Source organism: Cryphonectria parasitica (genome assembly GCF_011745365.1).
Source record: "Cryphonectria parasitica EP155 unplaced genomic scaffold M406scaffold_1, whole genome shotgun sequence".
Lineage (NCBI taxonomy): Eukaryota > Fungi > Ascomycota > Sordariomycetes > Diaporthales > Cryphonectriaceae > Cryphonectria > Cryphonectria parasitica.
In genome coordinates, this window is record NW_024468909.1 from 3843890 (window position 1) to 4110783 (window position 266894).

Genomic DNA, 266894 nt, shown 5'->3' on the forward strand with positions numbered 1-266894 from the left:
ACTATCTCATTAGCATATAATACTCAATTATAGTTTACTCAAATTACAAGAATCTAATTATATTTATAATAACCAAGATTTTGAATAAGCAACAAGTTAGATAAGCAGAATTCCTCTTATAATTCAACTTCAAGATTGTATACTGCAAAAGCTCAGAGAACGAATGAGCAGATGCTTTCAGCAGAAGATTAGATTATCGAGATGCAGATTCCTCGAATATATAGAATATCTTTGCTTAAAACGAGTTAGGAAATCTCATTAATGTATATAGAAAACTGAATACTGCTCTTAGAATCAAATCTTCAGAAAAGAATCCAGAATCAATAATTCCAAATAAACAAAACAATTATATTAAGAATATATATAATGCACTAGCATACAGATATCAGAGAATTAAAGCAATCTATAAATATATTAAAAGATATTAGAATCTATCAAGCCTTAGGAAAAGAATTGAAAATATTCTATAACAATACAACAGCTGCAAGAAAAATAAAGCAGAAAGATATAAGCTTTATAAACTACTACACTTCTTATTAATATCTACAACTGTTTAGCAATCCATTAATTTAAACTTTATTATCAAGCTACTTCTCTTATAAGAACTCTTAACTAAGATACAATATAATAGCATTCTAGTAATGATTTGCAAACTGAGCAAGTATGCTTATTTTCTTCTCTATAAGGAAAGCAGTACAGCAGAGAAACTTGTATATGCATTCCTCAGAATGATTATTGCTAATCACAGCATGCTAGAGAAAGTAATTTCTAATAGAAATAGGAAGTTCAACTCAAAGTTTTAAACTTTGCTTATGAAATAACTCGGAATATATTACAGAATATTCATAGCATTTTACTTATAAACAGATAAATAGATGAAAAGAATAAATCAAGTTATTAAACAGTATCTACAATACTATATTAATCAGAAACAGAACAACTAAATTAATCTATTGCCTCTTGCATAATTTGCTTATAATAGCGCAGATATAAGCATAATAAAGAAATTATTATTCTTCATACTCTATAAATATAATCTAACAGCTTACTATGAAATGCTATTAGAAGCAGATATAGAAGCTGTAAACAAAAGAGTTAAGAAGATTAAGAAAGTTCAGAAGAAACTTCAATCAGAACTACAATTCGTTTAGAAACGAATAATATAGTATGCAAATTCTAAGAGGATTGAGAAACTAATCCTATAGAAGAGAAATAAGATTTATCTACTTCGAAAAAACATCAAAACAACCAAATCCAGCAACAAACTCAACTATAAGAAGTTGGAACTATTTAAAATCTTGCAACAGATTTCCCTAATCAACTACAAGTTAGCATTATCTTATAAGATGAGAATATATTCAGTTTTTTACATTTTACTGCTGAAATCAGCAGTATAGGAAATACTAACAGATAATATAGCAGAAGTGGAAAACAATGAATCAGAGTATGAGATGAAAAAGATCCTCAAGCATAGAAGTACAGATAATACAAGAGAATATCTTATCAAGTGAAAAGATTATCTAGCAAGTGAAAATTCATGGGAACTACGAAAGAACATCGAAAACGCTCAGGAAAAGGTAGCTGAATATTGGAAAAGAAAAACCAGCACCTAAGACAACCGCTTCAGCCCGAAGAGGAGCCCAAAGCTTACCGTCTCATCCAAAAATCCAGACCAATCCACCACACCATTCCCCACATTCACGGAATTCCAATCAAAACCTTCGAAGAAAGAATCCTCAGCTACTGCAGCTGATTCCTCGACTACCACAGGCTCCGTAGAGATCACAGCCCGAACCTCAGCAGACACACGCTTGCGCTCCTCCTCTTCTAAACCTTCGTTTACCAGTTTTATCCCCTTTTCCTGAAGGAAGCGTCGTTGCTTCTTCAGGCGGAACAAGCAACCCAAAGATTCCAACAAATGAGCCTGAGCATCAGCTAACTCTTATTGACGCTCCAGCAGACGCTCCTCTTCCTCCACCTCCCTACTATCCAGACGAACCAGCTCATCGGTAATGCGGGATACTGAGAAAGTGCTATCAGGAAAAGTGCGCAAGAAAAGAAAGCGGTTGGAGAAACTTACGGGAAGAAACGGGAATCCGACCAGCATCACACGAACAGCCTCGCTTCGTGCACTGAGAACAGCTTTTTACCCCATCCACCATCTTATACCGCACTCCTTCCTCTAAACAAAAAGAATACAGCATAATCTCGTAACCGGTGGATTCAATATATGAAAAACGCTTGAGACAACGAAGATGCAATTGCAACAAATCAGAAGAAGCAGAAGAAGATTTCTTCGCAATACGAGAATTGAGGATTCTATTCGATATCTCGATTAGAAAGGCATGACTATATACATAGATGACTTGCCAGGATACTTACAGAAGATCGTTAGGAATAATAACTGATAGGAAGGAGATGATGTTATAATCCATTCAACATGCAGATTACGAAACAAATCCCGGCAACAAGGAACTAGATGTCACAATCCAACGTCGGACAGCCATCAACGATTAGATAATCCAGAATTAGAATCACAGAGCTCAGCCAATCAGATCACAGAATGATCACTTGTAATCACCGATACTCAGTAATCAGTAATAATCCAGAGTGATCACTAGTAAGCAGGAACTGAAGAGCTGGATATATAATCACACGTTCATTACCATTAGATAAATCATTATACATAGCTCTTCAGTTATCAATCTAAGTATTCAGTCTTCTATACTGAGTAGCTTCAAAGGCAGTAAACACTTGCATCGCTCATCAGAACTTATACGATTCCGTATTCAAGAACTTAACACTTTGATACTGCTCTTGTTAGCATAAACCCTTCGTATACTTGGAAATCTTCGGATTGCTGCAGTGCTCATTACACTAATACAAGAATTTGGGAGATAATGCTTCAAAAATGCACTGAATGAAAGGCAAGGGAAATGTATTAAGAATCTAGTTCTCAACTGTATAGCAGTTGTAGATAGCTTTCATATTAATATAATTGCTAAGGCTTTCTTATATAAGAAAGAGATCTGATATTATAGCAAAGATAGCATACTGCACTTAGAAATGCTTGAATAGAGTGCAGTAATTGTAAATCTATATAAAGAGTTCAACTTAATCTTCTTCGAATATATTCCTTTTGCAAATTCTTTCTACTCTCGAGCTCTAGCTATGCTGCTATACAGCTGAGCTAGCGTTCTCGTATTCTCAACTCTAAAAAGAAACAGGCATTCTTATTCTTTATATAATAAAGTGCTTAAAAGAAGTAATTCAGAGCATCTTTAGCATCTAAGATCGGAATACCTAAATGCTAATGCTCTAAAGAAGCTTATCTACTTAGTTTGTAATATTAGAATTAATAGAACTAGATAAATTAACTATGAATACTATGCTCTAAAGCGCATTATAAAGGTTATTTGATGTGCAAGATCTGAATACTACAGCTTTTAACTGTTCTGATGCATTAGTTAGAATCTTCTTAATTATAATGAAGTGTAGAATAGCTCAAAATAAGCTCTTATACTCAAAGATGAGTATAGTAGCAAGTTATTTGCCTTTCCAATATCTAATAAAGCATAATCCACAGTGTTCGATATGCTTAGGATATTCGAAATCTGAGTATAATGCTAATATTGCTTCTTTGTTTGCAAAATCAGACAGGATGCAAACTTCTTAGTTATAAGAAAGCTATACGAAATAGTATATATATAATGATGTGCTGATAATAGCATCGATCTGAAGGTTACTCCACTGCGCATGAAAGAGTTAAATAGCGCTGCTAAGCAAGCTGGGCATGAAATTCAGAAGCATGTGCTAGTTCTCCTGTTATCAGCCAAACTACTGAAAGATCTATGGCCAGAGTATATGAAAGCAGCTACCTAGCTATTCAACATCTCTCCATTCATGCTTAAGCATTCCGAAATGCTAAATTTACTTCTGAATAGCTGGTTTAAGCAATACTTTCATTAGTATGTACTGGAAATAATTAGAACAGCAGTTTCGAATCTACAGCCCAACTGAGCCAGGATCTATGCATATAGATGCTGAGCATACGTTCTGCGAAAAAAGCATAAACTTAGCTCTTATAAATAGGATATGAAAACAGAACTAAGAGTATATAAGAGCTATTTTATAGAATATATTGCAAGCAATCTATACTGCATATAGCTTCCAGCGCTTGCAAGAGTTGCAATCATGCGCAATATTCTGTTTAATAAGAGCTAATTCTACAATCCAAACAGCAGTAAGATATTAGAAGCATTATTTCGTACTTAGCTAGCATTAATTATTTCAGAAATCGGAAATGATAAGAAAATCATGAATACAATTATTGTTAGAGATATATGAAATTCAGTTCTCTAGCTTAATATTACAAATTGAAACCAAGAATCTTATCTGCTATCTAATAAGAATAATAGCTTATTCTCAGAGTTTTCCTCAGGAGGCATTCCGAGTTGGAACTCGGAGATAAGAGCATCTGAGACTAGCAATGAAGCGCTCTTGCAAAACAATCCATTCCAGGAAAGAAGCTTAGAGAATAAGGTACAAGAACTTCCAACTTCTGAAAAATCTTTCAAGATACTGGAATAAATGAATTAGCTAGAAAGAAGCGCTGCTATAAGCAGCAAGAATATTTCAGCAACTGAATAGATATCTTTAAGTACTGAACAATAAGCTATCAGTGCATCTACTGCTTAGGATACGAGCTAGCTTGCAGTATGAGAGTATGAGCTTGATTAGGCTTCAACCAGATATTGTTGAACAAGGAATGAGATTTATAAATCTTAATTCATATAGCATTCAGATAGAATATGAAAACTAATTGATAAAGCTTGCCAATATCAAGAGTTATTCGTTATAGCTTTTGTAACGAGCTAAACAGCTCTAATAAACCTTATAGCTACTTTTTTGTCTGATCAGCTAAAGGAAGCAATCAGAATATGAGATAAGCATTTTCAGATTATATATAGTATGATTGCAGCTGCTGTACTTGAGACAAACTCTATATACAGAGAAGCTTTGCACTTGCAGCGAAAGCACTTTGATGCTCCTCAGCAAGTTACAGAGCTGGCAATAGCTGAAAAGAAGCATTATAAACAATTACTATCCGAATCTGGAATCTAGCAAGAAGTACGAAATAGTTCTTTCTATACTGAATAATGGAAAGCAATGCAATTAGAAATCCAGAAACTGATTAACAAAAAAGTATAGCAGACTCTTAAGCATGGAAAAGCTAAAGAGAAGCTATTACTACTCAAATAGATATATAGATATAAACTTAATAAGAATAGTTACTTAATCTTATTCAAAGCTCGAATCTATATATAAGAAAATCTGCAAAAAGCAAGCAATCTTCAAGATATATATGCAGCAATGCTAGCTGTATGCTCCTTTTGCATATTTATAGCTATAGTAGCATATTTCAATCTAGAAATCAACTAGATGGATATTACTGAAGTATTCCTGAATGCTAGCAGGGAAAGCTAGGAAAGCGTTTTCTATAAGCTGCCTAATGAATTCAAGAAGAAAGGGAAAATTGTGCTTCTGAAAAAGGTACTATATAGCCTGAAAGACATGCCAGCATTCTAATATAGGTACTTCTGCTCAACTCTGCGAAATCTCAGCTTTATGCTTTCAATTGAAGAGCTCTGCATATTCACTAACAAAGCAAATAAGCTAATCATTCTGTTCTATGTAGATAATATTCTGCTATTCTATCTATAAGACTAGGCATCAAAAGCATGCAGAGTAAAGAAAGGCATCTTTGAAGCATATAAGGTAAAGAATCAAGAAGCAGCAGAATGGTTCTTAGAAGTTTGAATTGTTAGAGATAGAGCTAACTGCATAATCAGCTTGATTCATGATGCATATATTGAGAAAATAGCTAACAAGTTTAGCCTTGCAGCCAATATAGCTTTAATACTTTCAACATCTCTGAATCTTGAAGAGCTTATTAAATGGAAAGAGAAAGCATCAAAAGACTAAATCAAGGAGTATTAGGAGAAGATTGGATCGATTCTGTATACTGCTATTATAATAAGACTAGATATAGCTTTTGTATACGCTTTTCTCTCCAGGTTTTTAATAAATCCAGAGCTAAAGTATCTGGAATAAGCAGACAGAGTAATCTATTATCTGTATAGAATGAGGTTTCTAGCAATTCAGTACGGAGGAAGCCACTCTGAAGCTCAAGTCCTGCTAATTGCTGGAGATGCTTTCTTTGCCAACAATGCGAAGAACCGAAAATCCTTACAAGGATATATCTTCAGCTTATTCAGAGATTTTATACAATGGAAAGCAACAAAGCAAAGCTTGGTAATCATCTTAACTACAGAAGCTGAACTATACGCTCTCTCAGCTACAGCTAAGGAAACAATTGCTTTATAATGCTTCTTTCGAAACCTTACCTTAAATCTTAGCAAGCTCTGGAATATCTTCTGTAATAATCAACAATGTCAGGGCTTGTATGCGCACAAAGGAAATAGGTGGCCCTTGCGACCCCTGGTGGCGGTCCAGGGCTGCTGCGAGGGCTTCGCTCCGAAGCAGCGCTCTCGTACGATGCCGCGTGGCCATCAGGCCATTGTCATCCCATCTAGTCCAGGCCAATTGTGTACATAAGGGAAAGGGGAACAACAGATCCAGCAGCGAAAAGAGGAGGAGGGAGATAGGTTCAGTAGTCCCTTTGAATGGAAGCGTCAACAGAGCGGCTTGGGAGCAGCTCACACCCCTTCACCTCACTTATATGCCCTTTTTACCCTAACAAGTCTGAACCTTCTACCCTTTCCCGGGAAGTGAGCCATCGGGAGTGAGAATAGCTCCGGTTACACGAAGCGGCAGCGCCGCTCCAGAGCAACAACCACAACGAGCCGGCAACTCCGACCCCTCACAGACCCTAAGCCAACTCCCCTCTCAGACCCTCCCTCCAAGCTCGAACCCAGGCCCAGCCCACGAGAACCCCTCGCTCGAGGCACCAGCAGATATGGCTGGATTGCAATGCCAGGAACGCGAGCTCGATCATTAATTGGAAGAAGAAGAGATACAGCAGCAGCTGAGAAGCAAGCGCGCTCGCTTAACACTACTCCAGAGCAGCGACACCAGCCCGGAGCTCCAGCCAGCTAGCCTCAGCCCTCTCAGCACCCCTCCTATGCCAACCCCTTCAGAGGCACCCTCAACAGCGCCTGCACAGCTATATCGCAGCTTGCCAGCTCTTATATACAAGAGAGAATCGTATATGGAATTGAAAACATTCCTATACAATCTGCAATATCATTTCAATATCTGCTGCTTAATCAATAAAGCAGATAAGATGGAATATGCAGTACGCTACTTGAAAAACAATCTCAAGCAGAACTGGATCAACTATATCGCCCGCCAGGAGAAGGAACAGCATAAGCCTGTTCCTATCACCTTTGGAGAACTCGAGTCCTTCCTAAAGAACCAGTTAGCTGATCCCACCACCCGCACTATCACTGCTGCAGCGATACTTGCAAGCATTGCTCAAGGCAAGAGCGAATCAGTGATAAGCTTCATATGCCAGTACCAGAAGATGGAGCTTGAGTCTCCCTATCCTAATACCGAGCAACATTGCATAACAGCTATTCTCATACGCCTCAGACTAGAGATCCGTATCGCTATCAGTATGCAGATAACGCTTCCGAGCAGCTGGAATGCCCTAATTAGCTTAGCACGATGTATCGAATCCGCTTAAAGAACGATTACCAACCCTCAACCTGCTATCAAGACAATCCTAAGCAGCAGCTCAGGAACTGCTACCTCCTCATATCGTAGCTATTACAGCTGTAGCAAGCCAGGCTATATAGCAAGGGACTGTACAGCTCTGCGTGGTTCTCAAGCACTTCCCCTCACAGGCACTCAAGCTTCATCAACGCGCCCTCAGACAGTTGACAACAACTTTGCCCGCTGTTACAACTATCAGAAAACAGGCCATTTTGCTAACCTATACTCGAAGCCTCAACGAAACATCTGTTACACCTGCAATAAGCCAGGCTACTATAGTTCCAGTTGCTCAGAAGCAGAATGTCGGATTTGCAGGAAGAAGAAGCATACAGCAAACAGCTGCAAGCAGGCCAACAAGGTAGCAACAGCCACGCAACAGAGCTGAAGAGATGCTAAGCAGAAGCTTCGCTAGCTCACCATCCATGCAAGGCTGTTGCTTGGAGACAAAAGGAAGCATATGTATAGGTTGGTCGACTCGGGGGCAGAGGAGAACCTGATCAATCAACGCTTAGCTGAGACTCTGGCGCAGAACCAACCTTTTGAAGTATACCCCAGACTCATCTCAATTAATCAGAGAGCTATTATTACATATAGCAGCTGCTCTATCGATATGAAAGTTACAGATAGCTTAGAAACATCCAGGAAGCAGTATTATCGCTTTATAGTAGCAGATATTAGCCAGCTCAGCTTAATTCTGGGATTTTCATAGCTTGAGATTATTAACCCGATAATACAATGAGATATGAAGCAATGGAGATTTTCTCTTCAGCGCTCCCAGATTCAGCTCTGCATTATAGTGAAAGAGCTTGAGAGAGCAAGAGTTGCTTTTGCAGCATATTACTACTCAAGCTTATCAGATCTACCTCTCAAGGCTGAGCCAGAAGATGCAGCGCTAAAGCTGCATCTGCTCTCTGAATACTGCAACTTCATTAACCTATGCATAGAGAAAGCATCAAAGTTGCTTGCACTCCATACTGATATTGATTATTGCATCAAGCTTGAAGAGAGGGCAAGACTGCCCTGGAGGCTCTTATACGCTCTCTCCGCAGCTGAACTAGAAGTACTCAGGAAATACTTGAAGGAGATGCTAGCTAGGGAATGGATTCAACTCTCGATCAGCTCTGCTAGCGCATTTATATTGTTTGTGCTAAAGAAAGAAAGCGAGCTGCGCTTCTGTATGGATTACAGAGCGCTAAATCGGATTACATGCAAAGATTGCATTCTGTTGCCTTTAATTGCTGAGATCTTCAATCAACTAAGCTATGTACAAATCTATACCAAGCTTAATCTTAAGAATGTATACTATTAGCTCTGAATCTGTAAAGAAAACGAGTAGAAGACTGCTTTCCGTATGAAATATAGCTATTTCGAATACTGTATTCTGCTCTTTAGCTTTATTAACGCTTCAGCTACATTTCAGGCATATATTAATAAAGCGCTAGCAAGCTTAATAGATGTAATCTGTATCATCTATCTGAATGATATTCTAATCTACAGTGATGATGCTAAGCAGTATACAAGCTACATTTGAGAGGTTTTAAAGCAGCTACAGCAATAAAAGCTATATCTCAATCTGAGGAAGTGTAAGTTTAATATATAACAGGTAAAATTCCTGAGCTTTGTAGTGTTCCCAGAAGGAATTAGTATGAATAAGAAGTGCATTGCAGCTATTGTGCAGTAGCTGCTTCTGCATACTATTCACAATATTCAGATATTTCTTGGATTTACTAAGTTCTACTGTTAATTTATACGAAACTATTCCAAGATTGCTATATCATTAATCGATCTTTTGCAAAGCAGCAGCACAGGCGTAATTGCACTCTCGAACTGCATCCAAGTAGCTTTCAAGATTCTGATTATGCTCTTTACAACAGCTCTATTACTATACCACTATAATGCTGCATTATTAACAAGAGTTGAAACAGATGCTTCTGCTTTTGCTATAGAAGCTGTGCTAGCTTAGCTGTTTCAAGGCTGCTGGCATTCAATTGCCTTTCATTCAAAGAAGCTCTCTCTAATAGAAATACAATATAGCATGGGGGATATTGAGCTGTTAGCTATTATAAATGCTATATCAAACTAGCAGCATTATTTATTATATCTGCCTAAGCCTATACTCATTCTTACAAACCATCTCAACTTGCAGTACTGGAAGACTAAATAGAAGCTATCTGCTTGCTAGTTGCACTAGCTAAACGATCTCAGCATGTATAATCTCATCATCCAGTACTGCTCTAGCAAGTCTAACCCAGCTGATGGATTATCCAGGCAGCTAGATCACTAGAGAGAAGAGGGAGCTAAGCAGAAGCTGCAAAGCTCTAGCAATTTCATTATAATAGAGAATCTGGGAGATTAGAGAGAACCTTGTATTAATTGTATTCGAAGAGTAAGAGTAGAGCAAGCAGCAGATCTGAGTATCTCCTGTTTTCGAGTATACGCTCTTCGCTATTCAAGCAAGAGCGCAGAGTTTAAGCAGATAGCAGATCTAAGTATCTCCTGTTTTCGAGAGTACGCTCTTCGCTATTTGAGCAAGAGCGCAGAGTTGAAGCGGAGTATTCGCTTAGCAACTAATATTGCTTGGATATCGGATTGCAAACTGACTACTCTTCCGCATCTAGCAGTAGAGCAAAGTGTAGCAACAGTGCTGGAGCAGCTTGCAGAGCTAATAAGAGTGTATCTGCTACAATTGCAACAAGAAGATGTTTTTGTTCAGATGAAAGCTTAGTGCAAGAAGCGAATATGCAGCTCTACAGCTGATATAAAGCTATAGCAAGTTATCAAGAGCTTGCTATGCTTCAGAGGATATATATTTGTGCTAAACTATTCATCAACTTGCAAAGAGCTTTTAAAGATGTATTATGATAATTCAACAGCTAGCTATCTCAGCATAGCTAAGTTTACTAAGATGATTTCTCGTTATTACTATTGAGATGCATTAGCTAAGAATATAAAGAAGCATATTAATACATATGCAGTATACTAGCAGATAAAAACAAGGAAACAATGCTTATATAGCTTGCTCAGTCCCTTACTACTAGCAACTCGCTTATAAGCTGAGATATCAATAAACTTTATCACCAGTCTGCTCAAGTTCATCAATTTCTATAATAAAACTTATAATGCTATTCTGGTAATTATTAATAAATACTCGAAGTATACTCTATATATTCCAATAACAATACAGCTTACAAGTAGCAGCTTAGCAGATATTATATTATAGCACATATATCAGTTCTACAGCATTTCTGAAAGCATTATATCAAATAGAGAAAGCTTCTTTACAAGCTACTTCTGAACTAACTTCTGCTTTCATCTGGGAACTAAGCAGCATCTGAGCACTGCGTTTTACTCTCAAACAGATAAACAGACCGAGCAGCAGAACCAGAACCTCGAACAATATCTCTGTACTTATTGCAGCTTTTCTTAAGCGGATTGAGCGCAGCGCCTACCTCTTGCATAGGCAGCATATAACAGCGCAGATCATAGCAGAACAGGATCATTATCTGCTATATTGCTCTATGAATTCCAACTAACAAAACCAACAGATATCAACATATAGCGCTCAAGCTACATTCCCAAGGTCTTAGAGCAGCTTGAAGATCTTGCTAAGGCTTGTAAGAAAGCTTAGGAAAGTTTTAACTATGCAAGACAAGCATATACTAAGTAGTATAACAAATGCCATACTAATAAAAGATTCTTCCTTAGCAATCTTATTCTTATTTCAGCCAGGCATTTATGCTAAAAAAGCGTTAATAATAAACTAGCAAACAAATATCTTAGCTCTTTTCAAATGCTGGAGATTGTAAGAGTGCATGAATTAGCATACAAGCTTGAATTGCTAGCGAAATACAAGATTCACAATATCTTTCCAATTGTAGCTCTAAAGAACTTTAATAAACAAGATGGAGAAGAGCTCAAGGCGTATTCTAATATCGATCTCGAGGAAGAGGCGTATTGGGAAGTAGAAGCTATTCTAGCATACCGAGAGCTACTTAGAAACTGCTAATTCCTTATATATTGGAAGGGATATAGCAGCAATGAAGATTCATGAGAACTATGAGCATTTATTGATAACAGATTATTAATCAAAGAATACAAAGCACAGTTAAAGCGATAATAACGCAGCGCGAAAGCTGCTCAGTCTTTGATTGAAAAACTAAAAACCCTTATATAGCCTACCCACCCAGGGAGTTAGCGACGCCCCTGCATCGTGGCAATCAGTGCCAGTTATTTCCCACGCTATAAAAGCGCGCCTACTCACCCAGGGTTTTTAAAGAAGTTATCCTTCCTCTTTAGGAGCTGCCTCAGAGAGCTTGCAAGCTGCCTCAGCCAGTACCTCCAGAGCGCTAACACCGCGCCGGAGCAGTAATATCAACTCCCCGCTCAAAACGGGGGCAGAAGACGTACTAATTACCAGCGCAGAAGCAGCGCTTACAGAGCGCACCAGCTGGAGAACACCTTGCAAGTTCTCATCAGTCAGCTCCCGACTAAAGGCGCACGCACCATTCAGAGCTAAGCTCGCTTTATATGAAAGCTATAGCAGCTTGTAAGCAGCGCGGAAGACAAGAGGAAGCAGGGATAATACTACTTACGAAATAGCAAGAATAGTTATTGCTAGCGCATCGAAAACAACGGACATCAGAACTTATGATAAGTTAGCATAAGGAACAGTAGAACAGCAATGAGGGAGCTTGCTCATCCGCCTGATTCTGGCACCGGATACCCGGCTCCTAGATGCAGCGGCGCACGCATTCTTAACACCAGCCTGCCGGGAGGCGCACTGCACCTAGCTCTGCAGAAACCTTCTTTCTCTTGATAGCCTAATAATGTTAGTATAATGCTGTATATACAGTATATCTGGATACTTACAAAGGCTGTGGGAGTGATGGGAGGAAGGACTCTTGGGGAGGGAGTTGCAAGGGACTCGGGCGGGGGCAAGAGAGAGAGCGAGGAAGAGGCTCTCTTGCGCTTCTTGCTGGCAGAGGCCTTGCAGCTACCACGCCGACCGCTGCAGCAGCCACGAGAAGAAGGGGATGAGGGAGCAGCGGGGGCGCTAGAGAGCAGAGAGTGGCGGGGAGAGAGCACTGCATCAACAGCGCCGGAGGAGGCATTGCCAGCCTCCGAGGCCTCAGGAGCAATCTGATCCTCAGAGATCTCAGGAACCAGCATAGCCTCCCCAGACGCGTTAACAGCAGTAAAAGGAAACATCTGCAACGAATCAGCTTCCACGCAATGCCTCAGAGGATAGGAATATACGTACTATGCTGTTGCTGCTATTGTTATTATTATTGCTGCTGCTGCTATAGTAGCTAAGGAAAGGGAAAAACAGAAAGAGAGAAGGATTCAGGCGCAAGAGCAAAATAGAGAGTAACAATGCTCCACTAGCACGCGCACCCCAAGCAACCCTGTTATCTGGCTCTAGAAGCTATTCCGAGATTGCAGTAGCATGAATAACTGCGCCAAGCTGCGCAGTCTTCGTAATCATGCTGCGTCTGCGCTGCACCAGCGCTGGAGCAATCTTCACGACATCACATAACTTACCAGCGGAGGAAAACTTGGCCCTCTAGAGCGAGGCACTCCAACAACAAGGACTAACTGATAAGAGAATTATTAATAAGTATGAAGGGATCTGTAGATCTGCGCAAGAGCAGCTTGAGCGCATAGTTCCTGGAAACAGGAACCTGGAAGAGGGAGGATTCTGTTAGAGCTTGTATACGCACAAAGGAAATAGGTAGCCCTTGCAACCCCTGGTAGCAGTCCAGGGCTGCTGCGAGAGCTTTGCTCCGAAGCAGCGCTCTCGTACAATGCCGCGTAGCTATCAGACTATTATCATCCCATCTAGTCCAGGCCAATTGTGTACATAAGGGAAAGGGGAACAACAGGTCCAGCAGCGAAAAGAGGAGGAGGGAGATAGGTTCAGTAGTCCCTTTGAATGGAAGCGTTAACAGAGCGGCTTGGGAGCAGCTCACACCTCTTCACCTCACTTGTGTGCCCTTTTTACCCTGACAAACAAGCTATACAGCTAGTAGTTACAGAGCGTGAAAGGATAAATACAAAGCTCTGCTATATGAATATATACTAAATGTAGCTCAAGCAGGAGTTCCAAAAGAGCAAATTTCAGATCTTATATATGCTAATATAGAATATGCTAGCTGATGGATTAACCAAGAATCTCAATTGAGCGCAGTTCGAATACTTCAGAGCGCTTCTCAATCTTCAGAATATCAGCTATGTCTTGAATTAGAGAACTAAGAAGGAACTTAAAGAGATACAGATAAGCAATTTGATCTCATATTAGCTCCTTTTGAATGCTCTTAATTACTAAATTTCATTTATCAAAATTAAAAACAAGAGCTTATAGCTCAGGGATATCATTCAGAAATACGCAAACCAAGCGTGCAGCCTTTATTAAATAACAAACCAAAGAACTTAATCATAAAAAAATCCAATCATTTACCAAAGCTTAGAGCATATCTAAGCTTAAACAGAGCTTACTCCTTAAATAGAAGGTAAAGAGTAGCCAGCACTGCTTCAATATCAGCTTTAGCTTTCTTATGCTTCAGATGCTATTTACAGTAAGATTCGATAGGATGATTATTAACAGAGTACAAGACAGACTGAATAGCAGCTTGTTTTCCCTTCTTCTTAGCTGAAACTATAGCTTTTCTGTTATGACTCATCCAACATGCAGGTCACAGAACAGATCACGAGTAACAGGGACCAGGTGTCAAGGATTCAACATCCTGACAAAGCATCGATTATATAACCCAGGGTTAGGATTATTAGCGGATAGATACAGTCAACATCTATCTCGTCGATAAAGAAATCAATGAAATCAACATCAATCCTATCTATTCAGACTGAAGAACCAAGTATATAAAGGTTTACATTTCCTACTATTAGATAGATTTCCTTTAGATAGTTCTTCAGTTGTTAATCTAAGTATTCAGTCTTATATACTGAGTAGCTTCAAAGGCAGTAAATACTTGCATTGCTTATTAAAACTTGTACAGTTCCATATTTAAGAACTTGATACTTTAATACTGCTCTTATTAGCATAAACCCTTTGTATACTTAGAAATCTTCGGATTGCTGCAGTGCTCATTACATTTTGATAACTCTTGTTCAAGAACGATTTAGTATTACCTCTTAAGCAATACGGAATACAATAGCTTCTTCAGAAATCTCTTTATTCTTGCACATCCCTACTCAGAAGGAACTGATTAACTAGATATACCAGCTTACTTAGCATATTCAGAATCTATGCAAACAATAGCAGGCTTAGAGTGCTATCATTGCTAACTAGCAAGCTTAGCTAGCTTAATAAGCTCAGCAGGCGCAGTTCACTTCTGCAGTTACTAGCAGTGCTGGAAAGGTGTATAAGATGAATAAGCTTGCTATGTATAATGGCAATCAGAAAACGCTGCATGAATTCCTTATCTACTGCAGAGCGTATTTCTTGCATTATGCAATTTAGTTTATCAAGGAATCTGAGAAAATTATTCTTGCAGGGATTCGTCTTGAAAAGAATGCTCTTATTTGGTATAAGCCTTCTCTATGTAACCATTTGAAGCATCAGAACAATTCCAATATGCACATCCAGAGTACTAAGAATATATTTGATTTCTTTAAAAGCTTCAAGAAAGCTCTTAAAGAGACTTTTAGTAATTCTAATAAAGAGCATATTACAGCTCAGCAGCTTATAAACCTTAGATAAACTAAATTAGCTTCTGCTTATATAGTTAGATTTAAGCAATTCTCAGTACAATTCCTATAAGAAGATAAAAACCTTATAGAGCACTATTATAAGAAACTCAAAAATGAAGTTAAGAATGAAATTTCCAAACAAGATTAGCTAGAAAACTTTGCAATATTCTCAAATCAGGCAATCTGCATTAATAACTATCTGTATGAACAACAGATAGAGAAATCCAAGAAAGAAAGCAGCCAGACTTGAAGATTTCCAGCTAATACAAGCAAGAAACTTCAAAACAAGAATAGCGATTAATATAGCAGCATAGCTTAAAGCAGCACTACATATGCCAATTCTATAGAACTCGATACTGCTAATAAGCAGTATAGTAAGAAGAATAGTATTACTTGTGTTATAACTCATTCAACATGCAGGTTATAAAACAGGCCCTGCTAACAAGAAACCAGGTATCACAATCCAACATCGAACAATCACCGGAAATTATATAAGCAAGAATTAGGGTTGAATCATAACAAAACAAGTAAGCTACTCACTGAATCACTGCAATGCAGATCACAAATCACAGTAAGCCAGATAAGCCACAATGAAGAGCTGAATATATAAGAACACATTCATTATTACTAGATAGATCATTGTATATAGCTCTTCAGTTATCAATCTAAGTATTCAATCTTCTATACTAAGTAGCTTCAAAGGCAGTAAATACTTGCATTGCTTATTAAGACTTGTATAGTTCCGTATTCAAGAACTTGATACTTCGATACTGCTCTTATTAGTATAAACCCTTTTGTATACTTAGAAATCTTCAGATTGCTGCAGTACTTATTACATTTTAACAACTTTTGTTCAAGAATAGTTCAGTATTATCCTTTTGAGCAATACGGAATACGATAGCTTCTCCAGGAACCCCTTTGTTCTTGCATGCCCCTACTCAGAAGAAACTAGTTAATCAGATGTATTAGCTTATCCAGCATATTCAGAATCTGCACGAATAACAGCAGGCTCAGAGCGCTACCATTGCTAACTAGCAGACTTAGCTAGCTCAACAAGCTTAGCAAGCACAGTTCACCTCTGCAATTACTAGTAATACTGGAAAAGCATATAAGATGAATAAGCTCGCTATGTATAATAGCAATCAGAAAATGCTATATAGATTCCTTATTTACTGCAGAGCGTATTTTCTGCATTATACAATCTAGTTCATTATAAAGTCTGAAAAGATTATTCTTGCAGAAACTTGTTTCGAGAAAAATGCTCTCATCTAGTATAAACCTTTTCTGCGCAACTACTTGGAACATCAGAGCGATTCCAACATACGTATTCAGAGTATTAAGAATATATTCGATTTCTTTGAAAGCTTCGAAAAAGCTTTCAAAGAGATCTTTAGTAATTCTAACAAAGAATACATTACAGCTCAGCAGCTTATGAATCTCAGACAAACTAAATCAGCTTCTGCTTATATAATCAGATTTAAATAGCTCTTAGTGCAACTTCTGTAGGAAGATAAGAATCTCATGAAATACTATTATAAGAAACTTAAGAATAATATTAAGAATGAAATCTCCAAGCAGGATTAGCTAGAGAACTTTACAATGTTTTCTAATCAAGCAATCTGCATTAATAATTATCTGTACGAATGATGGGTAGAGAAATTCAAGAAGAAAGAAAGCTAGATTTGAAGATTTCCAGCTAATACAAGTAAGAAACTCCAAAACAAGAATAGCAGTCGATATAGCAGCACAGCTCAGAGCAGCACTATGCATGCTGATTCCATAAAACTTAATGCTGCTAATAAGCAATATAGCAAGAGGAATAGCATTACTTGCTACAACTGCAATAAACAAGAATATATTGCATATAACTGCTATCAACTCTAAAAGAATAAATAGCAATCAATTCAGAAAGGATGCTAGATAAATATTGCTCAGCAACAGGAATTCAATCAACTAAGCAAAAACACTCCTTTGAAGCAAATATTGGATTCTATTGATCACGGAAGTCTCAGCTGAACATTCTGCTATAACAACAACTGCTTAATATACCTCTCGAGTAAGAAAGGTTCAGAATAGTTCCCTCAGAAACCTAAGCGCTACAGGCAGATAGCGATAGCAGAGCGAGGGTATACGCTTAGCACAATTATAAGCAGCAACAACTCGAAATGCTCTGATATTACTGAACGAAGCATTCAGATGCTAGAGGAAGAGCTTAATAATAATGCTCTTCGCCATTCTCTATTATCTGTATCAGATATTATAATTAGAGAAATAAACAAAGAATAGTACTCTTTTAGTTATTAGTATAAATATCTAAACAATATCGAAAACGTTTCTCAAGCAATAAAAAGATCAAGCTAGAATGAATAATCTAATGATTCACCAAAGTTTCCTGTGAATAATGAACCTAAAAAGCTTACAGAAAGATTTCCCTTCAGCATTGAATAGAACAAGAAAACAATATGAATTAAATATCTTGTTTACGGAATAGAGCTGGAAGAACTCTTTATTTGTATTCTCTTGCAGAATATTAAAGCATAAGAAGATAAGAATTCTCGAATCAGCTTACTTTACAATCTATACTATGAACTAGCTTGGATCTTCTGCATCTATCATAGCTGCAGAATGCATTTCTCGGAGAAGGTGCAATACGAATAGTTTCCTATTAGAGAATTAGAATAAATTCTTTAAGCTGTTAAAGAATAGAAATTCTGCTTCAGAGAAGTTTTCAACAAGCAATATTACAATACATATATCGAGCTACTAAATAATTGTTCCATGCAATATATAAATAAAAAGATAAAATAGTAGCAGTATAAAATAATATTCTGTATGATTTATATTAATAACAAGATTTGCAACTAGTATTAACAGAAGAAAGACTAGGAATAATAATAATATAAGCAAAAGCAAGCTAAGAAGCTTGCTTAAGAAGTAGCAAAACAAGCTTAAAAGAATAAATAGTTCTTAATAAACTTAAAAGAATAGAATTGCTTATAAAGGAACTACAGATGATTAGACTGGAATAGTTTCTATGTGAAGCTTTTAGGATAGATTATGCTTATATTAAGTTCGATATATATATTCAGGAATATAAATACAGCATACTATTGAATAGTAGCGCTTAGAGAAACTTTATATTTCCATATATTGTTAATCAGGCATAACTACAATGGAAATGAAAGAGATACTCATATACTCTCAGCACTGTAAAAGAACAATCTGTTGTATACAATCAAGAAGTAATTGATAAGAAAACTAATCATCTATCTATCTTAATCCAAGAATATATAACCAGAGCTTTCTTCGATATTACAGATATAGCATAATATGAGCTGATTATAGAGCTTCTATAGCTCAAGAAGCATAATTCTCGAATCGATTAAACTACTAGCCAGATCTCATAAGAACAAGCTATACTTAGAGAAATAGTTACAATTAATAGCATAAGATTGAAGCTAGTAATTGAAGAATACTTAGAAAAAGAAGCTTTATACAACTTTATATATACTTCTAAGTTAGCAGAGCTAGCAATTCAAGGAGAAGAATCTAGTAATAAGCGAATTCAAACAGTGCTAAAATGCTAATAAGTTAGCAAAACAACGAAAGCGAAATCCTTAGCAAGTTAGTTCACTCCGGAGCAATAAGGAAAAGCTTCAGAATATGAATTGTAAAACTATATAAGAAAAACCTCGAAACCAAGCTCTCAAGCGCTCAGCTTAGCTCGAAGCAAACGCTCAAAGCTCTCAAAAACGCTATCAGAAAAGAAGCATACTTAACAGTATCTACTATTCCTCTAAGTAGCAGAAACAGTACATGAATCAGAACTAATATTCGCAAACATACTATAAGAATATTACAAGTTCAAGAAACTATTTCAGGAAGAATTGAATATGGGATTACTAGAATACAGCTCATACAACTATGAGATTCTGCTGCAAGAAGAGAAATAGCTCAAGTTTTTCCTTATCTATAAACTAAACAAAGCATAGCTAGAGGTACTTAGAAAGTATCTCAACGAGAACCTTAAGAAAGAATATATATAATCATTGCAATTATTAGTAGAATATCTTATCCTATTTGTATTCAAGAAGAATAGCAAGCTTAGGCTATGTATTGATTATAAGCAACTTAATGATATTACAATCAAAAACTGATATTTATTGCTGCTTATTAAGAAATTACGAGATAGGCTACAAGGAGCATAGTGGTTTACAGTTCTAAATCTAAAAGAAGCTTACAATCTGATTAAAGTAAAGGAAGAAGAAGAATGGAAAACTGCTTTTAGAATGTGCTACAGATACTACGAATATTTAATTATGCTTTTCAGCTTAACAAATGCTTTAGCTTTGTTTCAGGAAATGATCAATCATATTCTATATAAGCATCTGAATCAGTTTGTTATTACTTATCTCGATAATATTCTTATTTACTCTTGAATACTTGAAGAATATAAGAAATATGTGGGAATAGTATTGCAAACGCTTCAAGATGCAAAACTCCTTATGAAACCTGCAAAGAGTTACTTTTATATGCAAAAGATTAACTACCTCGGATTTATAATCAAGCTAGGATGTATTAAGCTATAAAAAGATAAGATAGAAGCTGTTAGGAATTAGCTAATTTCCAGAAATGTTAGAAATATTAGATCTTTTCTCGAATATATCAACTTTTACAAGCAGTTTATTAGGAACTACAGCTGAATCGCACACTCTCTTACAAATCTTACCAAAAAGGAATAGCTTTTCGAATAAATCTCCAAGATATAAGAAGCCTTCAATAAGATCATTAAATACATTATCTTAGAACTAGTTCTATATAAAGCAGATCTTTACAAATCTTTTGAAATTGAAACTGATGCATTAAGATATGCATTTGGAAAACAACTTGGCTAGCAAGACAATCAAGAACATCTAAGGATTATAAGCAACTTTTCGAAGAAGTTGAATAGCTTGGAAATCAACTACAGAATCTCTGATCAGAAACTTATAATAATAGTAAAAGCTTTCGAGAAATAGCAGCACTATCTCATTAGCATACAGCACTCAATTATAGTTTACTTGGATTACAAAAATCTAACTATATTCATAATAACCAAGATTTTGAATAAGCAGCAAATTAGATAGGCAGAATTCCTCTTACAGTTCAACTTTAAAATTGTACACTGCAAAAGCTCAGAAAACGAACAAGCAAACGCTTTCAGCAGAAAATCAGACCATCAAGATGCAGATTCCTCGGATATACAGAACATCTTCGCTCAAGATAAATCAGGAAATCTTGTTAATGCATACAGAGAACTGAATGCTGCTTTCAGAATTGAACCTTCAGAAAAGGATTCAGAATCAATAACTCCAGACGAACAAAACAGCTATATCAGAAATGTATATAGTATACCAGCATACGGATATCAGAGAATTAGAGCAATCTATGAATGCATTAAAAGATACTGAAACTTATCAGATTTTGGGAAAAGAATTGAGAATATTCTATAATAATGCAATAGCTATAAAAAGAATAAAGCAGAAAGATACAAGCTTTATAAACTATTGCATTCCTTATTAGTATTTACAACTATTTAGCAGTTCATTAGTTTAAACTTTATTACTAAGCTATCTTTCTTATAAGAATTCTTAACTAAGATACAATATAATAGCATTCTAGTAATAGTTTGCAGACTAAGCAAGTATGCTTACTTTCTACTCTATAAGAAAAGCAGTATAGCAGAGGAACTCGCATATGCATTCCTCAGAACAATTATTGCTAATTACAGCATGCTAGAAGAAGTAATCTCTAATAGAGATAGAAAGTTTAACTCGAAATTTTGAACTTTACTTATAAAACAGCTTGGAATATATCACAAAATATTTATAGCATTTTATCTGCAAATAGATAAACAAATAGAAAGAATAAATCAGATTGTTAAACAATATCTTCAATACTATATCAACTAGAAACAGAATAACTGAGTTAATCTATTACTTCTTATACAGTTCGCTTATAATAGCATAGATATAAGCATAACGAAGAAATTACTATTCTTCATACTCTATAAATACAATCTAACAACTTATTATGAAGCACTGCAAGAAGCAGATGCAGAAACTGTGAATAAAAGAGTTAAGAAGATCAAGAAAGTTTAGAAGAAATTCCAATCAGAATTATAATTCGTTCAGAAATGAATAATACAGTATGCAAATTCCAAAAGAATTAAGAAATCAATCCTACAGAAGGGAAATAAGATCTATCTACTTCGGAAAAATATCAAAATAATCAAATCCAGCAATAAACTCAACTATAAAAAGTTGGAATTATTCAAAATCTTATAACAGATTTCTCCAGTTAATTACGAGTTAGCATTATTTCATGAAATGAGAATATACTCAGTTTTCTACATCTTACTACTGGAATCAGCAGTATAGGAAATATTAACGAATAATATAGCAGAAGTAGAAAATAATGAATCAGAGTATGAAGTAGAGAAGATTCTTAAGCATAGAAGTACAGATAATACAAGGGAATATCTCATTAAATGGAAAGATTATTCAGCAAGCGAAAATTCTTGAGAACTGCAGAAAAACATTAAAAATGCTCAGAAAAAGATAGCTGAATATTGGAAAAGAAAGACTAGCATCTAAGACAATTGCTCTGCCCCGAACCAAGATCCAGAAGCTCCAGAAACCTCATTCCCCAAAATGCTATTCCAATCCACCACATCGAGAGCATTCTAAGACTGAGCCTCAGCCACAGCTTCAGATTCAGCAGCACGCTAAGCATCCTCCTCCTAACACTCCTTCTCCTTCAACTCGTTCAGGGAATGCAGATCCTAACTAACTATCTTCGCGCTACGATCACGCAGAGAACGTTTCTGTTTCCGCAAACGCATCAAGCAGGCTATCGCCTCATCCAATTTGAACTAAAGCTCAAGAAGAACTTCCTCCGCATCTAACTCCTCCCGATCTAAGCAACCAAGTTCGATAGTAATACAAAATACTATCATAAGAATCAGAAAGCGAACAAGGAAAAACTTAGAAAAGAAGCAAACTCACAAGCATTCACCGGAACACCGGAATCATTGCAGGAACAACCCTAACGAACACAACAGAAACACTGCTTAATACCTTCCATCATCTTACACTCCAATCCCTTCAATATACAGAAAGAACAAGATATAACTTTGAAATCTTGAAGATTGATAATCAGAGAAAGCTGAAGATGTTGTTCGGATTTTCAAGAAAGAGACTTTTCGATTCTGTTCAACATCTCAATTAGGAAAGCATAACCAGGCCCATGAATAGCTTGCCAGAAAACTTACAGAAGAACATTAAGAATAACAACTAGTAGAAGGGAGATAATATTATAACCTATTCAACATGCAGATCACAAAACAAGCCCTGCTAACAAGGAACTAGATATCATGATCCAATATCGGATAATCACCAGAAATTACATAAGCAAGAGTTAGGATTGGATTATAACAAAACAAGTGAGCTACTCACCGGATCACTGCAATGCAGATCACAGATCACAGTGAGCCAGATGAGCTACAATGAAGAGCTGGATATATAAGAATATATTCATTACTACTAGATAGATCATTATATATAGCTCTTCAGTTATCAATCTAAGTATTCAGTCTTCTATACTAAGTAGCTCCAAAGGCAGTGAATACTTGCATCGCTTATTGAGACTTATACAGTTCTGTATTCAAGAACTTGATACTTCGATACCGCTCTTGTTAGCATAAACCTCTTCGTATACTTAGGAATCTTCGGATTGCTGCAGTGCTCATTACAACTTGCTATAACTGCAATAAATAAGAATATATTGTATACAACTGCTATTAATCCCGGAAGAATAAATAGCAGCTAGTTCAGAAAGAATGCTAGATGAATATCGCTTGATAATAGAAACTTAATCAACTGAGCAAAAATATCCCTTTGAAGCAAGTATTGAATTCTATTGATTATAGAAATCTTAGCTGAATATTCTATTATAATAATAACTGCTTAATATACTTTTCGAGTAAGAAAGATTCAGAATAGTTTCCTCAGAAATCTAAGCGCTACAGGCAGATAGCGACAGCAGAGCGAGGGTATATGCTCAGCACGATTGTGAGCAGCAACAATTCGAACTGCTCCGAAGTTGCTGAACGAAGCATTCAAGCATTGGAAGAAGAGCTTAGCAATAATATTCTTCAACATTCTTCATCGCTTATATTAAGCACTGTAATCAGAGATATGAATAAAGAATAATACTTTCTTGATTATTGATATAAATATCTAAATAATATCGAAAATGCTTCTTAAGCAATGAGAAGATTAAGCTAGAACAATCAGTCTAATGATTCATCGGAGTTTCTCATGAACAATAAATCCAAGAAGCTTATAGGAAGATTCCCCTTTAGCATTGAATGGAATAAGGAAACAATATGGATTGAATATCTTATCTATAGAATAGAGCTGAAAAAGCTCTTCATCTGCATTCTCTTGCAGAATATCAAAGCATAAGAAGATGAAAATCCTCGGATCAGCTTACTTTATAATCTATATTACGAATTAGCTTGGATCTTCTATATCTATTATAGCTGCAGAATACATTTCTCGGATAAGATATAATACAAATGATTTCTCATCAGAAAACTAGAACAAATCCTTCAGGCTATTGAAGAATAGGAATTCTGCTTTAGAAAGATTCTCAATAAACAGCACTATAATGCATACATCAGACTACTAGATAACTGCCTCAAGCAATGCATAAATAAGAAGATAAAATAGTAGCAGTATGAAATAATACTTTATATGATTTATATTAATAATAAGATTTATAATTAGCATTAATAGAAGAAAGATTAGAAATAATAATAATATAAGCAAAAGCAAGCTAAGAAGCTTGCTTAAGAAGCAGCGAAGCAAGCTCAGAAGAACAAGCAGTTCTTAATAAATTCAAAAGGATAGGATTGCTTGTAAAGGAACTGCAGATGATTAGATTAGAATAGTTTCTATATAAAGCTTCTAGAACAGATTATGCTTATATTAAGTTCGATATATATATTCAAGAATATAAATATAGCATACTATTGAATAGTAATGCTTAAGGAAACTTTATATTCCTATATATTATTAATTAAGCATAACTATAATAGAGATAAAAAAGATGCTTATATACTCTCAGCACTATGAAAGAATAATCTGTTGCATATAACTGAGAAGTAATCAATAAGGAAACTGATTATCTATCTATTTTAATCTAAGAATGCATAATTAGAGCTTCTTTTGATATTATGAATATAGCATAGCATAAGCTGATTATAAAACTTTCATAGCTTAAAGAGCATAATTCTCGAATCAATTAAACTACTAGCTAGCTCTTATAAGAACAAGCTGTATCCAGAGAAATAGTTACAATCAACAGTGCAGGATTGAAGCTAGTAATTGAAGAGCATTCAGGAAAAGAAGCTTCATACAACTTCTTATATACTTCCAAATCAGCAGAGCTAGCAGTTCAAGAAGAAGAATCTAGTAACAAGCAAACCCAAATAATGCTAGAGCGCCAACAGATTAGCAAAACAACAGAAGCAAGATTCTCAGCAAGTTGATTCGCTCTAAAGCAATAAGAAAAAGCTTCAGAATATGAATTGTAGAACTATACAGAAAAAATCTTGAAACCAAGCTTTCAAATGCCTGCTTCAGCTCAGAGCAAACGCTTAAAGCTTTCGAAAATGCTATCAGAAAAGAAGCATGCTTAATAGTATCTACTATTCCTTTAGATAGCAGAAACAGTATAAGAATCAGAACTAATACTCGCGAATATACTATGAGAATATTACAAGTTCAAGAAACTGTTTCAGAAAGAATTGAATACAGGATTGCTAGAATACAGCTTATATAATTACAAGATCCTATTATAAGAAGGAAAACAGCTCAAATTCTTTCCTATCTATGAATTAAACAAAGCATAACTAGAAGCATTTAGAAAGTATCTCAATAAGAATCTTAAGAAAGAATATATATGATTATTACAATTATCAGCAGAATATCCCATTCTGTTTATACTTAAGAAGAATAGCAAGCTTAAGCTATATATTAACTATAAGCAATTCAATAATATCACAATCAAGAACTGATATTCATTGCTACTTATTAAGGAATTACAAGATAAGCTGCAAGAAGTATAGTGATTCATAGTTCTGAATCTAAAAGAAGCTTATAATCTAATCAGAGTAAAAGAAGGAGAAGAATGGAAAACTGCTTTCAGAACATGCTACAAATACTATGAATATTTGATTATACTCTTTAATCTAACGAATATCTCAGCTTTATTTCAAGAAATGATTAATTACATTCTATACAAGCATCTGAATCAGTTTATCATTGCTTACTTCAATAACATTCTTATTTACTCTTGAATACTTAAAGAATACAAGAAATATGTGGAAACAGTGTTGCAAACGCTTTAGAATGCGAAACTTCTTGTAAAATCTGCAAAGAGCTATTTTTATATACAAAAAGTCAACTATCTTGAATTTATAATCAAGCTAGGATGTATCAAGCTACAGAAAGATAAGATAAAAGCTGTTAGAAATTAGCTAATTCCCAGGAATATTAGGGATATTAGGTTTTTCCTTGAATATATTAACTTTTATAAGCAGTTTATTAAGAACTATAGCTGAATTATACATCTTCTTACAAATCTTATCAAAAAAGAATAGCCTTTTGAATAGATTTCCAAGATATAAGAAGCTTTTAATAAGATTATCAAGCATATTATCTCAGAGCTAGTTCTGTATAAAGCAGATCTCTACAAACCCTTTGAAATTGAGATTAATGCATTGAGATATATACTCAGAGAATAACTTGGTTAGCAAGATAATTAAGAATGTTTAAGAATTATAAGCAACTTCTCAAAGAAGTTGAATAGCTCGAAAATCAATTATAAGATTCCTGATTAGAAACTCATAGCAATAGTAAAAGCTTTCGAGAAGTAGCAATACTATCTCATTAGCATATAATATCCGATTATAATTCATTCGGATTACAAGAATCTAATTATATTTATAATAACTAAGATTTTGAATAAGCAACAAGTTAGATAAGCAGAATTTCTTTTATAGTTCGATTTCAAGATTATACATTGCAAAAGCTCAGAGAATAAATAAGCAGATGCTCTCAGCAGAAGATCAGATTATTGAGATACAGATTTCTCGGATATATAGAACATCTTTACTCAAAATGAGTTAGGAAATCTTGTTAATGCATATAGAGAACTGAATACTGCCTTCAGAATTGAATCTTCAGAAAAGAATCTAGAATTAATGATTCCAAACGAATAAGATAGCTATATTAAGAATGTATATAGTATACTAGTATACGAATACTAAGGAATTAGAGCAATTTATGAATGCATTAGAAGATACTGGAATTTATTAAGCTTTAGGAAAAGGATTGAAAACATTTTATAATAATGCAATAGCTGCAAGAAGAATAAAGCAGAAAGATATAAGCTTTATAAATTACTGCACTTCTTATTAATACTTATAACTATTTAGCAATTCATCAGTCTAGATTTTATTATTAAGCTATTTCTTTTATAAGAATTCTTAATTAAGATGCAATATAATAGCATTCTAGTAATAGTTTGCAGACTAAGCAAGTATGCTTATTTTCTCTTCTATAAGGAAAGCAGTATAACAGAGGAACTTGCATATGCATTTCTCAGAATGATTATTGCTAACTACAGCATGCTAGAAAAGATAATCTCTAATAGAAATAAAAAGTTTAGCTTAAAGTTTTGAACTTCGCTTATAAAACAACTCGGAATATATTACAGAATGTTTATAGCATTTTATTTACAAATAGATAAACAGATGAAAAGAATGAATTAAGTTGTTAAACAGTATTTATAATACTATATTAACCAGAAACAAAATAACTGAATTAATCTATTACTTCTTATATAGTTCGCTTATAATAGTATAGATATAAGCATAATAAAGAAATTGCTATTCTTTATACTCTATGAATATAATCCAACAGCTTATTACAAAGCACTGCTAGAAGCAGATATAGAAGCTGCAAATAAAAGGATTAAGAAGATTAAGAAAGTTCAGAAGGAATTCCGATCAGAATTACAATTCATTCAAGAACGAATAATGCAGTATACAAACTCCAAAAGAATTGAGAAACCAATTCTATAGAAGGAAGATAAGATTTATCTATTTTGAAAAAATATTAAAATAATAAGATCTAGCAATAAACTTGATTATAAGAAGTTAGGATTATTTAAAATCTTGCAACAGATTTCTCTGATTAATTATAAATTAGCATTACTTTATAGAATGAGAATATACCCAGTTTTCTATATCTTACTACTAAAGCTAGCAGTATAGGAAATATTAACAGATAATATAGTAGAAGTGGAAAATAGTGAATCAGAGTATGAAGTGAAAAAGATTCTTAAGCATAGAAGTATAAACAATACAAGAGAATATCTCATTAAGTGGAAAGGTTATCCAGCAAGTGAAAATTCATGGGAACTACAAAAGAACATTGAAAATGCTCAGGAAAAGATAGCTGAATATTGGAAAAGGAAAGCTAGCACCTAAGATAACCGCTCCAGCCCGGAAAAAAGCCCAGAGCTTACTATCTCATTCAAAAATCCAGACTAATTCATTACTGCATTCCTTACATCTACAGAATTCCAGTCAAAACTCTCAAAAGAAGGATTTCTAGCAACTACAGCAGATTCCTTTGCAACTACAGAACGAACTCCAGCAGCAATGCAAGCTCGCTCCTCCGCCTCCACCCTTTCCAACTCCTCTACATTATTAATTCCCCAACAAACAGTACACATCATCTTTTCATACTACATCCTTTTCTGCTTATGCAGCCTAAGAAGTTTAGCATTCAGCTCAGCAGCCTTCTCCTTAATCGCCTCCACCTCCGCTTCTAAGCAACAGTATTGAGCAGTTATACAATTCAATTGTGCAAGCATTAAATTATGCACATTGCAATTCAACAAACTCAGACACATGCAGATCTAACAGCAGAAAGATTTGAACTCAGCAATCTTGCATTCAGCTGAAAGATTGTAATCTTTGCAGTATGAGCAAGGTATGAGCGAAAGAGAACTAAAAGTAGCTATAGCAGAAAGAAGGAATGATTTCTGCAAAGAACGAGAATAAAGCTTAGCAATACAATAAGAACTAACTCTATTCGATATCTTGATTAAAAAAGCAAGATTATAAACGAAAGACTTGTAGAATACTTATAGAAGATCGTTGGGAATAATAACTGATAGAAGAGAGATGATATTATAACTTATTCAACATGCAGATTACAGAACAGATTACGAGTAACAGGGATCAGATATTAAGGATTCAATATTCTAATAAAGCATCGATTATATAATTCAGAGTTAGGATTATTAGCAAATAGATACAGTTAACATCTATCCTGTTAATAAAGAAATCAATGGAATTGATATCAATCCTATCTATCCGGACTAAAGAACCAAGTATATGAAGGTTTACATTTCCTACTATTAGATAGATTTTCTTCAGATAGTTCTTCAGTTATCAATCTAAGTATTCAGTCTCATATACTGAGTAGCTCTAAAAGCAGTGAATACTTGCATCGCTTATTAAGACTTATATAGTTCCGTATTTAAGAACTTGATACTTTGATACCGCTCTTGTTAGCATAAACCCTTTGTGTACTTAGGAATCTTCGGATTGCTGCAGTGCTCATTATACTTTCTCTCTTTAGCAGAGCGTGAAACTGCTTCCTTACAATCAGCCTCCTGCTTAGCAAGAAGTATATTATGCTTTTTCGTAAGCATCTCAATCTGCTTCTGCAGCTTGTTAATCTTTGAGAATTTGCCTGCTTCAAAATGCTTAAGAGCAGCTTTCTAAGCTTATACAGCATGCTTGGATCGGATTCTCAGAGGAGCAAGGTTAAGAGTAGAGTTTTCCTTTTCTACTCTAGCACGCATTCTTTTCTTCAAGAGCGTAGAAGCATTCATCTCCTTAGCAGAAGCAAGCATATACTTGGCTATATAAAGCTTATCTACAAAAAGCATGAGGTAGAAAGAGATCGGAATATACTTGTAATCCTTTGAATACTAAGCATAGCAAGCAGCAGATGAGTTTTTCTAGTTGTAATAGGAATCATTAGAGCTGCTTGCAGCTAGATTCTTGATATAGCTAATGCATGAAACATTGCAAACAGCATCCCAGAAAGCATTATTTTAGCTCTTTGAGGAATCTGCAGCGGAAGTACTAGAAGGGATAGCTACTGGAAAAGTCTTTTTGGCTTGCAACCGAGGAGTTCTCAACTTAGCAGCATCTCCAGCAGCCACATTGAGGCGCTTCTGCTGAAGCTTCTGCATCAATGCATTCTGGGATCTCAAACAAGCTATACTCTGCTCGGTAACAGGCCTTGTTACAACTAGCTCAGAACTTGAAAGGCTATTGAAAGCCTGAAAAAAGATTAGCTAGATAAACATTGAAAGAAAAAGCAGTACGAATCTACAGTCTTGAATACCTTCTGAAGAAGCACAGAGCTGTCTTCATTATCATTGTTATCATTATCAATAAATGAGCTAGAAATCCCTGTAGAACCAGCACCAGAGCGCTTAGAAAGATCAATACCAACTGAATCGGAGGCATTATCAACTGAAGAATGCAAAATCAGGATATCAGCACAAGCAGCAAACAACTCGACTGGAGCTTGAGAACTTGAAGCAGGCAAGCCAGATTGCTATTCCTGGAAACAAGAATAATCAGTTCAGCTTATACTAATTTCCAGACAGCTCTTTCTATACTTATATTAGAAAGAGGATGCTAACCAGCAGTTGGAATCAAGATAAGCTGAATAAAGCTTGCGCTCTTCTCTATAGCTATTAAGAGACTATTATGCAACTCAGACATACTAGTAGAGAAGCTGGAGTTTGCATCCAAGAGATCCTCATCAGTTTCTACATTGGAAGAAGGATTAGAAGAGGCTATATAGATCTCGCTCTTAGCAGAGTTGCTGTTATCGGAAACAGCTATACTAAGCTCGCTGAGAGGAACAGAAACGTTAGACTCGCCTGACGAGAAATCTGGAGTAATTAGAAGAAGCATATTGATGCGCGGAGGCTTTCAAAAACCTTGAAAACAGATGGAAAAAGAGCTGATTGAAAAAGAAAGAGGACTGGAAGGAGGCAAGGCAACTGTAAAATGCGCTCATATAAGCTTAAACGCATCTGCAGAAACCCCATAAAAAACCCATTTTTCTAGCACATCTGATCAGTCAGATGGAGGGTATGTGAAAAATGGAGCATATTTAACCCTAATTCTCTGTTTTGGTTCCCTCATAAACCATCTCAGAGCCTGGTTTAGTTACTTAGAAGATCTTCCTTTTGTATCAGATAGATTCAATCTCAATACTCATTCAGCCACTTCCACGTGCTCAGCTCATACGTTTCTCCTTACATATGATCAAGGATCGCTCAGCAGCACGTGCATAAACATTAGTATTATATCATATTAGATGACGGAAGCATGAAAAAGAAGGGAACATCATGATTACCAATTTGAATAAGTGTTTTCAGCGTAAAAGTTGTAGCGCTTCGAGGCCCGTTAATCCTACACCATCAGCCTGTACGGTCCTGCACAATGACGGCTGAAGGAGGTCGCGGCATGGAGGCCTCCTCGCAAAGAAACAAAGAAGATAAGCAAACCGTCATCATCGCTTCCTCACCTATGCACCCTAACAGGGACTTGTTCATACCTAATCTTGCCATGGCTGCTGCTCATTCGCCGTGTCTACGATTTGGCCTCGCTAGAGGATGGGAAGCATGGGGTAGTGCTTGCGCTCACCTGCGAATGCGTAATAAGGGTCTTCTTTTCTTCCTCGTGTAGACGCTCTTGTGTATCTATTACTGTCTCTATGGGGTGAGAAAACCCGTAGGGAGACACACTGGTGTAGAGCAGTGATCTGAACATGTGGGCGAGGGAAAGCAAACAAAAGGCGGAGAGTTCTCTGATTCATGAACTAGATCTGAAAATACATCGCTATCTAGAATATGCAGACTTCAAGACCCCCTTCTCAACCCTTCATACGCCATGCTTGCTTCATGATAACGGGCCTCCAGCCTCTAAACCTGCAGGTTGACCAAGCAATAATGCCATTATGGTTGCAGGTCGTGCATAGGATCGAATCCTTCAAGTACATGGGAGGTGTCCCAGCAGTGTCTCGTTGTCAAATACTCTCGTTAGGTGCGAGCTGCTGCGTTAGCCGCAGGAACTTGGTCAGCGTCACTTTTGGCGCCTTCTGGGCTATGTACGAGGTCGAGGAGGCCGGCCTTGCAGAGCGGGTCTACGATATTTTGTGTGAGATTCTCTATATCCTTGAACTTGATGCCATTTTGTCGGCGGATAAGGGGTTTCTGCATAGCATTCCACAAGAAAAGGAGTCGCTGAGCGCCAGGATTGTTTTTTATATATAAGTATTAGGTACTTCGATGCTTTTCATAGAGTTCAAGTAAGTGTCAGGAATTGAATTCTTCTAGTAATGAGATAATTGATGCTCTTGACAAAGGCGAGATTGGTAAAATCGGCAGTCTTTCGAACTGTTGAGCATGATAACAGTTGAATATAATCAAAATTATGAGCATCAATAGCAATCTGCTTATTGTTACGGAGAGGATATACCGACCCTGCCCAATCTTCCTCGGTTCCAGTTGCGTATTAACATAGCCCGGCTAAGAGCCACTCGGTAGGATTCGGGCTCACTAGACTCGCTGCAAGCCGGCAGTTCACACAAGGCCTGAGCGAGAGACAGGCGTTCAAGATGAAGAATCTGGCTACATACGCTGGAGGTGGGAGTGGAAGCTGTCCAGACGTCTTCGGGAGGCCCATGTGCTGTCGGAGCGGAACGCGCTCTTTTGTGAATCTACTAATATTTGCGCTTCGTAGCTCCTCTGCCGTGTGCCCTTCCTCGGCCTTTCTCTGTTCCTGTTCTTCCTGTACAAATTTTTCGAGCATGCGATGTCAGTAGTCGCAACTCCTGGAGGGGCTCTTGTCTTCTGTGAGAAATTTGCCCTGTGAAGCAGCCTGTTTGATGGCTGATTTGGTCTCCATGTCTGGGTGCTGTGCCACGCCTTCCTTACATGACAGCTGCCTAGCTGCCCGCCTCCTCTTGGAAAGTCGCAACTCGTAGGTTCGACTGGATTGGTAGTTCATGACTCATTGCATTATCAACTGACAAGGCAACGTTCACGACATGTTATTCCTTACTCTTGTCAGTGGTGTTTTGGACTTGCCAGGTCCCTGAACTTGGGACTGCCCATTGCACAGTTGAATAACTATACGGCGTCAGGGGCTGCCGGTGCCGTGCACGCATGTTTACTGATTCTAGCTGCGGAAACGCTCGCAGGTATCATTTAATCAATCGTTGAAAGCGTATTGGTGCAAGTAGAGTTATATATCGTACAGCCATCCACGTGGTCACCTTTGTACATGAACTGCGCATTTAGCCAGGATCATCTGGCCATGGTGGTGATGGACTTTGAGCATGTGCATGAAGACGGGCGGCGGCAGCAGTGAAACAAGAGAGATCGTTGGAGACGAGGGCCTGTCTGGACTGTGTGGAGAAACGAACTTGCTGGCGCTGCTGGTGGGTGGGGTATTGATACGTACCCCCTTCTCCAGAGCACGCCAAGCTACATATCATCATTGCGAGTACTGGTACACAGCAGCAGCACTAACTAAAGCACTACGGCACTGGCGGAGACGGGGGCCTGCGTTTACCTTAACCCCAACACACACCTCACCTCAGCAGCGACTTGCAACACTACACCACAGCTTAGTACCTTTTTTTCTTTCTTTTCTTGGAGAGGGGTTCTTGGCCTTCTTAAGGTGGTCTTTTCTTTCGCATGACCTCGCACCCACGTGTCCGCAGTGGGCTGCACGACACGGCCATTACTTTCCGTCAGACAATCATCGATGGGACAAGGCCACCTGTTTGCCCTGTCGTGTGGAAGCGAAGTCTGACGGCGCAGCACTACTGTTTCGAGAGAGTGTGGACGTTGGTTTGGCCGGTGGTGGCATGGCCTGGCCGGGACCGTCTGGCTCACCTCGTCGACCACCTGTTTCTCGTCTCCTGTTTGCCGGCCACTCAACTCGGCCCTACTAGGACTCGGTTTCAAGGAAGACCGCTTATTGTCTGATACTCACAGACAAAACACGCCAGCTGCAAAAGAGAGAAAGAAGGAGAAGAGAGAGAGAGAGAGAGAGAGGTGGTATCTTATAAACATCGTCATCCCGTCACGGACCAGATCTGCTTGGAGAGCACGTCCCGACATCCTGTAGGTTCCAAGCCACCTTGTTATCCTCCCCTTCGATCTACAAGACACGACCCTGGTTTCGATTTAATTGCACGCAGCAAGTTCTAGCCCCAGAGCAGTGGCGTTGACAAGCAGCAATGCCTTCCAGTTACACCGTTACCTGGAGAGGGCCATCCCCCATGGCCTCGCCGAGTCGGAGGCCGAATCCCCTGAGGACAACAAAGTCCTTTACCAAGATCGAAAGCAATGACCCCCTCGCCTCTCCTCGCCCAAAGAGGGCTGCCACAATGCAGAACGGTGCCCTGCCGAAGCTAGTTACATCCAACAAGGAGACGGGCCCGCAGAAGATTGCCGAAGAGCCAGAGAGCGCCGACGCGTTCGAGAACAAACAAGGCGATGAGACGCCCGTCGAGCCCCAGCCGAGAGGCTCCGTCGATCTCGACGACCTGCCCATCGAACTGATCGGCCTGACGGACAACTTTATCGAGTCGTTGTCCACAAGGAGTCGACCAGCCCCTCCGACCATCGACAACATCTCGCAGCTGTTCCAGGATTTTTACTACACAGCTGCCCAACACATAAACACACACATCTCCGCACTGATATCGAAACACCGCCGCGAGACATCCCCCGCACCTTCCGCCTCGTCGAGGACATCGACTGCGAGCTTGCTGAGGGCCAAGGCGGCCTCCATCGGCAAGGATCGGCAAAAGGCTGGCACTCCCAAGGCGGACGCACCAGAGCAACAGATGATCACTGCAGACGAGATGACGGAGCGCAAGAGAAAGAGAAAGGCTATAGAACAGCAGCGTGGTACCCTGGAAGAGGCTGTCGAGAGACGCTTGTGTGAGGGGATCTACGCCAAGATCTACCGGCACCGGACCACCCAGGACGAAGCTCAGGACGACAAGCTGCGTTCCAAGACGGCAGCCCTGGCGGTCGTCGGGATCGGCCTGACCGACTTGGGAGTGCAGTTGACTGAGTCCTCCGAGCCACCAGAGGCACAGGCGGAGAGGGCCGAGGAGGTTCGCAAGTGGCTGGACGGGGCGAGACAGGAGCTGATCGCCATGAACGAGAGTCGATATCCGCTGGGGAAGTTGAACCACCTCAAGACTGCGCACAAGAGTATTGTGGATACGCTCTCACATTTCCACCCCTCGTCCTCAGCCGACGAGATTATGCCCATGCTCATCTATACGCTCATTACCCTGCCTCCCGCGAATCTCAATGTTATAAGCGACTTGAGGTTCATAGAGAGGTTCAGGTGGGAGCCGAAGCTCGTGGGAGAAGCCGCATACTGCATGACAAACCTGGAGGCCGCCATCAGCTTCCTCGAGACGGTGGATCTATCGACGTTGCGCTCAGACGAGGCACCCTCTGGGCCGCCTAGATCGTCCAGCCCGCCCAGGGCTGAGACTTTCCCTCCTGCATATTCCCCAACACTGTCAGCCGCGACGAGCACGACAGCAGCGAGCGACGCTAACCCCGCTGGCACGGTGCGAAAACCCTCACCCTCCCCAGCCAACAGACTCAAGGTCGCACAGGAACGCAATCGCCGCTTCAGCGACCTCGTGAATACACCCGCACAGGCTCTGGGCGCGGCCAGCGATGCCGTCCGCAACACGGCCGACCAGGGCTTGAAGAACATCAGCAACAGCTTAGGCGACAGCTACAGGATGCTGATGGGGAGGCTCCGCGAGCCGGCCAACGCAGACGCCGAGGTCGTAGTGCCCAAGACGCTCGAAGACGCCCGCAAACTGATCGGAACTCCACCGCTAGAAGATGACGCCTCGGTCACCAGCTCACAGAACCAAGAGGACAACAGCGCCAACCTCACTGAGTCTGGTGCGCGACGCCCGCGTCCTAGGGAAGACAAGGTGCTCAACCTCATCTCGGGCCGGACTAAGTCGTCTGCCGCCCGCGATCACTCTGCCGACAGCTCGCGCAGCGGCGAGAGCGGCACTAAGAGGCTGTCTGGTCTTTTCGGCGGGGATGATGGCGCCCTCGGTAGGGAAAACAGGACGTCTGGCGGTGGTGTCACGACACCCAACCCGCTGACAGAGGGCATGCGGAATCTCAGCAACTCGCTGAATCCCATGGCCAAATTCGCAAGTGGTGTGGGTATGGGAATCGGGTCATTCCGGCCATTTGCGCGGACGCCAAGCCAACCTGTTACGCCGCAGGCCACAACTATATCGGGATCGGTCAAGTCTGGGTCGTCGGGGGCGGAGGGTGGTGATTTGGCTACAGTAAGACTGACCCTTGGCACACATACACACACCCCCACACCTCCGCTACAACACTTAGTTCAACTTGAACGAACCCACGTGAGATGATATAAGCGTGAATTATGAAACATTCGAGAAGAAAGAAAAATAAACAAAAGCTGACGGTGAACCTAAAACAGGCCTTCCCCGAGCTGGCGGCCAATCTCCCACCCAAGGAGACGCCCAAGATCAATCCGCCCATCAAGCGCTTTATGGAGATGCAGAACCCTGCTGACCTGCGCATCGCGGAGGTGCTGGAGCTGCTGCGAGACTACAGGCGGCTAGCGGGCGCTCTCAAGGAGATGGATGCCTTCAAGGAGTGAGGCTCTGTCTGTAACGGGAGGAGTGGGGAAGAGGAGTTGATGGCTTGGTTGAGATGAGCAAGCTGACAGCCTTCCTATTCTATTGAAAATGGTGTGGGTTTTTGGGAATAGATTCATAGACGGGCTGGGCTGACTGGTGTTATTCTCTGTTCTTCTTTGGTTCTTTTGATTCTGGGTGATGATGATAAAGGCGTCTGTTCACTCTGCTATTTGTCATTTTTCTCATTTGCTTGTTACATTATCGTGCTTATCTTTTCACAATAGCATTGGTGCATTGGATCGGAGATCTGGGGTTTGGGAACCTCGACGGGATAGGATATGGATACGGGCAATCATTTTGCACTGCATTCAAACTTTGAATTTAGACTGTACAAGCTCAGCACAGAAAACAAATCCAGAAATACGCAGAAACACTATTCAAGGCATTCGGAGACGAACAACAGGTAGACAAATTTTGCAGGGTGAGAATCTGCGCAGCGTGTTCTTGTGTTCGTTTAGTTTTTTTTCTTCCTTTTTTCTTTTCACCTTCTCTTTTGTGCATTCAATTGGTATTTATTGGATTGTCCCATTCTCTCATGAAGAGTAAAACGCCTATTTGGATATCGATTCCCAATGGTGCCAGTAACCCTTCCTTTGTTCCCCTCGTTTCCCTCTCGAAAATTTGGCTGAGAGGAGTTCGTTCCCATCCTCTTTCTCTCTCGCAGGGGCAGAACAAACGTGGTTCAGGCCTGTCTGGTGCCCAATAGCATGCGTTCCAGCCATGTCTTCTAGACCATGACAAGATAATTTTGGTATTTGTTCTTCTCGGTCCGTCTCCCCTTACTCTTCTTCTCGAGTTTAAGTCATCACCAAAAAAGGTGTGGTGCGGATGCCATGCTGCCTGAGGCAGATGGAGGGTATTGCCATCCTCAAAGCAGGCGTATATTTATGTAGTATTTTTTGAATCAAATCGCATGGCTGCGACCCATCCGGTCTGGCGCTAATGTAAGCTAGGCGGTGCAAAATATGTTGTGTGTTGGTATGCGACGTGAGCGATCTAGGCTTCTTGTTATGGGTTGATGGTGAACGCGGTGGGAGGGTAGGTGCTGGCCAAAGACGACGACCACCACCACCACGCTTGTCCCTCACGTCCGAATGGCTGGCTGAATCAATGACCGGCGTTATGAGTGTCACGCCACTCAGTGCACCCCATTGATCTTTCCCCCGTCAGCGCGCGGGCTGCCCGAACCGTTCGTCACGTCGCTCAGCGGTGCTTTAGTCGGGCTCGAACGCCCCGACGCCGTGTCCGTGGAGGTGGGCCCCACGCGGCCGTTGGTGATCAGCCGGTCCATGAAGGCGATGTAGTCGTACTGTGGCTGGCCACGGTCCGACTGCATGTCAGGCCCCGTGTGCACGGGGATGATGTCGACCAGCTTGTCGATGACCTCATCCGGCACAAGTGAGTGACGGAGGTCCATCTCGGTGACGTAGGGCTTGCCGTCGGCGACCTCGCGGAAGGACTGGAAAACCTGCTCGGCCGTGTTCTGGTCCTCGGTGACGTCGACCATGAAGCGAATGAACTGTTCAAAAGAGACGCGGTCGTGGCCACCCGAGGCGTCGACAAAATAGTCGTGCATCTCGTCCTCGGAGTAGACGAGGCCGAGGGAGGCAAGCGCCGCGCTGAACTCAATCTCCTGCAGGTTGTTGGAATCGTCGCGGTCGAAGTAGCGGAAGACAGATTCGAACTCCTCAAGCTGAATAGGCGTGAGGTTGGTCATGCTGCGCGCCACCATCTGGTTGTCGAGGAAGGAGAGCTTCTTGGATATGGAGGACTGCACCAGCGACAGCTCGTAGCACAGCTCGTCGTAGGTGTAGGTCGTGAAGTCATTCTCCTCGATGTTGGCCTCCTGGCACTTGGCGTCGACCTCAGCAATCTTGACGAGGTAGGCATCCATCGGCGGCAGGTTGTCGCTCAGCTTGCGGACGTGATGAAGCTGGTCCTCGACATCGCCTTCCAGCCCTGATATGGCCAGCTGCATGGTGTTGAGGGCCATGGCGAAATCGTTTGCCTTTTCGGCAAAGGACTTGCGGAGGGCGTTTTTGATGCTGCCAGGCGGTGGTTGGTTAGTGATTTTAGGCCTCCTCAGTCTTGTTCATCAGTCACGAGCGCGGAGATGTCAGACTTACTCCCTGATGGTCTCATTTATCAGCTGTCCCCGGGCCATCTCTGCACTAGAGAGCTTTGCCCACTCCCTATCCAGGTTCTCCAGGCTCAGTTCAGCCGGTGGTTCATAGGGCCTCAGCCTGTACGTCCCGAGCTTTGTCTTGATGTTACCGAGCAGTGTCGCCAGCTCGCTCTTCTCGGCGACCCAGTCCCTCTTTTTGCCTCTCTTGTAGCCCGAGAACTCCGTAGCCTGGGCCTTGGCGTCTGCGTAGGTGCCCTCAAACTTGGCCGTCTGCCAGCCCTCAACCTGCCCGCTGATGGCGGCGAGCAGTGCTCTCATGCGCCTCTCGTAGGCACTCTGCATCTCCCAGGCGCCCTGCATGTTGTTAACAAACTTTTCTACCCGGCGCCCTGCGTTCTCGACCTTCTCCATCTGCGAGAAGGCGTGGAACCAATAGGCGATGTAGGTCATCAAACTCCTCTCGTCGGGCTTGGCCACGTCACACACGTCCTCGACGTCCAGCAGTTTGGGGATGCCAATCTCCTTGTGCGCCAGGTCGAAGGCGAGCTGCATGTTGCCCCTGTGGTCGGACTTGTCGAGCTCATCATAGTCGATCAGGTCGGGCCGGTGGATGTCCAGGAGGGCGCAGAAGGCGAGACCATCGTTCCAGCTCCCGCTAAAGTCCCGCACATCACACTCGTCGTAGCATGCCGTCTTGCGCTGGCACCACAACAGAAGGCCCTCCTTCGCCGACATGCCGGCCTCGTTGATGTCGCTGATGGTGAATCTCAAAATGAGGGTCCATATCAGGCCGAGGATAATCTTTCTGTTGCCGTCGACGACATCCTCGGCGCCAATGTTTGTCATCTGGATTCCCCTCGACTTGACAAAGTCCAGACCCAGGTTAACGTTCTCAAATCGCTGCACTCGCAGCCTGGGCTTGGCGGCATATCGGCCGAGGGACTCTTGAGACAGGCACTCAAGCAGATGGATAAGCATGACCTGTAGAATAGCAAAAGGTCAATTATCTTCTTCTTGTCTTGGGGAATTTGGCTTGATTATATAAAGTTGCAGGAGACACAAAAGGAAGAGAAAAAGAAGAAGGATGGTAGAAAGACCTACACCATCGCTCAGGTCCTTGACCAGGTCAACCACTTCCAGCCCCCTGGCCTCGATCTTGGTGTTGAGCCATTTGGTAAAGGTCTTTTGCTGGACGGTAATCCAGCGCTGCTGATCAGCAAACGCCATCTTGGTCAAGAGCTGCTCATGCGGCGGCTCGGTGGCTGCGAGGGCGGCCTGTGGGTTGGCGACCTGGTACTTGCGTGTGGATGCGCCCCTCTTGCGACGGGTGAGGGGAGAATTGTTGGTGTTGACGTCCTCGTCGTCGCCCTGTGTGCTCCCGGTGGTGCTAGCGGCGGTGCTTGCTGCAGAGGCGGCGCGCTGTCGCTGTAGACGTGCCTGATGAAGCTGTTTGGCGTTGCCGCGGCTTCGGGGCAGGGGAATGCTCTGGTGATTTTGGTGGACGTGGCTGCTGTTCTGCTGCGGGGAATCTCTATCGGGATAGGATCCACCGGCCTTGTAGGAGGAGGAGGAGCAACGAGAGGGAGAGGGAGAGGTCGAGGGCGAGAACGAGTATGCCGCGTCTGCGCCAACCTGCTGGTGGTGGTTTGGCGGTGGTCTGAGCTGTGGTTGTAGTTGTTCTGGCTGCTGCTGCTGCTGCTTTTGTTGCAACTGCAAGTGTTGTTGACTATGATTGCAGGTCGCGTCGGAATAAAGGCTGCTGACGGTGGATCTCCTCGAGTCGTAGCTGGAGAAGATGTCGGAGGCTTCGTCCGAGGTAGCAGAGGCGGCGGAAATTGAATGTGGTCGGCCGGAGATCAGGGCAATGCCCAAAGCCGGTACAGGTGGTGCTTTGTTGGGTGGTGTTGATGGGACTTCTGGCGAGAGCGACTGGCCCGTGCAGCCGTTCGCCTCGTAAACACAACCACCACCATTTACAACATCCCCACCAGGCAACGCCTCGCGCTCCATGACTGGGCCGCCGTTGCTGGTTTGGTCCCTGGCTAGGTGCGTGGCAGTAGCAGGGGCTGGGGGGTTGTGGTTGGGGGGGTAATCCTCTATAGCGTGTACCGTTCTGTGCAGTGGTAGTGTGTACCACTAGAGCCTGTACGTACTATAGCGGAGCCTATAGCGTTGTGTGTAACTCCAGCGTAGTGCCGCGGTAAATATTTACTGCGGTACTGTCGGTAGCGTCGGTAGTGCGTCCGCTGCTGGACGGGGAACGAGATTGGCCTGCAGGTGGGCACCAGCCCTGTAAGAAGCCACAAGCTACTGCGTGCACTGTTGTGTCCAGGCCCAATCGACTCGAACCCGACCCGCCTTTTGACCCCCTTCGCGGCCCAATCGATAGGTCAAAGTTGGAATATCCAATCTCGAGCGTCGAAAATGAGGAGATGGAAATAATTTCCCACGTGAGGCTATTCGTAAAAGAGTGGTAGTAATAGTTCTGTTCTCCCCGCTTCTCCGTCCAAGGTTCAGGAGAGCAAGAAGACAGACTAAAAATAAATGAAATAATATATGAAAACGAAAGAGGAGGAAAGAAAAAGAAAGGGGCCAGATTCACCCATCCATTCAATCGTTTCTTTCAGCAAATAATTAATCCTTCCATTCATCCAGATCTAAAGATCGAGGAAAGGGTTGTCCTCCCCTTTTGACTTTTTTTTTTCTTCCTTTCCTTCTGAACTTTACTCAACCCAATCGACTCTCCTCTCGACCCCAGAACCTACCCTGTTGAGACGAGGGATGAATAGGGGTCTCATCATGCTGTCCGCGCCTCTTTGCGTCCTCTCTCTTTCCTCTTTTTAAACCCCCTCAGGTTTATCTGAAACGCCCTCCCACCCTCAGAAACTCGCCATCCACCAACACAACTGGCAAATCAGATGCCTCATCAACCACCTCAACAGGGCGGTACCTTTTCCTCAATTCTACCATTCTTTATGCGTCGCCTCTTGGACTGGCAAGGGATATCCTGGCCCTGCCGTGGCACTTTGGCACAACGGCTTGAGATCGAGGTGGCGATCGTGCTATTCTATTTTCGGGCCACACAACGTACATGGACAACCCATGGGGCTCGCGTGATGGACTGACGAGTCAACCTTGACGTGTGAGTGGTCGTCCACTGGCGTTTGTTTGTGTGGCTTATTCTACCCCGAGACGCATGAAAGATCCCCCCGGACCAGATTCCACGCCGGGCCCACCGGTCCGCGGGACATCATGCAGCACATACTCAACCTGAGGGAGATCATCTCTCTTTTGGTGGCCTTGGTGTTGAAGTTCTAGGGATTGAGACGAGATCCCCAGACGTCTCAAGCCTGTAGTCTTGGGCAAGGTGTGGACTGGATTGATTGGGACATGTGTTTTGAAACATCGCGCCATGCTAGTCCAGACCCTCTCGAATAAGGACAGCTTGGAGAAAGATTGGTCGAGAGAATGACGGATTTCATGGGTAAACTCTCACTTTGTGGATCAATTTCATATTGCTGGGAGGGAGAACACAGCCACGGCTCAGACCAGAAAGGCCATGTCCGTTATCCCAGCAGGTGGGTGACCAAGTAGTCTCTTTGTGGTTTGCAGGAAAGCCAAGGGAGAGAGGCTTGATGCAGCATTTCCCAGATCCACTAGCACACAACCTCCGGAGCCACGCACTCGTCATCGGCCATCTCTAATCGGGCAAATCACAGACAAACAGACATTCCTTTCTCTCAAAGTCGAGTGTTCCAGCCCTGTGCCGGGACCAGTCGTCCAGAGGCAGCTCTCTTGGGAGGGAGGGGGTGGTTTCGTCGCTTGTCTGCAACATCAGACGACCAGTCCAGTCGGCGCCGCTGGTATGGCTGTTAAATCGCCCCACAACCGAGTGCGTCCGAGTGTGTCGGCGCCACCAGCACTGATTTCAATGCGCGCAGCGGGACTGTGGCAAGATATGACGGTTTTGTTGTGGGGTTTGGACAACGTTCGTAGAGCCCAGGTAGGCGTATGAGAGAGAGCGAGGCCCTGAAAGTATCGGGTGATGGAGACCGCCGGAGGGAAAGCTGCTCTAGAGGTCAAGTATGGTGCGCGCATCTCTCTAGTGAAGATTAGGAAACACGGTGAATTCGGGCGTGAACAGGCAGTCCCGTCCTCAGACTCACCTACGAGACGGGTCTCTGTAGTCTCTAGAGATTTGTCTAGGATCGCAGGTTTCTGTTTTTCTTGACTGGTGAGGAGGGCGTTCTGTCCATAGAAAAGAAGGACATGATGTCTCTCTGATATGCAGAGCATGTACAAATTTCAGCGTCATTCATACACTCCATCCGCACGCCTCTTCTTGGAACAGGGTGTGCCAACAGCGCACATCACTACCCCAGACTCAAACCAAGCGGACTACTCCCATTTTGAATCGTAATCGGTCGCAGATAGCAGACGAAGTACACATTGCTCATACAAGCTTCTTGGGCCACCTTGGAATGCTGGACCATCCAACCCCTCCTGGTGATACATCAAGCCATGAGATTTCTCACGCTCGGCATATGCCTTTGTCAATCGCTGCCCATATCAGCATCGAAAGTACTGAAGACACAGTTGATGGCATAGATCTCCATGGGCTACCCCACTAACATAGGACGGTGCATTGTAGTAACTATGCTGCGCCGCGATCATGCATCTACTATAGTCACTGGGGGGGCCACGATGCCGCTTACGAAATGGCCCTGACCCATATTCCGGTGTATTATGATATGTCACCCGTCTGAGGAACATATACCCTTCCACACATCATCACAACTCTTGGGTAGGACGCACCACCAAATTGAATACACCGTCACCACCTGCTTTGCTCGGGAGTGTTTAGGCTGCGACTAATGACGACTGATGACCTCCTCGCCCCCTCTCACCGTTGCGGAGTCCATCTCATTTTCGAATCCTCCTTACAAAGCAACAGACCGTAACCTGTCAATGATATTGACCGGCCCCCAACGGCTACCTAACATGGAAACTTGATGATTCGCCTCCCGAGGCCTGCCATGGGCATACACACTCAGACGTGAGTGGCGGCTAGCATGAAGCATCAGCTAGCGACCGAGGGTGCTTACAACCCCATCTCTTGATTTATTGATCCATTCTGCAAGCCTGCAGAGATGGGGTGGTATCCAGTTGAGTACGAACACGTAGAGAGTTACGAGGGCAGTCTCTTGGGGGCGTGTTCACAGTACATTGCAGGCACGGAGTACGCGCAAAAAGGACTTTTGTTCGCCAAAGAGAGACAAAGAAATTAGCTGCTGCCTACTCAATTACCTACCTGCTCAAACCAGTCACCCAGATACCTATCGATGGATGGGAGGGACACTCTCCACCACAGGTTCCTGCTTGGGCTGTTACGGTAAAAGGTGAGTGACGACATGCTTTAGCTAACAGGTCGAGCGGCCAGCGGGATGCGCGCAGCTTGCGTAATTGTGTGTGTGTCTATTGCGTGTCCCTAATCACCCAAATCACCCCTTTCACGTTTGAACTTTTCATCCAAGAAGAACATCAACGACTGATCGGTCTTAGGTGGGTCGAGTGTGAGATTCACCGCCGCGAGGGAAACACTTTGGGGGTTGAATTGGACACTACGAGAGGCTGTCGTCATATCAATATGTACAGGTCTCATAGGTTGATGATCCTAGGGCTGAATTCAAGAAGGTTGAGAATTAGAAATGACAATAAGCCAAGATACGAACAACAACAACAAAAAGTGAGCTGTCAGCTTCACGTACACCTGCGGCTCCTGGGATGTCATTGCAGACACGTGCTGACGGGCATATGCATCTTGCTGTAAGCAGCATGGACGCGTATTAGTGCTGGACCGATTGACCCGACTGCAGGCAACTAGATTCAGCGCATTATATCAGAGTGCAACTTTTTCGGTTTGCGAGAAGAGGCAGATTTAGCTCTGATCAAGTAGCTTTCTGGTCTTGTCTCCCGTATAATTTCTGAGAATACGAAACGATCATTGTCTCCTTGATCTGTGACGGGAAGGGGGGTCTTCTGGGGCTGAAATGGTCATTCGTATCAGTTGCTGTAAGTCGTCTGCCGTTCTTACTAGTAAGTTGTTATTTCGCCATGGTCATGCGGATCTGACTACATGCCTAGGTGCTTGTTGAACACCGTAGAAGACCAACTAAGATAATGATGACATAGTAGTATAAATCCAAAGTGAAGTAAAGATAGAAGGACAAAACCACCCAGAAACGACTGTCGGAGGGGGAGGAGAGGAGTAAATAACGAATTATCCAGGGTGCCTTCTTATCACACATAGCCCCTCCCCACACCCCCGGAAGAAGAAAAAGAACTTCAAAGCTACCGCACGCCGTGACGGGGCCAGCCGGAAGCTTGCCAAAGTGTCAATTTAGAAGACTGAGGACGGTGTGACATGATTCAGAGTGCTTACGGGCTTACGTGCGTTGTTGCGGCGATCAATTCCTGGGGTGCAAAATGATACCTAAACGGGCACTTACGGGAACATCACAGGAAGACCAGAAGAATCTGGCCAGCATGTTTGATTGGGTCGAGTATACGAATGTAACGCTGCGAGTACAAACACTTTGGTAGCTGGATGCACCATGTTCCTTAGACTAAGGTGGGGGCCGAAATTTCCCCAAAGCTTACATGAATATGGACGACCAAAATAGGCTTGGACGACACACAGACCGACCGGAATCATTCCGTCCTAGATGGATGACCAAGTACTTGGCAAAAGCATAAAAATAATTGATGTCGTTTATTATTCACGCGCATTTTAAGCTGCGAGGTACTCCTATGTTATAGCACCGTCGTGTAGACGAAGTGAAGACTCTCAAACAAAGTAAAGTAACTGACAAAGGATGGGTTCTGGTTCAAAACAGTGAAAGGGTTCCGGGCTGGTTTTGACCCTCTGGATGTCTACTTTAACCTGTGCTGAGAAACACGATAAATAAGCCGCCAGACTCGGAGCCCCCCCCCCCCCCCCACCTCTCCATACACTGCATTCCTCCCTCTCTTAAACGCCCTGACCGACCGTTGCCACCACTGAGGTCAACACGAAGAAAGCCCCCACAGGGCAGGACCGTAACAGGCAACAGAATTACCAGACGCTGTGATCGTTCGATGCTCAACGAGCTGCCTCAGCTGGTGGAGGTACGGTGACAGAAGGATGTATCCACCTACCTTTTCCCCCCTCCGATGAATTACTACCGGCAACTTTGACACCCGTGAGCGACCGTTTCTTCCTCCGAGACACGATGGATGGCTGAATGACGTTTTGATTTGTAATTCCAGAAGGATTTGGTTCTTTTGCTCAACCTTCCTGGATAACTTGACTACTTTATTGCTCCGTCCCCTTCTATCGACAAATGTAACAGGATTTCCGTGGTTGTCGCGGTTCTATATGTGATCATATATGAAAGCTTGTGCCATCAGCCTCCGGACCCGGCCGGCTCCGGAAGAGCCGCAGGGGGGGGGGGCGGATATCGACAGATAATTGCCGAGCAGTTGAGGAAGGATTATACCCAATGCAGTGGTTTAGACTGTCGGTAGGAGCCAGGCAACAGAATAAAATCGGGCCAATAAAGTTCTGACGGTTGCAGCGGAGTGGAGTGCTTGCTGAACTTAGATACCGGGGGTCCACAAAGAGGACGATCGTGCATGAAGTCGAATGCTGACCCACGTTGAAAAGTTTACACAGTACTTAGTAGACTTCATTACCATTGACCGGTCTTATTATCCTCTCATTACGTATGCATTATGTCCAAGGGCTGGAGAAAAGAAAGACAGATAAGAAGAAGAAGAAGCAATAAAAATATGTTGCCAAGAGAGAGGGGCGGGGGGAGATCTTTAAAAAAAAAAGAAAAAAAAAGGAAAATAAGATCCAACGCTCTGCAAATGCTAGCCAGCCCAGTCTTCAGATGCCAGAATATGTTGCTGTAAACGTGAAGTAGAAAGAAAGAAAGAAACAAGAAAAATTACAGTGATGCTAGGCATGCCCTTCGTTTAACCGTACAAAAGAGATAATGTTGATACAAACAAGCCGACCAAGATCCGAAACAAAGCCATCTTCTTACAAAAGCAAAAGCTCACCAGTCCGCCAAATCCTTCCATCCTTTGCTCATGACAGACCGGGCCAGATCCTGCCCTCTCCCCACAATTCTATCCTTGAAAGCGGCGAGCCACATCAGCTCCATAGCGCCGTCTTCCGATTGCGTGACGACACTGATGCCGCCGTAGAACGTCTCGGCAACCCGCACGGGAAAAGCCAACAAGTCAGGCTGCGCAGTGGCCGCCAGCGCAGCGTCCAGCCCACGACACACGTGCGCTGCGACGGTGCGGAGCTGGTCTGTGCCGTAGGCCTCCGGGTCAACGTTGTTGTTGGGACGCGGCGGCCCGTAGCCCGCCTGCTGCCGCAAGTCCTCGTCCACCACGGGTGCCGAGATGGTGTGGCCCAGGAGCCCAATGCACGGGTAGAAGAGGACCTGCGCTGTCCAGTAGTAGGTGAAGGTCAGCGCGGCCAGGGCGTCGCGGAACGAGATGGGCTCGCCAAAGGGAACGTGGGCCGCTGCCTGGTGGCGATGGTGATGATGATGATGATGATGATGATGGCCTCCGCCTCCTCGGGAGCTGCTGCTGCTGCTGCTGCTGCTGCTGCTGCTGCTAACCCAGTATGCGGCTTGCCCGCGGTATACAGACTGGTGGAGGGAGGCGTGCCAGTGTTCGAGGGCTGCCTGAATTCCCAGGGCACTATCGAGGAGATCTTGTGCCATAAATCTGCGCGCTGTCGTTGCGTCGAGGCTGAGTAGGTGGTCGAGTTGCTGGAGCAGCGCGGGAATCGAGGAGAGGATGTCGAGGAGATGATCAAAGGGCGCCTTGGGGTGACGCTCCCACGGCGTGGCTATCCATTCTGCTTCACCGCAGAAGACCGGCTTGCGGTTGATCAGGCCTGTAACAATGGCGGCTGGTCGGTAAACTCGTACGAAGAAGTGATGGGCAGGAAAACTTGTGAAGCTGCCTGGGCCCATCTGTCTGATCTTGTCTTCCTGGTCCAGAGGGCCTTCCCAGGCTGACACACCGGTGTATGCCAAAGACGAGTTGTAATCAAAGAGGTAGAGCAACATGCTGTCTGAAGCGGACGCCATAGAAGCTAGGCAATGCGCCTGCAGTTGAAACTCCTCATTTCCGTATCGTGGCTGGATGTCGACGGGCGTATAGGCCGGCAGAGTAAGCAAGGTCGTCCTGCTCCCTGCACTGTTTGTTCTTCCGTAGGCCAGAGCCGGCATGTACAGTGCGGCGATTCGAAGCTGGTAGGTTTTGCCAGACTTGGACAAAGGCACGACATCGTCCCAGGCAGAACGGAGAGGCTTGACGGGAGAAAGGCGCGAAGACGATTCTGGCACTGGCGAGGCCTGTCTTGATGATGATGCAGTATCGCTTTGGGATTTCGAATTTCGTGGAGGGTGGGAACTGCATCTTCCCTTGTCCTCGACAGTACCGACGATGAAGATGGTCTCTCGTTCTGATTTTCCATCAAGTCAGTTCTATCAAGTTCGACCTGTGTTACTTACCAAATAGTCATTCTTTTGCACTCCAACTTCACTCCCCAGATGCAAAGATTGGGGTCAGAAAAAAAAAAGAAAAAAAGACATACCATATCCCTGACACTCTCGTCCAGAGTCTATACACTTTTTGCACAGCGGACGCTGATTATCACACTATACAAGAACATCAGTCGAGCTGACAGTAGGAAGAAGCCTGCCGATGGGCCGAACGTACCTTGACTCTCCTGGCTCTGCAGGTGTTGCATCCTTTGTATTTGCCGGGCACGCCCACCATATTGATTAGCTGAGATTAGAATCTCGGACAAGTGACGATGAGTATCATCCGAGGATCCTGGATTCGATGAAGAGGAAGCTCGAGCAGTCACAGGACGTAGCATACAAGATAGAGACATGCTTCTTGGGCTTCCAGAACAAACCGATGAGGTCGCGTCTACGGGAAGATATAGCATGATTCTCAGTGGGAAAAAGAAAAAGAAAAAGAAGAAGAAAAGCTGTGGGGGCCAGATATAATACTTTAAGTGCCTTGGCTAGCTATAATACACGCCCTGGGCCTAGACAAATAGGTTCATCCGTTGCGCACGCACATCAACATGTCTTATGAATCCTCCCGACTATGATTAGCGGGCATACAACTTGGGGGCAAGGGTTCGCTCGACTTGGTACAAGTGGGCATCAAAACGAACAAGACCACGAATGGACGATACAGGACACCGACCAGGCTCGAAATTTTGTCCCTATTGGAACGAAGGAGCGGGAGGGAGGGGCCGAGAAGAGAAACGTCATGGTTGAGAGGGTTACGGCACAAGAGGCGAATGGGAGACGACAACTTTCCCCAGCAGACGAGGAGGCCTGTGAAAAAAAGGCAACTCTCCACCGTCGCTTCTAGGTTGTGACGACGCCTTACACGGCTGACTGTGGAGGAGCGGGTAGCTTTAGGATCGCTAGGACGGCAGACATGATCCACACAAGAATAGACCAGCTATATGACCGTATGGTATAGCAGATTGGGATTGCCGGCTCGCAAAGAAGCCGAGCTTGGTGGCCCTGGTCCGCAATGGAGTGAGTGACAGGGTGCATTTCCTCGTTGCCTGCGTTCCTGCGCGATGGCTCATTGAGTGCCGACCCACCTCAGCTGCAGGACCGGACCCTAGAGCATAGCGCACGCAGCTCAAACCTTGCAAAGGCCTGAACCTGTGTAGGAAGACAACTTACACGGTCTGGGGTGCCCAAGCTGATGTGTGGTGCAGACCGGCTGTCGCTGTGTAAGTGTATATGCTGCGTAGTCCGCGAATTGTCCCTTACTCCACCACCCTGGGCCATAGGGCTGACAGGGCGCCCGAAGTCGTCAAAACGAGGGGTCGCTGATGGCCCGCCCGTCCATCCTTTCGGGTCCGCTACCGCACAGTCTAAGCCTGGAACTTACTACATGTCCCTCTGCACAAGTGCGTCTAGTACTATAGTACAATGGATCAAGCTAGCTCTCTGGGGGGCCGCAATGCTAGGCATGCCTAGATACGTCGATCCATCGCGGGATGTTGTTGAATTGCCGTTAGACGTTGACCGGAACGACGAGCACCAGAAAAAGGTAGAGTGTTAGGATGCTTTTTGGAATACCGAACCGCCCACATGCTCGAGATAAGTAGAAGTCTCGCCAATTTAGGTGGCGCTACTCAGCCACTGCCGGGGGTATTGGCCTCCAGGTGGTGGCATGCTAATTTGGTAGCCTATTCAAAAACGGGGCGTCTAACGCTTTGACCATGAAGTACTGTTCTAGGGGATAATTGTATCTAGGCACATGATTTGCACCTCATATATACTTGTAAGGGTTCATGATTCCGTTCTATTCAGGATATTGGTCAGCCGCTCGGTCAATCTCGGGCATTTGGTGCGTAAAACAAACGGTGTGGGCAAAATGGAAAGAAGAAGAAACAAAAAGAAGAAGAAAACAAAAAAGGGGTGGGGGCAAAGGAAAGGGGGGAAAGGGCAAAAGAGGTCTTCTCACCGGATCGTAGAGGTTCTTGATCTGCTTCATCAGACCAATCATGTTGTCACTGCGGCTATAGCCGATGAACTTCTTCTTCGCCAGGCCGAGTCCGTGCTCAGCGCTGATACTGCCTTCGTGCTTCTGGATCCACTCAAAGACGTAAGGTTCCAGGACCTTTTCGACTTCCTTGTCGTACCGCCTCACGCAGACGTTGAGGTGCAGGTTCGAATCACCCATGTGGCCATACCCAACCACGTCGACGACCGGGTACTCGTCCGTCTCACCCATCAGCCCAGCAGTCTGGATCTTGGCCTTGACATCCTCGACCAGCTGGTAGAGGGATTTCAGTGGTATCGAGACGTCGTACTTGTAGACGCCTCCGAACGCGCCAGACGACTCTGAGATGCCTTCCCGCCACCCCCAGAGCGACTTAATCTGCGTCTCGTCCTGCGCTACCACACCGTCCGACACGATCTCCTTGCCCATGACATCCTCGAGAAAGGCCTCCAGCTTCTCGCTGTCGTGCTCCGAGTTCGAGCCGCTCGTTTCGATGAGGCAGTAGAAAGGGTACTGGCTCTCCAGGGGGAAGTTGTTTTTGGTGACCCTCCGCACGAGCTCTTGGCTCTCGTTGTCCATGAGCTCGAACGCCGACAGGATCTCCGACAGCTGCCCCTTGGCCTCGCGGAAGGCCTGTTGGACCTTCTCGTACGATTCCAGGCCGAAAAAGGCAACATTGACCGCCTTGGACCTCTGAGGACAGTGGATGGAGAGCCCGGTGATGATGCCAATCGTGCCCTCAGCTCCGATGAACAGCTGCTTAATATCGTAGCCGGTGTTGTTCTTCCTCAGCTTGAAGAGATCGTCCACCACTGTGCCGTCGGGTAGCACCGCCTCGATGCCCAGCACGCTGCCGTGCAGGCTGCCGTACCTCAGAAGCCTCAGACCACCGGCATTCGTCGCGACATTGCCTCCGATGTGGCAGGATCCCTTTGCAGCCAGGTCCAGAGGAAAGATATAGCCTCTTTCCGCCAGGTAGTTGTCGACAACCTCAAGCACAGAGCCAGCGTCGGCTGTGAGCACGCCACTGACCTCATCAAAAGACCGAATCTGGTTCATCCGGCTCATGTTGATGACAATCTCATCAAAAACAGGGACAGATCCTCCCACCAGGCCAGTGTTGCCACCCTGCGGGACGACCGCCAGCAAATTGTCGTTGCAGTACTTTAGGACTTTGCTGACCTCCTCGGTGGAGCCGGGCTTCAACACAAGCCTGCAGTGACCCTGATACTTTTTCATCCAGTCGCGGTTGAAGGGCTCCATATCATCTACCGCTGCCTCGTTGGTGACAGCGTCCAGAACGGCAGCGCCACTGCCGAGGAGTTCCTTGAAGTACTTGACATGGTCTTCCGTGAGCTGCGAAAACCTCGAGTCTCTCTTGATCTCAGGATATGAGTCTGTGGTGAATTTGGCATTGCAGGCTGTGGAAGACCTGAATTGCCTGGCCGTCGTCGTCGAGATGGTCCTGGTGGCTGCGACTGAAAAATATGACGAAACTGGCCGTGAGTAGAGCGCAGAGGTATTGGCCTTCTCGGCTCTAGCTAGAGCACGAGTGATACGAAACCTAGAGGCCATCTTGCAGTAGAGATGTGGATTAGAAGGGGAGGGCGGGAGGACAACGACCTGGCGACCTACAAGTCTCTTGGAGGAAAGAGAGAGACGGAGATATATACAAGCATTACCAAGACTTACGGAGAATCACTTCACCGGCCCGTGATTTTTCAGGTACGGCGCCTTACCCTGAACCCTGGATAGATAGTCCTTGGTGCAGAACTACCAGTGACTGGTACGTACCCGTGTCGTAGCGGGTGCTGTGGGTCTTGACAGGGATTTGGTACAGCTTCCAGCAACCCAGCTTCGTCGTCAGAGCTGCAGCCTGCCTCTCCTGCCTGCCATACACACACTCACTCAACCTCACATCGCGCGTCGCATCACATCCCCATTCCATCCGCCCACCCGACGGATTCCCCGAAGTCTACGACCCATCAGCACACACCATACCTCTCGCTTTCTTCGTCCATCCACTTCTACACCCATCTACATACGTGAGACAGCTTCGAGAACACAGGCAAGATGGCTTCAGGATACGACAGAGCTCTCTCAGGTAAGCACCCCCACGGATTGAGTTGAGCGAAAACACAAAGCTAATAGATGAACCTCGTTAGTCTTTAGGTTTGCACCAGACTATCTCCCACCACCAAGTTTCCCGAACTGACATGTTGCAGTCCTGATGGACACGTCTTCCAGGTGGAGTACGCAGGCGAAGCTGTCAAGAGAGGTACATGTGCGGTCGGAGTCAAGGGCAAGGATATCGTGGTTTTGGGATGCGAGAAGCGCTCAGCAATGAAACTACAAGACACACGAATCACACCATCTAAGATCGGCCTCATCGACACCCATGTCTGTCTCGCCTTCGCCGGTCTGAACGCCGACGCCAGAATCCTCGTCGACAAGGCGCGGCTAGAGGCACAATCCCACCGCCTGAACCTGGAGGACCCCGTCACCATCGAGTACATCACAAAGCACGTGGCCGGAGTTCAGCAGCGATACACTCAGCGCGGTGGTGTCCGGCCCTTCGGCATTAGCACCCTGGTTGTTGGGTTCGACCACGGCAGCAAGGTGCCGCGGCTCTACCAGACCGAGCCTTCTGGCATCTACTCGGCATGGTATGCATTTCTTGTGATGTCCTACCTCCTGAGCATGCCCGCGTACTAACACCCATACCAGGAAGGCCAACGCCATCGGACGGTCGAGCAAGACGGTGCGCGAGTTCCTGGAGCGAAACTACAAGGAGGATATGGACCGCGAGCAGACGATACGTCTGGCAATCAAGTCACTGCTGGAGGTTGTGCAGACGGGTGCCAAGAACATCGAGATAGCCATCATGGCACCAGGCAAGACGATGGAGATGCTGCCCGTCGAGGATATTGAGAGCTACGTCAAGAACATTGAGCAGGAGAAGCAGGAGGAGGCTGCGAAGAAGAAGGGCGGCCGGTCGACCGGTGCAGGAAGCTCTTCGGTACCATCCAGGGCCGCCGGTACCGAGACTGCCGATGACCAATAGACCGGGCGGGTAAAGCAACGAAATAAGACAGCCAACCCGATACGCGCTGCATGATAGAGAGGGACCATTGTACAGTATGACTTCATGACCGGGCGCGTCTACGGTGCCTCGTAATGATATTTTCCTTGACGCCAATGCTCGAGAACTCTTCCGTATGATGGTATTCGTGACTCCTCCCGTTTCTATTAGACGTCATTTCCCTCCATCCTCACCCCAGCCTGTTCGCATCTTCATCAGGGTCGAATATTGTCTTCAGCTCTTGCTGCTTCACCCGATCATCCTTCAACATCCTGTTGTCCACCCGTGCATCCTCACCCTCGACCCTGAGTGCTGGCTTGGGCGTCAGAGCCTCGAGCACAAAATGATTGTCGCAGTGTGGGCAGTATTCGTCGGCCTCCTCAAACTCCTGGGCGTCCTTGCGGAAGCACTTCTTGCACTTCTTGCAAGCGAAGATCATCTCGAACCGCTGTAACAGCGGATGCGTCTCTTGCTCCTGATGGCACTCAACGCAGTCGAACCATTTTTTGCCTAGTCATTGGAACGTCAACCAAATGCTGCGTCGTCAGAGGTCGAGGGCTGGGATATGGGCGGCGTACAACATGGCGACCTGATCGATACCTGAGCATTGAGGATGTGTTTGCTGCAAAGAATTTGTCAGCTGGGATAACTCGTACACTCGTACCCTGGCTTTGGCTTTGAAAGCCCGTATACTGACCACATATTTGCGGAGGTAGGTGTGAATATGCTGTAGACAAAAAGTGGTATGCCTCTTCCAAAGTCACAATCGACCTGATTTCTAAGGCGGGCGCGTGGAACACGTCTCGGCAGATAAACGAATATAATAGGCTAGCTAATCCACTTTCCTTGGGCGACTCCGGTGTAGTGGAACTGCTGCAAGGGGTGGCGGTAGGCTCTATCGATAAGGGGGTTATTACATACTAGGTCCGGACCATCCATTCTAAGCGTCAGACAGTCTTGCACTCTTTCCTCGTAGCCTTTCTTTTCTTTCGCCTCACATCGCCGATTTGTCTCTCGACGGTGTCATCGGAGGCACTGCTCTCCTTGCCTTTTCCATTCCTTCATTTTCTACTCCAGGCACTCACTGTATCTCTGCAAGCTCACAGGTCGCGCGAGCAACAGCCATGGCCCCGAAGCGCAAGGCGGGCGCCGTCGGCGGCATCACCAAGGCTGGTAGGCCCTCCAAGGGCTCGACCCCTGGCCCGGCGACACCTCGAAGCCTTGCCAGCGACTCTAGCGATGTTTCTGACAATGAAGCGGATGTCGAAATCCCGGAGGAGATGCGCAAGAGCATGGTCAAGTTCGACACCAGCTCTGACGAGCATAGATACAGCATGGGCCGTGGCGTTCACGACATGGCGTCGAGACATTTCGATAGCAGTAGAGACTTCACTGCATTGAGACCCAAACACGACGCTCACAACAGGCCGCTATGGATACAGGGCAACTTCGTCATCGTCCTCGAGAGCTTCCATCAGCTCGCACCGCAGGCCCAAGACTTCCTTGTCACCGTCGCCGAGCCTGTGTCACGACCCCAGTTTCTCCACGAGTACAAGCTCACCACCCACAGCCTCTACGCCGCCGTATCCGTTGGACTCAACCCGAAAGACATTATATCCACACTCGAGCGCTTTTCCAAGACTCCGGTACCCAGCAATGTCAAGGGCTTCATCTCAGCGTGCGGCAGGAGTTATGGCAAGGTCAAGTTGGTCCTGCGGAATACCAAATATCTCCTGGAGACCACAGATCCAGAGGTGCTTCAGATGCTCTTGAAGGACCCAGACATCTCGGCCTGTCGAGTGCACGGCGCCGAGCAGATTACAACGAGCGCCCCAAAAATGTCGGGTTTGGCCATTGCGGGAACGAAGGAGGCTGCTGGCATTCGCGAGGCTGAAGGACTCAACACCGCGGAGCAGGCTGCTGCGAACCCCTCCGAGAAAGAGGTCTACGCTGCTTTGAACGACGATGATGACGACGATGACCAAGAGGTTGTCCATGCGTTTCAAATCCGAGACGATGCGGTCGAGACGGTCACAAAGCGGTGCCAGGAGTTGCAGTACCCCGCGCTGGAGGAATATGACTTCAGAAATGATAATATCAACGCCAATCTCGAGATTGACTTGCAGCCTTCTACGCAGATCAGGCCATACCAAGAGAAGAGTCTCAGCAAAATGTTTGGCAACGGTCGGGCCAAGAGTGGCATTATCGTGCTCCCTTGTGGCGCCGGCAAGACCCTCGTCGGCATCACAGCTGCGTGCACGATCAAGAAGGGCGTAATCGTGTTAGCAACCAGCAACATGTCAGTTATCCAGTGGAGGAACGAATTCATCAAGTGGTCCAACATCAATCCCGACGATGTGGCCATCTTCTCTTCAGACCATAAAGAGACTTTCAGTGGCAATACCGGTGTCATCGTTACGACCTATTCTATGGTCACGGCAACTCAGAAGCGATCGCATGAGTCTTCTAAGATGATGGACTTTCTCAGGAAGAGAGAATGGGGCCTCATGCTTCTCGACGAGGTGCATGTCGTTCCCGCCAACATGTTCAGAAAGGTTATTGGCAATATCAAGGCCCACTCAAAGCTTGGCCTGACGGCTACCCTCCTCCGAGAGGACGACAAGATTGAGGACCTGAACTTTCTCATCGGCCCGAAGCTCTACGAGGCCAACTGGATGGAGCTGTCGCAGCAGGGCCACATCGCAAGGGTTCAATGCGCCGAGGTTTGGTGTCCCATGCCAACTGAGTTCTACGACGAGTACCTGAAAGCTGCGACGCGGTCGAGGTCGTTGCTCTACGTCATGAACCCGCTCAAGATGCAGGCATGCCAATACCTCATCACCTACCATGAATCCCGTGGCGACAAGATCATTGTTTTCTCCGATGACGTGTACGCGCTGGAATTCTACGCTCGGAAGCTGATGAAGCCTTATCTTTATGGTGGCACTAGCAACGCCGAGAGGCAGGAGATTCTGCAGCGATTCCGCGATTCTTCGGAGTGTAACACGATCTTTCTTTCCAAAATCGGTGACACCTCCCTCGACCTTCCTGAGGCGACGTGCCTGATTCAGATTTCTGCCCAGTATGGTTCCCGTCGTCAGGAGGCCCAGCGCCTTGGTCGCATCCTGCGGGCCAAACGACGTAACGACGAGGGCTTCAATGCGTTCTTCTACTCGCTCGTTTCCAAAGACACGCAGGAAATGCTCTTTTCCTCGAAACGCCAGGCTTTCCTGGTCGACCAAGGCTACGCTTTCAAGGTGATCACAACGCTGCACAATATCGAAAAGACACCCAACTTGTGCTTCGCAACCGCGCAGGAGCGCCGTGAGCTCCTCCTGGGTCTGCTTGACGACATGGAGAAGAATAAATCTCAAGCCGAGTATGACCGTGAGAACAATGCGCTCGTGGCAGACGGCAACCTGTTCAACTCGAAGAAGCCCGGAGCTAGGCCCAAGCCCAGACCCAACAAGATGGTGCGACGCGGTGCACACCTGCTGGCGGACCTCAGCGGCGGACAGGACATGGCATACGTGGAGCAGAACAAGCCAGCTAGGGGTAAGAAGAAGGTTGCGCACAGTGACTTCTTCAAGAAACAACAGCGTGACAAGGACAGACGTAAGAAACTGGTCAATGAGTAAGGGTGCACTACAACGCCCCGATATCTAGGGCGTTTCTGGGCACAAAAAAGGATGCTATCACCTCATGATATGTATGCGTTGGCGTTTTTGGCTTGACTTTGGCGACTCAAAGACTGACAATTGTCGCGAATCGAACTTTTCGGTTTTTCTTCTTTCTTGCTTTTCTCCTCCTTTCAGTGGAAAATAAAAAGTCAAGGAAGTGGCGTACTCGGCAGTGGCATTAGGGAGCGTGGTATAACTTTTTAAATGGCAACTCGACATAGATGGGCGACATTGCATGGCAGGCGTTCATGGCATGAAACATAGGACACTTAGTTAGATCAAACCCATTCAACCCCCAAATTTGATCACAGGTGAGTGTGACTTTAAAAGGTCGGTGGTGACTTCTGAGCGGGTCACATAGCGAGCACCGAGTGGAACGTGTCCTACAGGTTCACGCAATCGTCTTGCATGCCAAGCATGTCGTTCGCTCTGTGCGCTGGTGACAGGACTTGATGTCTGTGCTAGCGGCTCCCTACGGCTCTCCGCCGAGGGGACAGGATAGTAAAGACCTTGGCAGCAATACAACTTCGGGGAAAATCTGTTCTCAAGGAACATAAAAAGTAGTAGGAAGACAAGATACTGGAAAATTGCCGAGAAGGAGCGAGAGAGAGAGAGAGAGAGCACACTCCCACGGCCTGGACAACTCTAGATCCAGGCCATAATAACTCATACTCGCCGCCGGGGCACGGCACCGTCGGGCAAAGGCCTGTGAAATACATAATAGTAAGTACAGTAATGTTACAGCAGCCTTTGCAACCTTAGAGCACAGTATGACACCATGCTGTACCCGTTTGTTCCATGCCCTCTTCATATAATCACGACAGTAGGTCGGAACGGAATCTCGAAATCCCAGAGGGTCTCAATACCACCCTTGTGTAGACCTTGGAAAGCCCATGCCGTCATCGTGCGTTATGAGTTGACGGAGGTATATACTATAACATATCACCTGCATGGACCTGGACGCTGAGGAGGGTCCAGACCCGCTTCCACAATTTGAGCCCGCTACCGTCGGCATGATGGGGTGTGTGATGGTGATCGTATGGTGCCAGGACGAAACCCCGATGATGGAATTTACCGTGTATTCATAATCGCTCTCTTAAGATTGATGTACGAAAATGTTTTGTAAAGATTTACAGTATATTCGATAGGTCAAGCCAGGCAGTGGCGTAATATTTCTTATCGTTGGGAGAAGTGGACACAGTCTTTTGTTGAAATGGTCCTGGCCATGGTTTGCATGGCTGGAGAGGAAAAGGGGGTTCCACGGTTTGCCGGCAGGCCGATCGACAATAACATCATCGTTGTTGCTCAGTGACCCTGACGCTTCTATTGCGGAGGGTGAGGGATATTCTGGTCGCTTAGAAAGGGAGGCAGGATAAAAAGAAAAGGGACAAAGAAAAGAAGAGGCTCTCACTGCGGGGGTATTTTTTTCCAGCACACTGGCTAGTAGTGTTCATTTGGTGAATTAAAGGATCTGGGTTCTCAGAGGCAAAGCTGTTAACAACTCAAGTCCTTTCCTTGATACTGTAGTACAGGATGGGCTGACATGACTGAGACTGCTGCATGTGCTTGCATAGGGGGACTTCGCCTTGTGCGGTTCAAAGAAAGTTTGAGAGGCTTACAGGTGGGCACATTGTCAACATGTCCACCATCCCATATGACAACTCATCCTTGGCAGGCGTGGGGTGATGAGAGAACAGAAACAAGCATGACGGCAAATGTCGGAAGTAATTTTTAACACAGCAGTGTAAACCATCCTCAATGGATCCTTTTGCGTACATTGCGATGACAGATAGTTAAGTGTGGAGGGACGAAGTTGATGTGTCGAGTAAAATCTACTACTACTTGCTGTTACTGAAGAGTACACAAATTCGACATCAGCGTCCTTTGAGATGCTGAAAGGAGAATTCCCACTACAACTACAGCTGTGAGATGCGATCTATAGATGGAAACCACTGCCCCTCCTCTAGCACTACCTGAACAATCCCAGGGCCCGAGACCCACATATAGCGCTAGTCGCAGCTGACAGGGGTGGACAGGCTCGGAGGAAACTGGGAAGAGCCTGGACCGGCTATGTCCAGTGTCTGGAGTGCCAACGGCTAGGGGGGTGCTAAGGGGAAGAAGACGAAGAGAAAATGAGAGAAGAAGAAGAAAAAAAAGGAAGTGAGGTCACTCCTTTTCTTCCTCTTAATTTTCTTTCTCCTTCCTTTCCTTTTTCCCTCTCCTTTTGAGATTACGGTCTGGGCTTCCTTTGGCCTGCCGCCAATCGCAGCACTCACGATCAAATAGGAGCAAGCACTACAGTCCCGCCAAAACCCCGATCGGCAGATATTCAGTGTCCCGGCTTTTCCTCTTCAGCTTGGGAGCAGCTGTCGTGTGATAACGCCACCCTGGGCGCACTGCACTACCAACCATCGATTGTGCTTTCCTTTCTATCATCACCACTGGTCCTTGGACTCGACTCTTGTGTTACCTCAACCTCCAATCTTGTATCGCTCGTCTACGAGATTCAACCAAATTACCCAGCTAGTACATGTTTCTTCATGCGCATCATCTGGACCACGTCAATTTCGCCATTGCCACCATTGGACTCCCATTTTCTTGCCGCCTGTGCAACACCCTGCTGAACAACCTCAACTTTGTTCTCCCGGCAGCAGGTGCAGGTCGACTTGGAAGAGGGTTGGAAACGACCATTTGATTCCCAATCCATGCCTTGGACTTATCATCACAATCCTTGAGATCCAGACACTGCAATCATGAAGCTTTGGTTCTGGACAACTCTGGACAGGCATTCTGCAGTGTCTCATTGAAGAGACAGACTTCAATTCCTGAATTTTGTCGATATACAGACCATTTTTACCATCTGAGACGGGGCCTCCGGAGACCCCAGGTGGCCCAGCATGGTGTCACCAGTCTACAGCATCTTTTGGGACCAAATCAAGTCTCTAAAACCCTCTTTTGTTTCCAAGCAGCCTCACTTCAACTTCATCACAATCCACTGTGAGTCTCTCCTCCCGCTCTCCTTCGGAAGCCCTCAATCTCATTCTCGTGGCTGATTTGATGGGACATAGACTTCTGGGTGATAGGCCTGACCATATTGGCCTCGATTTTATTGTATGCCTCGGGCTCAGGAGAGCTGGCCTACATAAATGCGCTCTTCTTCGCCGCCGGGGCCAACACTCAGGCCGGGCTGAACCCGGTCGATGTGAACAAGCTCAACACGTTCCAGCAGGTTGTCATCATAATCTGCGCCATGGTCTCGAACCCCATGGCAATCAATTCGTTTGTGGTGTTCCTACGTTTGTTCTGGTTTGAAAAGAAGTTCCAGGATCTCGTCCGCGAGGCACGGACACGCCGGGCTACCATGACAAAGTCAAAGTCCAAGGCCAAGACGACCACCGAGCGGCCCATGGGCGGCGTCAACATGAGTGACATCAGAGTCATGCACAATGGCGCCAGGCAGCGAATAACCAACGATGGGTTTGTTCTCGACGAGCCGAACGGAACGACGGTGAGCGGCGCCAGCTCCGGTCCTAGCCCTGGGGATAGCGGCGACGACCAGAACACGGCAGATGAGAACACGGCAGAGGAGAAGACGCCCGGCATCACGTTTGCCGGTACCGTCAAGAGGAGTGATGGCGTGGAGAACTCCATGTTGAAGGTGCCGGGAAGAAGCGACGAGGAGCATATTGCCATTCTCCAGCGCCAACGGAATACCGACAACGACGAGGTTCTCCGCATCCCCGGGCCAAGGGATGTCGAACTGGGCGAGCGGCCGAGGAGGGTGGAGGACGGCGCGGCCGAGGAGGACCCAGAGCCGTTGTTCACGCCTGGGTACGGTCTCAACGACGGCGAGGCACAGACACCAGCGCGTCCTAAGGGCATCACCATCCAGGAGCCAGCGAAGAAGCCGAGCCGAAGAGAGGAGTTCAACGACGATGCGATCGCATTCCTGAACGTGTTCACGCCTTTCAAGATCAGAAGGCCCCGATTCATGAATAATGGTGGCGACAAACTTCATCACCAGAGCACCGGCGGATCGATTGCCCGCGTACGCCGAAATACTGTTTCCACAATACGAGATGCCCTCAGCAGGGACAAGTACGACCTCGCCCCCTACCTAAGCTGGCAGCCCACGCTGGGACGAAACTCGGCCTTTGTGGGCGAGCTGACAGACGAACAGAGGGAGGAGCTTGGCGGCATCGAGTACAGGTCCCTCAAGACGCTAGCTCTGATCCTGACGTTATATTTCTGGGGATTCTTCGCGTTGGCTATCGTCATGCTGACCCCATGGATCTTCCATACTTCCTATGGCTTGATCGTTGACGCTGATGGACAGAGCCGGGCTTGGTGGGGCATCTTCACGGGCACTTCGGCTTTCACCGATCTGGGCTTCACTCTGACACCGGACAGCATGAATTCGTTCAACACGGCTGTCTATCCACTGCTCATCATGAGCTTTTTCATCGTTATTGGCAACACAGGATTTCCGGTGATGCTCCGCTTCATCATTTGGCTTTCCAGCTTGTGTACCACAAGAGGTTCTGGCCTGTGGGAGGAGCTTCGGTTCCTGCTGGACCATCCTCGTCGCTGCTTCACGCTGCTGTTCCCCTCGGCAGCTACGTGGTGGCTCTTCTGGCTGCTCGTCATTCTCAATGGTATCGACCTGCTCTTCTTTGTTATTCTTGATGTGAGTATACCACAACCCCGGCAGGTGTGTAAACGAAGAAAGATATATGTACTGACACGCTCACAAACAGCTTGGGAGCGGCGTGGTCGCAGATCTATCCCCTGGTATCAAAGTTCTCGATGGCGCGTTTCAGGCTTTCTCGACGAGAACCGCCGGGTTCTCCTGTGTCAACCTGGCAGAGCTTCACCCCGGCGTGCAGACATCCTACCTCATCATGATGTACATCTCCATCTTCCCCATCGCCATCTCCGTCCGCCGCACGAACGTCTACGAGGAGAAATCTCTTGGCATTTACCACGGAAGCGGTCATGAGGATCACGATGAGGCCGAGCCGGCAGGATCCCTTAGCTACGTGGGCGCCCACTTGCGGCGCCAGCTGTCCTTTGACCTTTGGTACATCTTCATCGGCTTCTTCATCCTGGCCATCTCCGAGGGGCCACGTATCCAGAACAACGACTTCAGCATGTTTGCCATCCTCTTCGAGATCGTCAGCGCCTACGGCACCGTCGGTCTGAGCCTCGGCTACACCGGCATCGATGCCAGCCTGTCGTCCCAGTTCACCACCGTCGGCAAGCTGGTCATCATTGCGATGCAAATTCGTGGTCGCCACCGTGGCCTGCCTTATGGTCTTGATCGCGCTGTACTGCTGCCGTCCGAGTCCCGCTACCTGAAGGAGGCCGAGGAGCCGGTGCTGCCCAAGACGAGGACGCTACCGCGGCGCAACTCGGCCGTCTCGGTCGGGACGGATGCGAGAAGCTTGAGCCGCAGGCGCAGCAGGAGCGCCGGCGGAGAGAACCGCGTCGACCGTGTCAACAGCAACCTTCTCACGTCGTTACTGCACCCCGGTCCTGCGTTGCCCCAGTCACCGAGGAGGCCCATGAGTGGTCATGCCACAGGGGACGAGGGCCATGATGACCCCGGCTTTGAGAATTTCCGGAGTATCCCGAGGAGGTCAGACACGTACTCGCTCTCGAGAAGGTCCGAGTATAATACAAGAGGGAGGGAAGAGGTCTAGTGGATTTTCCCACTGAAATGTTTGAACCCTTTGCCTCTCCCATGTTCCCCATACGGGGTGGGCCATCTATGATTCTCGTTACTATTCTTGGCGCGAAATGGAAAACAGAAAACAATTGCGTATGCATGGGCAGCGGATACAGCGGAATTGGGAAACATGGGACGTAAAAAGGAGGAGTTTTCATGACACTCAGGTCTGAATTATGTTCGTTCAGCGACATTGGGTCTGGAGTCTTTATTTAATCATTTGGATACCCTTCGGCGGCATAGAAATGTCAATTTTCTTCAGAAGGGGGGCTCTCTTGTGTGTATATATATATATATGTATGTATTGTGGTCTAGGTCTCTCGCTGATGATCACGGCCTAGAATTTAGTAGACTGGTCGGTTTTCATCCCGTACATATTACAAGGTCGTCAATATAAATGTATGACTCTTCATCTTGCATATTACGCTTGCTTGCCTTCAGAACTGTGGGCAATGACATTTTGGTAGGTATATCTTTCTTTCTTTCTTCTGTTTTTGTACATGTACTAGATTCTCAGAGCAGTGTCACCGGGAACATGCAGCTACCACCATCATACTTTCTCTCTTTTTATCCACCGCCGCCCACATCTTCACAATCCCGAATTGCTCCCCTTTCCACCTAACCTCACCTAAAACTCCAGCACCCTCTTCTTCTTGCCCTTCTTCTTACCAGCACTAGCAAAGACATTCCGGCCTTTCCGCCACTCCCGCACGATATGGTCCACGCTGCCGATATCATGCTTGGGCTTGCGCAGGTAGGTCAGCTTGGCGCGCCTGGCCCTCTTCTTGGCACGCTTCACGATCTCGATGCCGGTGACGCTCCGGCTGTAGATCTTGAACCACATCTCGACGCCGATCTTGGTCAGCTGGCCGCGCAGCAGGATGGCGGTCTCGATGCCCCGGCGGCGGATGCCGACCAGCACGCCCGCAAAGGGCTCGGCGGCGCGCTTGCTGGTGACGAGCAGGATGTCGCCGACGCGGGCGCTGTCGGGGTTCTGCTTGGAGAAGAGGCGCGTGCGGGTGCCCGAGGGGTCCATCTTCTTGATCTGGTAGGCGTGGTGGGCTTCGATCGGGGAGGGCGCGGGCCGGAGGATGTGGGGGTGGGTTGGTGTCGGGGCGAGGCCCAGGTGTGGGCGTGCTGTGAGGGGGGTTGTGTACACGGCGAAGGCGGTGCGGACCGGGCTGGAGGTTGGGTTGAGGTGGTGGGTCTTGTTGGCGATGGCGTCTGTGGTGTGGTGGAAGATGATCTTGTGTTAGTAGGTAGGAGGGTCTATACTCTCTCTCTCTCGTTCTCACACACAAACTCTCTCTGTGCGCGTGTGTGTATCTGGATTGTTGGACTGACATAATTTGGGAGCAGGCGTTGGTGGCACTGGAGGGATATGTTGAGGCTCTTTGAGGATGGCGTTGGCGTAGCCTCTCCTCTGTTGTTGTTGTGATCGTTGTGTTCTGCTCTGACGAAGAATGGTCTTAAGACAGCCAAGTGGCCGTCTTAATGATATTGCGCTCATGACGTGTGTGTATGTGTAGCTGTGGTCTCGCGACCCGCGATGGGATATGGATCAAAATGCTATGATCAAAGTCGATGGAAGCTCAAATTCTTGGAGACGATTGAGAGACGTCGAGCAGGGGTTGTCGGATTGACAAGTCATGATTGGTTCAATTCCATTACCAGACCGAGGGGCCCCACCTGCGGCAGAACGGCGTCCTCTTTCTCGGCAGGCACTTTGCACCTGCAACTTTTTGAGTCCACTGCGTGATTGGAGACGCCGAGCTTCTTTCTTTTCCACGGCCTGGTTTGCATTTCAAACCACACACACACACAGCAGGCATGTCAATTAATACAATACGGCCGGCCCTCAAGGCTGGCCGTTCTCTGGTGGACGCGTCGATTAGGTCAACAGCGCCTGCACAGGCAAGATGTTTCTCTGCCACAGCAGCCCAAGGTGAGCAGAGCAGAAAAAAAGCAGTTCTTCCTTCGACCTGGTCCCTCAGACAACATCATGATATGACTAAAGGAATAGAAATGCTGACACAAAAGGGTGACAGGCAGCATAATAACCTTCAGCAGATCCTCCAACGAAGACCTCGACAAGATCCTCAAGGAGCTCACCCACAAGATCATCCTGCCCTCGTACCTCTCCGTCCCGCAGCGCAAGAAGCTCTTCCGCTCGCGCTGGAAACACAAGCTGGAGCAGGACCCCATCGAGATCGAGCTCGACGACCAGCGCATCCGCCTACGCCACATCGACTCGGCCGGCGGCGCTGTGCCCGCCGCCCGCCGCATGCTGTACCAGGCCATGGACAACATGCGCACCACCAACGACTGGCAGAAGCTGCCCGGCCTGCTCGAGGCCCTCTGGTTCAACGCGAACCGTAGATTCCTGCCGTCGGACTGGCCCAAGATCGTGAGGAAAGCAGGGCAGGCAGGGCACATGGGCCCTGTGTTCGAGGCCATGAAGAACCCGGGGCGCACAGGCCTGAAGCTGGACTCGTCCGAGACGGTGCAGGAGGTCATGACCGCCGTGGTCTGGCAGGCTGCGAGCGAGGGCTGGACGGCCGGGGCAACCGAGAGGGCGTACAGGAACGCGGAGAGGGTGATACAGTTCCTGGCGGAGGAGGGCCACCAGCTGCAGGGACAGGCGAAGACGACATTTGAGAAGACGGACCGGTTCCCGCTACGGAAGGACCCTCAGGTCCTGGCGACACCTTTGTTGCTGGCGGCAGCGATGGTGGTCAAGCATGGAAAGGACGGGGAGCACATGAAGAGGCTGCGCGTCTACGCGCAGATTGTACTGGAGCAGTGGCCTGAGAACAAGGGGCTTCTGGAGCTGCATCCGCATGAGGCATACGTCGACCCCGAAGGGATGGCGTACCTGATGGAGAGGAACAGATTCCTGACGGTCGCTGCACCGATCCTGAGGGGGTTTGACCTGGCTGTCGAGGCTCTGGGCGCCGACGAGATGGGACAGGAGCTCAAGTCGCGGAGGAACGCAGTGAGCGCAGAAGTCCATGACGCCCTTGCGGCGGTTGAGAAGGGCAAGCGCGGGGCGACCATGTACGAGAAGTGCTTTGCTGAGCCTCAGGTCCAAAAGACAAAGAAGGCGGCGGCAGCAGCAGCAGAAACAGCAGCATAAGTGCCATGAAAATTCAATGTGCTGCTGTTAATTACAGTGATTCAATTGTATTTTATTATATTCGCCTGCTCTTCTCATGGAAGAACAATGTACCTGTGCAGGCTCTCCGGTATGGCGTCTATGAGCTTCTTCTCCGTCAGCCACTTGCGCGAGAACAGGCGGTCGGCATATCTATACGCGCCGTCACACAGCATGGTGACGACCGTGTGTCCCGGTCCCATCTTCTCGGCAACTTCCTTGGCCGCGACGACATTGAGCGTGGAGCTGGCGCCCAGGTAGAGGCCCTCCTCGTCCAGACACCTGTACACCATCTCGATGGTCTTCTCGTCCGAGATGTGCAGCGAGTCATCCACCAGGTCAAGGTCAGGCTTCAGGTTGTCCGTGATGCGACCCTGCCCGATGCCCTCGGTGATGCTCGACCCCGTCCTGTCAATCAGCTTGCCGCCGGACTGCACGTACGAGTGCAGCACGCTCCCCGGCGGGTCCGCGAGAAACGACTTGACCCGCCCGCCGCTGATCTCCTTCAGATACCTCGTCGTGCCGGCCAGCGTGCCGGCGGTGCCCGTGGCGCAGGTAAAGGCATCGACCTTGCCCTTTGTCTGCGCCCAGATCTCCGGGCCCGTGGTCTCGATGTGCGCCTGCCTGTTGGCCGTGTTGTCGAACTGGTTCGTCCACACGGCGTTGCCCGTGCCCAGGCGCTCCGCGTGCCGGCGCGCCTGGTGGTTGTAGTTCTCCGGGTTGTCAAAGGCCACGGCGGGGACGGGGTACACCTCGGCGCCCAGGAGCCGCAGCAGGTCGATCTTGCCCTGCGACTGCGTGTTGGGCATGTAGATGACCAGCTTGTAGCCCAGCGACCTGCACACGTGCGCCAGGCCGATGCCCGTGTTGCCTGCTGTGCCCTCCACCACGGTGCCGCCCGGGTTCAGGAGGCCCTTTCGCTCGGCGTCGCGTACCACGTAGAGCGCTGCGCGGTCCTTGACGCTGCCGCCTGGGTTCATGAACTCGGCCTTGCCTAGGACCTCACAGCCTGTCTGCTCGGAGATGGTGTTGAGGCGGATGAGGGGGGTGTTGCCGATGGCTGGAGCGAAAAAAAAAAGAAAGAAAGAACAGTCAAGTCAGCATGGCTGTTTTTTCTTCTTCTTCTTCTTCTTCTTCTTCTTCTTCTTCTTCTTCTTCTTCTTCTTCTTCTTCTTCTTCTTCTTCTTCTTCTTCTTCTTCTTCTTCTTCTTCTTCTTTCTTTTCATAAACATTGCGGAGTAGTAGATGTTGGCCTTAGAGAGAGCCATCTTGCTTACCTCCTGTCAGGCCCCTCGCAATGCCTTGCGCCTGGGCGATGCCCATATAAGGCGTCTCGGCCAGGCGGCGTGCGCTGCTCGCGAACGAGCGGACCGTCTGGCGTATCATCTTGACGGCTTCTGTTGGAGGAGGACGGCTCCAACTATGTCGCACCCTTTTCTGTTCCTTTTTTCGTCGGTCACGGCTCTCCGTGGGAAGGGGGTGGCGATGTGTTATTGTGGAAGGAAAATGTTTCTTTTTGAGGGCATTTGCGATCAAGAGCCACCGCGTGGGGCCGAAAGCGGCGCCGGATCACATCATCAATAGCCGATGTACTATGGTACGTAGGGTGTACGCTCAGTGGGTACCCTGGCAAGCCTAACAAGCCTGGACACTGCTAATGCAAGGCAGATGATATTACTAATCAATATATTCTCGACGTCCTTCCTTGCTTGTTGAAGACTGATCAATCAATCCCTTGTCTTGACCTTTAACCTCTCTGCTTTTACTTCACTACCTCTTCTTTTTGCAAACTGGAGGCCTTTCTGCATTGACATGCTTGCTTAACCAGATCTCGATTCTCTTGTTCTCCTTAGCACAGTTCCCATGACGGGAACTTGTTATCGTTTCCATTCTTTGGCGGGCCAGTCTGGCTCAGTCACATTGAATGAGCTTTGTCCCATTGAGCAATAATAGACCTCTTTCCCTAAAGACGAGTGACTATAAATATGTCACAATGTCAATGTCTTCTGCGAACAAAGACAGAGAGATAACCCCTTTTCCCAAACGTTAAATAGAGACTTGTTTGCTCGTCCTTTTCCAGTCTCAATCTCACAATGGCTTGTCTTCAATCACATTTCACAGTTTCACATGGACCCAGTCCGACACACTCGAACGGCAAATGATATAGCAAAAGGCACCATCGGTTGCTTAACGTATGAAAGAAAGATTTAATTATGACAAAACAGGTTCCTGAAGAGTCCACGGCGCCTGGACTTCTCTTCCAGTGGCGAGATGAGCATGGCAATCTGCAGCCACTTGGCTCCGGGTACGACATTCTGCCCGTAAAGATCTCTGAGTATCTCGCCTCCCGGCAGGACTGGGCCGGCAGTTCTTCACCAACAGTTGAGGGACTTTTGGCCAGAAACTCGCTTTCAATGCACTGCAGGGTCTGTCACCGGCGTGATGATGCTTGCCCCGGACAGCCCTGCGTCGACGAGTTTCGCCGCACCGTCAGCATCCCCGCCGAAGAGATGGTTGAGATCCGTGATGCCGGGATCATGGGAATGGGTGCCTTTGCCAAGGTCGCCATCCCAAAAGGCACACCGCTGGGTGAGTATCTTGGTGAGTTGCTTCCCGCGAACCTCAGCCTCAAGGACGATCTCTTTAGCTTCAGCATTTCCGACCGGGTTCAGTGCACAGCGATGCAGTTTGGTAACTGGGCGGTAAGTAATGATTGATATGCCTCCTTCCCCCAACAAATGAAGCACTGCTTAGTGTCCCTTCTCTCACTTGTGCATATTGGTAAATATCTGTTCATCACTAGCACTCTTATCCCAAATTGTCGAAAGCATGGAAGCTTTACCTTTTATTCTTCAGAAATTTCCTCTCAGGACAATGCTAACTACGTATTCAACCCTGGACAGCGATTCATGAATCATCACTGCACGCCAAACGTGTCTACCCGAGCTACAATGTACGGCCGTCGTTATAACGTAGTCTTGTTCCGTGCCGGTCGTGATATTGCGGCAGGTGAGCAGTTGTTCATATCATATGGAAGCGCATATTTCGCAAACGGAAGAACAATGTGCCTTTGCAATGCACAAGAGTATGCGCACTATCCTCCTAACCAAACGTCTACTATTGGGTATGCCGGAGATGAGCATATTTGGGCTAGGCCGCAGCAGCGGCGGCCGCCACCACCACCGCAGTGGAACGAGGAAGAGAAGGAGTCAGAGAAGCAAGAGGACGGTGAAAAAGAGGCGGAGGAGGAGGAAGAGGGGGCGGAGGAGGTGTTGCAGTACCCGGTTCACTTTTCCCAGTGGACGCAGAGCGAGACACAGCAACAGCAAGGACGTGACAAAATGCCTGCGGCCGAGGGGCAGGCGGTCGAATCTTCAAAGTCGACCCCAAAGACCTCTCCTGAGACCTCCCTCAGGACCTCCCGCAAATCCTCTTCCAAGATGAACAAGTCCCCCTCCAACTTACAGGCAATTAAAAGGAAGGAGGTTTTCCCTCCCAGGCACCATATGGTGCTACGATCGCACAAGGTGAGCGGCGTCAGGAAGCAGTACCATAAGTACTACAACAGCCGCCTGTCTTATTCCGAAAAGGTAGGTGCTTACCTGATGTGAGTGAGCTTACTATAATTACGGTCTGGTTTCAACATCCTGCGCCCATGACAGCTCTGTCTCTGTTGTACGTGACAAAAACAAGCTTGCCGCCCCCTCGTTTCTCTTGGCGATCTTCTCAGCGACACTGAAATCATATTAATCATTGCTTTTCCTACGTCTTCAATCCCTTGAAAAGGTATGCTTGAGGGTGGTAATTCACTGCCGACTGCAATATAAATGAAGGTCGTTTTGAGGGCAGTCTCGAGAACTGATTCACCTGCAAGCACCAGAGCAACAGGGTTACCGGCAGTTTCGTACTTGCTCTCTTTCTCTGACCAAATATGCTCTCTCAGCCGGGTCTTAGGTGTCGTCAGCATGATTATCCTGGATGGTGTACCTGGCTGTTGTTTATTTATGGTTCTGACATCTGGTACAACAGTGCTGACCTTCCGTATTCTTCGAGATCCTCTACGGCTAATTATCTCACATTACAAATCAGCAAATGAGCTTCGTAGTCTAGGACAGCGCTGTAATAGATTGGTTCTTGGTAATGCTACTCATGCTCTTGCATATTGGGATGTATCTATCCAGAGCACGCATGACACATGAGACGATAAGAAAGATTAAGAGTCAAGAGGGGCAGAAGGGGAAAATAAACACTTACAAATACAATACAGCTTGGAAAATCAGGTCAGCAAAAAGAGGGCATTTTCGACAAGCCGAGGCTGCCAATCCCTGCATGCATTCCTGCAACGGTTGGCGCACAGCAATCTCGAGTGGGGATGCCTCGGTCGGTTTCGCGTCGTTATTCCCCAAAAATCTGTAGGTATCTGTTGTTTCTTGAGAAAATCCGCTCAGGATCACCTTATTCCCCCCTCCCCTTTTCCTCCTTTTCATCCGCGACCCATCAGATAATTGTTCTAGTCCAAGCAACACTTCCGAGGTTGAGTGCACAGAGTAGGGAACTAGGGGATTTTTTTTCCCAAGTGGCTTGAAAGAGGGCGCGCGCTTGAACAAGGGTTTATTCGCGGGAAGGAACATCTTGGTGACGTCGTCTAAGCTTCCGCTCCACGGCGAGAGTCCCACTATTAAGCTAGCTACAGTAGCGACAAGTACATGAGTACTGAAGTATGTACCTAGAACATCTCTGATCAGGTCCTTCCTCCACTTTACGTAGGGCATATAAGAACCACAGCAGTCGCCCCTTCCTCAACTGGTTACAATTCTTGCTCTCTTTGGGCTTGCTCCATCCAATCCTCCTCATTCTACCCCTCCTCCTCCTCCTCCTCATCACCACCACCAAGGGTTTTCATCCTTCCCAATTTTAACAAACGACCACCACGCCATACCATCCATCACCCATCATCCACATCATGCCCGTCGACAAGCTCAAGCCAAATGACCCGCGGGTCCAGTCCGCCACGGCCAACCTGCGCGGAAGGACATACCACTATCTCCACGGTAAGCCCTCAGGCACCATCAAGGGCACCGTCCTGCTCGTCCACGGCTGGCCCGACCTCTCCTTTGGTTGGCGCCACCAGGTGCCCCTGCTGCTCTCCCTCGGCCTCGAGGTGATCGTGCCCGACTGTCTCGGCTACGGCGGCACCGATGCACCCCAGGATCTGGCCCTGTACAGTCTCAAGTCCGTCTGCGACGACTTCGCCGAGCTCGTGCGGCAGATCTGCGGGCCCGACGGCCAGATCATCCTCGGCGGCCACGACTGGGGCGGCATGTTGGTCTGGCGTTTCGCCCTGTGGCACCCGGAGCTGCTCAAGGGCGTCTTCAGCATCTGCACCCCTTATGTGCCCCCTTCCCCCGTCTTCATCGACATCCCAGACATGATCAAGAGGCTGCCCAACTTTTCATACCAGGCGCAGCTCGCCGGGCCCGACGTGGAGCGCGAGATCGGCAGCGACCCGGACAAGATCCGCGGCTGGCTCAAGGGTATGTATGGTGCGCAGGGCCCCGCGGGCGAGCACGTCTTCTCGGTAGAAAAGGGCGTGTTCTTTGAGAACATTGACAAGATGGGCGACTGCCCCCTGCTGAACGCTGAGGAGGTCGACTTCTACGTGCAGCAGTACGCGAGGAACGGCGTCCGGGGCCCGCTGAACTGGTACCGCACGCGCAAGATCAACTACGAGGAAGAGCTGGCGCTGCTCAAGGACGGGCAGCAGCCCAAGATCAAGATCCCATCCCTGATGGTCACTGCGGCTCAGGACGCTGCGCTGCTGCCGTCCATGGCGGCGGGTATGGACGCTTTCTTTGAGAACCTGACGAAGGCTTCGGTCGACGGGACGCACTGGGCGCTGTGGGCGCCGTGGGCGGAGCAGACGAATGGGAAAATTGAGAAGTTTGTTCAGGATCTGCTGAGTGGTTCGGCCAAGGCGTCGATTTGAGAAAGTCTTTCCCCTCCGAGGATAAGATCTCATACATAGTTATGCATGTGTATTTCTCATCAAGGGATGTGGTAGGAGACTTGGTCCATCAAAAACCCAAGTAGAGGTAGCCGCCTCCACTACCATCACCATCGTCACATGAAGATGTCGTCAAATCATGGATCCAAAGTTCATGCTACATAAGTACTCTCCTCTAGTGCTGATATCAACTTCGTTGTAAATGAAAATTCCCATCTTATCAGTCACTATAAGGCGTCTCTTTTTTTTTTTTTTTTTTTTTTTTTTAAAACCCCCCCCCCCCCAAAAAAAACCAGCTTCAGATCCCTATAGAGAGCTCTCAACAGTGTTGTGTCTATAAATTTTGACCAGTATGCCTTGGATTCACTCCTCTTATGGAGATCATTATGAAAAATTCCAGGGTTGCACCACCACTAACGCCGAGATCCTGCAACACAGGACGGGAACCTTTTCAACCCATTGGCCCAACCCTTGTGAATCCTGCTCACTTCAGCGAAAATTTTTGTCCAGATATCTGTGGAGCCTTGCCAGTTGCCTTCTTGTTCGGTTTGCCACACATTGCACAGACTGCCCGTAAAATCAGCTCTCACTCCTTTGACTCTCTTTCAACACCAGATGGAGTTTCCCAGAGGCTATGACTTACGATCTGCTTGGTATGCACACTTGTTGCAGTAACTGTGCCCCTGTGTGATCTTGGTCTTGCACTTTGTACAGGAGCTTGCATGAAATTCTGGTCAGTCCTGTGGCCCTGCAATAGTGACTGCTCTACTTTGGGGGTGGAAAAGGGGGGGGGGGGAGGTGTGTGATGTCCGTCACTCACCTGGAATATTGAGCATATGGATTCTTGGCATTCTTTGACAACAGTTTGCTCTACATCACATAATGGTCAGTCACGCCAGCTTGCCCTGTTCATGGGGAGGACTTCTCATTGATTACCTTTCCAATACCTGAGGCTGACTTGGACGATGATGCTGCTGCTGATGATGATGCTGCGGGAGATCCATGATACATTTCACTCTTCTTCTTCACCCCCGGAGTGGCAAGGGTCGTCCCCTTGGCCAATTTCTGGCATTTTGCGCACACCATGGTGGTGTATACACAACGCAAGAGGGAGTAATACTCGATGCTCTCAAATGTATTGTGTCATGGACCCGATTTCTGGTGAAGAAGGCTGAATGAAAGCAGGTGATCGTAGGGGGGGGGGGTTTGGAGAGGTTGAAATGCTGACGTGAAACGGTATCTGGCCTAGGGGCACTAAACAGGGAGTTGGGTTTCCTCTGGCTGACCACTTGCTGCAGTCGTGTGCACAACAAGTGAGTGAGTGGGTCTACTGTTGGGCCGCGTTCATTGGTCAGATCAACTTGTTGGAAACCTTATTCCTCACCATTGTCCCTTTCTGTTTACTGACTGTTAAACATTATTTCATTCATTCAGTCATTGCTCTTTTTTCTTCTTCTTCATGGATTTGGGTTCATGGTGAGCAAATTTGCCCTTCCACAATTCATTATTGATGGCATTTATTTCCAATCTTCATCCAGTTCCTTACGATATTACTTCCTGGAATTTAAGGGACAAAAAAGTCATGTATTCTCTTGCAGGTTTCTGGTATGGAATTTCGCAGACAGGCTTTCTGTTTTTCTTCATTTTATTTTATATAAACTGCAACCATATGGTCTCACGATACTCTGCCTGATCGATCCTCTACACTGACTGAATACCAGCCCCACTCAGTCAACACGGAATTACTACTGTCACGGCTCCTTCCGATTCCCGAGTGGCTTCTTGCAACCAGGCCACTCAATCTCATGCAGCCAAAAGCACTAATATAGCAGCTCTGCAGTGGTGGATCTCTCTCTATCTTCTCTTTCGCCCTTTCTTCCTCACACATACATCATCGTCATCATGGCTTCCGTATCTGAGGAAACTGCCTCCTCAGAATTTGCCATTGCATTCGACATCGATGGCGTGCTGGTCCGAGGCAAACAGCCAATCCCTAGTGCTGGATCCGCTCTCGACATACTACGGATTCACTCAGTTCCGTTTATCCTGCTCACCAACGGCGGTGGTCTGACTGAATTCGCTCATGCGAAGCGGGTTTCCACGCGTGTCGGTGTGTCCATTCGAGAAGACCAGTTTGTCCAGTCTCACACCCCCTTCAGGCATTTCGTCGACCAGTACCAGGGTAAGTACATTCTTGCCCTTGGTGGCTACGGCGACCAGATCAGGGAGGTGGCTGTGGCCTACGGCTTTGACTGGGACTATGTCCTCACCAGCAGTGATCTGGTCAAGCACTTCCCCAGCATTCACCCATTCCCGGAGATGACCCAGCAGTCTCATCTCCTGCACGGCAAGCTCCACGACAACTTTGCCCATGAACCCCCCATCTCGGCCATCCTTGTGTTCTCGTCTCCTAGAGACTGGTGCCTTGACCTGCAGTTGTGTCTGGACCTTCTCCTGTCCGAGGGCGGCCGCCTGGGCACCCGATCTACCAAGAACGGAAACACGGCTCTGGACAATGCAGGCTACCAGCAAGACGGACAGCCTGCCTTGTACTTCTGCAATCCCGATCTGGAGTGGGCCACGAGCCACTCACAACCCCGTCTGGCCCAGGGCGCCTTCCGTGCTGCGCTGGAGGGTGTCTGGTCGGGAATCACCCAGGGTCATGCCCAGCTGCAGGCCTGGACCTGCGGAAAACCCACGGCGACCACCTACGAGTTTGCCGAGGCTGCCATCCAGCTCTGCCACGCCAGGCTCCGATCCCAGGCGGCCACAGCGTTGCGAACAGTCTACATGGTCGGTGACAACCCCGAGAGCGATATCCAGGGAGCCCTTTTGGCCAACAATGCCCACGGCGCTCACCCTGAGTGGCGCAGCGTGCTGGTCAAGTCTGGAGTCTACACGGCTGATAGCCCGCCAAGGTTTGAGCCTACTGTGATCAAGGATGATATCTGGGAGGCTGTTCGCTGGGTGATCCAGCAGGAGCGAAGTCTGGACATTGGTCCTGCGAAACAGCCAGACATTGGACCTTGCTGAGGAGAAGCCCTTTTTCCTTGGATAAGTAAGTGCCAACTTTGGATTGGGGCCATCGCACACGCACACACACACACACATAATGTAGTGTGGCATTAAACATCTTGACCTTACAACTCTTAAACAACTCGATGAAAAATACTCTCCCCCTACCCGCTAGAGACCTGAAGAAATGTCTCTCAGAAAGACAATCCTACCCTGAGGGTGGGATCAATTGCATAGACTGATTGCAGACATTGAAACCCTATCACACCTTTCATTTGACAATATTTTATGTTTCTCTTCTTACTATCAAGAGAATGATGAGCGATGACATATATTAGGTAAGTATTTACCTAAATTTGCAACCCACCCATCTCTCGACCCCTCGTTTTCCAGTGCCTTGTGATCTCATGGTGGTATTTCCTGTACTTTGGATTTATGACTGAATTACACTCTCCATCTTATCACTCTGTGCCAGCTTGATGTATTACCACATTTCTCCATGTTCACCCCCATAGCCTCTGGCGCAGAACAGGGGAATGATAAGAAAGCAAAATTTCCAAATGGGATGGTCTGCTCTATTTGGCCCATGCCTCTTGCTTTTTATTTTGTATAAACCTTTCTATCCCTTGTTGCGTTTCATCTTTCATTGCTTTGAGACATATTTCCCCTCCTCACTCCTTTCACCTTCTCTCTGCTAAAATTCTTCTCTTTCTCATTCATTCGTTAGCTTATAGACAACCTGTCGGCGATTGATAGCCGTGAGTTCCCTATACTTACTTAAGTACTTATTTATATGCAAGTGGGGGATGTCAAATGACGACTTATAGACTTACAATTGTTCAAGTATAATCACTTGGTGTCCCGGGCGGTTGGGAGCAGGCTAGTACAATAACCTCATGGGGGAGCGTCTAGCCCAGCCCGTTCACCACCAGAGATTGCTCATTGGCGACGACGCAGGCGGACAGTATGGTACCTCATTAGCGTGACGCACCCCGAGATGCCAAGGGATGTCATCAATTAAGGGTCTCTCGTTCCAGTCTGTGACGTTACCGTGCATAACTCATTGCCCTTTTGCATACGTGCAATTCCTATGAGTAACCAACGAGTTTCTCTTCTGAGATTTCTGAGGACGGGCCGAGGAATGGGAGGGTTCAGTGTTGTCTGTCTACTTACTTATTAACCACGAGTCACAACCGGACAATCGACATGACATTTGCCGGCTCTCCTTGCTTCTTCTTTTTTGTTCTTTGTGTTGTCTAATTAATGCATGATTCTTTTCTCAGATATCCGGCCTCGTAATAAGTTCTCAAGGCATTCTTACCTCTTTAAGCACTCCAACCCCGCCATCCTTACACAGAACGTCTTCCTCTGGTCCGGACCTCCCGCACCGCACCGCACCGCCACTGCAACACGCCACACCCTCGCTCTATTCCCACGCACCTGGAAATACCCTCATGTTGAGGATGTAACGACGACCCGAGATGACTCTAAGTCGGCGTCGCCTTCGACGGTCGCTCTTCACCCTGCGGCTCCTCTTCTCAGCCGCAGTTGTGCTCGTCCTCCTGTACACGACACTGGCTTACGACAACCCCATCAGGCTGTCCCTGCAGTTCAACACCCAAAGGGCAGGACGGTTCATCACCGGACCGCTGCGGAATGACCGCTGGCTGTACGAGCGACCGCGGTTTCCATTGGACTGGGCGACCGACGTGGCCATCATCCTGAAGACGGGCTATGGGACTCAGGAGCGGGCCCTGGCGTGGCTGCAGGCGCTTCCGACCGGCATCAGCCTGGACAGCGTGCTGGTCGTCGGGGACTTTGCCTCCGAGATGACCGTGCGGCATGATCCGCCGGTAGGGCTCAGGATTCACGATGTCGTCTCCGGCGCCCTGCAGAGCCGCGACAGTATGATGGGGAAGGAGGAGGACATGCACCCTGCGCGCGCGGAAAAGTACAGGCTGCTTGCGGCTGCTATTGCTGCTGGGGAGGACGCGCTGGCCAGGAATCTCTCGGGGACTTTTGGATGGGAGCTGGATGCTATGAAGGTAAGAATCATGCCTACGCAGCCGACAGCAGCACACTCGGGACGTCATTCTCATATTTTTTTTTCTTTCTTTATTTCTTTTCCTCATCTCTGTGTATCTGACCTACTGAGTAACAATCAGTTCATCCCGGCTCTCGATCTCGCCTACCGAACCATGCCGCACAAGAAGTGGTTCATCATGGTAGACGACGACACCTACCTGATCCAGCCGTCACTCAACCTCGTCCTGGGCCACTTCGACCCGGCCACCCCTTACTATCTCGGCAACGCCGTAGGTGACTACCGACAGCGCTTCGCCCACGGCGGCTCCTCCATCGCCCTGTCCCACGCCGCGCTCCAGGCCCTCTTCTCCCAGGCCAACAGCCACCGCACAGCCGAAGCCCGCCGCGCCTCGCTGACCGAGACCTGGGGCGACCGCCTCCTGGCCAGGACCCTGCAGGGCGTGGTGGGGATCCGCATCGACGAAGCGAGCAGCCGGTTCTTCAACGGCGAGCAGCCGTGGGCGTCGCGGCTGCGGGCGGACCGGTTCTGCGTGCCTGTGGCGTCGTTCCACAGGCTCTCGGCCGAGGAGATGGGCGATGTTGGGCGGGTCTTCCGAGTGGTGGCGGATCCGGTGCTGTGGGTGGACCTGTGGGAGCTGTATGGGGCGCCGCCGTTTGCGTCGTTTGAGACGAGGCCGCTGCGCCAGGGTTGGGACCATGTGGGCAGGCTGGATGAGCATACCACCACGGTGGAGGGCGTGACGGCGGCGGCTGGGTGTTCGCGGCTTTGTGAGGGCCGTCGTGGGTGTCTGGCGTGGACGTGGCAAGAGGAGGATGGCTTGTGTCACATGAGTCCTTGGATTACGGTCGGGAGTGAGGTGCAAGGTAGAGTGTCTGGATTGCATGTGGGCCGGGTGAGGAGGTTTAGTAATGAATGTCGATAATGTATACTTGGGTGGAAGAGTTCAGACGATGAGATGGGTCTGGTGGTTGCTGGCGGGTATGAGAACGACTCTGTAAGCTGCTGATACCCTCGTAGTGATGAGATTATCCTTTATTTTATGAGTCACCAATAGAAGAGAATTTATTCGTGCTATTTCACCATCGTATAGAATTGCAGGTGTAACAGAGCTCAGAAAATGTTATTATATAGTACTTATTTCCAGTATGCTCATAGGAGTTGCCTTGCAACGGCCTTGCCTGTCTCCTCTTCCTACGCCCTTGATAGAGAACTTATTCAGTGGTCCATACACTCAAGGAATTATCTTGGCTCATGAAACCCCAAAAGCCAGCGTAATCGTAATTCTGGTGCTCCTCGCCATGCCACATGCAGAGAGCGGGAGGGATGATGCGTCTTATCCGTGTCATCTGACAGCTCTTTCTTTTCTTTTCTCTTCTCCCTTTCTTCCTCCCTGAAATTATCTACCTTTTCCTACGATAACAGGATCTTCCTACAGTTCCAACGTTATTTCCTTGATTTTGTTATCTTGTAGACTCATTTTTCCTGCTAATTACACGGAGGTTTGAATAGAGTTTAGAGAAAATGCCAGTATCTCAAGACTAAACAAGACGCAACAATGGTTATGCTACAAGCGAGACCAATCCAGAAGGTCACATGGTCCTCCAACATACGAGTGGCAAAGATAGATGCTCAGGTGAGTTTTGAGTGCGGTCGGGAGTTCAGTTCTCCCTGCATCACCATTCTTTTGGTCAGCTGCACCTGTGGCGGACGTTCTAGAGGTTGCGTGATGCATCTATTTGGGCTCGCGAAACCTGTACAGTGACTTCATCACTTATTCCTCTCTCTTCGATAATAATAAGAACATATAGGAGCGGGCTGCAGAGAACTGCCTAGTTCAGAATGACAACCTCGGGTATGAGAACAGTATCGGGATCGCAGCCTTCTCTGAACCCCGTAGCCGGATTTAGATACTGGAGGTCGGGTATTATTACAGTTTTTGCCGATGTTCCATGCATCGACTCTGCACCTGGACCAATCTGCTGGCAGCCTTGTATACAGAATCGAGTATCTACTTCAGGAAGCTCGTCGAGCCGATTAGCCGATGTTCAAGATACACCTACCAACTTGGAAAGTGGGAAGCTATACAGACTTGGAAGGTCTCATACCTACAGCAGCAAACACATACTTCCCTGTCAATTCTAGGCCCTCTCATAGACTGATCGATCTGCCTTGCTATTTGTAGTCTTGTAGAATTATTTATAGCTGAATGATGTCCGCCAAGATATATATCCTGATCTTGTATCGTCTTGCTCTGCAGTTCGTTCTCGATCTCCTCGCCCACACAGAAGCACCTCCTTCGTTGGAAAAGCATTGCACCCTCCAGTCCAGCTCTTGTTAGCCAATCCGCCAAGATGAGATTCACCGCCGTCGCCAGTGGCCTGCTCCTCGCAGGCAGCGCTATTGCTGCGCCCGCCACTCGATCCGAGAAGATGGCCAAGAGCCGCGCTGCCCGCCGCCACTCGAACCCCAACAAGAAGATCGATGCCCCGGCTGACCAGCCCACCAACGACACCATGGTCTCGTACTCTTCCAACTGGTCCGGTGCCGTCCTTGTTGGAACCGGCTACACTGGTGTGACTGCCAAGTTCACCGTGCCCACTCCTTCTTCCACCGGATCTGGCGCTGCCTGGGTTGGTATCGATGGAGACACGTGCTGTATGTAGTCCTTTTTTTCTTCTTTCTTTTTCTCTCTCTCTTCTCTCTGCCTCCTCTCTTTCTTCTCCCAGCTTTACATATCATCATATACTAACTAATCATATCAAATCAGCCACTTCCATCCTCCAGACTGGTGTCTCATGGACCAAGTCTGCCCTCACCACCACCTACGACGCCTGGTATGAGTGGTACCCCCACGCCTCCATCGACTTCACCGGCATCACCATCTCGGCAGGCGACTCCGTCCAGGCCACCGTCGAGGCGACCAGCGAGAGGGCTGGAACCGCCACCGTCGAGAACCTGACCACCGGCGACTCCGTTACCCACACCTTCACCATCGAGACCGCCGAGCTGTGCGAGTACAACGCCGAGTGGATCGTCGAGGACTTTGAGGAGGGCGGCTCCCTCGTCAGCTTCGCCGACTACGGCTCCGTCGAGTTCACCGATGCCGAGGCTACCCAGGACGGCTCCACCGTCGACACCACTGGCTCTTCCATCATCGACATGCGCTCCGGTCTCCTGGGCAGCGTCGAGTCCACCTGCACTGCGTCTGGCACCACCGTCTCTTGCACCTACGGTTAAACGGGTTTCCAACCCTTTCCCTGTTCCCCTCGTGATACAGTCGTTGCGGGAACAAAGGGGCGTGTAATGTGACACGAAGTACGCAGAGACTTCTGGAGAATGAAAATTACTTCAATTCTATGTTTGGAAATACTTTCACGTGGCGATGTTTTTGAGTTATCTTGAGATAGACATTTTGAGATAATGAACTGTGAAAATCGTCACCATAAAAAGCAGTCCGAGATAATTGTTTCCAGTCCACGTTCGTAAATATAAAAATGGCAGCCTCAGTTGCGGGCCCAGGATGAACCATCCTTGGGTCAAGACACAGAGCCTTTAGCAGGAATTCTGGGAAACCCAAGAAGTGGGCTCCCCCTGTCTTGAATTATTTCTTCTTCTTGGATTGGTCCTTGTTTGACGAACGGCCCTTTCCTTCATTCGCTTTGCGTTTTGCTCTTCTGAATGCCGAGTATTGATCCTCCTCATCGCTCTCTTCACCTCTCTGGGCTTGCTCTTGTTGCATCCGTTGCTGCCGTTGTTGCTGCTGTGGCAAATGCTCTTGTTGTGGCCAATGCCATTGCTGTTCCCATCGACCTTGCTGAGGCGTCCGCCCTTGCTGCTGCGTACGTGGCTCCTGTTGCATCCATTGCCCCTGTTGTGACCGTTGATCTTGCCGTGGCCGTTGCCCTTGTTGTGGAAACGGCTCTTGTTGTGGCCGTTGCTCTTGCTGTGCGCGTTGCCTTTGTTGTGCGCGTTGTTTCCGTTGTGCCAGCAGTTCTCGCTCTTGGGCAGCCTCTTCGTCCATCAGTTCTTGCTCCTTCTTCTCAGACCCCTGAACCGCGAGTATGTTAGCGACGGCGCTCCGACACGACTCCATCAGAAAAAGGGCAATAAAATTTTCTATTACCTGAAATTCCCGAATAAAAGCTGGATACGCCAACACTGGTTCTGGCACTTCAAACTCTCGGTACAGTTTATCTCGGCACGCTTCCCATGTGTCCTGGCCCAGAAGTACCTTGGTGAGTGCCACATCATCATCCTTGGGCACAACAAAGAACTGAGTCGTCCAGGAAAGCCCAAGCGGACTGGTCCAAGTCACCTCGACAGACTCTTTGCAGATGCTTTCCCCTCCGTCCCAAGAAATGGCCACGGGTGTCTCAAGTCGCTTCTTGTGAAATTCATAAAAGTCGGCTATAGTCTCTGGCATCGCGTTGACATGTGCATACTGACGAGAGAACTTGCGGCGAAGCTGTGTATCGTTGTGCACCGGAAGGTAGTCGGTATCAGAGCTTCCGCCGTCAGAGCTTTCGGATTCCGGCAGGAAGCGCATCCATCCTGTGGACGTCTTTGGCGCCCTGGCTCTAGCCTCTTGCTCTTCCTAGTTGTGACGGTCGCCGATTTGTTAGCCATTCAAGATGATTGAGGGTGGGAGTCATTTCAGCTCCATTCCTTACCTGCAAAAGAGCGATAATCTCTTCGATCCGGCTGTCTGTAGGAGGACGCAGCCCCAATATAGCGGCATCGGAAGTGACGCGATTCCTTCTATAATTCAATTCGTTTATAGCAGCGTTTATTTCCTCGTTGCTGTAATCTTCCAGCCTTTTGGCTGGCCCAGTTCTTTTTATCATTTTATATGCGAGTAGTGTCAATGTGCGATATTTCAATCGAAGAGATGGATATAGGAAAGACGGGTTAGAAGCTGACAGTGTCAGACGTTAAGCCAGGTTAGCGTCCCTGTCTTTGGGCACTCATTGCTGGTTCGGTTGGCGCAACGGAGAGATTGACGACCTTGCTGAGTGGTTTTCGGTGCAGAAGGAGGTTGGAAGGCTGTGCATGTTCATACATCGTGTTTCAAGGACCTGATCAGCCATGGGACTTTGTAGCCTTTAACAACGTTTCGCTCGGGTACTGCAACAGTCTGACCTTCTCTGCCGAGACAAGTCACCTTGGACGAACTCGCCCTCGTGCTCTCGAGACAAACTTTGAAGCCTTGAAGGCAGTGTGACGAACCAGGCAAACATTTCAAGATTTTAGGTCGCGAAGTGGTGGCGTCTGTATGCCTTCAGGTAGGTTCTGCACCACAAACTGCAGTGAGACGAGCGGCTTTCTCAACCTCTTCTTTGCCTAATGGCCTCTCGAAAGTTGACTTTGCCTTGTGATACGACTTCCAAGTACCGAGATCACGCGCACTGATGGATTTTGCCATGTTAACACAATGCGACTTCAGTAGGTGATTGCCGAGTGGCACATGTTAGCACATGTATACGAAATGTTGTGACACGGCATGGATAGTGGCCGAGAGAATAGTAGTGAGGATGGATAGGGGCTCCGTCATAAATGCAACACACTCTCCGCACACTTCTGCGCGAGTGCTTTTCACACCACGAACCTCTCACCCTCCTCGAACCGCTCGTAACCCCCCCTCTCTTCGCAATCTGTATAACAAAATGGAAGGATACGAAAAAGTCGGCCATTTTATGGCACAGTATGAACAGTACGCCATTCTTCGCCGGTTCAAGGCTCTGAATTATCAGATCCTCCTGTACAGACAAGCGGAGATTATGCACCTACAAGAAGATCTGAAGGAGTTGGTTGAAAAGGACTCAGCTTTTGCAGATCGGAAACTGTATGCCAATGATTGGTGGTGTCTGGCTCACGAGGACGAAGGAAGGGAACAGTGGCAGACGGCGCAAGAACTCATGAAGAAGCTCGACGAGTATAGTAAGATTGTGGCAACGCGCATGACCACCCTCGGGGAACCTCAGGATGTAATAGCTAACAGTGCCCAGATGAACGGCTGGAACGACAGGCCACATTATCCAAGTTGGAGGTGCCAGATGAGACTGATGTCGAGTTCTTCAAGAAGTGGCTTGGGCATGTGAACGGCGGCAACTGTCCACTCCGCGGCCTGGATGGGGATGCTTGGAAGAATTCACCAAGTTGGGACCTTGTTGCGGTGAATCCTCAAAAGCCTGGGGATACGATCTCGAGATGGGTGAAGGATTCCTTGTTTCCACTGTTTCATCGGTATATTGGCGAGAAATACAAGGTGAGACGATCCATGTCGACGACGGGAGGGCAAAAAAAGAACAACCCACTCCTCCTTTTTTTTCTTTTCTTTTCTTTTTCTTCCCTCCATCTGATTGTATCGATGCACTTACCAAGTTGAGACTGACGACAAGACAGACCCCTGAGGCACCCGAGTTCGGAAAAGGTTTCTACTACTATGAGGAATCATGCATATTCAGGGCGACCAACATTCTCACGACGGTAATGGCTTCATTGTTGCCCCTTGTATCGATCACAGTGCTCTTCGCGATTGAGTCCAACACAGTGAAACTCGGCGTGGTGATGTTGTTCTCGGCGTGCTTTTCGCTCGCACTTGCACTCATGACGACTGCGAGAAGGATAGAAGTATTTGCGGCTACTGCTGCGTAAGTCTCCTGTCAAAGTTCTGATGAGGATTCACTTTATTGACAATGATATTGTATCATAGGTTCGCCGCCGTCAACGTAGTCTTTCTTACGAGTGGTCCTGCGGTTTCTAACTAGATATTGGTTGGCAAATCGGCTTTGTACACGTGGGCAGTATCAATCTCTGAAAGCTACGAAGACATGCAGTACACATATGTCTGGAAACAACTTACTTTATACGATATGAATATGCTTGCATGCTTTCTAAAACACTGTGGTCTGTCAACATGATGATGAGTGTTATTGCGCTAGAATTGGTATGAACATTATAACTAAAGGACACTCATTTCTATTATTAGCAGAGAACTACACGCAGTCCATATACTCATGAAATTGTGAAAGATGAACACATTAGTATCGGCTCGAGGCTTGACCCTCACAGTGGATGATGCATTACATTTTGTCGGAATAAAGGCATTGGTCTCATGTGGGTGAAAGGGCCCTTCAGGCCCCTGACACCAGGGCCCTTTCACTAGGTTTCGGGCTAGCCGGCCCTTTGTTGTACTTTTCCTATAGAAACGGGTGCACCAGTACCTCTGGCCCCAGGATAGTTAGAAGGATTAGTGCAAGTGAACTATGACCTGGCTTTTCACCCATCCTTCACCCCGATGAGTTCACTGCCCCACATTTGACACATTTTAAGCCCGTTAAGAATATAGGTTGCTGGTTAGACAATATGAATCTTTGTGCGAGGCCAGGTGAGTCAATGGCCCCACTATCGCCAGCCAACCTCTGTCCATAGCCTCAGATAGCCAGCTGTTTTTTCCTTTCTTTTCCTTCCTTTTCCTTCCCTCAGCGCAGTCCAATACAGTTCATTTCCCATAGGTTATGACCCCTCACACTCTTCTTTCATCAATTTGACGATATTCCTCGTCAATTGACCCTGAATTACGAGCCCAACTTCGATATCTGACCTCGTACGCGCTCGCGACGGCCAGAACCAACAAAAACAACGAGAAAGAGGCCTGAAAACCCTCTCCTCAACCAACACCATCGAGACAAACGGCCTGTGGCCTCACTCGAACCCACTGATCGATGGACCACTCCTCAGAGGAGGAACCCACTGATCAATCACACTACGAGGACGTCGAGAACGACGACGAACCTTCACAACAACAACCTGCTGCAACAGAGATGCCAGAAGCTCCTCAGCAACAGCAACAACAACACCACCTTCCCCTTCAGCAAGATCGTCCGTTGAAGATGGAGGAGTCAACAAGTCGGCCCTGGCAGCCGATCACCCATGCCATCCCTGTCCTCGTCGGCGAAAAGAACCTCGAGGATTGGTCTGTGATGGTAGCATCGACCCTGAGGCAAATGCGCCTAGGCAAATACATCAAGTACTCTGTCCCTGAACCTGACGAACGGAAGGATCCAAAGGGATATGAGACATGGAACCAGGAGCAGGGAACAGTGGTTACCCTTCTTCAAAGCACACTACACAAGGTGAGGAGCACGCTGACGAACGCTGGCCTCCCCGTAGGAGAAGAGGACCCGTATGTGATATACAACGCGGTCCTCAAGACGATCCCTAAGCACTCAGAAGAGCACATCGACCAAATAGCCACACGACTGGCAAACTGCAAGGTTGCAGATTACTCGACGCTCCAAGCCTTCAGAGACGACCTACAGTACATGAAGAGACGCTTGAAGGAGCTCAAACTAGACCCTCCAGAGGGCTTCCTTCTTGCCATCGTTCTGAAAAAGATTGAGGATGTGCTCCCAGAGATGCACGCGTTTGCCAGAAGAGACCACAAACTGGATAAACTTACCTGGGATACCCTTATGGCAGAAATCAATTCAGCCATCATCACTGGCACAGGTAATAAGGCCTTTTCAACCTTCAAGAAGACAGCTCAGACGTCGTCCTCGTCGTCTGCCTCTGGAGGAACCCAAGGGGGTGCGAGACAGTGGCCTCGTGAGGACTCCCTACCCTCCACAGGTGTCATCAACGGCGTGAAGCTGCCGAAGTCGATCATCGAGAGGATTTCCTACTGTTGCCAGTGCAAGAGATACCTTGTCTCTGGCTGGAAGCACTGTGAGGAATGTAGCAAGTGCCATGGATCCTCTCCACGAGGTTGCAGGACTGGCAATCAAAGCCAGGCAGCCCAGCAAACATCGACGAGTTCGTCGACAACAGCAGGACCAACGGTTTTTGGTGGATCGAGCGTGGCCGACAAGCTAGCCACGGTTGCCATCTCTGCTCTCGTCGAGCACGATAAACTCTCGAGGGACAGTATTATTGCTAATACAGGCGCCTCAGAGACACTCTTCAACGATCCCAAATGGTTCCTGGATCTGGTCCAGCTGCCTCGAGAGGAAGCTATGGAATCAGCAGCGGGATCCTTCAAGATAGAGATGGCTGGAACGGTAAAGTTCGACGTGGTACGCGACGATGGATCGATCGCCACTATCACGCTCGAGAATGCCAGATTCTTCCCCTGCACGCCCTGCAACCTCATCAGCGTGAGTAAGTTGATGGCGCGTGGATATGGCTTTGACGGCCGTATGAACCACATCATCAACACCTCGAACAAAAAGGAGGTATGCCAGGTCAATTGGAAAGAGGGGGTGCCAGTTCTGAAGGCTGTTGACCGCTCTGAACCCTCAGGGGGTAGCTTTCTAGCCAAACCGGCGATGCTCACGTCGGTCACATACAAACGCCTTCACGATCGCTTTATGCACGCTGGCCCAGCAGCCATACGAGGTGCAGCGAAGAGGGCTGGTATCACGATCGTCAAGGACAAGAACTTCGACTGCGAACCATGCCTTGAAAACCGCCTGACGGATATGTATGGAAGATACCAGGAATCCAAGTACAATGCTCCTGGCCAGCTTATCCGCTTCAACCTCATCGAGTTCCAGGAGGGATACAATGGCCGTCGTTACTGTCTTCACTTCGTCGATATGGATACGAACTTCCACTGGGTTTACTTTGCGAACAGGAAGCACGAGGCGTTCACCCAGATCAAGGAATTTGTTGCTTTCTTCGAGCGTCAATCAGGCAGGAAGATCCAGGCGCTTGGATGCGACAATGGACCAGAGTTTGGCCTGGCCACAGCCCTATTCAAGAACTCAAAGCTCATGAGATGGGCAAATGAGAACGGCATCGCCATCCTCCGCACCATTCCTCATTCCTCGTGGATGAATGGCAAGGCAGAGAAGGCTGGCCGAGACATAGTCGAAAAGGCACGAACAGCCCACAACGCAGCTAATCTTCCTTCACAACTGTGGCCGTTCACGATGGAAGCAGCCTGTTGCGTAATCAACCTTCTCCCATGCACAGCGAACGAGGACAACAAGGCACCCATTCAGTTGTTGGGAGAACGCCTAAATCTCGACAAGGAGGCGATTCCTGATGCTGGATTCCTCAGAGTTGTTGGCAGCGAAGTCTGGATACACGTGAAGAAGGCATATCGCCAGTCGAGCGACAAATACGCCAAAACAGGCATCAAGACTAAGCTTCTCTCCTGGGACAGTCCCTCAGGGAAGATCGTATGGGTGTACGATGCTAAAACTGATGAGGTCTATCGAGCAGTGGCTATCAAGATACGAGAATGCGAAAACCCCCCTCTGAACGACCCAGAGATGGCGGAGGTCGAGCATGTGGCTGAATTCAGCGATACCTCCATCGAAGATGAGTTCACGACGATCACGACGATCCTCGAGGAAGCCAACAGCCTACCTACCCTCCAAACGCCTATTATTCAACTAGGCACGCCTATCGAGGACCGAGAGACCTCAGATCCTCAAGATCACACTCCTGACACACGTCTGAACGAGACTTCGACCGAGGTTCCAGAAGCTTTTCAATTGCCAAGCCCAGCCTGCACCCCTGAGCCAGAAATACATACATGGTGCAGGGCACGGAAGGGTCTGGGGAAAGCCAGAAGAACAACCCTCGGTGTAGCCCTGCAAACAAGACAAAGGGTCGGAGGATAGTTCTCCGAGATACAACAGTAGAGGATAGAAAACACCATGAGGAGGATCGCCACCGAGGCTCGCGAGGTTGCCTGAGGGGGTGTGTGCGAGGCCAGGTGAGTCAATGGCCCCACTATCGCCAGCCAACCTCTGTCTATAGCCTCAGATAGCCAGCTGTTTTTTCCTTTCTTTTCCTTCCTTTTCCTTCCCTCAGCGCAGTCCAATACAGTTCATTTCCCATAATCTTTGTATTGTGCTCCTTCTTTAAGTGTGGCCTTTTGGGGAAAAGGCTAGGCTTGCGAGAACAAAAGCACTCTACAAGTGGCACCAAAAGTCTGTCAATGCGAGTCTCCAGGCTTATGAACCTATAGGTTTGGCGAGCTCCAAAATTCAAGCTAGAAAGGCATGACGCCGTATTAATGAGAACTCTCCACAAAGTTTGTACTATGGTGACTATACGAAAGCCTACTAATCCAAACCATTATATTTGCTACTTTCTGGACCCCATGATCTTCGGCTTACTGTCAGCGGTACGTAGCATTGAGAGGGTTCGGGTTGAAATCCTAGGCTAAGGGGTGGGCTTATTCCCAGGCTTATTCGCAGCGGAGGAACGGAGCGTGTGAGTCTCTCCGACTCCGTCCCGTCTGCAGGAGCTACTAGTTCGCAAGGAGAACCAACTCGAATTCCCCTTTCTCAAAACTCTCTCATCATGACTTTTGTTTCTTCTTTCAAGGACTTCTTCTGTGATTTACCTGTAATTGTTTTTTCTCATGTCGATATGACATCGTGAGGCTACGCGCGCAACTCTGCGAACATGGACCACGAGACGGAGACCAAGGCTAAAAAAGGCCCGAGAGCATGTATTACTTGTGCTAAGGTAAGAAGAGTCCCAAGGCTTTCTAGAGGCACCGGTAGTCTTCATCAGACGTATCGACTGAGACTTTGCTTGCCAGGCAAAATCCCGTTGCATACCAGGTCCAACAAAACATATCTGTGAGAGGTAAGCTGCGATGCTGCTGACTGGGGTTTCTTTGGGAAGTGGCATGAATGGAGCAGAGCGACAAGAGTGCAGGGGATGGCAATAATCAATAACAATTCGACATGGCTCACCAGAGTCTCTGACTCTTCTCTCTACCCACAGATGTCATCGTCTCAATAAGCCATGCTCGGCCCAGACACCAGCCCCGCCGCGCAAGAGGAGGGCTTTCAAGCCTACTCGGGTCGCAGAGCTGGAGAAGCGCCTGGAGGACCTGACCGCCCGCGTCGAGTCAGGACAGGCCTTCCCGGTGACTCCTTCAGACGCCGAATCACCCATTGAGAGTGAGGGTCGACAGCGGAAGACGCCGAAACGTGCCCACTTTCCTCAGGCAGTCTTCGGAATTCCGCCGAATTTTAATTACTTATGGCCTCCAGGGAGTCCGCGTGACCAGGACCAGCCGAGCCCGGAAGAGATCTCTCGTGTACAGCAGAGGGCACAGTGGAAGGAGGGTGGTCATATTTATAGGGGCATCGCCATTTCACCGAGAGCAGCCTCCAGTAGTGATACCTTTGAGAGCACAGAGCCACCATCACCACCACCACTATCACCAGCAGCAGCAGCAGGACAGGACCGATCGAACCGGGTTGGGAGAGCTGCTCAGACGACTGCACTTGTGTCACACAATTTACCCAACAGCAATGACAAACTTTCTGTTAGCCCTTCTGGTCATGAGGACATGAGAACTCGGCAGCCCTCGCCGACAGACACGCGTCGGGCCCCTCCTGCACCACAACCAAGGCCAGATGGGACTCTTCAGCGAGCCACCATCACCCCTTCAGGCGTGTCTGCGACCCCTGGAAGCGGAATACCCAAATTTTATCCCGACCATGAGGAAGGACAACGGATATTAGAGAACTACGGCCCTCACATATTGACTGTCTTTCCGTTTGTTGTAATTCCGCGAGAGATTACGACTTCGAAGCAGCTGCTCGAGCAGAGGCCATTTCTCTGGAAAGGCGTCATGATGTCGCACCCGTTCAAGGATGCAAAACGCCAGTTCCTGATGGGCAACGATCTCTTGAACGACATCATCACAACTACATTTGTTCGGCCTAGGAAAAGCATAGACCTTCTCCAAGGCCTTCAGCTGCTGATCGCTTGGTGAGCCAACCCTCCTCCCGAGAATGCTCCGCATCTAAGGGACGAACCTAACCTAGAGGCGCAACAGGTTCCATCTCAACTCGGACAGTTTTCGCGTAACGAATTTTCTGTACTTGATGCGCTCGATCTGTGCTTCTCTGGGCTTCAATGAATCCCAGCGGTCCTTGAAGCAGCAGCGCCGTGACCGCACCAGCCTCGAGTATATGCGGGCCTTTGCTGGGGTATATTACCTGGTGACGATGGCCTTCACGACCAACAAGATGCCCGATGCCTTCATGAGCTCCAACTACGTGTCTCAGTGCTGTCGGGTTCTAGAAGAGAAGCAGGAGTACCCTACCGACCAGCTTGTCGTCCTGCTGACCCGGAACCAGCAGCTCTCGCAGTCCATCTCAATGGCCCTTTCTTTCCGTGACAGTGTAAACAGCATGCCTCTAAATTTTATCGTGAACACTTTTGAGCGTGAGATTGAGCAGTTCCGCGCTTCGATACCGGAAATGTTTCAGCAGCACGGTAAGTCCCAAGAGCGGGGAGGAAGAACAGAAAAAAGTGGCAGCTCTCTTGAGAGGAGTCATGGCTGACAGAGTGCCTCTGCGATACAGCCGTTCTCATCACACAGGTCCACGTCGTCAAGGTCCTCCTCTACGAGGTTGCAGTAGGCGAGGCATCGTCAGTGACCTTGCTCCCCACAGAACGCTGTGAGCTGCTCTGGAAGTGCCTTCGGGCCGTGCGGTCGCTGCTGGAGGCACGATTCTTCGTGCAACCCGATACACGTCCCAGATCGTTCTGCCTGGCGTCTTTCGATTACACATACGGCATGCTCGTCGCGCTGAAGCTGTCGACTCTGGACCTGCCAGGATGGGATCTCCGGGTGGTCAGGAAGGAGCTGGATTCCGACAAATATCTCGTACTGCAGATCCAGGAGCTGTGGGAATTGGTGATGGAGAGAAACAGGAGAGGCCTGCCTATTGCTGATGGCGGCGGCGGCGGCGGCGGCGGCGAGGTAGAGAAGAACGCAGCCCAGCAGCGACGGCCCAGCTTTCAAGACCCCTATAAACGCCTGCTCTCGAAAATTATTCAACTGCGAGCCAGCATAGTGGCCGATCTCGCCGCCAGCATGCCTGCAGAACCCGAAGAGTCGACCACTGGCGCCAGCACGCAAGCTGCAGCTACACCAGCGACAGGGGACGCGAGTGCGCACATGCTACCGGACATGACGGCACTCTTTGGGGAGGATCTCTCGTCAGGAGGTATTCTACAGGGCCTGGACGACCCTTTCTGGGAGGAGATGATGGACAGCGCTGCTCAGTTGGAGACCAGTTTCAACGCGCTCCTGGGCTGGGGCTCAGATGATCCTATTGGCCTTGCTTATCCCAGCTGGACAGGCGATGTGCCCATCTGAGGGTATTCTCTGATCCTCTGCTGTCTCTCCTCTTCTTTGTGCCGGGCTTGCGGTCTTTGTTATCGAATCCTGGCTGTGGATTCGGGTTGGGTCATTAATGATGCGAGGCGTTGCCTTAATACTGGCTTATGAGCACGGGATTTGTCTGCGCGTAATCATATCCTGAATTCCACTCAAACCTTCGAGACATCAACGTACGAGGGCTTTGCCAAAGTGAGGGAAAGGCTGAAAAGTAAACTTCGTACAGTACTGTGCAGTACAGTATAATACGTTCTTTGTCCTGCCTGGTCCGGGCGCGATCGAAGCATCCCTGATCCCTGGCAGAACGCACCGACCCATCAACCTTATTTGAACAACATATGAGCAAGGCAAGTGCGGACGACAACCAGGTTCGTGATATGGTCCTTCCATGTACAGAGGCTGACCTCGAGACTGGCTTCCTTCCCTTCAGACGAAAAGCTCTTTCTTCGTGTCGTTGCGTGCATGATTGGAGGAAAGCGTTGGTTACGTAATTACACTTATCCCCACCGCCTTCCAATCCAGGCATGAGTGATAAGCTCTTCCTGCAGGCGTCCTCGTACTCGTCCCTCGTCACCGACCGATCAACTCATCATTCACCGAAAACCAGCTCACGGTCCAAGAAAGAGAGGAAAAAGTCAAAAAGCAAAATAGCCACAGCCCCATCTCATTGCCTGGTACGAACCTAGGACGAGGCTGTGAGGAGCAGGCTGTGGTCTTACATGACCCGACAGACATGCTGAGAGCCAACAGACGGCCGCCATGATTACAGACGCACAGCCCAACGCGCCCAGCTCCAGCGCCTCGAGCGCAAGTGCGACTGCGAGTGCAAACATGATCAGCTCTGAACCCCCAGCACCCACAAGGCCAGCCGCAGATTCAACATCATCACGCCCCCGCTACAAGCACTCCCACTCGAGCTCCACCTCTTCCAGGCGGCGTGTCCCACGCTCGGATTCATCAGACTTTCTCTCAGACCGCGCCACTTCACAACTCATTCGCCGCGTGCTCTGCCCACAGCAAGGGCCTGACAGGGGCAGGACCACGCCTCCTCCTCCCATTGACGAGCTGTTACCACCCCTGACGAGCCGGAATGATGTCGACCTGCAGCTCTACGCCATCATAGCCATCGTGTTGCGGGACTTTGTGCAGACCTGGTACAACAAGATTACGCCAGACGAGGCGTTTGTCGCCGAGATTGTTCAGGTCATTGCACATTGCACGCGGGCCCTGGAGCAGAGGCTTAGGAAGGTTGACGTAGAGAGCTTGTTGTTTGACGAGCTTCCCGACTTGTTCGACAAGCACGTTCAAGGTCAGTCCCCTCTTCCCCCCTCCTCTTCTTCTTCTCCTTCTGCACCGCCAGCATTTGTTTAACAGCAACAATCTCCCCAGCGTACCGGGCATCTCGCAGGCCTCTTGTGCGGCCTCCCATCGAGGCAGATGGGAGGGAGATCTACCATTCGCTATGCCCTCTGCCCTACTTGTCTCCCATACCGAGGATCGACAAGCCAGAGACTGCTTCCGAGCAGGCTGCTAATGAGGTGGCCTACCGTCAGCTGCTCGTTCAGGGCGTCCTGGCCGTGCTGTTGCCTACAGAGGACCTGGAGAACGAATGTTTGACGTCTCTGATTGGTCAGATCCTGTCAGAGCTGATCATAGGCGGGGTGGTCGTCAAGAAGGCGTCTGAGCCTTGGATGATCTGGACCGGCCTGACCATTTTGGCAGATGTGATAGCGCGCAGGGGACAACAAGGCTCTTCTTCTTCTTCAGGACCTGCTCTGAAGGGGACAGGCCGTGCTCCTTCGGGGCCAAGGGGCTTCTCGATACCTGGGCTGCTGTGGTCTTTTGTCCACTACATATTTGCACTGATGGGTTTGCTACGGGTCTTCCTCACGACGCTGACTATGAGTCGGTCTCTACCTCCTCGTGGGCATCAGCTGTCCCCGCAGAAGGAGGGCGGGGGTCGTCATGATTATGATGATGATGATGTTACTGCTGATGCTGGTGCTGATGATGTGGAGACTGCGACGAAGGGTATGGGCTCGGCTCAGCTGAAGCCAGGCTCGGAACAGACACCTATTCTGGCCTTTGCCATATGGCCCATGATATCAGATTTGATTGGTATGGATCGACGCATGCCATGGCTTTCGGGCAGCCTCTCTATGCTACAATGGCTGGCTATTGGAGGGCCTGGACATGTGGCTGGCCCGGATGGAATTATCGACAGGTAAGGGAGAAGAAGAAAAAAACACCTTCCTCTTCCTGATGAGTGCACAACCCCCTCCCCCCCTTTCTTTCTTTCCCTTCACTACACCCACCCACACTGGTCATCACACCGCATGAGCTACCGGTCACTTGACCTTGATATCCTTCCATTCAGCTTCTCAGGAGCCCTCCCTTTTCCTGCAAGCGCAGGGCGGCTGACGTTCTGCACCTCGTCTGGTGCGGAGCCAACACGAGATGACACTCGATATGGTCATTTTCTTTTTGGTGGAAATCCCCCCTCCCCCCCGGGAGGAGAAACCCGGTGGTGGCCTAATACACATCTGGACCCCACCCTTGGGACCCCCTCAGTGTCAGGCGAGCAATGTGGTGGAGCACACACGTCGAGGATCTTCTGCGGCCAGATCGGCAGCCACAAAGCCCGACAAAGCGTTCCCACAGAACCCGCAGGCCCTGGGCCCCATGCAACCGTTCCCAGATGGGTCACCTCAGCCGGCCAATTGCGGTATGCTACTGTCATGCATGCAGCCGATTGCACAGGGTGGGATTCGTGGGGCTTGCACGGCCGTCCATCCGCGAGCCTCATTTACGCGCCCACCATCCAACCTTCACGGCTTGGTCTGCCAGGATTGGCTTTTTCTTTCCTTTCTTTTTTCCCTCTTTTCTTCTCTTCCTGCTGACCAAGCACTGATCTCATCGATTGCAACCCTCACCCCTGGCCTCCCACCACTCGTCCCCCTTTGTCCGCTACGTTGTGTCGAGACTCTCTGGCATGCAGGCCTGCCTATTCTGAATGGGGCATCGATGGTACCCGTCCAGGACTAGGACCCGCTACAGTGTTAGCATCTAGTTGCTGCACAGTATGTTGACATCGGACGGGAGAACCACCCATGCACTGCAGCAACAACATCTTCACATGCGCACCCGCTCCACAGGCTAAGATTTTTCGACCGGGGGGGTGATTGTCTTGTCACTTTTTTGTGGGGACCTCTCTATAGCCCGGACGGCAAGCTTGTTTGTGGGGAGGTATGGCAGCCCAATGCTGCAGGTCGTCCACTCGAACACCCTTGTCATGCTGCCAGGGGCATTGAACACCATCTCGTCATCTCAACAATCATCCGGTTTACCACATTTGTCGGTCGGGAAGGTGGAGGGGAGAGGAAGGGGTGTCCAGTGCAGCCATCGAGTCTTGGCTCTGATTCCTCCACCTTTTTGGTGGTCATGCCCGCTCTTCCAACACCATCATCCTCATCATCATCCACCCAACCATCGTCCGTTGACGCCGTCCCTGCAGCAAGACGAGTTTGTCAATGCTTGTGGTGCCGTCCCCACTCTGTGTGTCGGTGGACTCGTCGGCTGGGGTCTAGGGGCCCAGTCGGATGTCTGTTCTTCTTGAGATTTTATTCCGCGTATTGCGCTGTCAAAAAAGGAAAAGAAAAAAAACTCAGATGCCCCGTCATGGTCATGATGGCTGGTCTTTTGCTCGTCCTGCCATCGGCAGATGCTACTCGTCATATGGCGTTTTGAATCATTTCTTTCTTCTTTGTCGTACCCCAGCCAAACTGTTTCTCACTTGGCTCTTTTTATGCTGCGCCATGCACCTGACCATTCAAAGCACATCAAACACACACGGATCAGCTGTTGGTGTTTTCCTCGCTAACAAGCAATTCCGTCTTCAACAGGCTCCTCTCTGACGCGATACATCGCCATGTCCTCGATCCTGGCATGTTACCTACGGCGCTTCGAAACCTCCGGGGTGCTATCTTTCCGAACAACGCCATGGGGTCCCCGACACTCTTCCCACCCGCGTCTGACCATGAGTTGCACGTTTTGAGACGCAAGTGCGCTAGTGCGCTCTGGACCTTGGTGCCCAAAAGCGTGGGCAGGCTCTACTTTGGCGGCAACGCCTCTTCCTGGTTGGCAGCATGGTTTACTTCTGAAAGTCCACTGTCAGAAGCATCGCTGCGGACCGATCCGATTGGTACCGGTGACAGTGGCAATAGCGGACATGACCTACAAGAAGGAGTTCCAGATGCGCACATCATAACTGTAATCGAGACAGACATCCTGGATGTCTTCAGCGATTCTTACTGTAACAAGCATCTCATGTACAGCGCCCTGGAACTGGTCCTGGTAAGACTGATACCGGAGCTAGCCGAGAAGGGCGTCGAGGAGCTGTTGGAAGAGCGGCTAAGCTAGTAGGAGGGGAGGGGGGGGGGGGGAAGGTGCCTGTAACTCTGAGCTACACAAAATTTCATCAATGTGGCAGTCATCACCGAAAGTTCTAGCCTCGAGCCCTGACAGCACCATTTTCCTTCTTCCTTTGTTCTTCTCTCCTTATATGTACAACATACCCTTCTGCTGATGTAGCTACACGATTACACGTCAAGAATTGTCATGTATCCAATCGTAAATGATCTGTACAAGTGTAGATCTTTCATATAAGTGAAATTAGTTAATAGGAAATACTTGATGCCCGCCATGATTAGGAACTAGGCCCCCCTTGTCCAAAAACCAAGGCCCCGCAAAAAGTTGAGATTTGACGTCCTTCTCTCTCCTCAACCGAAACGCGGTAACCATGGATATCCTCTTCGTACGGACGTTCCATGCTGCATTACAACCTTCCGACCCAACCCCTCCCTTCTGGGCCTTGGAAGGCGTTTGGGGAAGGGGGAGGGGGGAAGGGAGGGTGGGGGGCTAAGCTACATCTGCACACCACAAGTCGAGTCTCCAGAAAGGAAAGAAGAAGAAAAACACACGAGAGAGAGAGAGAGAGAGAGAGAAAAGGCAAAGAGGGGGGTGGTGTAGAAATGAATGCGACGTCTCACTGCACCGGACAACGAACGGGACAAGAAGGGCAAAGGGGTTAACCAAACGCATGGTGCGCCCGTTTCGGCCCTAGTAATCATCATCGAGCATCCCATGCAGGGCGAGAAAAGAGACAAGAGAGAGAGAGAGAGAGAGAGAGGGGCAAATGGATGGATGCATGAATGGCCCCACGGAAGGGGGAGGGGAAAGGGAGGGGGGTTACACTTTAACACTAACCGGCATACACACACACACACACACACACACACAGGAAAGTCCACCCACATACCATAATCTTGGGGGGGGGGGGGGTGTTGTTACGGCGGAGCCATAGTTACCATGGTGGTTAGTTACCTGCTAGCAAGGGTTCCTGATTCGCTTTGTTGATGTGATGGAATCGTTTCTTTTTCTTCTTTGTTCCTTTTACTTTTTTATTTGTTTATTTGCTGTTCAAGGGGTTCCCTATCTGTCTCATCTTTGCCATGGCTTGTTTGTCTGCCTCGTCATCCCAAGGCGAGAAAATGCAGTTTCGCCCGCCTCGAAGGAAAACAAGTAGGAGGGGAGGAAGAGGAGGGAGAGGAAATCGGAATCAAAGGGGGAGAACGTGGTGTGTTTATGTGAGTATGCACATCTGGACCACACTACGTGTGTCTTTCCTCTTTTGCTCACTTGTTTGTTACCTGCTTTGATGATGATTACTTTGCCCGGAAGTGAGTCTCTTCCCGCCCCTACTCATGCCTCCCCCCTCTCCCCACACGTTGCATCTCACCAGTGGGATGATCAGATCAGATGAGCCGCCCTGGAAGGTCTCCACAGCTGCCTCGGCCACGAACATGGTAGAGGATGTGAGCCATCTCCTGCGTTGCTCTCTCGCCCCCTCTTTTTCCTTCTCCCTTTCTCATTGTCCTCTCAGGGCTGGTGAATGCGCGGCCCCCCTTCCCCCTCCCCCTACAGCGTTGTTTCTGGTTGATAAACCCCTCCTCTTCTTTCCCCTTACCATTCCCACCATCCGGGTCGCACGCCCCCTTAGGGGAGCAGGAGTAAGCACTCCTTGACCCAGGTCATTTCGTTGTCTTTTGTCCACTGATCAGCTGTCCTGTGCACCACCAGACCCATTCTTTATGCGCTCGCTGCTCAGATCTGAGCAATCCCAAAAATACTCAATCCCGGTTTGCAGTGGAACCTTGACCCAGAAAGTTAAAACGATAATAAAATAGAATAGAGAGGGGAAAAGGTATTATGTAAATGCCTAGGAAAAAGAAGAAGGAAAGAAGAGAAGAGGCAAAACCCAGAAAGGAATAGATAACAGACATAGAGCCAGATAGAAAAAAAAAATAAAAAAAAATTAAAAGTGAAAGAAAACAAAGTGAAAGACACAAGATTCCCGCACCAGGAATCTTTCCTTGCAAGTACATGAAGAGGAAAGCTGTTGAATGTCGAGATGTTCGATTTCGCGTGAGCGGGAAGGAAGTCTTCAGTTTGAGGCAGAATTTACAACCTGAAAGCTTGCATGACAGATCAAAAAGGGTATATAAGTGTGCGTTGCTGCTGGTGTGTGTGTGATTGAGGTGGGGTGGGGGGACGACTTTGAATGATTTTTGCAAGTCATTGTAGAACTTTCGTCTCTGTCGCTCCGTGATTCGGATTGTGGTGTCGTGGGACGTGATCTCCGTATAAATAAAAAAGGAATAAAGAAATTAAACCGTGAGGCCAATTTTCTGATGTTCGCTTAATCCCTGTGGAGGGAAAGGCCATTTCTTCGTGTCGAGGACGCCGTGATAAAAAGCTTGGTTTCCATGTGTGTAAGCATTGATTCCAATCAGGCTCTCATGGGGCTTTGGAAGAGAAACATACCAACGAATAAAAGTGGAAGGGCGATCTGACGAGAGCGCACAGAGGTAGACCTATCAGACCCCCTCCCCCTTTCAAAGTCATACAACCATGGTCTCCTCGCTCTTGATGAAATCGCCCTCGTCTTCAACATGCTGCCCAGTGTTGCTCATCTCAGCGTCACCTTCTGGGATCCGGTCCAGGCCCCCCATCCCGATGTTCATGCCCAGACCGGTCACAGCCGGAGGACCCATGCTGCTCATGTTGTTGCCCTGGCCTCTCACGGTGGCGGCCGCTTGTTGCGCCTGCTGGTGGATTCTCAATTTATCTGTAAGCCGCACCACGGCGTTGTAGTCAGTCTGGTCGACGATGCTGTTGGGGCCGCTGTTTGCGATGAAGGACAGCAGTGTATCTGCTGCCCGCCGGGCGTCCTCCTGGCTAGGTGATACGGGCGATGAGGCAACAGATGACAGCGGGGCGCTCCCGATCACGGGCGTCGTACTGCTACCTCCCTGCTGCTGCTGGGACAGGCGGCCCTGGAGACTGCTCGCGCTGCTGCTGTGATGCAGCGGGGGACGGACAGGCTGCTGGTGGTGCTGGTGCGGCGACATAGTGCTGTCGAGGCCAAAAGGGCCCGCAGCTGCGAACTCGTGAGCAGGCGAGTCGATTGCCGAGGATGGGCCGCTCGAGGAGACGCCCTGATGGTGGTGGTGGTGGCCTCCTGGTGGAAACTTCGGGGTCATGGGCTCGTTGGAAGGCATGGGCTCTGTCTCGTTCATGTATTCGAGGTTGAGCGTGGGAAATGTCTGGCTCCTAGGCCGCTGAAAGTCTGGCCCCCCAGGAGGGAAGTGTCTGACCTGGTCTGAGGCCAAGAACCCGCCGACGTTGGGATCCGGCGAGAAGGTAAACTGCCCTGTGCCTGTCGGGCTGAGGTTGCTCTCGGAGAAGGATGAACCACCCGTCTCGGGATCGAACGAGTGGTGGTGGGTCAGGTGGTGGTGGTGGTGCTGCTGGTGGTGCTGGTGCTGGTGCTGGTGATTCTTCAGAGTGTTGTTGTCACCAGCCCCCCTCTTGGCGGGCTGCTGTTCGTTCAGATCCATCATCATCGAGGAGCCGCTTCCTCCGCCTTCCTTGTCTTCCTCCCCACCAGCAGCGCCGGCGTGTACGATACTGCTCGAGAAAGGTGACGGGGATTGCTGGTGCGCTGGAGAGCCGGACGAGATGGCGCTGGACGGCTGAGAGCTCGGCAGGATGGGCGAGGTCATTGCCAGCTTGGAGGCGGCAGCACTGGGAATGTTGGTCTCGGAGGCTCGCCGGATCAGCCGCCCTGCCGCCTCATGCTTCTGCTTAAATTTCTCCAGCCAGGACGGGTTGTTGATCTTAGTCTCGGCCTCTCGGAACGGACGGGCATACATGCGTGCCTGCTCCTGGATTTCGGCGTCTGAAACGCGTCGTCCTTTGTGCTGTTCGTTACGCAGCCAATTGGCTAGTGTCTTGTCGATGTCCGGGATCTTGCTCTTGGACTTCTTGGTTGGTGGAGGTGGGCGTTCCTCTGGGTTCAGCCATTTGTCTTTCCGGCTGAGGACCTTGGACACGGTACTGTTTGATGTCGTCAGCAAATCTCTAGGCGCCATGTAGTTTTGGCTCGTGTGTGTGTGTGTGTGTGTGTACGCGCGCGCGCGCCCTTAGTTTCCTATAGGTCATGGCTCACCTTCGCTCCACCCCAAACATTGCGCCAATCTCAGTCTGCTTCATGGTCGGGTTATCAAGATGGCACTGGCACATGCGACGGCGGTCTTCATCTGTCAGCGTCTTCCTTGGCTGGCTCGGCTGTGCAGCTGGTCTTGTGGCCTTGACCGTTGACGACGACGACGGCATGCTGGTGGAGGACGAGGCAGGAGGTATAGCGACTGGAGGCGACGTGTTGAAGCTTCCCGGGTTGGTCAGCATGCTTGGCCACGTAGGATGCGATGGAACCATGAGCAGCGGGAGCGTCGGGTGGTGCGGAGGCGGGGGAGGATGTGGATGAGGCTGTAGAACCGGCTGTGAAGGTGTCGCTGGTGGCGGCATCCGGCCCAGCGACTCGGATGGGAGGCCATGGCCGTGTGATGAGATGGGAGACATGAAGGTGTACGCTCCACCGCCGTAGTCTCCCACTGTCGTCGTAATGTATGGGCTCATGTCGCCCCATTGGTCGCTTGCAAACGTCTGGTCATGGTGGGCGAGGTGAGTATCGTGGTCCATACTCGAGGAGCCTCCGATTCCGCCCTGGCTGTGCATTGTATATGCCTCCAGAGTGAGCCTTCCTATGTGTTTCTTTTTGGAAGACCACACTCGAGAGGGGGTATCTTTAACCCCGAGCTAGCGAATGGCCTTTTCGTTTTCTTGTATTGGTCAACTTATTCTAGGAGTGTATCCTGAAGAGCTTCTCGAGCGTGTGTGGCTTGCGGTGAATGCTGTAAGAGGAGAAGAAGGGAGGGGGGGGGGGGAGGGTATCACTTGTGCCCGACCAAGACTGGCGTGAGTCGATCTCATGAACGACGGGCGACATGCATCAAAGAGAGCGACAGTTCTTCCAGTAAGAGACTTGTGTCATGGATGGAGTCTTCCGTCTGTGGTTAGAGAGGATCGGGCTTCGTCGACAGCTGCAGCTATGGACGGGGGTGGAGCAGAGCCACGAGCGGTCTGCCCGGAGAGGGTATATGCAGATGCAATGCAGGTGCCGAGCTTGGACAAGCCAAGGAAAGGGCGAATGGCAAGAGAGTGGGAGAGAGGGAAGGAGAGGGTCAGAGTTCGAACCCCAGAATTGCCTTGTCGTGTTCCCCGGCGGTCTTTTGAAACGGGGCCTGAGAACTCCTCATAAGATGGATCTTCACCCTGCTTCCTCGTTGCTACGAAGCACAGAGGCTGTGTTGTTTGAACTCGCTGCTGCTGCGGCGGCTGCTGCTGAATACCACTCGCATGATCAGTTCCTTTCTTTATCCCCCTCCAAACTTCCTCTTATACGGAAATTCCTTGCCCGCCATACATATGCAGAGCCCGCTCGACGGCTTTGCTTCTGGGAGGGGGAAAAGGAATGAAGAAGAAGGAATGAGAACTGCTCACAATTTTATTTTTTTATTTTTACAAAAGCCGCTCATCCAAGAACATAGTCAGGCCAACTGCCGTAATATGAACTTGCTTCTTTGTAAGTAAACAACAGGCTCGATGCAGCAATCAGGATGAGCCCTACTGCGGAGCAAAACGCCGCAATGCACTTGCAGACGCTGGTGTACAGTGGCTAGCCATAAGATTCAAGGCGATGGGCTGCATGGCGATTACATGTACTATGTATGTTTTTTTCCCAGGACTGCTTGTACCAGCAGGGGTTCGTGCTGCACACCCCCCCCCCCCCCGTCGGGTAGGGTAGCAGAAGGAGAGGGGTGGATTTGACAGGGGGCTGTAGAAGAGGGAGATGGGAACGGATCAATAAGGGCAGAGATAGCCAGCTTGGGTTGCTCTGGGGTGGGTACATGTTGATGCGAGGCCTGACAGCTAGACAAGGCTTGTTCAGAAGTACTGTTGTGGTAGCAGCAGCAGCACCATAGTAATAGCATGGGGGGTTTCTGACTGCTGCTCTCGGGGGAAAATACATGCATCAGACTGCAGAAAGTGTTGAGAAAGAGGGGCCGGGGAGGGGGCGCAACGCAGCGCAAGTTTCCACGTGAATAACTTGTATCAATAAATATCAGATGAGTAAAAAAGAAGGGTGCAAGGCGATCCGAACCACGAACAAAAAGATGGCTTCTCTCGCTTCTGCATTGTGGAGTTGGAACTTGGGATGACAGTCAGCACCACACCTCAATGTTGCGTCGTGGGATCGGAGATGGGGCCCATCCGTCATACGAGAGGAGAGGACGGGACCGATCAGGAAGAGGAAGAGACGATGATGTATTCTGGGGGGGGGGGGAGCTCTGCTGGGAGGGGAGTTGGTTAACCCAGGACTAGGACATGGGGAGGGGAAGTGGTGGTGGCCCAGCGATTTGACAGAGTCGTTTATTGCTTGCCCAATACCTCATTCAATAGTACCACCACCGTGTGAAGAGACCATCGGCCGAGGCGTGCGAATCAACGAGTGTGGACGGCATGTCGTTCAGCGAGGCTTCCTGACCAGGGTGGATCGGACCGGGTGTGCTGGAGCCCGCCCCACCTGTGATGGCGTCCCACGGCCCCATCGTTGATGGGACTCCCTCTCTGAGAAGTGCTTGAGAGGCCAGAAAGCGATCGCGAGGGCTCGTGATGTCTCAGAGAGGGGAGGGACCTGGGCATCGAGAAATGATCTCATCCATCGGACATGATGATTAATCTCGGCACCGTAGATGGGCAAAGAATGCCAATCACCAACGACAGGAGATATCCAGATCCTCATCGTTCTCAACCCAACAACCAATCGAGCAGCTGGGCGAGCCCCAACTGTAGTATCATGCTTTGAAAGCTGAGCTTGGACAAACCCTTCCTCAAGAAGACGCTTGTCATGAAGCTGATGGATCCAACCGATCCTTACAGGGCTTGGATCCGAAGAAGTCTTGGCTCGACGAGCCCTCTCTCTCTCTCTCTCTCTGTGTGTGTGTGTGTATGTGTGTGTATCTCTGTCTCTCTCTCTGTCTCTCTTTCTGCTTCACTTTCTTTTCTTTTCTTCTGCGGCAGGCATGTCTCTTCTTCCTTAGCGACGGGCGGCGACCATAGCATTTTGCGCACGCGGCTCCGATGCGGCCCGCTTGTGCAGTATGCGCGTCCCGTCCAGGCCGGCCATCGTGGGCTGCTAGGTTTCCTAGGCTTGCTAGGCGTGCTGGGGTATGCTTCGATCGAGCGCTCCTCACCTTACGCTCGCTCTTCTCTCTCTCTCTCTTGCCAGGCCAAAAAGCTAAGAGCTACTACGGTCCAGGGGTTGAAGGAAGATCTGCTCACCGGGGCGGATCCCCCTCCTCCAAAGTGGGGAACCCTCCTCGATGGATTCACGTAGCCAAGTACATAGGAACCTGAAAGCGCGCCCGCCAGGATTATTTGCGAGTCATTCAGGCCGTTCGAGGGGTCCGAGGGAGGAGGAGGAGGGGATCAAGATTGCAAGACTGGTCTGAGTGGGATGCTTTTTTCAGCTTGTTAGAAGCCGGCTACAATGCCTCAAAACTTCCAATCGTGCCCGTTGTCAAGAGGGTGCCGTTCCTGCAGACCTAGCACCTTCGACCCTGGACGTTGACGATCAATGCAGCGGGACGAGGGGTCCACGGTTCGCAGTCCCTAAGTCCAGTTAAGGCAGGATGCGCGATCTCCTCGCAAAACGAGCCAGGCCTGTTGTATATAAATAACAAGCCTTCTGCCTCTTGGTGTGTCCTTTCTTTATTAGTGTGCTGATTCCTGGCCCTTGCGAATTGTCGAGGATGACTAAAGAAGAGACGAGATGAGACGAGACGAGACGAGACTGGTGCAAGGGAAGAAGAAATAGTAACAGTATGCCGCCGCGGGCGTAGGAAGCAGGAACCGGTGCTAGCAGTAGCATGGTCCCCATCAACACATCACGAGCCGATTGTTTAGCGCAACCCCTCGCTACCAGCGGCTTTCGTAGAACTATGTACTACCACCGTTGGCTGCCATCATATCGGTTGGTTCGAAAGAACTGTGGTTCCCGGTTATCGAGCAGACCCATTCCAGCAAGCAGAATCCAGCTCTGTGGGAATCAGGCCGTACGGACAGCATCATCTGAGGGAGATCTGCGCCAGACCTTCCCTCCAAATATCCTAGGGATCAAGCAGATGACCAACGACGACACTGACCAGCAGCATAATGATCTAGGAGACAGAGAGGGTCGCACGCGGGTTGCACGGCTCAGTCGTCGTCCTCGTCGTCCTCGTCGTCGTTGTCATCGTCGTCGAGGAAGTCTCTTAGGGGAAAGGTTTGGGCCATACGCGTCGGAAGTGGCCCTGGTAAACTCTGTCGATTCCGGCTTGTATTCCAGTTTGCCAGTTGATGTCGTTTATCCCCGCTCGAGGGCAGCTCTTCTACCCCCCCCCCCCCATGCTGCTGCTAGTGGAGGGAGGGCACGATTGCAGTCTAGTGCTGAAGCTGACTGCGCATGGCACTCAACGCCCTGTCGACCCTTTCACGCCATTGTCCACATTGCGTAGAGGCGGCCGTGTGCAAGAATAAGAGGTGTGTGTACCTCATTCATTTAGTAGCTGTTGAGGCAGACCCGGACCAAATCGGCCTCGGCATGAAACATGACTTCCGCGCGCCCTGTTCTGTCTGATACTGGGGTAGTCATCTATAGTAAATATTCAAGATGAACGGCTGGCCCTCCTTTCGGCGCATGGACATCTCGAGGCCAGGACGGGGTTTGTGGTCCTGACAGGCCAATCGCAAGCAAAGTCATGCGGGAGCCTGTCAATCTTTAGAACAAGCCATCCAAATACCAAGTGAACAACGAGATACTCCAGGCGAGACACACGTTAGTATCGACATCATTGCTTGATGGATGTGACAAGAAACGCATGGATGCTCTCGGAGATTTTTTTTTTAAGAAAAGAAAATTACGTGGTCCAGATAACGGGCCGTGCAGGCTCAACGCCACACGTGTGCAACCCAACAGACCAAGGTCGTTGGCAATGTGCATCCTTGGATGGTTATGGAGACGGAATCAGATCGAGGTCAGACACACGACACAAACAACCCCGTCGAGGCTAAATGAAGGGGGGAGAGGGAGAGAGGGGACACGGACGCGATGTTCCTGTTCTGCTGTAAGGAAAAGAAGTAAGGCGAGATGAGACAAGGCGTGGGGACGATTGTGCGTAGTAATTGTCCCAAAGAGTCGCGATGGTCCGGGCTTGCGCTTAACTCTCTTCCGCAAGAATACCAGTGTGGCAGGGGAAAGCAGTGCGCCTCACTAGCCTCAGGCACACAAGAACCTGCAGCGCGTCAGTATGCAGGCAGGCCCCCGCGTCGTCCTCCCTCGGTTGACTAGGCCCGAGCTGCTCACGAGGCCCGTGTGCGTGTTCGCCCTGCCTGAAGGGTGCCTTTGGGGCCTTGTCGCCTCCAGGTCCTCTTGATTGCACAATAGCGTTGCGACCATGTGTTTCTTCCCGCAAAATCAAGAATAGCGCAGTGAATCGAGATTAAATTATGGGAATGGCGAGTTCTAGAGCTGGCAGACATGTTAGTGAGCTCGTCGTCGAGTATCTGCCGGGACTCTTGTCTGATCGCTGCCCGGCAGGTTCTGCCGTGACTTTTGTGTGGCATCTGACCCTGTGGTATGGACCAAGTAGAGACACAGTGCAGCAAGGTACAGGATCTCGAAGTGGGGTCTCGGCGGCAAGAGTCCTGTTGTGAAAGGCTGATCAGCCTGCAATGGTGCATGCAGAAGCAGGGGCACACTTCCAGAATCGGCCGTTCGAATGCTGATTGGTGCAAACACTCCGGGGTTGTGTGGAGTGTTCAGACTTTCACGGTGGTGTAATGTACATACCCCAATACACACCCTTTAGGTACAGAATACAGAATACCTCGTCGTTGTCGGCAAATTTCCGTCTCTCTTCAGATAGCCCTTCCCAGTGTGATCGAGGTCAACCGACTATCACATGCCCCAAGTCGCTCTGCTGCGCAAGTCTGCGATGATTGCACAGGTGAGTTTGTTGTCCATAGCCTTCTTCTCAAAACAGGCGGCATGTCTAGGTAGCGTAGCACAACAAAAGTCTTTGACATCGTATCCCCGGCTCGCAGTGTCATCTTGTGCAGGTCAGTGCATGTGGGGAAGCCGGAGGACGCAGCAGACCCAGAAATCGAAACTTTATGTGTCAGGTCGTTGACCGCTGGTGAATGGGCATCACTCTTGTTCTGCGCTGCCGTAAGCGCTGGCTGGCCTGACCGCTACTGCTCTATGTCTGCACGTGCCTGCACTCTGGACGTAAGATCAGTCTGTCGCTCATAAATCCACATGCCAGTCATGCAGGTTGTATGAAATGTTGAGGAGCTAGACGTGCAATTCTTTCGATGCAACCGAAGACTTTGTGGGGGGCCGCAGTGCTTTTTTCCCCCCTCCCACATCCATAGATTGTGTTGAAGCGGCTGGTTAGCTCAGTGCCTGAATGAAAGACGCCACACTGTAATGCGCAGACCGCGGGCCCGAAGGAGACGGAGCGATAGCACTGGATCTTGTTCTCATCTATCTTGCCAGACAGCATTGTTCTCTATATCGGTCACTAAGTCGCTGTAAATCGATGACGAGTTGACCGGTTGGCTGAAAGTACAGCGTCACTCGAGTGCCGACCCATCGATATGCCACGGCCAGAAGACTGCTGCATTTGAATCGGGGTCGTATTTCCCATAAATCCGCTCTCATGAAATTGCAAGTAATTGCTGCGGATCTAGCAAAGTCCGCACGTAGTATCCGTATAATTTTCTGAAGGCCTTGGCCTTTTATCGGTCTTCACCCTCCGTCATTGGGGGGTCAACGCTACGTCTTGGAGCCTCTCAAGCCTTGTGAAACGACAGAGAGAATCGTGTTCGCAGCAGCGTGCGAGAGGAGACCGACATCCCAGATGGCGAATCCACGGCTCGAGAGACAGAGCGTGGGGGATCGGGATCCATGTTTCATCGCTTGACAATAGTCACTTTTGGGGAGGAGTATGGTCAGTATCAATACTGTCTCCGCTGCGTCAGAGGGTTTCATACCAATGTCCTCGTCAGCAAGCTCATGAGAGAGGCCGACACGCTGCGGCTGATGCTTTACAGACTTTCCGTAAACGATGGCATTCCTGAACTGCTCAACAATAGTGCGATGGATGGCGTTGCACTGAGTAATGGTCCAATCAGTCCCAATCATTGACACGCGAGTTCATAGATAGACTGAGGGTGGAAAATTGGCTGGGGCTTAGGCTTACAAAATCTTCGACGGTGCACCTCGAGGATCGTAGCACGACAGGTGCGGAATAGTCTGGCATTTTACCCTTGGGTTTGGTGTAGACTCGGACCAGATTCAGTTTCTCCCACCTGTGTTTACCCGCCTTCTTGTCAGCACGTCCTTCGATTTTGTAGCATCTGCAGAGGAAAAGAGAGATTTACATCGCCTCCATTAACTCATCGACGTTCCACCCATGTTCGGAGCTGATGGGCACCGCGTTGGGAATTCGATATAGCAAGTCCAATTCCTCGATGCTGATGGCGTCAATTTTGTTCAGGACGTAAATGACGGGAATATAGCTCCGGGATTTGGCCTCTATTATGTCAATGAGATCATCGACGGTCGCGTCGCATCGGATGGTGATATCCGCGGAGGACATCTTGTATTCGCTCATGACGGCCTTAATCTCGTCATGATCTTGCGTCGGGAGTTAGTATCTTGTGTCGCCTCGGGGCCAGCATCATTATATCATCAGGACTCACCTATATGGGTTAGGGGCACCGTGCTCGTAATATTAAGGCCGCCCTTATCCTTCTTCTTGATCGTGATGTTTGGTGCTTCCTTGTTGATTCTGATTCCGAAGCCCTCGAGTTCGTTTTCGATGACTCGTTTATCCGTGAGGGGTTTGTTCACGTCGAGAACAATGAATATCAAATGGCATGTCTTTGCGACCGCGATGACTTGTCGGCCACGGCCACGGCCGTCTTTAGCACCCTCAATGATACCTGGCAGGTCGATCATTTGCAGCGGTGCTCCATTATACATGACCTGACCTGGCACACTTGTCAAAGTTGTAAACTCGTAGGCAGCGGCTTCCGAGTGCTGCCCTGTCAGCCTGCTCATCAATGTACTCTTTCCCACTGACGGGAATCCTATGAATCCAACACTGGCCACACCCGTTCTTGCCACGTCAAAGCCGGCACCGCCACCGCCACCGCCGCCACCTGAGGGTGTGAGAAGTTCTCTCTTGAGTTTTGCGAGCTTTGCCTTCAGTTGACCCAGATGAAACGATGTGGCCTATTAGTGTTTTTGTTAGCAGCTGTTTGACGGCCAAATGTGCCTCGGAGTGGTCTCTTGTTGTTGACGAAAGCCATCGTCCAGCACTAGAGAAGGGCTTCTTTGGGGGGGGGGGGGGGTGCAGAGAGAATATGGCGGACTGACTTTGTTTTTCTGCGTCCTACTCATCTATTGGATTTACCATTGTCAGTTCTGTTTCTGGAAGCTGTGATTGTGGAGGGGATGAAGTGCCGGCGCTGAGTCTCGTGTAGGTATCGTGAGCTCTCCGTCAGTTGCTGAATGCTCTTGGAGCCTGAGCAGCCCCTCTGACTGCCTGATGCTAGTTGTAGCCTTCTAGTGAAGCAGCTCAAGCCCTTCGTGCAAACCAAGCAGCACCTTAGGATCCCGAGCCTGGCCCTGTGCCTTTTCCCCAAGCTCTTTGCTACCACGGTTTTCTAGGCATGACATTCTCCACAGAGATCTCGCGTGCTGGTGGGGTTGGAAGGGCGAAATCTGAAGAGAGTCAATCGTACCTCGGCCTCAATCTCCTTGATCTGTCGTTCCTGCTGTCAGCTCAAAGTTCTCCAAGACACATGCTGCGGTCACTGACCTTCTCCACGGTGGTCGACATCTTGGCGACCTGTTAGAGAGACTCCGCTCTCTTGAAATTATGAAAGTTGACCAAGTAACAGATGGGGATCTGGTTGTGGCTCGAGTTGTGGTGCTGCTCAAGGCTCTTGCGGTCGACGTCGTTGTTGGTCGTCTGGGGAAAGAAAACAGCGGGGCAAATTTCTGATGGTTTTCTGAAAGGCTGGGTTGCCCCTCGACTGATGTCACCTTGGTAGGCACGACTCAAACAGGGTTAGGGGTTTCCCCCTCTCAATCACCAATGCTTCTTGAAGAAAGATACCCCCCCCCCCCCAAAAACCCCCCCCAAAAGCCATGGCTGTGCTTTTGAAACCCGTTTTTGAGTCAGTCCTGCTCTTATGTGAGAAGCACGGCTGCCAGAGTGCCCAGGAAAATACAGTTGACAGAATCACATGCCACTCCAGGCCATCCTTTGATAGGCCTTGCAAGGGCAAGGGATGTGCTTCTTAGATCAACGGGAAGTGACTTGAGGTTCATAGTGTTCTCTTGTTATGTCATGTTGAAATACTTAGCAGCATCAGTCACTACTACTAGGTAATTTAATCTGGTAGGTATTTCTCTCCAACACAGACTTGCCATTTCTTCTCTCCTCAAGTACAAATCGTCAGCCTTTGTCTGCACTTGTAAGTGCTGGCTGAGACTTGCCAAGACAGCATTGTGTTTTAGTGCTGCGTCCAACGCAACACAGTACAGAAACTTGGACCCCTACTTAGAGTTAGCACCAGATTACAAGCCTTAACGCCGATAAGCCAGGCACTGATAAGCGAGCGTGTGACGGGCCTTGTTGTGTCGTCATGGGGGAAGTAAGAGAGGAGGAGCCTCGGTCGGATATGTTTCGCAGGACAAGGCAGTAACGATGCAAGGCAATCAACTACAGTGCAGCCCATCATCATACACTATATTGCAGCGCAACGGCGGTTGCCGAGAGCGGCCTCGCTCACCACGCATTCATTCCCTCTCCTTTCGTCAAGGGTCATCCAATCGCCTCCCCCCACCCTTATCCTTAGACAGACAACCTTAGAATCATTTACGTCGTCGTCCTCGTGACAACGTGTCTCAACCCCAACAGCAACAACAACCTCGCCCAACGATCCTTGTTCTTCTCCTCCTCCTCCTCCTCGTTCTTCCTTATCTTCTTTCTGCCTCTTTTCACGTCGACATCACTCTTGTCTTTCCTAATTTTGTTTTTTCTATTCGCCCGCTTCGAGAACCCTATTAACCATCCTCGACGACGACGGCGGCGACGATGATCCTCAGGCGCAAGACCAGGGGGCGTGGCGACACCTGCACCTCCGCCGGCAAGGTGACCGCCAGCCTGCTCCTGTCATTTCTTATGCTCGCACCAGCGGCATCCGCCCACGCTCCAGCAGGCAACTCCAGATCGAGCGAACAGGCCGACCTTCCCTTCAAGCCCGACTTCTTTAACCCGTCGCCAGAACCTCCCGCCCCAGCTGACCATGTCTTTGTAAGGTTTGCCCTCGTCAACACCATCTTCCCTTCCTCCATCATCATCGTCGCCATCATCTTCTTCATTATTATTATCATCATCGTCGTCATCAAGTGTGATATCAAGCTGACCATCGGAAAACATCGTCTTCGTCGATGTCTCCAAGAATAGTCCCTCCGACATGTCTTCCACCACGGCACGCACAGATACCCGAACCTGCACAGGCGCCAGGACGTGGTCCACATACAGGAGCAGGAGATATGGCTGGCTGCCGAGGATGAGCACGTTGCCGAGAGACTTCCCCCCCTAAGGGCAAGGAGCGATGCGACGAGGATTCAGCGGCTAGTGGACCGCCGGCCGAGCGTGGTCGACCCGATGGTGGCGCTGTCGCGGGAGCGAGGCTATGTCTCGGTCCTGTCCGAGGACGCGTGGACGCTGGACGACATCCCTGGGCCTGACATTACGGACAGAGACACCGTCGTCAGCCTGGCCTATATGTCGGCCAACGCCTACGTGGAGAAGGATGCCGACGGCGAGTGGCTCGAGGTCGGCGACCCTTTCAACCGGTCTGCCGACTTTGGCTGGGAAAGCGACGGCCTCCGCGGCCACGTCTTCGCCGATGCCGACAACTCCACCATCGTCATCGGGCTCAAGGGCACGTCCATGGCTGTCTTCGACGGCGAGGGCACCACCACCAACGACAAGGAGAACGACAACCTCTTTTTCAGCTGCTGCTGCGCCCAGCAGGGCCCCTGGCTCTGGCACCAGGTCTGCAGCTGCGCCACCGGCACTTACTCATGCAACAACACATGCGTCGTCCAGGCCCTGCGCCAGGAGAACAGGTACTACATGGCCGCCCGCGAACTGTACTCCAACGTCACCGAGCTGTACCCGGACTCCAACGTCTGGATCACCGGTCACTCCCTTGGCGGCGCCGTGAGCAGCATGCTCGGCTTGACCTACGGCCACCCCGTTGTCACCTTCGAGGCCGTCCCCGAGGCCCTGCCCGTCGCCCGCCTCGGCCTCCCTGTCCCTCCAGGCTCCGACCCCAATGTCCCCCAGACCCGCGAGAACACGGGCGCCTACCACTTCGGCCACACTGCCGACCCGGTCTACATCGGCACCTGCAACGGCGCCACTGCCTCGTGCTCCTACGCCGGCTACGCCATGGAGTCCGCCTGCCACACCGGCCGCGAGTGCGTCTACGATGTCGTCGCCGACAAGGGCTGGCGCGTTGGGATCGGCACGCATAAGATTCGGTCCGTTATCAACGACGTCATCCTCAAGTACGACCTGGTCGCCGAGTGTAGGTTCACCCCCGAATGCCGCGACTGCGCCAACTGGAAGATGTACGAGAGCAACGGCACCGAGTCTACCACCACCGCCAGCTCGTCCACCTCCACCAAGACCCGCACGAGAACCGAGACCTGCAAGACCCCTGGCTGGTGGGGCTGCCTGGATGAGACAGCCACGGGAACGGCTACGGCGACCAGCACCACCTCGACGAGCACAAGCACGAGCACGTCAACCTGTAAAACCCCGGGCTGGTTCGGATGCAACGACAAGACCACGACAACAGCCACCACATCATCGTCCGACTCCTCGCCCACCAGTGCCCTGCCTACGACCAGTACGACTTGCGAGACGCCAGGGCGTTTCTGGGGCTGCTACGATAAGACCACCACGAGCGGCAGCGCAACGTCGTCCGCACTCACCTCGGAGCCAAGCATCACTGCGCCGCCTGCGCCGACTGTGACCACCACGCGTCCCATCACTCCAAGGCCGACGGGCACGTCCACGCCCACGTCCGGGTCTGTACAACCGACGCAGTCTCACTGCACGAGCAGGAATTGGTTTGGTTTCTGTAGGGGGTACGGCATCAGCGACGATGAGATATAGGTACATGCTACCCTCGTGGGGGAAGAAGTGTTTAATAGGAGAAACAGAGTTGGTTTGAGTCAACGATACGATACGCTACGTTACGGTGTGGGCATCTATTTCATCAATCTCGTTTTTTGACTACATGGAGTTGGGGGTTGCCGGGCAGAACAAGGGCAAGGCAAACGCAAGAGGGCATGAGAAGTCAAGGCCTTGGCTCGGAGTTGAGTTGTCCCATTTTACATTACCACATTTGCATTTACATGTGGCTCGTTCAAACAAGCCAATACAGACTGCATTAGATTTCAATATCACATTCTCATACTTGATCTTTTGTTTCCTTCTTCTCCCTTGGACGGACAGCCGTCATGGGCGGCTTATGCTCAAGAGAAGAAAAGCATGGGCTCGCATCGACAGCAGGGCAGTATAGCAAAGAAATCTGGGTGGATTGAAACAGAGACAGAAGGGAGAAAGGAAAAGGGGGGCGAGGCATCCTCGTGTCCCAATTTCTCACTCATTTGCCCAGAATTACCCTGATGTATCGTGTATGTAGGTCGTTTTGCTCAAAGACTCATATGCATATATGTACATTTGTCACACCCCGCACTACTTACTATTGTAGCATTTTTGCACAATGAGCAACATTATGGCATACATGACTTCACTTCACTCGAGCAGTCGATGCTCTGAGGAGCACATATTGGATTAATAAAAATAACAAAAATCAATGATTGATGCCTAACCCGAGACCGATGCTGTTCCAATACCCCTGTCCTAGTCCTATACGTACAACCGTACAAACACTTGCATGAAGACGTTTCTTCCCATTCTCCCTCCCTCTTTCTCTCCGAAAAGGGACATCATGCAGGTGCCGTGCGTGTCTGGAAAACATGCGTGGTGCGTGTGTCGTCCCATCTGTATCTGTCGTTCGTGCTCATGCTCTCTTTTGAATATCCTATAGCAAGCGTACGCGGATACTTTGCTCATCATCAACACCATCCCGAATTAATACGTGGATCTTCGTTCCATGCTTTATGCAGCGCTGCCCAATCTTCCAACTATTTCTTTTCAAATTGGTCCAAACGTCTCGGCGTGTTGTCTGGAATCTCCAAATTATACCCGTTGTCCTCCACTCCTCTTCCGCGCGAAGGCAACCAAGAGGCAGAAGAGGAGGACTGCCAACAAAAAAATCATAGACAGGAATTTGGTGATTATAAGGGGAGATAGTGGTTTAAAGATAGAAATAAAAACAAGAAAGGAGAAGAAGAAAAACAGCGCAGAAGGAACTTGCTTGCAGTCCAAGAAACAAAGCGAAATCAGTGAAGCCGGTGATTACAACAGTGTATTCGACCATTTTGCAGCAAAGCGCTTTCAGTTGGCGACCTCTTCCTCAACCCAGCCGTTGAGACCACCCTGGATGGCGAGGCCGTAGCCACTGCCCATGCCGCCGAAGCTGGCTTGGTACTGGTGGCCGCGCCGGGCGCCTTCATCATGGACGCTGCCCTGGACGCTGCTGGGGCTTGTGCCGCCGTTCTCGAAACCGGGTCCGAATGCAGGCAGGCTCACCGCTCGGCTATGTTGGCCGCGGGCGTTGGCAGGGGCCAGCAGCCCGCCGATAGTCGTCGGACCAGATGTGGAGTTCTGCGTGGCGTAGCCGTTGGAGATGCTGGCAGACTGGCCGTGTCCAGAGACGGAGCCATCTGGCATCTGGAGCGTCATCTCGCTAGGCGAAGACGACGCGGTTCCGAAGAGCACAGCCTGCTGGGCAGCGAGGGCCTGGTGCTGCTGCTGATGGTGTTGCTGCGCCTGCTGGGACACCTGGTTGAGGTACACAGTCAAGGGGTTGCTCTGGGTGTTAAACAGGGCCGGCTGGTTTCCCGCTAAATCGTTGGTTGGTGATCCGCTCTGCGGGGCCTGTTGCTGTCCTGGAGAAGCAGGAACTTCGTTACGCGGCGAGCCGGCCTGCTGTTGCTGTTGCTGCTGCTGCTGTAGCTGTCGTGGCGGGTTTCCGCAGCGATCCTTACCGAAGTTGACCTTGAACTTTCGGTATTCCTCCTTGCTCCGAACAGCCTCGATAGCCTTGATGGCATTGGCAATGTTGGTAAAGTTCACAAACGCGCAGCTCTTCTCCCGGAGGGTGTTGACCAGCTCAATCTCGCCATACTCGGAGAAATCTTGTCTCAGCCTCTCCTCCGTGAATGTCTCGTCCAGGTTTCCGATGTAGACGTTTCGCGAAGCACCGCCACTGACGGCCAAGGCGATCGCTGGGGGAAGAGCACCAGAGTGCTTACCCCAGCCAATCTTCAAGCGGCGGTTGTGGATCATCAGACCCTGAATGTTGCTCAGGGCGTAGAAGGAGGCCGCCGCGGTAGGGTCGATGAAGGTGACGAAGCAGATGTGCTTGTCCGGAATGTAACGAATGTGGTGCAACAGGCCACCTCGCACAACGTTGCAGATCTCCTCGATGGTTGTCTCGGGGTGGATATTGCCCAGGTAAATAGTCCGGTTTCCAAGGTTGTTGATGCCACCAGCAGTAGTGGCGACAGCAGCAGCAGCGACAGACTGCTGTGCCAGGGCACTGGAGATCACATCACGGTCGGCGCCAGTCAGCATGTGCGCATAGCCAGGAGCAATGCCGAGATACTGCGCTGCGTTCTGCTGCTGCGTCTTCGAGACATAGGCGCACCTATCCTTGCCATAGTACACACGCCGCGGGGCCTGCCACTTGGCCTCCTGGGGAAGCTGAGAGACCGCCTTGATAGCGTTGGCAATGGAGAGAAAGTGGATGAAGGCGATGCTCTTCTCCCGGACAATCTTTACGGTGTCTATGGCACCGAATTTGCCCAGGTCTTCTCTGATCTCCTCCTCCGTGACCTCCTCGGGCAGGTTTCCGAGGTAGACGTTTCGAGAGGCACCAGACTGCTGCACGGCGAGGGCGACAGAAGTAGGCACCTGAGACGGCTTGCCCCAGCCGACCTTGATATCCTGTCCCTTGATGCAGAGCTTTTTCAAGATGGCATCAGAGTGGAAGTGGGTGGCGGAACCGGCGTCCAGGAAGGAGATGAAGGCGCAGTTCTTATCAGGGAGCAGCCTGACGGACTCGATCTGCCCACTGCGCACATGGCTCAGTATCTCCTCCGCCGGCGTGTCCTGAGGAATGTTTCCCAAGTAGACCGTACGGCTGGATCCGCTGCCAACAGGGCTCATGGCCACAGGAGAACCGGGGTTCATCTGCATCTGCATCTGCCCACCCATGTTGCCATACGCCGTAGTAGGAGACTGAGGGGCGAAAAATTGGGGCGCCCCATACGTCGAAGGCGAGACCATCGCCTGATAGCCACCAGGCGACATGGGCTGCTGGACAGGGCTGGCAAGACCGTTCTGCTGCTGCTGCTGCTGCTGCTGCTGCTGATGCTGGTGCTGGCTGTTCTGCTGAGCCTGCGGATAAGCACCCATGCCCTGGAACTGACCGCCGGCAAAGGCAGCAGGGGTACCCGGCTGGAAGGGGCTGCCGAGGAGCAGCTGAGAAGGAAGCAGAGGAGTGAATTGCATGTCGAAGCCAGAGCCGGGAGTGGTCATGTCGGCAACAGTCGGGTTCAGAGTCTGCTGCTGGACATTCTGGGTGTTGATCGTGGGGATGTTCCCACGGCGCGGGTGCCTGTCGGCAAAGCCAGAAACGTTCGAGGTGAAGGCACCGTGAGAGAAACCAGTGTCGCTCGTGGAGGGTTTGGACGCGTGACCAAAGCGACCGAGGCCATTGCTCGGGCCTGTCTGACCACCAATGGGACCTGGTTGATGCTCCTGCATCCCGAGAAGATGAGGAGGGACAAGGTTGTCCCGGCCGACGTGAGATAGGACTGCCGTTTTGAAAAGATTAGAGGTGCCTCCCGAAAAGAGAAGGCACTCGTCAAGAAGAAGTTGGAGGTCTGCGGCGTTGTACAGACACCAGAGGGTCGTAGAATATAAAATGGGTATCTCAAAAAGAAGAAAAAAAGAAGAGAAGAGATTCCACAACCACCAGCGTCTTGCAATTGGTTGGGGAGGCTCTCTTGTTTTTTGATGTTTCTTCCTTCTTTTCTGAAGTTGTTCTCAAAAAACCAACCCGAACAACCGAAGTTTGAAAGGCAGGGGGTCCAAAACCAGGAATTCGAAAGAATACCAGCAGTATATGTCGTATATGCAGGTTCGAATGTCTGCTGAACAGATTTATACCAACACGCAGGCCAGTCGGGAGTCGGGGATCTCGAGACCTTGAAAGCCAAGAAAGCTAGGTCGAAGAAGCCGGGACTGGGGCGATCAAAGGACGAAAGGCCCCAAAGTGCAGCGAACCAAGTATGTATGGGATCCGCAGAGGGCTGGTCGAACGGGACAGGAAGGTCGAGACTGGCGCAGCGACACGCTCCCACTTTTGTAGTCGAACAAAGACGGCCGATATTGAAAAAAAAAAAAAAAGGCAAGGTAGCCCGTAGCCCTGGCGAGGATTCGAAGGGGAGAATGCCGGGGCGGAACAGACACAATGCCACGACAAGGACAACGAGAGGGCTCAGGCCTGCTCCTGATGTGTTCGTTTGCGTTCGCGGTGAGACTTGTCGCGTCAGGCGACGTGGGAGATTGGACGACTGACAGGAACCCGGGGAGTGGGGGACCTAATCGAAATAAAAATATAAAAAAAATGACTGCAACAGATATATGCCAAACAACGAGTGTGTAGTATTCGAACAACAAAAGTCGGTGGTGACGTGGTCGAGGGGCGTGTGCTGGGACAGAAGAGGATTGGAGGGCCAGTCGCGACACAAATTAAGAGAAGCTCGTGCAAGAGGGGTGTTGGGAAGAAGAGAACAAGAAGCTCAAACTCAAGGCTCGGGTTATGCGCAGAATCTAAGGTAATGGTATGGTAAATATGAAGGTACCACCAGTAGAAGCAGGAGAGGGATGAAGGCGAAGCCAAAGGTGAAGGTGAAGGTCGATCCAAGAATGAACATGAGGGAACGAAAGAGGAGGAGGATGAGCCTGAACCTAAGATGAAGGTCAGAAGAAGAGGAATCGGTAGGACAGCAACCAACACGCACGGAAAGAGAAGAGAAGAAGAAGAAAAAAAGGGGAGGTCAAATTGAGAGTGACTTGAGTGAGGATCCGGGGCGAGGAGGTGAGCGGAGAGAAAGGACCTCTCTGGACATGGAGACACGGTAAAATTGGACCAGGGCCCAGCCTATCCAGGCAGGAAAAGGAACTAGGGCTAAGGGGGGGGGTGGGCATGGGCAGGTACTATGGTCAGGACAGGGCAGGTCATGCGCAGGGCAGGTTGAAAGGCTCGAAGGAACCGCACTTGGTTCTGTGAGTACGTACTACAAGTACACTGTACTGTACCGTCAACGTTCAGACCCTCGCCAGACACATTGGCTTTTACTGAATTGGTTTTTTTTCTTCTCTTTCCCTTTGCTTTTGCGCGGTGAGGAACACTGCTGGGGCCCTGCCTGAAGGGTGGGCTCACCAATGAGAAGGCCTCAGTGGACCCCCAGGGTGTTGACCCAAAAGGGGCAAGGACCACCGTCAAAGTGCAGGCATCCCTGGCACCGCAATTTAACTCTCCTCACGCCTTCTCCCAGAGGAGCCATGGCCCTCCGCCAAGCGTACCTCTGTACCATGTAGTATAAGCTCCAGCACGCCGGTACTGTGGCACTGTAGTACATACTATGGACAACTCGACCACTACGGTGGCCCTATGGTGGCCCCATGGCAGTACAATGTCCTCCGTGCTCTCCCCCCATCTCCACTCCACGCAGTGATTCGAGCTGGCGGGCATGCAGTCTCAAATTCTGTGGGAATGAATGGAGGTATGCATACAAGTATGGTCGGCCTCATGCGCAGCCCAAGAGGAGGAATGACTGACTGACAAACTGATGGATGAATTGACAATGGTTACCTATTTTGAGAATGAGGGTCCTGGCGCCTTCCAATAGGGTGGCTGCGATTCGCGATATCTTGTAGTAAGCTCGTAACACGGACTGAAATCAGCCGTCTTTTTTGTCCGTTTCTTTGGTCAGGGTCTGGGCCAGGGGGCCATCGTGCATATTACAGAGTAACATAGCTAGCCTACTACTTTGCACATGGCCTGGGTACCCCTAACATGGCCAGCAGGACTTGGCACTGCAATGTTTACCATAATACGCATTTCTGACCTGTCTCAAGTCTACTGTGGTGGTACCTCTATCTATCTATAGAGTCATTAATGAACTGACACATATATAGACAGACAGAGGAAGGAAGAGAGAGATGCCAACTATCTACTACGTAGTCAAGTACCTAAGCAGCAGGCATTAGAAAATGACCAAGACCAGCCACTTCTGTAAGTAAGTAAGAAGGAGGGAGAACGCCATCGGGGAGTCCCGTGTAGATGACTGTATACATAGTAGCAGTACGTATGCACAGGTTCTCTCATCTCATTATTCTCCGAGTCGCCCAAATTTCTATCAAAAGAATCGATCTACTGCTGTAGGAAATTATCCTGTGCAGTAGCGTTGTCGGTTTGAGTAACATTGGTACATGACACTGACACGGTCCCGAAGATCATCGTTTTTGTCATCGTCGCTTTGCTTCTTTTCCCAGTTATATTCAATGAATGACAATCCTGTGTGAACCGAAGTCTTGAAGGGGAGAGAGGAGAGAAGTTTGGTCGAGGAGGGGGGGGGGGGCGTCGATCAGCCCACGTCGCCCGCCCGTGAGAATGCGCTGTGGAACCTTACCATCAACCAGGAACCATCAACATCACTGAATCATAACATTCATCACGTCCCATTCCCCAACAACCGACCAAAGTAATGTCACGCTGAAGAAAACAGTACCAGTAGTAGTATTCATTTAGCAAAGTAATAAGGAGGAGCAAGAAGTCCAGACGATCAAGTGGGTATACCATCGTTTCAGAGAAAGAGATCCGAAAGAAACGAAACATCATAGACACATGCACCGCCTGCCTCTTTTCTCTAGTTTGCCCCAGCCTGGGGGAGAGACAGACATCCACCCACCCATTCAGGGGTCCATCCATCAGGTCCAGCCCTAAGGGACCATCCGGGGAACCGACCAGATCGCATGTGTCTTTCTTCTTCTTCTTTTTTTTTGGGGGGGGGGAGTTGGCCGGCAGCTCTAATGAAGATCTGCAAACCCAAAAGTCCCAGGCGCACCGCTGGTGTCTATTCTCCTACCGCAGCCGAGATCGATTAAGCACTTTAGCAGATCGTTCCAGGCGGGTCAGCTTTTGGCGTGCTGTCTGTTTCTTGGTGGTCTCCTCTTTCTTCCTCTTTTTTTGTCCACAAAATCTGATGGCCGAGTCTCTCCGTTTGGGAAGGCCTATAGCAGCCCGTGTGTTTGTGTCTTCCCCACCCCCTCACCCCCCTGCTTAATGTTGTATCTGTCCCCAAGCCACCTGCAGGGTGTGTTTTTGTCTGCAAGGGGTCCAATTGAACAAAGCACAGGTGGTCTGGCCCAGCAGAGAGACCAAGCACCACCAACCAACAACCCCCCCTCCCCCCACCTCTGAGAAAGGGCCACCTCAACAAGACCGCCATCCAGACCGCCCGCTCGCTCATGATCCTGAGGCGCCAAGGTGGAGTTTAGCCGCGCACGCGCGCTCCCGACATCGTATTGTTACTCCTACAGACAATCATAAATAGACGGAAGCCTGAGAGAAGGAGAAAGAAGGGACATTGGTGGGACAGTGTTCGCTTGAGGTAAAGCCCTCCCACACCCCCCTTCGAAACACCAGGCCAGATTTGGGGCCTTTCTCGATGCAACCAGACACCACAGTAGGTATAGTGAGAGAAACTGCTGACGCCACTTCACCGTTTTTTGCTGGCTGCCACCCCTTTCCCCCTTTCCCTTGAGCTTACCAACCGAGTAGGGGAAAGTCCGGCGCGCACGCTTCTGCAGGAACACGCAACAAGGGGGGGACGAACTCAGACACACACACACACAGGATTCCAATGTTCGTCTCTCTCGAAAAGAGGGCTACGGCGTGACGAGCTGCGTTCCTGCTCTCTGCGTAGTACGTAGGCGTGGGGGGAAGGGGGGGGGCGGAAGGAGAAGAATGTGGATGGAAAGGGTCTGTACAGCGAAAGGGGAAGAGAGTAAAGCCAATCCCTGCCGCCCACGTTTTTCTCCCCTTCTTTTGATCCTGCGCAACCGAGAAACCCTGTTCCTCTCAGGAGCACCTTGTTGATAGATGTCTTCCACATGATCTGTTACAATTACACTTGACTGGCACTGGGCCAGAGTGAATATGTAATAACCCTCAATAGAGAGCATAGATAATCCATAGCTCGACCCTATGCCACCTAACAAAGTTTGCTGTTCATCACAATTGATTCTTTTATAAAATGAATAAAGTAATAATCATAGCCATACCCGTCTGCCCTCACCCCACATGTCTCGCCGCAGGGGGACGGGGAGGGGGGTCGTGAGTCAAGCTGGCCCTACTCAACGGCTGCATGCCGCATCCGCATGAACAAGGAGAAGAGGCACACTAACATTTCCTAGCACCCCCCACATGTTTTCATGGATCTTTTGTTCTGCATTGGAGAATTGGAAACGTCCCTTGAATTTTGACTGTGAGGCTGTGAGGGCCACGCGACCAGGGCGATACTGATTACTGAGGCCTACTCAAAGGGCGAGCCATGTGATACTACTATAGTACACAGCCGTCAACCACTGCATGATGGACAATCCAAATAGCCCTCGTTGCCCGATGTTTGGATAGTTTGTCTATTGATTTTGTTTTTGTTTTTCTGTTACGAATCGATCAGGTTCTCTCATGCTAGCTGCGACCAGCCCTGCTCCCTTGTTCAAAACGTAGAGAGATGAAGGACGTGCAGCTCCCAAAAGAAAGACAAAGGCATGCGCTCAAGGCTTGCAACGACCCATGAATCGAGGATACATGCAGCACGTTCGGACCGTGTGCTGGTTAGCCAGCCAAGCCAAGAAACGCTCCAGACCCAGACCGTAACCACCGTGCGGGCTCGTGCCGTACTTTCTCTGGTCCAGGTACCAATAATAAGGCGTGGGGTCGATGCTGTGCTTGTTAAATGCCTGCACCAGCTCCTCGTATCCCTCCATACGCATCGAGCCGCCCACAATCTCGCCCACGCCGGGCATCAACACGTCCACACTCTCCGTCACGCGGAGATCGGATGAGTCCTTCTTCATGTAGAAGGCCTTGATCTCCACAGGGAAGTGCGTCAGGAAGATGGGCTTGTTGATTGCATCCGTCATCTTGCGCTCGGCTGCCTCGGCGATGTCATCACCAAAGACGTGAGGCTTGCCCTCTTCGTTGAGGATGGGGGGATCCTGTGCGTTGAGCCTGCAACGGCGTCAGCACGGCTTGAAAGAAAAGTCCAACTCGGGTGAGATAAAAAGAAAGGGGCTTACCAGTCAATCGCATCAGTGTACTTCATCCGCAAGAATGGACGGCTGGGCTTCTGGAAGTCAGGGTTGACCTGCTTGATGTACTCGGCGATCTCAGAATCCGACAAGACCATGTCCACCACACCGCAGATCATCTCCTCGAGGTGGTTGAGCAGGTCCTCAAAGGTGATGAAGTCCAGCTCGGCCTCGATGTGCGTATACTCGGAAAGGTGGCGCCGCGTCAGACTCTTCTCGGCACGGAACGACTTCTCAATGCAGTATACGTTGCCCATGGACGGCAGTACCGTCTCGAGGTACAGCTGCGAGGACTGCGTGAGGTATGAGTCCTCTCCATAGTAGTTAAAACCGAACAGCGTAGAGCCACCCTCGACCTGCGTCTGCACCAGCGCAGGCGGGGACACCTGGCGGATCTTCATCTGCTTGTACAGATGCCGGAACGCATAGTCGACCTCGGACCGGATCTTCATGACAGAGGAAGCCTTCTCTCCCCGCAGGACCAAGTGCCTGTTGTCAAGCATGTCCGCCTCCCATGGATCCTGTGTGTGAGATACCTTGTTGGTAATGGCATCCATGTCCGAGGGCGCGGTGCCGAGAACCTCGTAGTAGTCGACATGCAGTTCGCGGTTGTCAGGTGTCTTCGCAGAGGGCGGCGCCTTCTTCATCTCGCCGTACAGGACGAGCGAGGTGCTTCTGGCAAAGGTAAGGGCGGCATAGGTCTGCGTGAGGGGTCCGCTTGGTATTATGCACTGCAAGAGGCCATAGCCGTCCGTGAAGACAATAAAGGTCTATAAGATCCCCATCCCCCCCCCCCAGTGTCAGCCTCCTGATATACAAAACCTCTCAAGCACCGCCGCATACGTTCGTTGGCTGGCGGGAGACTTACAGCCTGCTTTTGTGGCCGCAGCTGGTCGATCCGGCCGTACACCTTGACCCTCGCACCCTTCTTGTCGCCCTCACCAAGCTCTATGGTCTTATCGTCGATGCGGATCTTCTTGGCCTCAGGCAGGCTGGGGTCCTGCTTGATGACGATCTTCTTAGCCGCCTCGAGGTTGTCCAGGCGCTGCTTCTTGGCCTCCTCCTCTTTGGCATCACTGGCAGCCTTCTTGGCCTGCTTCTTCTTGTGGGCATCGACGGCGGAGTTGGCCTTCTTGACGGCGCTCTTGGCGGGTTCCTTCCACAGCAGGGCCTCGGCCGGGTCATCGCCAGTCTTGGAGGCACGCGTCAGGTAGGTGGTCGAGGGGCGCTCGATGTTGGCGATCATGGCATAGGCCAGAGACTTGTAGGGTTTGGCCTCTGATCCGTCGACTGAGGAGTCATCAAGGCCGGCGTCGACGTCGACGTAACACTTGTCGCCCTCGGGCTTGACCCGCTCAGCGAGTTCTTGTATGGCTGCCATTTTCTTTTCTAAGGACGGTATCGTTGGTCACCGACAGCCAATTGATTGAGTACGAAGAGAAATATGACAGAAGTCAAGGTAAGGGTTTCGACCTTTGAGACTGGACCTTGAATAGTTGAGAGAGACTTGGGCAGTTTGAGGACCGACAAAGTGTGGTGGGGTAGAGAAAAGATAAGGGAGTGGGAGCTTTGGTAGCAGCAGCCGCAAATCTGGTGGGGTTGAGTCACTGGCTGTATCACTTAGGACAGGGGTTTTGCGAGTTTGCAGTGACTCACTGAAGACATCTTGCAAGCCTGAAGCACACTTCGGGTCAATGCCTATTATCGGAACACACTGTCTCATCAAGATGAAAGTACCATGAAATGAAGTCTTGACTACCATATTTTGGCTACATAAACCAAATCTCAAAGGCTGAAAGCATGAACCACTGTGTTGTCTACTGTCAACTACAGCAGTCAGCAAAGCGGGCAGTTTATCAGGTCTGGATCGAAGCTGAGCAAATGCTTGATGCAACAAGATAGCACACACCCTCACTTGTTCAGATACGATAAAACACTGCTGTACTTTAGAATGTATATGAACAACCAAATGGAGGCATAACGGCATGGCAGTGCTTGTCCCTCTGTTTGACAGAAACCCTGAATACCAACATAATAAAAACAACAAAAAATAGCATATATATGTACATACACTATATATATATTGTATTTCAGTGCTTCTACCAGCTGAGCAGTTTTGGTCCAGCAGAAAGCACTTTAACATAAGCAAGACCAATACCTCGCCTTCTTGGACCCAAGAGCAGAGTCTGATCTCAAAGACTGCAAAGATTGTGCTACTGCTACACAGCACACACGACCCAAAGAATAGAGGCCGTACAAACGCCTCATCGACGAAGCAGGGTGGCTCTGAACACCAGCCTGCGGCCTACCAGATCCTCATCCCTCCCCTTCCCGGGCTTCATGTCCTCCCAACGTGTGGACAATCACACACTGGGCTCCCTCACAACTCATCTCTAACGTCCTTGGTATCCTCAACCGCCTCGGCCGCTCCCTCCTTCCCCATCTCCTCCATCCCCCTCTTGACAACCGAGCTCAAGATCTCGTAGACGACCTGTGCAGCCGCGAGCGCCGTCTCCTCCCCCTGGCCCTGGTACGCCGGCGAGACCTCGACCACATCGGCCCCGACAACGTTCAGACCCTCAATTCCCCGCAGAATACGGATCAGCTCGCGCGTGGTCCAGCCACCAGGCTCCGGGGTGCCTGTACCAGGCGCAAACGCCGGGTCGAGCACGTCAATGTCGATGGACAGATACACGGGGTCGTCGACTGGGATAGCATCGAGGATGGTCTTGATCACGCCCGCGGTGCCGAGGTCGTCGATGTCGTCGGCCACGACGCGCACCCAATTCTGGGAGGTGTCGTCGTCAAAATCGTCCCAGCCGTTGCCGGACAGGCGGGTGCGCAGGCCTGCGTGCACCGAGGGGCGGGTGGTGTCGTTGATCAGCAGTCCTTCCTGGCCGGCGAGCCAGAACATGGAGCCATGAGTGAAGTGGGCCTGGTCAGAGGGCCAGGAGCTGGGGTACTTGGCTGGGTGCCAGGTATCGAGGTGGGCTTCAGGAGTGCAAAGTCGTCGTCAGCAGGAGAGAAGATTTATTAAAGGTGAAAGGCAGAGGGGCCCAGCTACCATCAAAGTGCAACACCCGCAGGGGTTTCCCATAAACCTTATTCAGAGCCCTCAGTGCCGGCAGGGCAAGGCTGTGGTCACCACCGAGGGTGATGAGCTTGGGCTTCTGCAGGAGAGGCGACACAGGCGATCGGCTGCCCAGCTCTGTGAAGGCCTCTGTCATCTGCAGCACAGCCACAGCATTGTCGACGGGCATGACGGGGATGTCGCCGCAGTCGATGATCTTGGCCCAGTTCTGATATGGGTTGATGTTGGCCCTGGGGTTGAAGCCCCTGAAGCTCGTCTGCCGCGATGAGGCCTGACGGATGGCACGTGGGCCGAACCTTGCGCCTGGTTTCATGATAATAATTAATGAGGGAAGGCACTAGTCATTTCTTTCTTTCTTCCTCTCCAGGATTAGAAGGACGGGCCAATAGCCGCCTGGGAAAGCAGGTGTTGAGAGAAGGAGCTACCAACTCACCTGGCCTGTAGCTCACAGCCGTGTCGAACGGGGCGCCAATAATGGCAATATCAAACAGCTCCGACGGCGTTGTCAGGCATTTGGTATGCTGGAGGTGCGCAAAACTGCCTATTCCCGAGAAGGGCCACTGAATGGGTTGGGAAACAGAGAGCCCTGTGTCAGCCTCGTTCTTCGCAATTTTATTCTTCTTCCTTTGACCCCCCTCTTCTTTTTTTTTAAGAGCGTAATAATAGAACCATCGCATGCCATACAGCCGGTCTGCTGCAGTTGCACATGCTTACCCCCGCTGCAGCCAACCGATCAGGCATATCCTATCATATAGACGTTGAAAGAAAGATTTTCCCCTTCGCATGATAACCTCGCTGCCGCCCACGACTGACTGGGTGGCTGACAAAGTGCATAAGGCGGTGACTTCCACGCTCCGTTCTCATGCACCTTTGTCCTCCCGGAAAGATAAAGGGCAGATATAGCTCTACTCAGACAGTTGCGTTATACGTACCTCCATACCCCATTTGTGTTCCAGCTCGGCGAGCTCCTCGGCAGTCCACTCGTGGTCGTCGTGCCCGTGGTTACCACAGGCTGCTGCCAGCGAGGCGAGCCCCGCCGCGAGGAGGAGCTGTAGTCCTCTCATGGTGGTATGACGGGATCGAGGACGCAAGTTTCACTGTGTAAGGGGCTTGTATGTGTGAGGATGTGTGCGACACCCGGTAATATGTTCAGTAAAGTAGACCGTCGACGCCTGCCAGCTCGCTCGTATATTTACTTAGAGGGGAGGGCAAAGTAGAAGAAGCAGCGATTGGAAAACTTGGTTGTTCCCTGCAACAAAGCGCGAGATTGAAAGAGGAGAGACAGTGAGGTAGAGAGAAAGTCACGAATGAGGTCCTCGACCTTGATTGGTAATATGTAATTCCTATATGTTCAATAGCTGCTGCTACGGCCCTCGATCGGAGGCGGCCCGGCAGCAGTGAGTGGATCCGCAATCGGTGTGCGCCTGATAAAAATCGAGGCCTTGGGCTTGGCGGGCTTCACCTACGCTGCTGTAAGTAATGTGTCCGCACGGGAATTACTTAAGTATTACATATGGCTCGACGACTGGGTGTTATCGCAAGTGCGCGCAACTCTGGTCATTGCGCGTGGCTCCTGTGCCGTGGCTCATCGTGCCCCCCCCCCCCCACAAGCTCGGGTATAACTTTTATATTCCCATTTAGCCATCACTGCAGTGTGGTTTGTGTTATGCAAGACGACTACTGTGTGGTGTTGTTGATGATCCCTCTCAACACCATTGGTCTAACGGCCTGCTGTGGAAGCTGTTGTGTAGTTCCTCGTTTTTATCCAAGTTTTTACATGATCAATCCACAGTTGCATGGCCCGATTCTCCTTCTCCTGCAGGTCTAGTCTAACCCCCCTCCCTTCGGCAGTGGTATTTCCTCCTTCAGCACCCTCCCCTATCCTCACTCTCAATCTCCTCAAGGAGAGATTGTCTCTCGTGCAGGCTCATGACTGGTGTCTAGTAAAATATGCCTTACGAGTATGTCACTGTCCTTTTCATCGCCGATCATCTAGAAAGAAGTTGGACCACCGGCGCCGGACAAGAATGTCGTCGGCTTGGTCATGGAACAGCTCTCATCTTTTTGGGTTCATAGAGAGGATCAAGGTAATTGTAGAAATTCAAAGAGCTCGTGAATTACTCGACGTATTCACTCCCGGGAGAGAGAAAGAGGCACAGCCGAGGCTTATTTTATCATGTCAGGTTCCGAGGCAACTCCCCCCAGACAGAGCTCTTCGATATATCCTGCAGGCCCAGGCTACCATCTCTGCCGCCCAGCCTACTTGTCTGGCTTTCTGGGCAGAGTGACGCCTACGAACCGTTTCTACCAGATGCGACAACCCGAGTCTGGCCACGGGTTCAGGAAGGGTGTGTGTACTCTCTCATGGGAAGCTCCACTCCACAATACGTGGAGCTCTGGTCTGGGGAGCAGGAGGGGAGCGGGGTTTTGGCCTGGGAAGGAGGGATGGATTAGGTCGAAAGGGGTGGGAACTGCCTGCAGTAGCATATGCTTCAGCAAAGCTTGATGTTGGATGGGACAGGCCCCAGATCTACCACTCTCTACTCCAGTTCTCGGACGCGCCAAAGAAGAACAAGAACATCAACTTTTAACGGCGGAAATTTGGCAACCACATGTACCTACATATATATGTGTGTATGTATATACATTACGTGAGCACTGCACTGCAAATGCTTGTCGGGGCGCTGAGGACAACCAGTGCACAAAGGAGCCAGATCTGTTCGTATTGAAAAGGGGGATAAAAAGGTCGCTTCAACGGGTGAGAAACAAAAAAGACGATAACGTCCAGATCTAATAAAAATAAAAAGAGAGAGAGAAGTCTCCTCCTGTCCTCATTTACCAGCCTCCTCTCGTCCCCAGAACCACTCAATGTTCATCAGAAGCACCTTTCTGAAAGTGGCAACAAGAGCCTGCTTATATGCTTCCCACAAAGAAAAATCCACCAGCATGTTCGGATTCCAGGCTCGAGTCGTGGTGCTGAGGATGTCTTTCTCGCCGGCTTCTCCTGCTCTTCTTCTCGCCTTGGGCAGCTCAAGTAACACCCAAGGGCCACAACACCCACCCACCCAAGGGGGAACACCGCCGTCTGCGGCGAGAGTAAAGAGCTTTGGGCTTGGCGTCAGACCATGCAGTCGTCCCAGTCACCCATCTGAACTTGCTGCTATATCTGCGTTCCTTGAAAGGCTGGGTTGCCCCGCCCTGGTGAATAAGCACGCTCGCGGCCTCTGGGTATGACTACAACAACAAACACTTGTGCTTCTTAACCTTTGTTTGCTGAGGGGGCTCCAAGGCTGCTACGATCGCCTGTGGTCCTGTGTCAGTCCGTGGTCTAGATGTTCCTGCTGTGTCTCGAGACGGCATGAGGGTGCCCTTACCTCGTCAAACACGTCCTTGAGCTTGTACTGCGTCAGAGCACTGCACTCAACGTACTTGACCGCACCCAACTCCTTGGCCATCCGCTCGCCATCCTCCTTCCTCACAGGCTGCATCTTCTGCTTGGACAGCTTGTCCTTCACACCGGGATCGTCCCTCAAGTCGACCTGTGTACCAACTATGAGGCAGGGAACGCCGGGGCAGTGGTGGTGAACCTCAGGGAACCACTTCTCGCGAACGTTTTCGAAAGACGCCGGGGAGGTGACGCTGAAGCAAACGAGGAAGACGTCGGTCTGTGGGTATGAGAGCGGCCGCAATCGGTCGTAATCTTCTTGACCAGCCGTATCGAACAGGCCGAGTGTATATGGCTCATCACCGATCCTAGATTTGAGACGCAGCGGGGGGTCAGCCAAAAGGTTGCAATTTTGACTTAGAAGCACGCGGACGCATGTTTTAAAGGCTCGGCTGGATCAAGGGTACTTTGATTTTGAGACATGGAAGTAGGGTAGCGGGGTGTGCCTGAATCGAGACGCGAGGCGCGACGCCTTTGACACGGGCGCGTGATGGGCAGATGTACAAAGCTCCCTTTGTCTCGCGGAGAAGAACGTGGAAAAGAAGGTGGTGGTGGTGGAGGAGGAGGAGGAGGTCGGCCTTACATGACGGTGACAGCATAGTTGTCGAATACTGTAGGAACATATTCGGAAGGGAACTTGTTGGTGGTATAGCTGATGAGCAGACATGTCTTGCCAACAGCACCATCACCAACAACGACGCACCTAAGGAGTCATGTTTTCAATCAGCAAACTGCAATTTCAAGGGAAGGAGAATCGTCGGCATTTCAAGGTCGTGATAATGTGACGTATGCACGTGGCGATCCAATGGAAGCCAAATCTACAGATATGATACATGGGAGGGATGGAAGACAAGATGGTGTGGCCTTGCATGTACAGGACCGGAGCCGTGGCGTGGCTCTATCAGATTCCGGTGTGTGAAGGGGGGAAAAAGAGGGAGGATCGATAGGCAGCGAGCAGCTGGTGGTGGTGGTGATGGTTGAGAAATAGGGTGTACCGACTTGATAGTTGCGACCACCATCTTTCAAAGAGACAGTGCTGCACCTCGGAGGGGGCAGCGATTGCGAGTGTGGTTTGAAGCAGTCGATCTTGTTTGACGATGGTGCAACACAAAGGGCCCTGCAGGAAGGCTGTGGTATTGTTGCTTATCGGAGAAGCGTCGCGTGGGTCGAGACGTCGAGGACGGATAGGCCAATGGTCTTTGGAAGGTCTGTATCTGCTCGCAGATCGGCCAGACTCGAAATCGAAGAAGGCGCAAGGGCTATGAACATCTAAGAAGTGACTTGAACTGTATGTTGGGTTGAGACTCTGTCTCGTCTTGGGGTGTATTGTCCTGCGTATGCCTGCAGTTTGTTTGCAGCAGTGGTTGGGAGGGAAGAAAAAAAACACAAAGGTTGGATTGTTAGCACCCTGTGGAGGGAATAAAAAACAAAAAAAGCCGGGCGGTCAAGAGAAGACCGTCAAGAGAAGGGAAACGAGGTTAGAAGTGAAGGTGACAAGGCACGGACGATAGGGATCTTGATCAGTCGCAGTCAATATGGATCAGGACATAGGGTGGTAAGTGAGTGTTTTGTGTTGGCAGGTCGGAGCAGGAATCAATTGGATTGAATGGACGACGAGGGGGTCAGCCTCGTGAGCATTGGACGAGAGAGGCGGCGGCGGGTGGTGGTGGTGGCGGCAAGTCGTAGTGTTAGGTTGGTAGGTTAGGTAGGTAGGTAGGTGGTTGATCTCCCTCTATGTGTGGGCTTTGGCAGCAGCGAGGACGAGAGCGGCAGGAAGGAGGATCGCATGAAAGAGACGTCGGGTTCTGGGTCTTGGGGTGTCTGGGTCCTGGGTCCTAGACCTTTAGGGCCCTGGTTCTCTTTTTGGTCTATGTCGGGTCTTGGTTGGGGGAGGACGAAAGTCCCTGGACTTGGGCTGTCTGCGGGCTACTAGAGTAATGGATGCGATGGACGAGGTACTGGAGGTGAAGTGGGGTGCGTTTAGGGTGTGGTGGACGGCCAAGTCCAAGCAGGCCCAGGGGGTCCTGGACGGCTGCATAGCGCTACTATTCCTGATGGGGCTGCCTACAATCTTGGGGCTAAGAGGGGGGGGGCTTGTCAGTTTCTCCTAAGACGTGGTGTGTGTGGTGACGTTGGATTTTACTGGAAGGCGTCACTTGCCGTTACCTACTGCACGCTACTTACTGTCATGTCCATAGTATCTCGACAATTGATTGAGTATAGGAGTTGAGTGCCAATTTCTAGAAATTTTCCGGCTGCAAATAATTCATGTTTTGTTTGAAACACTCACTTATTGATCATAAAAACCACACAAGGCACAAACATTCTTTGGTGCCCCCTATTTCCCTCAGACTCCTCCTGACCATTCTGCTATCTCAGACCCTCGCCCCTCCCCTCTGCTGATCTATTTCCCCTTCCCAGTTTCCCCAACAATCAACGTGACTGACTGTCCTCGGTACTTGGGTCACAGTTTGAATAAACAATGAATAAAAGAAGAAGAAAAAAAAGAGAAACAAGACCATGTCAGAAGGTCCGACTTCAAGTGCCGAGATGGCCTCACCCAAAGGTCTCTGAAAGGTTTCTCTCTTAGGACGTACATACCGCCCACTCTACTCGCTCGCCCTTTTTTCTTCTTTTCTTCTTTTCTTTCCACCGGTACGTAAGCTGCACGACCATCGTCGGTTTGTTCTGCTAGGGCCCAGACCGGGCCCACCGCCAATGGGCATACTCTCTCTTTTCAAGTGCGAAGAGGTGGTACCACCCGATTCGACCAGCCGCTCGCGGCTGATAACGTCCAACAGCAGTGGGTGGTTGTTGCCTTACCGACCATGGACCGGATGCTGGTAGCCGAGCCTTGCACAGGGACCATGTCCATTCCTCGGCGACGAAGCCCCAAGCAGCTCAGGACCAGAAAAAAAGAGACCTCGAAACCTCGTCAACGTCATTCCGCCCACTGCCGTCGCCTTGCTAATATGACCTCGCCAGCTCAACTTCCCAAGCAGACGAAGGTCCTTGGCCACATCACTGCGGAGAATTTGTTTCTTGCTTGTACCATAGTACCTGCTGTGGTCCGACACCATCTCATCTCGACGAGGTAGCATAGTAGGGCCAAAAGAGGACATCGTCGATCAAACCTATCCGAATTGAATCGCGACTGGCCCACCATGCATCAAGGCGACTCACACAGCTAGGCCTGGAAAAAGAAAAAAAGAAGAAAAGGGAGAAAGAGACTCTCTCCCCCCTCTCTGGCCGCAGCATATATAAGGATAGACTTTATTTCTCTTCTTCTTTCCATTCTATTCCTTCAAACAAACCCCTTGACCAGTTAATTGATAGACAAAAGAATCTCCAGTCTCATATAGAGGCTGGTTGCATAGATTCCATGATGTTGCATTGTTCCCAGCAGCTGGATGCACACGCTCCCCCTCCCCCTTCTGCCCTTCCTTCTCTTCTTTTCTTCTATAACTTGACTTTTTGCGTGGCAGAGTCATGCTCGCCCTTAGCAATCTGGTGATGGACGCGGGAACTTGCTTCTGCAGACCGCCACGCAATATAGTCTCTTGAGACACCAACCCTTCACAGCAGCCCTGTCAATGGCACAGCAACAGGGCGAGACCTGCATCCAAGCCGCCTGTTGGGCCCCCCCTCGCGCACGTGGTTGAGGCTCGCGATCTATAACATGGTCGACAAGGATGAGGCGTTGTCTGACAAGTACCTGGCATAAGTCTGACTACTACCACCCAGCAGCGGTGTGCGGGTGGTTGTTGCACTCGGCTTCCATTACTCACTTACTGGCATAGGTCCGCGACTAAAAGAAGGAGGAAAAGGCCAGGACCCGAAGCAACGAACCCCCCCCCCCCCAAATCCTGTTTAGCTTATGTGGCATTGTTCTTGGTCTTTGCCTGTCTGGTACCCGCGGCTCTGATAGAACCCCGCCGCTCGAAACGGCCACTGAAACCAGAGGCTTGCACACGTGAAAGTCCCATCTGACCGAAACAGATAAGCAAGCTAAGAATAAAAATGAATAGAGGAACTCCTCGGATGTCTCTGACAATCTTTGAGACTGGCAAGTACGGCAGGCCGGTCTATGATGTCGTGGCTTTTAGGAATAAGTGTCTTGCGTGTCTGGTTCTTCTGCAAGGCAGAACATAAGCAGCGAGTATTCCTGTTCCACCAGCGTCCTGAACATTATTATTCAGCGCCAAAAAGTTGTACAGGTAATAATTGTGTTTGGAAAGAAGAAAAGAAAGGAAAAAGGGGGAAACCGAGGTTGATATGAATATTCTCTTGTTGACGCCCTGACATTAATTAATCCTCCTGCTCTTTTTTTCCTCATTATCTTCTTTTGTCCCACCCCTTCTAGAGAAGCTTTGTCAGGCAAGGCCCGCCCCGCTAGCGTTCTCACTCGACCTTATGCTCAGCAACCATCAGCCTCACCTGTCACACCTTTAAAAAAAAAAAAAAAAAAAAGAGGGTAATGGGAGCTGCTGGCAAAATTGGTATGGATTTGTTATTGTAAGTGCTTGCAGAAGCTAAAGCCGGCTGAGAGGTTAGGCTAGCCAACAGGCCTATGAAGTATGGATTCCGGGGGTAGCACCTTCTGACCCCGCTACAACATCCTCTCGACACTGAATCCTTGTTCTCTCACAAGTCAAACGGTCAAAAACTCGATAGTTTCGAAACAGGAACGCCCAAACACTGAGACCTCTTTTCTCCATCCATCCTTCCAAACGTCTCCAGTGGGGAGTAAAAACAAGGAGGAACAGAAGAACAGAAAGAAACAGAAAAGTTATTAAACCACACGTACACACACTTCAACCAACTTAAATTCCTCCCCCCCCCCGCCCCCTTCTAGTATTACCAAATGGATCTCTACCCAGACCCAGTCGACGGATTCCTGGAGCGCTACCTCGTCCTCCTCGACGAGTACACGGATCTACGAGAGAAGCTCATCCGCCTACAGGCCTCCACCCTCCAGCATCTTGCCCGCGCAAACTTTACAGCCGAGCGCGGCGCGCGGTATGGTGCGGACTCTTATGATGAGCGTATGCAGGCTGGCAGGACTGTTGTGATCCATGAGACCGAGGCCGGCGTTGCGTTTCGCGTGGTGGCCGCCGGTGGTGACGATGCTGGCGCCGCCGAAGAGCCTGGAACCAGCAAGGGTGAGGAGGCCACGCACGAGAACGACGAGGGCGTCATCGGGGGTGGAAAGGCTGGGGAGAAACGGGATGATGAGAAGGACGATGGGGAGGAGGTTGAGTTAGAGGGGGATGAGAAGAAGAAGATGAAGGAGAAGAAGAAGAAGAAGAAAGTGCCGGCCGACCCGATACGCTGGTTCGGCGTCCTTACGCCCCCCGCTCTACGACAGGCACAGTCCTGCGCGGTCGACACCGTCGAGCACATTATCCCTCGGCTGGTCACTGTGGATAGGGCGATGCGAGAGGTGGAGATTGAAGTGCGGCGGGCGAGAAAGAGGAGGGCCAAGGCGGAAGCTGCTGTTTCTAAGGATTTGGGGCGGGAGCAGAACCCTGTCACTCGTGCAAAGGCTGCGGCTTCGTGATTGATAGCCTCGGATAGATCTTACACCAGAGATGAGGGATGGTCCGAGAGGCTGTTTCGGTTGTCTGGGGCACTGTGATAGATGCAGTGTCGAACTCTTTCCGCAAGCCGGAGCCTCCGCCTCGTTAGAGTGATGGATGGCTATTTCATTCCATCCCTTACCCGGGAGACGAAGCTATAGCTTCATCGATGATGCATAGCTGAGTCCATGGTGGATCTGACTGGCACCTGTTCCGACACACAAGGACCAGGCCACCCGGGATACATTTCATCCATAGCTTGTTTAGAAAGCCCGCAGTAACTACTCCCCCAAGCCATCACCATCATCCCTCCTCACTTCATCTTTGGACTTTCATAATCTCTTCAGACAGACATGTGGATGAAGTTGTCCTCCACGCGGGACCCGGGTGGAGTGGGGGCTGCACCTAGATGACACCTGGCGTGTTCTAGTTCAAGATTGATCCTACACCAAACCTCATCATAAGCATCATACATGTATCAAGACCTCATATCCTTTCTTCAAGACGGGTGAGAAGGGCAGCAGGTTCCACCACCGATGAACCCAAATAAGCGTCGGAAAGCCTGCCTGTTACATCCGCCGCATGCTGTGCTTCTTCTCCTTCCTGGTACCGCTACTGGCGCCGCTGGAGACAGCCGCGGCTGTCGTGGAAGAGGTGGTAGTGAGGGAGGGGTTTGTGGAACCTGGACTTGCTTGAGATCGAGAGGCGCCACGTAAACATTGGATAAACGCGGGCCCCAGCTCCTTCGTTGCGCCCCTCCCCCCTCCCTCTGGCAGGAGGAGTGAGCTTTCTTGGCGACGTTCGCTTGGCCCGTGCTATATACATTGAGGCAGGGATTAGGGAGGAGGAGAGGACATAGAGGTAAAAAGAAGAAGAAAAGAACAGAGGAAAAGGAAGGGGGGGGAAGACAGGGAGAAATAAAAATAAAAAAAGAAAGAAAAAAGAAAGAAGTGACGGCTCCCACTACCCAGGCTCTGTTTGCATTGGACGTTGTGCCAATGTCAAAAGCAATATGCCTTCCAAACTTGCAATCATGATACACGATGATTCAGAAGCAAGACTTACCTTACCAGGTCATGATTTACCATGCAGAAATAGCAAAATCCACTTAGAACTGTGCCTCTATTACCCATTCCCTGAGGATCCAATCATATATCCCTGGGTGTGCAAAGTGAGTCGAGTCTATCTGTGCCTAAAACTGCCGCCGCAAGCCACGTATCATACGGTCTCAAGGAAGAATGTTCCTGGCTAGTATCCAGCAGGCTCCTCGCGGACAGGGAAAGCGGGCTCATTTCTGCCCCTCTTGCACTCCTCCTTCCAGTCCTTGGGTGTGAATTTGTCAACAATCGCCTTGAAGGCAGCCTGTGGTAGGGTCAGTATGACAAGCTCAAAAGAAGAAGAAAAAAGAAAATGGTTGCGCAACGTGTCATCAAGCATACCAATGTGCAGATGCTCTCATCTCCCTCAAAGTGGTTGCCCTGTGGCTTACAACCAGGGATCTTGACTACCTCGTCATTGTACCGAATACGGACGTAGTAGCCATCCAATTGGCTCTTCTCGGTCTCGGTCAGCTCTTCCGTAGGTTTCCGACCAATCCCCGCTGGTGGCTGTCCAGCGGCCGATCGAAATGAAAAGAAAGACCGCAGCCAGCTCGTCGTAGAAGAAGCCGCGGCAGCATCAACGGTTTTGATAGCTCCGTTGTTGCCCTGCACCGCTGTAGGGGTACTGGCCCTTCGAAAAAGCTCAAAGGCGATGTGGCTTGTGAATGGGGGCCATTGGTCACCAGGAAAAGCGCCCACGCTATTCAGACACGCGGCTAGGGTCGTGTCGTGACAACCACTCATGCCGAATTTCACAGCCCGGTGGCCCTGTCCAGACTTGTGCGTGAGCTCATACTCGCCGTCTGCAGGGTTCTGCTCCACACTGCCAACCATCCGGGCGGTGATGTCTCCCAACAGCCCGCCGACACCCAATTTCCGGTACTCCTGAGACTCCTTGTACCCGCTAAACCACTCTTCGACGCCAATCTTCTCAATAATCCGGCGTGCTTTGGGGTCGTAGAACTCCTTCGGCAGTCGGGTTTCCGGACCATGGGCGTCTGTGGAATTGACAGTGTCCATGATGCCGGATAGGCGGGGTTTCGCGTCCACGGCGACCTTTGGACTGCCCTCGGGCAGCCATTTGCCGTAGATCTTGGTGAGATAGGCCATCTCTTCCGTTGAATTCCACCGGTCAGCGGTTCTCTGGCCAAAGGCCTGCGCTAGAATGGCGAAGCGACGACATGAGCTATCATTGGGCAACAGCGTCTCGTCACTCAGGGACCGGGCCAGGATAGTGGGTGGTGGAAAGTCGGCGGCGCGGGTATGCGATGGGTACAGGCCTGTAAAGGTCTGCTGGAGGGACTGGAGAGCACGGGGGACAGGTGTGGCACGCAGGTAGATGAAGTCGGCTGAGTCGATGGTCTTGGGCAAAAATCCAAGCCTGTCGACGTAGAGAGTGCGCAGGCGCTCACCCAGCTCGAGAGTCGTAAGACGCCCCTTGTCCGTGAGCATGCCTTGAGATCGTATGCCAGTTAATATGTATTTCTAATATGAGCACAGGGGGAGAAGAGTGACGTTGCTGGACTCACCCATGTCACATACACTGTCCAGTTCACCCCCAGGGCCGGTCGCGATGACAGGTACATCATTGGGGCCAAAGGTCTCGAGACGACGCTTCCATTCCAGAGTTGTGAAGACCTGCCCGTTGCCATCTTTCCCCCGCTCAAGCACGGCATCTCTCATGTGGCGGACAGCTGTGCAGTAGGGCCAGAAGGGCCTGAGACCAGCATTCTGGAATCGTGGCGAGACCGGTGTCCGCTCGCCATGGCGGAGGAGGATTTGCACCTGTTGAAGCTGGAGGCCAGAAGGGTAGAGCTGCCGCAGCTCCTCATCCGTGTAGGGTCTGCGAGGCTGGAGGGTCGTCATGTTGTCGGCTTATAGTATGTAATAGGATAGTCTTGAGTCATCTGCCAATTCACAATGGGACGGAGGTAACAAGACATGGACATAAACGACGAGACCAGGGCAGGGTGAGACTTGGCCGTAGCAGCAGCCCCGCTTTATGTTCCGGTCCTGTTCGTTTAAGAAGTCAATTCTACAACAAAAAGTCTGAACGTGCTTGATAGCAGGGGACCATCTATTCTATGCACAGAGAATGTAGGGGCGAAAGAAGAGGAAGCAAAAGGTGGATGAATTAGCAAAAGCATATTTTCTATTAAGAACGGTTGTAAGTGCAAAGTGAAAGACTGACATGCCGTTGAGTGTGACGTCGGTTGTCAAAGCCGACCCAGCGGGACCGAGGTCGGCTGCAACTGTTGGCACTACATAGTACACACTGAGAATCAGAAAGGGCAGGGGCCCTTGGCCCAGAATTTCTACTGCAGTCGCGAACCTCAACCCTCCTGCTCCACATGTCTTGTACGCTCGCTGCAGCCTGCACAACGCAACTTCCGCCATATCTTCGATTCCCTTCCAGACGCTGACATCCGAGGCTGCTTCGGCGCCATTCCAACCGAGGCCTATGTGGTAAAAAAAACCTGCAGAGCTACATGGGCTGCGCGGTGCTCCTCTAACCCGGCGACTCGGACGCCATGCAGACGACACAGGTGATATGCGCACCGTGTCGCAGGCAGCTCCTCGCAGCTGCTCAGCAGCGCGCTCAGGCCCGTCGAATACCGCAGTGGCAGACGCAAGTATACATCCGCGCAGCATCGACCGGGACGCCCAGGACAGAAGCGCTTCCAGACAACGACTTTGTCCCTTCGATCGATGGCCTGAACTTCGACGGGCCGCCAGGCGCACGACGCAGCCATGATGGAACGAAAAAAATACGCAGTTCAAGACCACATGCCCACCGTCTGCCCAAGCGAATGCCGCCGAATTTACCTTTCAAGAAGGCTATGGCCCCTTCGGATAAAAAGGAATCTATGGATATATTCAAAAAAGTCGTTGAGGAACAGGGCGGTCAGGAGGAAGCTGCCAGTGCCGCGCCGAAAGATATATCCCCTGTTACTGTGGAATTTCTCAATGACTTATGCCGGCTGCGGCCGATGATGAGAGAGGAGAGTATGGAGGCATGTCTGGATTTCTTCCTGGCCAACATATGGCCTAAAGTCATCTCTGCTGGGAGGCCCCGCCTGGTCAAGCAGAGAGGCACCTACCTATTGACAAAAGTCGCCGCGGCCAAGTTGGCTGATATGGACAACGAGAGGCTGCCGTCGGTGGCCCGAATCACTCAGCTCTTTTATGAGATGGACTCTCTGAGTCCGGCGAAATGGACCGACTTGATTATGGGCTTGATCAAGAATATTGTCGCCAGGAGCCCCGCCAGGCAAGACTACCCCAGCGTCGAGGCTCATGAGATGGCCATGGCTCGGAAGGCGGAGCTGCTTGATGATCTTGTTGAATCGTGGATCATCTTCCATCGCTACCGTCTGCCCGCCAACGAATCAGAGCTCCAGACATCTGCCGAGGTGCAGTTTCGACTCCCAGACATCAACGAGATCCGCCTTCGTAGCTATGCCAGAACTGGCAACCTGATAGGCGCTATGGGTATGCTTTTTCACAACTTCGCTACACAGCACAGAGAAGTACCTGCGGTAGCCCTTGCCACATTCGTACTCCTCATGGACCCCGAACACTCGACTGTCCGCGCTCGGCGCAGGGCAGAGCCCCTGCTTAAGCCAATTGGCCATATCCTGTCTGTTGTTGAGCTTCGACGGCCTGCTATGTACTCGATGTTGGAGCCTCATCCCAGTGTTATGTTGTACGTCGTGCAACGCTGGGACGGAATCATAGCACAGCTTCGCGAGCCACAGAGACCCAAACCCGTGCCGCCTGTGAACGTGGAGACCCCACGCAATGCTGGGCCACAAAGTCGGACGGTGCAAGCTCAGAGCAGCATTCCTGGGTTTCAGAGTCGAATTATGAATGCTCTTGCTCTGAGTGATGTGACGGCAGTCGAGGCTGCATGGACAGATTACTGGAACCAGTATGGTCACGTTGGCAAGGGCAGCATTACGGAAATGCACGAGGGCTTGTTGGACACCTTCATTATGGTGTTCACTGCACTCAGACGGCCACAACGGGCTGTTGATGTCTGGAACTCGATGGAGCGCGTTGGCGTCGTTCCCACGCTGAAGACATGGACGTGTATGATTGAGGGCTGCAGAAGAGCCAAAAATCCGAACGGCCTGGAGAACGTCTGGAGAAGGCTCATCGCATCCGGCCTGAAGCTAGACAGTATGGTCTGGAAGGCTAGAATCGTCGGGCTCATGGACTGTCGTCAACCTGAGGCCGGGCTGCGGGCTCTCAGTGACATGTTGCGCCAATCCACACAGCCAGGCGGTGTTCCTCTGCAGATCGACTCCGTAAACGCCGCCGTCGCCGGTCTGATCCGCCTCAATGCAATGTCGGCCGCTAAGAAAGTCCTCACCTGGGCCTCCGACAACGGTGTTGAGCCGGACGTCATCACCTACAACACACTTCTCGGCCCTCTCGTACGAAACGGCGACGCGGTCCAGATTGATGCCCTTTTGAAGATGATGTACGAGCAAAAAGTCCAGCCCGACAGCGCTACTTGGACGATTCTCCTCGACGGCATCATTAGCAATATCAAGAACACCAGCCCTGACGAGCAGCGCAGGAGCGTTGAAAAGCTCCTCCAAACAATGGACGTCGAGGGCGTCAAGGCCAACATGGAGACATTTGCGCGCATTATGCACTTAGTCATCCGCGACGGCCACCAGAGCCATCATCACACCGAGGGCGCCATAGGCGCCATCTACAACCACATTCGGAGCAAGGGCCTACAGCCGAGCCCGCACATATACACCATATTGCTCGACCACTACTTCTCTCGCACACCGCCGGCTCTCGACGAGGTCAATCAGCTACTCGCCGAGTGCGGCTTCGACAGCCATCATTGTGTCCTTCTCGACAGGGGCCGCAGGTTAGACAAGGTCTTCTGGGAGCGTGTAATTCGGGGCTATGCGCTCGCGGGTGACCTGGACCGTGCGTTCGGCCTGTTCGAGCAGGTCAGCAGCCTCTCCGGATCGGCCATCACCCTGGAGGCGCTCGAGGACCTCCTGAGATGTCTCGTGCGCGAAAACATGATGACCGAGGCCAGGCGGGTCGTGGACCATGTGAGACTGCACCGTATGAACGCACATGCGCATGCTGTACCCACAACGCCTGTGGCCGTGGAGATGTTTGGTGCCGGGCTGCCTAACGGGTCCGAGAGGTCCAGGCACAGATACTGGAGGCATGGATTCTGGGCTTTTGCTCTCGACTGCGGGCTGCTGTCCAGGGCGGAATGGGAGCAGCTCAAGGTTCGTGGGCCAGGGATGCATGGGCATACACCGCAGAAGGTTGAGAGTGATCTGTGAGGTCGACGGGTACCCTGGTGCACATACAAGAAGATGTGGCCATGATTCGTAGATGTATTCATATATGTATATACATGAATATATGTATTGAATGATATAGAACTGATGAACTTTGCACAGTCCAGAAGGTATCTCATAATCAATTCTCGTCCAGCCGTGCAGCCTGTCCCGATTCCACTTCATTGCACCGAAACGCCTTCCTACGCCGAAATCGTAGAGAAACCCCCTGATCCAGCCTTAAGCTCGTGTTGAAGCCCCTTGCATGTCTTAAGAAATAGCTTTCCAGCGCCAGTCTTGCCATGTTTCCCCAGCCGTGTGCCTGTCTGCCTGAGGCCAGAACAGAAAGCTGTCAGGGCCCATAGCTCAGGGCGTGTCTGCTACTCCACGCCATCATCGTCCTCTTCCATCTCCTCGGCGCCGTTATCCTCATCGCCTCCTCCCTGGTCTTCTCTACTCAGCCTCTGCACCACGCCCTCTAGCGCCCCAACTTCCCCGACTCCTAACCTCGCGCCGTCCCCTTGCCACTCGCCATCCCTCACCTCGCCATTGCGCCCCAGCTCGAGACCCCTGATAGTCTCCAGGTGCCGCCTTGCCGCACCCTCGACATACTCGACCCTCTCCTTCCGCCACGTCCTTCTCGTCGCATCCACCACGGCGGCATCGCCACCAACGCTGTCCTCCCCGGCGCTAGCTGCTGGCCCCTTCAAGTCCGGCATGAGGCCCGACAGGCTCGCCGACAGCGCCCGCAAGGCCTGCATCTGACTCAGCGCAAACGCCGTCGTGGTCGTCAGCGGCGTCGCGGCGTCCGCCTGTGCCAGGTCGCCCTTGTTGTGCAGGAACGCCAGGGGCGGCTCTGGCTCGTCCTCTTTTGCGGCTGCGGCGGTGTTGCGGCCCGCGATCGCGCGCAATTCCCGCAGAAGCGTGTCGTTCCTCGCCCTCTCGGCCGTGAGCATCGTGCTGAGTCTCTGGCTTGCCTGGAGACGTCTTCGGAGTCTCTCGACAGAGGCGATGGTGGGCGTGTCGGGGTTGTTCTCGTCGTCGTCTCGCTGCACATCAGCATCATCGATGTCCATCCTCCCGTCGTCGTCGCTAGTATGGCCCCTTGTTGTCTGCAGGGCGGAGGCGGGCAGGTTGTCAAAGTTCAGCCCCTCGTAGTGTCCCAGGCGGATCCAGTCGCGGTCCTCAGGCCGCACGCACAGGATGTTCCGCATGACGTAGAGCTCAAACTTGTCAAAGTTGCGGTCGATGGACGTGCATAGCAGCGTCTCGAGCTGGTGCGTACCGGCCGCGATCTCGGCACGGGCCTGCTCCTCGATCTGCTCGGGCGTGAGGGGTTCTGCATCGTCGGGGTCGTCGGCGGGCGGGGGTTCAGGTTGTTTGCGCTTCCGCTTGGACCTGGAATTCGCGTTGCTGCTGGTGGTGTTGGAAAGAGGATTTGGTCTGCCAAATCCGAGGGAGGTGGGTGGGGCGTTGAGAAGGCCGGTCTCGACGCTGGTCAGGGCCTTGTCGGCGAGGATGTTGATGCTGTTGATGATCTCGTCGATAAGGGACTGCGATTGTCGCAACGTTTTAGTCTCTTTTCCGCATGCAAAAGGTTCAAATATGTTCAAGTTCCAGGTGTACTCACGACTGGAGGGTAGCCAAAGTGTTCCGTCAGGAGCTCGGTATCATTATCTGCCGCAGCCATCTTGAGAGAAGAGAAAAATGTGTCGAACCATGCAGTGCAGGTTAGAGGAAGTCGAATTGACGGGCAAGACGCGTCTTAGCCGCGAGCCCTACGGGAGGGATGTTTGGTAACTAAACTCAACCGAGGCAGGCTGGCTGGGGCTCTCCAGGGGGTTTGGTGCCAGGGCAACTCGCCGCACGCCAGCCTGTAACTGACCAACACCTGACAAGACTGACCACCCTTGACCAATAGATCGCTCACTGAAGGCATGCTATGGTACTTATAGGGGTCCAACTGAGCCTTACGTCACGCCAACCAGCAAGTCCACCCACCCTCTGCTGTACCAGATAACCAGATAGCCACTGCACTATGAGATATCGCGCAGTCTTTCTTTGATCAGGACATAAAATACAACACGAGGTTTAAAGAGCCCCTTTTAGCACTCAGTCTTCTGATTTATTTTCCTCAGAACTTTTTTTTTTCTCTCTCTCTCACTCTCTCTTTTTCTCTCCCGAAATGCCCTCAGGTGCTCACAATGGATAGATTCAAAGGCATCGCTAAGGGTGGGTGGCATCCAGACTTGGTACGCAGTCCCCATTGCTTTTTCTGGTCGTCGAGACACTTTCACCGCTGACCACCACCGCCCAACCATCTTACAGGGCCAAGAAGGATTGAGGAACCAAGTAGTACGTTGCCACATACCACAGCCCACCTCTTTCTTTTAATCGTACAGGATCCAAAGTATTGATCATCTCTCCCCTTCATATAGGGCGCAGTACTTGGGCGCAAGAAGGAAGACCCCCGCCTGCAGCATGAGTCGACACCCATTTCCCAGCTCCGCGACCCGTCGACCTTTGCGCCTCCTCCCAAGCGTGTAGACGGCGGTATCCTCCCCCCGCCGCCGCTGTCATCCTCCTCCTCATCCTCCTCCTCTGCCTTACCAGCCTCGCAGGGCCAGCACCAGTATGGCCAGCACCAGTACGCCCAACAACAGCACGCCGCAGCGGTAGAGGAGCCCCCGCCCCCGCCCAGGCCCTACCGTGTCGACACGACCGGCCTCTCCACGGCCAACCTGCCCCCACCTCCGAGGAGACGAGACGGCGCCGGCGGTTCGAGCCCTGGATCTGCACCAACACCACCGCCGCCGCCTTACACAGCAGTGGGTAGTAGTGGTGGTGGCGTGACAAAGCCCCCACCGCCAAGTCTCCCGCCCAGACTGCCCCCCAGGGCGAACAGTGCGTCTCCCGTAGCAGGGCAGGCGGGGTTTTTGAACCAGGGCGCTGCGAACAGGCTCGGCGCGGCGGGGGTTTCAGTGCCGGGACTGGGCATCGGTGGTGGGAATGCAAACAGGCCTGTCCTGCCTCCTCCTTCGGGGCAAAGCTCGTCGTCTAGTGGCGTGGGCGATTTACAGTCGCGGTTCAGCAGGTTTGGCGTGGGCGCCGGGGGGTCGGCTTCGGGGTCTACACCATCTCCGCCGCCGCCGCCTAGCCAGGGGACTACGTGGGCGCAGAAGCAGGCCGCCATGAAGACCATGTCCGATTTCAAAAAGAACCCTAGCTCCGTGTCCCTTGCAGATGCGAAGAGCGCGGCCTCTACGGCCAACAACTTCCGCCAAAGGCATGGAGAGCAGGTTGCTGCGGGTGTCAAAACGGCGAACGGGCTGGACCAGAAGTATGGCGTATCTGGCAAGGTCGGAGGGTACTTGGGCAACAACGGGGGTGGGCATGACGGAGCTGCTGAGAGCGGTGGTCCTAAGTCTACGGCAGGAGCAGCACAGTCGCATCTGAATACGATCGGTGCTGCAGCTGGCATGCTAGGGAAGAAGAAAGCACCTCCCCCTCCCCCACCCAAGAAGAAGCCCGACATGGGGGCTGGCAGTGCTGCGAGGGAGGATGAGCCTCCGCCGATTCCAATGTCAACGCGGCCGAATTTCTAGTAAAAAGTGCACTGCTGTGGGCTGTCTTTTGGAGACGAGGATGGTCATTGAGCATAGCACAGGCGTTGGGGTCAGCATAGTGATAACATGGCCATTTTCACTTCTGAAAAAGACTTGGTTGGGGTCTCGACAAGACAATCCTGATGTCGTCACTGGTATATTCTCTTTTCTTTTTTTCCTCTTTTGCACAACGTGTATGCCAGATTTCAAGTTGCGCAGCGCTTGATCGTCTAATCCCCCTTGGTTTTGGGGAGGTATGAAGAAACCACAGGACCCAAGTTGAAGGAACAAGAGCAGGAGCTCGATTCTCCTTCCCCTTAGACCTTCATCTCGCTCAGGCCGTGCTTCCAGAAGATGAAATAAGGGGTGACACCATCCTCACTGGAAAATAAAAGTTAGTGGCTACGGCCTTTGTCATACCAGAGGGCGTTTGGAGGTTGGGTGAGTAAGAAAGATGGGCATACCGGTAGTTGAGGAGGGCAACCATGCCATCGGGGTTCATGGACTCGCCGGTGTAGAACTCGAAGTCCTTGAAGTTGGGCAGCAGCTTGTCCTTGACGAACTTCTGGGCGCCGCTCTCGAAAGCCTTGACCTCCTCATCGGACTTGCCCTCCTCCTGGAGCTTGGTCTTGACAGCCTTCATGTAGGCTGTACACAGTACATGTGTCAGTATTGAAAGATAGGAAATGCCAGACGACAGTCTTCTTGTGGGCGGATGCGTAGTGGAGGAAGTTCTTTGGGGAGGGGTATTTCCTCGTACCCTTGAGGTAGCCCAGGAAGCCCTTCTTGTCGAACTGGGTGCTGACAAGACGGAAAGATGCGACAACGTTGTTGACCTTGACCTTCTCGTCGGCGAGGTCATCACCAGCCTCCTCAGCGGAAGCATTGGCACCAATGTCTGTTTGTCACGAGCACACACACTCCCGTCAGCAATAGCTTTCGTTGCCCCCATCTGGGAGACAAGCAGCCCATGAAGGAAATATGCATACCAATGTCGCCGACACCCTCCTCGATCATGGCACAGTCGGCCTCGTAGACGATCCCGTCAACCTCCTTGAGGTCGTACGAGTCCGAGATCATCTCGTCGTCGGTGATCTTGTCCTTGAAGATAATCATCTTGCCGGTAGGGGGTTTGTCTGGACAAAGGGGAAGAGAGGGTGTTGTCGGGCTCAAGGAATGGGAGGGATGGGAAAATTTTCTGAAAGGTGAGAGAGAAGTCGAAGGAGGGGAACCCGTTCTAGACTGACAGATTTGGCGAGGAAGGGGTTGGGCGAATAGCGCGGGGAAAATTGTACTCAAGGGCAGCTTTGCCCGACCAAACAGAAAATCCAAAAGCGGGTCATTGGAGGGGTCTAGACGCTAATGAGAAAAGGGATTAGCCGCCTGGCTTTTATCAACCCAGTCTGCCAGTGCAGCAGCGCCTATCTGCGGTTGTAGAAGGTGGTGCTCCCTCACTCGGGCGCTTCACATTTCAAAGGCTGATGATCACTCAGGGCACTTCTCTGGTCATTTGGCAGTCTAGCCTTTGTCTCAACAAGTTTCAATTGCCTGATAGGGTGGCACAACTGCCCTGAAGGAAGACATGACGGAATAGCTATCATACAAAAGCCTAACACTGAGGCACAATTATTCCCTAGTCTGAAGTATTGTGTTGTCTTTTCATGACTGGCGGATGGAAACAGGAGTAATATCTTGAGAATCCAGACAAATACTGCAGGTTGAAGAAAGAAAAGGTTTCACGGCCAAAATTTCACTGCTACTTGCAAAGAATCTGCAAAGGATAAGAAGTATACAGAGAGTCGACACCTGGTAATTTATCTACCCAGCTCTTGAACAATAGAGGAGAATAAAAGGCACTGAGTGTTGGACAACAAGCAATTCGCCACAGCCAGGCCAGGACTGGGGGCCCTAAATGAACCCCCACCATCTTAACCTGATTTAACAGTTGACCACCAGCAATAGGTGGACCGTTGATAGTACCACTCAACTTGCCACATGCACCCGGAACATTCGGTGCAAACAGTCAGCCAGACTTGAGCGTGTACATGGCTGCAGGGTTGCATTTGATCATTTCCAAGAGACACCATTTCTAGGCTGTTTTATGCATGTCATGTCATGTCATGTAATGTTAATGCCCACTTGACAGACTGACATACTGACAGACCGCATTGCATGCGTGTTTCTGGTATGTCGCCAGAAAAGAAGGCTCGCATTCCAATTCACTCACTCACTGCTGCTGAGCAGCAACTAAGTACAGTACACAACAAGTGATCAAATCCCCTTTTCCACTTCCAAATTCACAAACCCCCATCTGCTTGGCACAAGGCCTGGGTAAACTACAGAAAAGTGGTTCGACGCAGTGGCAAACAACAGGAGATCCTCGGAAGAAGCTAGGATTGACTGACAGGCTAGCGAGATTGTTTTAAAAACCACACGCCGCCGGTCCCAAACCGGACGAACCTGTCCACCCAAAACTCCGACCAGACGACCGACCGGAAGCCTCGCCTCTCCCGATACAGCTTACTACACCAAGCCTATCCTTTTTTTTCTCCTTCTTCCCTCCTTTTCTCTATTGCTTACACTACTTTCTCTACACTATCACAAGGAGAGAAAAGGGGAATTCTCAGCCCCAACCACAATCACCCGAATTCCTATCTAATTAGCCTTATGGTCTCCCTTCAACAGCAACCACAGTCACTCATCGCCTCCCGAGTTCTGCAGTGCGACTTATCGATAAAGACCCCAAGCGCAAACAACACACGACCTTGAATCAGACCACCAATTGCCACCACTACGACTGCCACCACCACCATCGTCGTCGTCCTCTTCCTCCCACGTCCCCCTTCCTCCATCTCTACCGTCCCTGTTCTGCATCGATTCGAGACCGTCGTGTCATGGTCGCCTCTCCGACCACTGTCGCGATGTCGACATCCGCCATCATGACCAACAGCACCGTGGTCAGCGATCTTCCGCCCCTTCCGGCGTACAGCATCAAGCCCATGCCAGACCTCTTCCCCGGAATCATCTCCGATTTCTGGCTGTCTGTCATCGGCCCACATGTCGCCTACTGGTTAATATCGGGCATGTTTCACCTCATCGACGTATACGACCTATTCCCACAGTACCGACTGCACACACCGGAGGAGATCGCCCAGCGCAACCTGGCCTCGCGGTGGCAGGTCGCTCGGGACGTCGTCATCGAGCAGATCATTCAGATGATCACCGCCGCCGTGCTCTCGCTGACCGAACCCGCGCAGATGACGGGTATGGAGAATTATGAAGTTGCCGTCTGGGCTACACGCATCAGGCTGGCGCAGGGGGCGCTGCCGACGGTGCTTGGGCTGCTCGGACTAAATGCTGCCGCCATTTCCAAGAACATGTCGGCCTCGCATCCGCTGCTCGCGGGTGCGCTGGCTGGTGGACACTATCCGTTCTTGACGACGGGCCTGGACGCCGCCTCCTCTGTGCCGGCCTTTGCAACCTGGGAGCTGGTGCTGGCCAAGGCCATCTACTGGGCTGTCATTCCTGCTTTCCAGATGTGGGTTGCGGTGGCTTTCATGGACTCGTGGCAGTACTTTTGGCATCGCGCCATGCACGTCAACAAGTGGATGTACAGTATGTTGAAATCCGCCGCCCTCTGATGCTGATGATACTTCTCTCGCTATATTCCTTCCTTTCCTCCGCCAGTGTGCTTTTGGCTAACCATCTGATATCTTCTTTCTCCCAACGCAGCTCACTGGCACGCCCGCCACCACCGGCTGTACGTACCCTACGCCTACGGCGCCCTCTACAACCACCCAGTCGAAGGCTTTGTGCTCGACACAGCGGGTGCCGGTCTGGCCTACAAGGTTAGCATGATGTCGCCACGCATGGCCATCTTTTTCTACATTTTTAGCACCATCAAGACGGTTGATGATCACTGCGGATACGCGCTGCCCTTCGATCCCCTGCAGCACATCACCAGCAACAACGCCACATACCACGACATCCACCACCAGAGTTGGGGCATCAAGACCAACTTCAGCCAACCCTTCTTCACCATTTGGGACAAGTGGTTGGGCACCATGTGGCAGGGCGACACGAGCCTGAAATACGAGAGGACGAGAGAGAACGCCAGGGCGAAGAGCGAGAGGAAGGGTCAAGATGCCAAGGCCCAGTAGGCTTTGGTGCTGTGGTCCTCTTGCCACGTGGCGGCCTGCATCGTGCAGATCTCGTTCCTGATTCTTCACTCTTACGGACGATTCCATCATCCCTTCGCTGGGTTGTGTACATATCAGGGGAAAAGGATTTCCCATTTGCGCGTGGTGGATTTGGATTGATGAAAACGACACGTTGAATTAACAGTCCACGACACCCTTCGGCATGGCAGGCGTTTTTGCGGTTATTTCCTTACAGGCTCTTGAGATGGATGAGAGGATCAAGCCGGAGACTTGACTAGACTGGTGCGGATACAGAGAATATCTTTCCCCCCCCCCCTTTTTTTTTTTTTTCTTTCTTTAACAGCTTCCTTTTTCTTGTCTTCTTTCTCATTTCTTTTACCGCAACCAAAATGTACATAGTTAATTGCGTCGTCATTTGACATGCTCCATCGAGGGTACGACAGCTTGTTGTGCTGGGATTTGGTCTCAGTAATCAACTGCTGTTACCGGCAGGTAATAATAGTAATACAGGAGCTTGCTCCTTGGATTCTTACTCTACGGGTAAGCCGGTACACCGGCCCCCCTGCATTTGAAGAGCGCTTTTAGTGAATGATGAAGCCATGGCTTGAATTATTGTTGGAAGGACGCACCGGCTTGTTTCTTTGCTGGCTCCGATGACTTGGACGTCATATGCAGTGACAGTCGACAGCACTTTTCAAATCTCGATATGACAGGACCGAGAACACGGAATGGCCGATTGTCATATTGGCGTTCCTGGTTCACAATACGCGTACGCGTATGACAAAACGGCAGAGATCCAGCCTCCCCAGAAACGGAGGACCTACTTGCCATTTGACAAAATATCCAGTCGGTCAGTCACCACCAAATAGCCATAGACGCGTCTCTGTCAAAACAAAAAGTCCTGGGGTCGCATGTCTTGTTTCCTCCTCGTCCCAGCAACCGCAGTGGAGAGACAATCGACAGCTGTGAACCGGGGCCGGCCGCCCTCGTGCGCGCCGAGTTGAGCTGAGGCGCCCTTCGCGGACTCAGCTGAGCCGCAGCTGCTCTGCTCCCAACTCTGGGGAATTCTGAGTCAGGACTACCCCAAAAGCAATAATGGGCTGGCTGGACAGAGTATGGTAGAAAAGAGAAGCAATTTTCCAAACACTAGCATCCTCGTCCGGCCTCGTGTGGACGCCAACATTTGTTGCTTGCGCACACAGTTAAGAATCGCAACTTACATTTTCATAAGTCATCTGCCGAGACCTCTCGGTCTTCTTTTCGTGCGATCTAACACAAGAGGAGATTACGCACAACTTTTGTTTGTGTCTCGGCTCAGAGCTTTTCCCCTCGGTCTTGAGGCACCCGTTGGCTGCTTTCTAATATCCGGAGGGGACGCCATTTTGCGGTTGAGGACTCGAAATGGGGTGGGTTGACTTTCAGTCCTGGCAGAGTCTTGACCTCGTCTTCGGTGTGACACCTCGATTTACCACGCAAGAGCCTCATCGGACTCGAGTCGATGGGGCTGCCTGGGATGCTCATGAAGCCTCTGTGGTTTTACTTCGCCGGCAGCAGGCAGACTGATTAGCAGAACCAGCCTGCATGAAGTCCGACCGAGAGCTTTCTGGGCTCATCCCAGAGCTATCAACGTGGATGGGGACTTGTAGCCCCGTGTCATCCGGTGCCCATGTGGCAGCCAGCTAATTATACAGCATGTCAGATAGGAGCTTTGATCCTATGTCAATCATTTTACTACTGTATGGATGGGACAGCACGATTCGCACGGTCACGGATGAGATGTCTATGTCTGCGGACTTTGTTTGCTGCTGGGTCATCGTCGTCATTGTGAGAGAAGAGAAGATGCTGTCCCACATTAGAGGAGGTCGCAGCAGTGTCGTACGGTGGCGACTGATATGTCAGGTCCCTGAGGGTCGCTTGAAGCGATGTCCGATCCAATCCTCCGACACGATGCGGTACGATGCGAAAGAGTGGAGATGTAGAGGCTCGTCAACCAAGCCACAGACAAATCGCGGCGCTCGCTCGCAGCCCGTGACCTGTGAAGGAGTTTGGCTATGATGAGATTTGTGTCGATCATGTTTGATGGGCCAGGGCGTGTCCATGGATGGAATGGCCAGTACCGACCGCTCGGGCGTGACCGGTAGCCGGCAGATGGACGATTATAAACCTTAACTCCAGGGGAAATTTGCGAGATCTGAGAGAGGGTCCGCGTCGGAGACCAACCGCGCGCCCCTTTTCCAAATGGGATCCTGAGACAAGCTTAGCACCTGAATTTTGCAGGGCCAAATTAACGAGGCCCACCGTCGGAGCAGACCATGCAGGTGTTTATCGATGACGCTAACCATGAAGACGGCACCGATGTCACCTGGACCACTTGCATTATCCTGTCCTTGGTCGTACTTGGTCGAAGCCAGTCTAGCTGCCAGCGAATGATGGGGCAGGTCGACCCCCACGATGTCACGATGATGCTTTATTTCCCCCCCTAACACTATCCTACAGATGTAATAGGCTCTTCAGCCTTGATACGGATTGAGCACAGCTTGTGTCCATCGCCATCACGATGCCCAAAAGAGTACGAACTACTGCCGGGATCTCCCTCGCCCTCTGTCCTCTCCGTGGGGGGGACTGACAGAGAAACTGACCTAGACAAAAAGAAAACGAAAACCTGTTTCAATATGTAAATACACCAGAAGGGCCCCCGGCGTCTCACTATGTCTTGTTCATGCGGTGCCTTGTTCGACAAAGTCTCAATCCCCTTTTCTCCGACACCTTTCTGCAGCCTCCCCCATCTCTAACCTACACTCTGGAACTCCAAGCACGGCCGTTTTTGGGTCATCAAGCCGACGACAAAGTTGAACGAACGAGGTGTCGTCAGGATATACATATTTCGCCTTCCTGAAGCACACCCCGGTCTGAGTTGCTTTTGACTCTTGAATCTCAGGGCCTCTCGCAAGGAAGACCTCGACTAAACTCCGAATCGGACCCCACCCACATCATCCCCTGTGAGCCTGCAATAACACCGCTGGCGAGACCAGGAGGAGGAAAAGAAGAAAACGAAGAAAAGTCTAAACCTCTGTGCAGAAATCGTCGCTTTCAATCACCGGGCGCGCCGCCTCGTCCAGCTGGCAAGAGGTAACTGTCCTGAGACGCCGAAAGACAGTTGGGCTTTACTTCACACAGAGCGGTCTGGATCCCTGGCCTCAAACTTTTTGTCGTTCGACAGCCTGGCCTTCCAATTTCTTGGCTGTGGCCCAATTTGAAATCGTTCTGCCCAGGCGCAGCTCGGCAGAGGAGGTTATTACCGCCTATATCGACAGGAGCAGGCCTCCCCGCCCGTCGCGCCCTGAAGTATCCAACGAGCAGCGCCGACTGGTCGACTCTACGGCCTCGAGCCACGCCTTACCAGGGTAGAGAGGGAAAAAAAAAAAAAAAAAAAAAAAAAAATTCTTCTTCTGGTTCTTCTAGGTCTGGCCTCCTTTTTTTCCTTCTTTTTCTAGGTTACAAGGGCCCAGGGTTGCATTATAGCCCTCCACCGAGCATTTCATCTGGCAACTGCGTGTTGGGTGCTTACTGCCACGCTGCGTGTAGCGTACCACGGCGCATCTCACACTGCCGGATCCTACACTGCGAGGCGTCGCTCGTTTCAGGCAGCTTATCCTGGTGTGGCGGTCACCCAGTGTGCTGTTGGCCACGAGCAGCGTGCCAAACAACCTTGTCGTGCTTGTGTCGGCAAGCGCCGTGTTCGACACCTTGCCTGCATCTGGAAACAGGGCGCTTCAACGAGAAGGACAACGACGCTCCTCATTGGCCGCTTCGACTGGAGACTTGGCTCATCACCAACTCGGGATCACGGCTCTGTGCCCTCCAATTCAAATTGTTGCGTCTATTTCGGATTGACTTTGCTGCAGGTGAGGTTCAGTTCACGACAGGCTTTGGCGCCTGGCGCTTAGCTGGAGTCACAGAAGGTTGCGCATGAAAAAGGCACGGAGCCTCCGCTCATCGACACGATTTACACGAGGTCCTTGATTCTTCCTTGAAACTCTACGAGGAGTTGACCTCCCGACTCACTGCCATGGACCCAACAACTACTCTTTTTACGTTCATGCTGTGAGTATATATTTTTTCCCCCAAAATTTACCTTTTGATGATTACTTTCCTTGGCGGAGATATTTCATCCATTTTTGTTTCTTATCCAAAACAAAATTACCTGTCTCGGTATCCCACCTGTGAGAGACAAGAGTTTCTTCTGCTGTGCCACCTCATTACCCACCGCCCATTACCCTGTGCGCCACTTTCCTTTAATCTCCTCGAAAAAGGCAAATACTTTTTTCTCTTTTCTATTTGCTTGATTTGTTTACTTTTTTGTCGATCCCCCGCGACCCCCATGCCTGACAGACTTTTGGTTCTGGCCTCTTGGCTCGTCGTGAGTGTTTCTCTCAATTTTGGGGAGAGTTTCTCCATGACCTGCATTTCGACAAAGTTTCCCCCTTTGGCGAGGCACTGCCCAGCTGCATCAATCTCCGTGCGTACCGAATGACAGAGTTGCAGTAGGATCCGTCCCTTGCAGCTCGTGGTCAGCTGTGCGCATAGCCTGGGGCGGGTACCTGACAGTGGCGTCAGCCTGAACATGCTTGTTGGGCGATGACCCTGCTGTGTTCCTTGCCCGCCACATGGCAGCCCTACCTACACGCATCTTTTCCCGTATCTGATTTCCCCATGTATTGGGCGTCATCGTCGTCCGGGAGATTGATAGCAAAGCAAAGACCGGCCAAGCCGGTGGGCTGAACAGTGTGCTGTCCAGCTGATACCCCAGTCTCCACAATATTTCTTGCAAAGAGAGAAAGCATACATATGGAAGCCTTGGCTGTCTTATCTCTTTTTTTGTTTTGTTTTTTTGATCTTTTCCTGTTGTATATAATACAAAGACATTGTCCGGAATGCAAGCTAACTCGTTTCCACGCACCCCATCAAAACAGTGAAACGCATCCATCAGTACAGACAGTCTCCCTTGTTGGCTCTTGGGACAACTTCTCAAAACAATACATTATGGAACGAGATTCGCGACGGGATCGAGGACAGTGGCGAGGCTGCCACACCTTCCAGGATATTGTTTGTGACGGAGATCGACCAGCTCCTTCTAGAAGGAATGGTGGCCTGAAAATGGGCCAGCCCTATTATTTTTATGTACGTGGGTGGTTGGTGTGGGCCCTCGCTTGTGAAAGTCCTGCCTGGCGCATAGAGTACAGCAAACTGACATTTGGTATCAAAAGTATGAGCTGGACGGCTCCCGTGAGACTCATGACCCGACCCGGCCCTCGACCTCTACTTGCCCATATATGCCAGGTCAGACCGTCAACATCATGGTGGTCCCGACGGAGAAGTCCAACAGGAAACGAAGAGCATCCCTCAGCTCAATGAACGATAACGACTTCATGACCATGGACCCGAACGACAAGTTTCTCACCCCGAGGCCAGCACCTGTCCTGCCGGCTATTCCTGACTTTCTGGGCCCGAGACATCGCCTACCGACCACCAATGCACAGGGCCTGAAGCACAAACGATCTGACCGGTCACTCCCGTTGACACCTACGCCGAGCTGGTGGTCGCCGAAGAAGCTCTTCAACCGCAAGCACGCCTCATCATCGCCTCAACCCAGTGTCGTGGAGACTCCAGCGTCGAGACCATCATTGTCCGAGGAGCAACAATGCGCTGTCGCATCAGAGTCGACAGGCACACGGTCCATGTCACCAGAGTCGCTGAGGAGGTTCCTGATGGACGAGGCGCCTGTGTCTTCGGAGGTCCAATCCCCAGAACGGCTCGGCCTGTCTATTCCAGATGACATTGCGGAGGAGGACGATGATGACTTCGTCGTCGCTTCAGCTGTCTCCGAATGTGGACCCAAGACCATCCTGTCGCCGCCGCCTCCCTCATCAAACATACTTCGTCGCCTCTCGGAGAACGAATCAACCATCACACTGAAGGCTGTTGCCACACAGGACCGTCCAACACTCTCACCACGATCCCCAATGCCGTCTGCCACCTTTTACCAGAAGCAATCACATCAACAGGTTGAGGAAGCTGACGTCCCCCTGTCGCGCTTCTCACTCTCCTCTGACGAGGGGTCCATTATCGACGACGACGACGACGACGACTACGCCGACGCCGACCTGGACTCGCCCACGACCACCGACAACGATATTCCCTCTTTCTACCACTCGGATGCCGACGACGACGATATCGACACCGAGTGCCTGTCACCGCCGAGGCAGCCTATAGTCCGCGAGTCTATGGAGCAGCCTACTCCGGCCACGGCTTTTGCAGGCTACCGCCTTCCACGAACGTCCATGGATGGGGAGACCAAGGCGCCCTCTCCATCTCAGGACGACGCTGCTGATGCACCCGTGTCTGTCGTCAGCAGCCCGCCTCTATTGGCCCTGCCAGTCATTGATGACTTTGCCAGCGAATTGAAGTCAGCAGGCTTGTCTTTCTGAGCAATAGGGTCTCAGGGCCCACCACGCTTTGTACACGATCATCAATTTGTACCAGCAATATTCCTTCACACCAAATACGACTTTTTACCCCTTCGTCTTCTTCCCCTCGATCTCAAGACTATATGGCATAGCAATGGAGCGGGCGATTTTCAAATGGGGGGTTTTTTTTTAATACGAGGGTTCAACAACCAAGACCTTTAGATTTCTTTTCCCTTTATCTCATATACCCTCAGCTTTTTTTCTTTCTTCCTTCCTGTGCTTAGACGATGTACGAACAACGATAAAAAGGGTCTCTTACTATACATTTTTCTATGAGTCTCAGGCGCCGGCGGCCTGAGTTGGGCGGAGAGAAGCAAAGCGATTTCGGACACAGCGGGGTTTCCACGGACTCTGGGTCGGGTGCTCGGACATGGGCCATGGCAAGGCAGATAGCGACCATATCAAAATGCAAAGAGCATAAAATATCTCAGGATCCTACGCGACCGAACCTCTCTTGCCTTGGTCTTATTGTGTCTACTGCAGCTTATCTTGCCAAGCTCTGCCAGCGAACTTCAGTGTGAGTTTCTAAGCGCATGGAATCATGAACACATCTACCTGGAGATATCGTAAAGAGTGTCCAATCAGTGGACATGAACCACCTTCGGAGATAGAAAGAGGGACTCCCGTCCACAGTGCATTGATCAATCTGCGGCGATCCGCAACGTTGTAGATCATTGTTTACTACGGTACGACTCGTATCTCAGGGTCCAGTTATATATTTATATATATATATATAATGTACGTCACGGGCATCCGTGCGTGAAGACATACCGACACTAGTAACATAAGACTTACCTCTATAGTAGAACAAACCTTTTTCCAAAGGCAGACTGGGCCCTTAAGAGTGCCCAAAGCGGTGGGGTGACCTCACAACAAAACCCATCATTCATCGTCATAGCATCAGGAGTATAAGAATAAGGTTTGATTAATAACATCCGGGCTCCCCCCCTCCCCTTTTCCAGCCCTACATCAAGCAGCATCCCATCCATGGTCGCGTAGAGAGTGGGGTATTCTTTTCTGGTTTTAACCCAATCAACTGTTATCGCTTAAGCGAAAACCTTCTGGGGAAAAAAGAAGGGGGAAAGAACGTTTCTAGACGGAGACCACTCAATTCATTACTCAACGCACCGTGCTTGCAAAGTAAATCTAAAGCAGATTCTTGGCGATACCACCTAGGATACATGTGAGTGAACACACGAGACCCGGCACTAAAGGTCTAGCTCCCCCCCCCCCTTTTTTTTTCCCCCTTTCCAAAGGAGGACCCCTAGATGCGCCCTTAAGACTAGAAGACCCAACATGTGAAGCACAATCATGCTTTAAGGCGGGACGAGGCAGAAGGCGTAAGGCGGAAAGATAACCCGAGGGGAACGTTTCAGGCTTTAAACTTACCTTGTACTTATGAACCCCCCACTCCCCCCCCCCAACATCAATAACGAGAAGACTTGGCTCGTTGATGCTTCGACGGGCTATAGGTATCAGATTTGAGTTATGATCAATCATCTACTTCATGTTTAAAGTTGGCCAGACCTTCGAGTTTTGTCGAGACTGCTCTCAAAGAGGGAAAACAAGATTGCACGTCTGTGCCGACCACAACGAGTTCATGCTTGGATCTTTTGATGAAGCTTCCCTTTCGGCATTTCAGTCTGTTGGCAAATTAACTTCCTCTCGGTCTTGGCACTCATTGCGATGCTGCTTGGAGAATGCGATTGGTTGGCTGCTTGGTGGCAGTCAAAAGGATGGTAGAAGTTCCGAGTTATCCGCATTGGGGGACGTGTTATATTGATGTATAAGTAAATTGAATGAAGTATTATTATACTTTTTTTTTTCACCCATGGTTCTTCCGGTCCAGAGACTAAACCACGTAAGTATGTAAATGATTTTCAAATAGTAAGGCTTTTAGTGCTGCCTCAGTAGGGTGTCGAGGAGAATCTTGGCTCAGCAGCAGACTTTGGCTGAGCTTTCCCTCAGACATCCACAACCTAGTCCTACACGTTCAACTAACTAATTATCCTTTGCTTCTTGGCACCAAACTGCTTTTCATGAGCTCTCTCTTTCTCGTATAATTTCCTTGCCTTGCGAGGGTAATATGAACCCCTTCTCTCCGTCTCGTATTTTGGTGTGATGTTCCGTGTCGAAACTAAAATTGGGTAACAGCCTATTGTGAAGTGTAGCTTATAACACGATCAAGAGTAAATGTTTTGATTCTTTCGCGCATCCAGTTGTTACTGACTTTAATGTCGTCCCTTTTGCGGTTTCTTTGGATGTTTCATCACCGGCCTCCAAAGTAAGAAATGACTGCTGTGTTCCTTTTAGAAGTGCACATTCAAGTAATTATACACTAACAGCCCCCTCCACCACCCCCCCCCCCCCAAAAAAAGAACAGCCGCAGTGCACGGTCGACGAGTCCTCACAGGCATAGGCGTCGACTTGATTCTATCTAGAGAACCGCATGTTAATTGCCGCAAAGCCACATCAAATATTGAGCAGGACTCGACATAAGAGCCAAAAAAGAAAGGACCCACAAAAAAGACTCACCTATTGCGGAGTTCGCCGAGTCGTCCGACTGGGCTCGGCCCTCCACAACCCTCCGAGTGCCCACTCCGGGCCCCACGAATCTAAGAGAGGCAAAAGGAAAAATCTTCAAAAAAGGATGCATTACATCGTTTCGACGCGGGCCTGATTCGAACAGACGCCTCCGAAGAGAATAGATTTCTAGTCTATCGCGTTAGACCACTCCGCCACCGCGCCTTTGTTGGTTGTTTTAATGCCCAACATAAGGATACATAAAGGAATATGCTGGTGGTTGTGTTGATGGCGTGGTGGGTGAGCCTCCCTCGTACATGTATGTACCTTCACGTTATGATACCAAGATCCTGATAGAATTTATTACTCTAAGCAGGTGTTGCGAGCCACACGGGAGGAATTGCTCTGCTGAGGTTGGTGAGCGCTTTACCATGCAGCACACCTATCTCGCCTTTCATAGCACCAACTGTCAAGTATAGTGCTTCTACAAATCATGCCATCGTGCGGCTAGTCGATACGTAGAGCTGAATGACCTCGTTGTTCTCTGTCTGTGAGACACTTGGCTTGTTTTGTTTGATTTGAATTGGAAGCCGGAGGTCGGAAGAAATTTACGTCTCCCAAGTAAGACTTGATTACAGCACACAAGTCAGACGTCAGCCTTTCAAAAGACTTGTCACTTGAGGCGCAACAGGCTGCACAATCGTCCAATTTTCAGTGCGGATAATAAAAAATACAGTAGATATATACATACTGTCATATACAGAACAATAGCACCGACCCACCTACCCACCTGGCTAAGCCAAGTTTTGCAAATCGCTCCTCGCTCTGGGCTTCCTTGCCACGCAGTTCTCTTCCCCCCCCCCCCTGTCTTTCTTCTTTTTCTTTTTTTTCCTCTGTTTCCTTCTTTACTGTTTCCAAGGGTCTACCCGGAAGATCCCAGATCCCTGCAATCAGGGTAAATATTCACCGCCTGCCCGGTGTGGCGCAGATGAACCCGCTCATGGGAAGACCCGCAAAGCCTGACCCAGCAGGCGCCAATGAAAGCAAAAGATCGTCGCTGAGCTAGTGCTTATGTATATAGTCAATACTTCTAACGGTGATTCCAACAACCGCAACCGGGCGCATGGTTTAGTGGTATAATACTCCCTTAGCAATTTCGGTTCGCAGATTTGGGAGTGGTCCTGGGTTCGATTCCCAGTGTGTCCAACCTTCAAGGTTTAATTCCTTGATTATCTTTTTTTTCTTCTTTTCGTATCTATCGAATATTATTTTTCTTTTCACATTCTTCTTTTGCTTATCATTAAATTTCAATTCATTGCTGCCCCTTGCGCAGTGAAATTCTGCTGCTTACCACTTCCGTGGACTCTACCAATGGATATTGCAGGTAATTACCGAGTCTTCGAAACTCGTAGGCTCATACTATATAGTAACTCTTAGTATATTGCTTTGTGATTCTTCTTCTTCTACTACTACTCTCTCTCTCTCTCTCTATATATATATACATCCATACATATATTTGTTCCACTGGAGAACCCATACCTGCTGAGGTTGGAGACGAGTACTGATCAAGTAAACCGCACTCTCGATTGGATCTTTTCTGTTTACAGTGGTCTGACCCCTCTTCCTCCGGCACGACCGCCAAGTCAACATGTTCTTCAAACCAGTCTCACCGTTGCCAAAAGGGTGTTTTTTCACCTCTTTCTCATCCAGAGATATCTTGGTAACGCGATACCTCAGCCGCGGCTTCAGGGCCAGGGTTTCGACGGTTCCAAGCATGATGATAGAGTTCTGCATCAGTCCCGGCCCAAAAGCCTTCTGACTTTTCCGTGTCATGGACTGAGAAGATGGCGAAGTAAGCTCCGTCTCATCACGGAAATGAAAACTATGCCGGAGTGACAGGGCCGGAAGAACCGTGTTCAACACGCAACCTGGAGCCTGAAGGCGCAGGCCGTCCTCGCGTATCGCTGCGTAACGCGATTTGTCTTGTAGCACAGATCCGCTGGTCGAACACAAATACGGGCGCCCGTCAGAACGGCTCGTCCCGCAGCCTGAAGTATCGCGTAAATGGGGTTCCAACTGGTGCCACCTTGACGAGGTCTCAGAGCCTGGTCATCCTCTGGTTGGCCGTGTCAGCCTCCACAATGTAATTTACGTCCAGGTCCAACATACAGGCGAGGCATGTTGCCTTGTCTTCCCCCTTGCACGTTTTGCGGAAATTCAGGACGGCTTACCAGGTGGAAGTTCTCTGGGGCGAGAGGTCTTTTCCTTCAGCGTCCTGCCAGTGTAGGTTGGCAAGCGCCGGGTAGTTGTGTCACGGTTCTTGCAGCCTGCGTCCGACCGAGACGACGTTTCGTCAAGGAATTTGGCAGAGGCATTCTACATCTCCTCGAAGTCATATGCTTTCTTATTCATCCAGACTGGCAGCCGCTGGGCAAGTACACCGTCCGAGTCCTGCCAGGCTACTAGAATGGGGCCGCCTCCAGCTCGCAGGACGCCTCCGACCTCGTCGGGGTCGACAAAGATTGGTTTGCACTTACACGCGTCTCGCACATGTCACTGTTCGTAACTCCCTCTTCCATATGCAATGCCACGCACTCATCCTTGGTACAAATCCAATGTCGACCCGAGCCTCTTGTAGGCCTGCCGCTAGGGACGCGGGCGTGCTCTGTGGTGGCGGGGACAACAAATTCCTTAACCTAGACCATCCGCTCCAGACTCGGAGAGCATCTCAAGGGAGAACGGTTGCTAGAGCAGCCCAAACCGGGCCTGGGTTCTTGCCGAGTCGAGCAAATGGACGTCCAGATCCCGAAGTGCGAGCAACGGGCCAGACGAGAAGCGCTTTGTCAAGGCATACTGGCTGTACGGCACAGAAGATCAGAAGATCAAAGCAAAAGCGCGAAACCGGCTGGGCATAGGAGGGGTTTTGAGCATGTGGGTGCCGCGGGTTGCTAAACCTTGGAATGTAATCCATCCATTTGTTACTCATGGATCCAGAACCATGACTTTCAGGCTGCAAATTTGCCCAGTAGATAAGTGAAGGTGGAGACGCCACCTCCAGAGAAGGAAATGATTGATTGTTGTTGATGAGGAAGTTGAGGAAAGGATCCTTTCTCTGGTGCCGGGCCCCCAAGGAAATGCCCCTGTTACTTGCTTCTTCCTGCCCACAATAGCAGGGCTCACACCGCCGACGAATTATACCAAACCAGGGGGCTGCAAACAATGGGTATCTCGGAGCACACAAAATCCATTGGGCAAGAGATTCACATTGTATCACTTCTACCCTACCAGAGCGGTTCCAATCCCATTCCATCCTGGCTCCGTCCTTCCGCAATATGTTCCTTCGAGATCATTTTTCTTCTCCGTGCTCCATTAATATCCCTTTCTCCTTGCGCTTATCAAGCCTTACTGATGGTTGCTAAAATTTTAGACTGATTACTACAACGGTTTAAGAAATGAATTAATATGGCCTCACTTTGGGAACGGCCCTGGGTACAATTTCCGGTAATATCATGTCGATTTTGCCCGTTGGGTTTCGGGGCGTCATCACCCGTTCCTATTCCTCTCTTTCTGAACATTCGCCTCGTTTCTCTCCCAATGTCATAAGTACTTCTACTCTGTTTTCTGTGCCGACGGGTGGGGAACGGCGGACAGGTCACCCACCTTGATCTGATTACCTTGTGGACAAATCTCGTATGCACAGCAGCAATGATGCCAAAACCCTGGGATAAAGGTGAGTGTCCGCACGTTATTTCAAGGAAAGAGCTGATAGGATGGAGCAAGGTGACTACATAGTCTTGTGAACTTGATGTGTGGCTGTAAACTGAGAATGTGGCGTGATGAACCAGACAAAAGTACCCAAGCCTGAGGGTAATATTTCACACTGGCTCATCAAGGCATTACCTCGAGCTTGCCCAAGGCTGATCAACCATGGGTAATTGGCCGCGCTATTGGTATGATCATCGCTGACAGATCATTAGGTGCCTTCCATCTTATGTCATAATACTTGGTGATCCCGACCGTTTCCAGGACTGGCCAATATTATAATGATCAATGACCATCGCCCCGGCTCTTGCGTTCCTTGTCTATGAGCTTGCTCGCAACCCACCACAGCAGGTAAAACTTTCTCAAAGAGGCAGCAATGTTGATGGTATATATTGTAAATGGGCACAGCCTCAGCATTGCGCTATTCCCAATGCCATTGTTGAAGAGACATTACAATTACACCCGCTCGTCTCAAGTCTTGCTATGAGCAGGCAGACAAGTGGATAATTACATGGGCGATGGTTCTAGGCAGATGAGGTTCCCAAAGACCACCAGATTTCTCACCCTTGAAACTCGCAGGAACGGCACAATTATACCTGTGAAAGATGGCTCTGACCGAAATTCTACTCGTTGTGACTTTGTCATTGAAGAGGTTCTCGGCACGGTATTCTCGGAAGTCGGTCATTCAAAAGGAACTCTTCCTTGCCTGTTTTAAAGAGAGATCATCAGTTCGCATCCTCGCCTGGAAGCGTCCAACCTGCATAGCACCGAGACTAGTGAAAGGCACAGCAGCCATCGAGTGAGCATCCCGGCCACTCAAGTCCCAAGAAAATGCCAGTGCGGTAGTACAGTCAGCACTTGATCTGTGGTCTTTGCACGACAAACAGAAGAACCAAAGTTGCCCAGTCAGCCAAAAAAAAAACCACGAAAACCGTTGCGACTCTATATAATATTTGTGGATACCTTGCACACGATATGCATATACTATCGATTTCGCTACGGCGTGGGCTGATTCTTACTTGTGTCTACTGCAAACCACCAGGCGCTGCCAGGCATCAGGACCAAGGGCGGGGCCACGGAGAGAAGTGCATGCATACACGACCTGCAGATGATGAATGACTGTTGGCGGAAGGATCAGAGCACTTTTGGATCCGAAATGAGTCCGAATTGTCTTATGCTGCACATAGTCAGCCGACGGAAACGACATTCATTTTCGTATTGCACAGATTTATGCATCCGTAGAGTAAGTCACAAATGCAAGTATCGTGAGCGCTTCGTGGCAAAGAGGCGGAAAGAGAAAACACCGTAACACTCAACACCGTTTTGAGATGATAATGTAACGTTTAGCAGCACAATTCAAAGACTCACAATGTATTCACAGTCTCCAAAAGTATATAAATTGCCGTCTTTCCCTCATCTATGGTCTCACATCTGTCTCTTCATCCCTTGGACAGCAGCTCTTTCTCTTTTGCTCAAGACTCTACTTGAAAAAGACAGAAAACATATCTCTACAAAACATCCCTATCTTCGTCGCCTGCTCGATCTTCTGTTCCAATATGCTCTCCACCAAGTCGATCATGGGACTTCAAGTCCTGGCCCTCTCGAGCCTCTTTGCTACCAGCATGGCCCAGACCACCACGACCACCTCGGCCAGCACCATTGTCACTCCGACGCCCACACAGCCCGAGATGGTCGACAACTGCGAGAGCTTCTACCTCGTGCAGACCAACGACACATGTGACAGCGTTGCGGCCAGGTTCGACATCGACTTTGCCGATGTCTACGATTGGAACCCCTCCGTCGGGGCGCTGTGCCCTGACATGATCCTCGGCGACTGGGTCTGCGTAGGCACGATTGGCTTCGCTCCGAGCCCCACGCCTAGCCCGATCGACGCCGACACCGTTGTGGGATGCTACACATTCTACCTCGTGGAGAGCGGCGACGACTGCTCCAAGATTGCTGACGAGACGGACATCACTCTGGAACAGTTTTATGAGTGGAACCCCAATGTCAACACCGCGACTGCTGATTGCCCCAATCTGTATCCGGGCGAATGGGTGTGTGTAGGTGCTTAAGGAGAGGCTCTCGGGTTGGCTCCCGGCAGCAATGCTCATGGAGTATCACCTCAATGGCGCGGGAGGGATGATGGACTTGGACCAGGGCAGAGCTGATCTTGAAAGATTGCAAAGTTCCTTCTTGCTCTCCCCGCGTACATTTTCTTTTTTTGATCTAGGCTAGTTGAACCAATTATCCCTACATCAGTACGTTAAAGTCGCATGAAAGCGAGCTGTAATGGCGCGAGCATCTGCCCTCACAATAAATTACAGTCCAAATCGTCATTGACTTGTTGCTCTCTGCTTATCATTCTCTTTCCCATCAATCTTCGTACATTTTGACCACTGGGTCCCCTAGCCAGGAATAATCATGCATTCCCTGCAATATTGATTTAGTAGTGTCAACAGCCACTCAGGCAGAGTGGATGCACAGAGTTCGGATCGTCTTCAGTGACGGAGGCAAGCCCAGGGCTGCTTAACTAGAATATATCATTGACTTCTTTCTAAGCTTGCTTCTCCCTCGAAGGTTCAACCGCGTTCCAATATAATCCTCTCAACATACTAATGTCACATGCAGTAAACCAGTTAGGACCGTATGAAAAGATTTTTTTTGTTAAAAAACCTCCGTCTTTCGAATTGCTTGCGATCCGGTACAGCACGTCGAGCTCTCTAGAGTTGAGTTCATGTTATAAAAAGCCTGATATATTATATTGAATAAAGATAAAATCCCAATCCTTGACGTTGCTGTTTTTTCCTGCTCAGTAGATGCATCTGAATTCTTCCATGCGTATATCGACACAACAAGCTGAGCAACCCCGACCATGAAACTCAAAAACCCGAAAAGTACTGTTAATGCAAGACCAAAAATTGCTACAGTCAAAGCATTTCTTTCTGAAGTGTGTCTCTCCACCCACGATATTATTTTATTTCCTGGGGGTGGGTTTGCAGTAATGCCTTCCAGAATTCTTAACCTGTCCCCCCAGTAATTAGATATAACCAAAATCCTTAGGTAGGATTCGAATAAACCCGTCATCTATCATAAGGTTTGGGTCAAGTTTTCGTTTTCTCACGAGCGATCGTGCAAACCTCTTTGACTTTCGGTCTATTGAGATGGGAAATAGGATGTAGTAGAGCGTCAGAAGAGTTTCTAGAAGCAGTTGAGGTGGTAGAGAGCCGCTACAAGAACAGTAATTTAGCTTTTGTTCAAGCAAATTAAGTGAGATGAGAAACTCAACTTACATCTGGACAGCATCACCGAATCCAGCAGTAAGGGGAAGCTTTGCGGTATGCCAAATCTGGGCTTTGATAAATGCTGTATGGTGAAAGATTTTAACTGTGGACGTCTGACGATCGTAGATCAAATGTTGAACAAGGTCGTTCGTCGGCATGAACCGAATTCCGTATCTCTTCTTGAGCTTCCATGCTTTCATCGAACGGTCGGAGGGTCCTGCGTGAAACGGACGTGATGTGGTAGCTGGAAAGGCACCTCGGAGGAAATCGATGAAATTCTGAGCAGCCGTCCACCTGACCGGAAAAGAATGATGCAGCTGGTAGCTATCTGAAACGTCGTCCTTTGAGGAACAGTCGATTATGAAAGCCACTTTGACAGCTATTCTCGTGGAGTACTCCTTTTCACACTCATCGGCCTCTCCGAATACCTGGCCTTGAAATGAGCTTTTGGATAAAATCGCACTCCGTCTCAAGAGTCTAATTGCTTCGATGACGTCCAAATGAGTCTTGAACACAGGGTTCTGTATAGCAACGGAGAAGATATTTCCTCGTCCAAGCAACGTCGAAGTATAGAAACGCATGAATGTTTCAAAATGCACATGGCTGGCTTTACGAGAACTTGGATGGCATAGTTCTTTGATAATAATTCTCTCGCGCTCCGAAGATGTCGGGCTAACGAGAGCCATGATAGAAAGACAATGCTGGATGGCGATGTTCCTTTCGCATATATTGACCAGAAGATCCGTTCGCCGTTCGCACGAAAGACCAAGAATTCTTTCTTTGCTCAAGCAAGGGAAGTCTCCTGTATCTATTGCCTCCAAGATACAATCTCAATTCTTGTTAAAGATTCATAGAACTCCGAATACTGGGAATATTATTACGGGATTTTAAGCTAATTTTAGGAGTGATACGGATCGATTCCAACGTGTTCATTTCTCGACTATTTGTCCTCCATACCCTTTTTCTCTCTTCGTCGATTAGATACAGTGACTGCCGCTGTATATACCCCCCCCCCTCCCCTCCGTGAATAAGAGGTGAATGAGACAGTGACAAAAAAAAAAGGATGGTGGGCCGCCGCCACCTGTGAAGGTGCCGGAAGAAGGTGTCCATCCTTCGCCCCGCAAAGCACGTATTGTTCGTTTTCGGAAGCTTGTAGGTTTACTACATACTTGTGAATTGTCGAGCCGGAAATCACGGTGAGTCGAATACGGATAGATGGACGTAAGTTGTCGGAGAATATGTCTGTCTTGGATTTGTTCATGCCAAATTGAACAAGCACTAACGCATGACTATAAGAGAGAAGGAAAAAGGAAAAATCCCGAAAGCCTTTTCCGACATACGAAAGTCCTTGTACCTATCATGCCATTCCATTCTATCCAAAACACAGTCTGAAAGTATCAACACAATCCAGTACTGCAGTAGGCAGTAGTACCAACCACGGCAAACCCTAGGAGCAGAGCCCTGGAGGCGAGAGAGACCGGGTATATTATACCAAGTCAGACAAACACATTGACTCCTCAGAAGTTTCAATATAGTTCAGCATACTGGAAAGAACAGGGAGTACGATCGAAAGAGAGAGAAAAACCAAAGTAAGTCTTCAGGCTCCTCCTAGATGCCCATAGGACGTGAAGATCAAGACCACGTATACAATCCAATCCGCCAATGACGTCCACCGAAATCAAATAGAAGGAAATAAGAACTCCATTTTAACAATGTCAAACTCCTGAGAATTTTTTTTCTTCTTCTGAGAACCCAGAAGACATTAAGGCCGTGAATTTTATCCAATACCGTCAAGACTATATCTTGCTACTACGCCTTATACCCTGGCCAAGCAATATTTCCGTGATAAGAATTCTTTTCCTTCTGTTGTCCACACCATATGGCCCGCTCAAGTGTAGCTAATGTATATCCAAGAAGTCATCGAAGGTGCGTCGTTGAATGGACCCAAGGTTAAAAAACAAGGGGTGATGAGCCCAGTAATCGATTAGAGTACAGTGGAACAGGACCAGGAGCGTTGGCTCCAGTATTTGCTCGTATCATATCCATATGTATGTCGCTGGAGGGGTGGCGGTAAATCCCCCCCATCACAAATGTTCAATCAGTCGCCCGGGGGTATCAATAAAGATGAAGGCTTTTTAATGCGTCAGATGGCTGGCTCCTGGGCCGTATCGTGTTCGGCAGTGTCGTGGAGACTAGTCTTGCTGAATTGTTCCACGATGTAACCCTCATTCTGTTCGAGGGTAGTGTCGTTAGTTTCCTGCGAGGAGCTAGTCCGTGGGCTATTGCCGCCTGTGGTGAGATCGGGAGTGGGCATCGCCGAGCCAGACTGGGAGTGAGTTTGGGATACGGCGACGCCGTTCGCTCCAGTACCAATGCTACTGACGCTTCCCTGCCTCGAGGGAGTAGAGAACTGATTGATCAGTTTCTCGAAAGACAGCCACTTATCATCGGGACGACTGGGCTTCTTCCGCGCCTCGAAGTAAGGTTTGCTCTCCTTCACGAGAGCCTCCTGCTCTGCGCCCTTCAGGCAGTGGCACAGTTTTTCTATCGGAGACAAGTTAGCATTGTGCACATCGTGCATATTATGAACCACAGCAGTAACTTACGGACGACGTAGTTGGCAAAATTGTCCTTCCACATCGCTTGCAACATGTTGCTGCCATCTTCGGCTTTGCGAGTGATGAGCCGATACATCTCGAGTCTATTGTCCTCTGTTCCGTACTCGATGCAATGCTCCATAACGTTGCTGGCGACCTTCTGCTTCGAGAAGACGAGGAACTGGTCAATGCAGAGTCGGATGACCTTGGCACGCGCTTCCTGACCTCCTTGGCGGATGACGGCCTGAACGACGTAGTTACCCCAGCTATCCGTCACCAGACGGGCAGCCACATCGTGGAACTCTTGCAGGATGAACTCCTTGTCTGCGTCCGTTCCCTTCTCGATCATTCGTTGGATCACCCTGCAGGCATATTGTTGCTGTGAGAGCTCGGAAACCCGGCCACGGACGGCGTTGTAGACGAAGTCGATGCGATCGCGGGGCAGCTTCGTGAGTAGCTTCTGAACAACATGATTGCCGTTGTCGCTCTTCATGATGCGGATGATCTCAGGCTCAAGCTCCTTCGCGAGCTCGACCTGTTGCTCAACGAGGACGTACTCTAGGGCCTGGTGGGTCCGTTAGCTTGCTTTTGTCATGTGCCTTTATTTTGTTACTTCGGTACTGACCTCCTGGACACATCTACACCCGTAGAGCTGTGTCGAGAGCTGGACCACGTGGCCCTTCATCTTGCCGGCGAGAAGCTTCTTCTGCACCATGGTCCCGTGCTCGAAAAGCTGCTGTACGACGTAGTTGCCAAACACATCCACCATCAGAGCGTTGGCATCCACCATGATCTCGTCAAATACGCGTTGCCGATCGTCGCTGTTGGCAGTGGGTATCTTCTCCTGCAGAAATCTTGAACCCTGCTGGTCGCCAGCAAATTCGACCACGCGGCCGAAGACGTTCTAGTCCAGAGTGAGCATAGAGATAAAATTTACTTAGAATACGGGAATGGAACGTACTTTGAGCTCCCATTTCCTGTTAGATTTGGAGCTTCGGCGGAAATCCTCTAGCTCCTGGCACCGGACGCCAACGGTCAGATCCTGAGGACGACCTCCTCTGGGGATCATGCCTGCAGGACCGGTGGGCGGGAAGAAGTGCTGTCCAACGGGGAAGTTGTAATTCGCGTACGGTAGGGAGAAGGCCGGCTGGATCTGCTGGATCAACTGTACGGGGATATCGGCGTAGGGGTTGTAAGTGGCGTCCAAGTAGGGAGACTGGGTCGCCTGCCTGGACAGTTGACCCTGTGATCGCTGAATCCTGTTCAGTGCGTCGAAATCCAGAGGTGCCGGCGCTGGTGTCCATGGATCAGCTTGTCGTGGCGCCCCAAAGTTGCGGGGGCTGTTCAGCGCCGACTGGTGTACGCTGTTCGCCAGCGAGTCCCTTCTGACCTCCTGCACATTGCCGTTCGCCAGGGTAAACCTGTTGTTGGGTGTGAAGTCCTGCCAGGTTCCAAGCTGCGGAGCTGCAGGTGTGCTCGCCTGCGCTGCGTTCGCTCGGGGCCCCGGGGAGCTCGCCTGGATGCGGTCCCTAAGCAGACCGGCTCTAACGCTTTCGAGGGCTGCCTGTGCTTGCTCGCTTCCTGGGTTCAGACTGTGACTCTGAGACCGAGAAGCTTGCGGCTGCTGTGCGAACGAGGTCGATGCCGCGCTCAGCGATAGTCGGGATGGGTGGCGGGAGTGGGAGCCAAGGAATCCAGGTGTCTCGGTCCCGAATTGCAGAGGCGCCTCGCTCTCAGAGTGCCGAGAGGGGGGTAAGACATCGTCAAAGGTAGAGGACAGTGTCCGTTGAAACCCCATGTAGCTCTGCTGAAAAGCATTCCCACTGTCCACCTGGGCGTTGTCGGTATAACTCGAGTAGTTTGCGGGAGCGAAGGAGGATACGAGACCGGAGTTGGCGAAAGTCGGATTCTGTGTGGTAGCGGCACGATTCGGGTTGAAGGAGGGAGAGGTATTCGAGGCGTTCTGGAGGGTGTTCTTAGGAGATGTGCTTCGTGATGCGCTTGGCCGAAAAGACTGGCTGTCTGTAGAGTTCCACGTGCTCGCTGTGGGCCTCGACCAAGGACTGCTGTCGGTAGCGCCGATGCCCTGCGCTCTCTGAGTTGAGGCTAGAGAGACTCGTCAATATGGTTTGCCTTTTATTTTTGTCCTTGCATCTGTCTACTGTACGAACCTGTTGCGCTGCTTGATTCCCTCGAGGAAAGGTTATCGGTCAGATGGTTGTTCAGCCATATATTTCCGCCGGCGCCCTGGATCCCACTGCTATTCATCCAGCTCGGAAATCGGCTGACTGCGTTTCGACCTTGCTGCGTTCGACCTTGCGAGGACTGGCCCTGGCTCTAGAATCCCATACAGCATCAGCACAATGTCGATTTGCAGACCAGACAAGAAGAGGGGGGAGGGAGGAGGCTGGCTCGCGGCGGTCCATGGGGGCATGTGGACAACTGTCGGCCGGTGCATCGATGATATTGAGGTGCGGAATCGGTTGATCGCTTCGGAAGAAGGGTTGCGGTTAAAAGGACAGTAGGGGATCATAGGGCTAGACTTACACCATTCTCCATGGCGGGCTTTTTCTTCAAAGCGGAGCTTTGTACCAGATATCCTGCAGAAGACTGGTCGGTGCGGTTTGGGATGATAAGGACAAGAAGAACTATATGCTAAGAAGAAGGTTCGCGTGAGAAAACAGATCAAGAGGGACTGTGATCGTGGTCGGCACAAAAAAAGGTTCGAGGTGCGAAAAGATGACGATGTGTATAATGGCGGGAGCCTGGAGGATGTGACGAAGGAACGATGGATTTCCCAAGAAAAGGAAGTGTCGGGTGCAGATTGGCTCATGCGCTAAGATAAAGGCATTCATTCCAGGTTCAGCTGTCAGATTTGCGTCCAAAGCAAGTCAGGTCAGGGCAGGTACTGTGTCATAGCACGCCCGCCTGGAGCCAGTGGAGTTTTCTTGGGTTTGAGTTTAGGCCTGGGGGAGCGTTAGGCGGGGCCTGCCTCCAGGAGCAGCAAAGCATTTGGCCAGGGCTAATTCAACCGCGAACCTCGGAAAGAGGGACGAGCTAGCATTCGAGGAGTTGTGCTGAGGCAATGCGTCTTTGAGAGGGGGGAGAGACTGCGCTGACTGAGACGGGCGCAGTGACTTGGAAGGGAACGATGTGTAAGATACTGACCACACTGCTCTTTTCCCCCCCTTCCTTTTATTTTCTTCCCCTCTGGTTTGGCGGGAACAGGTATCGGGTGTGGCTGACGAACAATGCGACTTGTCGTTCGAGGAAATCAGATAGGGATAAGGTTGCAGCTGGATCTTTTTGAGGGTCGCAGTCCCACACCAGGGGGACGACCTAGAATGGGGTTCGATAGTGTGTGGACGAGACACCCTAGATCGACCAGAGAGAATTGAGAGTTCAGTACCAGGAGCCCTGTGGGGAGATGGGGAAGAAAAGAAGATAGAGAGGAGGAAAAGGGTGAAGAGGGTCAGCAGTTCTCTTGGGGAAGGAGACGAGGCTCCTAGTAACAATGACGGCCGCCCGTACTAGTAGCGACGAACCCCTGACAAGAGTGCCCTTGTACTCGTTTGCCCCTCGACCCTGAACCCCAAATAAGCTCAGGATGTGTGAGAGAGACAGCAGCAGCCCTGGTCAAGTCTGTGGTGCGGCGAGCCTTTTTTTTCTTTCTTTTCTTTTCTTTCCCTTCATTCCCTTTTTTTCCCGTTGCTTTTTTCCCTTCCCCTTTATGGTATTCCGTCCCGGTTTCGTGTGGATGACAACTTTGAGAGAGAGAGAGAGAGAAAGAAAGAGAGACGAACTCACAAGACGAGGACTGCAAGCGGGTGCCAGGGAGAACGGGTTGCGCTCCTTATTTAGCGCGTTGCTAGCTGCATGTCAAGGGGGTTGTCGATCATAGGCGGACGACAGACAGTCCTCCTAGTCACGCACGACTCACACCGAAGCTGGGGGATCTCGTGTGTACCTGGACAGCTCGTAGCTGCTCGCGATATAAGAGGCCAACTCCTGTGCACAGTCTGTTGCCAGACGGCGTGAGATGAGAGACGGTGGTGAATTCGGATGACGAAGCACTTTTTTCTTCCTTTTCTTCTCTTTTTCTTGTCTGATCAGCGAGTGACAGGTGTCCAGACGTGCCCGCGGATCTGTGGGTCGGGCGCAGGTCGGGCGAAACGCTATCTGGCCCTAGTCGCTGACAAGAGGGAGCGTCGAAGCTATAGGGCTGATGCTTTTCTGATGTGCTAGCTTCCAGTCTCAAGAAGACGAGATGATGTTCGGGCGAGAAAACCGGGTGAATATAAGGATAGGATGATGATATTGGTGTTATTTTTGATGTAGGACTGCCAGCATATCCTGCTGTGTCCTGATGGGATGTTTTTGTTGTGGCAATCCGTGGGTAGTGGTGCTTAGGTCGAGAGCTTGCTCTCAGGAATGCTGTGTCGTCCAGCAACGGGCAAAGGCCGGCCAGCCAAGGGGGGGAGACCTTTTTTTTTTTTTTTTTTTTGGGCCAACCCTTTCTTTTTCTGACTGCCTAAGAATTATCCGACGCCTTCCACTAGTGCTGACAATGCCTCATGTGGGAGCCGAAATGTTGTTTGCTTTGCGTAGGGGGACGTTTGTCGGCTGCTGATGTACAATAATATATATCTACAGCGCAGATGTCATGGTCGGGGCAGAATAAATGTCCGAGCAGGCGTGGAATGGTGTAGTGCAGAATGCAATGCAGTGCAATATGCAGGAGGGGAGGCAGGATGGTTTTTGTACGATTTGGTCAGTTCTCCGGGAGATCAGATACAGATAGGGTGGATGATGGGCGGGAAAGGGCGCAGAAAGATTGAGCAGTAGGGAGAGAGAAGGAGCAAGGAGTGTGGTCTGTACGTGGTCTCTGAAGGGAGGGGCGAACGAGAGGCTAGTTATCGTATCGCCGCAGTCAACTGACGTACTACTATGGGATGCCGTACGTCCTTGTCTACGCCACAGCTGGGCCAAACATCTCCCGCCCTCCATACCGGTAACAGCATTGTTTATCTAAGCACGGGGGAGAAATGTCTCGCGCGCACGGCAGCGACAGGAATGTTGGGATGCCGCCAGCAGCCAAAATCGCAAGGGATACTCCAAACAAAAAAGAAGGCTTCCACACAGGTTCCATGCTTGAAAATCGGAGAGGCACATTATCTCTCACCTAGACCTTCTCTTATAGTACAGGGAGCGGAGGCGCTCTCCACGACGGGTTGGATCAGAATCCAGACCCAAGGCTAGTGTAGTATGAGAAACGAAGGAGACCTGGCTGCATGTGCTGCATGGCTGTATGGTGAGCAAACAATCTACGACTGGGTTTATGAGTCCAGACACTTGTCTTGAGAGAAGAAAAGCCAGCACACGCCAGTTGAGTATTGTGATCCGCAGTGCCTGCAAGCCAGCCAGCTCAGACGGCCAGGAATGTGGAGAAACATTTGCCCTGCTGCTGCTTCTTCTGCTGCTTCTTCTGCTGCTTCTTCTGCTGCCGCTGCTTGGAGTACAATTCTACAGTATGTGTACATAACATAGTATGTACAGTAATGTAGTTCAGCCTGGCGCATGAACTGTCATGCATTTCATGCCAATGGTCCTGAAAGAAGAAAGGTTGGTCGTCATGGTGGTGGTGAACCCCCCCAGTAGTGGTGTTCAGTGCCTTGTATAGTATGAAGTAGCGTGTGTTTCGAAGTCCAGCACATCCTGGCCTCCTTTCCCCTCTTTGATGCAACGCTCTTCGGAAAGCCCCGCAGTTTTGGTGGGCATTTACATAGTAGACGGTTCAGGGCCTTGAGGCTTGGTTGGGGCCCGCAGGCCTGGAGAGGGAGGGGGGGGGGGCGATCTGGCATCTGCAGCTGGGAGGTAAAATTCCCGGTAGCAGACTGCAAGTGCCCTGCGAGGGGTGCGTGGATCCTCTACCGTTGCAGCGTATGCCCATGTCCCCCCTGCCCCCCCCCGGCCCACAAGGGGAGAATGGCGCAGGTACCGAAGGGGTAATAGTAGAGGAGGGGAGGGGAGGGGCCCATTTAGAACCATTAATCAGTTACAACGCAACTGGACACGCATCCATCTCATCCACCTAACTTAATTTACTATCGTGGTATGACTTTGATCATACTGTAGTACTATGTAAATATGTGTTTTGCACTTTACAATATTCATATGTGAGTCTCCTACAAAAGGGACAAGGGAAAGGGAAAAAGCGGGTGCCTTTTTGGCGGTCATAAGACCAACCAAAACTAATGAGTTATACATAGAAAGAAACATGAAAAATAGGATCGTTCTTCGTAGGAGCGAACGGCTCGTTTACCTGTCTGACCTGAACCTGAAGGCCCAGACCCGCAAAGCAAACGACCTGCCGGGCCCTCCGGGGTTCTATTTCAAGCGCTGACAGTTGTTCGGCCCACGAGAATGTCGGGAAGCCAGTTGTTAGCCAGCCAGCCTTGTCTACTACGGGCAGAATAGAGTAACTCCTCTCTTTGAGAGACCAGAGGCCTGCAGAGCCGGGATGCAGTGGTGACGACGGTGGAGAGTCAACTTTGTTCTACCTTTTCATCGCATCATAGTACATGTTACGTACCATAGTAATATGGTCTCCTCAGGCAATATTGGCGGCCATTCCTAGGGGTCGCGGCCCTTTCCCCGCCCTTGTGTGATGTGCGACATTGAGGTGAAACATGGCCAATTGACGCTCGGACGAACCCTCCTCTTGTCACAACACGATGACGCCTCATCGGAGTCACTCCTTACTGTTTGGGTTGGTTTGCTTGGTGACATGGAGGGGGGTCGGTCTCAACAAGGAACGGGACGAGATTCAACTGCCTCTTGATCTTTCAATAATTCATGCACATTTCGTTGCGCCACATCTCGTGTGTTGCGCCGAGTCTGCTGGCCATGCTCTCTAGAGTACTAGGGCAAGCTACGGCTGGGGTCTCGACATCAGGTGGGTGGTTGGCTTCGTGATACAATCCACGCGCCCAGGCTGATTGCTTGCTCGCCCGCCAGCTCACTCACCTGCCCACAGCAGGCAGAGAGGGAGACAGAGCGTGCATGCACCGTGCTCTCTTTGTGCCTGCGCGAGTTTGTCGAATGATCACACGAGCACCGTTTCGTGTACCTCCGCCTCCTGTGCACACCGGTGGTGATCTTCCTCGTGGCAGGTTCCCCCGCCCCTTGAATTTTCCTACTGTGTGTATATCGACGAGCCCGGTTTTCGGTGCTGCTAGTGACACATGTCGTGCTAAACAAAGGGCTTTGTGAGACGTGCAAGGGGTCGCTTTCGGCTGCAGGTGCCCGATAGTGGCGAAGACAAGATCGCGGACTCATAACGTGGCAGCCCAGCCTCACCGTAGACTAGTGAGGTAGATATGACGGGAGCTCAGGTATGGGATCTCAAGGTTGCCCCCGTTAGCAAGTTGTTGAGGTAGCTCACCTTTTGAACACACGAATGACGTGGCTGCTGGCCACGAGAATGTTGCATCTGGTTGCCTGGCTTTTCGACTCTCCTCGGGGTGATTTCCACCTGCCTTGTGGCGCAAGAATGGTATGCTCAATGGGCGCAGGTAACAGTAATCGAGGGGTTCTTCCTAGCTACAGCCAGCAATGCCACCATCCTTGGGATAGCTGCACCCTTTTGGGATTGCCGTCGACGGATTGAATGAATTAAAGGCTTCGGAAGTATGATACGAGTCTGTCTCGGATGAGAGAAAGTCTGGATCTGCCGACGCCTAGACACTCGAGAAGGCGTTTCTGCAAGTGATGGCCACTCCTCTTCGAAGCAGGCGAACGATATGATTGTAGTAGGCACCATGCAGTAATGGTATGTGCCAGAACCAGGTTGCAAGCCACTGTGTCGTGTCCTGGATTCACCAAAACGCCTCACCCAACGATATGACCGTCGTAAACAAATTGCCGTGAACGTGTATGGGGGGTGACGCTTCATCACTGAACGACGAGGAGGACGAGAGACCACCACCGTATAGTATGACACGTATAGGCACGGATAAACGGATGCGGTGCTTGCTGATTTTTCTGTGTTTCTTTCTTTTGTGGGGGCGATGAGAGAAATGAGAAAAGAGAAAGGACAAAAGCTCCATGAGGAGATAACAGGCGTCTGCCCCCCCCAAAAATCATCACGATTCCGGCGCTTCGTCTATCGTGATCATTGGTGGTGGTGTCGCTTCCTTCCTCGGTGACGGATGACAACTTCGCTCTGCTACTCGGACAAAGAAAGCAAAGGAAAGACACAAAGAGGCAAGTGAAAACAATAAACAACAGCAGACGTCTCGAGATCCTCGATGCAATAGCCCCCAGGGTGAGGAGTAAAAAACCAGGGCTGTCCAAATTGGAGGATCCACCCTGGCGGGATCGAGGCTGGTGATTGGCGGTCTGTTTACTGAAGATTGAAATTGAGCGCGGGTAGAGCTCAGGGGTGGCAGCAAATCAGCGAGCTCGGTCTCGAGGATTTCTTCTCCACAGCGTGCTTTGGCGCCGTTGTGATCCCCATCTCGACCTGCATTGGGCCTGCATCCGTCGACGCATCCTCGCTCCTGCTGCCCTGCAACCTGCAGGCTCATCGTTGCATTCGGTGGCTTGTCGACTTTCCCCCGTTCTCCCACTCTCCTTTCTCGTATCCATCTTTCATTTTGGATTGGAGCCGCCCGTGGCTGCACTGTCCCGTCCAATCCAGTCCGGTCCTGGTTCCTTCCTTCCTGTGCAAGGCCTCGTCGTTCGTTATTCCTTCCCTTTCCCTCCTCCTCCTCTTTCCTTTCTCCCCTTCTCTTTTCCTTTTCCTTTCACCACCTGGTCCATCGCTGCCGGCGTCGTCAATATCACCAGCCCTCTTTCGTTCCTTCTGCACAACCAAGATACTGCTCGTACACTCCTTTATACGAGCGTGTCGATAGCCCTCACTCACTCACTCACTCATACTTCACACACAGACTTTTGTCTTTCTCTACACCCTGGCTCCGACTTCATTCTTTCAGTCGAGCCCGTCCTCTCATTTGTTCCTCGTCTTTTCTGGTTTGCAGGCTCGCCCGTGCGTATAAAACGCCGGACTACTAGTAATACTTAGTGAATATTGCTCTGTCTCCTACCACCACGAGGTCCATTTTCTGCAGAGGTAGGTGAAGCTTTCATCCCAAGATATCCATCCTATCAGCAGCCTGTTGTTTCTTTGTTTCTTTTTAAAGTTTGATCTAGGTTGGGGGAGAAAGATCGAAACCATAACTGACCGATGATCACATAGGCTCGATCATTTCCAGGCAACCCCTCGATCGTCATCCTATCCACCGTCAATCCCAGATATCGAGGATCTACCAGCAGCTTGCGGTTGCTCAAAAGAAAAACAAAAACCGAGACACTCATTTTATATTGCACCTAATAAAAAGCAATATAGCTCCGGCACAACACACACTCACATTCACACGCCATTATCAATCTTCATCATGCCTGCTATCCTTGGACAACCCCTCCAGGCCCGTGCCCCAATCAAGGTCACCCGTGGGGCCGACGATACCGGCAACACCAGCGTCATCAACCTGCTGGTCATCGTCCTGGCCGTCATCGTCGGCCTCGGCCTCGTTCTCCTGGGAATCCTGCTGGTGCTGAAGAGGGTCAGGCGTCAGAGGACGCAGGCGGCTAGCCCGCCCCGGTACAACGATGTCATTCACGAGAACAAGAATCACCACCATCTCACCATCGAGACAAAGGACGGCCGCTCCAGTGTCATACTCTACAACAAGGATGGCCGCCCCATGCTAGCAAACCCCAACTCGCCGCCTCACTCTCCTGACAACGTCCCCGAGATTCACATCACTTTCCCCGACGAGGAGGACAGCGCCAGCGGCAAGCGCAAGTCGGGTCGGGTCGTGGTCGTCCGTGTCGGTGACAATGCTGCTGTCGGTCTGGAGCCCCTGGACGAGGACCAGCTACCCGCGTACGAGAAGAACAACAACTCGCACTTCTACTCGATCGACATGGACGATATCGGTGGCCTGAGGGAGAAGGAGCGCGAGGACTACCACTAGAGATGAGCGGGTGCAAACCTCGAGCACCGCCGCTCGAGATTTCCCCAGTCATCACAACAATCCGCCGCCTTCTCTCTTTATTTCTTATTCACGACCTACTCATATCCGTGCTGGGGGCTTTGCGACTGGAGGGAAAGCCTTCACATTGTAACGACTTTTGATACCGTATTTCGATGGGGATTGGAGTTTGGAGAGATGCCCGAGTTTTGCTGCCTGCAGCCGAGATACCCTGCACGAGCTTCACCTTCATCCTGTCGACCAGTTGACCGCATTCTCCTTCGTCTTTTGGGGCGGCGCTTGTGCCAAGTTGGTGGGGGGGTGGTGGTGGTGGGAAAGGGGAGGGGGAGGACGTGTGCCAGCAAGGAAGATGAGCTGTGGTGTGGTCCACCAACAACAACATCAATGAATCTCCCGCACCCAGGCAGGCGCCCGAAGTGTTCGCGACGGTTCTACCTCGCTCATTACCATGGCTGTCTTGTTCACGGCTCGGCATTGCATCCTTTGCATCCCGTAAGGCTTCTGGATGCGGGAGGACGAATTCCATGACAAAAGCGAGCATCTGTTAGCATCGTTTTCCCCGTTCAATCATTTTGACTAGTGTGGAGTTTGTACATTCTCAATATTGTATAATCATTATTATCAGAAACCCTAGACCAACAAAGCGTCTGCCCTTTTCTACTCTTTGAGCAGTGCTCCCCTTCTAGGTTATTGATCAAATTGGATTTGGTAAATGAAAACTTTCGCATCTCCCCTGTCCCTCTTTTGTGCGCAGTGCTTCATGCTGTGTTCACTAGATACCCTTCAGTCTTACCATCTCGTGTCTTGTATCACAGTCTAGAACAACGGTTTCCTTAGTGAACCCAAAACTTGAGACGAACCCTTCCGCCGCTACCGCACATGGGTGTTACTAGGTGGAGGCTTGTAGGGGGGCACATCGTGGCAACTCTCTCTCCCCAGTTGCGGGCGAAATTCCCCGATACGAGATTGCTGACCGAGTCAAACAACCGTTTATTGACAGGTAGCGAATAAAATAGTCTAGGTCGGCTCACCCCCAGCTGATACTTGGCTCGTTATAACTTCTCTGTCTTTTTTTCTTCTCCTTCTTTCTTTTCACTCTCAAATGAGTAGAGACGTATAGTATGCGGCGGAACGGAATTCTTTGTCATTGTTGCAGCGTGTGTGTGTGTGTGTGTGTGTGTGTGTGTGTGTGTGTGTGTGTTTATTGTATGGAAAGGAACTTCCAGGGAAATTACTAGAAGGAGGAGAAAGTAGATGAAGACGAATGGGTTAGACTGTACGGTGGAAAGGCCTGTTGTCCCCCTGGGCCCGGGGGGGGGGGCCTCTTTCACTATACTTTACCCTGTCTATAGACAGACTTACCCCTTTGATAGAGACACGAGCAGCAAACAATAAGAATGCCGAAACTAAATTCCCACAAGATAACAACACCGCCACACAGAAACAGCCAAAAAGAATACACTATTTTTTTTAATAAAAAAAAAAAAAAAGGAATTTCTCTTGAAAACGCACTCACAGCCCTGTGTATATGCATGACAAAAATCAGACAACCAACGTAACCACCATGACCCCATGGAGACTCAAGAGCACGAGAAAAGTCAAAAGTTCCAATTGTTCAACTCGAGCACCGTTGGGTCATATCTCTCTCAAGGTAGCTTCCTGCTTGATGTCGATATTACACATTCGAGCAATATAAGGATAGCCATCCCTAATACAAGCTGAGAATAATGCCATCCATATAGAACGTCTAGAACTCGCATGATAGACCTTGATTGTCCTATAATCTAGCCTCGGTGTCAGACATCTGAATCGCCGGCGGCTAAGTTGGTATGAGGAGGCGGACTACGCGTCAGGGTGATGTGGCCGTCAGGTCTGCGTTTCGGAAGAAAGCTGGAGCAGCTATTCGAGGCTGCATAAAGACAAAAGAAGTCGGACCTCTCTTCCTATGTGACCGAGAGAACATGCCTTTAATCATCCACGAGTAGATGCCTAGGGTATCATCATTGAGCTATCCCATTTGCCACATCGAGGGCCGCGAGGCTATAGAACATTACACTTCCAACATTTCCCTCCATCTCCGTCAGCATGCTCCTTCAGAGATTCCCCTACCTAGATAGTCGGGCCTGGCATACCAAACTGAAGATCTCTATTGAGCTATACTATACACCCGTCACCATACCCCGCTATGACACCTATTGCGCAGTCTCCGAGATCTGGGCCAGTATTATGGTCACATAAGCCTGGTATGAACCTTGTACAATATCAAGGCCTCGCTGCAGCACCAAGATACGTTTCTCTAGGGAAAGGACCGTCTCGTTACGCAATAAAAGGTGGGCCTTCGTGTAGCCGTCTCATGAGCCGACGGAGGGCTGCACGACCTCGCCAACGTACCACAGTCTGCCGAGGCGAGCAAAAGCGTAGAGACGCTTATGCTGCAGCAGATGGGGGATACCAGCCACAGCTAGCTGTAATAGAGAAGCCGGGACTTTGCGAAGGTAGAAAGCCCCCACATGCATAAGTCTAGAAGCCATTGGGAGGTGCCAAGATCAAAATAATAGGCTATCCCTTCGAGGTGTCAGACATGGGCCAAAGCGAGTAGTATGGAGAAAATTCCATTGTACTTACCTTGGCCATAGATCATGGGGGAACTGAATGATATGCATCGCCCTGGATTCGACCAGACCGATCATCACATGCGTGTGCTGGTCAAGTCCGGTTGTCTTCCAGAGTGCCTTTTGTTTGTTCTTTTCCTTTACAGGTCTTTCTAAATGCTGACTCCAGAAAAGAGTCGCCAAGATTGTGAAAGTAAGTGGTATCATATCTAGATGTGTTGAGAATAAAGTCGTGCAAAAGGAGAAGAAAAATTATCATATAATCGAGTCGATATCTGGGAAGGGCAACGTCTTGCCCCCTGCCCTGTGATAGAAGCCCGGATGGTCGTCACGACCTAGACTAGGTCCAAGGATAGAGGCTGTGTAGGTATGCTGATTCGTGTTCGTGGGAGGCGGTGGCGGCGGGAATGCTGAGGGCGTGTTATGATATGTGCCCAGGGGGTTGGACAAGGACCCAGCACGGGCATACACTGGCTGCTGAACAAACGCTTGACTCTCTGGTGGCTGAGCCGTCGCGAGCGCAGGCATTACGGGAGATTGTTGCGGAATGGCCAGCGTACCGGGCGCGGCCTGACCGTTTCGTGCTTCCGCGAGCCAGACCGGGATATCAGGTCTCTGAGAAGTCCCTGCGCTGCCGGTACCAGCCGAAGAGGGCACCGAAGACAAGCCTGACGGTTGCCTTCTCTGACGTAGGAGGACATCTGCTCCGGACCTGTTGCGGTGTTTGTCTCGTTCCTCGTAATCCGGAGGTGCGATCGCTTGTTCGAGCATATAATGCGGGCCTGGCAGCCGAACATTCTCTGGTGGTTTCCTGGCCGGCATTCTGACAAGACGACTGGGGATCAGCAGAAGAAAGACAAGGTGGGGCACGAGCAACATAGTCCATTCCGAGAAAGAGAGAGAGGAACGTACCCAATAGTCTCCCTTGGATTGTCGTAAGGAGTGCCCTGTTGGATGCCATCAACGGCAAGTCGAAGGTCACGCGTCTTTTCAGTTCCGCTTGTTAGCACCTCCTTGGACACATCTGGCGACAACAGCCTCTGTAGACTCACGTGGTTTTCAATGGTGGCTGGGAAGAAAACAGCGAAGGCGTCAAAGAGTTTCATGTTGGACTGTATCAGCGCAGCAAGGGTGTCGTCGTTGACAACTTCCTGCCGTATAAGTGGCGCTGAACTGCCTTCCACTAGATTGTCGTAGAGACGGTGCTGTCTCGCAGCCAGAAGTATCTTTGTGACTTGAATAATGTGGACAATCTATCATCAGATCGGACATGAGCCTGTCAGCTGTTGTACCCGTGGCAGCCATGTCCAGCTTCGAATTTGAGGGAGGCATACCAATGTCTGATCAACTGTGAGAAGCCTTTCCCTCCCGTCGACCCACGGCTTCTGATCAGCAACTGCCTGGCCGCATCGCCAGAACCGCGAGAGGCAGATGGCATATCCAACCGCCTGCTTCTGTGATGATACCACAAAGTCTGAAGGCAGCTGCTTCGCGATCTCTGCGCTCGCCTGTTCCCGCAGACCCGGCACCGAGAACCTGTACAGGTCGATGTAGAGCTCCCAGAACGTGGTGTACAGCATGACGAAGCTTCCGCGCTGTGGCGAGTTGAACCAGCGCTGGACGGTGCCTATGTCTGAGACCTTGAGGTATTCCGGTAGGCTCTGGCTGAAAGTGAGGAGCATCTGCTGCAGCTTGCTGACCTGGTTCAGAAATTGTGAAGGCTCAAGCTGGGCTGGGCGGGGATGGCGCGTTGGGGGATCCGCCAGCCTTTTCGTGACCCCGAGGATGTGATGTTTTGCCCTGTGAAGGTGTATGTGGTACACGCACAGTGGTGTCTGCCCGGGCCGGGTCTGTCCGAGTGTGGGCGTGGCCATCGTCATGTCGCCTTCTGCGGGAAACTCGCTATCGGTGGCAGGAAACTTGAGGTGCATCACCTCGTCCCGCAGGATGAGATGCTCATCAAAACCGCTCGCCAGATAGCGATCCAGCTTCCAGATGGTCCAGACGGCACGGCGAATGATCTCTTGTTTGATAGGCGTGTCGACAGCGCCATCCCAGTTCATCTGCAGAGCAGTGATGAGACGCCCAGCAAGACCCATATACATCCAGACTTTCCCCATCTGAGATTCTACCCAGAAGTGACAGATCGTAAGAAGGAGGATGAGGAGGTTCTCAAGTCCATCGCCACCCCTGAGAAACGTGCTGATCTGCTGTAAGATGTACTGGTCGACGTCCTCGGCACATTTTTCAGCGAACAAAGGCAGGCTTCTAGATCCCGGGATGAGGAATCTGGCCGTCATCGCACATACGCACCGAACGATGTGTGGGCTAAGCGTCTTGTCGTGGATTCCCTGATACGTCTGTCCTGGGTGGAAGATGCTCATAAGGGGCAGTCTGCCCCAGGTCTCAAACCAAACATCGAAATGTCTCGAGAGCAGGTCTACACGGGCAAGAATGTCTCTGCGCAGTGAGAAAGTTAGAAGGAGCGAGGAGAGATGAGAAAATACGAGAGGAAGGTTGCAAAGATCGGGTCAGAGATTTAAGGGAGCGCACGCAGGAGCGGGTTGCCACTAGCTCATGCTCGAAGAGCACAACATATACTTACTCGGAATTCAAGACACTTCCAAGCGAAGGTTTTCGGTTTGCGTCCGTCAGGCCAGGAGACACACTCGATGCGCTGGGCGAGATGAGCTGCTTGGCCTCAGCACTGACAACAGACGGCAGCGACCGAGAGGCGACATTCTGGACCGGGTTTAAAGGCGTGGTGGGGGAGGCGCTCGCGCCCGGAGCCGCAGTGAACTTCCTCCTGGAGACCTTGTACTCGCAGTTGAGGCCATTCTCCAAGCATCTCCTACATTTGGGAAACTCTCCGGAGCACTTGGTCTTGTGCGAGTGACAAGCCTCACAGGCACGTTGAGCGCGTTTCCGACGAGTGCCGGCTTCAGTAAGGTCTTGAGTTGGAGTCACTCGTGAGACTTTCAGGGATAAGTCAGGTTAACTGAGGAACACTGCTGTACAACATCACATGTCGGCTGTGTGTGACATGATCTGAATTCGATGACGCGCACAAGGCTGACACCCATGATGAGGATACTGGTGGGAAGGGGCTGGTGTACTGAAGGGTTGATTATGATAATATGAAAATATAAGAGAGGGAAGGGTGAGAAGAGCTTGAAGGTAGCAGATATAAGGGAGGTGACCGAGGGTAACACTGCATGAGGAGCGGATGGAGGTGGTGAATAGGTGCCATGGTCACACACACCCCACACTCCGTCTCTCCATCTCTTTCTCTGAGTACAACAGGGACACATAGAAACAGAAAACGTCTTGCTCACCTTTCTCGCCGTCGTCTGCGACGAAACCGCATCTTATATTGGCTTTGGCACATTTCTCACAAGGTGCACCGTGCTGATTCGCTGGCCTTCCAGAGCATTTGATCTAGGCGATGAGCCATTCCTCGTCAGCCAGGCACGGCCACACAAAATATGTTTGGATGGAGGGGGGAAAGGAGGCAATGCGCAGGGAGACTGAATGCATGCGTGGGCCATTGCCCCTGGGCGTAGATTTGTGATGGAGACGACATTGCCCGAGGGGTTTTTTGGTTTTTTTTAATGCTTTTTGTTGGTTTGGACAGTATAGTAACGGTCTTACAACAGGCGATCAACCACACGTGCATTCACTCGGCGCGCCATGCCGGACCAGACAATCGGGGATGGTGACGCAGTAGCGGGCATTCGCGTGCTTCTCTCTTGTCCCCTTACCTTTCGTAGTCTGCAGGTCGAACAGCTATCATTCGAGCCGGCCAGCCGAGGCCGCTTCTGGGCGGGCTGTTGGATCGTTGGCGGCTCATGTTGGTGCTGGTGCTGGTGCGGGCGGTGGTGCTGATGAAGGGGCGGGCTCGAGCTGGATGTCGCGATGCTGCCGCCGGCTGTCGCTGCGAGCGCGGACGCGGGCGTATCCATCTACGCATCTGGTTCTAGGTGCGTATGTACGGGCCCAGGTTGCGTTGTGCAGACAACAATTGAGAAAACAAAATAAACTTTTAAATTTATAAAACAAAGTAAAAAAGAGAAGGAAGAAATTGCGGGTCAACAACGAGGACAAAGGGTACCGAACATGACATGGGGTTTGGCAGGAGGGGGGGGGGGGGAAGGTTTATTGTTCCCTCTCCTCCTATGACCTGCACTGGCGATGATGATTTGCGAAAAGAGAACCGTGTTTCCACTAGACAAGAGGGTGAGTAAGTAGTAGAGCTTAGCCGCCCAGCTGTGTGCGTGGGTACGTGGGGAAAGTTATCGAGTCTGGACCTGGGCTTGACCTGGCGGTTGCCCTCGAAGGAACGTCTTCGGTACGAGAGAGGGAGAGGGAGGGAGAGACGAAAAGACAGAAGCCAGGCGATGAGGGACTGTGTGTGTCTGTGGGTGGTGTGAAGGGGGGGTGTGTATGTAGGGTAAATGGTAGTGGTGCAATTGGGGGCCACCCTTTTCTCCCCTGGCCAGTGTTGATCCTTCCCAGAGCCCTGGAACCTCCTTCCGTCGTTCCAATTGTGCTCGAATCCTTCCCAGCGGCACGCGATGGAAGCTAGGCTATGTTGGTGGCTGTCTTACGGTGGGTGTGCTGCCTCGATGTGGAAGGAGAACCTCGCCCCCTTTCCATTCACCCCATCCTCCCCTCCCCTTCAGCACGAGCACGGCAACCTGGACGCTGTTTTCACCCCTCCCACCGCGAGCCCACAGGCCCTTTAATGGGGGATGTAGGACTTCTCCTTTGAGTGTGTGTGTCGAGAAAAGGGCGGAGAGCGGGCCCACCCGTAGTGTCACCCAGTGAGAATGAATGATGCAGGTATAAAAAGCGTGTGCGTAGTAATAGTAGTAGTAGGAGTGGTTAGTGCAGACAAGTCTTTGAAGACAAGGTAGAATCTTGATCAAGAAAATTAGGTGAGTGAGTGGATACGGGTGGTGAGGGTGAGGACTGGTCGGTCAGACAAAATAGCTGGGGGTCACGTCGTCTCAAATGTAGGTTGAACAGAAAGGAACAACCAACCGGTCAACTGCATTTCCAGGTGACAGGCCAGGCAGGCAGGGAACAGCAAGTACCTAGCCCAATCTCATACGTGCTCATAGTACATAATCCATTTTAACGTATGATGCTACCATGGCACGCATGGTCCTAGCAGAGGCCTTGGAATTAATTGCCGCGCTCGCTAACCTGAGGAGGGATAGGCAGTGGCGGCGCTATAACTATGGCACCATTAGCTGATCCAGCACTGTGGGAAGGATCAGTGGTCACCACACAGCTGAGGATTTATTTTGGTGGTCGTTTGGGGGGACAACTGAACCAGAGGATAATTATCTCAGCTACAAGACTAAAATCAACATGGGGCTACCCTTTTTAAAAAGAACTAACAACCTAAAAACACAATACAAAAAAACTAACCCCCACACGCTGGTTTTTCTTTTCTTTCTTCCTTGTCTGCAAACAGTCATCCGCCCATAGTGTCGGCGCCGTCCTAACCAAATCTGTCGTAGTAGATAGTACTGGATTGTACCATGTACACGATACTCTCCTTTATGGAATCCTCCCTGTCCCTCATATGTCCTCACCCACTCAACAGAAAGTAACCACACGGCCTCGTGTCCAGGAAGGCACATACTATAATACATAGTAGTATGAGTGGTTTGGGACTTATCAGTGGATTGCCAACCACCCACCCGTCAGATGCGAGACGTCGCGGGTGGCCGGCTCCTCCTATTCCCTACTAGGGTCTGAATCCTAATCGCACCACCTGGGAAGACAAGGGCTCAACGATGGTATCTTGCCTGTCCCAAATATAGGACTATGTAGATAGACATTAGCTAGAAAAGGTTCTTTTGTCTTCTTACTGGCAAGCTCTTGCAGAAGCAATCCTTCTGACTGCAAGATTCCCCTTTCATAATAGTCACCATTAAGGGTCGGCTGCCGGAGGAATCATAAACCGATCTCTCTTATCATCACACCCAAATTTTGTTTATTGGTTTCGTTTTGTCTTAGCCGCCTGCCGACAGTAAATAGAGCAAAGGAGGAGAGGGGGAAAAGAAAAAAGAAGAAAAGAGGATGCATGTATCTATGTATAGTATTTTTACTCCCCAACCGACCCCCCTACAACGCACCACCTCGTCCGCCGGCAGCATCTCTCGCCCTCGCCGCGTCGACCTTGATATCCGGCAGCTGCCTTCCCCGTCCCGAGGGCCACGCGATGTATTTGATCTCGGCGAGATACCTGAGGTACCTCCCGACGTCCTCCCGCGACACGCCGTACCCTGCGCTCTCGTCTATGCCTGTGAATCGGTCCGCATCCCGCCTCAGCACGGCGACGGCATTGCGATCGTCCAACTCGGGCGCACGCGTGTTGGCCGGCAGGTCGTTGACGCAGAAGTGGAACAGTGGCATGAGCGCGTTCTGCTCGGCGTCCTTCTCGAGGGGGCCCGATGACACAAAGGTCTCGAGCGCCGCCTTCCAGTCGTCGTAGCTCACCTCTGGTGTCTGGTAGCCGTAGTACTCTAGGATTGAGAGGTACTCGCTCATGCGCAGGCGCGGGTGCGCAGTGACCTGGACCACGTTGACGCCGTGGTCATTGACGAGCGGGTTGAGGGCGCCGGCGACCACGACGCGCGCGACGTGGTTGACGGGCACGGCGTTGACCGTGTTGATGATGCGTGGGCGCGACGACAGCTGGATGCAGCCTTTGAGCATGCGGATCAAAAAGTCGTCCACGTTGCACACGCCCGTCTCGCAGTCGCCCAGGATGTACCCCGGCCGGATGATGGTGCCCTGGAGACCGCGCCGCCCTGCCTCGCGAATCAGCTGCTCCGATACCCACTTAGTCTGGCCATAGCCTGTGCCCAACCCGACGCGGCTACCCTGCATGTCGTCTTCTTCCAGGATGGAGCCCTGGCCTGTGCGGGTCTGCTCTTCCGACAGTTTAATGTAGTGGTCGGTGTCGAGGACGGCTGTCGAGCTGACAAATGAGAAAAGCTTGGGCTTGCCCGTGTTGCACAGCTTCATCGCCTCGATGGTGGAGAGAACGTTAGGCGCAACCATGTCGTGGTACCGCTTCACCCAGTGGACCGAGGCGCCGTTGTGGATGACCACATCGACCTCCTCGGCCAGTGTGTTCCACGTCGAATCGTCGATGCCGAGTTGTGGCTGCGACAGATCACCGACAGCACAGCTCAGCCTCGAAGTCCAGTCATCGTTCCATACTCCATTTCCGAGAAGGGAGCGCCGTATGCGTTCGAGCGCCGCTGCAGCGTCCTTAGCACCTCGCACATGAGCGATCAGCCTGATGCCGGACTGCGTCCTCTCCAGAATGTCTCTGATAAGATAAGAGCCCAGGAACCCAGTAGCACCGGTGAGGAAGATGGTCAGGCCGCTAGAGGACCCGATAGAGTCTGCGTCTGCAGACTGGTACTTCTCTGGAAGAGTGGCAATCAACTCGTCCAGAGACCTGGCATAAGCAGGCACGCCGTCCTCGGCGGCCTCGCTTGTACCACTCTTGCCCTTCTCCACCTGTGCAGCAAAACCTGCCAGGGTCGGGAACTCGTACAGAGTATTGATTGAGACGTCCACGCCCAGATCCTTGCGGGTGGTCAGAAGAAGCTGCTGGGCCAACAGAGAGTGTCCACCCAGGTCGAAAAAGCTTTGATCCCGCCTGATGGTCTTGGGGTTCAAACCACGCACGAGTTCTGCCCATTTCTCAGCGACTGCCCTCTCGGCCTCGGTCAGAGACTCCCAGTACTGCAGGTCTTCTTCTGATGCCTCCTCCGTCCGCTCAGCCACATCAGGGAAGGGTAGGTTGGGCTTGTCAACCTTGCCGTTGGGGTTTAGCGGCAGCTTGTTAAGTACGATATAAATCGTAGGCACCGCGTAGACTGGCAGACGTGACTTCAAGTGATCTCGGACCTCTGTCTGCATCCGTCTGTACTTCTTCAGGTAGACTCTGACGGACCCCATCTCGACACCCTCATCATCCACATCCTCCAGCTTGTACGTCGAAAGCCATTTCTCCCATTCCTTTTGTTCAGGAACCACGTAGCTGACCAGGGTCGGCTCTTCATTTCGATCTCTTCGGACGAGGGTCTTGCAGTCCCGGATCAGCGAGTGTTGGCTCAAGTTGCTGTCGATGTCGTTCAGCTCGATGCGGAAACCTCGAATCTTGACCTGGTCGTCGGCCCGGCCGGTACACTCGACATCCCCTGACTCCAGGTATCGACCAAGATCACCAGTCCGGTAGAGTCTGTCCCGAGGACCCTGGTAGTACTTTCGCCATGGCTCGTTCTTGTTGTTCTTGGCGTCCAGCTCAACCCACTTCTGGTTGTCGACGAACCAGTTGACGAGAAACTTCTCCTTGTTCTTCTCCTCATCTCCAAGGTAGCCCTCAGCGAGACCAGCAGCACGGCAGTAGATCTCACCTACCTCGCCCACCTGGCACATCCGGCCTCGGTCCTCGCGGCTGACGACCAGCAGCTGCACATTCTGCATACCCTTACCGGCGGGAACAGTATCCTTGAGCTTGTCCAGGTAGTCAGGGTCCCTGGCGGCGCTGGGGATCTCGTAGTAGCTCACTGCTCGCTGGGTCTCGGTTGTTCCGTACATGTTGATAATGTTGGCATTCACCGCCAGTCGCCTGAGCACACGACAGTCTCTTGTTGTCAGGACGTCCCCGACGAAGAAGACGTTCTGCAGACTTGGAAATTCGGCTGTTGCGCCACCGACAAGGATCTGACCCATAGCTGGTGTCAAGTGGCTGACGGTTGGCTTGTGCTCCCCCATCCACTCTGCCAGCTTCTCGTGCTGGATATCCTCCCTCGACGGCACGAGCAATTGCGCCCCCAGAAACAAGGGCGTGAAGACATCCCTCTGCACGGGATCGTGAGCGATACCAGACAGGAGAGTGAACCTGCTCTCCGACGTGAGGTTAAAGCGCTCGGACATCCAGGTATAGTACTTGGTCAAGCTGAAGTGGCGACCAAGCACGCCCTTGGGGCGTCCCTCGCTTCCAGAGGTGAACGACAGGGTGGGATTTGAGTCTGGACCCACGACGACATCTGGGGGAGCCGCCGCCTTTCCTCTGGCGCCCCCAAAGACATCCTTCCCATCGACCTCACCACCAGCAAGGTATCCATCATCTCGGATGCGGAGGTCTGGCACTTCTGCCTTGAGCTGCAACGACTCGTCGATGTAGCTCTGGACAAGAGACGCCAGGGGTCCGTTCTCATCCGTGGCTCGGCCGATCCGAATGAGAGCTCGCGGCTGGGAAACTTCCAGGTAGACCTTGAGAACAGTGAGCGTCTAGCAAGGAAAACAGTATAGAGAATGGAACCCTTGTTCTAGACATAGAAAAAGCAAAGGTTTGCCTAACAGTTTGCCTGTCCCAAGTTCCTGAGTGGCCCACCTGGCCCAAGCAGTGTAGCGACTCACCTGTTGACGAGCTGGAGGGTATGCCGGGTCTAACACGGTCATAGTAGCACCAGAAGCCTAACGATATTGTGAGTGTAAGTCGATGTTTACCCTCTCAAGGAATAGAGGAGAACAGAAGTACAATTGAAAAGACTCACCAATGTGCCCATCATACAAACGACCAGGTCCACCGACCGATGCGCCCAGATCATGACCACATCCCCATTCGTAACGCCTGCATCATGCAGGTAGTGAGCGAGGACATTGGAGGCCTCGTAGATTTGGCGATAGGTGAACCTCCTCTCTGGCGTTGTCGACGTCTTGGTCTCGACGACGCATGTGCTGTCGGGGCTCCTCTCAACTGAGGCCCTGAAGCGCTCGTGGATGGGGCCGACAAAACCTGACCAGTCAAGGTCTACGGTAGGATCAGGAAGCTGTGACATGGTTCTCTGCAGGTTCCCCGGATGTGAGGAGTGGTGATTGCCAATTGAGAACCAGTTTCAAGTTGTAGGTGGAAGCAATTGATGGAATAGAAAATTTTGGAAACTCCCATTTGGGTGACTAACACGATCCAAGGCCCAGCAGGCGCTCCCGTCAAAGCTTCCAAAATCCTTGCCGAATATGATGCATAGGGATCCGACTGCGGAGGCTGGAGGGGCATCTGGTGCAGGCTCTAGTGGCGTCACTGCATTAAGTAAGCCTGCCCAGGTACCGTCCCTGTCACTGCAAGTCACCATAGTCCTAACCCTCTTTCCTTCCTCTACTACAAAGAGCTTTGCCTAGGCCTGCATACATCAGAGAATTGAAATCATTGGAGACTTAGAATTCATCCATCACTTCATATGTACTCTGCAAGCCTGAGGCATGATGCTGGAGCTATGTCATGTCATTCAGCTGCAGAGTCTCAACATAATTGATTCCAGGGCAGTGAGATGTGACGCTGCTCATCAAGCAAGCCACCATAGCAAGAGATCACTATTAGCTCATGCTAACAACTCGGCACGGCCCGCTGTGAAAAGACACAGATGTAAGATGCTTGGGGGAGAAGAAAAGAATTGAAGAGACAAGGAAGTCTTCATAAGATGTGTAGTGTACTTGGACATCTGTTATTGGGCTGTAATACCAGTATATGTATGAGGTGGCTACTATCAAAATAAGATTAGAGTATTGAGGATTGAGCCAGAATGGAGTTTGAGGTGGGAGAGAGCGAGCAGTGTCAGGGTTTAGATGGGCGTGGGCCGAACTAGACTTGGGAATCATCGTAGTACTAGTAGCATAATTGCAATCAGTACAGCAACTACTCATAAAGCAAGGGAGGGAAATAAGTTGGAGGTGGGGGGGGGGGTTAATGGCAAATTAGAAGGGGCGCGTAAGCCAGTATAAAGACTGTAAAATGAAGTTCCAGGTACATGTTCATGCTAACATTGCTAAGAGACTATACTGGTAAGCTTAGGGGTCCTTACTGGGTGTGCCTGTCCACTGCTCATGGCAAAGGGCAATACAAAAAGAACGTGGGGCAGTTTAGTGGAGAGCTGTGGACTCCTCAACCAGCTTCAATGCTCCAGCTCCAACGTCCCCCAGAACCAAATCAAATCCCAAATCACGACGACGCCTTGTTCGATTCCCCTCGCTCATCCTTCTTTTCCTGAGCCATTTACTTCACTTCCAATTATGTCGTTATAAATTCAACAGCTTTTCGACGCCAATCTCCCCTCCTTCGTTCCCTCCCAAGTAGGCACAATGCCGCCCCGCAATCCTCGATCTACCGACCGCTCGAAACCCCCTCCCACAGACTACAACACCATCGCCGCACAATTCGCAGCAGCCAAGCGCCGACAGCAGGCTGAGGGGGTCAATGAGAAGAATGAGGACACAGCTGAGGAGAATCAGCGCGCCAGTGCCCTCAAGAGACAACGTGCAGCCCTCGAATTGCGTCGGAAGGCCGCATACGAGCGACGTTGGAGGTGGACAGTCGGCTTCTGGGTCTGGATGCTGTGCATACACGCCATTGGCATAGCATATTTCACGTCTGGATTCCTTCTGACGCGCCTTGTTCTCGACGAGAAGTCCAACTGCACTATCAATCCCGTAGAGGCCACGACGACAGGAGATCTGAGTGTGTTGTCGGACTGGACGGGCCGGGGTACAGTCGAGGGTGGATGCTGGCACCCCAAGACGTTTGAGCGGGCAGTGGTGGTCATCATCGACGCATTGCGATATGACTTTACCGTGCCGGTGGAGGACGATGCCGAATTCCACAATGCCTTTCCCTTTATGTACGAGACCGCTTTGAACTCTCCAAATCATGCCTTCCTGCGGCCCTTCATTGCAGACCCGCCGACAGCGACCATGCAGAGGCTGAAGGGGCTGACGACCGGAACGTTGCCGACGTTCATCGATATCGGAAGCAGCTTTGCGGGTACGGCCATCGAGGAAGACAACCTGCTCATACAATTACGGGACGCCGGGAAGAAGATTGTTCACCTTGGAGATGATACCTGGGAAGCCTTATTTCCTGGATATTTCGAGCCCAATATTAGCAGGGCTTACGACAGTTTCAATGTCTGGGACCTCCACTCTGTTGACAATGGTGTCCTGGAGCATATCTTTCCGCTTGTGACGCCGGAAAGAAAGGGAGAGTGGGATTTGCTCATTGGACATCTGCTGGGCGTTGATCACGCTGGCCACCGCTACGGTCCTGCCCATAGTGCCATGACGGCCAAGCTCCGTCAGATGGACGGTTTCATCCGAGATCTGACCGAGAAAATAGACGACGACACGGTTCTGATCGTAATGGGTGACCATGGCATGGACCCCAAAGGTGACCACGGCGGCGAGAGCGATGATGAGATCGAGGCTGCTCTATGGATGTACTCCAAGAAGCCTGTTTTTGGCCGGACGAGACCCGAATTCGTCATCCCTCCGTCCACAGCCAAAACCAGGCCCGTCAATCAGATTGACCTTGTCCCGACTCTGGCTCTATTGCTCGGCATCCCCATCCCTTACAATAACCTGGGCGCGCCTATCGAGGAGGCCTTTGCTGGCAAAAAGGGCGACGCTTGGAATTCTCTGGCATCTGCGGTGCGCGTCGCGGCTTCTGGGATTCAGCGATATCAGGCATCCTATTTTGCGGCCCGGGGAATCGACCAAAAGATCGAGGCCGGGTCGCCTAATGAGTTCTTCCAAGGCGCCGAGAAGGTGTTGAGAGACCATTCTTGGGGCAGATCCTACGAGACGGTATACTCTGCTTTCAGGGACTACCAGGAGGAAAACCTGAAAGTGTGCAAGAGCCTATGGGCCAGATTCGATGTCCCTAACATGATCATCGGCTTGGTGATTACTGGCCTGGGCCTGCTTGCACTGGTCATATATATCACCAGGGATGACGACGACGATCTCGCCGAGTTGGACGACTTCGAGCTGGATATGGCAGAGCAGAAGCTGGAGGTCGAAGACGGCAAGGCGGATCTGGATATGCCCTCGTATCAGACGTCCCCCAAGACAGCTGTCAAAGCTGCTCTGGCCGGTGCTGTTCCAGGCGGTGTGCTGGGCACCACCTACGCCGCCTTCACGAAGGCGGATGACTACCGTCTCGGTGCTGCCTCGGCTGGACTTGCAAGCACAGCGATGGTCATAATAGCACTATTGAGAAAACGTTTCGTCGTCCCGTTTCCATCCAACATTTGGGGCTGGCTGGCAGCCACTTTCACAATAAGCCAGTCTATTGGCTTCGCTTCCAACTCGTACACCATTTGGGAAGACTCCATTCTCCTCTTCTTTGTCACCACATTTGGCCTGGCAAACGCATTGGCCGCCTTGAACATCGAACACAAGCAAAACCGCTACCTCGCCATCTACCACTCAATCCTGTTTGTCGTACTCGGACGTGTCGCTTCTTTTTCGAAACTCTGTCGTGACGAGCAGTACCCTTTCTGCAAGACCACTTATTACGCATCTTCAACGTCTTCGACGTCGGCACCATGGCACCTGGTTATCCCGTTTGCCGTCTTCGCTATTCTCCCTTCGATCATCAAAGCGTACTATATACCCACACGATCCTATCATGGCCTGGCGCCCACATGGATCAGCTACGCACTTCGTATCACTCTGTTCCTGTCAGCAGTGTACTGGACCATAGACACAGCAGACAGCGCGAACTGGATTTCTTCCTTGCCCGCAGGCATCCTCAAATACATGAGCGTGTACACTGCGCAACTCGCCCTTGGAATCGCCCTCGTCGCAGGTGTCACCGCATTCATCTGGGCTCCTCCATGTATCAACATCATCACGACATCTGCAGACCCCAAGAGAGCACAGATCGTGGTCCTGGGCTACGGCAACGCCAATGGTGCGCGGTACCTTCTGCTCCCCATCAATATCATGGCCGCCTGTATCCTACTTTCCAAGCCTATGGGCGGCGGCGCCATTGCCCTCATGATGTGGCAGGTATTGTCTCTCGTGGAGCTCCTCGACCTCAACGACATCGCCGGTGAGACCATCGGCCCCGTGATGCTAGGCCTGCTGGGCAACTTCCACTATTTCAAGACGGGTCACCAGGCCCTATTCAGCAGCATCCAGTGGGACGCAGCATTCATTCCGCTGTTCACGCTGCGATACCCGTGGAGCCCGCTGGTGGTTGCCATGAACCACCTTGCGGGGCAAATACTCGCTGCGGCGTGTGTGCCACTGGTTGTATTGTGGAAGACGGGGCCGAAGCGCAAGGGCGTGCTGGAGGGCGTCAGTCGAGCGCTGGGTGTGTTTGTGACATTTTTTGCCGTGGAGAGCTTGGCGACCATGGCCTGGGCCGGGTACCTGCGGCGGCATCTCATGCTGTACCGGGTGTTTTGCCCGCGTTTCATGATGGCTGCCCTGGTGCTGTTGGTCGTAGATCTCGTGGGGATCTTGGTGGCGCTTACAGGAGTCAGGATCAATACTCTGGCCATCGGGGAGGCGTTTGGCCTGGCTGATTAGAATGTGTATGTGTTTGTCTTATGGTAGGCATGGCCATCTGATTAGGACCGCAACTTTTTTGTTATGGCAATTACGGCTGGATATAGAAAGAAGAAGGGAAACAGCTACTTAAGTACTTAATAGCCTCCTCTGCATTCTCGGCGAATAAAGAAAGGGTCTCTTCAGATCAAGTGCCCTCAGGCTGTTGATTTTGATTTCGTCTCTCTTATCCCCCTCCCCGATCCCCTTCTTTGGGCACGAAAGAATGGGGGCTTAGAATTACGGGCCGTAGGCGTCAAAGATAGATGCCCTGGAAATTTTTATCAAACTCTGTGTAGGAGAGTATTAATTGTACCTAGCTAGTCGAGATGTATAAAATGAGAGATATACGAAATTATAATAACAGAAAAAAGCGAAAACAAAAATCTAGGGATATCAAATCGTCTCACCCATGCTCTGCTCAGAAAACAATCCAAACACATACTACAATAGGAAAGAATAAGGAAGGATGAAGACCAGCAAGAGACTCAAACACCAATCAAGTCTATCTACACACTCCCTGACGTTAAGAAATCGAAACACCCTTTACAGCCCATATTCTCTCCAGATGTCATAGATATGGTCCCGAATCGCCTCACATCCCATAGTGCGAGGATGAAACGTCTTCCCATAGCTCGTGGGAACCCACCACATGCCATTCTGCGCCGTCACGCCCCCATACGCCGGGCGCAGTGAAGGGTCACGGCTTTTCGCCACGGCCATGTAGCACAGCGCCAGCTCGCCCCAGTCGCCGGTAGCCTGTGCGTTGTGCAGGCAGGTCTGCGGGTTGACAAGTTCCGAGGCGGGCGACAGCATCATCATCGCGCCGTCATCGTCTGGAGGGGGGTGGTCGCTGTTTGGCGGGTCGCTGTTCGGCGGGTCGCCGTTGGTCCCGTTGGGCCAGGTCGTCTCGTTCCGCGCATTGTCGGGCCCGCCGACAAGGAAGAACCAGCTCTCAATGCGCTCATACGCAGGCTCCACGACCCCCGGCTCGCAGAAGCGGTGGCCTTCAAAGAGCGCGTTGTAGTCCGCAAACAGCACCCGCGGGCGAGGACCACGGAACCGTGCGGCGGCGCGGGCGACGGCCCTACGCAACTTGTCGTTGGCGGCGTCGACAAGAGCATTCATACGGCCCCGGATTTCGCGCGACAGCTTTGGGCCGCCCCACCAGACGCCGAGGGACATGGCATCGCACTCAGGTGTCTGGTCGTTGAAAAATCGGGCGTAACCCGTCACGGTGAGGCTGAAGAAGGGCCGCTTTTCCCAGGCGACGGCGTCGAGGATCTCGTGGAGGATGATTTCAAGCCTGTGCTCGAAAACGCCGCTGGCAAGGGCGGCGTCACTGGCGGCCAGGGCGGCGGCGCAGGTTCCGCTGTAGAAGGAGTAGAAGCGGAAGATGCAGGCGTTCATGACGTTGAAAAAGCCCAGGTCGTTGCCGCCGATGGAGAGTGTGGCGAAATCGAGAGGGAGAGAGGTGTTGATGGCGTCGATCTGGCTGGACGGGTCAACGCCGGAGAGGAGGTCGGTGGTCACGGCGCCGGTGCACGACAGCCATTGGAAGGAGGTGTTGGTCCCTGTGGTATTGTCCAAGTCTGCGTGGAGGAGGAGAGGGTAGCCATGTTGACCTCGTCGGCAGTCTCCTTCCGAGACGAGATACTGCCCGTCGAGGCCAGTACCGATACCTGCAGAATAGGAATCGCCGAGTGCGACGAAGCCCCGAGAATGCCGGTACGAGGGCGGAGAAAAGAGAGGATTGGGCTGTGCGTTCAGGCTGAAGATGTGTTGTTGGCCGCTATTATCATCGTTGGCCCGGCCACGAGGTAAGAGAGATGCCGCGTGGCATATTGATGTAGAGATGGCAGCAGAGAAAAGGAATAATTTGCGCATTATTATAAACAAGTCTTGTCCTTAGACATTGATCTTGATTTTCATTCGTGTCGCAGAATCAACAACGCCTTTCGAGAAGTTGAACTGGACTGCCACCAATAAGGAGATAGCAGGATATAAGCACCCAGCATTGTGGTGAGGATGCAAGGCAGCAGCAGATAAGGGAAGGCACATAAGCACTAGGTATGACCAAGTTGGTGATGGTGTGGTGGCAGGTAGTACTTACTTATTTCGTACAAGATGCAGTAACTAACAGGGCCTCTTTAGCGCTTCTGCAGTCTTACTTGACCTCCGGAGCCAAGGAGTTGAGCACATGTTTCCTGTTCAGAGCAGGAATAACGATGGTATGTGAAGTATTAAGAAAGTACATGAGATGAGTTGATTAGGTGGACCTAGAGTAGATCTGAGAAGCGAAACACATCATGCAGATATCATTCAAACGTTCCGTTTCCATTTATCTATTTATTTATTTTGCAACTTACCCTAGACTTCAAATCAAAAATCCAAACTTTGTTAGGCAGTGTCGACCCTGCAGGTTGCCGGCCTGACAGTGTCATGCATGGTATCCACGCCTTTGGGGTGCACTTGCCCTCCCAAAAAAACAATGCAATATTGAAATCTCACACAATCATCGTCTTCACTTCTGTGGGAGAGGAACCAGCTTGAGTGCCAATTGTGGCCCGCATCTGACCAACCCAGGAGAGATATCCGTCTCCTCATTTAATTTCAGTGTCTTTGCCCAGCAGCCATGGCTCAGGTCTTCGGTATCCCACCTCATCCATACTACCCACAGGATGCACACATCCCAAATTATGTTCCCAATACAAGCTCTCTCATCGAGCTGCTTGTCCGCCTGGCAAGCTTGCTGAGCATCACCGTCTTCACCGCACTATGGCTCGCGACAAGGTTCAACCCGAGGCTCTCTCTGGTCGACAAGACTGTGTTCGGCTGGTTCGTTTTATGTAAGTCCAAATTGCCCCTCGGTGGACTAATTTTCACCTCTCAAACCAGATTTGAATCAGTGGTTGACATATACGCAGGTGGATCGCTGCACTGTTTCTTCGAGGGTACGTGTCGTCGGCTGAACTTGCCCTGCATCAAGCTCAGACCGACCCGATGAGTTTGATGGCTTACTTACTATTGGAGGACTTGCCAGGTTATTTCTTGTATAACCATGCCACCCTCGCCAGTTCACAGGACCTCTTTGCTCAGTTGTGGAAAGAGTATGCACTGTCCGACTCTCGCTATCTGACGTCGGACCCCTTCATGCTCTGCGTCGAGGCCATCACAATCGTGAGTAGAAACGACAGCCCTTTCCTTTCCAGTACCTGGCCCCATGGAAGCAGGCTTCAACAAAACACACAGCACTAATGACTCACTCTGTAGGCCGTATGGGGACCCCTCAGTTTCGCAACAGCTGTATCGATCACCCGCACAGGCAGCCTGCGCTATCCCCTCCAGATCATCGTGAGCGTGGCACACCTGTATGGAGTGGCGCTGTACTACTCCACCTGCTATGTCGAAGAGAAAACCAATGGTGTCATGTACAGTCGGCCCGAGTTCCAGTATTTCTGGGTCTACTTTGTTGGATTCAATGCCCCATGGGTACTTGTTCCTGCAGGTGAGTCGACGGTCGCTCTCTTCCACCGTGATTTGTACATGCGAGGAGGGCCTTGCTGATATGGCGGTGGTGACACTGCTGGAAGTCATCATTGTACGTAGCATCCAGAACATCAACAAGTCGACTAGGGCGTTCGATAAGGTGGCCGCCACTCTAGACAGGAAGAGGGATAGATTGAAAGCTGCGTTTCAGTAGCTGAGCATCCCATCTCAAAGCATCGGACTGAATGCAAACCAATCGGTGCCTTGATTCAACTTTAAAGAAATCGCTCATGAAACTCCCTGCCTTGTACGCCCGCGAAAATGCTGCAGCTCCGCTTCTATCGCACATACTTGCTCATGAAACGCTTGTGGAAGTCACTCCGCAGCATATCATTCACAAACTCCTTGCTCCTGTTTTTGTCCTCTGTGCCCCTTGCCTGGTTCTTGAACACCACATCATCATCCCACCGCCTTTTGACCGTAAAGTCCGGCTTGTTGAGCAGTGGATTTCCCCTCGCAATGTCCTTCTCCCTCTGCTCCGCCTCGGCCGCTGCCCTCTCCCTCTCCTCGCGCTCGCGCTTCTCCTGCCTCTCGCGCTTGACCCTCTCGAGCTCCCTCTGCAGCTCCGCCTCCTCGTCGTCCGAGTCGCTCTCGTCCGAGTCGCTATCGTCATCGTCGTCGTCATCATCCTTGCCCGAGCCATCTGAGCCATCCGAGTCGTCGGCATCAATATCTCGTGTCTCTTCTAATATCCGCCGTCGCTTCGCCTCGGGGTCCTCATCCTCGTCATCAGCACCGCCAGCAGCTGAGGCGCCGGAATCGAGAATGCGCTTGGTGCCATGGCTAGCAGTGGCAGGCTCGTCATCTGCAGCAGGGGTTGGGCCGCCGTGCAGCTTGGCCTGGTGCGCAGCCTCGGCGGCGAGAAGCTCGGCGCGCAGGTCGCGGGTCTCTCGGTCGCCTGTGCCGCCCTGTCCTGGTTGTCTATTGGAAAAGGGGATGGTGTTAGCAGGCTGTAATCGCCCGAGGTGAGGAAAATGCAGTGGGACAAAGGGCGTACCGGAACTTGAGCTGGGTATGCGCGGGCAGGAGTCGCTGGTGGTAGGCTGGGCCACGAAGAGCCTCTTTGCCCCGTGCCTGGTGATCTTGTGTCAGTGTCCGGCGGTGATTAGAGGAAAAAGGCAGACTGATATTCTTACAGGGTCAAAGGTAGGTCTGTGTGCGGTGGTCATTTTGTGGTTGAGGGAACTGAAGGAGAGGAAGCTTGTCCAGAGAAAGATCGGTAGTGCGCAGGGCCTCAGTGAGGAGGTCGTTGAGAGTTTGGAGAAAGTTGAGGTTTGGTTTGGGAGTGGTTCGGCTGGTCGGGCGTCCCGAGGCTCTGGTGTATGCTGGAGGCACCCCTGTAGATCAGCGTCACCGCCCGGCAAAATTGGATGCGACCTACTGTGCCACAGCGGGCTAGCAGCGAGCTTTCCCACCTCCCCGCGATCGAAAAAGTTCAGAAGCGGAACGGGACGACAACTCTCCTCCAGGCTAGACGACAAAAGACATTCTGCAGCCCTAGGCATGATTGGTATCACCTGAGGTCTTCTGGGCAGAGAGAGGAGAGAGAGAGAGAGAGAGAGATAACTTCAAAATGCCCCGAGAAGCAGAGCCTTCTCTCAACGAGAAGGCGTTCGTTACGCAGGCCCTCCAAGAGCACCTCCGGCTGGACAATCGCAGTTTCGACGACTATCGGCCGATCGAGCTCACCTTTGGGGATGAGTATGGCACGGCTGAGGTCAGGCTGGGCAAAACGAGGTATGTGAAGTGCATATCTGGGCTAATATGGGCTATATGTTCGGAAAATCTAACCATAAACCAATCAATTATGCAGAGTCCTCGCCAGAACCTCAGCCGAAGTCACAGTTCCGTACCCAGACCGGCCCTTCGATGGCGTGTTCAACATCGTGACCGAGCTCAGCCCCATGACCTCACCCGCGTTCGAGGTCAACCGTCCCACCGAGACCGAGGTGCTCCTCTCGCGCACCCTCGAGAAAACCGTGCGGCGCTCAGGCGCTCTAGACGTCGAGTCGCTGTGTCTGGTCGCTGGGCAAAAGTGCTGGTCTATCCGCGTCGACCTGCACGTTCTCTCACACGACGGCAACCTGACGGACGCGTCGTGCCTGGCGGCGGTCGCGGCGCTGCGTCACTTCCGCAAGCCCGACACGGGCATGGAGGGCGAGGTGCTGACCGTGTACACACCCGCCGAGAGGGAGCCTGTGCCGCTGAGCTGGCTGCACTCGCCGTTCTGCGTCACCTTCAGCTTCTTTGGGGATGAGGCTGAGACGGCGCTCGTGGACGCGAGCTGGATCGAGGAGCAGGTGCGCGTCGGGAGCTGCACCGTCAGCCTCAACAGGCACGGCGAGATCTGCCAGATCTCCAAGCTGGGCGGGACCCCGACCGAGGCGGTCGCCCTGTTGCAGTGCACGAATGTGGCGCTGACCAAGGCCAAGGAATTTTCGACGCTGGTGGACCAGAAGCTTGCGGAGGACGTCAAGAGGAGAGACAAGGGAGGCCTGATTGCGGAGCTGTTGTCGGCGGAGAACGACAGGCAGGCCGAGACCTAGACAAGAAGGCTTAGACAAAGAAATGAATTCATGATACCCCCCGAGAAATAACTCCAGCTTGTCAGTCATCTCGAGACACTACTGGTTCTAGCATGTATGTCAACTGCCTGTTCGTGACGAATGTAGCAAGCAGCCTTGCTCCCTCTGTTGCGTCTGGTTGTGCCCCCCCAAGTAAATAACACACTCGAAACTCCGCCGTCCCTGCCAACCGCTCTATAATATCCTGATGACCTCCTCCATAGATCTGAGAAACGCCTGGGACGCCATGCACACACACAGACACACACACACACACACACACACACACACACACACACACACACACACACACACACACACACAAGCACCCGCCTCGTCACCTCATCACGGGCGGCCTCGACTCCTTGTTCCACTTGACCCTCGACCTCACCCACTCGATGGCTTCCCTGACGCCGGTGCCCGTCAGGGCGGACACGGGCAGGACCCTCGAGTCACGGATGCTGCTGGCCTTCTCGCCCTCAAACACCTTCTTGACCAGGCCCTCCTTGATCCTGACGACCTCGACACAGTCCTCCCTGTCCTGCTTGTTGGCCAGCACCAGCACGGGGACGCCCTCGGTCTCGCTGTGCTGCAGCACGTCCTCGAGCACCAGGCGGCACTCGTCCAGGCGGCCCGTGTGGTCGTGGTCCAGGTTCCCGTCGCCGATGTCCGTGCTGTCGATGATGAAGATGATGGCGTGGCAGCTGGCGTAGTAGCTCTGCCACAGCTTGCGCAGCGAGTGCTGCCCGCCCACGTCCCAGATCTTGAGGTACATGTCCGGGAGGCTGATGGTCGAGACGTTTTGCCCCACCGTCGGCACCGTGTTGAGCTTGGGCTCTGGCTTGTCGGGGAGAAAGAGGGACTTGACCTGCTCGTGGAAGGTCGTCTTGCCGGCGTTGTCGAGGCCGAGGAGGATCACCGAGTACTCTTTTGGGCGAGCAGAGGATGTGTATGTTAGCCTGGGGGTTTTTGTGAGGGGGTTGGGCTGGACTGGGCTGGTGGGTGCGCGCGCGCGAGAGGTTACATACCTTCCTTGCTGGTTGCCAGCAGGTAGAGCCCCTTGGCGAGATGGTACATCTTGTCATTGGGCTATGTTTCTGGAGGGGTTACAACAATCTACTTTTGCGATGGCGGTAGGTGAGGATGGTGAATTCCCAATAAGGATAGGGAATGATCTTCCATACCACTGACTGTAGGGTACCTGGACAAGGGCAGCAACTGTACTAAAAAGTAGAACTGTACAGTTAGCAAAACAGGGGGGCCCCTAGTAATCCCGCTGAGCTTCAGTACTCCACTACTGCCATGTGGTGCTATCAAGGACGTAGTGTACAGTACTACAGGAGTGCCTATTACAATACTACGTCTTATTGTTTTCTTACTTCAACATTCAGAAATGATAGCCTCTTTCTTCCTGCAGATGAGTTGGATGGCTCTCTCAAAGCTGTCCAGGTGCCTAAGAGATGCCCAACGACCACTGCAAGCCTCTTGACCACATGTCTCAGATGCTCCATAGATGGCGTCTTCACCACAGATGCATCTTGCCAATACCTACCACGGTTTGAGTTGTTGATTACACAGCTAGGACGACAAACAGCATATACAAGCGACGATGAGGCAGCAGCCCATATGTAAGTAGCAAGTCGCCCATCTACCTGGTATTGTTCACATTGGAGATCCATTTTCAGACCCCTGAGCCAGTCACATACTTTTATGTGCCCAACCCATGTGGCAACGTCCTCCTCAAACGAACCATTTTCGATATACGGGACGCTTGACAAGACATAAGGAGTCCCTCTTAGATGGTCCCGTCTTCAGTGCTCTTTCTTACTTATGATGCGATCCGGAGCATAACAACGACCTCATAGTCGATGGTGCGGTCCTGGTGTGACCAACAACCTCGCCACGGCCCTCATCGCCACATACCATCACTGGGGAATCCGGGTTTCCCGGGAAGGACCGCCACTTCACTCAAGGTGGCCTCTTTGGGCTGATGGTGTCTAGATCATTCAAAGCGACTTGTCGGAGAAGAGCCACCAGGGACCGTTAATGAGAGACATGTGCTCCGGAGCGGCCGGATTCTGCCTCGAAATGCTCTGCAAAATATCAATAGAATACCAATACAATATGGAAAACAAACACCGGGAACTTTGGGATCATAGCCGGTCTTACGGATACATTGATGATCAACGTGTATCTCCGTCCCTCCAATGTCTCGGTACACGCAAAGATGGCGTTGCGGTCCAGAGCAGTTTGCGTCCTGGCGTTCTTGAATGCTCACACTTGAAGCTGCGTTGACGCCAGCAGAGGGCTACTATACTCCTTTGAGTGCATCTGCAGTTGCTAAGCGACCAGGGGCATGTCACCCCAACTGCGTCACTGTGCAGATGTACATCTACCTTGCAACGGAATTCCCTACCCTACCACTGACCATCATGATGTGAATAATCAGTGTATCTATACATGAGCCTCGGCATCATTTTCAATACTGGTAGAGAAGGGAGTAAGGCGTCCATCCATCCCCTCATCACCCCTATCGACTGGCCTTTTGAAGAGCGCTCGACATCAACATCTCAGCACACAGCTCTGTGGTTGACATCCCCAACTTACTGCTCACGACGTGGCATGCGTTCTCGAACATGGCACCCGTTCCTATCGAGCCCGAATTAAGGTCTGTTACACATCGAGAGTAGTCCTGTTACCATGGGCTTTATGGATGGACTTCATCTATGTAATGAGTGCGTTCGCTGACTGCGGGGCAGATACACGGGGGCGGTATTGGTGGCCCTGCACGTCCTCAGTGCAATCTACTTCACTCAAAATGTAGGCGCCAGCCTGTATCGCTCATTCAAATCCCTCAGCCCGTCTCAAGATGTAAGGCTTCGTCTTGATCGGCGGAAAAAACTGGTGCCCATATTCGCCGGTCTTGCCCTGCTCAGCCTCGGTACTGCCTGCTATGCAGCGCTGGCATACGCATCACTGTCGTTCCGTGTTTGGGCCGCTGAAAGAGGGGTGGTTGAGAAACCTCAGAGGTCAGTTCTACTGACAAAGTACTACTGAGAAGAAAAAATTATTTGCTAGAATCTAATGCATGTTCTCATCAGCGGCGCACAACAAGGCCTCGCTACCAACACCTCGGTTGTTCAGGAAGAGCCTCACGCATACACCTTGTTCAGCAACAGCGTGCGGTGGCTGGCAGATACACCAATCTACCAAGATGCCTTCGAGATCGTGGCAGAGAAGGCTCGTCGGTTCTGGTGGGGACAGCAGCTTGACCTGTCGATTGTCCCCTGGAGCGTGCTCGTGGCTACCGAGGGCACCCGCCGTGGCATCTCGAATCTCTTTGCGTTCCAATGCCTGGCACACCTCGTCAGCCTATCCTTTGCACAGAACCTCTTCTTCGTGGCCCTGCTCCTTACGCCGACACCCTTACCAGAGGGAATTCAAGCGCCATCCCGGTATATTTTTTTCACTCCACCTCTCGACGGAACGTTGCCATATCCCATGGGCCTTTCGCTAACCACTATGCAGGTTCGCTCGTGTTCGTAACGCCATCTTCACACCCAAGCCACGCGACTGGGTTCTGAGCCCGCGCCTGTTGCTGCTCACCGTCCTGGCCAGCTATGGTACTATCTTGCGTCTGCCTTATGCCGCAGGAACAGCATCTTTCAGCCGGGTCCTTGGCGCATCTCGTGCCTTCACATTCGCCCCCTTGGTGCTCCGGAGTGTGGCGCCGATCTCATGGGGGTCTGTACAGTCTGGCCGCAGGGCCAATGCTGCTGCTTTCGTCAACCTATTCAGGTTCATGGCAGTAACGAGTGTTGTACTTCACGGGATGGCTACCTTGCGTGGTCTGCGGTACAACCTGCCTCAGGCCCATTACCACCGGCACAGCAGGTTCCTGCCCTGGGATATTGAAGAGCGGTCGAGATGGGAACGCACGACCACTGCGATCGGCAAACTTCTGGGGTCGACGAGAGACCACCCAGTTGTTGCCGCCGTCGGCTACGATGTCCTGATCAGTGGGCTGAGCGTTGGTCTCTGGGCAGCTGTCCGATCCTTGGGCGCTGGTGACATTCTCACCTTGGCCGTCCCGCTGTATCACAACAAGCACGAGTCTGTCGAGGGTGGTCCCGGCAGCTCGGAGCAGCTCGCACACGACGAGCAAAATCATGACGACACGGATGATACAGCCTCTGCGAGCGTTCGACGACGAGCTGTAAGAGGCTCCAGATCCAAGGAAGACGACGAGGGGCACCGGGAACCATCCGCATCATCGCGCCGCCGCGGCAGGGTACGCAAGACCGGACGGGACCCTGAGGAGGAGCCCGGCGACGACACGTACCATCCGAGTCCTGAGGAGAAGAGCAGCGTGAAGGGCGATAACTTGCCGGCCCAGGAGGTAGATCTGGAGGCCGCAGGCCTGGCGTGGGGTCTCATGTCGGTTGGTGGTCTGCCTTTGGGGAGCGCTGGTGTGTTTGGTGGTGAGTGTCTGGCATAAGGGACGGTGTGAATGCTGTCTTGCTGGCCTGACTTTTGAGTGTCTATCATATCGGGAGACATGACGGTGGAAGCTTGTTGGGGTGAGGAGGTATGGTTGAAGTAAGATGCTGCTATGCGGCTAGACCAGGTGAGCATAAAGTTACGATGACCTGCAGAGGGACTTTGTGCTGAGTTCTCAATCACCACAGGATTGTAATAGATGTCTTACAGGAATTCGTCACTGTGTACGATGGCATTTTGTCCCTCGGACTATCCCAACACTATGATACGGTACTGCATAATTTCCTACGATCCGGGTCATCTCCTCAAGGCCAAAGGCTTCCTCACAAGCACACCGCCTGTCTCAACCACAAAGTCAACATTACCGGGCGCAAGGCTTCAGGCACACAATATTGAATCGTACCCAAGCCAAAAGGGTGAAAGCTTCTCAACCGACTGACAACAAGGCTTTCAGTAGACGGCGATATTTTCCGAACAATATATTGGTGTCATCAATGTTATTTCCCTCTTGTTTCCCACCCCTGATGATGCTAATTTGGGCGATTCATGGGCCCAGTCCGAGTAATGGCCTGAGACATGAACTGAGTGAATGCCTTCATCGGGACCGAGAAAAAAAAGAGACATTCATTTGGTGAAGCATGCCCTCACCAGGGGGGCTTCGGATCTCGCGTCGGCACACGGGAGCGCGAGAGCTCTTTTCAGACAACGCGGTATAGCTCACTCTGCTTGGTCACCGCCATTCGATAATGCCGGTTTTTGTTTTCTAACCCAGCGCGGAGCCCGGTAGGATGTCTCAGATCTTGATAGGAGGGATGGTCGGGCCCGAGACGGGGAGGGACGCAACGGATGGTTTAAGAGAAAGGGGGGGGGGGGGGCGTGAGTAGTTTAGTATAGTATCGGATAAGGGGGGGGAGGGGGAGGGCAAGCGGGAGGCACTCGGGAGAGATCCGAAGGAGGGACGGAATTGTTTCGCGTCTACTGCTTTCAGTTTAGACACATTTTTATTCTTACATCGTCGTGAATATACTATGTGTAGAGAGAGAGAGAGAGAGAGAGATGAGACTTCTCGTTGTCTTTGCTAGTGACAGCTTCCGAGGCCATGGAAACCCGGCTCTCGTGCCTGCGGTTCCGCGTCAGGTCATGGAGGAGGAGAATTTGGGCCGCACGAGATTGGATGGGCAAAGTGAAATATGGATTCATGTTTATGCTGCCATCCTCGATAGCAGTAGGATGATTAAAATCTTGGTACTGACAGGTGGGGAGACCAGCGAGATAGGTGTGTCTACAGTATGTTCTGGAAGCAGTGCAACGGAGTATCTACTATGGCCATAATCCACCTACGCAGATAACAAACTAGAGACAAATCAGAGGGCAATAATAAAAGAGTCGACTGATTTTCTTTAATCATGTGATTGTATGCAGGAAAAGCCGGGTGAGCACCTGAGAAAATGATCGGCAGACAGTCGCGCCACAAAATCCAAGCATAACTCCCCTACTCAACAACATCACCCGTAGTTCAACGTATCAGATGTCTTTCCCTCCCTCTCAACATCGAGTAGGGCTAAAGGGCCAAGAAGGAAAAATGTTTTTCTACCAAGTCATTGAAAAGAGCAATAGGTGGGATACACAGAAAAAAACAGCGAGTAGGGGGGGGGGGGTGGAACAGTCCATATTATAAAATAAAAATAAAAATAAAATAAAAACTTCTCATGTGGATGCATAACCGCAAACGGCAGAGATGGGCGTGCTGGGCCACCCTCTTCTTATTATGGCACACACTAGTGCGTACGGAACCCAGATGCACCCCCCGCATCGATCTGGCTGGACCCCCTTCGGCGGCCGTTCTGGACCCCTGGGATGGAGAATCCGGGGGCGCACCCACCATAGGAGGGACACAAGGCGGCCCCACTGCTAGCCCGATCTACTGTAGTACGAGACCAAGACGGGCCGGCCGCCAGGGAGAAAAAGAGCCGTGTGAGCGAGCCGAGCGTTAGGAAGGAAAAAGGAAGAAGAAAAAAGGATGCAGTAGCACGAGGTGGAAAATTCCATACGGGTGCATAAGGAAATCTTAGCCTGGAACCTAATGTGGAGAGTAAAGGAGAGGAGGGTACGGGTGGAGGATGAGCAGGCTCTGCTAATAATGGTCTGAAAAGGCCCAAAGAGAGTTTAAGTAGATAAATAAATACGTCACGAGTCCCCCTTCCACAACGCTGTGGGGCAATGAAATGTTTCGTGTCTCGACTGTTACCAATTTCCTCATCTTCCGGGAGGATAACTGTTGCCTGTCTAGGTCGTCCCTTCTTGTATTGACCTTCCAAACATTGATGACCTTCGTGTATGTTTCCGACCTCACCAAACAACCAACCGCCTTTGCCCTGACAGCCAGTGCGAACTCAACCCCAACCCAAATCACCTGGCCATCCTTATTTCTGGGACTGTACCGAGATATCCACTTGGTCTCCTTTCCAGTATATCCAACCAAGACACAAGAGAGGAGAAAAAGATAAAGAGCGACAAAGAGAGAGCCAGCCACATTTCACACCAAAGGAAACAACCGCACCACATCCAGAATGGCGATACGAGACCGCTTCAGCCGCATGCTGCGCAAGTCCATCTCCTCATCCTCGTCTACAGACTGCAGCGAAGACAGCCACCAACGTGATATCGCCACTACCGCCACCACCGCCACCAACACCATCGACGCCCCTACCCCAATCGCGACTCCTCTCTCCAAGGCCACATCACGCCTGGCCAAGATGAAGTCCTGGCGCTCGAGCGGCGGCTCCTCCTCGACATCCTGCTACTCTCACCAGAAAAGCGATGGCATTAGCTCCTACAACTGGTCCTGCTCTGCCACCACCACCACCATCACCACCCCCTCCTTACCGTCACCACAACCTCCGACCCGCAAGCCGAACAAGTCCAGCCTCAAGCAGGCCCGGCTCCACCCCAGTGAGCGACCCCTCACAGAGCAGAATCTGCGGCACCAGGAGATGCTTGGGGCGTTCACTATGAAGTTTGGGCGGACCCGGGGCCTTAGCTCTGGGAACTCGAGGGCTGACAGTTTGGACCTGGGAGGAGGAGGCGTGGCGCCGGATGAGGTGATTTAGGAGGAGAGCTCATGCTGGTGTGGTTCTGATGACGACGATGATGATAATGATGACCGTCATGGTGGGTTTATGGGGCGTTCCTGGGATTGCACGACAGGGGCATCATTTCTCTGCCACTCTGCCGGCTGTTTTTGTTGGCGTTTCTGTGTATGCATTCCTTCTTAGCAGTGGGTGTAATCTGGGCTACAATAGAAAGAAAGAAAGAGAGAAGAGAGAAGAGACAATCAAAAGACAAACATGTCAGGTTCAAATTTACCAAAAATAACAAAGTCGGTCCTGGAGACAACAGATCAGGGTGGTGCCATGTCTTTCTCATTTTTCACAATGCTGATCTGGACAGAAGGGACATAGCAGCACTATGCCTGAGCAATCTTGAGAAGTCTTGTAATTTACTTTACCTACCTCGGTAGGTTTAGAGTAGGATATTTCCACCCCTGAAAATGTAACACAATGTTGCTGCCGACGTTTGCCGCAGCGGCTTTTCATCTGCAAGGGGGAGGAACCACAGCACCTTGTTTTGAGTGCAACTTAAATGGAATGGAACGCACGGGAATAATCAGCGACAGTAAATGGAATGGAGAGAACAGCCGGCTTAAGTGGTCTGTCCAGACCGTTCCTTCCTCAGCTTATGCATAGAATATTCTTGGCCTCCTTCCTCGCTGCAAGGCAAGACATGCTTAGAAGTAACTACCATACATTATGTTATATACTTAGTCAGCCCCTGTCGCCATCCCTCTTTTCCTCCCTCATACCACAAAACCTCTCGGACGCCGGACGGCTACTTTGTAACCCATCCATCTCGCCGCCCAACAGTAGATACATTGTTCCTGGTTGAGGAGGGGGTTTTTTTTTTTTTTTCTGTTTGTTTTTTAAATTTCCACCATGCCGTTCTGTTCCAGTCTTACCAGCAAATTAATTTCAACCGACCGTGGTGCGCGAAGCATAGACCCAGTCAGTCAACTCGCAATGTATGTCGGACCCCGATGACGTCCTTCCTAGAAGGGGAGGTGGGAGCCATGGCGGGTTGCGCAGATGGATGAATGGACGGCTGAAGGGCTTAGAGAAGTGGGAGGGAGATTGATGCTGTGGATATCGACAGGATGGATCTTTTAGGTGACAGCCGTGCGGGTTGTTTGCACCTCGGGAGCCTCCCGTTCAAAGCCTGTCGCCATCGCCACCGATTCCCGTTCATTACTATATGCCCTCGAGTATTGGTGGGTGGATGCTATGCTGGTACTACCAGCAGCAGCAGCAGCACCACTCACATCGTCCCACATTACTCACCACTATTACTCACCACTCAACACTTCAGCCACATTCTAGCTATACGCCAGTACATACACTAACCTCCCACCCACAAGAGAGGCCTGCACATGGGGTAGACATGGGCAGGTGTCCATCTAGCAGACCCTCTTCATGAACGGGCCCGCAAACGACACCTGCCCGTCGTGCCTGTGCCCTGTTCAAGGACATTGCGTGGAGGAGCGGACCTTGTCTTGGCCGCTCCTTCCAGGTACAGTATGGATGTGAAGTGAAGGGTTGACGATGATGCCTGATTGCCGTTGGTATCCACCCTCTCTGTCCTCGTTTCTCCTTCTTTGACCGCCCGCGCCCTGGTCTCGTCCTCCTCCTCCGGCTTGTTTATAATACGTCCCACGTATCGCAGCCCTTCCTCCCTCGTTCTCAGGCCCCTCCCCTGGTTACCGCTCGTTCTTGTCTTGGCAGACCGTTGCCAATAGTCCATCTTTTGTTTCCCCCCCCCCCCTCCTCCTTTGACTTCCAGAAAGAAGACAAAGAAAAGAAAAGGAAAGGGGTCACCTCCTCGTCAAGATGCAGCTGTCCGTCCTCCTCTCTGCCCTGGCCATCTCTGCGGCTGGCGTTTCCGCCAGGCGTGACCTCCGCCATGTCGCTCCCGTCGGTGAGAGGCTACAGATGCGCAGGCCCGAGCCCCAGATCAAGAACGAGTATGTCGCTGAGGTCAAGCGCACTACCTCGGCCTCTGGCTACCAGTACCTGACCAATAAGACCCAAGGTGAGGGAGAGAACCGAGGAGACACGGCAGTGGCGGCCCCTCGGTGGCCTTGATGATCATGTTAACTGGGCTGTTGACTGACTGGACTGTCTGACAAACAGCTTTCCTGGTGGATGGCACGGCCATCCCTGATGTGGAGTTTGATATGGGCGAGTCGTATGCCGGCCTGCTCCCTCTGGGGAACAGCACGGAAGACGAGCTGTTCTTCTGGTTCTGGCCGTCGACCAACGTGGATGCCGAGAATGAGATCCTGATCTGGCTGAACGGTGGTGTATGTACCCCCCTTCCCTTCTCTCTGTCTGTCTGTGGCCTAGATTTGCACTGACACCTTTAATCTCTCAGCCTGGATGCTCATCCCTCGAGGGACTGCTTCAGGAAAATGGCCCTTTCCTGTGGCAGCAGGGAACCTACCAGCCCCTCCAGAACCCTTGGGTAAGTTATCTCCTGGCTATGTGGAAGGCGGTTACTTGGGCGTTTCCCAATTGAAAGCAAACTTGCTGACTCTCAAATACTTACTAGGGATGGTATGTCTTTCCTCTCATCAAGAAGTCGTTGGTCGGCGTTGTTGAAGCACGTAGACCATGTTGATCACTTGATTTTGGACCGTACAGTTGACATGTTTCGGGTCTCTAGGAACCGCCTGACAAACGTCATCTATGTCGACCAGCCCGTCGGCACAGGTTTCTCCCAGGGCACACCCACTGCCCAGAATGAGGTTGATGTCGCCAACCAGTTCATGGAGTTCTGGCAGACCTTTGTCGACACCTTCGACCTGACCGGGTACAAGGTGTACATCGTCGGAGAGTCCTATGCTGGCATGTACGTGCCGTACATTGCTAGCGGAATGCTGGACACCAACGACACCGATTACTTCAACGTAGGGTTCCCTTTCTCGTGGTCACGGAGTTGTGTCGGCACTAACTCCGGTGTCTCAGGTTTCTGGAATCATGGTGTACGATCCGTGTATCGCCTATGACTACCTCCAGGGCTCAGTCTCTGTCGTGCCTTTTGTTCAGAACCACCTCGGTAGGAAGATCCCGCTGCCCTTCTCTGCATAGGTCTAGGCTTGTGCTGACACATTCAAACACAGACCTCTTCCCGCTGCAGGACATTGCTGAACTCGTCAGCCTCGATGAGAGCTGTGGGTACGCCGCGTTCAGGGAAGAGTACCTCACCTTCCCGCCGACCAGCACCATGCCAAACATCGATGACCTGCCTGGCCGGAGCAACCCGGCATGTATCGCCCTGTACGACTCAGTGTATGAGGGGATTCAGACGTATAACCCTTGCTTCGACATCTACAATGTCGCTATCACCTGCCCTGTCCTCTGGGATGTTCTTGGCTGTGAGTGCTTCTTTGTTTCTCCAGAAATAATGAATATTGGCGCGATGAATCCCTTGACTGACCTGGCTTACAAAACAGTCCCCGGTTCCTTCGAGTTCATCCCACCAGGTGCTCAGAGTAGGTACTCCCCTCTTCCTCATTTATGTTCCAGATGCATGTTGCATACTGACACCCTGTCGTTCCAAGTCTACTTCAACCGTACCGACGTCCAGGAAGCGATTCACGCCCCCCTCATCGAATGGGAGGAATGCAGCAACATCAACGTCTTCCCTGACGGCGACAACTCCCTCCCGTCTGCCGTGACGGTTCTGCCTGGCGTCATCGAGCGCACACAGAACGTGATTGTCGCCCACGGTCTGCTCGACATGGTCCTGATCGCCAACGGCACGATCCTGCAAATCCAGAACACTACCTGGAACGGGGCACAGGGCTTCCAGAGTACCCCTTACGCTGATGGCCTTTACATCCCCGCCCACGGCGAGTACCAGGTGGAGACGTACGCGGCATCGGGCATCATGGGCACCACGCACACGGAGCGCGGCCTGACCTACAACACGGTCGACCTCTCGGGCCACATGATCCCACAGTATCAGCCTTCTGTGGCCTTCCGCCAGGTGGAGGTCCTGCTGGGCCGCGTCGACAGCCTGACAAGCTTGGCGCCTTTCACCGTGAACGTGGGCGCTGGGGCATTTGATTAAACGATTTGCGAGATCTCAGGCCTGACGGGTGTGGCTTCATTTTGTGTCTGGAAGATGGATATTGTGGCAGAACAGAGTATATGACTGGGGGGTAATCTTGTCATGATGATATCAGTTACCAAACAAGACGACACGGATCTTGCAAGCATTTCTGATTATCAGAATAACCCTCTGGACGTGCGAGTGTGCTACAATGAAATCGTGTGTCATCTTACAGTCCTCGTAAATATATTGAATCATCTCGTCCGAGCCTTGATTGTCAGTCTTTGAAGAAGTGGTGATCCGGAGCGGAGTCCCGGGAGGAGTGGAGAGATGCACTCGCAGTAGGTACGAACACCCCGAAACCGATAGGCCCACGGGCGATCTCGGAGTCACTCGCTGCACGTCATCTAGCCAAACCTTCACTCACCACCCACTCACTGTTTTCACCCACCCAAGTTCCAACAACAACATCATCAGGAGATTCTCAATTGCCCCACAGCCTTGTCTTCTGTCGAATGAATATCTCGCTCATCTGGTTGACTGGCCGCTGCATTTAACCTGTGATTCATAGGATACACCCTTTCTTGTCTTCGAGAACTATTAGCAGGATGGATTATTCTAGTGTTGCTACTCCGGAGCGGTGTTATGTTGATTTCTGTCTTGTTCCTGTGAGATTTTCCCTTTCCCTATTCCTTTTTTTTGGATGACATATGAAACACACACACACACGTACACACGTACACATTTATTAACACGTCCTGTTCTCCTCCCAAAACACTCAGGTAGGAACAGCCTCCCCCTCCGTCGCCAAAGAAGTCGCTGCCGTGCAGAGGCTTCTCAAGGCGTCTGGCTTGACGTACACGATGCACTCGGCAGGAACGACGGTGGAAGGGTCGTGGGATGAGGTGATGCGGGTTGTGGGCAGGGCACATGCGGTTGTGCATGAGATGGGGGTGGGGAGGGTGCAGAGTAGCATGAGGGTGGGCACAAGGTCGGTTCTCTCTCTCTCTCTCTCTCTCTCTCTCTCTCTCTCTCTCTCTCTCTGTGTGTGTGTGTGTGTGTCTTTCTCTTCTTTTCCTTCTGGACTTTATATCGGTATACCCTTGTATGAGGGTGGTTTGAGAAGGGGAGGCGAAAGGAGGTGAAAGTATTGATGGTAAGAGGGGTTTCATCTTCAAGTGCGTATAGTTGCTGACTGAAGCCCTTTCGATCTATAGGACGGACAAGAAGCAGTCTGCTGCGGACAAGGTGAAGAGGGTCGAGGATCTGCTGGCGGAGGACGAATAAGAAGATGAAGTTGCGGGAGACAGATCGCCAACCAGCCTCTTTCGTTACAAGAAACTCTTGAGAGAGACGAAAGTTGTTCAGGCGCGGGTCTCGACAGGTGTTGGTTGCTCTCTACATGCCCATGCCATGTCGTTGGCTGCTTAGGAGGCCAATCAACCCGATTATTACACCCAACCCCATTGAGCGGATTGGAGTATCACAGTAGTCCTGACACTCAACGAGATTACTGAATGATTTTGCCTCCGTTAAACTTTTTAGATGGGCACACGATGATAACTTATACAAGATCACCATATATCCTAGTTCCGTTTTAGATGGCCACGGTGCCCGGCACAAAACCCTGGCACAGATGCCGCCCTTAGCCAGCCCCACTCATCAACGACCTCAATACAGCCCTGACACCCCGGTGCCTTCCCTTGTCCTTCCCGACACAGAGAACCCCCTCCAATTACGCGCGCGAGGTCATTCTCTTCTGCTGCTTGCGCTGCTCCTTCTCGCGCTCCTTCTCGAGGTACTTCTTCTGGCCCTTGGCATCGAGGGCCGCCAGCTCCTGGTCGCGCTTGGCCTTTCTGGCCTTCTCACGCTCGTAGTTGCGCTCCTCAGACTTCTCCTCCAGGCTGGCCTTCTGGATCTGCTTGACCGTGTCGTCACGCACGCCCTTCACCTTGCGCAACACCTCGGGCCGGAAGTGAGCCTCCTTGGCCAGCTGGTCCGTCAGCCTGATGGCGTGCTGGAAGATGGGCAGGAGGGGCGCGTAGTTGCTGTCGGACGGGAGGCGGTACTTGAGGAAGATGCGCTTGCGGGGGCTTGTCTCCTCGAGACTGTGTGAAAGGGATTATTAGGTCAGCATGAGATGTAAAACGAGAGGATTGATTTGTGGGGCGGATGAAGTAACGTACGTCTTGGGTTTATCCTCGGGCTGGTCAGAGACGATGAGGTAATCGAAAAGCTCCCCGGCGGACTCAACAGCCTTGGCAAGCTCGTTGGTGAGCAGCACATTGGTGATCTCGGCACTTTCGCTCATAACGGTGCTCCAGACGGGCAGCTTGTTGTGATCCTTGGTGAAGGTCAGGGAGACGTCGAACCGCTCATCCCGGACCTGCTTCATCCGGTCCTTGTTGACAATTGCCCAGACGAAGCCGTCGTAGCTGCTCTTGGCATCCTTATTGCGCAGCTCTGCCATACCGGGAACGCCAGGGACCAACAAGTTCTCCTTGCCGTCGAAGGGATAGATGGTGACCTCCACCAGATCCTGCGGCATGTTGAAGCTGTCAATGAACAGGCTCAGACCGGCCTCGGCGACCGACATGAGAGGGTTGAACCGGCGGATCAGCGTGAGCTTCGCGTCCAGGAACGCCACATTCTGGCGGCCAGTCGCATACGTTGCGAACTCGAACAGCGACTTCTCTCTGAGCGCCAGGTCTGGGTTGGTAAGGTCGGCATCGCCCTCGCTCGCAGGACCGGCCTTGTCACCGAAGCCGACAAGCGCAAACTCGGACGCCAAAATCTTGGAGTGCGCCCTGATCCACTTCTTGGCCCTACTCCTATTCAGGCGTGAGCCGATGACGTGCAGGGTAAAGATGAAGATGATGGCGGCAAGAATGATGCCCTCGGCGCGGAAGTCGTTGAGGGTGTACCGTTCATCGATGCGGTACCACTTGGTGTAGGGACGAGCTGTGGCGGCGGGCGCATTGGCACCAAAGGTCGCACCGCCTGGAGGAGGGACAAAGGGTTCGGGCGAGGGTTCAGAGGCCTCTGCAAAGTCGGCAAAGTCTACATTGAGTGGAGACCAATGAGAGTCAGCATGCGATCAAGGGAGGAGGCTGTATATAAAGAAAGCACTGCTTGTAAGGGTCTGGTGATTGTTGGGAGAGCTCAATTCAATGATTGGTCGGGAGGATTGGACTCGAGAAGACTGGTAATCAAGGCGCATACCTGAATCTCCAGTGGCCACTGGAGCTGCTGTAGACTTACTGCCTCCAAAGAGGCCCTTGAGAACATCAGCCATTGTCGGTGGTGTCTCGCAATGAGTGGCAGGCTGCGAGCTGGTCGAGGAGGAGGAGGAAAAAGGGCCAAAGGACTACGTAACAAGGAGGCCGGAAAAGATAGTGCCAGAGCTGCTGCAAGCAAGTGCAGCAAGCGAGTGCTTAGCGTGATTGGTGCATGCCAAGGCCAGGGTCAGCCAGGGTGAAGCACCCTGAATCTAGATCCCACCCAATCGGGCAAGGTGTCTGGTTGCCCTGTCAACGCGCCTGCCTTTCACAGTGGCTTCCATTCTTCAACAACGCTCTCTCTAACACTTACACTTGACCATGACGACAGGCTGCCTGCATTAGCCATCTGCCTATTTCCTTCCTTCTTTGTGAAGAGTATAATCAGAAAAGAAGGCAGCAAGACCTCAAAGACTCATGCTTAATTCAGCCTGCTCTCAAGACCACACAGCGAGGTCCAACTACTTCACAGCTGATCCCAGCTTTTGAACATCTGCGAATGTCTGCTGCCATATGAAACGATGTCTCGCTCACTATCGGTGCGGACATATGGCAAGCGAGCCAGAAAACCTCAGCGGGGGATGATGCCCTTGGCTGAGCTTGACGCAAATATGTCTGTTGCGACAGCGGCTCCAAGAAATACTGGAGCAGGAGATGATCCCATCGTTAAAGACCTGACCACCAAGATTGGATCCATTAGCATCCAGGATGAGAAGCAGTCTGTACCACACAAGAAAGAGGTCATCCTCGCCCCATCTGCGCCCGCTCCAGCACCCGAGACGCCACAACAGGCCCGGCGGACTGCGAGACTGAGTATTTCGACACCACTGCACGAGCTTGAAGAGGAGGAATGTCTGCGTGTACTGGCTTGGGAGGATGTATGCCCGCCTGGCGACCGCATCGAGAAGATTGCGGAGGCTTCTTATGCGGAGGTCTACCGGGTCACAAACGAGCGTGGTACCAGCATCATTAAAGTCATCCGTCTCGAGTCGCCCCTCAGACCCCAGACGAAGACCCAACAGAGATCTGGACTCGTCGACGAAGTGCCCCATGGTGAGGAGGACCTGCAGGGCGAGCTCAGGATCTCGGAGCTTGTGGCTGACATCCCTGGCTTCGTCATCTACAAGGAGAAATACATCGTGGAGGGCAAGACTACCCCCGCCCTTCTCGAGACACATCAGACATTCCACAGAAGGGCCAAACGAAAAGACCCTGATCGCCTGCAGTTCTATCCAAGCCCCAGTCGGTACCTAAAAGACACCCGGTTTCTTGTTGTCGAGCTGGGTGACGCGGGGACGGCGCTGGAAGACCTGGAGATCGAGTCAGCGGCGCAGATCTGGGACGTCCTCCTCGGTGTTGCTGTGGCCCTGGCGAGGGCGGAAAATCTGATCAGGTTTGAGGTAGGCCTACCTGGAACTGAAGATACACACAAACACACAAACTTACAAACAGTACAGCACCGTGACCTTCATGAAGGTAATATCTGCGTCCGTCAGGTCAGTCCGGCGAGACCAAAGTCTGACAAGTCCGCTTGTCAATTTGGCTATTCTGGCCTCGACGTGACTATTCTTGACTATGGTCTCTCCCGGGCAGAAGACACCAACTCTCCTGACGTTGCGCCCGTAGCCAATGATCTCGAGAGGGACCTCAGCTTGTTCACCAGCACTCACGCAAAGCAGTGCAAAGTCTATCGTCAAATGCGCTCCTATCTGATCAACGGCGATCGTCTCTGGCTGCCTCCTCAGGAACACAACGAACCCTACGAAAAGGACCTTCACGGGTCCCCCATTTCCTGGCTGCGGCAACACCCATATACCAATGTCCTGTGGCTGGCTTACCTCTACGAGTACTTGACGACCAATTTCCAAGGCCCGGAGAAGGAGCTCACGGCTTTCCAGAAGCAGTCACAAGAGTTCTGGACCCACCTCAACCCTGAGTCTCCATTGGAGATCATGTCGTTTTCCAGCGCAGAAGATATTGTGGAATTTGCGGCAGAGGCGGGCTGGATCACGGAGGAGCAGCTTGCCGGCTTAGCCGGAGGAGAAGGATACTCTGTGGTAGTAGAAGAGAGCATAATAGAAGCGAGACCGACGAGCCGGACAGAAGACGTGCACCTTCGACGGTCACCAAGAAAGAAGACAAGACCTCCAGCTGGATGAGAAGTGGAGGTTGGTGTTGAGAAGTAGACTGACATTCTTAGATTTGGAACCGAAGCAGAGCATAGCGTTGACTCTTCACCGAGCAAGCATAGGAACTTGACGAAGAAAATGAGGGCATATGTTTTTTATCTTCGTTTTCTTCTTGCCCATTGTACATCTATCACAGTGGAATACTTCTCGGCTTCCCGACACGCAGTTGATTCCCAAACCCCCTGCGCAGGAAGACTCCCTTGTCTTAAGAACGCGAGGCTCGCGCGCTGACCTGTGACTCATACGCATTCACCACCATATGCCAGTAAATCAAGAGGCAATGACACCTACTTAAGTACTTGAACTAATGAGATTCCAACCAGCTGCTATGCTAAGTGCTAACTTGAACTCGTCATTGTTGCATATGTGGGACAAACATATTGTCAAACTGAGCCGGTCATACACTCTTTATTATCAAGGTCTGCCACTACCACCACCACTATGGCGAGCCCAAGACCAGCGATCCGGGTCCGCCGCGCCACGCCCGCCGATACAGAGGCCATACGAATGTCTACTTCGCCGGCTTCGCGTCAATCACGCCCAACAACCTAATGTACCCAGGAGGCGGCAGTGCGAGCGCGCGATCCAAGTTTGGGGCCAGACTGTTTCCGCCCGAAGCCAGCCCCGGACCAGAGGGACACGGGATGACACCTCTCCCGGTCGAGACGTTCATCATGGTCGCCGAGCTGGTTCCCCGGGCCGGCGAGGGCGAGAGCGAGATCGTGGCGGTCGCCAAGTAGAGGCTCGTCCGGGAGGCCGCACCTATAGAGGAGTATGCCGCGTATGTGGAGATGACGGAGGAGATCATGGGGGAGGGAACGAACCCGCGGGTGTATAATGCTTTCATGGGGGGTCTGCATGAGTTTCGGAGGAAGTGGATGGCGGGGGTTGCTTGTCTGCGTGAGTAGTTTTCTGGACTTTTTTACGGCGTTTTTGTGTCTGTGATTTGTATCTACATCTGCATGTCTTCCGGCTCGGGACCTCGTTATGATCTGTCCGAGCCCACATCTTACTTCTGCACTTTTCCTTAAGTTGAGGGAAGAAGCGCGTGTTTGTGTCTGTGTGTGTGTGTGTGTGTGTGAGAGAGAGAGAGAGAGAGAGAGCTCTGGAACCGCTGGATGACTGAGAAGCTGATCTACATATTTCAAAATATCAATCAGACCTGGGGTCAATGACCTGCCGCCCAGCCCACCGCGGCCTCGGCGCAGCGTCCGCCCTGTTACGGTGGGGCACCGAATTCGCAGACGCAGAGGGCAGGCCTGTGTTTCTGGAGTCCTCGCCGTACGCGCATTCGCTGTACAGGAAGTACGGCTTCGAGGATGTTGACGCCCAGGACCTAGATCTCACGAGGCAGTTTGCATCGTGAGGAGAGACGGAGAGGATTGGGGGTGAGTTTCCAGAAAGAAAGAGAGAGAATTATCAATCTCGGACCCTGGCTCTTTTATGAGAGAAATTTCTGCTGATGAATGATTGTGTGACTACTTTTTTGGGCTGGTAGAGGAAATATGGCTGTTGCGATAGCTGGGGAGTTGAAGGAGGGGTATTTGCGAGCAGCAGTCATGAGAAGATTGCCCAGAGTGGTATGATGGCGATGCGTGTATGTGTGTGTGCATATGTAAATGATCAATCGGGTGTTTGTCCAAAGGGGAGGGAGAGAGAGAGAGAGAGAGTAGCAGGATAGAGGCTCAGGGTTCCAGATTGGATTCATGTGGCAGCAGATCATGAAACTAATGGATGATCATGAAGAGTGGCCATATCCTCTGTGGGTTCAATAGTTCCGTAAGAACTGAGACTGCAGTATTATGAAGAGTCAGCAGCAAGCCCAAGGAGCTGGTGTGCTAGAGAGGAAAGGAGAAAGACAAGGCATGGTGGCGTTGAACAAATATTCTTCGACAGCCATGCTTCACAGTTACAAATCAAGCCAGAAATCCTCCTCTTGCGGATTAAGTGTTCTGAACAGGATCTCCTGCTCAATTGGGGTGGCTATGGCTATTTCACGACACCTGAGGTAATAAATGAGTGACCCTTTCCTTCCCCTTCACTCACCTGCTTAACAGGGCACATGTTGGACAGCCTCTGTGCTACCATTTGACCTTCAAAAAGAGGTCGAATATAGCCCTGTAGAGGCAATCTTCTGCTTGCATGGAAAAGGATAGCAGAAAGAAAAGCAGCACCAAGTATGCACGACATACTTACATCGCAGATGGCTAACATCACGTGTGCACTAAAATATGTATGTATGGATATGGCCGCATAACGGGCCAGTGAATTGCTCGAGAGAGGTGAAGAGAGCGTGGGTTTTTATTTCTAGTAGTGAGTGCCTGCATGATAAAAAGAAGAAGAAGAAAAAGGTAGATTTCTTTGAATAAGAAAAAAAACATAATCCTGCCTTCCTTCTGTATTTCCCAGGTTTGTCCCTCTCTCTCTCTGTCTATCAGATTGAAATGATTTGTTGTCTTGAGGCTGGAAGTTGATGAAGGGTATGAAATCGAGGATATCACGGTGTATAGTAATATGTAGTAATTAATGACTATGTATATGGTACTATGCACTGTGTAGTTTCTAGCCAGGTGGGGAGTCGTGGGGTCAGGCGCGTGGGGGGAGGGGAAGGGAACAGGGGACCGATCGCCTGCGCAGGCCTAAACTGGACCAAGTAAATCGTACCTACCACCGGTCCTATAGCGGAGTAACTAGTGCTCACAGCACATAGCACTACCACGTACTGTAGTAGGTAACACCCCCCCCCGCCCCTCCAGAACGTATCCGCAGCATTTCCAACGTCCCGCCGTCGACGCCCTTGTGATCTGTCTGAGACAGACGACAACCTACACCTGTCGATAACACATGACAAACATAAGGACGCACGGTTGAACCCGCAGCGCAGTGCTGTCGCGGGAGATAACACAACTCTGCTGTGACGCTCGTCACGGGGGGCTGTTGATCGTTGCACAGCGAGTGTCGTGGGAAGAGGTCAGGTCAACGAGGAGAAGCAACCAGGCGAGAGGAGAGGAGGGGGCCCAACAACGAAACGGGTCATTAGTTGTCGTGGTTCGACGGGCCGTCCCTTCTTTTCCTTGGCCCCTCTTCCCCGTCTTCTTTGGAGACATGTCGAGGACGACGGACGCTGGCCCAGCTTCTTCTTCTTCCTCTCTTAGCGACATCATCAACATGGACAGACTACGAGGCATCCTCACCGGCCGAGGCAGCGCAAAAGGCACGCGCAGCGTCAATCCAGAAGAGTATGAGCCGCTACGGACATCCTCCGACGGTATCATTGAGGCGGGCAACACGACAGACGGCGAGGGCGACACCTTTGAGATTGGCGACGTCCCCTTCTCGTGGTTCGAGTACACCATCTTTGCTCTCCTCGGCGTGGCCATGCTATGGGCCTGGTAAGAATACCGTTTTCTCCTTCTCGCCTCCAAGGCCGCAGCCACCAGCTGTCTGCTAACTCTACATGCTCCTCTGCTGCAGGAATATGTTCCTAGCTGCCTCTCCGTACTTTGCCTCGCGCTTCTTCTCGCATCCTTCCATCGCGCGCACATTCCAGTCCTCGATCCTCACCGTCTCGACCATCACTAACCTGACCGCGACCCTCCTTCTCACCCACATGCAGCGTGGTGCCGACTACGCCAACCGCATCAAGCTGGGGCTCGTCATCAATACCCTTGCCTTCGCCCTTCTGACGCTCTCCACCTCCCTCTTTCGCGACATCTCCCCTGAGGCCTATCTCGGGTTTCTCCTGGTAGACGTGTGTTTCTCAGCGCTGGCCACTGGCCTCTTCCAGAATGGTGCCTTCGCCTTTGCCGCCAGCTTCGGGCGATCCGAGTACACTCAGGCCATCATGGCAGGTCAGGGCCTCGCCGGCGTGCTGCCCGCTCTGGCGCAAATGATCTCTGTGCTGGTGGTGCGGCCGCCGAAACCAGCAACCGGCGCTGCGCTTCCTCAGGACGGGGGGGATGGTGGGCGGAGCAAAGAGGACGATGCTCTTGGCGATGCGGCTTTCATCTACTTTCTGACCGCAGTGCTCATGTCCATCGTCACGTTGGTGTCTTTCTTCCCGCTGGTCCGGCGCCACCAGCGCCTCGCCGCGGCCCGTGTCGCGAGACTGGATGACAATGATGACAACGACGGCGGCGGCGACGACGGAATGGCTGGCCACCAGCAGCGGGCGACACGTAAGGTCGTCTCCATCCTAACTCTCTTCCGCAAACTCCACTGGGCTGCGGGGTCCGTGGCCATCTGCTTCGTGGCGACCATCGGCCTCTTCCCCGTGTTCACAGCCAAGATCCTCTCGGTGCACCCACCGCCACGCAGCCGCTTTCTAGACCCGGAAGTCTTCATACCGCTATCCTTTCTCGCCTGGAACACGGGCGACCTCGCAGGCCGCGTGTCCACCGCCGGCCCCCTCAACGCCCGCGCCCGCCGTCGACCCGCAGTCTTGTTCCTGTTCGGCCTCGTGCGCTTCGTCGCCCTGCCGCTGTACCTGCTGTGCAACCTACACGGGGCCGGCGCCGTTGTGAACAGCGATGTGTTCTATCTGGTCTTCGTTCAGGTGCCGTTTGGCCTGAGTAACGGCTGGCTGGCGTCGAATGCAATGATGGCCGCTGCTGAGGGCGTGGAGGAGAGTGAGAGGGAGGCTGCAGGCGGGTTCATGGGGCTCTGCCTGGTCATTGGGCTGACGGCTGGGAGTTTGTTGAGCTTTACGGTCACAGGATTGTAGGGAGGAGAAGTCTTGGGGGGAAGATGGGCTTGTGGTATTGTTCAAGAAGAGGGATTATTCATTGCATAGATCCGGCGTTGGTTATGGGAGGGACTTTGACTCAAGATAGCATGACTGACTGAGCATTTTGTGATGAAATCTGACTATAGTAGAAGTTGGATAATAGAAATACTGAATTCGGATGGAGGGCAATAGTTGCAATTGCAAGCCCTTCATGTAACAGAACGAAACAGATAATTTGAGTTGGTTATTAGGGATCCAAGAGCAATTCAGAGTGGTCTGGTCATGTATTATTGAAAGTCTATTTTCTATCTCTATTCTCTTTCCTTCTTCTTCCTGCATATCCCCCCCCCCCCCCACCTTTCCCCGGCAAACCGGCCATGTAATCATACAACACACATACAAACTCACACCTCTCAAAGCATACCCTTCCTCCAAGCCCTCTCAGCCAGATCCTCCAGCTCCGGCACCTCCACAGGCCCCCGCGTCCCCTCCTCCTCAAGTGCCTCCACAGCCGCCCTGGCAACAACATCCACCCGTAGAGGCTTCGCCCCAGCCGCGCCCAGGAAGCCCCCCAGAACCCCCCGCGTCAGCCCATTAAAAAGAGCTCCTGCACCGGCGGCCGCGGCCATGGGCAGGGTAAAGGCGCGGCTGGAGTCGTAGAGAAAAGGCGGGCGGAGGAAGACGCCGCGGAGGCGAGGGAACTCGCTGGCGATGAGGCTCTCGGCGTCGCGCTTGGTGGAGATGTAGCGGGCTGGCAAGACGGGGGCGCCGCCGGCCGCGGAGACGTAGAGGAAGGCGGAGGCGTTCTTGTCGTTTGCAGCGCGGGCGAGGAGGATGGCGGAGTCGCGGTTCATCATCTCGTAGGTCAGCTGGTGGCCGTCTGCTGCTGCTGTGGGCTTCTGGTAGGTCTGGCCATCCTGCTGCTGCTGCTGTTGCTGTTGTTGCTGTTGTTGCTCCTGTTCCAGGGGGTTGGGGCTGCCGCGGGCTTTCTCTGGGGAGAAGGCCTTGCGGAGGCCCGAGATGGGTGACTCTTGGCCTGAGATGACGCCCTTGTAGTCGGCCTCGAGGAGGATACCCATGGAGTGGACGACGTAGTCGGCGCCGGTGAGGAGGGGCGCGTAGGTGGCGGGCTGGAAGATGTCGGCACGCTCCCAGGCGACCTTGTGGGACCAGGAGGGCGGGTTTGGGGAGGAGGTTACGGCGGACCACTTGGGTTCTCCTGAACGACTAAGCCAGGGAGAGAGAAGGAAGAACAGGTCAGTAAAGAGGAAGGAGAAGAAGAAGAAGAAGAAGAAGAGAGAGAGAGAGAGAGACAGAGAAGGAGAGCTCTCACCTGATCGAGGTGACGTCCCACCCTCTAGCGACGGCGTATTTACATATCCTCGAGCCGAGAAAGCCGTTTCCTCCACAGACGATGATCTTCTTTACTGTCCCTGCCTTTGACATGGCGGTGGATGGTGTATGTCGTGGCTGTTCTGAGGTTGAGATGATGCTGAGGTGGTGAGCGTTCGATGGACTACTCTCGCTCTTGTATGAAAAGGATGTCAGGCCACTCCTTGTTGAGACTTTGACGGAAGGAACTGATCAGGGAGAACAGTAAGTAGGTAGTTCAGACTGAACTTGGCTGGACAGTTGAGTATCTTTATATTGTAAAGGAGTGTCGATGAGTAAAGAGATCAGCCTGACAGACATTGAGAAAGGCGAGGTTGTTATGCTTAAGGGTAATGGTCATGAAATTTGTAGTAATTCGCGAGACAGAGAAATGGGTTGAACAAGGGAATAATGCTCTTCTTACCAGTTTGTAAGCCCAGGTCAATTCTTGGCTCCAAGAGAGTAGATGATCCCTTGAAATGAAGATAAATATGCTAATTGACACAAGTGATGAATATTCGCAGCCAAACGGTTTGTAATATTCTATTTCCTTAGGTGAACCCGGAATGATACCTTTTCGGTGCTACAGCAATAAACTTCCTTGTCGAATGATGAGATCATGGATGACTGCCACAGCGGCAGCTACTAGTCAAGCTCTGGAAGCTACCACAGTAGAGCTGAGGCCTGTGCTGCTGGGCAGGGGTACAGGGCCTTGCGGGCCTGCAGATGAAGCTGCAAGGACCCCACTGAAGAAGAGCAACTGCAGACAACAAATACGCTAGCAGCCAGCGGGTCCGTGTGTTAAGCGGATACTTTTGCACCGCTTGGGCGTGTTTGTATGGTGGAGACGAGTCGTGGGTGGTCCCAACCTCAACGCCTCTCAGCTTCTCAACGTCCAGTCTGTGTCGTGCATATTTTCCCTGTATAAAACCTTTTGTCTCCTCCTGCATGGCAACTTCCAACTCTTGTGTCTTGTCTGATTTTTCCTTTTCAACAAGATTTTCCACCGTTTGAACGCTGGCCGAATGCTCTCTTTTGAGTCGAGATACCATTTCTGAGTTCCAGATTCAGGTTACCCAAGTGAGACCTGCCTCACCTAGTTCCCGCCTAACAGGGACTCCTTCCCTTCCTGCCGTTGGTTTGTGTGTGCCACCTGCCGCCCCAAACGAACCCCAACCCAGTCAGGTCAGAATCGCCTATAAGAGATAAACCGCCCGCCGCCCGCGCGGTCCCCTAGAAAAAAAGATGTCCCGCCACGCACCTCGCAAATCTCTTTCCACCGCCCAAGCAGCAGCCATCATGGCCCCATCATCAGCCCAGGGAAAACGTGTCAAGGGGCGCCAGGTGTCGCGCCCCTTCGTCTACGGCACCACGGCGAGACCCTTTGACCCGGAGAAGAACCCCAAACCCAGTCACGTGCCCGACGACCACACGCACAGCTGGACCGTCTTCGTGAAGGGCGTCGACGATACCGACCTCACCTACTGGCTCCGCCGCGTCCAGTTCAAGCTGCACGAATCCATCCCCAACCACGTGCGCATGGTCGACGGCCAGCACGGCCGTGCTTTTCTCGTCGAGGAGACGGGCTGGGGCGAGTTCGAGATCGCCATCAAGCTCTACTACGTTCCCGAGTCCGGCGAGAAGCCGCAGACCCTCTACCACCACCTGCGCCTGCATGCCTACGGCTCCGACGCCGAGCGCGCCGCCATGGTCGCTAATGGCGAGGTCGTCAGCTGGGTCTACGAGGAGCAGCTCTTCAACGAGCCCTTTGAGCACTTCTTCGACATCCTCACCAGCGGCGCCGTCGCCCCCTCCAACCCAAACTTCACCGGCTCGGCCTCTACTGGCGGCTCTAAGAAGGGCGGCAGCAGCAGTGCGGGAGGAGGCAAGGGGAAAGGAGGAGGAGCGGCTGGTGGTGCCCAGTCCAAGGATGGTCAGCCAAAACGGACCGAGGGGGGCGTCATCGAGCGCAGCGCCATGATTCCCATGCGGTCCAGACCAGGCCAGCCCTTCAGCGCCGAGGCCGAGAAACTTGAGATGGACATGATCCGCCGCGCTATGGACGAGGTGCGCCAGATGCGCGAGAAAGATGAGAAGGCCATCGAGGAGATGACCGCCAAGCTGGTGCGACTCAAGGAGGAGGGCAGAGGGGAGCTCGCTATGGCGGCATAGGGTCCGTCTGATGCGCAGGACAACAAGAAGCCCTCACTTCCGGGGCCACCCAACGCCGCGGGTCCCGCACAAGGCTATGGGGTGGAGACTCGTAGTAGAAAGAAGGGAAAGAAACAGTCATAAAGGAGAAGTACTGTGCGAACAGCAGTCTGTTTGTGGAGGAAGAGGCGACCAAGCAACCAATCACTGGTTTCACTGTTGAGGAGGTCGATATTGTTTAGACAGGAGTTTATTCTGGAATTTCACTAGTACGGATTTGGTACATCTCACTGGAGGCTGGAGTTGTCGGTTCGGCGTTTTTCATGGACTGATAAATTTATTATACCAAGGGAGGGTGTGGATAGGTCTCAAATGGGAACATTACTTCTCATCTACCTCTGAGCCCTCAACCTGTGTCTTATACACATCATGTGCTTATCGATCTCAAATGACGTTCTGTTTCGTCACAAAGCCGTTTCTCCGACCTCCACTCGCGGTTTGCCCTCGATGGCAGGACTTCGATACATACATTCAAACGACAAATAATCACAGCCACAGGAAATTTCTTCGAATGGTTTAGAGGGATTTTTATGTGATTTGTATATGTAGAGTAGAGGTGGGAGTCTCATCATTACGGGAACGTCCCAGGTTTGGCCAGCAACGCAGGCGCTCTCTGTCTCATCTCGCGCACGCGCACACAATCCGTCTATATCATCGTAGTATGACGACGACTGGGTGTCCTTCGTGCTTCTTCTTCTTCTTCTTCTTGATCACCATCTTCTTCTGCTGTACTTTACAACTGTACACGTGCACCCATCAAGGTGCGGCTAAGTCTCTGCCGTTCTGATCGACCAACCAACAAAAGAAATTCCGTCTGAGGAAAAAAAGGCAAGAACGAGTGTGAGTATAAAGCTTGGTTGTGGAGGCAGGGCCAATCCTCTGATCCATCTATGCCATGTGACCGCCCCTTCATGGCGCCCTATAATATCCAAACTGAGATCACATCTTCTCGCCGCCAAAAAGTTTTTTTGTGTTCCACCCCAAAGCCTGAACGCCATGCAGGATCATTCTCGATAAATAGAAAAGAGCAAAGGACAAAACCATTCTCGTGGCTCCATGGGGTATAACGCCAAACCGGATAGGAAATTGCTCTGGAGACATAAGAAATTTGTGCACGCTGTGTGGCTATCACTGAGCCTCATACGCTGGTGGAGGCCCATCCTCGCGATCTTCCCAGAAAGCGGGGTTGCGCCGCTTTTCGTCGTATACCCGTCGGGCAATCTCGCCAGCCATCTTTTGAATCCAGGCTTGCTCAAAGATTGCAGACGACGTTTCGGATGGTGGCCCTCTTCGTGGGCTGAACTCGAAGGGTGTCTTGGTGTCGGCCGGTACGGAGGTCTTCCCTGACGATTGCGTCACAGGAACATATGCTGTTTGTTGAGGTTTCTGAGGCTGCTTCTCGGAAGAAGACAGTGTCTGAGATACTTCCGTGTTGTACAGTTCCGGCTTCAAGGGTGGACGGGTGAGACTGTCGGCTGCAGCGACGCTGTCGAACCGCACCTTGGTCGGTGACAATGGAGCATGGTCTTCGGGCTCCTCGGGGATGATGGTAGTCACCAGAGGCTCTGACAGAGGTCCCTCCACGGATGCCGTCTCGGTGGCCGTGTCGCTTGCCTCGCTGACGGGCGCACTCTCGACCGTGCCCTCGGTGTGCCTGCGTCGGAGATTCACCACACGCGTCTTCTTCTTGCGGCCAGCATTCGACCTCGAATTTCTCCCTGATCCGAGCGACAGCCCAGTCGCGGCTGAGTTCAGGTTAACCATGGATGACCTTGATGATGGCATATAGCCCTGGTCTAAGCTACTCGTGTCGGAAAAGGTGTACGTTGTCGAGTTCGCCTGGAACGAGTGGGCCTTGGTCAGGCTGGGAGTTGCCAGGGGTGGGCTGGTGAAATCAGATTTCTCCTGTGAGCCGGCCCAGGCCCTGAATACAACATCACGCAGGGACGGGGTGAAAAGAGACATGGTGCGGTTGCAGTCGCTTAGTGATGCCAGCCTGGTGAGGTTCTTCTGAGAGAACAGCGTCTGCAGCTCAGGCCCTCCATCCAGAGACAAGTTGGAGATCTCGCTGGGGTCCAACAAGTTGCCATGCGCATCCACCGCATCCTGTGGTGGGCTGGCAAAAGGATCAACGGCGGGCTCGCTGGTCTCTGGGGCGCCGTCCTCATCCCTGGGGATCTGATCCGGGCACCAAAGGCGCAGCGACAACCGGTGAATAATGGCCGGCAGCTCGTCCATCATCAGGTCACGGAGCTTTCCCTCGATCGTCTTCTGCAGATAGTCTCTAACGAACTGGATAGAGTCGAAGGTCGAGGAGACCTTGAGCGATTCAAGCGGGTCATTTCTAAAGACGATGGTGAGACCCTTCTGCTTGGAGAAGACGACGATGATGAACGCCGACAGCTTGATGTCGGAGAGCGTCAGCGACAGAGGGATCGTGAGCCCCGACGAGGCGGCCAGCGGTTGTGGGGACGTGAAGTCTGGCTTTGAATGCAGGTACGTGTTCAGGGGATTTGCCTGTGTGGTTGGATATATTAGCCCTGGTATATGCATCGTGCTGGGATAGGCTGCACAAGCAAACGCGCATCCTTGCCCAGTCATCTCTCTCATTCATGCAAAGCGCGTGGGTCCGAAGAAGATCTGGGGCAGGGAGAAGAGTCATCGAGGTGCAGCTGGGAGTACGGCAGAGGCGCCAAGAGCCAGACACAGAAGAGACAGACAGACAGACAGAACTCGCACACCGCTGTCGCCACACAGTTGATGTTTTGAGAAGCAGACCGTTCCCTCGATTCTGTGCCAGCTGAGCCCCCCCAGCCTGCCGCACCCTCCTCTCCCAAAGTCCCAAAGGGAAGGAAAGAACCCAGCAAGAGGTGGCTGCTTGCCGCCTGAATGATGACATAGGCGCCAACGAAGGCATTGCAAAATCGGCACTTGCCGCATTGCAGTATGTCCGAATAAATGCTGCTGAGCTCTTCTGAGAACGAATAGCTGGCTGGTCTTGTCGAAGATGGTTGAAGGATTTTCGGGGCCCGCGAGCGCAGCGATGTTGCCCGGCGGGTAGAGTCGGGGAAACATCGGTTGCCACCAAAAGAAGAGAAACAAGAATTGAAAGCAACATCAAGCACCTACCTGAACTCTTGTCCTGAGGGTCAGGAAGGCATCGCCGCTGTAGCACATCTTGAATATGCCCCTGAAGCGATCTTCAGCCAAATCCCCTATCTCCAGTATTTCCAGCTCGGGCGGCACGGAGCCGAGGTTGAGCTCGGTGACGAGGATGTCATCGACAATGATGGGAGGCTTCGGGGACTTGTTCAGGGCGGTGGTGAGCAGGTCGCGGGCGCGCTGGTAAAAGTCCTCATCGGCCGTGAGAGGCGACCAGTTGAAGTTGAAGGCCATCGCGCGGGCGTGTTTAGGATATGATATGCCTCGTCATCGCAGTCGAGCGTTGGCGCAAGATGATGAATCTCGATTAAGCACAAAAATTATCGGGATGCGCCGGGTGGGAATTGACAGACGGCGTGATCGATATTATTATGTCGCAGTGATAATGACTGCACAATCGATCGATGCTCGAGATGATCGATTCGATAAAAGATATGGAAGGTGTGAGGTAGAGTAGGATAAGGAGGAGGGGGGTGAAAGGGAAGGAGGATGACGGTTGGAAGTTGTATGATGAATGATAAATGACGGGCAGAAATGGCAGGGCACGGAATGACGAAAATTGAGAGCACGGGCGCGCGTGCAGGCAAGGCGGATCACAAAAAAAAAAGAGCTCTTCTCCGATTTTTGACTGGGTGAGGGAAAACCCACCGAGTCAAAGGGAAGTCTGGGTGGGGTGGAGCCACTGATGGGGACATTTGCTTTTAATTCCAGCGGGTTGTTCTTTTTGCTTACAGGGCCAAGGCAGGATCAGCAGCAGCAGAAAAAGTGAGCGCACACGCGACGTAGTGTACATACACTGGGCAGGTAGGGCAGGTGCAGTAAGCCAGCGTTTTTACCTCCCCTTCTCTCTTTCTCTCTACCATTTTCTCTTGTTTTGATTCTTCATTGCCTGGTCCTTTCCCCCTTTGTCTCTTTCATCTTGTGCAAGTTTTTCACTACTTTTCTCTCCGTCTGGCTGTCTGTCTCTTCTTCCTTTCATTCCCTTTTCCAATTTTGCATATGTTTCTCTTATTGTTATTGATTTTCCCATTTATTTATTTTTCATGCGGGATCGTGACAGGCTAGCAGGTGCCCTGTGCTGCCCCGTGCCAGGACAGGATGACCCTTGGTATCTTAGCGTCTATTGCTGGCTTCCTCCCCAAACAAGCCCTGTAAGGAATGGAGGCAGTCTCAGAATTCTGTAGGCGAGAGGAAGAGAATGGAGTCAGATGCTCTACCAAAGTCCTGAGCTATATTTCTCAGTTCCTATAGCTATGTACCGTGTATCACGGTGCATAGCACACAGCTACTTTTGTAGGTGGAGAATTTTCCCAGGCTGCATGATCCTGTCTATCGTGATATTATTTTGGCCTCAGAAAGAATGGGCAAATGAATCGAAGGATCAACGCTGACCTGATTGGTTTCTTCTTCTTCATGGGTCATTGGAAAGGGACAAACGCGGGGAGAGGCGGAGAGAGTGGCGTGACATCAGAGCCAAAGAGGGCCACAAGGAAGGTCTTGGTGAGTTGATAATCTGGTGGATCTGGACGTATCTGGTCTAGCTAGGCTGCCCCCCAGGGCCGGAGATTTTTCGTAGAAAGACCAAGAGAGAGAAGAGGAAGCGCGCCTTCACTTTCTCCCCACGGGGGGCCCGTGTGCCTTCCTTGCCTTGCCTTGCCTTGCCTTGCCTTGCCTTGCCTTGCCTTGCCTTGCCTTGCCTGACATGACCTGATCTATCTGACCTGACCTGAAATGACCTGACCTGCCATCCTTCTTCGCTCTGGCCGCCCCGTCCTGGGTCACCAGCTAGCACCCCTATTCGGAAGCATCATGCGATTTATATTCCTCTAGGAAGAGGTCACAGCCTTCTTCTGGACGCGTCTTCTCTTCCTCTAGGCCGAACACGACACACACTATATACTCTTTGTGGTACGTTGGCAGTCGAGGTAGCAAACAGCAGGGCGAGCTGTAGCCTATCATGGACGCTACTCTTTATCATGGTATGTACAGTGCTATACTATTGTAATACTACACAGTACTGCTTGCTTCCAGGTCGATTGTCATGCAGTCAGACATTGTGTTGCACCAAACTCTACGACCCGTGCCCCAGGGTCGGCTGTTTTGTTATTCAAGCTCTGAATTTCTCGTTGCCAGGTCATCTAAGACACAATTTGCGACCTCATCTGGCACCATACCTGATCCGGAGCCCCAACTCTCCTTCTTGAAAGTCCCCTGGACGGAACAAATGAATGAACGCAACCGTACTGTACTGATACTTACTATTCTGGTAACAGTTGACGATTCTTTGCATCTGTCTTCTGCATGATCAAGGGGTGTTTCCACCGCCTCAAAGGGGCGCAGCTCGCAGACCGTGGGAAAGCTGCCCACAAAGAATGCCCCCCGTCCGAACATCTGGACCTCCAACCTTCTACACGAACACAAACACACGGAACGAGCGAGGTGATGGCCCTACCCATGCTTGTGTGTGTGCAAGCAGCCGCCCAGTTCCTCGCTGTTCGATTCCCACCTGTCTCCTTGTTGTACTCGCCCACATATTCTCCCCCACCTAAAATAGACGGTCATGGCGCGAGTGCTCGGGTAAGCACCGTGCAGAGATTCTGATCAGCTCTGGAAACAAGCACACCAGCGAACAAGAATCGCTGGATCTGGCAGTGTGTGCCCGATGCTTCTTTCCACGCCTGGACACTGAACCTGGAACCTGGGAACTTGTAACATTGATTCCACCCGCTAACGAAACCTTGCGACTGAATGTGTGTGTGTCCTTGACCCACGGCTGCTAAAACAGTTATAGCCAAGCTTAACTCAGTAATTCTCAATCCGCTCAGCGCTTTACCTGGCCTTGACTAGACAATCATGTGCGGCTCCTGCGACTCGTCGCACCGCCCCTCTGGACCCTCCCCCAAGCTCACCGGTTGTGGTCTGGCCCCTCGTCGTCGTCGTCGCCAACCACTGATACGACATAACCATTGAAATACCGTGTGACCCCGGACCTACATCACCAGAGAGCCTCAACTGACACCCTTTGGGGCCCAGCCAGACTACAGTACAAATAACATCAGTGACGGAGACGAATGTTGTCGTCAATCCAGCCAGCACGTGAATTACCATCTGGCCAGGACGCTAGTTCGGCACATAGTACGAATATCAGTGTCAATGATCAAGTAAGAGCCTCCAGGGTAGCGTTTATGGTTTGGAGGGAGCTGGCACAGGACTCAGCCAGAAGACAGCCGACATAAAAGCGAGAAGGGAGGAGGAGGAGGGGGAAAAAGAGGAAGAGGAAAATCAGAAGAAGGAGAAAGCGATACAGGCTATGGAAGTACAAAACGACATGGATACCATACCCGCGCCTGCGGTCTGCAGGTTCGTCGGCGAGGGCAGGGCCAATGTTGTCTTTTCACTCACCGGTGTAGACGACCATCCTAACCTGCGAGGTATGTTTAAATGTATACATATACATACACACGCCCACTACCTTTGCTTTTCACAGACCCCCAATCAGAAGGGTATCAAATGAAGGATTCTTGCGCTAAACAATCTCTTTCTATCAGGCCAGCTCCTCCGGGTGCCCAAGCACAAATACAAAGCGCTGCCTTACGTTGACCTGCAGCGATACTGGGAGACCAGGGTCTCGCCTCTGTTCGGGCCCCACGAACTTGTCCAGCAAAGGCTCGTGAGGCTGCCCTGCGATAAAACCTTCTTCAAGCTTCTCAACGAGCAGCTCCGCAGGCTCGAAGAGTCCGGCTCGCGCCGCCGCGACTTTGTTGGCCACGTCGTTAGCGAGACCGTAGAGCTCGGCATGCTGGTCGAGGACATGAGAGCGGAGGCGGCGGCCACAAGGAAAGACGGCGTCGCCATCATGCATGAGATCAAGCCCAAGTGGCTAGCTCAGTCGCCCCGCGCGCCCAGGAACGCCGAGCAGTGCCGGAACTGTGCCCGCGAGGTCTGGCGCAACATGAAGGACAAGACCAGGAAGCAGGTCTTTTGCCCCCTCAACCTCGTCAAGGCCGCTGACTTCCCAGACGACCCAGCTGTGGCAGCCGATATCGCCACGGCCCTGCGGAGGTGCTATGACATGCCCGACGCTGAAGCAAGGAATCTCACGGGATGGCTACGGACGTGCGCCGTCTTCCAGAAGCTGAGGAAGGTCCAGTGGGAGAATGATCACGATGGTCATGTCACTGACGACGACGGCTACTCTTTGGCCATGACGCTCAGGGACTGCAGCCTCCTCGTCCTAGTCCCCAGCAGGTCTGGCGCCCCGCCGGCCGAGGTTGTGGGCAAGCTGGGCGACACGGACATGAAAAACTTTGCCGTCAAGAAGGAGTACTGGATGAATATGGAAAAAGAGTTTCACGACAACGGTGTGTACATGAGAAACACCAACAGCCTGGCTTCAGCGATCACCGACTGCCAGCTTCCCTTCTACAGGGCGAGGAGGGACCTGTCGGAGGAGCTACGGCGATATTATGTGGGCACCTGAAGCGCTTACGAAGAGGAAGCTCGGAATATACCTTGGAGCCATAGGAGAAAACCCAGGTTCCCAGGGTTTTCCTGTACTAATAATTAATGCTGCGATGGTCGTCTGATCCGGTCAGACTTCATAGACACATGTATTTTACACTGCTTTTACCCCCTTGATACGTTTTAGAGCATTGCACTGTGCATGCAGCCTACCTCAGGGCACACACAACTAGGTCTCATACCACCGTCTAATACTGATTTCAAGCAAAAAGCCTCTCTGGTATCAAATGTTTTGATTAATTGTTCACCGTAATCAGTGAAACCCCCTCCTACCAACTCCGATTCTGAATGACGCTGCTGCTAAAAACGAAACTGACACATGGTATGATTTACCAGAGGCAGTAGAAACAGACCCAAAGGGACCAATCCCCTCCCCTCCCCTCCTCTTCTTTTCTTCTTCTCAGATCATTGTACCACGCTCGAAGCTGTCCCTGATTTCTGCCGTGTACTTGTTGTAGAAGCGTGCCAGCTTCTGGTTGAATTGTTCTGCGATGGGAAGTCAGTATACAACACGATTACGAATCCAACCAGAGAGACGACCAACAAGCCAAGTCTCCCCAGAAAGAGAAACAAAAAAAGGAAGGGAAAGGAGTAGCCAACTTACTGTTCTTGTCATTGATGTACGTGACATCCGCATCGTCGCCGTTCCTAGCAGCCCTCTCCTTCCTCTTCTTAGCCGCGACCTCTTCAGCCTTCTTCATCTCACCCACCAGCCGGTCCACAGCCTTCTTGTCGGGCTTGTTGTCGGCGAAGCTCGAGATGATATCCCCACTCCCACCACCGCCCCCGTAGAAGGTTCCGTCCTTGTCCACAGCAACCATCTCCCCATCCTCCGTCTCGACAATCTCCAGCGTGCCCCGCCGCGCAGCCTCCTCGACAGCCCGCATCCTGTCGGCCGTATACCGCTCCAGGTCGGGCCCGCCCAGGTTCCGCACCTGCCGCTCGTACACCTTTCCAGCCTCCTGCCGGTAGTCTTTAAAGGCATTGTCGTCCCGCCGCGCCGCGCGCTCCTTCTGCCGCTCGTCCCACCGCTCCGACTCGTCGACCGTCCAGTCCCACGCCCGCTTGCGCTCAAAGTCCCCGCCTGCGTCCTCCACGTCTGCGCGTAGCAGCTTGTGCGAGGCTACCGCCGACCGCCGCTGCACGGCCGACAGCTGCGCCGGGTCGTTCGCGAGGCGGTGGGCCTCTGTCTGGGCGGCTGTTAGGTTCGAGGCTGAGGAGGTCTTGGCGCGGGTTTGTAAGGCGCGGAAGCGTGCCATGCGGTCTGCGAGAGTGGTGCTTGGTGGTGGGGTGGGTTGTTTGGCCGTAGGCTCTGGCTCGGGTTCTGGCTCCGGCTCCGGCTCTGCTGCTGCTGCCGGTACCTCTACTGTCTGGTGCTGTTCTCCCTCATTTTCTCCTTCTTCTGCGACCTCAGGGGCAGGCTGGGGTTCATCGATGGGCTGCGCTTCCTCGGCGGGCTCTTCTGGTGGTGGTGGAGGGGGTTGCGTCTCGGCTGGCGGTGGGGACGAGTGCGATGCTGTCACGACGTGGTTTTTCTTCTTGCCGGCTGCCTTGGCAGCTGTCTTTCTCTTCTTTGCTGGAGGCATGATGAGGTCTGTATGTGTTGACGTGTGGATGATTTACTAAGTTCGAAGTTGAAGGGGGACGGTTCCGTTTAACATTTGAGAGATGACGGCTGCTCTGGCGTTCGAGGCGTCAGGGCGTTCTTTGAGAGCTGGGATGTGAACCAATGGTTGGATTAGGTAAGCATCTGAGTTTACTATGGCAAGTACATTCGGTAGCGGTAGTAAACATAGGTACATGAGTACACAAATACTTACATAGTAGGTACTGTACGTTGGGGGAGCGCGGGAGGGTACGACTGAACCCCTGCCACAAGTCACACGCAACCTCCAACTGGCAACCGGAGAAATTTCCATACATGCAAATGCAAGGGTTCTTCTCTCTTTTCATACTGTTGCAACTCATTCACTCGAACCTTTTCTCTCACAACAGACCCTCAATGCATCTCCCATATTCATGATGATGCGCATCTCGAATGACTCCCTCAACCTCCAAGGCCCACACTGCTCATGAGTCGTCGTTCTAGAGGACCCACGCAACACCCGCGGGAGAGAGATGCGAAGGCTCGCAGGGCCCACCACGGGCCTCTGTCAGAGAAGACTGGCTCTCCAGCAGCAACAACACCAGCAACAGAGAGAGGGGGGCCCATGGCATGCACAGAAGCGGTACTATCTGGAAAACAGTCCGCGCGGCACCGTCGTCTCTCAGGGCAGGGGTTCCCAAAAGAAGACATTCCCAACGTTTGAACTGCCAAATCTGGTGCTGGATCTTGATGCGGAGGACAGCCCTCACGTGCGTCCCTTTGACAAGAAGAAGGATGGCCCGCTGCAGCGTTCCCAATGGGGCTACGATCCCGCCGTTGACGAGGCCGAAGAGTTCTCGAGGAAGATGACGTTGGCGAGCAAGAAAGACCTCGGAAAATTGCACAGTGTCACGACGAGCCCCGAGAAGGCGCTGCGTAGAGTGCACATATCGGATCTTGACGTGATGACTGTTGCCCTCCTCGGCGGCTCTAATGTCTACGACATTCTGCAGACCGACACCAACGCGACGTTGCGCCAGGCCCTTCTCGAATATGGAGTCCCGACCGCCATACTCGAGCTGGGCGCCAGTAGCGTGATTCCATTCATGCTTCAGCGCCAAAGGCATTCTCTGGCCGCGCTGAAGGACTCACCGCTGGGAACTAAAGAGACTACAGACGACCGGGCTGTCCTTTTCGAAAGAGAAATTGGAAACTGCCACAGTGTTCAGGCTGTGGAAAAGTTATGTTCCCAGATCGACAACCCTACATCCGGCATTGAGTACAGCGTCGACCTTATTCACCTTGTGCATGACCGCCTCTTGCAACTCATGCAGACGTCCAAGAGGGAGTCGACGTTAGAGGACTGTCTGAGGTTCGTCAACAACTTGACCATCAGAAGTCTTTCCGCCAACAGGCCACTCGCCCGCTCCATGACGCTCCTCGGCCTGCACCTGTCAACCCTGCTCGGCCTGCTGCCCTGCATCCTTCAGTACATCCAGATCTGCCTGTCAATGGATCTCATCGCACAGCCCACCGAAGGCGCCGCGAAGACATGCTCAGAAGCCTGCCAGGCGATCCTGACTGCTCTCGAATATGGAGAGGGGAGTGCGAGAGGAACCCGCCAGCAGATCTTCACTATGTTGACAGGCCGGGGCTTAGGCAGCTCGGAGCCGCAGCCTTCCCTCCTCAGCGAGCAGCAGAGACCTGGTGACTTCGAGCTGCGGGTGCGCCTGATGGGCGAGCTAGGCGCCCTGCGCCTGTTGTGGCATTATTACCATCGCGCACAAAGGCAAGACGACCTGTTTGTGGGCGCGTTCCGGCGCTGCGCACAGCTTCTGGGCCGCATCAAGGACGACGGTCTGGGCCTGGATCTCACGACGTCCACTGGGGGCCTCGAGGGGGATACCATGCTCGACTTGCAGCTTGTCAATGCCATCGAGGCTTCCTACATCGCAAGGGGCAGGAGGATGCCGACGCCGTCACCCTCGAGCTTGGAGAACCGCATCTCCAAAGACGAGATCGTGGAGGCTCTCAAGCAATCGGATATCACAAGCGCGATGAAGCGTTTTCGAAAACTCATCGATCGTGCCACTGCTGTTAGTTCATCTGCAGATGAAGCCGCATTCTGAGTAGAGCTTTCTGGCGGACCATTTAGCAGAGGCCTGGGGAGATGGAGGAGGGAACCCCACGGAGGAGAGAGTAGCGCTCCTGGAGGGCGAGATAGATCGTTCAAGATAGGGCGATGATCCACGCGAAGGCACATACGTAGTAGACTTGCAGCATATCCATATACATATACATATTCATAGATGATAGACCGCTGTTGATGGATGCAGAAGCACTCGACTACCGTTACCAAAGAGATATTCTTACCTTGTGTTTAAGGGTCGTGCTGTGTAGCGTTGCATCATGGACTGAAACTCTGGAACCGGCTTCGTTCAATTGATGAAATTGTGCATATGCTGCCATCCTTTTCCGACATTGCTGTTTTATTGTATTTCAATTGCTATGCTACGGGTATGCTGGAAAGCATGAGTTGTTTACAACTGCTTGGTGATAGATGCCAATTGGTGTGGGTGACTGATACACACTGGCACTTCTCTCTTTTCCATTGCCATTTACTCGAGGTTGCACCGCCTCCTGATATTCTTATACCCTTTGTATGGGGCAAGGTGGACGATGAGCCTGACTCAGAGCACAGATGATTCATGGTGATGGCGCTTGAACCGTCGCATGAGCCACATCCCGATTGTTGGCTCAATGCAGATCGTCGTCTCGCAGGCGAGATCAGTGGCCTGCCGGCTGCATTCTAGAAGCAGCCAGGGCAGCAACGCAATCCAGGTGTCTAACAACCGGGAGGGTGTATAGACATAAGACGATTGGGAGCACGTGAGCACCAGGCGCAATGACTTTCAAGAGTAGTCGATAGATATGAGCCCGACGCAGCTTGTAAACGCACATGAAGCAGTTTGCTAGCACGTCACCTGCTTGCCACCGTTTCTTGGGCACATGACAAGGCTCGAGGCGTGAGCACCGCGGCCGTTGGATTCGCCAGACAAGGCGTTTCAGTATATATGAAGGTAAATCTTTGGTAACTCGACATCAGATATTGCCGTTCGTGGCAGTCTCACCCAAGGCTGGGTTGGTGCTGTCGCTGATAAGGGGCCTATCTTGCTCGGCAGTCGAAGAAGTAGAGGATCGCGGCTGGCCGTTCGCGGTCGCTGTAGACTCAGACTGGGGAGGCGAGAGATCGCCAAAGGCTCGCTGAGAGAAGATACGGCCCGGCGACGTCTGGGCACCAATCAAAGGTGGCGTGCGCAGACCTGAGAGCAGGTGCTCGAGGCCTTGCTCCTTGGCGAGGCGGACGTAATTTGGATCCGAGGGGGCGATAGCCGTGAGTCCGTTACGAGGCACGCGAGCCTCAGGCCAAGGGCTGAAGCTGGCCGAAGACGTATCCACCTTGCCCTCACGGACGATTTGACCATTGATGTAGTACTTTGGGCGGGGGCTGAATCCCATGTAGCGCGCTGCATCTGGGTCACGATGGTAACGGTTGGGGTGTTGGAGGTTGTCGTACTGCTCCATCGTCTCGGCGGCTTCGTGGAACGAGACCTTAATCTCAATATTGCGCAGGTGGGGGAAGTTGGGGACGGCGAACATCAGGTCGGAGACCTTGACGAAGAACAAGTCCAGCGCAAGGAACTTAGCCTTGGACTCTTGCTCAAGCTGGCGCACCTCGTTGCGAGTCAAATGCTCTGGCCCTTTTCCGTAGTAGTAGCCAGGAATTTCTCTGCCGAGATCCCACTCTGCCCGAGCGACCAGAGCAGGCCTGGGCGCCGCCAAGCTCATCACCAGGTGCTTGGCTGGCAGAGACGCAGGCACACGATCCCAATTGGGAAATCGGCTGAGCTGAATATCACTCTCCCCGAGGAGCATGGCGACCTGGGTGTTCAGAACCCACAGCTCACGACCTTCTGCAGTACCCTCGGTTTCAGGCCGAATGCTGTCGAACCGTACGCCTCGGAGCGCGAACCATCGTCTGGCCATGTCCGGGGTCTTGGCATTGGGGCTGCAATCCAGCCAGCGCAGAAAGGCAGGAAGTGTCTCGAGACGCTTCCTCTCCTGTTCTTCACGTATTGTGCGTAGCCGTTGCTCTTCTTGGGCCCGTCTTTCCTGTTCCCTGCGCTCCTCTTCCTCGTGCTTGCGCCGGGCTTCCTCAGCAGCTTCCTGCTCCCTGCGGACACGCTCCTCTTCCTCCTCCTTCTTGCGCTGTGCCGCCGCCTCCTCTTCCTCCTTCTCCCGGCGGATCCGAGCGGCCTGGCGCTTCTCCTCCTCCTCCTTCTCCTTCCGCTGTTGAGCCTCCTCTTCCTCCTCGCGTCTCTTGCGGGCTTCCTCTTCATGCTTGCGCGCCTCCTCTTCAGCGCGCCTCTTGTTCTCTTCTTCTTGTTCCTCTTCCTTACGTTTCTTGGCCGCCTCGAGCTCACGCTTTTCCTCCTCCTCCCGGCGCTTTCGCTCCTCAGCTTCTTTCTCCTTCTCCTTCTCCTTCTCCTTCTCCTTCTCCCTTTCTCTCTCTCTTTCCTTTTCCTTCTCCTTCTCCCTCTCCCTTTCCTTCTCTCTTTCCTTCTCCTTCTCCTTTCTCTTGGCTTCAAGCTCAGTCCGCCGCCTCTTCTCGTCCTCCCGAGCGCGTGACTTGCCCTCTTCGCTCTGGGTCACTCCTACATCGCGCATCACAACATCAGAGTCCTCGGACTTGACGTGAATGCTATTCTCTGGCGGTACGGCTTTGCCGGTCTCTCGACGATTCTCATGGTGGGATGTAGAGTCAGCTCGACGAGGCTTGGCAGGATCTCGCTTCTCGGCGAGCTGGTCACCTTGTTTGCGCGTGGGCTTGTCGTCATGCTTCGAAGAGGACCCGAGAGCATCACGAGATGTCATCTTGCGGTTGCGGTCGGGCGAAGTGCTGGGCTTGACTGGTCGCTCTTTCTTGTCGCCGTCCAGTCGCCTCTTCTTCACGGGCTCACCCTCCTTTTCAGAGACTGCGTGGTCGGGTGTGGCGCTCGTCCGACTGCGCTTGGCCGAGTGTTCGCCAGCGACAGAAAGCCGATCTCGGGACTCGTCCCTCTTCAGCGCCTTGGCTCTATCATGATACTTCTCCGTCGGAAGTTCGTGCAGATCGTCGTGGCGCGCGTCCCGCGGGCTGGAAGGCTCCCGTAGGGAGGAAGAGTTGGAGACCATGCTAGCACGCCTATTCTTCTCCCTTTGCTCCTTCAAGTCTCGGCCAGACATTAGTCTCTTGCGGGGTTTGGCTTCGCCTTCTGACGAGAGAGCTGCAGTGTCCGGATCGGGACGCTTCGTTTTAGGGGCCTTGGTGGCAGGCGGGGAGGTCTCTCCATCAGATATGGCAATGGTGGGCAATCCGCGGTCGTCCCTCTTGGGTCTAGCGGGGACTCGTTTGGGAGAAGTCAGGTCGTCGGATTTCGGGGCATGTGAGTTTGTGACCTTGTGTTCTCGCTCGCCTGGTCTAGTCTTGCTAGAGACCCGCGTAGCCTCCCGACTTGGGCTAATAGCTTTCCGTTTTGAGGTCTTAGCTGTCTCCTCTCTGGCCTCTGGACGACCACTTCGTTTCGCTTCCTGGTCCTTGCGGTTGGGCGACTTCTTGGAGGGATCCCGGTGAGCCTTCCTGTATGCGTCATAGGCGTCCTTCAAGATCTGCTCCTCGTCTTTCCAATTCGGGCCTTGTCTTTTCCGGGCGATTTCGAAGTACGTGTCCCCTCGATATCTCTTGGTAGGATCGAAGTTGGACTGCGCCAGGAGCAGGTTAATGACCTTGATATTCTCTTGACCTATGGCAGCCAATATGGGAGTTGCGAAGTCGTCAGACACTGTTCGGATTGGGGTTGGGTCTGGGTTGGCGCCACCTATGGCTAAGAGCAGGTTCATCACGGTATCGTGCCCGCCCCTGGCGGCGGCGACCATCGACTCCGGATCGTCAAAGCGGTCTCTGACCTGGAGGAACCGTTCCACAGTCTCGATGTCTCCTTTGCCGGCAGCTGCTCGCATTGTCTTGTCGTCATTCATGTGCAGATACAACATCTGGTTGCTCAGCTTGTGGGAGCGGGAACTAGCCGCACGCCGCGAGCTGGAGGCTGGCTCGGGCACGGCAGGTGACCGCCGCGGGCTATCAGCACCATGTGATGAGCGCGCATCCGTGTGTTCTGGACGCTCTTCCGAGGTTTTCCTACGACCGCCGCCCGCCTTCTTCCTCGCCTCCACGAGCGCGGTCCGAATCTCGTCAGCGTTGTCCAGATCATCATCCACTCGGTCCAGTGGTTCCTGCCCGTTGACGTTCGCTTTCCGTGGATTCACCCCAGCCTCTAGGAGAACCTTGATGACGTCCAGATGTCCGTTGTCAACAGCGTCAAGAAGAGGAGTGTCCTTGTCGTGGTTCACACAATCGATATCGCAGCCCGCATCCACCAAAAGCTGGACAATCTCGTCGTGTCCATTGATGGCTGCTATCTGGAGCGGAGTGTTCCCTGCATAATCCGGGAGGTTCAGGTCTTGAGGACGCTCGAGCAGGCGCCTCCTGACGAGATCGTAATTTCCGTTGGAACATGCCTTCGCAAGCTGTGTTTGGCCGTGGGCGTCGACATGTTTCTTGTGTGCGGTGTTCTTGGCCGACGACATGGTCGATTCTGCAGTTGCGGGCGTGGCCAGGCTGCGTGCGGTCGAGCTGCGAATGTGAGGACTGCCGCCCGCAGAGGAATCATCTGAGAGGTAATCGGTAGCGAGAGGCGGAGGAATTCGCTTCTTCTTCTGACTAAGTCCGCTTGAGGATTGGGACACGATCTGGGTGGATGCACTACGCCTGTGGGTTCGTGGGTGTGGTGAGGTGGACCGGTGATGCGAAGATTCGTGGGTGGATTTGTTCGAGGTTGCAGGTTTTGCGTGGTCGCGCTCTTTGTTTTGTTGTTGTTGTGAATGCGGTGGTGGTTGTTGTTGTTGTTGTTGTTGTTGTTGTTGTTGCCGTTGCGAGGAGAACGCGTCAATGGAGGCAGAGGTGCGCTGCCTGCGAGCCTTGTGGTTGTCGTGCTCAGCCTCGTCATCAGAATCAGCCCTTGGGGCCTTTCTTTTGTGTGACGATACCAGTCGATCTCCAGACCTGTGTTTGGCCTGGTCTTTAGCCTGGTCCTTGTCCCCATGATCTCGCTCTTTGTTAGAAGGTTTAGAGAACTTGGCGTGGACAGATTCCGAGTCCGACCCTGGATGCCCATCAGCAGAGTGTCGTCTTGGGTGGTTGAAGGGTGAATCAGGTGCTGAGCTCAACGCACTCGAGTCCTTGCTTCGCGGTTGATCCATCAGCCTTTTCCTCTTCGCGGCATCCGCCGCGTGGCTGTGAGCACCACCACCATCCCCTCCGTCCACGGGACCATTTGATTCGGCCTTGGTGCCCAAATTAAGACGTTTCGGCTGGGCGTCAACACCTCGACCTTTCCGGTCATCGTCACTGTTGTCCTCCCGCTTGATGATCTTGCGGGACTTGACAGGAGAGCCGTCCTTGCCAGCGAGAACAATGGTCTCAGCCTCGGAGTTGTTGTCTGCAGTAGCGTCGTCTTCTTGGCCGCCGTTGGGCTGAGGGGCCGCCGTCGTCGTGATGTGCCGATGCTCCTTCTCCCTGCCATGTGGCGATGGAGGTCGCACTGGAGCAGCAGTGGACGACTTCTTCAAGGGGAGTGCAGACGAGAGGGTTCTGCTGGAGTGGTCGGCCTCGAAGGTGCTGCCTTTCCTGGGACGAGAGGAAGGAGAAGCAGAGGAAGCTGGAGGCTTCGTGGAGGTGGACTCGGCAGCATTCTGCGCATCCATATCATTTATAGCCGGGAGACGCGGTAGGTACTCATCATTGTGAGCACCAGCGGATGGATGTCACGATCGTCACAGCCCCGAGTTGACACACGCACTACGCCGGGGCACAACGTCAAGGGGTGGTGAGGGGAGAGGTCAATAGGTTCTGGATCGATGGGAAGATGAGGCGATCCGTCAGTTTGCGAGCCAACGATGAGTGAGATAAGTCTTGGACGGTCCGTGACGAGGATTGCCAGGCTGGCGTAAATGTAAACCGAAATGGTCGATGAACTAAGGACACAGTAACAAAGTATAGTATGGTGGAGGCCTGGGCTTGGATGAGTGAAGATCGAGTACTCTCATGAAAAGACTAGAGAAAGAGAGAAAGAGAGCTAGATCTAGTACTGAGGAAGAAGAGTGGTAAGAAGAACTAGAGGAAATCCGGGGCTGGGTTCGTCTCTAAGGCGTACTGTGTAGTAAGTTTTGGCATGAAATCAGGACCAGGAGAAAACAGAAAACAGAAACAGAAAAAAAGGCCAAGCAGGCTGGCCAGCAGATTGCCCCATGAGACAAGAAACCTTGAAAAAGACTAGTCCTTTTTTTCCCAGGTTGCTCTGACCTGAGATGGACTGAACAAGACAAGAACAGGACAGACACGGACAGACTGAAAAGACAGACAAGAACGAAAGTGAACAGAGTACTATGGTACATGGCACTGTGGGAAGCAGGCACCTGGCACCTGGTGCCTTGGCTCCATTGTACCTACTCCATGGATGGTCACTCCATTAGTGGGCTTACTGCAGGACTCTACACAGTAGTGCAGGGTGTGTTGGTGAGGTGTGGCGGTTGGGCAGGATGGGGGACCGGAACTGGGATGGGTACAGGTGGGTTAAGGTGGGAAGGCAGGGCAGGGGGGAGGAGGTGGGGGGAATGGAGATTTTCCCTCGCGGTTTTTTGGTTCTCTCTTGCCTCACTCACACGGCTTGCCCAACACCATGGTCGCGCCCCCTGCCCGTCTTCCAGCCTGATCCTGGCTCATCCCTGTAAATAAGCGGGCAAGGCCCCCTCCACTACGCATCCCCTGCACAACTAGAGCGATCTCCTTCAGTCGCCACTGCCGGTGATTGGCTGAAGAAAAGGAGAGATACGGCAGGCTACAACGACCGTAAGTGCCGTTTCGAGTCCCCGCCAGCCTACCTCTCAAGTGCGGATACCAGATACTTGAGCTGGGAGGTACCGGTACCGCACCGGTTGGCACGTTGGACCTTGTAGAAGAAGAGACCTCTCCTGCATCCGCCGTGCACTAATGTATTTCCCTGCCTCATCTGTTTATCTCTTTGCTTTTGCTAACACCACACACCTTGAGAGTTCTCCTCTCAGCCTTCATCTACAGCCCCTGCGAATATGATATTGCGAGACCGACGAGGACCAGATGGCCGATAAGGCGGCGAGTTGTGAGGTATCTACCTCTGCGACGCATCGTACTTATCATATGGCCGCGAATCGGTTCCCTTCCATTCACATCGACAACTTCTGAACGACTGTGTCAAAGTTTGTCACAGGCGAAAAGGCTACGTCTCTCCTGGCCCCCCCGCGCCCTCCATCCCGGACAGAGAAAGACAAGCCCACCAATACCAAAGTACTGAGTCTCGACAAGCTGGACTCTTGTTTAGCGCTTTGTGAGGCTCGCCCTGCCTCGTCACAGTTCAGTCTCATCAATGGCAGCAGGAGAGGCGCAAGCGCTACGTAGCTAAAGCTAGAGCCTTTTGTAGATCACCAGTTTATCGAAAGGCATGCGCCACCTGGGGAAACAGAATTGTTTTCTCACAAGGAGGGTCGAGAGAGTTTCTTTTCTTTGGGCGGCGCTGCCTAGATCCTGCAGAAGGAAAGAGGAAAAGAAAAGGGGGAAAGGCCTAGGAGCTGCAACATCCGAGATTCCGGAAGCGGTGGAAGATAGCAAGCATGGCTCCTGAGACGAGAACGGATTGTCTTGTAGCATCGACCAGCGTGAGGCCTCTCTCGTATTTACTCGACGCGACACTGCGAGACCTGAGCCTGACTCGACCGTCAAATCATGAGATGAGATGAGGGAAAGTAATGTCCTGTTGGGTTTTCGGGCTGTAAACTTGGATGGAACTGGAAATGGACTGGACAGGACAGCCGTTTAGTTTCTGTCTCTCTCCGGTGCCGCAGCAGCGAGCCTTGTCTGGCGTATCTGTCTTCTGCGTTGCACACCCAAAAAAAACCCAGACGCGGATCCCACAACCTATGGTACAGCCAGCCGTCTTGCTCCTTTCCGCTCGCACCGCCCTGCACGTCCTGGCAGAGTGTTGCAAACTACCTGACTGACTGAATGGGTCCGTTGCTTTCGGTCATCGGTTCTTCGGTCAATCGCACTCGCTCTCCTTTCACACCCACCGCGCACCCCCACCTGGTGCTCGAGACTACTGCGAGGTTACATGGCCTACCAGCTGTTCCAAGTTGGTCATTTCGTCTGTTCCAGAATTTGCTGACATCGATATTGCTGCCTTCTTGCAGCCTCGCCTCGCCAGCCTCTCGGCAGCGTCTGACACGACCCGACACTGTCGCGTGGCATCCAGATAAGAGGGGCCGCAACGAGGCCTTCTTGGTCTTCTTGTCTCACTGCTTCACGGACCATATTAGACACGCTGGCAGGGTCCAATACCCCCCCGCTGAACGCTGGCGCCAAGCACGGTCTGCCTCCTTCGGCCTCAAAGGACGGAGAGAAAGGAGTCTCTGCGTACATCCACCTCCACCTCCTCCTCTGTCGCCCACCCACCACTGTCAGTCAGCCAGCCAGCTTGCCTGCATAGTACCATAGTACAGGACATTTCATTCCGGGTTGCTCCGTCTCTCCTGCGCCTCCGCCACTCGTCATGGACCGTGCAACTCCACCCAGTGAGGTCTCACTGCCCTCCGCTCTCGATCAGGCTAAGATCCACTGCCTCCCGGCCACCGCTTACTATATCCCCGACTTCATAAGTGAAGACGAGGAGAAGATCATCCTTGATAAGGTGCGTCTGCCACCGTAGCCTTGCTGCTGCTGCTGCTCCGTGCGTACAATACGTGTGTTGGCGTCCCAGGGGCTCGTGGGGGTGATCGAAGGGGGGGGGGAGGGGGTGTTCTAGCTGGTTTGCTCACAGACACTCATTTCAGATCGCCAGCGCACCCAAGCCGCGATGGAAACAGCTCTCGCACCGGAGACTCCAGACGTGGCCGTCTGATCTCGTCCGGGATAGACTCCTCGACGAACCCCTTCCTACCTGGTTGAACGACCCCGTCGTGACGCGACTGCTCTCTATCCCGCTGTCTGCCGAGGAGCCCTCCCATCTCTTCACCGCAAGCCCCCACCAACGCCCGAACCATGTGTTGATCAATGAATACCCTCCAGGCGTAGGCATCATGCCGCATAAGGACGGCTCAGCATACTATCCGGTTGTCTGCACCGTGAGCCTGGGAGCCAGTCTTTGTCTCAACATCTACAAGAGCAAGGAAGATGGTGCTCTGCAACTCGAGCCAGCTTACAGGATCCTCCAGGAGCCACGGAGCCTCCTCATCTCGACCGACGACCTATACACGGAGCTTTTACACGGAATCTCGGATGCTACAGAAGACGTGGATCTTTCATCTGAGACGGTCGCCAATTGGGGGCTGCTCCGCAACCCAGATAGCTTTGTTGACGGGCACAACCAACGGTCGACACGGACAAGTCTCACATATCGTGACGTGCTGAAGACCTCGAAACTAGGCAATAACCTCGGGAAATTCCTCATCAAGCGATAATGGCGCACTCGACATGCGCAACCCCCAGCGCGCCCTCAAAACAAAAAGGGGATCATGATCCACCTGCTCTTGACTTTCTGTGGCCCAAACTTCTCGACATACCAATTCCTCGTCCCGTAGGCGGTGACACCTAGATTGACAGCCACAAACACGACCACAGACAGCAGGGTCCGGTTGCACCACTGTCCCTCGGGCGCCGCGGCGACTGCCAATGAGAGGTAGATCAGGCACTCGCAGGCATAATGAGGACAAACGAGGTAACGAAACAAGCCCTGCTCCGGCAGTGAATATTTCCTGAGACCTGCAAGGTGTTTGTGGCAGCGGTGCTGCATGACCCAGCCGTACAAGAAGAGCGGCAACGCCACAGCTGTCTTGAACAAGCTGGCACCTGCCACCAAGTTGCCGTCTCCTGTGAGGCGGACATCGTTCTGTAGGACGGCGGCTGCCACGATATTTAGCTGCATCTCCGAAACAAGGGCGTTCCCAAGGCTCGACATACCTGACCCCTCGACCCAGATGGCCACGCTGACGCCCGCGTAGAAGCCCAGGCCTAGCATCCAGTGGACGAACCACATGGTGGACCTGGACGGCTTCATGACGGCCCAGCACTCGTACAGACGCCTCCCGGCCTGAAGCACCATCAAACACCAGACGACGGCCACCTGAAATCCACCCATGGTAGATGACATTGAGGCGGTCTCGGCCTCAGCCTGTCGAGCGGCTATGAAGTGTAGAATGCCATCACCCTGCTGGAAGTACTCCGTCGCCCAAAACCCTGCGCACACGAGATAGGAAGCATAATAGGTGAAGAACCACGAGTGAGGAACCTGGCCCAGTGATGTAACCTTTTTTACGACGCAAAAGACAGAGTCTCCCTTCTCTTCTCCCTCCTTCTGCCCAGCCTGGTCACCTGCTGTCGTCCCCTGCCCACTGCTGCTGCTGTTCGTTGCGGCCTGGGGTGCTGCCGCCCTCCGCGGTCCGTAGGCGAGAAGGAGTTTGCGCTCTGTTGCAGGTAAAATTGCGATGGCGAGTACGAAACTCGATGTCAGGATGAAGGCTGCCTGAACCCATTGGGCGGGGCTCGCTGAAAACAGCGGCAAGAGCAGGGTGCTCGGATGTGCCATTGTCTCGAAAATGGTCCCGGGGTCAGGTGATCGCGCTGAGGACGGAGAAGAAGTAAAGTGAGGCAGGCACTCATAACTCGCCTACCGACGACTTATGAAATTCAGACGCGTTGAAGGAAGTGGTCCAAGCTTCTTACGACCTCACATGCCTGGCCCGTGCTTCTCAACAGGGATCGACAGCCTTCCTCTTCTCGCTGGGTTTGGGGCTTTTCTTTGAAGATATCGCCTCAGATCTGTAGCTACCTGGTCTGCAGATTGAGATCGGTTCCTGCTCGCCCACCTATCACCTAGCCGTCTTGATTTTTATGTCTTTCTTTTCTTTTTCCGATTCACTTTTTCATTAAGCTTTTTCTCTTCCTCCTTTCTTTTTTTTTTTTTTTTTTCGGCTTCTACTGCTTATGAGTGGAGTCGTAAGGCGGCAGGGCAGGCCGCTTAAGACACACTTGTTCTCCACACCGCACTGCACTGATGAGCCTCACACGAGAAATGGCTGTGATGGACATGAAATTTGAGGCTTGTTCTCGTCCCACGTCTCGATGAAGCTGGCATGACTGTGCTTCATATAGATTTGTCTCTCCCGAGAAGGTCCATCATACAATGGTCGAAATACGGGATCAACTTTCAGCACGAACATCATCAAGTCATGACCTCATCATGATGCTTCCTTTCCCTCTCAAACCAAAGCATAACGACTTCTTCTTCTCCTACTGCTGCTGCTGCTGCTGGAGCTAAGTACTATGTGAATGTGTATGTCTGAGGTTGCCATATGCCGACCTCGGCAGTGACTACTATGTAGCTGTGCACACAAGCAAGTCTCGCTTGGCTGCGTACAGGCTGGACTGGATGCAGCCAGGTCATGCGGGCGAAGGGCGAGGGTCTCACCCGCGCTGTGCCAGTAGCCGAAAAACAATTTGCTTCCCTCACCGACAGAAGATTTTTCCCTGTGTCCTCATCATCAACATCATCATTTGCCTATCGACCTAATCGTCCTTGATTTGTTTTATTTTTTGTTTTGATTTTCCTATATCGCGAAGCCCCAAAACTTAAAACAAAAAACCAGGCGTGGCAAACAAAAGCGCTTGTCCCTAGGAGGAAGGACCCGGGTCCGTCCGCTGGTCGTCAGTGGGGTGGGTCAGCTTTCCTCATGCAATATCCTCTCCATACTGTACTCGCTCCGGATCGATAGAGAAAAAAAGTATATAAAGTTTGAAAGCCTGCCCGCCGTCTCTCGGGTGTCGTCACGCCCGCCCTTCGTGTCTCTCGTGGCTCATCTGAAGTAAGGATCTTCCACACTCATCGTCTTCTTGTTGAGGTGAACACAGTTCGACTGTTGAGTCTTGTGAAGCGGAAAACCCTTTTCTTTAACCATTGTTTATCCTCCTCTTCTTCTTGTAAGCTTCTAGCGCTTGACCTCAGCTTCCTCCTCGGCTTTCCCGGATCTCTTCTTTGACCATTGGCCATGGCAGTGAGTATTATACACAAAAACACACAGACAAACAGGCTTCATATACAAATACATTTATACATACAACACCAGGCGTTGGTGGTTTTGTTCGAGGACGTAGGCTTACACATCTCCTCCTCTAGGCATCTTACCCGCAGGTCGTCCTCTTTGGCGACTCTCTCTTCGAGGGTTGCGTGGATACGCAGGACGGCTTCTCTTTCTACGCGACACTGCAGAAGCGTAGGTGGTTTTGTCTAAATTCCCTTCTTATCATAGGTAGTCACAGTATTGTCCATTACGACAACTAAAATAATCAACTCTGTAGACTGTTTACGCCGGTACGATGTAGTCAATAGGGGTTTCTCAGGATACAACACCTCGCAGGCGCTGAGGATCTTGGAGCAGATCTTCCCGGAGCCTACGGCTGGTGGCCCGCAGCTCAAGTATCTCGTGGGTCTCCTCTCGACCAAAAAAAAAAAACCCTTGTTGCCGAGCCCGCCCCAGCTGACCGACGGCCACAAATAACCTATAGATTGTTCTCCTCGGCGCCAACGACGCCGCCCTCCCACAGGAGGTCGAGAACCAGGGTCTCCCTCTCGACCAGTACAAGACCAACCTGCACCGCATCATCACCCACCCCAACATCACAGCACACAAGCCCAAGGTCCTGCTGATCACGCCGCCGCCCCTGGACGAGATCCGCACCACAGAGCTCGACACGCCAAAGTACGGCCACACGCTCCGCGAGACCGCCCGCAGCGCCTCCTACTCGCAGGCTGCGCGGGATGTCGCCGCCTCCGTCCCGGGAACGGTGCTACTCGACCTGCAGAAGGCCCTCATAGATAGGGCCACGGCAAGCACGCCCGGCTGGGATGTGAGCCAGCCCCCATTGGGCTCGCTGGAGGGAGCGCGGCGGGGCTACCTGGAGCAGCTGCTCCCGGACGGCCTGCACCTGAGTGGGGAGGCCTACAGGGTGCTATGGGGCCTCGTGGAGGCTGAGATCGAGCCTAGGTTTCCCAATGAGGGGCCTGAAGGGTATGTCTTCGCAGAGTGGAAATCGGCGCCCTGGGAGGAGAAATAAAAAGGAGAGAGAGAGAAAAGGAAAGAAAGGAAAGAAGAAGAGTAAAGAGTATGCAGGAGCGGCAGAGGTAAATATATAAATTATGTGAGATGTGTGTGTGTGTGTGTGTGTGTGTGAGAGAGAGAGAGAGAGAGAGAGATGGCCTTTGGGTATAAATGGAGAAATAAGTGGGCAGAAAACAAAAGTATCGTTTAGAGAGTCGAAGCTCAGCATATAAGGAGGGCTTTAGATGAAATCTGGATAGATTATTTTTAATTTCTTATTTTCCTACTTTTTACTTATACTACAGCTAAGGACAGGCTTGTCAGGATAAGTAATATATCTCATGTTCCTCTCGAAAATCTAGTGTTGGCTCTTGAAATAAATACTTGCTCAGTACTCTTTTCTATACGTAAACACGTTCAATGAAGTGGCCGGGTTGCTAAGAGGAATTGTACTGGTAAAGATGCGCAGTAAGGGGGCGGATTACCTAAGACGCGGCTTGCATCGCTGCTGCATGCACAAGCACCTTTTTTTGGTCTTCCCGCTGTCGTCACTAACTGTTGAGCCGGGATCCCATAGTAAAAGTTACATACTGGTACTGTCATCGAACGGGTCCTTAGCAGCTAGGCCCAACGCTTGCCTCTTGCATCTTCAAGGCCACCACCCAAAACCAGCTCAAGCTGCTGCTGCCTCGCCTCGATTCTTCACTCCTCGGACAACAACAAAACAACGTCCACAAGATCCGACTACGAAACGGAAGCCTCACATCCTCGACTATTTTGATCTCTCGTTGGACAATTTGACACTCGCACCCGTCCATCTGCTTTTACTCCCTGGATGCCTTGTCCCTGACCCTGGAATTCCAGTCTGGTCCTTCGACGCAGTTACCGAACCCAGCCCACTAGAAACCCGTCACCGAGTCCACACATTCCTCGAGGCGAACGAAGCTCTTCGTCACCTGTCATTCATAGACCACTTTCTACTTCTTGTCCCTTCTCTCCCGCTCCCTCTCTCTCTCTTCCCCTCCCTCTTCCTTCTTCCTTCTCGCCCAGATATTGATAATTGCTTCTTCTCGTCTCGGATTAGCTTCGTCTTGCTGGAAACATCCAAGGTCGTCCGGACATAATTCTGAAGGAGCATTCGCCAAGGCTGACTGTCAGCTTGTCCCTGCCGTGAATAGCACACACGCAGCCTCGTGGCAGCCCAGCCACACTTCACCAGAACCAAAAACCTTTCCGCAATCCTGCTACGAGCCCTCTCCTCTTCCTCCAACAAACGGCCGCATCTGTCCTCGAACATCTTTGCCCCTATCACTCGTTCGGTGCCGTTCGATCCTCGAAGCCACTGCCTGATCTCGGCTCCCTCCTCCCTCCCACCCTTCGAATCGTGAACGTGTCCAAGCATACAGACAGGGACAAAGCGGGACAACACGAGCTGAGCAAGGGGCAGGTGGCATCGCAGGGAAGGCCTGTGCGGTCTTTTGCGTGCGATGTGGGTGTGGGCGACCTCGTGATCTGATACTCGAAGATCAGGACCCGTGAGAAGAAACAGAAACACGGCGATCTCGAGGCTGGCAGCATCCACAGAGACAAAGACCACATGATAGAGTCCCCAGCGTGAACTTCAGCAGCCGTTCAGCCGCGTCCACACTTTGGTCCCCTCCTGCGCTCGCCTTCGTGAGAGTCACACTGGCCGTGTGTGTATGCGCACTTGGTAGTCCCCTCCCCCCCCCCCTCGCCTTCTGTCTCTCCTGTCAGCCAGACAGCTATTCTGAGCCCTTGTTTCTGATCATCACTTCCCCCTTGGCATGGATCCTCGTCTCACGCCTCTCCACCAAGACCTCCACAATGTCCAGATGGAAGTGAAGCAGGTCCAGTTCGTCCAGGCCAACCATGCCGAGCGACTGATGCGACTCGAGAGACGACAGACAGAGGATGCTGCCATAAAGTCTGTATGGAATCCGTCCCCATTCCCCAGCGCCTTAGGGGGGACCCCTCAACATGGTAAGCCAGATATTGACTTGCAGTCCCTGCCTCGTCCTCCACCTCCCAAGAATTACTAACCCTTGTTCCAGGGCCGGTACAGATGCCAAACAACCAGGTTTTCGACGACTTCGACGATGAACAGAGCCAGAACCTCATAGGCTCGCTTCACCTCGACGCCGATGAGGAACCGACTCGGCGAGGGGCCGCATCCAGGGCCAACAGTGTCCGGTTTGACGAGACAACCCTTCACAGTTCGAATTGGGGCCAGGCTGGACGTCAGTCTGGGGAGTTCGCTCCCACCAGGCCTTCGAGCGGTCTGAGTGGCCCGTCTCTGATGGAACGGACCTATTCTCACAAATCAGACGGAAGACACAGTTCGGCAGGCCACTCTGTACATTCATTCCACTCCATGGCATCTGGTCGTACGAGTAGCCTTGGCCTAGACTTGCTCCTAGGTACGCGAGACGACGAAGACGACTCATCTCTGATCGACATTGCTGGACCGCCTCCAGGGCTGATGTTTCTTGGCTCCTTTCCTTCGATTGTCCGGTGCTGGCTCACTACACAGTACTCCCACGACACGCTCCTGTATGCGGTTGTCTGTAGTGGCTCCCAGAAGTCGACTGTGGACTACTCGCTTCTCAAGGAACTAGGTCTCTCGCGCGAATGTCACAGGGACAACAATGGAGTCATGCGCATTGCCTTGCCCGTCTACTTTGCCGAGGCTACTGTCTCCCAGCCGCACTCCCGGTCCATCTCGTCTCAACAGGTTCCTTACATCAATGTCGATTTCGAGGTCACGGGGGCGGAACAGGCCGATGGAGGCGAGGACCGGAAGGAAATCCACATCTTCATTGGCAGTGACACTTTGCGCGCGTACAGTGCCGATCTGCTGTTGTCGCAGAACCGGATGTCCCTCTTTGGCAATGGAGATGATCGTGATAGACTCTCCGTTCCTTTTGTAAGGCCCGAGGATGAGTCCACTTACAAGCACATCGCGACTGTGAATGTAGTGCCAGAGAAGCCGAAGCTGAATGCTAACGCGCCCGAGTTCGTGTCTGGCGACTCTCGAGCTCAGGCTGCGACGGTGCGAGCGTCGGAGCCAGCCGTGGCGGGAGTCCCGCAGTCTGAGCCCGAGACATCTGATGTGCAGTCTCCATTCTCTCCCATGACCACGCAGTCAGGCTACCCCAGCAAGAGCATCGGCACCAGTCTTCCCTCAGACAGTGGCAGCGATCGACAGCAGAGAGACACGGCCCCGAGCGTGACAGACAGTAGCAGCGTTGCTGGCAAGGAGAACGCCGGACAGGCTGAGGAGAAGCGGCGCGACTCTGCCGCTGGAATATGGGGATCCTGGAGGCAGGGCGCCACCGCTGGTAGTGATTCTGCCCAGCGAGAGAACGGCCTGAGCGGGTACCAGCCGGCTGGTGGCCGTGGAGGACGCAGCATGAAGATCTTGAAGCCCCAGAAGTCGGCGTCCTTGTCCTCATCTGCTCGGGCTGGAACGACGTACGACCAATCTCCACCGGCGAGGCCGAGCGGTGAGCTTCGACGGAAGAGCCAGGGCGCAGTCTCGATGCTGGAATCCAACGATGGAGGCTCTGCTACTCCGCCCCCGGCTGTCCGCTGGGAAAACGTGAGGCGCAGTGTGAGCAGCGCAACACCAGGATCAACAGCGACGCCGGCAGCGACGACAACGCCTGCGGTAGACAACAAGGCCACCAAGACACCTGCAACACGGTCAAATCCCATTGGCGGTGCCTCGGCCTTTTCCTGGATGACACCCACAAGCGGCGGTGCCAAGGCTCTGGACACTACGGCTGGAAAGCCAAAGACACCAGCTACGACTGCCTAGCTTCTGGCTGCCGCCCGTCCTAAGAGGGAGGGAGAGCAGAGAGGACGGAGAGGAAAAAGAGAGAGAAAGAGAGAGAGCTTTGTATGAATAAGCCGCTTGAATGGCCATACCTAATGTTGTTGCTGACATGCGAACCGTGCCGCGAGGAGAGCCTATCCATCAGCCTCGCTCGGCGGCACGCATGTACGAGCGCTAACAATCCCTGTGTTGTGCTTCATTTTCCTTTTTTCCCCGCAGACCGAAACCCGTCAAGCGCCAGCGCCGAGAGGTCCCTACGCCTTGAGAAGGGTTCTTTCTTTTGGGTCCCACAGAGAGAGTGTGAGTGACAGAGACAGAGAGAGAACTAAGCAGAAAATCCCAATAAAACAGTATTAAACCTGTGGATGTTATTTTTCTCCAGATTTTGTTGTTGTCATGATTGATGATTGTCTTCTCTCGTGCGACATGCTCATATGGCATACTCAAGTTTGCATTTTTGACAAGGTCTGAAGGAACCCGTTAATGCTACATCCAGCCTCATCGTTCTACCTTCCCTCCTCGCCCCTCTCAGATCTTAGCACCCCCCGAAGGCAAAGGCACCAACGCCTGCAGCGCATTCCGCGTCTCCCCTAGAGAGTCCTTCACGATTCCAATCAACTGCTTGAACTCGGGGGCCCCTGCATCCCCCACAACCTCATACAACCAGCTCTCGCTGGTGGTAACCGTGACGCCCTCGGCCCGCAGCCTGGCGAGGGCGATGGGCACCTCTTCCTTGTTGCAGCTGCTCACGCCGTCGGCGAGGACGTAGACCCTGTGGCCGGCGCGGAGGGCGTCCAGGGCGGTCTGGGTGATGCAGATGTGGGATTCTATGCCGAGCAGGACGATGTCGGGCTGTGAACTTCCTTTGCCGCCGTCGCCAGCAGTGGGAGTGGGAGTGGGAGAAAGCTTGGTGGTGAGTTCAGGGAGCCACATGCTGAAGAGGGTCTTGTCGGCGTCGGGGACGAGGCAGTTGGGGGCGGCTTGGTGCGGTGTGAGGTCGGCTACCACGGGGCCCAGGCGGGCTTTGTTTTGGGTGGTGAAGTAGGTTGGGATGTTGAGGGCGGTGGCGGCGCGGAGGACTTTGTTTGCTGTGAGGATGCTGGACGGGGGGAAGAGAGAGCGAGGGGTGGGGTTTGTTAATGAGTTTGGAGCGGGTGAGGTTTTTGGTTTTGTAATCTGGGAGAATGATGAGGGATCAGTGACTTACACCTTGTCGAACTCATGGATGACAGGCCGGAACTTTTCTTGGAGATCACAGACGCTGTAGGAGGATAAATATGAGTAAGTCATGAGGAAGAAGGAACCCAAAAAAAAAAAGGTAGGTATAGATAGATAGATGGTAGGATGGATGCATGTATGGATGGATTGATCAGATGGGTGAACAGATGCGCTCATTATAAGCAGGCTTCAGATGGGGAGGGGGCCCAACTGACAAGATGGCGGAGTTGTCTGTGTGTCGTGTCATGTCGTGTCAGTAAGGGTCAAGTAAGAAGTCCGTTATGAGGGTTCACAGAGGACTCACTCGGTCGCCGCTTGAGAGCTGGAGCGTCCGTCATGTTGGTGGATGAGAAGGTCTGGGTCCAACGAGGGTTGTTGATGGGAACGGTGTTGATGAGGCTGGGAAGAAGGGTGTGGGAAAGGGTGTGTTGGCCCAGCTGGCGATTAGAGTTTCGATTGATGATTCTAGGTGACCGTAGTAAGATTCTGTTCATAGCAGTTGAGAATTGGAAGAGAAACACAAGGAAGAGGAAGTAAAGCTTGGAGGGGACGGTCGAGAGGAGCGGGGATGAGTGAACGGATGAACGACCCGTTCCGCCGCGGGGTTCCAAAGCCGAGCCGGCCCCGGATTGTGATGCTCGGCCCGGAGAATAAAAACCCGGATCAGCTACGAACTAGTTCAAGATCAAAAGAGTGCAACACATTCAAAGCTCTGTAGTGCATTCATCTAGCTTGCCCTCTTCATAATTGTCGTAGATCTCCAACCTAATTTATCGCAGTTACATTCACGAGGTGAACACGGTAATCCTCTCTTGGTCGAGCCACCCCAGATCGTCCTCGACAGTCCTCATTCGAAGCTCATACAGCGAGTCCAAGAAGGCCGGCACGAACGTTCCCGGGCCCTGTACGCTGCTCTTCCCCGCCGCCTCCTCGGCGGCAATCTCGAAAAGCAGGATCCCGGCCACGATAGCTGCCAGCCTGTCCCCCTTGTTCGACCAAGCAGCCACCGCTGCGGAGATGGTGGTGCCGAGGGTGCACCCTGTTCCTGTGATCATGCCCAGGTACTCATGGCCGTTCTCGACCATGACCGTCCTCTTGCCATCGCTGACGAAATCCGTCTTGCCCGTCATCACGGCAAAGGCCTGCTTGCGTTCGGCCACCTGGCAGACGAGGTGGACCTTCTGTTCCAGCGACAACGTGCTGCTGCTGTCTACGCCGCGCTGGCTCTCTGCGTCGCCGCCGTTGCCTCCATACCAGACAGTCTTAATCTCGCTCTCGTTGCCTTTGATCACGTCGATGTAGCCGCCGGCGAGAATGTCTCTTACTGCCGCTCTCCGTACGGCTGTCGCGCCGGCGCTGCAGTAGTAACAAGGTGGGGATCTCGTGTAAGTCGTAACGTGAAGCCTTGACCAAGCAAAGGGAGGTGGGATGGGTTCCCAGAAAGCCCAAAGAAGAAGAGGAAGAAAGAAAAGAGAAAGAGGCGAGAGCTTACCCTACTGGATCAAAGACTACTGGTTGCCGGGCAGCATTATAAGCCTGGAGGGCTTTCTTGTAATTTTCCAGCCCTTCTGGCGTCACGGTGCCCATGTTGATCACCAAGGCACCTCCCAGCTTGGCCAGATCCGCTGCCTCCGCGCCATAATTAGACATGATCGGAGAGGCACCTATCGACAGTGCTACGTTTGCTGCGAAGTTTTGGACGACCTGAAGAGGACGAAGGAAGAGTTAGTACTTCTCCGCCCAAGAGAGATGGGGACCCCCTTTGTGTGATCTCATGGGGTTTTCCTCCTCACCAGGTTTGTCATGTTGTGAGACAGCGGCTTCGTTTCATGAATACTCTTGATGACCTTGGATACCAGTCCCAAGAGGTCTTCCTTCTTCGTCACTAGTCGTAGTCCTGAATCGGGTTGCGACAACCCGTTGAGCCTGTTGCTCTCCTGTACAAGGTCTAGAAGCTGCCGGGACGCTGCGGTCGGGTCCTCGGCAGCCATGATGGCGCTGACGACCGCGACGCCATCCACGGGCTTTTCAGCCAAACCACCTTGAAACATGACCTGTATAACATTGGACGCGTTGATGCCTCCAATGCAGACGGTAGGCATGTCCCCGTGGCCCCTATCGTTGATAATGTCGAGAGTGTGCCTGAGCCCCTCGGGCCCTATCACGGACTTTGTATCCTTCTTGCTGTTGCTGTGGTGTCAGCCTGCTGCTGGTGGACAATGTGTGTGTGTGTGTGTGTGTGGGTGGGTGGATAGTAGACATATGGAACCTGGGCGCTAGAACTTACGTCTGGGTAGAGAATATTGTCCCTATACCAAGATAGTCTGCTCCCTGCTCGCAAGCAGTAACGGCCTCATTGACGGTGTTGGCTGTTATGCCGATGATCTTGTCCTCGCCGAGGATCTTTCTTGCTGTAGAGATGTCTTTTTTTTGGGTTGGTTGTTTTGCAACAAGTTCTCAGTCTCCCTCTTCACGTGCCCATCTGAAATCAAGGACAATAAACAAAAGACTCACCCATATCATCCTGACCGAGATGAACCCCCTCGCAGCCCACGGCAAGGGCGACATCCACCCGGTCGTTGATGAGCAAGGGAACTTTGTGCCTCCTCGTGACCTCATGGAGCCTCCTCGCAGTCGAGATGAGCACGCCCGTGTCGCTCGTCTTGTCTCTGTATTGCACGATGGTGACGCCGCCTTGGAGTGCGCGGTCGACGACGTCACAAATGTCCTTGGCGCCGAGGATCGCGGGCGTGGAGTCTGTTACTAGATACAGCCTGTAGTCAGGCTTCATTGGAGGATTGTCACCGATGGCGAAAGCCATGGTGGTGTATAGCGCACGTAGTTGAGGAGGTTTGATTATTGTCTTGAGTCCAGGCGAGATGGGTTGTTGGGATGAGGAGTTTGGTAAGTACTTAGTAGCTAAAGTAAATATCAATTATACGTTCAGTTAGTTCTCAGGCACGTAATGATTACCACATCAACAACATGACTCTTGTCACTTTGATTGATATAGACACGAGATCTCTATCATGGTGGCTCACATCAATTATGTGACAAGAATCAGCTCATATCGCCGTCTTTGCATCGTTTGTAATCATCATTGCATGATGTTCCCATGAGGAAAGAACATGCAGTGGTCTGAGTACATGCTGGGGAAGGGACCGAAATCTTTAGGTGACGTGACAAGCATTGATTATTACGGTACAGCGCCTGTCCACAGAAGGGTTAGGGTCTCAATCACAATGTATTAACCAAAAGCAAACCCCATCTGTTGTTAGCCTTGTATGTATTATGAATTAAGTGTGTCAGTTCTTACAAAGGAGTATTGATTTGTTTTGTGGTTTGCATTCGTGCAAAGACTTGCAATGTTTCCCAGTGTTTCTCTTTCGAATAGTGACCTGCCCCAGAGTCATACCTACTTGGGTGGTAGCAACCGATCAATGTTACCATACAATACAAAAGTACACTTAGAAACCTAGGATTGCTGGTTTACCATATGTATATATATAAATTGAATTGTTGTAATTTTTTCTGATGAAGAAGATGGGAAGGAGGAAAATTCATCCAATGTAAGCTGCAAAGTTCCATTGGTCATAGGCTGTCGAGACATTGAATCTGGTTGATGCTCTGATCAATGATGTCCTTCCAGTGCCCAAAACTCCAAGAATGCATGGCCGATCCCAATCTTTGGCCGATCTCTACCAGCCTACATAAATTTTTGACACTTACTTTCCAAGCTACGAAACTTTTGGCAATGAGAAATGCTGCAGATACGAGCAGATTCATTGAGGTTATGAGTCTAGCACTGGAGCTGACCCTGCAGACCAGACTGGGCAACACCAGATTATAACGAGTCTATTGCTCCAGGATTTCTACATAGACCAACCACCTGGGCGCCACCCATCCTTTGCATTAGCTTCTCGCTACTAATGGATCAAATCCTCATGCATGTTGATCACACTGCACCAGAAAACAAGGCACTATGCAATTCCCTGCCGCTATGCATGGCGCAGCAGCTCAGCCATGCCAACCCCTCTTCCGTACGTAGGTGGGCGAGAGCCTCGTTGAGCCTCTTCTTGGTACGGCCATCCTTCCTGACCTTACTCGCGAAGTCATTACTCTGGCTCCGTCTAGTGATATGTCGAGACCTCAGACGGGGCCGATTATTTGTTGCAAGGCGCTCGCATCGGCCATAAAATCAGATCCTACATAGGCGTTCCTTATAATCCAGTCTCCCAGGAGAGGGGAAACCACGCCCGAATTGCCACCCTCTCTATAGCAGCAAGAAGAAGAGAAAGCCACAATGGAAGCTGTGGGCGCCGTCTCAGCGATAGTCAGCCTCGTCGAGATTGTGGGGCAGGTGTCCAAAACAGCCGTCTCCTTTATGCGCGATGTCAAAGACGCAAGAGTGGACATGATCCAGGTTCGCAAGGAGCTCTTCGGGCTGTCTACAATTCTGGAGGTCATACAGGAGGATTTCGCCAGCGGGCCCGCTCTGTCTGCTGGCTCAGCTGTCTTGCGCAGGACGCACGAGCACATCGAGGGCATCTGCAGGAATTGTGTCCAGGTCGTCAGGGACATCGACCAGGTCATTCAGAACAAGCAGTCCAGGCTCACATCCGTGGCGTGGGTCACGTCGGGCCACCGCAAGGTCGAGAAGCTCAAGGCCGACTTGCGTAATCACATTAATGCGCTCGAGGTCTCGTTACAGATGATCTCCTAGTAAGTTCCTTGCCAAAGCGCACGCGGAGTATGCTGCTTCCAGCAAACTCGTTGGCCTTGCGCGTGCTGTTCACTAACGGACATTCTCAGTGTTGGAATCAAAGATATCAAAGAAGATGTATCAGCCAGTCGCCAGGGGATATCTGAGCTTCTCAGGAAGACTGACCTGATCCTAGAGAGTATCTCCGGGGCCCGGAATGCACCGCGAGGGGACCACTACTCGTCGGCAGCGATGCTCGGGTCGTACTTGGAGGGCTTGAAAGACGACGCCGAGACAGTTCTCTCGAGCGTCGATTATCAGCGAGAAGATAGCTTCACGATAGTAGATCAGGACTCCGAACCTGATCATATGCGAGGGGCTTCGTCTCCCTCGACTGTGCCATCGATCATCTTCAAAAACAGCCAAGACCGTCAGTTCTGTATCCCACTCGAGGCCTGCAGGACATGGGAGGTGAGTGCCGCATCTCATTCATTAACATATTACCAGCCATCTTGCGGAGCGAGAAACAACAGTAATGATTAAAGAACTCGAGGTTGAGCATTTGCGCAGGACATGTCCGAAATCGTCAAGCATTCCTTCTCCAACACCGAGGATACAGAGTTCATCGACAAGGGTCAGTATGATTTGATCTCTGGCAACTCCATCTTCCTCCCAAGGTGGTGGGAAACGCTCATTCAACCAGGACTGGAGATTAAGATGGTGTCGAGGGCTCAGACGAGTAGTATTTCAAAGTATCAAAACGCTGCGAAGGCGAGCCCAAGAGCTCGGACTGCGCAGTCGGCAGGAGACAAGCTGGTTCTGAAGTTCAAGGACGCCATTGGGAGGAAGTATATCTTACTGTGGCGTGACGTCAGCACGTGGGAAGTAAGTACTTCACTATGACCCATCTTCCGAGTCACAGTTCGAGGTGTCTTATGGTCGATCATCGGTCCGGCTGCAGGTGCTGATAACTGATTGCACATCGCAGGGCATGGAGCACGTCATTAAAAATGTTTGTGAGAATGTAGAAGGCCTGAGAGCACCGGTGTGGGAAGGTTTATACGACGTGGTGATCGCAGAGGGCACCAAGCTCATAGACAAGTCTGCTTGGGATGCCGTCGTACGTCCTGGGATGAGCATTGCGATGCTTATGTGGCCATGAATCAACATACCACCGCACAAGCTGGGGAGTTCATGCCTGCCTTCCCCACCCACAAACATACCTCCGGCACCTCGTCCTAAAAAACTTACGTTTTATGAACAAGACACCAGTTTTCGATACCAGTGGCGAGACTTCCTCGAAGTGTGCACCGCACGTATATGTCCGATATCACGGGCGTCATCCGCGATAACGGTTGGCCCTGACACTACAACAACACGCTATGAAGGAGTATTCGTCTTGCTCAAACACCTCGAGATGTCAGGTTCACGGACGACCCTCATCAGCACCAGCAGATTTTCCCCAGCTTTGCTAGTCGTATTTACACATACTATGAAATACTGTCTGTAGACTAGTCGGCTTCAGTCACCTTTGGCAAGGCACTCTATTCGATGTCTTTCCTTGTCGTCTCGTACCTGTGGAGTTGGATCAGTAATATGCACAGATTTGGCAGATTCACAGCTTCAAAGACTCACCTCTTGCCGCGGAAGGCCCAAGTACCCCAGTTACCACAAGTGATATCCTGAGGGTCCATATCGTTCAGATCCCACCTTAAGCTGCGGAAGATGTTCTCGCCAGGCTTCAAGAGAAGGTCAAACTCGCCAGCAGCCGTCTTGTTGACCCACTCGATATCCCTCTCCATATCGTACTGTGTGTAGCCCGTCACGACGATGGGCGCCTTGGTCTCCAGCAGCATCGGCACCGTCTCCGCCCACTCGTGCGAACTGGCAGGGTGGCCCAGACCGGGATGAAACAGGACAAAGCAGTCAAAGTAAGGGTCGTACGGGTAAAAGTAGCCAGTGCGGTGTATGTTGTGGTAGTAGTCCACAATCGTGCTTATTTTCATGCTGTGCCAGGGGCGCTCGACTATGGCGCCGTATGGGTTTCCTGGAGTCCTCTCTGGGAGGGGGAACTCGTCGTCTCGGTTGGCCATTGCCTCAGGGCCGATGAAGATGAGGTGGAAGCTTGAGCGAGGGAAGAGATGTGCCAACTGCACCCACGCGTCACGCGGCAGAGAGGATTCTGCGCGTGCACCCAGGATGAACAGACGGACTGGCGGTGCCTCGAGGCGGAGGTTCTTGACCCCAGTACCACCACCTGATCTCGGCGGGTGCAAAGTGTATCGTAAAGCTGCGATATATAAGTATGAGCCATACAGGATTTTGTAATCGAGATCTACATCAAGACGACGACAACATACCACTGAAGCTCTTGAGTCCCTCGGGGGTCAATCTGCTGTCCTGCCGTAGGCTGTACGGACTGAGTTCGTGTAGGATGCTCCCCACCGTGACGGGATACGTCAATATCCTCGTCGCCTGTCTCATACTCCTGTCCGAATTGATTGCCTGAAAACTCCTCGTATACAGGAAGGTGTCCCAGTTGGTCATGTTCACCATGGCCTCCTCCAGCTGTGGTCCCGCATACTCGAATTCTGGGAAGAATCTGCCCGAGCGCAAGTCATGGTCGTCCTCATTGATCTGCCTCAGCGTGTCGCAGACCTCCAGATGCGCCTCGTAGTCAGCCATCCAGTGCTCCTTGGAGCAGTAGACAGGCACGCCACAATCTGGACACTCGAAGTCGACGTGCGCCGGAGGCAGCTGTGCGGTCTCGGGAGACTGGCGTAGCGGCTGGCCGCTCTCCGAGAGTCGGGTCGGTCGGTGGTCTGGACAGGGACAGTAGGCATGCTGTCGCATGAAAGCAGCTCGCTGGCGCATCTCGGGGATTGGTGAGTTGGTATACGAATGGAAGAGGTCGTCTTGGGCGAGGATACGTTTTCCTTTGGTGGTCTCGTCGGTTGCCTCGTTGTTCCTAGACCCAAAGGCATGTGCTGCCTGTGCAAGACTCGAGGACGGCCTTGCGATACCCTGCGATCTGGGCATACGCAGAGTCTTGCTTGTTATCCTTGCAGGCTCGCCAGAGTGTATCGACCTCGTCATCGAAGGCGCCAGTCGTGACATTTGCCTTGCCGTCGACCTGGCGCAATGCCGACACATGGTGCTCAGCGCGGAGCGCGCTGCAGTGTCGATTGACAAGACCATGTTGAAATCACAGTGGCATGCCCCCTAGTACATTGCAAATGGAGGAGAGAAAAGAAGCTTCTGATGTTGCTGTTAGAAAAGGTCGCTGCAGGTAGGCGCGATCGGGTGAGGTCCACGGGTGGTTTTTCTCAGCCACACTAACGCCACATGCCGGATAGCTCGAGCCACACCTGGTTATCCGTATCGAGTCAAACTTCTTTTCGACGAAGCTCGCTCTGCGGCAGGCTTCAACCAGGCACCTCTCAACAACAACCTCTCCAGGTTGTCAAGATCGAGACAACCACCACCCCCAAGCATCAATCTGATATCATCAGAAGACTCATGAGGGCACTGCACAGGTCTACTGTGCCCAAGGAGTCAAGATGGCGACCACGTCCAACATGTTTCTGTACTCGCTGACGATTCAGCCTCCGTCCACCGTCACGCAGGCCATCGTCGGTCAGTTCTCGGGAACCAAGGAGCAGCAGATCATCACGGCTTGCGGCACGCGTCTATCGCTCCTGAAGCCTGACCCCAGCCAGGGAAAGGTCATCACGATCCTCGCACACGACGTATTTGGGATCATCAGGTCTATCGCCGCCTTCCGTCTCGCGGGCAGCAATAAAGGTAAGCTCCTAATTCTCCTGCGAATCCATTCTTATTGTGTGGGCTCTTAGTGATTCAAAGCCGACCTGCCAGATCTTTCTTGAGTGCCAACATGATCGGCATGAGTCTGTCTTTGTACGGGAGGAATCCTATTGTCTAATCAAACAATTGCTGACAATGTCGTGCAGACTACATCATCCTAGCAACAGATTCGGGCAGAATCGCCATTGTCGAGTATCTTCCCGCCAAGAATCGCTTCTCACGCATCCATCTCGAGACTTTTGGGAAATCGGGCATCCGTCGAGTCATTCCAGGCCAGTTTCTGGCAGCCGATCCCAAGGGCAGAGCGTGCCTGATAGCATCGGTGGAGAAGAACAAGCTCGTCTACGTCCTGAACCGGAACTCGCAAGCTGAGCTTACGATCTCGTCTCCTTTGGAGGCGCACAAGCCTGGGGTGCTGGTCTTCTCCCTTGTCGCTCTCGATGTGGGTTACGCGAACCCGGTCTTCGCAGCCTTGGAGACTGAATATACCGAAGCCGACCAGGATTCAAGCGGTCAGGCCGCAAAGGAAGCAGAGACACAGCTTGTCTACTACGAGCTTGACTTGGGACTGAATCACGTGGTCCGGAAGTGGTCGGAACCTGTCGATCCATCATCGATATTGTTGTTTCAGGTTCCTGGAGGCAATGATGGACCCTCTGGCGTTCTTGTATGTGGAGAGGAGAACGTCACATACAGGCATTCCAACCAAGAGGCCTTCCGAGTGCCCATACCGCGGCGAAGAGGTGCGACCGAAGACCCTCAGCGCAAGCGCTGCATCGTCGCAGGTGTCATGCACAAGCTGAAAAACAGCGCGGGCCTCTTCTTCTTTCTTCTTCAGACCGAAGACGGCGATTTGTTCAAGCTCTCCATCGACATGTTGGAAGACGCGGATGGCAATCCTACCGGTGAAGTCGAGCGGCTCAAAATTAAGTACTTTGATACCGTCCCGGTTGCGTCCAGTCTGTGCATTCTCAAGAGTGGATTCCTTTACGTCGCGAGCGAGTTTGGAAACCATCACTTCTACCAGTTCGAGAAGCTAGGCGATGATGACGACGAGCTTGAATTCAGCAGCGACAACTTCCCAACAGACCCACAGGCATCATATGAACCGGTGTACTTCCATCCCAGACCAAACGAGAACCTGGCTCTGGTGGAAAGTATCGATTCGATGAACCCTCTTACCGACTGCAAAGTCGCAAATCTTACTGAAGAGGACGCGCCGCAAATTTATTCGGTGTGCGGCAACGGGGCGCGCAGCACGTTCCGAACCTTGAAGCACGGTTTGGAAGTCAACGAGATCGTGGCCTCGGAACTACCTGGGAACCCGTCCGCCGTCTGGACCACGAAACTTCGGAGCGATGATGAGTACGATGCATACATCGTCTTGTCGTCTACGAACAGCACACTCGTTCTCAGCATCGGCGAGACGGTGGAACAAGTCAGCGATACGGGGTTTTTGGACTCCGTGACAACGCTCGCAGTCCAACAACTTGGCGACGATGGTCTGATACAAGTTCACCCGAAAGGAATTCGGCACATTCGCCACGGCCGGGTCAACGAATGGGGTGCCCCTCAACATAGGTCAATCGTCGCTGCGGCAACAAACGCGAGGCAGGTCGCCATTGCTCTCAGCTCTGGCGAAATTGTTTACTTCGAGATGGACGAAGATGGCTCCCTCGCCGAGTATGATGAAAAGAAGGAGATGTTTGGCACGGTGACATGCTTGAGTCTGGGCGAAGTTCCAGAAGGCCGGCAGAGAAGTTCCTTCTTGGCTGTTGGATGCGATGACCGGACCGTCCGCGTTCTGAGTCTGGATCCGGACTCAACGCTCGAGAATAAGTCTGTGCAGGCGTTGTCCGCGGCTCCATCATCACTTAATATCATGGCAATGGAGGACTCATCATCTGGTGGCTCCACGCTGTACCTGCACATTGGTCTACACTCTGGTGTCTACCTGAGGACGGTCCTGGATGAGATCACGGGCGAGTTGACGGACACCCGCCAAAAGTTCCTGGGTCCGAAGCCAGTCAAACTGTTCCAAGTCTCCGTCCAGGGATCGACCTGCGTATTAGCCCTCAGTTCCAGGTCATGGCTAGGCTACTCTGATCCTCTGACCCGAAGCTTCATGATGACTCCTCTCGATTATGCCGAGTTGGAGTGGGGATGGAACTTCAGCAGTGAGCAATGTGTGGAGAGTATGGTGGGCATACATGCCAACTATCTGAGGTCAGTCACTTTCCGATTTTCACCCTACTTTCAACTGCCTTTCGATGATGATAAAAGGGATACCGAAGCCTATATGGCTGTGAGGCTTGAGTATCATTTTGTGATGCCAATTGTTCCTTCTGACGATTTCATTACTTCTTTCGATAATTCTTTTTCATTTAAGCCCCTCTGAATGATGCTGACGGGGACCACAGGATTTTCTCGGTGGAGAAACTGAGCGAGAACATGATACAAAAGTCAATTCCTCTTACTTACACGCCCAAGAAATTGGTCAAGCACCCTGAACAGCCTTACTTCTACACAATCGAAGCCGACAACAACACACTACCGCCAGAGCTAAGACAAAAGCTTCTTTCCGATCCGGGAGTTGTTAATGGCGACTCGACGGTCTTGCCGCCTGAAGACTTCGGCTATCCGCGAGGAAGAGGACGGTGGGCGTCGTGCATCAATGTGGTGGATCCGATTTCAGATGAAGCCGGCATCGTGTCCAGCATAGAACTTGAGGATAACGAGGCAGCAGTGAGCGCTGCCGTCGTGCCATTTGCCAGTCAGGATGGCGAAAGCTTCCTCATCGTTGGCACTGGCAAAGATATGGTGCTCAACCCGCGGAACTTTACCGAAGGCTACATTCACGTTTATCGGTTCCAGGAGAACGGGAGAGAGCTGGAATTCATCCACAAGACCAAGATCGAGGAGCCACCAATGGCTCTTCTGCCATACCAAGGTCGACTACTCACAGGCATCGGCAGGACATTGCGGATCTATGATTTGGGTCTGCGACAGATGCTGAGGAAGGCGCAGGCAGATGTCGCGCCAAACCTGATCGTCTCGCTGGAGGCTCAAAACAACCGTATCGTCGTCGGTGACGTGCAGCAGGGCATCATATATGTGGTGTTCAAGCCCGAGACCAACAAGCTTATTCCGTTCGTTTCGGACACTATCGCCCGTTGGGTGACGTCGACCACCATGGTCGACTACGAGTCCACGGCCGGCAGCGATAAGTTTGGCAACATTTGGATTGTGCGATGCCCTGAGAAGGCCAGCCTCGAAGCCGACGAGCCTGGTTCCGAAGTTCATCTTACTCACGCGCGGCCGTACCTCCACGCTCAACAGCACCGTATCGACTTGATGGCGCACTACTATACGCAGGACCTGCCCACGAGTATATGCAAGACTAGTCTGGTAGTCGGCGGGCAGGAGATTCTGCTATGGGGCGGTATCCAGGGAACCATTGGAGTGTTGATTCCCTTTGTGAGTCGAGAAGATGTCGACTTTTTCCAGACTCTGGAGCAACACATGCGGCAAGAAGACCCTCCCTTGGCTGGTCGTGATCATCTCATGTACCGAAGTTACTATGCGCCAGTCAAAGGTGTGATTGATGGTGATCTCTGTGAGAGATTTGCCTTGTTGCCAACCGACAAGAAGCAAATGATTGCAGGAGAGCTGGACCGTTCGGTTCGTGAGATTGAGCGGAAGCTATCGGTGAGTTGACCCGTTTCCCGTCCCATACAAAGTAAAGAATTATTGGGCTGACAAGACACAATAGGATATTCGCACACGATCGGCGTTCTAAGTGTCTAAAAATTACAAGACTGGCGTTAGAGGGCGGGACTCGTGACATCAAGAATCTTCAGGTGTACCAGTCTGTAGTGTATGTA

At 51.4% G+C, this 266894-nt stretch overlaps 74 protein-coding genes and 2 non-coding genes across 76 annotated transcripts; 41 read left to right on the forward strand and 35 right to left on the reverse strand.

Annotated features, from left to right (window-relative positions):
- Nucleotides 1-16716: 16716 nt before the first annotated feature.
- On the forward strand, nucleotides 16717-16929 carry M406DRAFT_244653 (uncharacterized protein; the record flags this gene model as incomplete). The annotated part of the gene is made up of 1 exon (XM_040916271.1): nucleotides 16717-16929. A coding segment is annotated over one exon (213 nt), but the record flags the coding sequence as incomplete, so codon positions are not given.
- Nucleotides 16930-33950: 17021 nt separating this feature from the next.
- Nucleotides 33951-36361, forward strand: M406DRAFT_245698 (uncharacterized protein; the record flags this gene model as incomplete). Its single annotated transcript, XM_040916347.1, has 2 exons — nucleotides 33951-36077; nucleotides 36179-36361. 2 exons carry the CDS (start codon nucleotides 33951-33953, stop codon nucleotides 36359-36361), a joined length of 2310 nt encoding a protein of 769 aa, XP_040781428.1.
- Nucleotides 36362-36883: 522 nt separating this feature from the next.
- M406DRAFT_320398 (uncharacterized protein) lies at nucleotides 36884-37198 on the reverse strand. Its single transcript, XM_040919381.1, has one exon. It carries the CDS (start codon nucleotides 37121-37123, stop codon nucleotides 36953-36955), a length of 171 nt encoding a protein of 56 aa, XP_040781429.1. The 5' UTR covers nucleotides 37124-37198; the 3' UTR covers nucleotides 36884-36952.
- A 341-nt stretch (nucleotides 37199-37539) lies between these two features.
- Nucleotides 37540-39753, reverse strand: M406DRAFT_336138 (uncharacterized protein; the record flags this gene model as incomplete). Its single annotated transcript, XM_040921109.1, has 4 exons — nucleotides 37540-37579; nucleotides 37661-38446; nucleotides 38528-39507; nucleotides 39628-39753. The coding sequence occupies 4 exons, from the start codon at nucleotides 39751-39753 to the stop codon at nucleotides 37540-37542; spliced, it is 1932 nt and encodes a 643-aa protein (XP_040781430.1).
- A 6875-nt stretch (nucleotides 39754-46628) lies between these two features.
- On the reverse strand, nucleotides 46629-48378 carry M406DRAFT_247049 (uncharacterized protein; the record flags this gene model as incomplete). Its single annotated transcript, XM_040916443.1, has 4 exons — nucleotides 46629-47172; nucleotides 47239-48061; nucleotides 48194-48257; nucleotides 48319-48378. The coding sequence occupies 4 exons, from the start codon at nucleotides 48376-48378 to the stop codon at nucleotides 46629-46631; spliced, it is 1491 nt and encodes a 496-aa protein (XP_040781431.1).
- Nucleotides 48379-49763: 1385 nt separating this feature from the next.
- Nucleotides 49764-51801, reverse strand: M406DRAFT_344194 (uncharacterized protein). Its single transcript, XM_040921955.1, has 3 exons — nucleotides 51638-51801; nucleotides 50107-51577; nucleotides 49764-49944 (listed from the first exon to the last, which is right to left on the reverse strand). The coding sequence occupies exons 1-3, from the start codon at nucleotides 51718-51720 to the stop codon at nucleotides 49912-49914; spliced, it is 1587 nt and encodes a 528-aa protein (XP_040781432.1). The 5' UTR covers nucleotides 51721-51801; the 3' UTR covers nucleotides 49764-49911.
- A 268-nt stretch (nucleotides 51802-52069) lies between these two features.
- M406DRAFT_354467 (N-terminal nucleophile aminohydrolase) lies at nucleotides 52070-53346 on the forward strand. Its single transcript, XM_040922923.1, has 4 exons — nucleotides 52070-52249; nucleotides 52311-52317; nucleotides 52371-52811; nucleotides 52873-53346. Exons 1-4 carry the CDS (start codon nucleotides 52219-52221, stop codon nucleotides 53207-53209), a joined length of 816 nt encoding a protein of 271 aa, XP_040781433.1. The 5' UTR covers nucleotides 52070-52218; the 3' UTR covers nucleotides 53210-53346.
- Nucleotides 53347-53417: 71 nt separating this feature from the next.
- M406DRAFT_59471 (uncharacterized protein) lies at nucleotides 53418-53929 on the reverse strand (the record flags this gene model as incomplete). The annotated part of the gene is made up of 3 exons (XM_040924635.1): nucleotides 53418-53737; nucleotides 53806-53849; nucleotides 53925-53929. The coding sequence occupies 3 exons, from the start codon at nucleotides 53927-53929 to the stop codon at nucleotides 53418-53420; spliced, it is 369 nt and encodes a 122-aa protein (XP_040781434.1).
- A 422-nt stretch (nucleotides 53930-54351) lies between these two features.
- M406DRAFT_336143 (DNA repair helicase RAD25) lies at nucleotides 54352-56865 on the forward strand (the record flags this gene model as incomplete). The annotated part of the gene is made up of 2 exons (XM_040921110.1): nucleotides 54352-56606; nucleotides 56688-56865. The coding sequence occupies 2 exons, from the start codon at nucleotides 54352-54354 to the stop codon at nucleotides 56863-56865; spliced, it is 2433 nt and encodes an 810-aa protein (XP_040781435.1).
- Nucleotides 56866-59804: 2939 nt separating this feature from the next.
- On the forward strand, nucleotides 59805-62609 carry M406DRAFT_247336 (uncharacterized protein; the record flags this gene model as incomplete). Its single annotated transcript, XM_040916461.1, has 4 exons — nucleotides 59805-59904; nucleotides 59976-61594; nucleotides 61665-61987; nucleotides 62111-62609. 4 exons carry the CDS (start codon nucleotides 59805-59807, stop codon nucleotides 62607-62609), a joined length of 2541 nt encoding a protein of 846 aa, XP_040781436.1.
- A 693-nt stretch (nucleotides 62610-63302) lies between these two features.
- Nucleotides 63303-63809, reverse strand: M406DRAFT_31954 (uncharacterized protein; the record flags this gene model as incomplete). Its single annotated transcript, XM_040919325.1, has 1 exon — nucleotides 63303-63809. A coding segment is annotated over one exon (507 nt), but the record flags the coding sequence as incomplete, so codon positions are not given.
- An 873-nt stretch (nucleotides 63810-64682) lies between these two features.
- Nucleotides 64683-65771, forward strand: M406DRAFT_247642 (uncharacterized protein; the record flags this gene model as incomplete). The annotated part of the gene is made up of 1 exon (XM_040916474.1): nucleotides 64683-65771. A coding segment is annotated over one exon (1089 nt), but the record flags the coding sequence as incomplete, so codon positions are not given.
- A 33-nt stretch (nucleotides 65772-65804) lies between these two features.
- Nucleotides 65805-67175, reverse strand: M406DRAFT_344197 (cysteine synthase; the record flags this gene model as incomplete). Its single annotated transcript, XM_040921956.1, has 2 exons — nucleotides 65805-66849; nucleotides 67067-67175. The coding sequence occupies 2 exons, from the start codon at nucleotides 67173-67175 to the stop codon at nucleotides 65846-65848; spliced, it is 1113 nt and encodes a 370-aa protein (XP_040781439.1). The 3' UTR covers nucleotides 65805-65845.
- Nucleotides 67176-67882: 707 nt separating this feature from the next.
- SET-5 (zinc-finger protein) lies at nucleotides 67883-69651 on the forward strand (the record flags this gene model as incomplete). The annotated part of the gene is made up of 7 exons (XM_040920032.1): nucleotides 67883-67909; nucleotides 68015-68215; nucleotides 68252-68491; nucleotides 68693-68798; nucleotides 68925-69379; nucleotides 69452-69464; nucleotides 69623-69651. 7 exons carry the CDS (start codon nucleotides 67883-67885, stop codon nucleotides 69649-69651), a joined length of 1071 nt encoding a protein of 356 aa, XP_040781440.1.
- Nucleotides 69652-70724: 1073 nt separating this feature from the next.
- M406DRAFT_354468 (alpha/beta-hydrolase) lies at nucleotides 70725-71952 on the forward strand. The gene has a single exon (XM_040922924.1). The coding sequence runs from the start codon at nucleotides 70753-70755 to the stop codon at nucleotides 71773-71775; it is 1023 nt and encodes a 340-aa protein (XP_040781441.1). The 5' UTR covers nucleotides 70725-70752; the 3' UTR covers nucleotides 71776-71952.
- Nucleotides 71953-72277: 325 nt separating this feature from the next.
- On the reverse strand, nucleotides 72278-72879 carry M406DRAFT_245833 (uncharacterized protein; the record flags this gene model as incomplete). The annotated part of the gene is made up of 4 exons (XM_040916360.1): nucleotides 72278-72360; nucleotides 72437-72510; nucleotides 72614-72663; nucleotides 72730-72879. The coding sequence occupies 4 exons, from the start codon at nucleotides 72877-72879 to the stop codon at nucleotides 72278-72280; spliced, it is 357 nt and encodes a 118-aa protein (XP_040781442.1).
- An 849-nt stretch (nucleotides 72880-73728) lies between these two features.
- Nucleotides 73729-74769, forward strand: M406DRAFT_230831 (HAD-superfamily hydrolase; the record flags this gene model as incomplete). Its single annotated transcript, XM_040915851.1, has 1 exon — nucleotides 73729-74769. A coding segment is annotated over one exon (1041 nt), but the record flags the coding sequence as incomplete, so codon positions are not given.
- Nucleotides 74770-76289: 1520 nt separating this feature from the next.
- Nucleotides 76290-77777, forward strand: M406DRAFT_248906 (uncharacterized protein; the record flags this gene model as incomplete). Its single annotated transcript, XM_040916572.1, has 2 exons — nucleotides 76290-76853; nucleotides 76974-77777. 2 exons carry the CDS (start codon nucleotides 76290-76292, stop codon nucleotides 77775-77777), a joined length of 1368 nt encoding a protein of 455 aa, XP_040781444.1.
- Nucleotides 77778-79120: 1343 nt separating this feature from the next.
- Nucleotides 79121-80299, forward strand: M406DRAFT_354471 (uncharacterized protein). The gene is made up of 2 exons (XM_040922925.1): nucleotides 79121-79510; nucleotides 79623-80299. Exons 1-2 carry the CDS (start codon nucleotides 79207-79209, stop codon nucleotides 80090-80092), a joined length of 774 nt encoding a protein of 257 aa, XP_040781445.1. The 5' UTR covers nucleotides 79121-79206; the 3' UTR covers nucleotides 80093-80299.
- Nucleotides 80300-82518: 2219 nt separating this feature from the next.
- Nucleotides 82519-83622, forward strand: M406DRAFT_325929 (uncharacterized protein; the record flags this gene model as incomplete). Its single annotated transcript, XM_040920033.1, has 4 exons — nucleotides 82519-82792; nucleotides 82861-83120; nucleotides 83258-83505; nucleotides 83568-83622. 4 exons carry the CDS (start codon nucleotides 82519-82521, stop codon nucleotides 83620-83622), a joined length of 837 nt encoding a protein of 278 aa, XP_040781446.1.
- Nucleotides 83623-84579: 957 nt separating this feature from the next.
- Nucleotides 84580-86170, forward strand: M406DRAFT_66889 (uncharacterized protein; the record flags this gene model as incomplete). Its single annotated transcript, XM_040925020.1, has 2 exons — nucleotides 84580-86014; nucleotides 86163-86170. The coding sequence occupies 2 exons, from the start codon at nucleotides 84580-84582 to the stop codon at nucleotides 86168-86170; spliced, it is 1443 nt and encodes a 480-aa protein (XP_040781447.1).
- Nucleotides 86171-88279: 2109 nt separating this feature from the next.
- M406DRAFT_336152 (uncharacterized protein) lies at nucleotides 88280-91004 on the forward strand (the record flags this gene model as incomplete). The annotated part of the gene is made up of 8 exons (XM_040921111.1): nucleotides 88280-88342; nucleotides 88419-88465; nucleotides 88607-88751; nucleotides 89026-89087; nucleotides 89162-89605; nucleotides 89673-90115; nucleotides 90205-90752; nucleotides 90918-91004. The coding sequence occupies 8 exons, from the start codon at nucleotides 88280-88282 to the stop codon at nucleotides 91002-91004; spliced, it is 1839 nt and encodes a 612-aa protein (XP_040781448.1).
- An 852-nt stretch (nucleotides 91005-91856) lies between these two features.
- M406DRAFT_35868 (uncharacterized protein) lies at nucleotides 91857-93253 on the forward strand (the record flags this gene model as incomplete). Its single annotated transcript, XM_040923973.1, has 3 exons — nucleotides 91857-92334; nucleotides 92415-92987; nucleotides 93084-93253. The coding sequence occupies 3 exons, from the start codon at nucleotides 91857-91859 to the stop codon at nucleotides 93251-93253; spliced, it is 1221 nt and encodes a 406-aa protein (XP_040781449.1).
- A 738-nt stretch (nucleotides 93254-93991) lies between these two features.
- M406DRAFT_354474 (uncharacterized protein) lies at nucleotides 93992-94683 on the reverse strand (the record flags this gene model as incomplete). The annotated part of the gene is made up of 1 exon (XM_040922926.1): nucleotides 93992-94683. A coding segment is annotated over one exon (184 nt), but the record flags the coding sequence as incomplete, so codon positions are not given.
- Nucleotides 94684-94841: 158 nt separating this feature from the next.
- On the forward strand, nucleotides 94842-95523 carry M406DRAFT_354475 (uncharacterized protein). Its single transcript, XM_040922927.1, has one exon. The coding sequence runs from the start codon at nucleotides 94971-94973 to the stop codon at nucleotides 95442-95444; it is 474 nt and encodes a 157-aa protein (XP_040781451.1). The 5' UTR covers nucleotides 94842-94970; the 3' UTR covers nucleotides 95445-95523.
- A 2461-nt stretch (nucleotides 95524-97984) lies between these two features.
- M406DRAFT_336156 (uncharacterized protein) lies at nucleotides 97985-100163 on the reverse strand (the record flags this gene model as incomplete). Its single annotated transcript, XM_040921112.1, has 3 exons — nucleotides 97985-98962; nucleotides 99050-99482; nucleotides 99595-100163. The coding sequence occupies 3 exons, from the start codon at nucleotides 100161-100163 to the stop codon at nucleotides 97985-97987; spliced, it is 1980 nt and encodes a 659-aa protein (XP_040781452.1).
- A 5900-nt stretch (nucleotides 100164-106063) lies between these two features.
- M406DRAFT_77303 (uncharacterized protein) lies at nucleotides 106064-108502 on the reverse strand. Its single transcript, XM_040925960.1, has 8 exons — nucleotides 108419-108502; nucleotides 108342-108362; nucleotides 107974-107997; nucleotides 107295-107829; nucleotides 106974-107229; nucleotides 106793-106901; nucleotides 106584-106704; nucleotides 106064-106522 (listed from the first exon to the last, which is right to left on the reverse strand). The coding sequence occupies exons 1-8, from the start codon at nucleotides 108437-108439 to the stop codon at nucleotides 106503-106505; spliced, it is 1107 nt and encodes a 368-aa protein (XP_040781453.1). The 5' UTR covers nucleotides 108440-108502; the 3' UTR covers nucleotides 106064-106502.
- A 1122-nt stretch (nucleotides 108503-109624) lies between these two features.
- Nucleotides 109625-111771, forward strand: M406DRAFT_96843 (uncharacterized protein; the record flags this gene model as incomplete). The annotated part of the gene is made up of 3 exons (XM_040926342.1): nucleotides 109625-109921; nucleotides 110075-111655; nucleotides 111685-111771. Exons 1-3 carry the CDS (start codon nucleotides 109703-109705, stop codon nucleotides 111769-111771), a joined length of 1887 nt encoding a protein of 628 aa, XP_040781454.1. The 5' UTR covers nucleotides 109625-109702.
- Nucleotides 111772-112100: 329 nt separating this feature from the next.
- On the reverse strand, nucleotides 112101-112274 carry M406DRAFT_59485 (uncharacterized protein; the record flags this gene model as incomplete). The annotated part of the gene is made up of 1 exon (XM_040924636.1): nucleotides 112101-112274. The coding sequence occupies one exon, from the start codon at nucleotides 112272-112274 to the stop codon at nucleotides 112101-112103; it is 174 nt and encodes a 57-aa protein (XP_040781455.1).
- An 878-nt stretch (nucleotides 112275-113152) lies between these two features.
- M406DRAFT_336159 (uncharacterized protein) lies at nucleotides 113153-115588 on the reverse strand (the record flags this gene model as incomplete). The annotated part of the gene is made up of 1 exon (XM_040921113.1): nucleotides 113153-115588. The coding sequence occupies one exon, from the start codon at nucleotides 115586-115588 to the stop codon at nucleotides 113153-113155; it is 2436 nt and encodes an 811-aa protein (XP_040781456.1).
- A 4970-nt stretch (nucleotides 115589-120558) lies between these two features.
- On the reverse strand, nucleotides 120559-122591 carry M406DRAFT_285202 (asparaginyl-tRNA synthetase; the record flags this gene model as incomplete). The annotated part of the gene is made up of 3 exons (XM_040918604.1): nucleotides 120559-121130; nucleotides 121199-121980; nucleotides 122079-122591. The coding sequence occupies 3 exons, from the start codon at nucleotides 122589-122591 to the stop codon at nucleotides 120674-120676; spliced, it is 1752 nt and encodes a 583-aa protein (XP_040781457.1). The 3' UTR covers nucleotides 120559-120673.
- Nucleotides 122592-123590: 999 nt separating this feature from the next.
- M406DRAFT_248196 (Arginase/deacetylase) lies at nucleotides 123591-125365 on the reverse strand (the record flags this gene model as incomplete). The annotated part of the gene is made up of 4 exons (XM_040916512.1): nucleotides 123591-124201; nucleotides 124275-124604; nucleotides 124735-124861; nucleotides 125234-125365. The coding sequence occupies 4 exons, from the start codon at nucleotides 125363-125365 to the stop codon at nucleotides 123591-123593; spliced, it is 1200 nt and encodes a 399-aa protein (XP_040781458.1).
- A 1516-nt stretch (nucleotides 125366-126881) lies between these two features.
- On the reverse strand, nucleotides 126882-128765 carry M406DRAFT_96846 (uncharacterized protein; the record flags this gene model as incomplete). Its single annotated transcript, XM_040926343.1, has 4 exons — nucleotides 126882-127604; nucleotides 127676-128054; nucleotides 128330-128449; nucleotides 128746-128765. 4 exons carry the CDS (start codon nucleotides 128763-128765, stop codon nucleotides 127536-127538), a joined length of 588 nt encoding a protein of 195 aa, XP_040781459.1. The 3' UTR covers nucleotides 126882-127535.
- A 3842-nt stretch (nucleotides 128766-132607) lies between these two features.
- On the forward strand, nucleotides 132608-133306 carry M406DRAFT_245834 (uncharacterized protein; the record flags this gene model as incomplete). The annotated part of the gene is made up of 2 exons (XM_040916361.1): nucleotides 132608-132940; nucleotides 133046-133306. Coding segments are annotated over 2 exons (594 nt in total), but the record flags the coding sequence as incomplete, so codon positions are not given.
- A 1125-nt stretch (nucleotides 133307-134431) lies between these two features.
- On the reverse strand, nucleotides 134432-136291 carry M406DRAFT_349255 (phosphoglycerate mutase-like protein; the record flags this gene model as incomplete). Its single annotated transcript, XM_040922454.1, has 3 exons — nucleotides 134432-134687; nucleotides 134765-135879; nucleotides 135955-136291. The coding sequence occupies 3 exons, from the start codon at nucleotides 136289-136291 to the stop codon at nucleotides 134574-134576; spliced, it is 1566 nt and encodes a 521-aa protein (XP_040781461.1). The 3' UTR covers nucleotides 134432-134573.
- A 665-nt stretch (nucleotides 136292-136956) lies between these two features.
- M406DRAFT_349256 (uncharacterized protein) lies at nucleotides 136957-140483 on the forward strand (the record flags this gene model as incomplete). The annotated part of the gene is made up of 1 exon (XM_040922455.1): nucleotides 136957-140483. The coding sequence occupies one exon, from the start codon at nucleotides 136957-136959 to the stop codon at nucleotides 139750-139752; it is 2796 nt and encodes a 931-aa protein (XP_040781462.1). The 3' UTR covers nucleotides 139753-140483.
- Nucleotides 140484-143457: 2974 nt separating this feature from the next.
- Nucleotides 143458-144590, reverse strand: M406DRAFT_77315 (uncharacterized protein). Its single transcript, XM_040925961.1, has 4 exons — nucleotides 144344-144590; nucleotides 144115-144252; nucleotides 143819-144002; nucleotides 143458-143735 (listed from the first exon to the last, which is right to left on the reverse strand). The coding sequence occupies exons 1-4, from the start codon at nucleotides 144468-144470 to the stop codon at nucleotides 143672-143674; spliced, it is 513 nt and encodes a 170-aa protein (XP_040782407.1). The 5' UTR covers nucleotides 144471-144590; the 3' UTR covers nucleotides 143458-143671.
- Nucleotides 144591-146293: 1703 nt separating this feature from the next.
- M406DRAFT_221107 (uncharacterized protein) lies at nucleotides 146294-147481 on the forward strand (the record flags this gene model as incomplete). Its single annotated transcript, XM_040915583.1, has 2 exons — nucleotides 146294-146969; nucleotides 147087-147481. Coding segments are annotated over 2 exons (1071 nt in total), but the record flags the coding sequence as incomplete, so codon positions are not given.
- Nucleotides 147482-152557: 5076 nt separating this feature from the next.
- Nucleotides 152558-154339, forward strand: M406DRAFT_336169 (uncharacterized protein; the record flags this gene model as incomplete). The annotated part of the gene is made up of 3 exons (XM_040921114.1): nucleotides 152558-152695; nucleotides 152782-153758; nucleotides 154291-154339. The coding sequence occupies 3 exons, from the start codon at nucleotides 152558-152560 to the stop codon at nucleotides 154337-154339; spliced, it is 1164 nt and encodes a 387-aa protein (XP_040781464.1).
- Nucleotides 154340-156707: 2368 nt separating this feature from the next.
- M406DRAFT_t25 lies at nucleotides 156708-156789 on the reverse strand. The gene has a single exon. It is a non-coding gene; the product is annotated as a tRNA-Ser (tRNA).
- Nucleotides 156790-157681: 892 nt separating this feature from the next.
- On the forward strand, nucleotides 157682-157770 carry M406DRAFT_t12. The gene has a single exon. It is a non-coding gene; the product is annotated as a tRNA-Ala (tRNA).
- A 4013-nt stretch (nucleotides 157771-161783) lies between these two features.
- On the forward strand, nucleotides 161784-162662 carry M406DRAFT_354483 (uncharacterized protein). Its single transcript, XM_040922928.1, has one exon. The coding sequence runs from the start codon at nucleotides 161883-161885 to the stop codon at nucleotides 162399-162401; it is 519 nt and encodes a 172-aa protein (XP_040781465.1). The 5' UTR covers nucleotides 161784-161882; the 3' UTR covers nucleotides 162402-162662.
- Nucleotides 162663-164838: 2176 nt separating this feature from the next.
- On the reverse strand, nucleotides 164839-165981 carry M406DRAFT_354485 (uncharacterized protein). Its single transcript, XM_040922929.1, has one exon. The coding sequence runs from the start codon at nucleotides 165922-165924 to the stop codon at nucleotides 165754-165756; it is 171 nt and encodes a 56-aa protein (XP_040781466.1). The 5' UTR covers nucleotides 165925-165981; the 3' UTR covers nucleotides 164839-165753.
- Nucleotides 165982-166071: 90 nt separating this feature from the next.
- M406DRAFT_239908 (uncharacterized protein) lies at nucleotides 166072-167234 on the reverse strand (the record flags this gene model as incomplete). The annotated part of the gene is made up of 4 exons (XM_040916103.1): nucleotides 166072-166154; nucleotides 166217-166772; nucleotides 166833-167111; nucleotides 167169-167234. Coding segments are annotated over 4 exons (984 nt in total), but the record flags the coding sequence as incomplete, so codon positions are not given.
- Nucleotides 167235-167511: 277 nt separating this feature from the next.
- Nucleotides 167512-169624, reverse strand: M406DRAFT_320420 (uncharacterized protein; the record flags this gene model as incomplete). Its single annotated transcript, XM_040919382.1, has 4 exons — nucleotides 169376-169624; nucleotides 168755-168855; nucleotides 168379-168544; nucleotides 167512-168313 (listed from the first exon to the last, which is right to left on the reverse strand). Coding segments are annotated over exons 2-4 (940 nt in total), but the record flags the coding sequence as incomplete, so codon positions are not given.
- A 5406-nt stretch (nucleotides 169625-175030) lies between these two features.
- M406DRAFT_349263 (uncharacterized protein) lies at nucleotides 175031-176905 on the forward strand. Its single transcript, XM_040922456.1, has 2 exons — nucleotides 175031-175343; nucleotides 175470-176905. Exon 2 carries the CDS (start codon nucleotides 175669-175671, stop codon nucleotides 176248-176250), a length of 582 nt encoding a protein of 193 aa, XP_040781469.1. The 5' UTR covers nucleotides 175031-175343; nucleotides 175470-175668; the 3' UTR covers nucleotides 176251-176905.
- A 2230-nt stretch (nucleotides 176906-179135) lies between these two features.
- On the reverse strand, nucleotides 179136-181963 carry M406DRAFT_66909 (uncharacterized protein; the record flags this gene model as incomplete). The annotated part of the gene is made up of 7 exons (XM_040925021.1): nucleotides 179136-179715; nucleotides 179793-179827; nucleotides 179933-180085; nucleotides 180215-180647; nucleotides 180708-181340; nucleotides 181486-181855; nucleotides 181924-181963. 7 exons carry the CDS (start codon nucleotides 181961-181963, stop codon nucleotides 179136-179138), a joined length of 2244 nt encoding a protein of 747 aa, XP_040781470.1.
- Nucleotides 181964-185018: 3055 nt separating this feature from the next.
- On the reverse strand, nucleotides 185019-188761 carry M406DRAFT_66910 (uncharacterized protein; the record flags this gene model as incomplete). The annotated part of the gene is made up of 3 exons (XM_040925022.1): nucleotides 185019-188210; nucleotides 188340-188396; nucleotides 188477-188761. 3 exons carry the CDS (start codon nucleotides 188759-188761, stop codon nucleotides 185019-185021), a joined length of 3534 nt encoding a protein of 1177 aa, XP_040781471.1.
- Nucleotides 188762-190058: 1297 nt separating this feature from the next.
- Nucleotides 190059-193289, forward strand: M406DRAFT_66911 (uncharacterized protein; the record flags this gene model as incomplete). The annotated part of the gene is made up of 1 exon (XM_040925023.1): nucleotides 190059-193289. The coding sequence occupies one exon, from the start codon at nucleotides 190059-190061 to the stop codon at nucleotides 193287-193289; it is 3231 nt and encodes a 1076-aa protein (XP_040781472.1).
- A 564-nt stretch (nucleotides 193290-193853) lies between these two features.
- M406DRAFT_246957 (SGNH hydrolase) lies at nucleotides 193854-195194 on the reverse strand (the record flags this gene model as incomplete). The annotated part of the gene is made up of 1 exon (XM_040916436.1): nucleotides 193854-195194. The coding sequence occupies one exon, from the start codon at nucleotides 195192-195194 to the stop codon at nucleotides 193854-193856; it is 1341 nt and encodes a 446-aa protein (XP_040781473.1).
- A 748-nt stretch (nucleotides 195195-195942) lies between these two features.
- M406DRAFT_336175 (Emopamil-binding protein) lies at nucleotides 195943-197010 on the forward strand (the record flags this gene model as incomplete). Its single annotated transcript, XM_040921115.1, has 5 exons — nucleotides 195943-196156; nucleotides 196235-196261; nucleotides 196351-196487; nucleotides 196581-196815; nucleotides 196901-197010. The coding sequence occupies 5 exons, from the start codon at nucleotides 195943-195945 to the stop codon at nucleotides 197008-197010; spliced, it is 723 nt and encodes a 240-aa protein (XP_040781474.1).
- Nucleotides 197011-198429: 1419 nt separating this feature from the next.
- Nucleotides 198430-199436, forward strand: M406DRAFT_59501 (uncharacterized protein; the record flags this gene model as incomplete). The annotated part of the gene is made up of 3 exons (XM_040924637.1): nucleotides 198430-198593; nucleotides 198670-199368; nucleotides 199403-199436. The coding sequence occupies 3 exons, from the start codon at nucleotides 198430-198432 to the stop codon at nucleotides 199434-199436; spliced, it is 897 nt and encodes a 298-aa protein (XP_040781475.1).
- A 321-nt stretch (nucleotides 199437-199757) lies between these two features.
- On the reverse strand, nucleotides 199758-200497 carry M406DRAFT_336178 (P-loop containing nucleoside triphosphate hydrolase protein; the record flags this gene model as incomplete). Its single annotated transcript, XM_040921116.1, has 2 exons — nucleotides 199758-200347; nucleotides 200449-200497. The coding sequence occupies 2 exons, from the start codon at nucleotides 200495-200497 to the stop codon at nucleotides 199758-199760; spliced, it is 639 nt and encodes a 212-aa protein (XP_040781476.1).
- A 1327-nt stretch (nucleotides 200498-201824) lies between these two features.
- On the forward strand, nucleotides 201825-204437 carry M406DRAFT_344220 (uncharacterized protein). Its single transcript, XM_040921957.1, has 5 exons — nucleotides 201825-202088; nucleotides 202180-202449; nucleotides 202600-202875; nucleotides 202949-204047; nucleotides 204109-204437. The coding sequence occupies exons 1-4, from the start codon at nucleotides 202057-202059 to the stop codon at nucleotides 203916-203918; spliced, it is 1548 nt and encodes a 515-aa protein (XP_040781477.1). The 5' UTR covers nucleotides 201825-202056; the 3' UTR covers nucleotides 203919-204047; nucleotides 204109-204437.
- A 2053-nt stretch (nucleotides 204438-206490) lies between these two features.
- M406DRAFT_349268 (uncharacterized protein) lies at nucleotides 206491-207276 on the forward strand (the record flags this gene model as incomplete). The annotated part of the gene is made up of 1 exon (XM_040922457.1): nucleotides 206491-207276. One exon carries the CDS (start codon nucleotides 206491-206493, stop codon nucleotides 207028-207030), a length of 540 nt encoding a protein of 179 aa, XP_040781478.1. The 3' UTR covers nucleotides 207031-207276.
- A 1584-nt stretch (nucleotides 207277-208860) lies between these two features.
- Nucleotides 208861-211105, forward strand: M406DRAFT_336180 (putative serine carboxypeptidase; the record flags this gene model as incomplete). Its single annotated transcript, XM_040921117.1, has 9 exons — nucleotides 208861-209062; nucleotides 209164-209333; nucleotides 209405-209494; nucleotides 209582-209586; nucleotides 209696-209939; nucleotides 209998-210088; nucleotides 210153-210407; nucleotides 210486-210524; nucleotides 210594-211105. The coding sequence occupies 9 exons, from the start codon at nucleotides 208861-208863 to the stop codon at nucleotides 211103-211105; spliced, it is 1608 nt and encodes a 535-aa protein (XP_040781479.1).
- Nucleotides 211106-211695: 590 nt separating this feature from the next.
- Nucleotides 211696-212374, forward strand: M406DRAFT_245506 (uncharacterized protein; the record flags this gene model as incomplete). Its single annotated transcript, XM_040916339.1, has 3 exons — nucleotides 211696-211755; nucleotides 211870-212078; nucleotides 212305-212374. 3 exons carry the CDS (start codon nucleotides 211696-211698, stop codon nucleotides 212372-212374), a joined length of 339 nt encoding a protein of 112 aa, XP_040781480.1.
- A 226-nt stretch (nucleotides 212375-212600) lies between these two features.
- M406DRAFT_285237 (DUF1682-domain-containing protein) lies at nucleotides 212601-214439 on the reverse strand. Its single transcript, XM_040918605.1, has 3 exons — nucleotides 214310-214439; nucleotides 213274-214147; nucleotides 212601-213195 (listed from the first exon to the last, which is right to left on the reverse strand). The coding sequence occupies exons 1-3, from the start codon at nucleotides 214380-214382 to the stop codon at nucleotides 212823-212825; spliced, it is 1320 nt and encodes a 439-aa protein (XP_040781481.1). The 5' UTR covers nucleotides 214383-214439; the 3' UTR covers nucleotides 212601-212822.
- A 780-nt stretch (nucleotides 214440-215219) lies between these two features.
- Nucleotides 215220-216395, forward strand: M406DRAFT_12978 (uncharacterized protein; the record flags this gene model as incomplete). Its single annotated transcript, XM_040915381.1, has 2 exons — nucleotides 215220-215765; nucleotides 215823-216395. Coding segments are annotated over 2 exons (1119 nt in total), but the record flags the coding sequence as incomplete, so codon positions are not given.
- Nucleotides 216396-219795: 3400 nt separating this feature from the next.
- Nucleotides 219796-221277, forward strand: M406DRAFT_59507 (uncharacterized protein; the record flags this gene model as incomplete). The annotated part of the gene is made up of 3 exons (XM_040924638.1): nucleotides 219796-219822; nucleotides 219873-219946; nucleotides 220029-221277. The coding sequence occupies 3 exons, from the start codon at nucleotides 219796-219798 to the stop codon at nucleotides 221275-221277; spliced, it is 1350 nt and encodes a 449-aa protein (XP_040781483.1).
- Nucleotides 221278-221693: 416 nt separating this feature from the next.
- M406DRAFT_325965 (NAD(P)-binding protein) lies at nucleotides 221694-222726 on the reverse strand (the record flags this gene model as incomplete). The annotated part of the gene is made up of 2 exons (XM_040920034.1): nucleotides 221694-222507; nucleotides 222614-222726. The coding sequence occupies 2 exons, from the start codon at nucleotides 222724-222726 to the stop codon at nucleotides 221694-221696; spliced, it is 927 nt and encodes a 308-aa protein (XP_040781484.1).
- A 1224-nt stretch (nucleotides 222727-223950) lies between these two features.
- M406DRAFT_271750 (yeats-domain-containing protein) lies at nucleotides 223951-225196 on the forward strand (the record flags this gene model as incomplete). The annotated part of the gene is made up of 2 exons (XM_040918119.1): nucleotides 223951-224454; nucleotides 224512-225196. The coding sequence occupies 2 exons, from the start codon at nucleotides 223951-223953 to the stop codon at nucleotides 224821-224823; spliced, it is 816 nt and encodes a 271-aa protein (XP_040781485.1). The 3' UTR covers nucleotides 224824-225196.
- Nucleotides 225197-225375: 179 nt separating this feature from the next.
- Nucleotides 225376-228467, reverse strand: M406DRAFT_271753 (uncharacterized protein). Its single transcript, XM_040918120.1, has 3 exons — nucleotides 227992-228467; nucleotides 226494-227379; nucleotides 225376-226427 (listed from the first exon to the last, which is right to left on the reverse strand). The coding sequence occupies exons 1-3, from the start codon at nucleotides 228256-228258 to the stop codon at nucleotides 225991-225993; spliced, it is 1590 nt and encodes a 529-aa protein (XP_040781486.1). The 5' UTR covers nucleotides 228259-228467; the 3' UTR covers nucleotides 225376-225990.
- Nucleotides 228468-231352: 2885 nt separating this feature from the next.
- M406DRAFT_66926 (uncharacterized protein) lies at nucleotides 231353-232504 on the forward strand (the record flags this gene model as incomplete). Its single annotated transcript, XM_040925024.1, has 2 exons — nucleotides 231353-231455; nucleotides 231573-232504. 2 exons carry the CDS (start codon nucleotides 231353-231355, stop codon nucleotides 232502-232504), a joined length of 1035 nt encoding a protein of 344 aa, XP_040781487.1.
- A 441-nt stretch (nucleotides 232505-232945) lies between these two features.
- M406DRAFT_59511 (uncharacterized protein) lies at nucleotides 232946-234131 on the reverse strand (the record flags this gene model as incomplete). Its single annotated transcript, XM_040924639.1, has 3 exons — nucleotides 232946-233031; nucleotides 233150-233872; nucleotides 234053-234131. 3 exons carry the CDS (start codon nucleotides 234129-234131, stop codon nucleotides 232946-232948), a joined length of 888 nt encoding a protein of 295 aa, XP_040781488.1.
- Nucleotides 234132-234524: 393 nt separating this feature from the next.
- M406DRAFT_354487 (uncharacterized protein) lies at nucleotides 234525-235096 on the forward strand (the record flags this gene model as incomplete). The annotated part of the gene is made up of 1 exon (XM_040922930.1): nucleotides 234525-235096. A coding segment is annotated over exon 1 (432 nt), but the record flags the coding sequence as incomplete, so codon positions are not given.
- Nucleotides 235097-240451: 5355 nt separating this feature from the next.
- Nucleotides 240452-240817, reverse strand: M406DRAFT_34416 (uncharacterized protein; the record flags this gene model as incomplete). The annotated part of the gene is made up of 1 exon (XM_040921950.1): nucleotides 240452-240817. A coding segment is annotated over one exon (366 nt), but the record flags the coding sequence as incomplete, so codon positions are not given.
- Nucleotides 240818-244869: 4052 nt separating this feature from the next.
- Nucleotides 244870-246084, forward strand: M406DRAFT_344225 (uncharacterized protein; the record flags this gene model as incomplete). Its single annotated transcript, XM_040921958.1, has 2 exons — nucleotides 244870-245007; nucleotides 245150-246084. The coding sequence occupies 2 exons, from the start codon at nucleotides 244870-244872 to the stop codon at nucleotides 245774-245776; spliced, it is 765 nt and encodes a 254-aa protein (XP_040781491.1). The 3' UTR covers nucleotides 245777-246084.
- Nucleotides 246085-248173: 2089 nt separating this feature from the next.
- On the forward strand, nucleotides 248174-249425 carry M406DRAFT_285251 (SGNH hydrolase; the record flags this gene model as incomplete). Its single annotated transcript, XM_040918606.1, has 4 exons — nucleotides 248174-248365; nucleotides 248488-248584; nucleotides 248670-248794; nucleotides 248877-249425. The coding sequence occupies exons 1-4, from the start codon at nucleotides 248360-248362 to the stop codon at nucleotides 249423-249425; spliced, it is 777 nt and encodes a 258-aa protein (XP_040781492.1). The 5' UTR covers nucleotides 248174-248359.
- Nucleotides 249426-250143: 718 nt separating this feature from the next.
- On the reverse strand, nucleotides 250144-250838 carry M406DRAFT_354489 (uncharacterized protein). Its single transcript, XM_040922931.1, has one exon. It carries the CDS (start codon nucleotides 250809-250811, stop codon nucleotides 250362-250364), a length of 450 nt encoding a protein of 149 aa, XP_040781493.1. The 5' UTR covers nucleotides 250812-250838; the 3' UTR covers nucleotides 250144-250361.
- A 376-nt stretch (nucleotides 250839-251214) lies between these two features.
- On the forward strand, nucleotides 251215-253184 carry M406DRAFT_227613 (uncharacterized protein; the record flags this gene model as incomplete). The annotated part of the gene is made up of 2 exons (XM_040915778.1): nucleotides 251215-251410; nucleotides 251482-253184. Coding segments are annotated over 2 exons (1899 nt in total), but the record flags the coding sequence as incomplete, so codon positions are not given.
- Nucleotides 253185-253793: 609 nt separating this feature from the next.
- M406DRAFT_325975 (Isochorismatase hydrolase) lies at nucleotides 253794-254821 on the reverse strand (the record flags this gene model as incomplete). The annotated part of the gene is made up of 4 exons (XM_040920035.1): nucleotides 253794-254364; nucleotides 254473-254526; nucleotides 254699-254714; nucleotides 254788-254821. The coding sequence occupies 4 exons, from the start codon at nucleotides 254819-254821 to the stop codon at nucleotides 253794-253796; spliced, it is 675 nt and encodes a 224-aa protein (XP_040781495.1).
- A 361-nt stretch (nucleotides 254822-255182) lies between these two features.
- On the reverse strand, nucleotides 255183-257274 carry M406DRAFT_344229 (TMP-TENI-domain-containing protein; the record flags this gene model as incomplete). Its single annotated transcript, XM_040921959.1, has 5 exons — nucleotides 255183-255839; nucleotides 255976-256187; nucleotides 256277-256667; nucleotides 256771-256906; nucleotides 256998-257274. The coding sequence occupies 5 exons, from the start codon at nucleotides 257272-257274 to the stop codon at nucleotides 255269-255271; spliced, it is 1587 nt and encodes a 528-aa protein (XP_040781496.1). The 3' UTR covers nucleotides 255183-255268.
- Nucleotides 257275-258786: 1512 nt separating this feature from the next.
- On the forward strand, nucleotides 258787-260347 carry M406DRAFT_66935 (uncharacterized protein; the record flags this gene model as incomplete). The annotated part of the gene is made up of 4 exons (XM_040925025.1): nucleotides 258787-259205; nucleotides 259296-259656; nucleotides 259756-260070; nucleotides 260174-260347. 4 exons carry the CDS (start codon nucleotides 258787-258789, stop codon nucleotides 260345-260347), a joined length of 1269 nt encoding a protein of 422 aa, XP_040781497.1.
- Nucleotides 260348-260729: 382 nt separating this feature from the next.
- On the reverse strand, nucleotides 260730-262407 carry M406DRAFT_349278 (uncharacterized protein; the record flags this gene model as incomplete). Its single annotated transcript, XM_040922458.1, has 3 exons — nucleotides 261546-262407; nucleotides 260821-261475; nucleotides 260730-260760 (listed from the first exon to the last, which is right to left on the reverse strand). Exons 1-3 carry the CDS (start codon nucleotides 262381-262383, stop codon nucleotides 260730-260732), a joined length of 1524 nt encoding a protein of 507 aa, XP_040781498.1. The 5' UTR covers nucleotides 262384-262407.
- Nucleotides 262408-262745: 338 nt separating this feature from the next.
- Nucleotides 262746-266809, forward strand: M406DRAFT_247768 (Pre-mRNA-splicing factor rse-1; the record flags this gene model as incomplete). Its single annotated transcript, XM_040916485.1, has 4 exons — nucleotides 262746-262989; nucleotides 263157-265236; nucleotides 265431-266718; nucleotides 266783-266809. The coding sequence occupies 4 exons, from the start codon at nucleotides 262746-262748 to the stop codon at nucleotides 266807-266809; spliced, it is 3639 nt and encodes a 1212-aa protein (XP_040781499.1).
- Nucleotides 266810-266894: the final 85 nt, after the last annotated feature.

Bases quoted from the DNA above. Each gene is read 5' to 3' on its own strand.
- M406DRAFT_320398 (XM_040919381.1), bottom strand. From the start codon at position 37,123: ATGGCTGGAACGCATGCTATTGGGCACCAGACAGGCCTGAACCACGTT.
- M406DRAFT_344194 (XM_040921955.1), bottom strand. From the start codon at position 51,720: ATGGCCTCTAGGTTTCGTATCACTCGTGCTCTAGCTAGAGCCGAGAAG. The intron at 51,578-51,637 runs GTCATATTTTTC...CAGGCAATTCAG, and splicing joins CTCTACTCACGGCCAGTTTC to GTCTTCCACAGCCTGCAATG. The intron at 49,945-50,106 runs GTGAGAAGACCT...TATCCTGAATAG, and splicing joins TCAAGAACCTCTACGATCCG to AACGGAATCATGAACCCTTA.
- M406DRAFT_354467 (XM_040922923.1), top strand. From the start codon at position 52,219: ATGGCTTCAGGATACGACAGAGCTCTCTCAG. The intron at 52,812-52,872 runs GTATGCATTTCT...CACCCATACCAG, and splicing joins TCTGGCATCTACTCGGCATG to GAAGGCCAACGCCATCGGAC.
- M406DRAFT_354468 (XM_040922924.1), top strand. From the start codon at position 70,753: ATGCCCGTCGACAAGCTCAAGCCAAATGACCCGCGGGTCCAGTCCGCC.
- M406DRAFT_354471 (XM_040922925.1), top strand. From the start codon at position 79,207: ATGAGATTCACCGCCGTCGCCAGTGGCCTGCTCCTCGCAGGCAGCGCT. The intron at 79,511-79,622 runs GTATGTAGTCCT...ATATCAAATCAG, and splicing joins TATCGATGGAGACACGTGCT to CCACTTCCATCCTCCAGACT.
- M406DRAFT_354475 (XM_040922927.1), top strand. From the start codon at position 94,971: ATGTTACCTACGGCGCTTCGAAACCTCCGGGGTGCTATCTTTCCGAAC.
- M406DRAFT_77303 (XM_040925960.1), bottom strand. From the start codon at position 108,439: ATGTCGACCACCGTGGAGAAG. The intron at 107,830-107,973 runs GTCAGTCCGCCA...AAACACTAATAG, and splicing joins GTAGGACGCAGAAAAACAAA to GCCACATCGTTTCATCTGGG. The intron at 107,230-107,294 runs GTGAGTCCTGAT...TCCCGACGCAAG, and splicing joins GGTGCCCCTAACCCATATAG to ATCATGACGAGATTAAGGCC.
- M406DRAFT_77315 (XM_040925961.1), bottom strand. From the start codon at position 144,470: ATGATTATCTTCAAGGACAAGATCACCGACGACGAGATGATCTCGGAC. The intron at 144,003-144,114 runs GTACGAGGAAAT...TACTGTGTACAG, and splicing joins CTTCCTGGGCTACCTCAAGG to CCTACATGAAGGCTGTCAAG. The intron at 143,736-143,818 runs GTATGCCCATCT...TTTATTTTCCAG, and splicing joins GTTGCCCTCCTCAACTACCG to TGAGGATGGTGTCACCCCTT.
- M406DRAFT_354483 (XM_040922928.1), top strand. From the start codon at position 161,883: ATGCTCTCCACCAAGTCGATCATGGGACTTCAAGTCCTGGCCCTCTCG.
- M406DRAFT_354485 (XM_040922929.1), bottom strand. From the start codon at position 165,924: ATGCCCACTCCCGATCTCACCACAGGCGGCAATAGCCCACGGACTAGC.
- M406DRAFT_349263 (XM_040922456.1), top strand. From the start codon at position 175,669: ATGCCTGCTATCCTTGGACAACCCCTCCAGGCCCGTGCCCCAATCAAG.
- M406DRAFT_344220 (XM_040921957.1), top strand. From the start codon at position 202,057: ATGGCACCCGTTCCTATCGAGCCCGAATTAAG. The intron at 202,089-202,179 runs GTCTGTTACACA...ACTGCGGGGCAG, and splicing joins CCTATCGAGCCCGAATTAAG to ATACACGGGGGCGGTATTGG. The intron at 202,876-202,948 runs GTATATTTTTTT...ACCACTATGCAG, and splicing joins GGAATTCAAGCGCCATCCCG to GTTCGCTCGTGTTCGTAACG.
- M406DRAFT_285237 (XM_040918605.1), bottom strand. From the start codon at position 214,382: ATGGCTGATGTTCTCAAGGGCCTCTTTGGAGGCAGTAAGTCTACAGCA. The intron at 214,148-214,309 runs GTATGCGCCTTG...CACTCAATGTAG, and splicing joins AGTGGCCACTGGAGATTCAG to ACTTTGCCGACTTTGCAGAG. The intron at 213,196-213,273 runs GTACGTTACTTC...CCTTTCACACAG, and splicing joins CCCGAGGATAAACCCAAGAC to TCTCGAGGAGACAAGCCCCC.
- M406DRAFT_271753 (XM_040918120.1), bottom strand. From the start codon at position 228,258: ATGGCCTTCAACTTCAACTGGTCGCCTCTCACGGCCGATGAGGACTTT. The intron at 227,380-227,991 runs GTAGGTGCTTGA...CCAACCACACAG, and splicing joins CCCTCAGGACAAGAGTTCAG to GCAAATCCCCTGAACACGTA. The intron at 226,428-226,493 runs GTGCGCCCGTCA...GACCTCTGTCAG, and splicing joins CACCGAGGGCACGGTCGAGA to AGCCTCTGGTGACTACCATC.
- M406DRAFT_354489 (XM_040922931.1), bottom strand. From the start codon at position 250,811: ATGCTTGGACACGTTCACGATTCGAAGGGTGGGAGGGAGGAGGGAGCC.